At 46.6% G+C, this 242,758-nt stretch overlaps 8 protein-coding genes across 14 annotated transcripts; 4 read left to right on the plus strand and 4 right to left on the minus strand.

Moving 5' to 3' along the window:
* Window positions 1-5,380: 5,380 nt before the first annotated feature.
* Window positions 5,381-51,017, minus strand: SSH1 (slingshot protein phosphatase 1). The gene is made up of 15 exons (XM_063143948.1): window positions 50,941-51,017; window positions 46,325-46,365; window positions 29,355-29,458; window positions 27,765-27,829; window positions 27,185-27,306; window positions 26,489-26,557; window positions 25,344-25,409; window positions 23,535-23,729; window positions 22,378-22,471; window positions 21,453-21,581; window positions 21,307-21,353; window positions 20,033-20,179; window positions 17,985-18,185; window positions 15,433-16,009; window positions 5,381-12,142 (listed from the first exon to the last, which is right to left on the minus strand). Exons 1-15 carry the CDS (start codon window positions 51,007-51,009, stop codon window positions 10,871-10,873), a joined length of 3,198 nt encoding a protein of 1,065 aa, XP_063000018.1. The 5' UTR covers window positions 51,010-51,017; the 3' UTR covers window positions 5,381-10,870.
* A 4,904-nt stretch (window positions 51,018-55,921) lies between these two features.
* On the plus strand, window positions 55,922-71,320 carry DAO (D-amino acid oxidase). The gene is made up of 11 exons (XM_063143748.1): window positions 55,922-56,107; window positions 61,053-61,267; window positions 62,306-62,420; window positions 62,913-62,989; window positions 63,769-63,834; window positions 64,742-64,796; window positions 65,847-65,951; window positions 66,943-67,025; window positions 68,066-68,183; window positions 69,618-69,716; window positions 70,866-71,320. Exons 2-11 carry the CDS (start codon window positions 61,074-61,076, stop codon window positions 70,995-70,997), a joined length of 1,044 nt encoding a protein of 347 aa, XP_062999818.1. The 5' UTR covers window positions 55,922-56,107; window positions 61,053-61,073; the 3' UTR covers window positions 70,998-71,320.
* Window positions 71,321-76,483: 5,163 nt separating this feature from the next.
* Window positions 76,484-97,335, minus strand: SVOP (SV2 related protein). 2 transcript variants are annotated; one of them, XM_063143952.1, is made up of 16 exons: window positions 97,161-97,335; window positions 91,870-92,030; window positions 91,101-91,186; window positions 90,775-90,873; window positions 89,041-89,112; window positions 87,980-88,104; window positions 85,311-85,374; window positions 83,902-84,027; window positions 83,450-83,578; window positions 82,817-82,890; window positions 81,779-81,855; window positions 80,868-80,972; window positions 79,852-79,963; window positions 79,228-79,309; window positions 78,395-78,484; window positions 76,484-76,906 (listed from the first exon to the last, which is right to left on the minus strand). In XM_063143952.1, the coding sequence occupies exons 1-16, from the start codon at window positions 97,193-97,195 to the stop codon at window positions 76,715-76,717; spliced, it is 1,629 nt and encodes a 542-aa protein (XP_063000022.1). In that variant the 5' UTR covers window positions 97,196-97,335; the 3' UTR covers window positions 76,484-76,714. The 2 variants fall into 2 exon arrangements, with proteins under 2 accessions (XP_063000022.1, XP_063000021.1); XM_063143951.1 differs by having other exon boundaries at window positions 80,868-80,975.
* A 4,643-nt stretch (window positions 97,336-101,978) lies between these two features.
* Window positions 101,979-112,940, plus strand: USP30 (ubiquitin specific peptidase 30). 2 transcript variants are annotated; one of them, XM_063143673.1, is made up of 13 exons: window positions 101,979-102,078; window positions 102,623-102,732; window positions 103,757-103,939; window positions 104,353-104,456; window positions 105,222-105,320; window positions 107,144-107,186; window positions 107,958-108,052; window positions 108,918-108,977; window positions 109,108-109,194; window positions 109,597-109,671; window positions 110,472-110,655; window positions 111,809-111,917; window positions 112,275-112,940. In XM_063143673.1, exons 1-13 carry the CDS (start codon window positions 101,999-102,001, stop codon window positions 112,537-112,539), a joined length of 1,494 nt encoding a protein of 497 aa, XP_062999743.1. In that variant the 5' UTR covers window positions 101,979-101,998; the 3' UTR covers window positions 112,540-112,940. The 2 variants fall into 2 exon arrangements, with proteins under 2 accessions (XP_062999743.1, XP_062999744.1); XM_063143674.1 differs by having other exon boundaries at window positions 107,147-107,186.
* A 1,548-nt stretch (window positions 112,941-114,488) lies between these two features.
* ALKBH2 (alkB homolog 2, alpha-ketoglutarate dependent dioxygenase) lies at window positions 114,489-118,026 on the minus strand. Of its 2 annotated transcripts, XM_063143677.1 has the most exons (4): window positions 117,916-118,026; window positions 116,489-116,794; window positions 115,896-116,094; window positions 114,489-114,941 (listed from the first exon to the last, which is right to left on the minus strand). In XM_063143677.1, exons 2-4 carry the CDS (start codon window positions 116,775-116,777, stop codon window positions 114,638-114,640), a joined length of 792 nt encoding a protein of 263 aa, XP_062999747.1. In that variant the 5' UTR covers window positions 116,778-116,794; window positions 117,916-118,026; the 3' UTR covers window positions 114,489-114,637. The 2 variants fall into 2 exon arrangements, with proteins under 2 accessions (XP_062999747.1, XP_062999746.1); XM_063143676.1 differs by lacking the exon at window positions 117,916-118,026 and having other exon boundaries at window positions 116,489-116,829.
* Window positions 118,027-118,330: 304 nt separating this feature from the next.
* Window positions 118,331-123,800, plus strand: UNG (uracil DNA glycosylase). Its single transcript, XM_063143675.1, has 7 exons — window positions 118,331-118,448; window positions 119,122-119,328; window positions 119,630-119,725; window positions 120,496-120,593; window positions 120,779-120,867; window positions 121,717-121,895; window positions 122,593-123,800. Exons 1-7 carry the CDS (start codon window positions 118,359-118,361, stop codon window positions 122,731-122,733), a joined length of 900 nt encoding a protein of 299 aa, XP_062999745.1. The 5' UTR covers window positions 118,331-118,358; the 3' UTR covers window positions 122,734-123,800.
* Window positions 123,801-124,736: 936 nt separating this feature from the next.
* On the plus strand, window positions 124,737-194,333 carry ACACB (acetyl-CoA carboxylase beta). Of its 4 annotated transcripts, none has more exons than XM_063144170.1 (56): window positions 124,737-124,918; window positions 125,782-126,025; window positions 128,908-129,096; window positions 131,376-132,006; window positions 141,570-141,702; window positions 142,685-142,823; window positions 142,908-143,017; window positions 143,969-144,050; window positions 145,502-145,600; window positions 146,689-146,798; window positions 147,943-148,053; window positions 149,507-149,716; window positions 150,969-151,139; window positions 151,968-152,129; window positions 152,523-152,686; window positions 154,821-154,971; window positions 157,112-157,215; window positions 157,504-157,585; window positions 157,766-157,911; window positions 159,001-159,151; window positions 159,491-159,625; window positions 159,813-159,959; window positions 161,452-161,640; window positions 162,169-162,269; window positions 162,702-162,790; window positions 164,134-164,258; window positions 165,108-165,221; window positions 165,768-165,881; window positions 166,374-166,463; window positions 166,558-166,676; window positions 166,974-166,997; window positions 169,538-169,675; window positions 170,137-170,236; window positions 170,327-170,434; window positions 171,400-171,456; window positions 171,932-171,973; window positions 172,094-172,309; window positions 174,316-174,471; window positions 175,664-175,867; window positions 176,191-176,346; window positions 177,229-177,351; window positions 178,546-178,815; window positions 179,851-179,948; window positions 180,065-180,185; window positions 180,339-180,449; window positions 181,707-181,850; window positions 182,955-183,075; window positions 184,274-184,370; window positions 185,846-185,942; window positions 187,561-187,696; window positions 187,777-187,954; window positions 189,018-189,130; window positions 189,664-189,818; window positions 190,097-190,267; window positions 192,038-192,174; window positions 193,163-194,333. In XM_063144170.1, the coding sequence occupies exons 4-56, from the start codon at window positions 131,414-131,416 to the stop codon at window positions 193,287-193,289; spliced, it is 7,341 nt and encodes a 2,446-aa protein (XP_063000240.1). In that variant the 5' UTR covers window positions 124,737-124,918; window positions 125,782-126,025; window positions 128,908-129,096; window positions 131,376-131,413; the 3' UTR covers window positions 193,290-194,333. The 4 variants fall into 4 exon arrangements, with proteins under 4 accessions (XP_063000240.1, XP_063000241.1, XP_063000242.1 ...); XM_063144171.1 differs by having other exon boundaries at window positions 125,889-126,025; XM_063144172.1 differs by lacking the exon at window positions 166,974-166,997 and having other exon boundaries at window positions 124,738-124,918.
* Window positions 194,334-197,572: 3,239 nt separating this feature from the next.
* FOXN4 (forkhead box N4) lies at window positions 197,573-212,521 on the minus strand. The gene is made up of 9 exons (XM_063143928.1): window positions 212,457-212,521; window positions 204,385-204,548; window positions 203,969-204,084; window positions 203,754-203,876; window positions 202,232-202,359; window positions 200,521-200,617; window positions 199,635-199,842; window positions 198,427-198,798; window positions 197,573-197,823 (listed from the first exon to the last, which is right to left on the minus strand). Exons 1-9 carry the CDS (start codon window positions 212,519-212,521, stop codon window positions 197,573-197,575), a joined length of 1,524 nt encoding a protein of 507 aa, XP_062999998.1.
* Window positions 212,522-242,758: the final 30,237 nt, after the last annotated feature.

The following is a 242,758-nucleotide window of genomic DNA, read 5'->3' on the forward strand; positions in this document are numbered from 1 at the left end:
ACAAGAAAACCATATCACAGCAAACCAAACCAGAGCCATAAGAACAGCAGAGCAAACTAAATGTGAGCTGGCAGAATGCTGTAAAGTGCCTGAGCCAGTAAGTGCATTTTGGAAGTCTGGTGAGCTTTTACTGTTAGCATTTTATGGTCTTTTATGGCTCGTCTGTGTCTTGTTTGCTTGTGATTTCCTTGTTTTTAAATTGCGGTTTTATTATTTTATTGTAAGCTTCCCTAGAAGCGTGACTGAAGAGTAGCCTATGACTATTAGGAAGTAAATAATGGAATTTTCCTAGGAACTAAGTCCAATTCAGAGGGCACTAGGTGGGCATCACATCACCATGGTGGGATATTATTAAAGGGATGGTGGCCTTGCTCCACTTATTATTATTATTATTTATTTATATAGCACCATCAGTGTACATGGTGCTGTACTTGATTGTTTTTGTTCTAGGGGAGCAAAATGACTAGTGCAACACCTCCAAAACCATTTTCCTCCCTCCACGTCAACTGGAACACAAGCAATGCAAAAGTCCTATGCTAGTTTGTGTGTCTCAGGGCTGTTTCCCCCTCATCCAGTTCAAGAACGGGTGGAAAAATCCCTCCCTTGCCAGTCAACCAATACAGAGAGAATATCTTTCGTTGCAGATTGTTGTCCGGATTTGCCATGGCAACCTTCATAACAGGATATAAACACAAAATCTTTGCACGAAAAATACACGCACACATAAAAATGAAACTCACCAGCAGCTGGAACACAGAACATCCCCAAGTTTTATGATGCTATCTCATGATTGAGGAGGATAAAGTACTGTTATTCTCTTGCATCCCAGTCTTGAGAAGGGTGAACTTGCAAGGGCTTCAGCACTTACTCAGACTTCAGTTTCCTAGGAGGGCATTGGAGACATGTGGTGTTTCTTTTATTAAAAAGGTTTATTTACACTGTACGCAGGGTGAAGGCCTCTAACATCACAACTCCTAGCAAATCCTGTATTTGACTGGCTATAGTTCGCTATGTAGCAGATATGCTAGGATTGGACCAGGAGTGGAAGACACACACCCAAATTCCTCCTCAGACATTGGATCTTTGATCAAGTCATTATTTCATGGCTCAAGCTTTCTCAAAAAGAGGAGGGGAAAGGCTGATTTGCTGCTGAAGTCATGATGTTTGCATGATCAAAGTCTTAAGGTGGAATGGAAGAAGAACTGTAGACTTGCTTTATCAGGTTGGAACAAAGAAACAGACAAGGAATGTCGGACTCCCTCCATTTCTGAAAATATAAAACCGAGCATGGATTTTGAAATCTAAGCACACAGTCTTCAACTCCCTCCTACCTGACTTTAATGTTTTGCTGATGAAGAGATCTGCAGTTCTCAAAAGCTTGCCAACCATTTTTGTCTTTTAATTTGCCAGGCATTATTAAGACCCAGCAGCTGAGTTGAGCCATGTTGGTACCTGGGAAGGACAGCACAGACTCCTTTCTCTCTATTCTGCAGCCTTGAACACTGTCATCAGCAAGCAGAGCAGAAGGCTCCTTGTTGAAACCCCAGCTAATCCAGATGTGGCAAAATGCCAGCCTTGTACCTTCCAGATGTCAGATTACAACTCCCAGATTCAACACATCTGGAGAGCAACAGATTGGGGAAGGCTGGCAGAGACATGCACTTAGGTGTAGATTTTAATTTGGTAATGGCGATATTGTATATCACACATTCCATCATAGTCCACTTGCACACATTTATTCCCTAAAAGCAACTCACTAGAGGTGTTAAATGAGCTCTCTGAGGTTGCTAAACTGAACACACATACCGCCTCAGCATGCTGAAGAAAAGGGTTTCCAAAGCAGCACATGCTATAATCAGCCAAAAAAGGAATAAGAATCCCAGAGACGTGGGTGTGGATTTAAACAGTTTCCAACTATGTGCAGGATGGCACAAGAGATTACATTATTAAGCTGCTGCCAGCTGCACTCTGAAATGACTGGCGTTGTCCTAAAACATGTCTGAGATGGAACCGAATCCGCTTCCATGTTCATAAGAATGCTTCTTGATCAGATTTCGGCATCATTCTATTCCTAACATGCATTTTTAATGAACACTTTGTTTTTTAACTTGATGCATTTACAACTTGGTGCACATTTCACTGTTTGCCCAGTGTACACTGTTTAATGTGGGCAGGATGGAGGAGTCCTCTAGTTACACTGCTAGCACATTAGCACACAGGGTATACTGGAGACCAAGCAGAAGGATGATCCAGATTTGGAGCTCAGAAGGAGAGTCCAATCTCTTGAGAGAGGCATAGATATAAGGACTCATCCAGGAAAGCAAGACAGAGTAGCAGCCAGGTAGTTTAAGCTGGGCTTCAGAAAGCATGGCAGACTAGAAAGCTGGGATAGGAGAAATCCATGTGTGTGTGTGTGGAGGGGATCAATTCCTCCCCTAGCAGATTCTCCGTGGGTGAGCCATAATTTCCCACCCAAAACATTGCAGAACATCCATCCATTTGTTCTGGGTTTTTTTTTTATCCTGCCCTTGCTCGAAGGACTTGGGCTAATGTGTGTGGTTCTCCCTCCCCCTGCCCATTTTGTCATAGAATCATAGAATAGTAGAGTTGGAAGGGGCCCATAAGGCCATCGAGTCCAACCCCCTGCTCAATGCAGGAATCCACCCTAAAGCATCCCTGACAGATGGTTGTCCAGCTGCCTCTTGAAGGCCTCTAGGGTGGGAGAGCCCACCACCTCCCTAGGTAACTGGTTCCATTGTCATACTGCTCTAACAGTCAGGAAGTTTTTCCTGATGCCCAGCCAGAATCTGGCTTCCTGTAACTTGAGCCCATGATTCCATGTCCTGCACTCTGGGATGATCAAGAAGAGATCCTGGCCCTTCTCTGTGTGACAACCTTTTAAGTATTTGAAGAGTGCTATCATGTCTCCCCTCAGGCTTCTCTTCTCCAGGCTAAACATGCCCAGTTCTTTCAGTCTCTCTTCATAGGGCTTTGTTTCCAGACCCCTGATCATCCTGGTTGCCCTCCTCTGAACACGCTCCAGCTTGTCTGCGTCCTTCTTGAATTGTGGAGCCCAGAACTGGACGCAATACTCTAGATGAGGCCTAACCAGGGCCGAATAGAGAGGAACCAGTACCTCACGCGATTTTGAAGCTATACTTCTATTAATGCAGCCCAAAATAGCATTTGCCTTTCTTGCAGCCCTATCGCACTACCTCACAAGCCTGTGAGGTAGGTTAGGGTTGAGAGGTAGGGGAATGGTTTACCTGGTAGGCGTCATAGCTGAGCATGGAATAGAGGTCTCACCCCATCCTACTGTGACACTCTACTACACTGGCTCCTCTTTGTGATGGCAAAACTTACCCATGTGTTACCCATGATGGCAAACATTTCAGTCCCTAGAGCGAATGCCACAACGGGAATTGCAAAAAAAAAAAGAAGAGCCAAGGGAAAAGGAAGCTTTGGAAAGGAGGACCCACGGTCAAATCCTGACGTTCGCCTACCTACCGTAGTGTAGAATGTAAATGTTGCAAGCTTGCCTCCAAAAGCTGAAGTGATTTTCAAAAATGGCAAGTTGAAGCAGCCCTATCAGCAATGGATCTGTGTGCATGGGAATAAACCAGCAATGCAGGTTGTATAGTCTTGGTCCTGAAAATGATCTAACAATGTGGGATGGATCAGAAGGGCTACAGGAAGGTTGGGGGCCCCAGCAGGCCTGATAAGGCTCCAGAACCTTAAACTTGACAAAATGTGGTTAATACGCCGCCACCATCAATTTGCATTGTGCTTTACAAGGTAGAAGTGGACAGGTCTCTGCCCCAGGTAGCTTACAAACCAAAACACAAAACATGGGGAAAAGCAAAGGGGGGGGGAGATACAGCCAGAGCTGGACAGCCGATGTCTTTATTTCAATTGCCTGTATAACTTTGCTAGATCTTACTTATTATCTTTTTAATCCACCCTATAAACAATGTTGTATAAAGTCACAAAGGATGATACCCGAGAACTCAGACCCACAAGAGTCCTCCAACAGGCCAGGACTCATCACGTGTTTCCAGAAGAGCTTCTGGCTCAGATGGTATTGTGTTGATCTGAGCAAAAAGACCTCACCTGACCTTTGCCAGCACCTTGCCCTCCACTAACCTGTCAGGAGCCGGGTTCATAAATGTCAGATGTTGCCTTATATCAGGTTAGAACATTGGTCTGTCTAGGCCAGTACCGTCTACTGGGACTGAAAGCAGTGCTTGTCCAGAGTCTGAAGCAGAGAAAGGGATTTCTCGTTACCTGCTCCTGGGATTCTTTCAACTGGAGGTGCTGCCAAGGATTGGATCTGGGACTTCCAGCGTGCAATGCAGGTACTCTGCCACTCAGGTACAGTAACTCCCCTGGTCTAACATGGAGTAACAGCACAGAGAGAGAGAGAGAGAGCACCCTGCACAGGTTTCAAAACCCAGAGCCTCCTGAACTCCAAAAGGTGATTAAAAGCATTCCTTATTCCAGTTAATGGCTTTTTAATAGTCAATGAGAGATGGCGTTGAAGCACAAAGCAACCCTTGGCTTGAGCTTCGTTGCTCTGCTAAAATAAACAGTGACAGTTTCTTTCCCTCCAGCACGAGAACAATTCCAGGCAGTGCGAAAAAAGAAAGGGAAAAAAAACCTTTCCAGACGCTGGAGACAAATGCTGACCAGTCGCCTTTAAAGGCAAAATATGGCAGGACTCTGGAAAAGCCGGCTCCCCCTGAAATGGAACAAAGCTGACTCACCCTGAAATTTGTATGCATTCGGGGGTTTATTAATTGAAGGATTTACAGCTAAGGAGCTAAAATTGCTGTTGTTTATTCTTCCTGGACATGCTTTCAGCGGGGTTCTACGCATGTAGGGTACACACGTTAGGTAAAACATACAGCTGAAGAGTTTCCGGCTGCTAAGTGGTGCACAGTAATGGTACCATATTACACCTGTCCTGAAAGTCATGCAATGGTTGCCAATTGTATTCCAAGCACAATCCAAGTGCTGGTTTAAATCTTTGAAGCCTTAAAGGTGCAACTTTATGTATGATTAGACAGAAAAGAAGTCCTAGAACTCCCAGTATGACCCATCAAGTTACAGATGTTGTAAAGATGAGGCAGAAGGGGCAGAAGACATTTCAATACTCCTGATTCCCTTGCTAGGCTTCGAAAGAGCAGAGCACCTAGTTCCCTTTCAGGCTGTCAGCGCACCACTCGTGAGTCATGTTGGTTCATGTGGGCGATTGACTTTTGTGGACTCCTTGGCAAGCCAGGCTGCATATTTGCGACACCTCCAGTTTTACAAAACACCTTTTTAAAACACTCGAGTGCACAAAGGGGGAACATTCATTCCAAAGACTGCAAGAGTCCAATTTGTAAAGAAAGGTTTTTTTTAATTGTTTCCTCACAAGCACATAATAATACGGTACACTTTAACCAACAGAAAGTAAAAAAAAAAGTGCATTATGCATGCCCTACTGTGAATTTACAGTACAATATATACTGCGTATTTAAATATTTAAAAAAAAACAGAACTGAGAAAACGAACACGTACCAGGAACATGGTTGTCAGTGATGCAACGGATCACTACCATTTTGTGTCCGTGGCTTCCGTCAATACCTTCCACTTACTGGACTGTGGCACTGTCGCTTGGGAAGGAACCCACCTGCCCATCCCCTCTCCAGCCTTATGAAGCGACATGAAACCAACCCTAAATACATGTAGGGATGTATCTGTATATGCTTTCATCTTAGTCATGGATGATCCTACCGTCGCCTCCTTCCGAAAACAGATTCCTTGCCTTGAATGGCCTTGCGCTCTCGCTTCCTACGCAACAGTGGTGGGCGCTTATCGACCTTGAGGCCCTGCACCACACTGCGCAAAGTGGAGAGTGTGAACCAGGTCTATCGACCGCTCCAATTTACACTTCGGTGTGGCCACCAACCTACATTGGCCACACAAACCTTGAGGCTACTTGGGTAGCAAAAATAAGGAACAAAATGGGGAGACGTTTAAAATATTTTTTTAAAAAAAGGTTAAGGGAAGAGCATAGGCTGGAATTGAAGGTGCCCAGTTGTGCATTTCAGATTTTAGGCTGGGACACACCTTGGCACGGAGCTGAGGCTCCAAATCCACCAGGTGGGGAAGACAAATTCCTTCCGTCTTCGGAAAGCCTTCTGGAGTCCTTGGATGCCTTTATTGATGCATAGATTAATCCAACAATCGGGTAACATGTGGAAACAGGGTCTGCATGAAAGCTTTTTTCTTTTCTTTTTAAAGCTCCAAGCTGATGGCAGCTTCTCAGATAGCAAAGGGGACATCGGATAAACCAAGCAGGTAAGCACATTGTTTACAAAAATTATATACCGAGTTGTTCTGACATCACAAACACCAAAGGTACTAAAACGAATGGGAGTAAGAGCGTCACATAAATACACAGTATTTGTAAACTATTTGCAAGGCACTCAATTATTATTTTTTAAAAGGAAAAGGAAAAAAAATAACACCAATACATGGAAGAAGATAAACCAGCTACCATTTCATGCATCGGTCCAGACAAACTGGCCAAGTTCTGCTACTTTGGAGATTAAAAAATAACAACCCACAGTCTTTGAAATGGCATGTGAAAGGCTAGGTACTTCCCGTTGGCTTAAAAAAAAGCATTTGTTTGCGTGTTCTTTGAAAAAAGACAATGTAGACCTGAGATACACTAAGCAGGCTGGATCAGGGAGTTGATCAGGGAGGATCAAATACAGCAGTCTTCCACAGGCCAAAAAACGGAATGGGATATTTGGCCCATGCAATCAACCCTTAGATGTTAACTCCCTGGGAAGCGCCGTCACGAGAACCACGGTGAGAAATCCTCACAGCAACCAAGTCTGCCAGAACTTAAGGACAACAAGATTGCTTGCTAAGTCATTAAAATTATATGTGCCTGATGTTCAAGGACAAGCATTTCTGGACGTTTTCTTTTTAACAGCGGTACAACAGCAGAAGTAGGAGAAAACATGCCTCTTGAGTAAAGCTCCTACACACTTGGTTTAAAGGCGTATGAGTACCACACTGTTTGTCAAGATTCTCCAGGATATGTGCTTGTTAGATTTTAATGCCCTAGAGAACATAGTACAGTCCCATTCTATTACAATGAAATTATGGCTCCTGACACATTGGGTGGGGGTGGGAGGTGGGGGGCAGATAATTGTCTCCAGAATGTAGCACGCACAAAAGAAGGTAGACAGACAACCCCCAAACATTTGATCAGCAGCTGGCCAGTGCAGTATATTTTGCCCCAGCAATGGCCGGCAAATTTGGCTGAAGCCTAACAACTTTTGTTCAAGAATGGTTGCAGTGCCCTGCTCTGTAGCTAGATTATTGTGTAAAAAAACACCCTGGGAACACAGCTCAAAGGTAGAAAAGGAATTCATAGAAATAAATAAATTACCAGCTGAGGAGCGAATATAGGGTGCTGAGAGGTGTATTTGGCAGCCCAACTGTGGCTACAGATACTGGGTGGCAGGATGCCTTGCAGGGTGAGGAGGCCACTTTTTATACCAGCTGGGAGGGCCAAAAGTCAAAATAGATCATCCCACAGGTGACAGCTTCTGCAGACACTGAATACAGCAATCAAATATACAAGCAGCTACATTGACTTTCAGCAGGGGATAAATAAAAAAGTAGCACTAGTTGCATTTAATGCTACACGCAATAGGAACATTGAATCTACAGTACATGGACGTGGTAGGCATGAAGTAGCATTGTGCAATCAACCTCCAGCTTCCCAAATTGAGGAAGCCAGAGGTGATGGTAGGGCACCCATTGATGGATTCACTCTGTAGGGAGCCTGCTGGTCAGCAGATACATCAGAGGAGAGTTTGCGATAACCGTCCGTCAGAAACAAGGGTCCTTGTACTATAAAGAGACAGGCCCACATGTTTTTGAGGATTGTGGATTACAGATTATATATGCTGAGCACAGCTCAGGGAAATTTCTGACACTGATACAGAATTTCTTGACAAAGAGTGCAAAAGGGTTTTACATTTTCCACCTACATAGTGCTAGAGAGAGACTTGCTCTTTGTCCCTTTAAAAAAAAGCATCTTTCGCAAGAGCAAAGTAGCCCTTTTCCCACAATATATAAACCTTTTTGGACGCCATCCCAGGTACACAATGAAATTTCCAAGGACTAGCCCAGCCTACACTTGAAGCACTTCAGAGCTTGATACTGATTTAAACTTCGATCATGACACCAAAATTTGTGCAGTACAGACAATTCACATTTGGCCTCAAGTATTATGTCTTTCTTGAAAATGTACTATTCCTGCCTCCCCTACATAGACCAAAGGGATCCAGAGCAGAACATATTACACTGTAGAAGTGAATGTTCACATTTAAGATCTGACATTCGACAGAACCACAGATGTACACTATCCACGTCTGTTTTGTACTTGGATAGGAAGAGAGAAACATTCAACAATTTGTGAACAGTAAGTTACTACCAGAGTACATGTAACATCTCTTCGTCTGATTCACCATTTTTGCCCTCTCAATTTTTATCTTAATATGTCACTCACACAGAAGAGAAAAGGGGTCCAGAAACCAGTGCCCAATGTTTCACGCTTGAGGGCTTTCTTGACAAGGGGACAGTCTTTAAACCCTGACCAGAATCTCTTTCTGAAGTGCCTCTAAGCCAGCAACAGAAACCTCTACCATGTTAACAGGCGAAGGAAGCAGGGACCTTGTGTTCCAACAACCTGTCCGACGCAAACGGAAGCATCGCCATTGATTTCAAAAGGTAGAAAGGGATAACGGGTTTGCCAAAGACTTTGGAATTGCTACAAGGGCCTCCCAAGCCGCAGCCCTGTAACCTGCAACCAGACCTCCTGGCCTTTCCCAATCTTGGGTCCCCATGTATTGTTTGGGTGACAACTCCCATCATTTCTGGCCACAGGCCAGGCTGACTAGGGATGATGGGGACTGCAGTCAAACAACAGAGGGGGACCCAAGTTTGGGACAGGCTCCCCTAAGTCAATATGGTGGCAAGCTCTGTATGGTCAACCACTCCTTGGCTTGCCAGTCAAGCACCCCTTGGGTGGGCTGCTGGGCTGGGCTAGCCAACCCAGGCTCTTGGCTTATCATTAAGAAGACAACGCTTGAGGGCAAGTAGCCTCCGCTCCATTTGGCTCAAGTGCCTCTTGGCAACGCTTTGGAACTGGAATTGCAAGTTCTCTGACCCCTCCTCAACACTCACGTCTGGCTTGTGTCTTGAACACTTGGCATGATGTGTTGCTCGCAAGGAAAAGGGTCTCCAGATCTCTGTGGGAAAGGCGAACCTTCTCTCAGATTGGTGCCCTATTCTAGGTGGGTCTGAGGGAGTCCAGGGGACCACAGTATGGAGCAGGCATGATCCAACGTAAATCCTTCCTGGGCCTCCAGATCACACTGGTGAGGGAACCCCACACAACTGCATTTCTAAACACCCTTAGGAATGTTTAGAAACCAGCTCAGACCTTGCTCTTCAGCCCCAAAGCTTCTATCAGCAGGACCTGCAGCGACAGCAGACTTTGACAAGAACAAGCAGCTACTCCAAGTAACTTTTGAACCATGATACAGCAGGCAAGATGCACACCCAGGAAACGGAGTCCTTCTCCCTAACCCTCCTCCCATCCCGTTCCCATGGCACCTAGGCAATCAAAGAGGGAGGAAAAAGAAGCACCCAACCCAAGTGGACGGTGCTGTACAAAGCGTCAATTCATGAACAACAGTTTTGGAAGTTGGCATAGACCACAATATTTTCCTGAGGTGACCCAGATCCTGCTCCTTTCTGCTGCAAGTTGAAGAAAGCACCCAATTTATTTATTTCAAAACTTCAAACCGAAGGGAAATGAGCAAATCCGCGCCAGCTCCCCTAATTTCAACTGTAGGTCAACAACAAAGAACAGAAAGGGGTGTGTGAGCCAGCTCTTCACCAACACCCCTATTTAGGATTCAATGGGAGATCAGCAACTCGTGCCACCACCGGAGTTATGATAAGCTTCGAACTCAGAAGGACGAACATGACTGAATCCAGTTCCACGTATTTGAAACAAGGGCTCCTGGTCGCCATCCCACCAGTATCACTACAAACCCCATCAGCAAAACCGCCTGACCAAAAAGACAGCTCCCAGTTACAACCCCAGGCAAGGAGACGTGGAGCTTTGGATGGTCGACCCACACTTGCGAGAGCAACTCAGCTCTCGTTCAACTATACGAGAAAAGCCAACACAGAAAAGCCCATTGCTTGGAGCGCTGAAACGGGACGTGGGTCACGGGGATCTTTATGCACAGTATTGCCAAGCAGGACGGTTTTGTTTTCGTTTTTTTAAAAAAAATCAATTTCAGAGGAAGATGTTTAAAAACCCCAACTATACACATAGATAGATACAGATATAAATACATGAAGAATGGAGGTAGCATTTTGACATTGCTCTCTTAGGCTCTTTTGACAAGGGCCTGTTTGAATTAAGAATTGTGCTTGGCTTGAGCTGTGAAGAAAAACTCGGCGATTCTTTTGAACAAGGAGGTTTTTCGGCATGGAGGGTATAAGAGAGAGGCTGCCACTATCCCGCTCTAGAGGAAACAGGAGGCCACCTGACACATGCAATTGCCTTCCAAGCCGGAAGGCTACAGGCGCCTTTTTTCGTGGGCTGTTCGCCCTTGTCAAGAGTCTCCCGGCCTCCTTTCCGCCTCTCTGCTTGCTGCACCGCATGGAAAGGGGCGGCGTGACCTTTCTATTCTTCTTTTTTAAGATGATAAAATTGCATTGAGTACAGACACAAATAAAAAAATAACTAGTTTTTTTTAAAAAAAAAAAGATTACAAATATGTCAGCTTTTCCCCAGCCAGGGCGGGCTCTTCAACCTCCCCAGCGTGGATTTGGCCAACGGTTTGGGCCCCGCTTCCGTGTTCTTCAAAGAGGGGCGGAAGTCGCAGCGCACCGAAGACTCGCTCGATTTGCGGGTGTCCCTCACGTCCACCAGCACGGACAGGTCCGCATCTCCTGTGAGGTCTTCCGAGGACAGGTTGAGGCTCGCCAGCTTGGCAAGAGAATTGGAACGTTTCAAAGGCGACGAGACAGTCAAGCCGGCGAGCCGCAACCGGGTTTCAATTTCCTGGGTCCGCTGCTTCACCAGGCCGGGCCTGCCGTGTACGCTGTGGATGCTGTCGCTGCTGGAACTCCGCGTCAGGTTGGAACTCCTCGAAGAGGGCGGCGTGTAGCAGATGGTCTTGAGGAAGTCTTTTGTGAAACTGCTCATGTGGTCCAACTTGCCCAGGATGGGCGTGGAGGTTTTCTGAGGCGTCCCGCCCGCAAGAGGGGTTTTCTGGAGCTTCCTGGTGTCGTTTCCCGCCTTTTCAGAGGCCAAAAAGGAGCGGCCAAGAAGAGGCAGCGGGGCCTGAGGGGCCACCGGCTCTTGCGGCTCCTCCAGAATGGTCATGTCAGTGGGGCCGCCGGGACCCTCCTTGGCCTGCAGCGCCGTCTCAGACGGCAGGCTCTTGAGGCGCTCCAGTTCCTTCGTATGCTTCCGAACCAAACCCGCTTTCTGGAGCTGCAGGAGGGACTCCTGGTGCTGCATCAAGTAGCTGTTGGCGGTCGGCTTTTCTAAATCTTTATTGAACAGCAAGTACTTCAGGTCCTTCGTTTGCCGGGCATCCCTCCTCGGCAACGAGTCCTCTTTCAGCCCCTCGCTCAAGACGGGGCTCCTCTCACAGAGAGGATTTCGTGGGCCCAGCAAGGCCCCCACCGGTGTCTTTGGCCCGTCTTTGGGCTTCTCAGAAGCCGCGCAGGGCCAACCGGCGGCAGGTTTATGAGGGTCGACTTCACTCCCCGCCAGCACCGAAGGCAGGCTGTTGTTTCTCGCTCCACGGGTTTCCTTCGGAGGAGACTCGCAGAAGGCCTGCTCCAGGCACATCGGCGTCCCCTGCGAGAGGAACGAGGGCTGCGTGCAGACCGTAGAGCTGCGGCACGGAGGGACCCGGTGTACGTTCTCACACGGCTCCCCAAAGGCTTCCGCAGAGCCGCCTCCGGAGGAATACATGCAGTCGGCACAAGACTGGTAGGAAGGCTTCACTTTGTTGAGGATCCCAAAGATGGCGTCATGCTGAAAAGGACAGAAGGAAGGGTGGAATTAAGAAGCCAGGCTTCAAACAGGATGCAAATGCACAACACAGGCCTACCGACGGCTGCCAGACAACGTAAGAAACGTTAATCAATTAACCGTACGAGCTTTGGCCGGCCAGTCTATCATTCAGACCTGCACGTGTGGGAAAAAACAACAGTAAGTCTGGAAGGGGGCGGGGCAGCATGCTTTTTTGCTTTGGGATCATCTTAGAAGAGGAATTCACTCCAGCACCACCCTCACACCAGAGGGAGGGCCTTTTGAAAGATGGCACTTGTCACCAGCAGTTTTTACACATGTACTTATATTAAAAAATAGTTTGTAAAAGGTCTAATCAATCAAAGTATTCAGTAGACGCAATAGCTAATTAAGCCAGAGGCAGTCTACTTCAAAATCAACAGATGCTGGGGACGAACCAGAGGGGAGTGGGGGTGGCCACTGACTTCATGCCCTGCTGCTTGTGTTCTTCTCAGAAACAGGATGTGGGGTTAGACCAGGACATATACACCACTGTGACCCATCAGCCACGTAAAGAGCCTCCTCCTCCCTCCTGCCAGGCCCTGCCGGGTCTCCTGCTTTTGTTGCCTGCCTAGTTCATGCCTATTGGGTTGCCTTTGGTCTCCTGAGCCTCAGCTGAAGCAGGCTTGGACTGGGTGGGCCATTGGCTGGGTTCAACGGAGATCTTGTGCTCTTAAGAACAGAATCAGGTGAGATTTGGGACCAGAGAGCAAACTACACATTGAAGGAAGAGGAGAAGGAGGAGGAGGAGAGGAGGAGGAGGAGAAGAGGAGGAGGAGGAGAAGGAGGAGGAGGAGAAGAGGAGGAGGAGAAGGAGAGGAGGAGGAGGAGAAGGAGGAGGAGAAGAGGAGGAGGAGGAGGAGAGGAGAAGAGGAGGAGGAGAAGAGGAGGAGGAGAGGAGAAGGTTTCCCCCATGTATTAACACAAAAGCCCAATGTGTAGCAACATCCTGAGTTTCTACACATCCGAGTGAAACGGAGATCTTGCACTCTTAAGAACAGAATCAGGTGAGATTTGGGACCAGAGAGCAAACTACACATTGAAGGAAGAGGAGAAGGAGGAGGAGAGGAGAAGGTCTCCCCCATGTATTAACACAAAAGCCCAATGTGTAGCAACATCCTGAGTTTCTACACATCCGAGTGAAACTTCCAGGAGTAGGAAAGCCACATTCACAACTAAGCACAACCATTTAGGCACTTTACGCTATGCTGAAGGGCCGTATAGCCCAGAGGAAAGAATCCTGGAGCCTTATTCTCAGCAACTTGGGAGTTCGAGGCTGACAATGCAGCCTCGATAAATCCTTAGTCTCGGTTCATCTTAAGACTCCAAAATAAAACCCCAAATACAGGTCAAACACAGTCCAAGACTATAAACAACCTTGCAAAATTTAGAACGGCTCTATAAGTCAGTAGGGAATTATAAGCTTTTTTCGTTTGTGTGCATGACAGGTTGATTTCATGAAGCCAATTCTGTTTGGCCAAGGCAAAGCTTTGAGAGAGCGCCCCCTGAAGGAGATCTGCAGAGAGGCTGATTCAGGAGAACCAGGCCCACACATCCATCTCAGGATGATGCCATTTCTGAGCGTTTCCTTCACTGTAAAACAAAACAAGCTATTCCCAACATCTCTCTCTGGGTATCAGGAGAGGCGCAAAGCACGTTAAATGTTAGAAGTGCTAAAGAATGTAGGAGAGACTTGTCCCTTTAAAAAGAACAGCTGTTCTGAGAGGCCTCTCAGCAACACAGCTACTAAAAGCAGCACACACTCACAGTAGCTGGACGCTTGGGACTTTGGTCAAAGCGTCCAACTTCCTCCCTGTGAGTCAGGGTTTCCTCCATCCTGCTAGACAAAGCCACAGAAAGATGCCTTTTCGAAGCAGCCGTCACAGAAATAGCAGCCTTTGTCAGCTTAATGGGAGAGTTCCTGGGCCGTTGGACCCCCGCCGCACCTGGCCTTTGGGGCTTGAACAAGCAGAACAGAGGTCCGGCAGGGGACTTTGGATCCAGAAGACCCAATGGTGGTGGCTTTAACCACTCCATGGCCACAGAACCACACAAACAGCTGTGTCAGCTTTACCTGTCGTTCAGGTGGTCTCGCACCTCTGGTGCTTTCAGTAAGACTGGATGAAAAGGTTCCCCCACCCCCGCCCCCCACTCTAACAGCACTTTTCCCATTCCTTTGGCAGGGGCTCACAGAGAAGGACCCCTGAGGATGATCTTAGGGTCCGGGCAGGTACTTACAACTGCAATCAACTTACACCTTATAGCTGAGGTTGTAACTTACAACTGCAATCAACTTACAACAGGTTTCAACTTACAACAGCAATCAACTTCCACCTTACAACAGAGGTTTCAACGTACAACTTACTACCAAAAGATGTAGTGATGGCCACCAATCTGGATGGCTTTAAAAGGGGGTTGGATAAATTCCTGTTGGAGAAGGCTATCCGTGGCTACTGATCCTGATGGTTAAGTGCTACCTCCAGTAATCGAGGCAGTAAGTCTACGTACACCAGTTGCTGGGGAACATGGGCGGAAGGGTGCCGTGGGAGGGAATGGAACCCATTCATCTGAAAAGGACCAGGAAACGAGTCAACATGTCCTAAGTGAGCAGCAAAACTCTAAAGCCTGCCAATGACGGCTGGCCGAGGAGCCATTCGGCTAGTTTTGCTCAATCCCCAAGTTGCGGGGGTCGAGGTGGGAGCCCTGTTTGTTTTAACTCCTCAAGTAAGACAAGGCACTGAAATAAATAGGAAAAAGAATATGCTGGGGTTGTTTTGGGGTGTGTGTTATTTTTAAAAGAACAAGAACACACACACACACACACTTACTCCTGAACTGTTTTCCCCATGTAAACGTCAACAGAAATTGTAAACCCCTTGGGGCAGGGACTGTTGTCCTATCCTCTGTAAAGCACCACGCGCATTGACAGAGCTACACAAATAAACGGCTAGGCCCGTCCAGCTCTCGGAGAGAAAAGGACTACTTCGCTCACCAGAAAGGAAAGCAGGACTCAGGGGAGGTCACACCACACAGCATGACGGAACGGGACCCCCATTGTAGGGAGAACACGGAAGAACAGCCCGGCGTATTCAAGCAGCCCGGATCTACGACGTGCCCTCCTGACTAGCCTCCAAAAGGAGCCCCGAACCCAGCCTGCCTTCAAGCCACGTGACCTGCAACCTGAATGCTCTTGGCCAAGGATGCGCCCGGCTCGGCGTGCTCAACTGAGCTCTTCCGTCCAGCGCCATACACACCTCGAAGTCCTCGGGGCAGCTCCTCTTGCTGCTGTTGTTGTTGTTCAGGTTCTCACACTCCCGCGTGCTCCCCTCCTCCTCCTGCACCGACGAGCGCCGCTTCCACCTCTCCAAGGACTTCTCTTCTCTGGGGGCTCCTCCTTCCTCTGGCACGGCGAGCCCGGGCGCCGCGCCGTCCTTCAGGAGGCCGGCCTCGGGCTTCCGCCGGGCGCTTTTCTCCACCTTCTCCTCGCCTTTCGGCTTCTCCGCTTCCGACTTGTCGGAGAACTCCAGGAAAGGCAGGTCTGCTGCCAGCGTGGCAGCGGCCTCTTCCAGAAGCACATCTCTCTCCAGGTCCTCCACCTGGAAGGACGACTCCCTGTTCCCGGGCAAGGAGTCGGAGAGGCGCCGGAAGCAGTAGTGGAAGCCCACGGCCTCCTGGTTTGCGAGGGGGTCCGCACAGACGGGCGGGCAAGGAGGGTCCAGGTCAACCTCCAGACTGTCAAGCAGGTAAGCACTTGGCCCACCGGAGCCATCGGAGTTTTGGGGAGTGCTGTCTTCCGACTGCCGTTTCCAGAGCTTGTTATGACGCTGTTTGCTACGGGAGAGAGAGAGAGAGAGAGAGAGAAGGAGGATCTGTTATTGCAGCTCTGAGCCTCCTCAGTGGCTGATGGCGACTTCTTCTGCTCAACAACCTGGAGCTCCTTGTCCTGCAGCCAGCCTGGACCTGAGCAGAGCCTGGACAGAAAGCCCCATCTCATGTTTTAACCTGCGAAGCTACTGAATCAGACTCCTGGAGCACCCGCCCTGCTCTAACTCTTCTGGCTGGCAACAGCTCCTCGAGGCTTAGCCAGAGAGAAGCCCTGCCGCTGGAGACACCGGGACGACCAAACTCGGGACCTTCACCGCGAGAGAGACGCACGTGGTCTACCCCTGAGCTAGGCCCTGCTCTGAGATTTCTAAGCACCAGAACAGAAGTAAAATTGTTGAACAGAGCAAGCAAGGGTCAGCCGGCAGCGTAACCTGGGGACGGGCAGCGCTCTGCTCTGGGGCATGATGTCTCCAGGGCCAAAAGGCTACAAGAAGAGAAAATATGCAGGGAAGAAGTGGTCTCCTTAACAGGGAAATGTGCTGAGCTGGCAGTTTTGCCCAGTGCTGATTCAGAGGGAAGCTTCTCCAATGACTGGACACATGGGCAGCCATCACATACCACAACTCTCAGCAGGCTTGAATTAGCAGCTCAGTGTCCTCCTCCTCCTCCTCCTGACCCGGCTCTCCTCAAGACGGGAGAGGCCCAGAACTGCCTTCCGCTAGCCCAGCCCAGCTTCACAGGGCTTTAAAGGCCAATATCCTAACTTTCCATGGTGCCCAAATCTTTGGAGGGTTTTCCCTGGGTGCCGCTGCCCACAAGGGTGCAATGGGTGGCTATCAAGAGAAGAGTCTTCTCTGTAGTGGCCCCATACGTTTAGATGCCAGGTTCAGACCTTCCTTTTCAAGGAGGCATTTCATTTCCCATCTGGTGCTCTGATTATTAAGATGGCCCTTTAATATTTTTGATGCTGTAGTATTTTGTTATTTGCATTGTTTTACATTTGCATTGCATTGCATTATTTGCAATGTTTCATTGTTTTGGTTGTTATTTCATTGTTTGGGGAAAAATTAGGATCATAAACTGCCCTGAGGGCTTCTACCAGCCAGGCAGGATATTAATTCATTCATTACATTCATGTGATCCAGTCCCAGGAGACTGTGCCGTCATTGCCTTTAAAGCCCTACATGGTTTAGGTCCAGGTTACCTGCGGATCGCCTTCTCCCATACAGTCCGCCCCACACACTCAGGTCCTCTGGGGTGAACTTACTTCAGTCAGCTAAAACTAGGCTGACATCTGTTACCCAGGGGACCTTTCCTTCTGTCGCCCCCAGATTGTGGAACGGCCTGCCGGAGGAGATTCGTAAAATTAACTCTCTCGGTGATTTTAAGACAGCTTTGAAAACTAGCCTTTTCTGGCAGGCCTACCCAGACCCAGATGAATTTATTTATTTATTTATTTATTTATTACATTTCTATACCGCCCAATAGCCGGAGCTCTCTGGGCGGTTCACAAAAATTAAAACCATTCAAAGTATAAAACAACAGTATAAAACCATAATATAAAATACAATATAAAAGCTCAACCAGATAAAAACAGCAGCAATGCAAAATTACAAATTTAAAACCATGTTATTTAAAATTTATAGATTTTAAGACAGCTTTGAAAACTAGCCTTTTCTGGCAGGCCTACCCAGACCCAGATGAATGTGAAATCAAGTATTTTTAAGATGTGTTGATTCTTGTACTAATGTTGTTCCCTGCCTCGATCCAAAGGGAGAGGCGGGTAAGAAATAAATTTATTATTATTATTATTATTATTATTATTATTATTATTATATTTGCTTTTCCTGAATGTGTAGGTCCACACGGAGCTCCATTGTTTCAAACAGAAAGGGGCAAATGGGGCACGTTGGGGCAGTGTGAGGGCAACACACGCTCAACACACGCAACACTTCAGCTTCCTCCACAAGCCCCGCTTCACCTGGCATCCAAAATGCCCTGGTATTCCAACAGCTGCCTCATGAACCCGGCATTGGGCCTGGCGATGCTGCGCTTCTGCTTCACGTAGTTGTACGCTTTCTCCAAGGACCAGCCGAATTCCTTCATGGCGTAAGCGATGACTGTGGAAGCGGAGCGGCTCACGCCCATTTTGCAGTGGACTAAACACTTGGAGCGGTTTTTCCTGGCGGGGGAGAGAAGACCGGAGGGAGATGAGTGACGAGGGGGAGGACGGAACGGAGGGTTCTGTTTCTATGGCACCAAAAACATGGACAAACTGGGACAACTTTTTTTTTTTTTAAAGGGGGGGTTGCGAACGAAGACTCCAAACACCTCTTTGCTGCCTTGTTAACGAATGAGCAATTAAGCAGAGCGAAAGCTGCTTCCTCTGCTTGACAGCACCACAGAAGGAAGGCAGTGGTGAAGAACACAGAGCCTCCTTGAGCCAGGCAGTAGGAGAAGGAACCAGCTCTGGATTAAATCTTGCTGAGGGAAGGCAGGCTTCCCCTCCCCGCCCCCTCTCTCTGGGCCGGTTCAGAAGACACCTTAAACCATGTCTTTAACCATGGTGAATAAAGCAAGGAGCCTTATTCACCATGGTGAAAGCCGTGGTTTAAGGTGTCTTCTGAACACAGCCTGGCTTTCTGGCTTAACAAGCATAGTTAAAGCCATGGTTTAAGGTGTCTTCTGACTCGGCCCCCCACCCACCTCTCTCTCTCTCTCTCTCCCCCCAACTTAGTTCATCTGCAAATGGGACAACAAGGGCATACCTCACAGGGCAGGTGTGAGGAGGAGGTCATAAAAGCACTTCCAACAACAACAGCACTAATTTTGCTATGCATAATTAACGTAGACATTTCTTGCCACAGGATACTGCAACAGCCACGGCCATCAATGATTCAGGGCAGTCCAACTGGGGACGACCTCTGGCAAAAGGAGCTGGTAAAGCATAGTTGGCTGAGGGACTGGCTGATGAACCCGGAAAATGCCCATTCAGATCCTGCCTCTGTCATCAACAACACGGGGATAATACTATTGGCCTTAACAGCACGATGTGGCTGCAAGAAAGGCAAATGCTATTTTGGACTGCATTAATAGAAGTATGGCTTCCAAATCACGTGAGGTACTGGTTCCTCTCTATTCGGCCCTGGTTAGGCCTTATCTAGAGTATTGCATCCAGTTCTGGGCTCCACAATTCAAGAAGGACGCAGACAAGCTAGAGTGTATTCAGAGGAGGGCAACCAGGATGATCAGGGGTCTGGAAACAAAGCCCTATGAGGAGAGACTGAAAGAACTGGGCATGTTTAGCCTGGAGAAGAGGAGATTGAGGAGAGTCATGACAGCACTCTTCAAATACTTGAAAGGTTGTCACACAAAGGAGGGCCAGGATCTCTTCTCGATCCTCCCAGAGAGCAGGATACAGAATAATGGGCTCAAGTTAAAGGAAGCCAGATTCCAGCTGGACATCAGGAAAAATGTCCTGATTGTTAGAGCAGTACAACAATGGAATCAGTTACCTAGGGAGGTTGTGGGCTCTCCCACACTAGAGGCCTTCAAGAGGCAGCTGGACAACCATCTGTCAGGGATGCTTTAGGGTGGATTCCTGCATTGAGCAGGGGGTTGGACTCGATGGCCTTGTAGGCCCCTTCCAACTCTGCTGTTCTATGATTCTATGATACCCTACATGGTTGTTCGGGGAGGGTTGCTGAGATAATGCACAGGAAGCAATCTGAACATTCTGAAATGTCACACAAGTGCTAAAGCCACGAGGACTGGAACCTCCAGATCCAGAAGCAAGGTAGCCCCTATTTCCAGACATTGAGAACAAGCAAAAGCCAGGGAATGACTATGTGCCATGCTGCCCTTCTAGCAGGCTGCCCTGTAGCATCTGGCTGTCCCCTGCTGGAGCCAGAGCACTGGGCTGGGTGGACCACAGGGAGGCTCTCTCAGCTTCCAGAACAGGGAGTGCTTCCTCGTCCCTGCCGCAGGCAGGCACACGGTAACAAGCATTGCTCCGGCGCACCAACTTACTTGGCTTTGTTTATAAAATGGTAGGCCTCGTTCCAGTGGGCCAGAAGGTCTGTCGTCTCTTCGTCATACACTCTGATGTTGTGGTACGCAAACAAGCCAGGGAAAAAATTGTCAATCTCCCTGGTGACGTTTAAGATGTAGTCAACGCTGCAAGGATCGAAACAGATTAAAACGATGTGTGTGTGTTTTTGAGGGAAGAGAAGAGCCTTTTCGGCCAAAGAACAGGTTTAAAAATTCAGTAAATGAATAAACACCACCAAACCCAGCCTTCTAAACCCACCTCAGAGTTTAGAAGTCTCCCCTGCTGAGCAATTGGTTTCTGTGGAGCCTTCGCCATTCGGAGCAGGAGCAAGAACACTTTACGTAGAAGGGGAAATAGGGGCTCAGTCCTATTTTAATAGCTGGAGCACCGAGGGGCTCTGATGGGCCATGCCATTTGGACCCAAGGGTCATGTAGCTTCTACGGGCACCCCTGTCCCCCAACGGCTGTTCAGGTTTCATGCACGGCTCAGAATCTAGATTTTGGGGAGCGCTCAACTTCCTTGCGAGTTCTGCACTGAGCTGTCCTTGTTGCAGAAGGCAGAGAAAACGAAGTGGCACAACAGTGCAGAGTTGCAGCCAACACAATTCCCTCCCCATGCCTCTGGACTGTAAGCCTCCCTTCCTCTCTCCACCCCCTGCCTCCCCCCGCCCCCAGATGGCCAGATTCAATACAGGACAAGGCTCCTGAGAGTACAGTGAGAAGTGTAGGATGAGGTATTTCAGCTGTTTCTCCCACCACTGCCACACCATAAGAGGTGAAGCTGCACCTATTAAAATTCTCTCTCCTACACCACTTATTAAAAATCAACCTGGCCACTTTATCGCCCCTCCTCCCTGACATAGGTCTTGCCCAGATCTCTTCCTTGCCCTTCTTCATCCCTGGTTAAAAACCTTAAACATTTTGATCAGAGTTAATTGTGCAAGTTCAAGGAAGATACAAAGCCACAAAGTCAGCACAATGCACGCCGCTCCAGCCCTGCAGTGAAAATTCTCTTCCGACTTTCCTACCCAGGCTGGCTAACTTGCAGCCCAAAATTAGGGACGGAAAAATAAATACCAGCTTCCCAGGAGCGAATGTTGCCAAACCAGCACAAAGTTGGTGGCTTGGCTTTGTGCTGATGCATTTTGTTTCCTCAAAGTTCCAAGACACCCACGACAGGGGATGTGGGATTTCCCCAACCTTTACTTCAGGAAACTTTACCAGTCTAAACGGTGTAAGATATGGTCCTCACCCAGAGACCCGGAGCTCCTCTAGGTTGGAGGCATTCCACTCAGAACCCTGGAAGAATCACACCAGAGTCAAGATAAGGCAGCAAAAGCAGCCCTTTGAAAATGCTCAATGCTCTCGCTATCCGGACTCACGTCCGCCACCACTCACCAGGTACAGGTGATCAAAAATGAGGGAAGGTTTGTCCATCTGCCCCAGGATCAGCAACATCTCGTTGTCGATGAATTCTTTGAACTCTTTCAAGTTGCAGCTCATGTGCTTCTCCAGCTCATTCCGGATCTGCAAAGGCAGGGAGTGGCCTGAGTGAGTGAGGGAGGCTGCACGTGAACCGAGTTTGGCTGTGACGTTCATGGCTGGACCACTGGGCCAAGGACCCTAGCTCAATGGCTTGCCACAGAAGAAGCCCTGGATCTAATCCGTGGCATCTCCAGCTTAAAAGGATCAGGTAGCAGGCATGGAGAAAGACCCCTCTCCACCCAAGACCCTGGAAAACCACTGCCGGACAGGCTACACGATACTGAGCTAGATGGACCCATCTTTGACTTGGTATAAGGGAGTTTTCGATGAACCGAGAGGTCACAGAGGCAAAGAGAGAACTGATTTCAGGCTCCTGAAAAGAAACTGGGAGCCTGTGAATTCCCATTCTCAGAGTTACTGGGGTGAGGCAGTCTTGATGACTGAGGTAGCACCACCTCAGGGTCACCTTGCAGATGACACCAAGAGGAAGGGCTTCCCAGAACTCCAAGACAAAGACCGAGATCCAGAGAAGATAATAATGACAATGATAACAACAGTAGGCTCAAATTTTCTATCCACAGAACAGCTACGTGCCCCTGCACACGTCCAGATGGACTGGGCAGAAAGAGGCCAAACATATAATTCTCTATTGAAAATTAACTTGCACAAGGAGTGAAGAGTCTTGTTCTACTACTACGGAAGATATCCAGCGTTTTGCTGACTAACAGCCAGACCCGCTGCACTGGGCTAGATGACACGACATGGTACAAGGCGACCGTAGCGGGCAGCGAAAGGAAAGAGGCGGCCGCAAAACAGAGGCACGGCAGGTTCTGCTTACTTCTTTAGAGGTGACGTTCTCCAGGTCTTTGCTCATCATAATGCTCCGGAGTTTGGCCTTGATGAGCCGTTCCGCCCGCTCCCGCTCGGTTGGCCTGGAAAAGGAAAGAGCAGATGGGAGTTTCCTGGCAGTGAGATCTGTTTGCCTGCGAAGGAGCCCCCTTCCGAGAGAGAGAGAGAGCACACAGGGCTCTCGGAGACCCCAAGAACAGCCTTGGATAAATCCACTTGCCATGGCGAGTGTGACGGGCAGTCAGCCGCACAGGGCTAAACCAGGAAGACTCTTCCCCTGCTGGAAAGGTGTGGGGAGAGTTGGACATCGCTGCCTGAAGGCATGCAGTGGTGCCCACCTGGCAGCTTCCCCATCAGAAAAGGCAAGCAGGGGTGTGGCACAACTTCGGCCAGAGGTGCCCGGCCTGCCTCCGACCAGCACTGTGCAACCAGCCGCTCTTGTAAGAACCTAAGAAGAGCCCTGATGCTGTATCAGACCAAAGGTCCATCTAGCCCAGCGTTCTGTTCACACACTCGCCAACCTCGATGCCCACCAGCAAGACAGAAGTGCAACAGGACCCTCCCGATGGGAAGACCAGAAGGGGCCGGGGTGGGGTAGGGTGGGGGTGTGCCGCACAACCTGAATCACTCTCCCACTGGGCTTTCCACCGGTGAGAGGGAAGGGGAGAAACTCACCTGGGAAGGGTGAGCTGGTGAGTACAATTTTTGGCTTGGCCAACAAAGCCAGCCAAAAACAGTAGACTTCTCAACTTTTATTTAAAAAACAACAAGCAAATTGTCACCGCTCGTGATTCTAAAAGGCTACAAATGCAGTGTCCTTTAAAGGTTTAGGCAGACTGGCCGGGTAGAACTTCCAGAGACTAAGCGGAGGGAATTTTCTTGGCCAACCAGCTTGTCCCTCCCCAGGTCTGCATCCCAGTCTTTGCCCATCAAAATCCTACACGTTATTCCCTCCTTGCTCTCCACTGCGCTGCCTGGGGCAGGGGGTACGACGACGGCACAATTTCCCCCCCAATTAAAGAACCGTCAGTAGACATATCCCAGGGGCTGGCCTCTATGCATACTTGCAGAGCTCTAGCTCCTCTTTATCTATGTTTTTTCTACTGCGAGAAAATCTCAGGCCAAAACCAAACATGGCGAACCCACTTGTCCACGTATAAAGCCGGTGAGTCGGGGCGCGTGGACTCCAGGTCCTGCATGGCGTTCCACTCGTTGACGCAGCTCTGGTCAGAGGCGATGCAGCTCTCGTAGTACGTGGCCCAGACGAGCGCCACCCCGCCGGGGAAGTAGTTGTACCTCCGAGCCATCTCACAAGCCTTGTGGAGGATCTGCAGGGCAGACCTGCAGGCGTGGGAACCCAAAGAGTGCAAACCTTAGCCCAGGGGCCTAGGACCGAGGAGCAGGGATGAAGGCCCAGGAAGAAAAATGTGCACAAGAGCAAACGCTTGTAAGGAGAACGGTGTGTTTTTAGGAGACACGAAAGTGGCTTTTTAGTAATGCCCACCACACCAGTGTTGACGCCCACCCCAAGCGGTTTGCACTGGTGTGGTTTAAATGGCGGTTACCACCTATGGAGCCTCTCCTCAGCAGCGGCTCCCACACTGCTGCAGTTCACGCAGCAATCACACCACTGCCTGAACCTACGGACCAGGCCTCTGCCACACGTCCAAGCAATGAGTGCAGAGCATCAGCACAGTCTAGTGGTGTCTTGGATGGTGCCCACCCTCGGCTTCCTTGCACCGCTCGCCGTATGCGAGAAAACCAGGTACAGGAAAGTGTAACGCGAAGAACACAGCTGCAAAAGAGGCCCCCGAGCACCACGGAAGCAGCTGGCTCACAGGAGTCCCTGGCAGGGTTACAAGCAAGAAGGGGCAGAGTCCAAAAAAGGCCCCGTTATACTCAGCCTCGGGCAAAACCTATTAACACACGGACCTGCACACTGTGCGATTCACGGATAGCCACGGTTATCACTCGATAAGGTGAAAATTGGTCTCAGTCAGCATGGATCAGTGGCGCTTATCACCTCCGGCAATTGGATGATTAGTAGAAACCAAGTTGGGAAGCAAAGGGTGATACACAAGCCCGGCAGAGGAGAAAAAAATAGAGAATGGGGAGGGTCTATAACCACGGAGCACAATCGCTGCACGCAGACTGTCCCAGGTTCGAATCCCCAGCAGCTCAAGGTAGAGCTGTGGAAGACCTTTCTTTGCCCAAGCTCCTGGAGAGACGCTGCCAGTCAGAACAGGCAATACTGGCCCAGTCAGACCTGGTATAAGTACCTTTCCTATGTTCTCAGTAAGGCTTCATAGAACCTGGGATAGGTCTGACCTTACAAGAAGCTTCTTACGTTTCTAATAAGGCCTGGGAAAAGGTGGAGTACAGGAGGGGCTGAGGTTCCGTTATTTTAGGAAAGGCTTTGTGGATGGATTTAATTTCACGTTGCTCTGTACCTGCGTGGCTTCTCCTGTCAGCTCCCCATTTCTGAAGTTATTCGTCTTCCTATATCATTTCCCATTTTGACTTCAGGCTCTGGTTCAGCCTGACACCAGAGTGCTAAGACTCTCCCAGGAGACAGAAATTCAATTTCTCAGCCAGTCTCTGGAAACCTAAGGTGTCAGGGTGGGTTGGCAGCTCACAGCTCCTACAGACGAGGACAGGAGACTCCTATTTATCCATCTCAATTGTCTAGTTTCCCCCTGGTGCTTTATCTAAAGAGCGTCAGAGCCGTTCTGAGCCAAACCGTGTAACAATTTATTGCCGGGAGCCAGCCTGGCCTTCTAGAAACCCCCTTTCCAGTGATTGCAGCTGTTCGACGGCTGTTATTCCATGTCGGGAGGGAGGGGAATTGTTTGCCAATTGGGGGCACTTAATGTGCAGACGAAATGCTACTTTCACCATTTAGAAGGGAATGAGAAGAGGGGCAGCTGCCGGAGGGGGGAAAATAAAGCAACTCACCACATTGCTTGCACCGAAACTGGCTTGAAGATATGCATCTTTCCTGCTGTGCTGACACTAAATCCACTAGCAAAGACAGGCAGAAAGAAGAAGAATGCTTACGTGCTCGAGCGAAGCTTCACAAGTTATTACTCATTCTTAAATCATAGCAGTCGGTAATACAATGCTACATAAAACACACAGAACTGTACCTGTGTTTTGGCAGGTACCAACAATGCACATCCTAACAGCAGCACACACCTATTACACATGCACACACTTATATAAGAGTGTGCACATATGTAGGTATGTAGATTACTTAGCAGGCATCATTATTGTCTCCCAAGAAGGCAGGAGGTTAAAGAGAAAACACAACAGTATGTATACACCTACATAGTGGAAGTTGATCACATTTCATAGAATCATAGAATTCTATCTCAGCAACCCTCCCCGAACAACCATGTAGGGTATCATAGAATCATAGAACAGCAGAGCTGGAAGGGGCCTACAAGTCCATCTAGTCCAACCCCCTGCTCAATGCAGGAATCCACCCTAAAGCATCCCTGACAGGTGGTTGTCCAGCTGCCTCTTGAAGGCCTCTAGTGTGGGAGAGCCCACAACCTCCCTAGGTAACTCATTCCACCGTCGCACTGCTCTAACAGTCAGGAAGTTTTTCCTGATGTCCAGCCGGAATCTGGACATCAGGAAAAACTTCCTGACTGTTAGAGCATATTTCCCGATATAGACTTGTGAGAGTCTTACGATTATCAGAGGAGGCCTGGCTGGCTGTACTGGGACCCCTCAGATTGTCATTTTGGGGCAAATAGGAAGCAGATCTCCTCCGTGGTGGCTCCCACGATGTGCTGCCCTCCCCGCCTGGTATCTGGCAGGCGCCAACTGTGGCAAGCTTTAAGTGCCAATTAAAGACCCCCCTCTTTAACGAGCCCTTCCTTGATTGACAGTGCTGCCCAAACAGTCTGTTAATTATCACAGTGTGAGTACTTTGTTTCATTTTAATTCTCTTCGTAAACCACTTGGAAATTATGTTTAAAGTGTGGCAAATCGTATATCTGTCTAAATAAATGTGTTGCCTCTTCCCGACAGAGATGCCCCTAACTCACATTGTTTTTCCTCTGGCTGGCTGGCAAAATAATTGTGTCTCTTACCCGTCGCCATCTAGATGTATCTTCGTGTCGCTCCACAGACGCAGAACCATCCCTATGGTGCAGCTTTTGCTGTCAAGAAAGGAAAACGGATATTATTTCCAGTGACTACGGGCGTCAAACACGTGCGGAACTCAAGAGATCAACTGACAGAGGTTTCATTCGGTCCTTCGTTTTCTTTTCATCCCGCCTTCCTTCTTCCAAGGAGCTCAAGGCGGCATATCGGGTCATCCCCGCTCCCAATGTGCCTCCATTTTATCCCCGTCGCTACACTGTGGAGCAGGTTAGCAGAGGAAGAGCGAAAGGCCAAAGGCCACCCAGAGGACTTGCTGGTTGGAGAGGAACTCAAGCCCAACATTCCAACCACTCAAAACCATTCAACGTTTTTAAAATGTCTTTCAATTTTACGCCCTGAGCTGGCATTCCACAATGGGGCATTATAGCTCAGAGGCCCAGAGTTCCACTGCATGTCATTGCTGAAACAAATCCACAATTTGCCACTTAGCAATACATATCAACACCTTTTATATCCTTTGGCGACTCAAAACGGAATTGACGCTCAACGTCTGCACACAGAAGAACACCATACACAGCTGTGTGGCAGCGGCTGCAACCCTTTGGGATGGGGGCTTTGATCCCTCCAGAAAATGACAGGCTGATGACCTGATTTCAAAATATCCCCACATCTTCAGCACTTGCCTCTCCTTGCTGGAGAAGTCCACTCCCAGAAGAATGTTCTCCTCTGTATCTTGGCGCCCGCTGCTATAGACAACCACCATGTACCGCACTCGGTCTGTCCACGCACTTTCCAAACGCACAGCCTGAAAATCAGCAAGACAGTTCTCAGTCACGACCCACATTCTGTTCTGTTGGTATTATAGGGCAGGAGTGCCGAACGTCAGGCACCCAAAGGCTGATTCCGGCCTGCCTGGGGGCTAAATCCTGCCCTCTGGGGTTCCTTAGGTGGTCACTCCCTTTTCCTTGTCCACCTACCCCAGTGGGTTGAACCTTTTGCCCTGAGTGAGAGGCCATATGGTGTCTGTAAAAGAAATTTAAAGCCCAAGCTGCTGGTGTGTGTGTGAGAGAGAGAGAGGGGGGGGCATCACTATCTTGAATGGTGCCCCAGAGAAGGTAGGTAGCTAGGGTAGAGCCTCCAGCCATGATTCAACTGTGTCAACACCCATTGACTTTAATGGGAGGAATGGCATTCAACTCTATAAGAAGAGTTCTGTGGAGAGGTCGTAGCCCAAATACTGCAGCAGGGAACAGGTCCACTTACCAATTTGATTCTGTCCTCACAGCGAAGGAGGTTGATCATCACCTGAAGGTGCTGCGGCAAATCACCTGCAGATCCACATGGGGGAAACCATCACTATATATAAATGTTTATTTATTTATTTATTTATTACATTTCTATACCGCCCAATAGCCGGAGCTCTCTGGGCGGTTCACAAAAATTAAAAACATTCAAAGTATAAAACAACAGTATAAAACCATAATATAAAATACGATATAAAAGCTCAACCAGATAAAAACAGCAGCAATGCAAAATTACAGATTTAAAACACCAAGTTAAAATTTATTTATAGACTGTTAAAATGCTGGGAGAATAAAAAGGTCTTCACCTGGCGTCTAAGAGCATATAATGTCGGTGCCAAGCGAACCTCCTTAGGGAGCTCATTCCACAGCCGGGGTGCCACAGCAGAGAAGGCCCTCCTCCTGGTAGCCACCTGCCTCACTTCCTTTGGCAGGGGCTCACAGAGAAGAACCCCTGAGGATGACCTTAGGGTCCGGGCAGGTACATACGGGAGGAGGCGTTCCTTCAGATAGCCTGGCCCCAAGCCATTGAGGGCTTTAAATGTTAATACCAGCACTCTGAATCGGGCCCGGACCTGGACTGGCAGCCAACGAAGCTGGAAAAGGACTGGCGTATCACCAGTACATAGCGTCTTGCCCAATTCTTTAAGCGGTGCGATATTCCAGAGCAAACCAGGTCGCTCAGGAAAAGCCTGCACAGAACTATATGGGGTTTGGTCCCTACCCAGCAAACCCTCCTAGCCTCAAAGGGGCTGGATGATGGTGGAACACATGAAGCAGCCTAGTACCAGGTAAAATCGCTGGTCCATCTCACTTACGGTTGACTACTCTGACAGGTAAGCGGCTCTCCAAGGTCTCTGGCAGAGCTGAAAACCTTTCAATGGCAGGGACTGACCACCTGAATACAAAGCAGGTGTTCTACCACTGAGTTATGGCTCCAACGGGCTAGTTTGGCCCTCAAACCAAAATCTGACTGGCCTGGTCTCATTGGTTAGGTTTTAAAAGCTATCCCTGATCTGTCCCAAATTTAACAAGCAAGCTGGGCTGCCCAGAGTGGTCTCTCAACCCATACCAGACCCTAAGGAGAATCACAGGCACCATACTCCTGCACCCAGGAGTAACGTTTGTGTCATGTCGGCTCCTTCTGCGCTGACAGTCAGGCGAGAGCTTATAGTGGACGTGAGGAGGGCAAATGCTAGCCATAAAAAAGAGTCCCAGTTTAACGATTTGAGGAAGCAAGCTCAGCAAAATAAAAATGCTCTCTGTGGGATGGTGGCTGGGTCTGAGAAACTGCTGACAGCCGGAGAAATCCGAAGCTCAGCTGCCAACCACACAGAACCAGGCGGTGCCCCATCCTACAGGCTGTTTTCCACCCAAAGTGACCCAATACTCCTTCCATGGCTCCCAGGGAAGAAGAATGTGATAATCAGCTTCACTGAAGTCCACAAACAGTCATTGCCTTAAATATTTCCCCAACATTTACTTTACCCGGGCTCGTACCTCAGCCATGTCGGCGTGACCAAGAAATGCATTTCACCGTGACTCTCTTTACCTGCATGCTTGTGAGGGTGAGGAAGGCTCCGTGGACCTTGAGGGCTGTTTCCTTGCTGGAGGAATAATGCAGCACCTTTCACCATAAAAAAGCTTTCGCTCAAGCTGAAACACAAACGGACAAAGGCAATCAGGCCAATGGGGGTGGCAGCTTCTCTCTCTCTGTGTGTGTGTCTCTGTATGTACATATCTATATATATGTGGGTGGAAATGACAGTGTCGGGTGATCTCTCCGCCCAACCTCCCCTGGGAAACAATCGCCCCTTCGCACCCGTTTAGCCAAGGCTGTCAGAACTCCACAGAGGTCCATTTACATAATTCTTAATAAAGACCCATTCAAACTGCATTAGATTTGTAGCACGACATGTTCATTTGTGCCTGGTTGGGGGAGTGTGTGTGTGTGTGTGTGTGTGTGTGTGTGTGAGAGAGAGAGAGAGAGAGAGAGAGAGAGAGAGAGATTGTTTCACAAATATACCTAGGTCACCCTTCCCCAACCTGGTGCACCCCAGATGTGTTGGGACTGTAACCCCCATAATTCCCAATGCCCCTGCTGACTGGTGATTGTGGGAGCTGCAGTCTCAACACATCTGGAAGGCACCAGGTTGGAGAAGGCTGACCTAGACGGATTCATTTCCCCCAGCTTGTTTCTGTAATATTCAAAATAAACAGCGGGCAGATTTTTGCATGCACTGTTCTTTCATCCCAAAGGCTACAAAGCAAAGTTCATGGTAAACTGATAGTCAAGTAAACATTGCAAGTAATTTTATTTGTTTTCCCCCAGAGACATTCTGGATCCCCCCTTCCAAGGAAAAGTGTGTGTGTGTGTGTGTGTGTGTGTGTGTCCTACTTGCAATGTTTCTGGAAATCTTAGGACATGATTACCGTGACCAAAGGATTGTGGCTCGTGTTCCTCAAAACACTGGGGGCCTTGTTACACACAAGAGCCAGCAGTGAAGTTCCAAGCTTTAAGCAAATGAGTAAATGCTGTCATAATGCGCCAATGATGCTTCGTTGCTAACAGATGGCTTTAAAGGCATCGGGGCTCCACTTTGAGGCATTCTATCTAATTTTCCAACTGGGTTACATATTTGGCTGCATTATGAGTTTTTAACAGAAGATGTGACCCTTTAAATGAAATTACTCAACAACACTTAGTTACAGTACTCCACGATTTACCGACGGTGGTCTGTGGGAACTTTAAATGCATCTGCGTTTCTCAGAGTTCAAGCTGCCCTTTAAACAACTTTACCTCTAGACAATACTTTGGGATTTAGAAAGGGAGCCAGCTCTGCCTCCCTGCCACCTTCCAATTACACTTTTTAAAGAACGTTGGAATGGTGTTGGGAGGAGGAAGAGAACACAAATAAAGCTTGGATAATCAACAAGAACATCTTCCGCACAAGGTCTGTGAATGAGACTGGGACTTGGGGGAGAATAGGCATGTTCCATGGTGCACTGCCTATTAAGTTTCCTAAGACTCACTGAGCCCAAATTGCACATGCGTGCGAGATTCTGTGTTTTTTCTGAATCACAGTCTTATCCTGAGGCAGCACACTGGTTTGCTGAGCACAGAACAGTCTGATCTGATTGGTAGCAATATGTTATTTAGTCAAGGGGGTTATCCAGCTCTGAGATCTTTCACGTCGCAGACACCAAGAACAGAACCTGGGACCTCTGACATCCAAGGCACTATTCAAAGCTTTATCATTTAAAAACTGCATTTCCTATTGACTGGGAACTTCTCCTGTGAAACCTCCCTTGAAACAACTGAGACTTAGGTTACAGCATGGCTTGCCCATCCCATTCTTGACAACACATTTTATGCTGTGGAAGTTTTCTGCAGACCCAACACTTGCAGTACAATGAAAAGCACTGTTGTCAAACAAACAGCGAGTGGGTGGGTTGGTGTGTATGTTAGAAATGGGGGCATGAATCTATTTCATTCCAGGAGAGGGGGGTTATCCCAATTTCCACTATAATTCAAATACTGTTCAACGACCATCCTTTGAGATCAACCTCAGAAGACTAACAACAATCTTATGAGACAAACCGCTATGATTTTACAGAAAGGAAATTGAGGCAAAGTGCATGATTTGCATATGGCTATCCGAAAGCCAACACTGCTAGGAAAATATGTCCCACTGTGAAGGTTTACTGGAAGTGAAGGAAAGGATCCACCCACATTAAAACATACAAAATGGAGACTGGATATGGGGTGTCACAGTCCGTCCGTCCCCACCTTAGAGAATTAAGAGTGCTGTTCCCACTTGACACATGCCCTTCTTTGGCCCATTCAATAAACACATATTTGTAAGTTTAACTGGATGATTAAATCAGTCAAAAGGCAGTTTGCTAAACCTTTTGAACTAGTTAATAGCCCTGCAAATAATGTGCCAAACAGAAGCTCATTAACAGCCCCATGCTTAAAAAAAAAAAGGCATAATGGAGAATCACTGGACAATACACAATGAGATATGATGATGCACGATCATAACACTGGCTTTAATTTTTTAAAAGTCTGAAGTCAGAGAAGCAAAGTCATAAAGAGTTCTCTCGTTCCCATTAGCCACAAAACCCGACCGGCAAGCTTTTCCAACGTTTCCTGCCATTCGAAGAACGGCAATACACAATTCCTGTTTACGATAAAGAAGAGAAAAAAATTGCCAACAGCCCACAAACTAGAACACGGCATGACCAACCATCAGTGAGATCATCCCACAGCCAGGCCTAATGAAAGCGAAGTCCACAAATGACTGTTTAATTCTGTAGCCACAGATTCACTGGACAAAGGCGGTCAAGAGGTTTCAAAGAACTAGACGACACAAACCGTAAAAAGCAACAACACACAATTGAAATGTGTTTCCTAAACTTCAGCATCAGCGGCAACCTCACAAGCAATCAATGTGAATCCCTCCGTGGTTTATTCACTGCCAGAGTCCTCCACATCGTTTTTCTTAAAGCTGGTTCCAAAAATGGTGATGTTCAGGCCCTATTGCCGGTCTGCTCTTTGTCCAGTGATTTCGGATGAGCTGAACATGCCAAAGATCAGGTAATACGTCTGTGCCAAACATTTGCCCTAACATCACACTCCACTCCAGTCCACAATAATTGCCTGCAAGATGTTTTTCCTTGGCTATCGCCCCAAGGTAACAAGAGAAATCCCAACCATTTACAACAGATTTGTTTCCCAAGCCATTTCGCTAAAATCCAAGTTTCTGTAAACAGCTCACAAAAAGAATCCCTTCAATATTTTTCATTTTAGTTGCCATAAATGCAGGTAAAGATTCATACACGCAGAGACACACAGATTTCACTTAAGCAAACGTCTCACCACTACCGAAGGCAGGCAAAGGCTAAGTAGCACCATAAAAGCTCTAAGCAAACAAAGTTTTTTAAGGGGTGGTTCGTGTTGCATACATACTACTTTGCACGGGATTTCTTTGAACAGCAGAAGCATCGTGCAGGCCCGAAAGGAAGGCAGAAGCCAGCGAAATCAGAAAGGTTCATAACCAACTGTTCCAAGTCACATCCTTTTGCTTCTCAATGTTTTTGGCAAGACCAGAGGAGAGGAGAAAAAGCCGACCGATTATTCTGTGAAGGGGAGAGAAATCTCCACGCCTGATGATGCTACGGAACACTGCCCTCCCCTTGCAATATCCTGGCTTGAAAAGCACTTGCCCTAACATATCCCGATGAAAGAGGGCCTTTCAAAAGAAGGGGGGGAAACCAGCTGAAGCTCATCAAATCATTCCCCTCCTACGGGCCTTTCTTCTTCGCAGGCTCTGTAAAACAGCAGCACTGCCTTTGCATTATCAGAAGAGAAGTACAGTCTAACAGCTGGGCGCCAAGGAGAACTCCAAATTCATTTGGGCCTCGCTAGATTAAAAAGTGTCACACTGACAGATAAGTGACAGAAACCCCCCCCTTCCCCTCCCCATCTAACACTGCACTACATACCGAGAGAGTGAAACACTCCCAAGGAAGTCTGTATTATGTTAGATTTCGCTTCTCAAACTTCCTCGCTGGGCAGGATTTCAGGTGCAGACAGATGTGTACAGGGCTGTTCTCAAGCTAATTGTTGCTATTCCTTCGCAGGGTCAGCTTGTGTTGGTATAAGAGGAGGTGAGGTTTGGAGTAATAAGGAAGTCATCATCGTTAAGCAAGAAGCACAGCTACGGGCGTTCTTCATTTCAACTGCACACGCATAAGGAGAAACGTCATGGCAGCCAGAGATTTTTGGTCATTTCAACTCATTGGCATTATCCAATTAAGAATCATAGAATAGCAGAGTTGGAAGGGGCCTACAAGGCCATCGAGTCCAACCCCCTGCTCAATGCAGGAATCCACCCTAAAGCATCCCTGACAGATGGTTGCCCAGCTGCCTCTTGAAGGCCTCTAGTGTGGGACAGCCCACCACCTCCCTAGGTCACTGATTCCATTGTCGTACTGCTCTAACAGTCAGGAAGTTTTTCCTGATGTCCAGCTGGATTCTGCCTTCCTGTAACTTGAGCCCGTTATTCTGTGTCCTGCACTCTGGGAGGATCGAGAAGAGATCCTGGCCCTCCTCTGAGTGACAACCTTTTAAGTATTTGAAGAGTGCTATCCTGTCTCCCCTCAATCCTCTCTTCTCCAGGCTAAACATGCCCAGTTCTTTCAGTCTCTCTTCATAGGGCTTTGTTTCCAGACCCCTGATCATCCTGGTTGCCCTCCTCTGAACACGCTCCAGAGAAAGCAAGAGTAGCTCTGCTGAACCACCACCTGGGGCATACAATGAAAAGTTAAACACCTGTGCGGTAGCAGCACACACTGGAAGCCTAAAAGATAGGTGCATAAAAGATAGGTGTTTTCAGTGGGGACCTGGAAAAAGCACAGAAAAGGGCAACTAAAATGAGAAAGGGGGTTGGGCATCTTTCCTATAGGGAAAACCTCTGGGGCTTCTTTGAGTCTGAGGGGGGAAACAACTAAGGCTGGATCTACACTACTGCTTTAAAGCGCTTTATAGCAGTTATAAAGCGCTTTAACTGCTTTAAAGCGCTATAAAACTGTTATAAAGCGCTTTAAAGCAATAGTGTAGATCTGGCCTAAGAGGAAAGACATGATAGAAGTTTATTAAATAAATGGCTTTGACTGTTGTGCGTTTAGTCGTGCTTTTAATTTATTTGTTTTTATTATCGGTTTAACTAAGCTTTTGTTTTCATCTATGGTTAGTGATTTTTGGTGGAAAGGCGGGCTATAAATCAAATAAATAACAAATAAAAGTGGGTAAATATTAAAACATTTTCCCGTCTCATATAAAATGTGAGAGCCCGGGATCATCCTGTGAAATTTAATGGCAGGCAATTCAGGACAGACGGAAGGAAGCTCTCCTCTGCAAACCTATCCACTGTTACAAGTCATAGTGGTGGCCACTGGCTGAGACGGCTTTCAAAACGGCATTCGAGGAAGTCAAAATGGAGGAGAGAGGCGTCTACCAACGGCCATTAGCCAAAATGGGCATGGAACCTCAAGAAGCAAAGGCAGTAGGTCCCTTGAGTATCTGTTGCTGGAAAGGGGGCACTGCCTTCATGCGTTGCTTGTGGTCTTCCCATGAGCCCCTGTCTGGCCTCTGGGAGAAGTAAGGATGCTGGACTGGGACCACTTGGGTGCTTATCCAGCAAGGCTCTTCTAATTATTATTTATTACATTTATATACTGCTCCATATCCAAAGCTCTCTGGGTGGTTTACAAAGACAATATGGCTAGGCCACATTCCCTTGGGAGAAACTTGTGGGGAGCTGCACAGTGGCCAAAGCAAAAGTGGGTCTCTCTCTCTTCCACACACATATACACACCATTCCTTCCCTCTTCCTCTCCACTCCGCTACTAGGGGAGAAACAAATTGCTCTTGGTCTGAAATGATCACCTGCAGGCTTCTGACGGAGGCCAGAGCAGGTTGCCCGCCTCTGCTATGGACTTTGGCCTGATCCTCAGCTTCTGTTACAGTAGTTCCACTGAAAAGGGGGTGTTCTAGAAGTACGCCAGCCTCAGAAACAAAGCCACGTGAGATGCCGTGGCATGAACACTGGTCCAAACCTAACACAACCATTGTGATAGGCTACAGTACAGATCCCACTGTGAGACTGTGCACAGGTGCATTGTCAATTCAACCCATGACTCGCAGAGACTGTGCAGGTTGGGGAAAGGCGCTAAAGAACCCGGCACCTCAAGTGCCTTGGAATCATCAGAAATCTTTACTAGCTCTTTCTCACACCCTATCCATTTCGGGCACACAGGGGGACATGCAAAATCCACTCCCACCCTTCAGTTTATTTGGAGAGAAGTCACCAACCCAGGACAGAACGCAGTAGTTCCCTTCACAGCTGAAGGCAGGAAGCCACATATCTAAATGGAACCGCGGGAGGAAATTAACACATCAGAATGGAATCGCCAAAGCTCAGATTTGGCTGCAGCACCTTTAAGCTGTCCGAAGGAACTGCTGTGGGATCTCTTGACTTATGAACTGTTGGCTGTTGATTCTGTGTTGTGTTCAGAGAGACTGAGTCCATCCAGCAAGATATGGGGCAGTCATCATCAGTGTGTCCGTCCCACAGATTTCCAACACTTCTCTTGCTAAGAAAGGAATGTGTTTGAGCTCCTGTGACCTGATTTCTTTGGTGCCAGTTCCAAAGCCAGAACTGGTCCTCATCTTCCAGGCATCCAAAAGGTCTGCTGCGGCTCACGGACAGGCTGCTATGATCAGTTCCCTGAGAGAGACTGTCAAGCTTCACACTCCTGCTACAGCTGAAGTCTGTATCTCAACCTTGGCTCCCCCGGGAAGAGTTTCAAAGGAGAAAGCACAATTAACTGTGATCTTGGCAGCTATAAGATCGAGCCTGCCCAAGATGCTTGATCCACAATGTCTGTGAGTTTCCACTTCAACTATGGAGAAGATGACTGCCGGACTAAGGCTCATAACTCTGGTGCCCTGCACTTGCCTGTTTCAATCAATAGACCACCATCTACCATTTTGTTTGGACTACAGGTAATTTCAATGACCTCCAAAAGCAATGCACAATCTACTCTGGGTGAAAGAAGAAATTAAATACCCATTACTTGGACATCATTCACTCCAAAAAACATCTGGCATAGATGGCTTTAAGACTGGATTAGATTAATCAGTGAAGAGGCTACACATGACTGTTAGTCATGTGAACTGAATGAAACCTCCATGCTCAGGGGGGATCTTCTCACTTGACAGGAAAGGACTGTTGCTCTTATGCTCTGCACATGAAACCTCGCAGAGGCATCTGGCTGAACACTGATAGAAATAAAACGAAGAACCAGGGTAGACCTTTGAGCCGATCTCACACAGAGCTGCATTATTTCATAAGCCCTGAGTTTTGTTGATTTTTGTACTCTGAAGACTCTCCCAGATGAAGAACTCAACTCAAAAGCCTAAAACTATAACTTAATGTTATTTACACCCCAAAAGGGTATGCTCTAAGCATTGTAATCTATGTATCTAGAATGCTTTCTAGGCTGCTTTTAAGGGTGGAACGTGCCATGTCAAAAGCAGACTGGTCCAAAGAGAATTCCCAACGTATCCTCTTTGAAAGGAACAAAAAATCCAGAAGTACAATTCCTAGGAGGAAGAGTTTTCATTCTAATTTGACCAGTGGCAGCTTGTGGTTGAATTTCTATGGGAAGGTCCGATGGTGCAGGTGTCTCTTCAGGGATGCTTGAAACAAAGAGCTCTTACAAGTAGGCAATGGAGCAGGTCTATATTCTAGCCAGGACACTGCCCTTTTTGGAGGCAGCATCCAATTGGGGGGGGGGGGCAAGTAATCCCAAAGCCCTCCGATGCCTTTCAGTTGAAAGGGCAGGCAGAGAGCCAGAGTGGCTGGCAAACTCTGCTCCAAATGTCTGCAGCACTCCGCCAACAAAAGTGTCTTCTGAGTGGGCATTGTTTGGCTGAGAAGACGTAGGCCGCATTTGCTGCCCAAGAATTCCAAACAGCATTTTCGGAGACTGCGGGCCATTCACGGTGCCAGATGCAAAAGCTCTTTCAGGACAAGGAGCGAGGAGAGAGAGGGAGAGAGAGAGAGAGAGAGAGAGGAAATCAATCAGAGAGCCCACAAAGGCAGATTTCCCAGCAGGAACAAACTGCAAATGATGTGTGCCAACACTGCCTTGGTGACCTTGGGATTTGCTTCATCACGATTACATTCTGCACGTTTTTTGTCGGGAAACTCGGCCACAAGATGTACAAGAGAGGATTCCGTACCGGGAAGAAGGGTGAGGCTATGCTATGTTACAGACCTACCTTTGGGGGAACTGGGTTTAATCTCTTGTCTCCCATCATGCAGTATGCTAGGTGCAGACACAAAGGAGTTATTTTCCAGGATGGCCATTTGAATGCAAGCAAGCACACAAGACTTAAGCGGCGTGGGCACAATCCACAGGAATGTCTTCTGGGTGAAAACAATGGAGCCAGCACAGGAGAATGAGCACTCCGAGCGGACTGCACACCGTAACATTAATGTGCATGTTAAAGATTGTATTGAGCATTGATGTGGTTCTTTAGGTCATTGAAAGCACTTTGCATACACCAGCAGACCATTCGAAATCTGAGCTTTGATCAGGAAGATCCTAAACGGTCTGGAACCAGGACATCTAAAGACCTGCCTCCTCTCACATTAACCCGTCCATTAGCCAAGATCTTCATCAGGTCCTCTTCCTTCAAAGGCAATTAATATCAGACACAGACAAGAACTATTAAAGATTTTAATCACTTCTAACGGCACCAGAGCTAGTCTCTCAATCCGCGCCTTTAATGTTTGTAAGCCACACTAAGAATCTGAATGGTGGACAGATGAGACGCAAATCTTAAAAATAAATGAAATGTACTGATAGGAAGGGGCACCACAGCTGAGAAAATAGCCGCTTCCCTAATGCCAAGGAAGTTCGCAACGAATTCAGCGTAGCTTCGTTCCTAAGACACTCTTAACTCAAAGACCAGGGATATTAGGTAAACATGTGGATTACAGGACAGGTTCTTATACAGCCAAGAACTAGATGTTTAGCAACATAAGAAGCTAACTTGGTACAAGGCGACTTCGGACGTTCACGCATCTAACACACAAAAAAGAATTCCTTGGGGAGTATTTCAGCCACTCCCCCCTTGATGTCCGCCTTGGGTTATTCAGAGGCTACTGTGTCCCTCTCCGGCCTTGCAAATGACACTCATCTGAGTTAACTATCCTTTTGTTTACATGATCCTTTTACAATGAGACGAAAAGACAGGGTAGTCAAGAATCCTCCGCCTGTTCTCCTGCTCATTTCAACCGCAGTCACCCCTAAAGACGTAAACAGCCAAAGTGACTTCAGTGGGGGTCCAGATCAGCAGACCGTGTCTGCAAGCCTGGCAGTTTTACACCTCTGTTCTTACCACCAAAGTTTTTTTTAAAATGCCACTAGCAAGTTAAGGCGGGCTGCGTATACTTTCGACGGCTAGGAAAATCAACCAGCTCAGCACAAGAAAAAGCAAATAGCTTGCTGGAGACGTCCTGCCTGTTATTGGCAGGGCGAAGGCAGGCAGGGCCCCCCAATCACAGCATCATTAAACTATGCAACCCCTCCTTGGAACTAATGTCCTAGTGGCAGTTAACATTTCTGACATTCCTGCCGGAAAAAATGGCACCAGCTGCCTCCAAGCTCTGCATCTCGAATGCCCCTGTTGTCCACAAAATCAGATGGAAGAAATTCACGTAAAAATAATAATTAAGACTCTTTTCCCAGACATTTGCTGTTGTTTTCTCCTAATGTGTTTCTGCACTAGTCATCGGCACACACACACCACACCAGAATCCGGTATATATCTGAAACAGAAGGCGTGGCTTGTTCAGCACCCCTGCTGCAAACCAGCGCCTACTCTTCAGAAAACCCCTGGCTTAAAGCAGAGCAAGTTCCGTAGAGAATAGCTGGCCCTTGGCAGCCAGCTAGCCTCTCTCTCTCGAGTTCCAGTTATGAAAATGCAATGGGAAAATATTCTGATGCTGTGGGGAGGGAGGGCGGTCTAAGAAATTAACATAGCTGGCCTATAGATCGGGATGGGCAGCACTCGTGCTGCATGCGGCCCCCACCCCCTGGGCATTTCTGCAGCTTTCCTGCCCCTGAATTTGCCACAGAGGCGAAAAGAGGGCAATTTTGCAAGGAGCACGGGGAGCGCATGTCCTTGTTCCGTCGCAAAATCACCTGGTTTTTCCCAACAACGGCAAATTAAGCGGCAATTTGGGCTGCGGCAATTTCAGTGGAGTGTAGCTTCTGTTGGGACAACGTGCCCCAGCCCCGCTATAACTGTTTTCTGCAGATGCAGGTGAAAGAACATAAAAAGAGTCCTGCTAGATCAGACCAAAGGTGTTCAGCATCCTGCAGTAAGCCTATATGCACCAGTTGCTGAGGAACAGGGGTGGGAGGGTGCTGTTGCACCGTGTCCTGCTTGTGGGGTCCCTGGCTGACGGCTGGTTGGCCACTGTGTGAACAGAGCAGAGTCCTGGACGAGATGCACCCTGGGTCTGATCCAGCCTCAGGCCTCTTCTTATGCTTTCAAGCAGCCAGCCAGGTGCCTTTCATGAAGGCCATAAACAAGGCACAAGGCAACAGTCGTCGTCGTCCCCCCGCTCCCTTGCAACAATGGGCATTCAGAGGTACACTGCCTCTGAACGTGGATGTTCAATTTAGCCATGACAGCTGATCACTGCCAATAAACCCACTCACCCACCCCGGTCCTCCTCCATGTATTCCCCTTTGAAAGCCATTTGAGACAGTGGCCATGACCACTCTTGTGGCAGCAAAATCCATACATTCATTATGCATGGTGTGAAGATGGACTTTCTTCCATCTCTGCAGAGGAGACCACTACACCATTATTATTATTATTATTATTATTATTATTATTATTATTTATTTATTTATTTATTTATTTATATAGCACTATCAATGTACATGGTGCTGTACAGAGTAAAACAGTAAATAGCAAGACCCTGCCGCATAGGCTTACATTCTAATAAAATCATAATAAAACAATAAGGAGAGGAAGAGAATGCAAACAGGCACAGGGTAGGGTAAACAGGCACAGGGTAGGGTAAAACTAACAGTATAAAGTCAGAACAAAATCAAGTTTTAAAAGCTTTAGGAAAAAGAAAAGTTTTTAGCTGAGCTTTAAAAGCTGCGGTTGAACTTGTAGTTCTCAAATGTTCTGGAAGAGCGTTCCAGGCGGAAGAGGTGGCGGAAGAAAATGGACGAAGCCGAGCAAGGGAAGTAGAGGCCCTTGGGCAGGCGAGAAGCATGGCATCAGAGGAGCGAAAAGCATGAGCGGGGCAATAGTGTGAGATGAGAGAGGAGAGATAGGAAGGAGCTAGACCGTGAAAAGCTTTGAAGGTCAACAGGAGAAGTTTATATTGGATTCTGAAGTGAACTGGAAGCCAATGAAGAGATTTCAGAAGTGGAGTAACATGGTCAGAGCGGCGAGCCAGGAAGATGATCTTAGCAGCAGAGTGGTGAGCAGAAACCAACGGACTGATGTGAGAAGAAGTTTTCTGGAAGACAGATCAAGTTTTCTGGAAGACAGATGTGTCTCCCTTGAGGTACATCTCCGTAACGCCAGATAAGCAGAGTTCTTGGTACAACAGTCACTCCTAAAAAGACCCGGTCAGGGAGGAGCTTGCAAAATAATAATAAATCGGAAGCAAAAAACAGTTCTCATGACTTTCACTAACTGGGTTTCACTTCTCATGACTTGCTAAACCTTTACACTATTTGATGTCACTCATGCTTCTTCGCGGGACCCGGGCCTGCTACGGCGGTACAGATGATTGCTACAGCTGAGAAAAAGAAGAGGACCGGAGAAAAGCAAGATCCAGTACATCAGCAACACCGTTGGCCTAGCGGGTTATCAAGAATACCACTGGCATTAAACAAACATCTGCTAGTAGTCCAAGCAAACATCTCCCTCCGTTTCAAACCCTGAATCTAGGAAACGCAATACATTATGGAAAATCTGGGTTGTGCGGTGTGGAGTTTATAATTTAGGTCATGATTATAGGTCAGTCAGAATCACAGGGCTTCTGAGTCAAGGGCAAATGAGCAGACACTTAAACAGCTTACTGCAGGGAGCTGCTGGACTTCTCACAGGCTTACGCCGAAAAACAATGGCCACGCTGCAGAGTTCGCCACCCCACGGGCTACAAGTGCTTATTGTCTTGCAGCTGAAGTCAGCAAGAGAACTGGAGGCAGAAGCTGCTGACTTTATCAGAAGGCTTAAAAACAGGATGCTGAATCACATCCTGGCAAGGCTGCGACATCCTGGCTTCAGCGTACTCTGAGCAACAAGCAGGCAAGTATTCGGTGGGCTTGAGAGCATTTGCATCCGTCTGCCATATAGGTGCGGCCTGGAAAATTGACACCACACATTAGGCCTTGATGTTCTGTGGACTGCCTTAGCATGGAAACGCGTGGAAAGCAGTGAACAGAATGGTAAGGGAGAAATCTCCTGCTCCTTGGGGACGGACTGGCAAGGAGGTCTGGGTCACGCCACCCCACCCAGTCTTCTGGAGGGCTTGAGTTCAGGCTACAGCATAATCTAATCTTCCATCTTGTTTGCAATGTAATATGCAATTATTTGCACAGTTGCTTGTCTAGCGTTTTTAACTGTGTATTATTTCTCCTAGCAAGACTGTGGCACAAGTATGTGAGTTCACAGTGGGGTTGTTTTGAACTGTGGGTCTGGGAATCCCTGGAGAGGTAAACTCAAGAGAATAATTCCCATGACAAGGAGGAGAAATCCGGACACACACACACAGGAGCTGTTCACACAACATGCTAAACCCACACTCAGTGCTTGAATGTGGGTTGTTTTGAACCAAGGGTTGTTTGTTGCTGTGGGTTAGCGTGTTGTCTGAATGCAGTACATTTAGGTTATTGTGTTGTCTGAATGCAGCCAGGGTGGCTTGTTAACCATGCAGTGTGGCTTAAGCCGCCTGAACAGCCCAACAACAAACCATGGGTTCTTAAGGTGGCTTGTTCAAGAAAACAAGCCACACTGCATAGTTAAACCACCCTGGCTGCATGCAGACAATACGCTAATGCACAGTTCAACAAATAAGCCACAGTTCAAAACAACCCACATTCAACCACTGAGGGTAGTTAGCCTGTTGTGCGAACAGCCCCCGTGATTCAATCTAGGGTAAAAGTCTAAACATTTCAACCGGGGCGGCTGCAAAAGGAGCTTTCTGATGAGCTCAGATTTAAAAGGGACACATATAGGCAATGGAAGAACAGGCAAATTTGCTGAAAACAACGAACTAGATGGTTGGAACAGCTAATGCCTTAGAAACAGGATGAAGAGCTGGGCTAAAATGAACAAAATGAATTTCAACAGAGATGAACGTAAAGCTCTGCATTTAGGTAGGAAAAAGACAGGATGGGAAACATAGAATCATAGAATAGCAGAGTTGGAAGGGGCCTACAAGGCCATCGAGTCCAACCCCCTGCTCAATGCAGGAATCCACCCTAAAGCATCCCTGACAGATGGTTGTCCAGCTGCCTCTTGAATGCCTCTAGTGTGGGAGAGCCCACAACCTCCCTAGGTAACTGATTCCACCGTCACACTGCTCTAACAGTCAGGAAGTTTTTCCTGATGTCCAGCCGGAATCTGGCTTCCTTTAACTTGAGCCCGTTATTCCGTGTCCTGCACTCTGGGAGGATCGAAACACCTGACTTGAGAGCAGTACATGGGGAAAGGACCTTGGCGTTTTGGTAAAGCACATGAGAGACGTAAGTCAGCAGTGCAATGCTGTGGCTGAAAAGGAGAATGCAATTCTAGGCTACATCAACAGCAGTATAACATCCAGAACACAATAGATATTGGCACCACTCTATTCTACTTCGATCAGACCTCAGCTAGTTCTGTATCCAGTTCTGGGCATCACAGTTTGAAAAGGATACCAACCATCTGGAAGGTGATGGCTCTTACGTATAAAGTCCTGAATAGACACCTAAGGGATCAATGTATGAACCTTCCCAGAGCTTACGGTCTTTGTCTGAGGCCCTGTTGTATGCCCCCCACTGCCAATAGGAACACACAACCGGGAGCACAAAACCAAGTTATGGAACTCACTTCCCAGGGAGGTTAGATTAGCCTTTTTATTGCTTAGCTTCTGGCACACAGGAAAGACGTTTTCATTTCTGCTCTGCCTGTTGGTTTTTACAGACTGATACCTGGATTTATTCTTTTGGAGGTTTTCAGGCTTCTGCTTTGCTTAAATTGTTTCTGTGTCTAATTTGTGCATCACCTTGAGGGCCTTATGGCTAAAAGCCTATCCATAAATATTTCAATAAATAATTATTGTGATCTTTCCTGGGCAGGGGTTTCCTGTCCCGAAGATTACATCCGAGCTGTTTAGTTTCGCTATTCTGATTATCCCCTTCACACCTCCAGGGGGAAGGACCCTCCTCTCTCAAGCCAGCTGTTGCACCTAGAAACAGCTCCAGTTTTTCCTGCAGCAGCAGCAGCTTTGCCGGTGATTTCATCTCAAGGTCAATCCAGGCCCTGTATAAAAACCTAGACGAAACTGTCTCAAAGGGAAACCAAACAAACAAGGGCTTGGTTGGGAATCATCTTTGACGAGAAGTGGAGTGAGGCTGCCCCCCTATGGACCAAAGCCTCCATACATGACTGTAAACAAGATAATCCTTTAAGCACTTCCTGATGGAAGGACAGAGACTAAGGGGCTGTCAGTTATACGCCGCAGACACAGCTTCACAGCCACCGCGGGGCTTTCCTGTGAAGCTGTGCATAGAAAAAGTTGGGGACTCACCTCGACTTTTTCAATGGGGGCGACGTCAGTATGGCTTTTCTGCCCCCTGACGTTGTTCTGGGGCCAATCCAGGGGCGGTCCCTGGTGGTGAAAACCCATCACTGAAAACCCCTAGCGCTGGGCAGATACCACCCCAGATAATGCACCTACAAATCGCACCAGTTCAGTCCCATCCTGGCCTGCAGCCATGCTGCCAAACTTCGGCAGTGCACAACATCAGCTGTCTGTTACAGTCACGGCTGAGGTACAGCCGGCCCATTGCACAACTTGTCTTCATGCAGGTACAACCAGAGAGGAAGTGGAAGCGATGCAAAGCAACAGATACTCATAGGACACCTAAGAACTTCCCAAGGGGAGAGAGAGAGAAGAGAACTAGGATGTTAGAGAGGTAGATAGAACCTTACATGTCAGGTCCAGTGAGTTCTGTTGTATCTGTGTTAGTGGGGGAAATCCCTCTGTCCTTTATACCAGGTGGGGATGTTTTTAAAAAGGAAAGAATACCCAGGCATGTATTTTTTTTTATCATAAGCATTCTCCATTTGCCGCACAGCAAAACATTCATGTTCCAGCAGCACAGCACATACCAGCTGGGACACAAATAGGTTGCACAGCCCTACCTCCATGACATCACTAACTCAGCCTTTTTCTTAACCGCTCCTTTGGTCATCGCACAGACAACAAGGAATTCCATCCAGGTGAGTGAGCGAGTTGCTGCAGGAGGGACAGAGTGTGCCGCCTCTCCTCCAGCTACACTTTTAGGCTGAGGAGGGAGCAAGGCATTTTGCCTCCTCTCTGCCTAGGATGCTCGAGGTGTGGGACAGAGTGGTCCATCCTTCCCCCAGCAGTATTGGCTAAAGCTGGCCGCAAGTCTCCTCTTGTGTCATCCAGTACAGAAACCGTGAACAGTGGCGGAATAGAGAGCTCTGCCTGTCTGCCATCATCCCGCTGTTCTTCTATGCTAGACAAAAGCAGGAAGCAAACTGTCTGCGAATCCAGAATAGAAACACAGCAAGCTGGCCACCAAGGAGGATGCGGCCCTCTCACACATCCAGCACAGAAACCAGGCAGGAGCTTTGCAAAAGGAGGGATGGTGTGATCTGCCCCCTCACCAGTCCCTTGTATGAGGCTAGTAACTTTTCTGAGCAAGCTTAAAAGGCTGCATTAATGCATCCCCTTCTCTCATTGGGCTAACACCCAATTTAAACACGACGCAACACAGGTGTAAGAAAACGTGATGTACAGTGTCCCATGCAACCATCTTCACATTGAAACCAGGCCCACAGACGCTGTATGCATGGCATTTACACATTTATTATTGCATTTATATCCCACCATTTTCCCTCCAAAGAACTCAAGGTGTCGTACATAATCCTCCTCTCCACTTTATCCTCACAACAACAACCCTGGGAGGTGGATTGGGCTAAGAGTCTGTGACTGGCCCAAAATCACCCAGTGGGTTTCCATGGCCAAGTGGGGACTAGAACCCAGATCTCCCGGCTCCCAGTCCAACACTCTAGCTACTACGCCACACTGGCATGGCTATTAGCATGTGTGCAATCTTAAAACATTGGTCCCTGATATGTACATAAGAACATAAGAAGTCCCATGCTGGATCAGACCAAGGGTCCAGCTAGTCTAGTACTCTGTTCACACAGTGGCCAACCAGCCGTCGGCCAGGGACCAACAAAGCAGGACATGGTGCAACAGCACCCTCCCACCCATGTTCCCCAGCAACTGGTGCACACAGGTTTACTGCCTCGGATATTGGAGGTAGCACAGAACCATCACCCTTCCTTCTCCAGGGAAGGCAAGGTGACCCAGTTTAAATAAGAAATGTGCAACACCGCATACGTATATTTTTCTTACATGCCCAACATCACATTTAAAACTGCACCTCAGACATATTAAAGTTTGGATGGAAAAATTGGCATGATGAGGAGGGATCCAGCCACATTCCATGCAGCAGCAATTCCCACCTCCTTGTGAGTGCGGGTCCCACCCCCCACTCCATCCCAGCACAGAATCAAAGCCTTATATAGCAAAAGATAAAACAAAGGAGGTAAAAAAAATGCCAGAAACAACATCTTGAGCGTAAGTTGAAATAGCTCACACTTACCTCAAGTTGAGTTTCCTTTCTTCATCACTGCCAACCTCCAACTGAAAAGGAACAGAAACAACCTTTAACTATTAAAAGCCCAAAATGATCTCAATAAATGTCCAAGATTTTGTTTTAAAAATATCTGCAATATAATAATAATATGCAGCTATATATGCTATTATTAGCTTTTTATCCCACCCTTGCACAACCCCAATTTTACTCTAATAACCCTCTAAAGAGGCCAGGCAGAGAGAGAGGACAATAAATACACAGTGAGCTTTGTGGCTGATAGGAGAGTTAAACACAAGTCTCTCTGCTACTATTCCAAAATTCCAACCGCTATTTTATTTATTTGTTTATTCGACTGGTATCACACCTTTCTACAAAGAAAAACAGCACTCAAGGCAGCTACACCACAATGGCCGTTAAATTTTATCGTTTTTGTTTAACAATATGAAAAGTAAAGTATTACATCCATGTCTCTGGAGATCAGGGGACTGGTATCTATCTATCAGTTAGGGCTGCAAGCTTTAATCATCAGATTAAGCTAATAATGCTTTAGTTAATTAATTGGTAAATGCAAAATTTAGACAGTGGGGCTGAGAGTTAATGGCAAACTTTTCTTTTGAGGCTGTTTTGGTTCTGGTATGTTACTGTAATAGGGACTGAAAAAAGGAAAACGTTATAGACGTTATTTCTTATTTATTTATTTATTTATTACATTTTTATACCGCCCAATAGCCGAAGCTCTCTGGGCGGTTCACAAAAATTAAAACCACAAAAAAATCCAACAGGTTAAAAACACAATTACGAAATACAGTATAAAAACCATTTCTTGAATGGTTGTTTATGCTCCATTATATTGTAGGGTTCAATGGCATGTCTATGGAGGTTTTGGTGATGTGCACTTCAACATTTTACATATAAATCAATTAAAGTGTTTAAAAAGCAGGTGACTAATCAGTTATTATATTATTTAATTCCAGTCACTGTTTCAGAACTCTCAAAGCGAGCAGTCTGTGAAAATAAAATTTGTGTTTAGAATCCAATCACTAGATTACTCTGAATTAAATCCAATCACTAGACTACTTTGAATGACAGGTGGAGCTGCAGAGATCTCCCGAAAGGTGCTGCATGCATACACGCACGCACACACACTGCACCTTACACAATAGGAATGAGCAAACACAACACTCGCACATATCAGTTCACACTGCAATTTAATCCCAATGACTTCCATCAGGATTAATCCCAATTTACTACTGTGTAAATGGGATCACAATGGGGTTATGTAGTACTCTCTATCAGCATCACAGCCAAATGCACAACATAAAAACTGACGCACTTTGCACTGCTAGTAACACTATTTTAAAAGCTTTCACTAAAGCTGCAATCTTGTGCACACTCAGCCTGAGACTAAGCCTGACTGAACATAATGCAAGTTACTTCTGAGTAAACGTGAACAGGATTATGCTGAAACTGGGCTCACTAACAGCAAACATAACTAGATAGAATGACACCAAAAAGAGAGGAAGCAGATTAACAAGGGAATTAAACTGAATAATCTAGTTTGGGCATAAAGAATACGACTCAGGTAGGAAGTTATTTCAACTATTCAATAATGCACAAAGCGAACCAGGCCAAACCCTGGGTAGGGTAACAAACCATGTTTTAAATAAATCATGGGTTAGTGTTATGTGCAAATCAGGTCATTGTCAGATGTCAGACCAGGGGGGCATACAGAATGAAGGTCACAGGGTTATGGAGCTGATATAGAACACTAAGTGAAGGTAAGGTTAAACTGGTTATTCCATTGCTTACCCCACCTCCACTTTCCTATGGCCTCCCTTGTGCCAAATCTTAGATGTGAAGCTCCTCAAGGCAGATGACGTGTTATATCATTACTCTCTAAAGAGCCATGTACAATGATAAAATCATTATTATTAGTCAATATGCAAAATGAAGAATGGAATCTCCACAAACATTTCACTTTGCGTCTAGAAGGGTGAGTCATGCATCGGCAAGAAGCCTAAGATGGTCAAGGCCTTGAGTTCTAGAGACGCAGGTGGCAAGCAAAGGAGGTCAACATGTTGGAAGAGGTAGGCATTTTTGATGAGGAACGTAAAGCCGATTCACACAAACTTGTACATCGTGAGGTCTTGTTGCTGTGCCTTGGGCCAGGCCTACCCATGGAGCAGACACAGTAGAGTTGACTGACAAGCTAAAGAAGGCGGATGTTACCTCTGAAGCTACCCTTGTAAATAAAAAGCCTTGCAAGTAGAAAACTAGCTCATTGGGCTAGATGGCTTTGCTAGTTTTCTACTTGCAGGCAGTTCTGTGGAGTTTTCCCTTTTTGCAAGAATGCAGCACAGCCTGAGGTGATACAGTGCATTTGACCTCCTTCACATGTGTACTGCTTTGTTCTACTGCATGTATAGACCAGGTCTTCAGCTGAATGTGTGATTCACTGCCACCAAAAAGCACTGTTCTTGACGCAAAGGCAGGTGGCATGGAATCTTTGCCTGTGTTGTTTGACGGTTCGTTCACACAACCAAGTCACTGAGCGTGCATGTGTGAACTCAGGCAACCTTTAAAAGGTATATTTGAGAAGTCAGACAGAAACCTTGTGACTGGAGAGAAACACCACCGACTGCAAAATAAAATTACACAGGGTTTAAAAGGCCAGAAGTCATGAAGCTATAGCGGAGGGGGAACAGCCTGTGCATGCTGTAGCATCTGGGAAGAGAAGGAGTAAGACAGAAGAAGAGTTGTAAGGCCTGACACTAATAAAAACAGTGCGCTTAATATAGGTTGTATGGGACTTAGCTATAGGAAACTTTGTGGGTTCAGAATATGTGGCATGCAGCATGTCAGGCCAAGGCATGTGGCAGCCTTCAAAAATACAACAATTCTGGCAAGGAGGAAGAAGACTTAGTGGCCTGGTTCGGACAACATGCTAAACCATGCTGCTTAACCACAAAATGGTTAAGGGAATGCACTGACCTTAATGCATTCCATTAACCATTTTGTGGTTAAGCAGCATGGTTTAGCGTGTTGTCTGAACCAGGCCAGAGATGGAGAGAAAAGAGCCAAAATACTGAGATTGAAAAACAAGCAGCAGAGCACCGGGTGGCGGTTGTGGGGCCCGAGTATATGATAAGTGAATGGGTGTGTTGGGGGGTGGGGAGAGAGATAAGTATACTTTGAAGGGTCCAACTATAGGGTGGCTGGTGGGTGTGGGGAACAGGTAAAGTGAAGCAAATAGGAGGAGTGTGACTTGTAGAGCTGCAAGAGATAGGTTGTAGCTTGCTGTGAGGGGTGCCGGGGCGAAGAGGGAAAATTATACAAATTATCATGGACCCAAAAAGCAGTGGGTCAGGCAAAGGGGTATGAGTTGTAGGGCTGGTCCATTAAGTCACTGGAGCCTGATTATTAGATAGCAGGGGTTGGTTTGCGAAGAATATCAGTTATTGTAGGGCTAGAACAAACAGGGGGTGTAAGTTTATGCTATTGGCCTGATGCAAAAGGTTAGGGGGCTGGCTGCATGGCAGTGATGGAGATTATGAGATGGGGGGGGGGGGGGAGAGAGAGAGAGATGTGCCGGAGAAGACCTGTTATGGGATCCAGCATGAGAGGAGCTGTGGGGCCAAGCAACAGACGCAGGAGGAGGGGGGTGAGGCTATGGGGCTAAATAACAGGTGAAACATCAGAAGAAAAGTTGCAGGGCCCATCATGAAAGGATGAACTATGGGGCTCAGTAATAAAGGCAATGGGGGGGTGGAATTAACAGCATAGGTTATGGGGCCAAACAATGAAGGGAAACATCAGCAGACAGGTTATAGGGCACATCATGGTAAGGTAACTTATGGGGCTCAGCAATTAAAGCAGTGGGGGGGGGAGCCAACAGGATAGGTTATGGGGCCAAATAATAAGGGGAAACATCAGCAGACAGGTTATAGGGCACATCATGGTAAGGTAACTTATGGGGCTCAGCAATAAAAGTGGAGGGGAGCCAACAGGATAGATTATGGGGCCAAATAATATGGGGAAACATCAGCAGACAAGTTATAGGGCACATCATGGTAAGGTAACATGGGACTCAGCAATAAAAGTGGGGGGGAGCCAACAGGATAGGTTATGGGGCCAAATGATAAGGGGAAACATCAGCAGACAGGTTATAGGGCACATCATGGTAAGGTAACTTATGGGGCTCAGCAATAAAAGCAGTGGGGGGGGAGCCAACAGGATAGGTTATGGGGCCAAACAATAAGGGGAAACATCAGCAGACAAGATATGGGGTCTAGCAATAGAGGGTATGGGGGGGGCAACAAGTTATGGGGCCCAGCATGAGAGGGTGAGCTATAGGGAGCATAGAACGATACGCTCTGGGGCCGAGGACCTGGGGAGAGGAACATAAAGAGGGCCTGGCAATAGTGGAGACGGGGGGAGCGTAAGGAAAGAAGCTATGGGGCCCTAGAATGGAGGGGGGGAATGGGCACGAGATGGAAGAGGGGGGCATGAGAGGCCGAGCTGTGGGGCCCGGGGACGGGATGAGCACCCGGCGGAGGGAGGCCCCGGGCGCGAGTGGGGGGCGAGGCAGAGGCCCCGCGTCCTTCGGGGCTGCCCGCGCTCACCTCGCTGGTGCTGGCCGAGGAGGAGGCGGCGCTGGGGGTGGGCGAGCGCTGGAGGGTGACGAGCGCCATGGCGGCGGCGGCGGCGGCGGGGCCAGGCGAGGGCGGCGGCGGCGGCCGAGCCTCCTCCTCCTCCTCCTCCCGCTGCTGCTCCTCTCGCCCGGCGAGCGGCCTCCCAGCCGGAGCCGCCTCTCGTCTGCGGCCTCGCCTCGCCTTCCCTGCCTCCGCCTCCGCCCTCGCCTGCGCAGCCGCCGCCGCCGCCGCCGCCTCGGGCTGGGCCCGGCTGAGGCAACCCCAGAGGGCGCCGCAGAGCCACCCGGCCTCTGCCCCTGTCACGGCGGGGCCCACGCAGGCCTCAGTCACTCCGACCCGCAGTAGTGGGCGCGCTTCGGCCTGAGGGGAGGAAACGGTTTTCCTTTCCGCCGCCCTGACAGGATTGATTGATTAATTAATTAATTAATTAATTAATTATTCCCCTCATGGGGGGGGGGGAAACACACCCACGCTGAAATCTAGGACAGGCTCTTTTTCGACCTCATCCTTTCCACACACACACACACACACACATTGTGAAAAAATGAGGGGGGGGATGTAAAAAGGAGTTATTATTTTATTGTTTTAAAAGTGAAAATTCCAGGGTGAAGTTCCTCATGGCAGGAGATGTGTGGGCCTCACAGGAAAAGTGCACCCCATTGTTTTTAAAATAAATAGTGTGGGAAATGAGGGGAAAGCTCTGCCTCAGGGAGCCTCATAGGGAGCCCTCAAGGAAGGCATGCGGATAGAAAGGCCCTGCTTGCCGTTCCCCACACAGAGGCTGGGTTCACACAACTCGACAAGCCGTTGTGTGGGTTGAGTGTGGGTTGTTGCATTAGGGGAACCCAGCCACGCTAACAAGCTGTGGGTTGTTAACCATGAACGACCCACAAAGGGAACACATGCTGCAGGTTAACAAAGTATGGTATTCTTCGATGAAGCCCCATAGAAAAGACAGGCTCACTAAAGAATTGCCCCAACAGGATTCAGACAACACGCTAATCGACAGTTGATTTCCATGTTGTTCCTATTGCCACCCATCCACCCCGTTGATTAGTGTGTCGTCTGAACCCGGCCATAGAGTCTAGGACACTTGGCTCAGCAATACTACAAACGAGAAAGATCTTGGAATTGTTGTAGATCACAAGCTGAATATGAGCCAACAGTGCGATATGGCTGCAAGAAAGGCAAATGCTATTTTGGGCTGCATTAATAGAAGTATAGCTTCCAAATCACGTGAGGTACTGGTTCCTCTCTATTCGGCCCTGGTTAGGCCTCATCTAGAGTATTGCGTCCAGTTCTGGGCTCCACAATTCAAGAAGGATGTAGACAAGCTTGAGCGTGTTCAGAAGAGGGCAACCAGGATGATCAGAGGTCTAGAAACAAAGCCCTATGAAGAGAGACTGAAAGAACTGGGCATGTTTAGCCTGGAGAAGAGAAGATTGAGGGGAGACATGATAGCACTCTTCAAATACTTAAAAGGTTGTCACACAGAGGAGGGCCAGGATCTCTTCTCGATCCTCCCAGAGTGCAGGACACGGAATAACGGGCTCAAGTTAAAGGAAGCCAGATTCCGGCTGGACATCAGGAAAAACTTCCTGACTGTTAGAGCAGTGCGACAATGGAATCAGCTACCTAGGGAGGTTGTGGGCTCTCCCACACTAGAGGCATTCAAGAGGCAGCTGGACAACCATCTGTCAGGGATGCTTTAGGGTGGATTCCTGCATTGAGCAGGGGGTTGGACTCGATGGCCTTGTAGGCCCCTTCCAACTCTGCTATTCTATGATTCTATGATTCTATGACAACATAGATGCTTTAACTTCAGTCCTGCAAAACCTAGATCTTAAGGAACAGGCTTAAGGGAGATAATATGACAACATAGTTTCCCAGCACTTTATGTATAATACCTATATCCTACAGCTGATGTTTGTGCTTCTCTATCCCATAGAACAGACCTTATAGAGCCCCACAACACCACTGATACCATCATCCTACAGTGGGGGATGACGACCCTGATACTACTTGGCCACATTGAAAAGACCCCAACAGCTCCATAAAATCCCTGCTGAACCCACCAATTCCCCTTAAAATGTCCGTCTCCAGGGGGAATTGTAACCCCATGGCCTCGGTCCCACACCAAAGCTCTCCCCATGATGTCTGGCCCATGCAAGGAAATGCAGAAGCTTCAAACGATAATTGCTAATTTCACAGGCCTCGGTCGCATGGCTCATTTCATAAAGATGATGTATGCCAGCAATGACATAGATGGCTCATAATAGTAACAAAATGTAAACAACAAAACGATAGCAACGGGGCTTATTGAAACACATCTGGTTCTCAATTGGTGATTACAATTTAAATCTTCATATGGAGCTATTATAGGCACGATCCACTGGGAAATGAAAGGGTTGTGCAAGAGCAAACATCTAATTTATTTCAGTGAGGCGCGAGCAGGGACGTTTCTAGCGGATTGTTCCCTGTATCTGGAGGCATTGGCTTAAATCAGGCCAATCCACAAGCAGGATTAACTGTCCCTCTGAGATCGCTACACCTGATCTCTCTCTGAAGTGTACACCTCTCTGATAACATCTCTTTGAATAGCATCCAAGAGTTGGCACCACGGCTGTTCAGCTTCAGCAAGACAAAAAGGCCAAGCAAACGATACGAGCAGAGCGTGTGCATGTCATCTGTGTGCATTCAAAGATGCATTGGTAAAGAAAGGTTCTCCTTACAGACTACAAATTTGCTTTCAAAACCCGTCTCATCTGAACCAAATTGCTGTCCAGATGGAAGGGAGATTAGCAGACTTGGAGGATTGCTGGATTCTAAAGGTCTTTGTACACCTGAGGCTGACGAATCCATGGATTGTCACAAGATAAGATTGACAGACTGGTCACCTGCTTTGAAAAAAAAAAAACCTCTGCTAGGCTTGGGCAATAGATGAGATTTGACCCAAATTATTTATTTATTTTATTTAAAATATTTATATCCCTCCCTATATCATTAAGATCTCAGGGCGGCATACAGATGAAAACATACAGTATAAAACAATAAATATGCACAGTTAAAAACAGATTAAACCACGATCCAAGTTAAAACAATATATAATTTAAAAGCAGTTAAAACAGTTAAAACAATTATGGCAGCAATACACAGTAGGGAAATAACTATTTTTATTTATTTTATTTTATTTTTATCCTCCTTTTCCACCTAAAAATGCAGTGAGGACATCAGTGCAAACACACATTCAAAATTGCAGCTTTTCCTTCCCCCATGTCTTCTGCTTCCAGGTACCTTTCCTCTACTCCTGCATAATTATTTCTTCATCAAACCTTCTCCCTTATTTCCATCTCTGTCCTATCCATCTGTCCCATCTGCTTCTTATCCTCTCAGGCATCTAACATGCTGTTGGCAATGAAATCAGCGTTCAATGGGAGTAATCACTTTTTTATTGTTGTAGAGACAGAAAAGGTCTAGGGTTAATGTTTCAAACAAATTCTGAGGACAGACGTATTGGTAGGCTCTTCATCCACTCGATGTGGAAATATAATTTCTGCTCATTTTGTATGAAAAAATGTTTTGAAAGCATAGTAAAATCCCATTGCAAGCTTGCTTTAACTAGCTTGATTACCAGGAGAAGGTTAAAGCAACTGAGTGGCCTCAAGAATCTGCCCAGAAGGTATTTGTAGTACCGTCAACAGAGTATCGTGCTTTGGCACAGAACGCAGCAGTGATGTAGTCACAATTCCATGCAAGGATCCACACCAAACACAGGTTAAAAAAGATTGCTGGGCTGTGAAAGTGTGAGGGGCCGGCAACACTAAAAGCAAGAGACAGGCGAGTAATAGAGTAATTAATATAATAGGCTTTGCTGAGTGTCAGTAAAGCCTTTCGCTGTGGAGGTCCTCAGGTGACCCCCTTCGCAAAGGGGACGACTGATGGTACTGACTCACCTGTGGGATCCAGGTCTGAGGACCACCAGGATAATTTCTCTGCTTGGGGAATTTCTCACAAACTAGAAAACTGCCAGTCACTATGATGGGTGGTGTATTTGTGTGTGTGTGTTACTGATGGATCTACTTCTGCTTCACCTGGGTTGACAGCCGACTTCTCACCCTACTCCTGCAGGTCCTGGAGCCTAAGTGCCTGAAGGCTGGCCTTTACCACGGCTTGATATGGAGTTATATAAGTCCCAAAAGACAGATCTCTGCCCCAAGGGAGTTTACAATCCAAATGTTGGCAGCGACAAAGTCAACAGAGAGAGAGAGAGAGAGAGAGAGAGAGAGAGAGAGAGAGAGAGTTACAAAGGTAACAAGGGGCGAATGTGAGCAAATGCATTCATTTGTATCTACATTTAACTACAGCTGGCAATGAAAATTGCAGAGTTAAGCAACAAAGTTTCCATGTAGTAGTGGGTTTTGAGGAAGGACTTGACCAGAGAGGGAGGGGAGGGGAAATTGTGGGTTGGGGATATCATAAAGAGCCAGAGTGAGGAAGGATTGCTAAAAATGTTCTGTGCTTGCCAGAAGGTCCTTCTAGGAACTAATCCTCTTGTCTAGTCAGTGAAGACAACAGTCAAGCTGCCTTGGCATCAGTTGTGTGCAGGATTGGCTAATATTTCAAACTTCAGTGCAACAGTTCTCTGCAAAAAAAAAAAAAAAAAAGAGAAGATTTCCTACACATTTGAGTCAAGAGCAACAGCTTTTTTTAGCATTACGTTTCCTGCTATGAATATTATTTTTATGGGGCTTGCAGATTGACAGAACAGGGCCTCTAGTGGCCCCCAAAACACACACCCCACAAGCCTTTCCCACTGTGTCCAGAAGTATTATGCATTGTCTGCTAGCAGCAGCAGCTGCTCCTTGTAATGCTCTCTTAAAAATGCTCTAGGAAAAATGCCAGTTCTCCTCCCTTGGCAGAAGAGAGTGTTAAACTCCACCTCCTTGTCCACAGTGGCCCGTCCACAGGGTACTTTGAGCCCTCTTTCTCAGCTGCTGGAATACATAAAGACGTGTGCGTGGCCGATCTTCCTACAGTTGAGCCTCTGGAGTTGTTCCACATGCCTGCTTGTCAGCAACTTGGGCTAACTGTAGAGTTTAAAAGCATTTCTGGAAGTGTGCCTTTTGCCAGCGAAAGGGTAAGTTTTGCTTTCTTCCATCTTGCTAGATTTAAATGTGACTGCCTGGTGGTTGTCATACACTTGCAGAAAACATGGCTTTCTTTGGTTGTTCCTGAATTCTGTCTGCTCTTTAAGTGGGTTGGCTTGATAACCAAAGGAAATGGGCAGAAAACAGGGCCAGATCTACACCTAGCTGGATATAACACTTTGAAAACAGTTTGAAAACTGTATATAGAGTGTGTCCTGGGCCCGAACAGTTGTCAAAACTGTTATAAACCATTGTAAAGCAGTAGTGTAGATCCTGCCCTAGATAGAAGAATCCAAAACAGGCTTTGCTTTTCATATTCGGTTGTTTCCTGGGCTGCTGTTACAGAACAAGTTGGTGAAATGCACGTAAGACACGTAAAGTTTTCAGAACCTCACCTTTCAGTGATTTTTTTTTTTAAGAGCCTGGTTTTAAGACCTCAGATTTTTACAGAAAAACTTGATAATCTGTGGGCTCATAGGATATTCCACTATGAAAGTGGTATGAAAGCAGTATATAAAAGGCAGGAGCCACACTACTGCTTTATAATGGTATTGAAGTGCACTGCAGGATCTACACTACTGCTTTATAATGGTACTGAAGTACACTGTCAGCTGTTGGGGCCCATGACACAGCTATACCAAGCAGGATATAACCCAGCGGTATATGGGATGTATCAATGGGCCCCAACAGTTGTCAGTGCACTTCAATTCCGCTATAAAGCAGTAGTGTGGCTTCTGCCTTTTATATACCTCTTTCATACCGTTTTCATAGTGGAATATCTGCTTGGTGTAAATGAGCCCTGTGTGTCCAGTTTCTCCTACCAACACCATATCCTCAGCATTTCACAGGCTAAAATCAGGACAAATTTGCAACACCTCTAGTTTCACGCCATGGAGCACCGCCTGGACGCACCCACACTTTGCTTAAGGTTCTACTCTGTGCTTTATTCACTTATTCTGGAATAACCTGCTTTTTATTGGGTTTTTAAAAACACACACACACAAGGCTTTTATTTTTGGGTTAAAGATAAACTAGGAAAACTGCAGTGGCTGCAAATTATGTTATCAATAGTTCAAAATACACCTTGTCAGTTGCAGTGCAGCTAAATCCAAGCTCTGTATGCATATGGGGGCACTGGCTGGTCTGCCTAGAGGTATGACGTGGGAGCAGCGAATTTCAGGACATCGGTTGGGGTGATTGGCTGTGACCCTCTGCTCACACTTAACTTGTAAATATGTGTAAATGAACCATAGGAACCTAGGAAGTTGCCTTTTATTGAGGCCTAATCTACACCAAGCAGGATATTGCGCTATGAGAGTGGTATGAAAGTGGTATATAAAAGGCAGGAGCCACACGACTGCTTTATAGCGGTATTGAAGTGCACTGACAACTGTTGGGGCCCATTGACATTTGCCATATACCGCTTTCATACCTCTATATCTTGCTTGGTGCGGCTCCTGCCTTTTATATACCACTTTCGTAGTGCAATATCCTGCTTGGTGTAGATTAGGCCTGAGTCAGACCCTTGGTCTATCTAGAGCTTTATCACACCAGTGTTATACTGTGCAATCACTGCGAATTGCGTGCAAAGGACTCCGAAGTTTCCCAGTTTATAATCTGTTTTGACTGTGAAGTACTCCCATGCGTCCTGCTTTAATTGTGCTTCAAAGGCAAAAGACCCATCCTATTTTGCTACTACTTTTGGAGCGAATCATTTGTTGTTTTCCGAACAGCCACTGGGGGTGCAGGAGCAGGATTTGATACTTATTAAGCTTCAAATTAAACAAATGTTTACATCTGTGTAAGTTTTAAAGATAAAGACATCGAAATTGGCACAGTAATAGATATTAAGGAGAACTTTAAGCATACCAAATTTGAATCAGATTGGGTCATCCGTTGATTTTTTATGATTTTTTTTACATTTCCCCCCTTAAAACCTTTTCCTGGTATGCAAAGGATCTTAGGAGCGCTGCTGCCCGGGGTGTGATTTAGCTAGCAACATCGACAACGCCAGCTTAGCGCTGTAGCACGAGGGAAACAGATATGTGGGATGAAGTTAGCCAGTCCAGTATTGTCCACACTGACTGGCAGCAATGAGCCTCCACGGTTTCAGGCAGGGTCCCCCCCGCCCCCGCCCAGTCCTACCTGGAGAGGCTGGGAATTGAAGCCGGGGCCTTCTGCATGCAAAGCGGGTGCTCTACCATTGAGTTGTAACAATACATCACAGAAATGTCATAATCCTCCAGTGAACCCAGGTAAAATGCTAAACACCCCCCTGGAGTCCTCACTGTTCGGAGGATTGGGATAGATGGGGGGGCGTTATGCAAGAGTGTTTTCAGACTGAGATTCGAGTTCAATTCCACAGAAGTTCTCGGTGGCCGCATTCTGGTGGTGCCTGAGGGCTGAAAGCAGAAGGGGGCAGAACCAAAGGCAAAAGGTTTTGGGATGAAAATATCAACATATTCTAGTTTAAAGCTCTTTTGGCCAGTAATTAACCCTTAGGAGAGGCATTTCAAAACATTTTAGAATGGGGAGAAAACTGCAAAAGTTGGGGAAATGCCAAGCAACTGGTTGGTCCTCAGCAGTGGAAGCTAGTGGCTCTGATGTCAGCAGAGCCCTGAATCCACTCCAGGTTTCAGTCAGGACCAGTGCTCATCTTGCATCGCTCCTTTGATGTTCTGTCTGAAACCCAGAGTGGATTCCCATTGTAGCCACTACTTGCACTCTGGACGTAAGACAAATTAGATTCTTCAGCAGGTTGTAATTGGAATGGGAGTGAACCTTCTTTGGCAGAAGGACAGGGATGCTATTCCTAATACAACCCTCTTCATCTGTGTAATGTTAGAAAGTTGTGCCGCCTATTACTAAGCTGACGGACCGGCCTTTTCTGTCCTGCTGCGGCTAGAGGTTGGACAGATGAACTTTCCTTGAAACGAGTGAGCAGCCCAATAGTCAAACTAAGCTGCATTAGCGAGTCAGCTTTCCCCCCCCCCTCCTCTTTTTTTTTTAAGAGGCCCACACTGCCCGACATTTCTCACATTTTGTTATTTCTGGCAATAAACCCTTCTGCCATTCCCAGGGTTTCTTTCCAGCACTGCCTTTCTCTGAAAGAATCCACTGCAATAAAGGGATAGCTGTTCAAGAGCCTGCAGGGAGAGAAGCCAAGTTCTCCGGCCAGTGGGTGCAGAGTTTTGAGAATCGTAAAGCAACCTTTTCATCTGGGCGTCCCGGCGCATAGAAGGGTCTGTTGTTAGTCGTTCGCTGGAGTGGCCGCAGCGAGAGGGTGAGCCAGGCTCCTCAGGCAGATGGAACCACTGGAGTGTGACACACTGACCGAGAAACAGGCCAGCTGATTTGCTTTTGTGCAATCGTGATCCCCTCTGTGTTCCGGATACAGAATGATTCCACCCTGCAGAATAAGACACAGAACTCTCCTGCCCCCTCGTGGGAAGTCCATTTCATCCGGGCATTGTCTCCAAATGCGCCCCAGGAGAATGCCCCAGGGATGCTCACAAGCGGAGCAAGGTGGAGGTAGCCATCCCCTCTCTCTTGCCTTGCTACTCCGCTGCCTCTAATCTTGTCATGACCTCGGAGTCCTGAGGAAGCAGTGGTGCCAGAAGAGGAGGCACCAAAACAGGAGATCCCTGAGCCCCAAATGCTGGAGACTTTTTGAGCCAGGACCAGCCTCTAGTCTAACTCTACCATGAAGCCAGCGCACCCGTCCACCAAGCGTTCCACCATCCGTGGAACTGGTTCTCCAATGCTGGCCGCACACACCTCATGATCTCTTGTAGCTTCATCACACCGGAGTTATACTGTGCGATCACTGCAAATTGTGTGCAAAGGACTCCGAAGTTTTCCAGTTTATAATCTGCTTTAACTGTGAAGTACTCCCATGCATCCTGCTTTAATTGTGCTTCATATATAAAAGAACCAACCTATTTTAATACCTCTTTAGGAGCGAATCTTTTGTTGTTCTCCAAGAGGCCACTGGGGGCACAGGAGGATGATTTGATATGTTTAAAGTACAAATTAAACAAATGCTTACATCTGCGTAAGTTTTAAAGATAAAAACATCAAAATTGGCACAGTAATAGATATTAAGGAGGGCTTTAAGCATACCAAGTTTGAATCGGATTGGGTCATCTGTTGGTTTTTAATGATTTCTTTTTTACATTTCTCCCCCTTAAACCCTTTCCTGGTATGCAAAGGATCTTAGGAGTGCTGCCGCCCGGGGTGTGATTTAGCTAACAACAACAACAACGACAGTGTTACGCTATGGGGATAATTCGAAGGAAATGGGTACATGGGATGAAGCCCTTGGAGAGACAGAGGAGTGTGAGGGTCCAGGTTGGAGGCCGATCCCTTTAAGGCTTTCTAATTTGGGGGAAGAAAGTGGAGTCTGAGCAAGTTGCTCGCTGGGAGCTCTCCTAGGTACTACAACAGGGGTTCAGAGCCTCAAAGCTGGCCCCACTTGGGGTCCCAATCCGGCCTTCTGGAGTTTCCCAGATGGCCGCACTTCCTTCCCTGGCCGTACACCTTTCTCTCCCAACCACTGATCGTGTGGTGATTCCCCAGCTCTATATTCAATTTCCCTCCCATTTATTTATTTATTACACTTATATACCGCTCCCATAGCCAGGGCTCTCTGGGCGGTTTACAGAAATTCTAAATTCTGAAAGGTTGAAAAGCCTCTCCTAAGGCTTCCTCAGTGGCACTAAGAGCTTTAAGCGCAAAGCTGTAGTCCGACACATCAGGAGGGCACCAGGTTGGGGAAGGCTGGAGTAGACAATGCCGGGCAAGATCAACCGATGGCCTAAGTATTTCCCTCTATGCAGCCCAGTCCGACGTATGCCCACCAAGGAGTACGTTCTACTGTTGTTCATTGGGCTTGACTCCCGAGTGCCCAAGGCTGCCGCCATTTTGTCCTCTTAGGAGACCATTTAAGCATCCACCATGCGGGTAGCTGTGATTGGAGCCGGAGTGATCGGGCTGTCCACAGCCCTCTGCATCCATGACCGATACCACTCAACAGATCAGCCGCTGGAGATAGAGGTCTACGCTGACAAATTTACCCCTCACACCACCAGCGATGGGGCGGCCGGACTGTGGCAGCCCTACCTGTATGACAAGGGGAACACTCAAGAGACGTAAGCACAAAAGTGTTGGCTCCGTTGCTAAATGAGAGCTGGTGTTTCTGGACACCAGAAGCAAGGACCTGTTTAGGGGTGGGGGTGGGATTCAGTTGATAGCCCCCCCTTGAACTTTCTACGGGATGAAAGTCATCAGGGGGTGGCACCACATCTGGCAAGGGTAAGCCAACATGCAGGAAAGGCACCCTGACAAAGACACTGGCTAGAGGGCCATTCCTCCAGCCAGCATCTCCGTTGGGGTGGCTAAACATTCACACGCCCTAATGGTAGGAGCTGGTCAACCGTGGAACATCCTTCTTTGGGAGGTGGTAGGCTCTCCTTCGCTGGAGGTATTCAGGTAGAAACTGGATGGCCGTCTACTGCCCTGCATTGCAGATCCTGTATTGAGCAGTGGGGTGGGCTACATGACCTCCACTCTATGATTCTAAAACTTGCTCAACCAGAAGCAAAAGAGGAACAAGAGAGGAGTGTGTTACATGCACCAAAACGAAGATGGGTGGCCCAACCTATGAGTCACTTTCAACAAACTTTGGGGCGGGGGGCAGAGGAGAACTATAATCAATCTCCAGACTTACTTATGGTATGTCTGGGTTTGTCAGGTTGTTATGGGGTCTCCCATTTCAGGAGCAATGAGTTTCCCACACTGTTTCTCTGTATAAGGAAATGCTTCCAGAGAAGAGGCTTCTTATAGAATCATAGAACAGCATAGTTGGAAGGGGCCTACAAGGCCATCGAGTCTTCTAACTAGCTAGTCTAGCATGTGTAGTTAACTCCAGTGAAAGCAATTATTACACTCATTACATAGCCCATTCAAGACGCACCCCACTTCATTATCTGGAAGCATTAGATCTGAAACTGAGCTTTTAAAGCCCAGTGATATCTTAGGCTGTTTTGGATTTCCCTAATCGGACATAAATTCTAACTATCCCTCAAGGTAAACCTTCAACTTGCAATAAATTTCCCTATGCAGTCCTTGAGCTCAGGGGCACGGGGGTGGGGGAATTGTCTGACCCTATATTTCTCTTAATGTTACAGGCTCTGGAACAAAGAGACTTTTGATTATCTATTCCAACACATTAATTCCCCAGAAGCCAAGGAGATGGGGTTGTTTCTGCTCTCCGGATACAATATCTTTACACAGCCAGTCCCAGTACGTAACTGATCTTAAAGGCTTTAGTGACACTAACTGAAGGGGTGTGTGTGATTCTCTCCTGGGTGTTGGAGGTTTGGAATAAAGTATTGACAAGGGAAAGGGGAGGATTTGAGCCTCAGGAGATTGTGGTTTCTCTTTTGCTGGAGGTATTTAAGAGAGGCTGAACACCCACCTGTTAGGATGTTGTAGATGTACCCTGCATTGCAGATCCTGCATTGAGCAGAAGGGTGGACTAAATGACCTCTGGGATACCCTCCAACTCTGTGAATCTACAATTCTATTAAATAATCTATTTTCACAGAGAGCAAGGTGGCTGGATTGCACTGCCAGGGTATTTGTGAACCGCCCAGAGAGCTCTGGCTATTGGGCGGTATAGAAATGTAATAAATAAATAAATAAATAAATAAATAAATAAATTTGGTCCTTGTGCATGTGAGCTTTTCTCTCAGTTACCCAATGAATTAGCCTTAAATGTTTTCTTCTCTGCAGGATCCATCATGGAAGGATATTGTTTTAGGATTTAGGATCTTGTCACAGAAAGAGCTTGAGTTATTCCCGGGTTACAGGTATTGTGCATTTCACCCTTCCCTTTACATTTTGGATAGCAAAGTTTATTTTGTGCAAAAAGGCTCGGGTTACCTATTTGGTGGATCAGGAGCCAGTCGCGGACAGGAGAAAATTGAGGAGTGGGAGTGATCATGCTGTCTGGGGGGTGGGAGCTGTATTCCAGCACATATGGAGGGTGCCAGGTTGAGAAAGGCTAGCAGTAGACCGTTGGTGCTCCCTATAGGGCTTTTTTACATGAGGCATATATCATGAACTTGTCATTCCCTACTCACAGTTGTTTATGGAGTCTTTAGATTATGTCAGGGTCTTCCAGTTTTGCTTCTGTCTCTAAAGAGAGTGTTTGTTGATTATTATTTTTTTTAAAAGAAAGCTGGGAAAATGCGGCATTTAATTGTGAAAGCAAATGAATCCACTTTTTTCACTTGTGTATTTGCACTACACTGCTGTACCACAGTGCCACCTAGAGCTTATGTAGCAAAAAAGCAGTAAAGGAAACACTCTTTGTGTGGAGCTCAGATCTCAATTCTGCGGTGACGCCAAAAGTAGACATAGCAGATTAACAGCCGATTAACAGCCTCATGTAGTGGTCTCAGGATGGCTTATTAGCGATGTTGAGTTTGTCTCCATATAAGAGCTAGTGCAGTTCAGGAAATAGAATAGTAAATTTCAGATTGTAATGGTTTGAGATCAAATCCTACCCAATATTTGTGCAAGATGAGGAAGTTGTACAATTTGTAGTGCATTTACATTTCCCTGTTCTCCCCTACCCCCATTTCAGCTATGGCTGGTTTAATACAGCGCTGATGCTAGAGGGCAAAAGCTATTTACCCTGGCTTACAAACAGGTGCGTATGAGCCTCTATATTCTGCCTATTGCTCTGCCGGTGCTTCTGGCAACACTTTGAAAGAGTGTAATAATTCAGCATCTGATCAAACTTTAAATCTAGCTGAAATGACTTTTTAAAAAGACCTGACGAAGTCATGGGGGTGTCATGTTTCTCAAGACCTCCCGCCTTCTTGGGAGACAATAACTAAGTCTGCTAAGTAATCTACAAAGCTTTATTCTTCCCACCTGAAGGGAGTCCAATCTCTAGGAACTTTCCTCTAGGCAAAACTATGCAAACTAAGTGAGACAATTCTCCTTTCAAGAAGAATGGAAAGCCCTTTCCCCAAACAGGTTAATTTCAGAGAGACTGGTTGTGATGCAGCTTCTGATGAGATGCCAGCCGGGCTGACTTTCTCTCACCTTCCTTTAGCTCCACCTGTTTTAGTCTGCAGCGTACTCTAGGATTAGCTAGCCTCTACATGCCCTCCCCTTTGGAAGAATACTGGCTTCCCACTGACTGTGTGTTGATTACCCTTGAGGAGATAAGCTCTGGAGAAGGTTCATTCCCAGCTGGCGAAGAGCTCGTGAGAGCTGCCTCCTCCACTGGTATAATCTGGCCTGTTTCTGGTGCCATCTCCTCCACTTAAAAGTCTGATTATGATTGATCACCTGAAACATCTTCCCCCAACCCAAGGGGGGCACAGCTAAACATGACAGGGGGAGTCACTCAATAGCTAGCTCTTAATATAAGGGCTATATAGAACCACAAGGCACAGGGGAAGTTAAATGCCCTGTGGCCGGGGGGTGGGCAGCAAAAGGGGAGGGCTATTTGTGCCCTGTTTATGGGCTTCCCAGGGGTGTCCGTCTGGCGCTGTCAGATCTGGTGACCTCTCCTGTTATTTACAAACCCACCTTTGCTCTTCAAGGTTGCAGCTGCAGAGGGTCAAGTTCTTTCATCGGAAGATTGAGTCCTTCCAGGAGGTTAGTTGGGAATTTTAGCATACGATTTACATTGTGGAGGGGCATTAGTCAAAGCAAAGCAGAGGCATCCCCGGGGGCCCTCTCCTGGGCGTTCACACGACGCCGTTTAAAAGACCTGCAAACTTCCTGAGTGGCCAACCACAGTCGTGCAATAACTCGTTCGTTTAGAGGCGCCCTCAGTCTGCAGGCCTGAGGTTTGACACACCTGAATTAGGGGGTCGTAAAATCAGAAGAAGCAGGGAAGGGAATTAGAGATCTTTGCTAGGATCTTCAGAGTTCAAAGAAAGACGGACTTTTGAGGGCTGTTGCAGCAGAAAAGCTCTGCTACGTTTTCTTAAATAAGTGATAGCACTCTTCAAATACTTGGAAGGTTGTCCCACAGAGGAGGGCCAGGACCTCTTCTCGATCCTCCCAGAGTGCAGGACATGGAATAACGGGCTTAAGTTACAGGAAGCCAGATTCCAGCTGGACATCAGGAAAAACTTCCTGACTGTTAGAGCGGTATGACAATGGAACCCATTACCTAGGGAGGTGGTGGGCTCTCCCACACTAGAGGCCTTCAAGAGGCAGCTGGACAACCATCTGTCAGGGATGCTTTAGGGTGGATAAGCTGCATTGAGCGGGGGTTGGACTCGATGGCCTTATAGGTCCCTTTCAACTCTATGATTCTAAGTGAGAACGGAAGCGAGTTGCAGTTAAGGAGTCATGTTGGAGCTCTGGCAACTATGGGGGAGGCTTACAAAAGATTCCTGGAGTTCTCCAGTGTAGGGGGAAACCAGAAGGAAAAAAATCAAAAGTGGTGCGACGTTCTAGACTTTCGGAGAGCTTTCCCAACCTGATGTCTTCCAGTTGTGTTGGACTACAACTCCCAGAGTGGGAATTGGGAAGCTACCAGGTTGGGGAAAGCTGCTCTAGACAGATGTGATGCATCTTTGGTGGCTGTAAACCGCCCAGAGAGCTTCGGCTATAAGGCGGTATATAAATTTAGCAAATAAATAAATTTACGTGGTATTTTCTACTAAGAGACTCCACAAATCTGTCTTTTGTTAGTTGACGGCTCAAGGTGTGGACGTTATAATCAACTGTACTGGTGTTCGTGCCGGGGAGCTGCAGCCCGACCCTGAGTTGCGCCCAGGCCGGGGGCAAATCATCAAGGTGAGACCAAATTCTAGGGAGATAATTTTGGTTTGCTGATGAGTTGGGAAGCAGTTCCCTATGTTTGAGGAGGCAAGCATTTGCCTGCATTACTGTGTGTATATGTCTCTCTGTGTGTGTGGCCTGAAGGGTTAACCAGTCAGTGATATTGCTCAGACCGAGGAACCAGACCAGCGCCTCTGTTGGTTCTTCTGGTCACCTGATGCCGGCTGAGCGGAATGCTGCAATACCCCTTCTGACCATCTGCAGTGGTGGTGCTGCAGTGCAGGCAAGATCCAGACAGCAGTTCCCTCGGCTTGCGAGGTGCTGTGATGGTGTCTCAGGGAGTAAGATGACACAGCCCTTAGTCTGAGCCCTTAATCGGGGAGTAAGATGCTGTCCAAGTCACTGGTTCAAGACACACACAGCCGCCCACCTCTGACAGGCTGATGGGGCATTTACAGAAAGTGGGACAGCTATTAATTTGTAGAGTAGCCTGGTCAGTGCTAAGCATCAGAGATGGCCCTCAGACTGGGGATAAATCGTAAAGGTGGGTTGGGTTTGAACCACAGGCCTGAGCCTTCTGCACCCCTACTGTAGAGCATCATCAATGTACACACCGTTTTGCTGAGCTTCATAAACAAAAACACAGGTCCCTGCCCAAAGGAGTGGGATGAAAGGCAAAGGTAGCCAGAGCTGGCCTTCCCATGAAGCAGGGTGAGGCGGCCCATCGGGTGGCAGAGTGGGAGGAGTGGCAAACTGTGTTGCTCCCCCTCGCCCCTGCCAGAGGGGCCTGCTGCTTCTGACCCACCGCCTCCAGTGGGTGCTCTGGAGAGCCCTGCCAGCCACTCTCCTACTGTGGCATTTGCTGCAGGGAGAGAGCAGCCGCCCCACTCCATTTTCCTCGTCACCCACGGGGTGACAGTCTCCACGGGGGACTGTCATTGTCGGCTGAACGTGGGCCGTACATCACCTACCGCTGCCGTTATACCTGCTTGTTTTGGTTTTCTAGGTCGAGGCCCCGTGGGTGAAGCATTTCATCATCACCCATCATATTGCATCTGGGATCTATAAGACACCTTACATCATACCTGGGTAAGGAAAATGCAACCGACGTGACGGAAATCTGCTTTCCTGATGGGTATTTGTGTGTATGTGTGTTGTGTGTGTGAACATGTATTTGTGTGTCTTGTGTATGAATGATGTGTTCGTGATGGCATGGGGTGTCCCCATTTAATGCTGGTGTGAGACCCCTGAATGGCTTTCCAGGTGGCCATTTGGCCCTTGAGTTGAAAAAGTCCCCCCTCCTCTCCTGACCTAAGGCATGAGCCTCTGTACAGAAGCCAACCGCACACTGTGGTAGACTGAGGGCTTCTCTACATCTTAAAAAACCTGTACTGCCTTACCGTGGCTACTTGCTTTCTTTCTTGGATGTGATCAGTGCCATTACACAGGCGGCCACGTGGTTTGGAATTGAATACTTCCTGCTCCGTGTGCTCAATTGACTTTACTGAGACATCGCCATCTGGTAGCATAACTATAGCACCACGCCGAGATTACACACTGGGAGACGATGCAATTTCCTGGATAGTCCCACATTATCTCTGGATTTGTTAATCCCACCAAAAAAAACCCCAGATATTCCAGGGGATAGCACGAGACGAGCCCTAGGTGCTGGCGATGTCATGAAATGAACCCGCAAACTTCTGTGAGTGACCAATCACAAGCGTGCTATATAAATCACTCATTTAGAGAAACTTATAGAGTCTCGAGTGGCGCAGAGTGGTAAGCAGCAGTTACTGCAGCCAAAACTCTCCCCACGGCCTGAGTTCGATCCCAGTGGCAGCCGGCTCAGGTCAACTCAGCCTTCTATCCTTCTGAGGTCGGTAAAATGAGTACCCAGCTAGCTGCGGGGAAGGTAACTGCGACTGGGGAAGGGCATGGCGAACCACCCCGCTACAAAGTCTGCCAAGAAAACGTCAGCGAAAGGAGTCAGTAATGACTCAAGTGCTTGCACGAGAGGGTCCTCTCCTTTTTTTTACATACACACACACACCCGTCCCACTTGCTTGGCATGACTGTTTCCATCCTACTTTAGGGCTAATTTTCCTTCCGTTTCGTTGTTGCTGTTGCAGGAGCAATGCCGTGACCTTGGGGGGGATATTTCAATTGGGAAACTGGAGTGAACAGAACAGCCCCCAGGACCACCAGAAAGTTTGGCGTGGATGCTGCCACTTGATGCCCAGCCTCCAGGTGGGTCAGCCAACCAGAGCCCACCGAGAACAGAAGATCCTCTGTGGTGCTTCTCCCCACTTCCCTGCACGGGGAGCACAAGCTGGACTTAGGGTCCTTTGGACTGAGAGTTCAGGGAAGGCTTACAGAGACTTCTGCAGTGTTTGCTTTGTTTTCAAACATATAAGCCCACCTTCTCTAACCTAGTGCCCTCCAGATGTGTTGGATTACAACTCCCAGGATCCCCCTGCCAGCTTCGGGGAAGGCTGATACCAGAGCATAAGTAGGGGCCAGTGGCCAAGGAGCAGCAAACCCAATGCCCCACGTCAAAAAGGTGCTGCTTCTACAAGGTGCTTTCAGCCTTCGGCCTCCTGCTGCCGGGGTAAGAGCCACCCAGGTCGGAGAGCTCGGCGGAAGCTCTCCAACCCCGGTGGCAAGGATGCGGCCGGTTCCCCAGCCGCCTCCTTCTCCGCCTCTTCCTCCGTCTCTTCTTTCACCGCCGCCACCTCCCCGCCGGCCTCCTGCTGCCAGGGTAAGAGCCACCCGGGTCGGAGAGCTCGCTCTCCGACCCGGGTGGCTCTTACCCCGGCAGCAGGAGGCCGGCGGGGAGGAGGCGGCGGCGAGGACGCAGCCGGTTCCCCAGCCGCCTCCTCCACCGCCTCTTCCTCCGTCTACACCCTCGTTTTGAGGACGCACTGGAGGCGCATGCAAGTGCCTTCAGTACGACGTGTAGATTCCCTCTAGAACTCTGCTGAGCTTCTCTCTCTCTCTGCTTCCCCCAGAACTCTGCTGCTTCTTAACACATCCCAGCTCTCATGGCTACGAATACTCAGAGAGAGATCTCCAGATATCAAGAGCCTTATCTCCTAACAATTAGCTCTCATTGATGTAGAAATGTAGTCAATATATAAATAAGATGTCGGGTGCTTCCAGGCAAGACTTTTTTGGCAGGATCTACACTACTGCTTTAAAGCGCTTTAAAGTGCTTTATAACAGTTTTGACAACTGTTGGAACCCAGGACACACTGCATATACAGTTTTCAAAACATTTTCAAAGTGCTTTAAAGCACTTTAAAGCAGTAGTGTAGATCCCCCCAAAAATGGTGCCATCACCCTGCCTCACTCATAGAACTTTACCGGGGGGGGGGGGGGTTGGGTTCAGACAACATCAGCTTCTATCAGTAATTCTCCTGTGTTTTTCCACCACTTCTTCCATCTTTTTTAATCTTTTTTGCTACTTTTTGGATTGTTACTGCTAGGACCCTCCAATTAGAAACACCCATAGATGTTCGTTCATTCGTTCTCGTTCTCGTTCTCTCTCTCTCTCACACACACACACACACACTCATGAATACCAAATCAGAACTGCTATTGCAGTTGCCATGTTTTCTTATAGGCACCAGTCTGCCTGCTGAGAACAACTGTGAGATATTGAGTGAATGTTATTGTTTCCAGAAAGCCAAGATTGTTGACGAATGGTGTGGTTCCCGTCCAGTACGGCCAAAAGTCCGGTTAGAACATGAGGTTGTTCAGCATGGAACGTTACAGTCGGAGGTAGGCAGTAATTCTTGGATGCCTATTTTAGTGGTGGGGGTGGTGGGGGTGGCGGAGTGGGGCTGTTCACATGACACAGTAAGCCACACTCAGTGGCTGAGCGTGGGTTGTTTTGAACTGTGGTGTGTTCATTGAACCGTGGGTTATCATGTTCTCTGAACGCAGCCAAGGTGGCTTGTTTACCATGCAGTGTGGCTTATTTTCTCAAGCCAGCTTGAGAACCCATGGTTTGTTGTTGGGTTGTTCAGCATTTTATTTATTTATTACATTTCTATACCGCCCAATAGCCGGAGCTCTCTGGGCGGTTTGCAAAAATTAAAACCATTCAAAGTATAAAACAACAGTATTGCGTGGTTAACAAGCCACCCTGGCTGCGTTCAGACGACACGATAACCCACCCTGTGGAAAATGTGCTGCCTTCAGACAACATTCTAACCCGTGGTTCTCAACAAACAACCTGTGGTTCACAACAACCCACTCTCAACCACTGGGTGCAGGTTAGTGTGTTGTGTGAACAGCCCCTATATATATGGGTCCAGATTTCTCCTCCTCCTCCTTGTTATGTTCTTACTGGGAATTATTCTCTGAGTTTACCTCTCCAGGTGTTCCCAGACTCAGGCTTGTCTTGCTTTTCGCCCTGGGCTGGCCCAATCTACTTTGCCTCTTGCCTGGATTTGATTCCACCTGAAACTTGACCTGTTAATCTTCTGGCACCAATGCTGTTAAGGCCAACCCGGTAATCCTGCCCACAACTGATTCTGTCCTTCCTCACGCGGCAAACATCTCGCTACTCCTGCCTGAATCACTCCCCAGCTTCTTTGCTTATGAACACCGAGCACTGAATGCGCTGAAATCTATTTTACTTACTATTTTATTTATTACATTTTTATACCCTCCAATAGCAGAAGCTCTCTGGGCGGTTCACAAAAATTAAAACCGTGAGGAAAATCTCTGAGATGATTAGAAGCTCTGACAGCAGAGAGAGGGCCGGCAAAAATGTAATTACCTGGGATAAGAGAGCATTCGCTTCGCAGATGGAGATAATTCAGCTTCTGGATTCTTGGAAGGAAAGAAACCAGCCTGTGACGTGAGAGCTGTGCGATGATATCTGAAATGCTTTCCCGGTCTTGTCTTTCCTTTCTCTTCCAGGTGATTCACAACTATGGCCACGGTGGCTTTGGACTCACCATCCACTGGGGTTGTGCGATGGAGGCAGCCAGGTTATTTGGGAAGATTCTAGAGGGCCGGAAGTCGGCCAGGCCACCCCGTGCCAACCTCTGAGTATGTGGCAGCAGCTCAGCAAGTCTCCTCCTTTGCGTTCCCCCCCCCACACACCTTTCCAACTGCATTTCATCCATTACAGCATTTCATTTGCCCGTTATAAGATCTCTGTAACGTTTAGAATTGGTGCCGGAGTGTCCTTGTTTTCCTTCTCCCCCCTCCCTCACCATCTCTTTTTCCTTTGGTGTCGTGTTCTTTTTAGATTGTAAGCCCAAGGGCAAGGCCTGCCTTGTGTTTATTGACCTGTAAGCCGCTCTGGGAGCCATTCCAACCGAAGAGCAGAGTGTAAATGCTTTAAATAAAGCCCTTCAGGGTGGATCTAATCTCGCCGATTTCAGGAGCTTTCCTCAAAGAGTGTTCAGGGATCCAAAGTTCCTTCGTTTTGACCAGAGAACAACAGAGTACACCACCCTCTCTCCAAACATCAACCATTGAACAGTATTCCTTGGTACTAGTAAAGGTTCATACAGCTATGCCCTCAGAGCTCCATCACACCAGTGTTTTATCGCGCTGTCGTCCTGCCTTGTTTACCATTTTGACCCACGTGACCCTCACACGTCGTCGTCCCTGTCCTGCAGTCATCTCACCTCTTCCCTTCCATTTTCTGTGTTTTTCTAGGGCGGGGAAAGTGCTGTATTTTTTCTCCATGCAGGATAAAACCGCTCTTCCGTCCTGTGTATTGCTGTCTTCGCGCTATGTCACAGAACGTCCCTTCTTGGGGACGTGTGCGTTGAAGGGCGGTCTTGCTGACAAAAGAGGAGGGCAGGGGCGGTTCTCCAGTGTGCCGAGTCAGTCGAACGGTCTTTCGCTGCTCCAAGCCCACTCTCATTGCTTCATCATCCATCCATTTCAACTTCCCTCTTTTTTTTTGTCCGCTGTACGCGGCACCCAGCTGATGAAACGCTAAATCGCTAAACTTTAGACAACAACAGCAGAGCACGGTGGGTGGGGAAGGCACCCAGGTCCATCAGAATGTCCATCAAGCACAAGAACCAATGAACTGGAGGGGGAAAGAGAAGCGGTGGGGCGGCGATACCAGGAAGCGCGAGCCGGGGCAGGTGAAAAGGTAAACAAGGCGAAATTGCGCAACAACGCGCACACGTGAAAGTGACCAGCGCTTGACGCGCTAATGAAACAGAGGTGGAAATCGTGGATGCATACCAGGAAGAAAAAAAGTAGGCGTGATGGAGCTCTTTGGCAGGGGGTCACTGCGTCTTTTATTGCTACTGTGTGAACTCGGCTTTCCAGCACTTCTCTCCTCAAATGGCTTCCAAACCTAACTCTTAATTTACTCTTCATCCTTCCTGTCCATGTTTCAGGTGGTCTGTCATCTTCTTACAACATTTCCACCCCCCACAAACCGAATATTCTTTCAGTTGGAGGTACTGGGTACTGAACCTGGACTGTTCTGCCTGGAAAAACCTCTGAGTATACAGAGCTGACATCAAGGGTCGGCATAGTTGGGCACTGGCCAGAGCATTGCAACCAGCTTGTTCATCTGCCTCTTGCTTTGGCCCAGACAACGGTGGTGGTGAGGAGGAGGAGGAGCAGTAGAAACCCCCACTGACTACCTGTTCACAGAGTCTCTGCCTGTCAAGGCAGCCATGATGAGAAACAGGATGAGCAGCTGGTGACCATGGCCACGAGAAGGTAGACTCACTGTCGGGGGAGGAGGAGGCCCATGGAGGGTCTCTTGCCCAAGGATTTACATGGAAGTGACCGATCACATTGGAGAAGGAAGGGGAAAGGCAAAGGGCTGGTGAAAGAGGAGCAAAGCTGCACCCAGCTCTTGGCTGATTTGGGGATCGAGTCCATCCACAGCAAACAACATGTGTTCAGAGCATGTTCAGAGGAGGGCAACCAGGATGATCAGGGGTCTGGAAACAAAGCCCTATGAAGAGAGACTGAAAGAACTGGGCATGTTTAGCCTGGGGAAGAGAGGATTGAGGGGAAACATGACAGGACTCTTCAAGGACTAAAAGGTTGTCACACAGAGGAGGGCCAGGATCTCTTCTCGATCCTCCCAGAGTGCAGGACACGGAATAACGGGCTCAAGTTACAGGAAGCCAGATTCCGGCTGGACATCAGGAAAAACTTCCTGACTGTTAGAGCAGTACAACAATGGAATCAGTCACCTAGGGAGGTTGTGGGCTCTCCCACACTAGAGGCCCTCAAGAGGCAGCTGGACAACCATCTGTCGGGGATGCTTTAAGGTGGATTCCTGCATTGAGCAGGGGGTTGGACTCAATGACCTTATAGGCCCCTTCCAACTCTACTATTCTATGATTCGATGATTCTATGAACCTTGAGAGAAACTGAGTGGTGTATTCATGCAATGTACTCACACAAATAGAAAGATGATCCGCTTTTTAGGCCCAGAGCAGCCAGAATACTACCCCACAAGGCTCATTATTGTAAAACTATTCATTTATTCAACATAAAATACCCATTGTGGAATCAAACTAAGGTTGCATCAATAACGGAAACAGAAGAATAGAGTACAATAAGCTCAGTTTACAGAAGTCTCATCTTCAAAATGATCACGTGTCTAGTTTCGAAACTGTACATTCAAACACCGCAGAGACATTCAAGTGTACTTTTTGTTTTTCCTGCAAACATTGAGCAATACAAGGATCATTCATCACAGCATACGCGGAGAATCAATTTCCCCTCACGACAGCTTTGCACATTAACAAATTGGACGACCCACGGAATTCTGAACACCACAAGTAAGTTCAATCAAAATGATATTTTTGCTTCATTGTTTTTCTTAACGAATGTACTAATGTACTTTATCCCAAATGAAAAATTCGTAATGCGTTTAGAACAAAATCTTTGGAAGCATTTGTTATATACATGGGTGCTTTTGGTATTTATTATTTTTAATGGTTTCTGAGCATTTGTAGGCCATTATGTATAAAAGCCAGATTTCGTATATATATATATTTTCAGATAAGACAACACTGTAGATTTCTAGCTTAACAGTCCAGAGTTCTTACTAAATTAAACTTGATATATACCATCCAAGAGAAATCCTATTGATTTAAACTACGTGTGATTCAATTTGGCAATCCCCTTTTTATGGTCATTCCTGTTCAACAAAAAGCTGGTGTAATTGTGAAGGAGGCTGAATAAGCAGGGGTTATGTACACTTTTACGTGACATTAATAAAACTTACAAAGGAAATGTAGTTCAAAGAAGCTTTATGCCAACAGTATTTCAAAAGGCCTACGCAGGAGCAGACACTTTAAGATTTGGCTACTGGATTTAACTTACAATACTTTTAACCAGGTAGAGGAGGAAAAACTCTCCAAAATCTCTCCAGCCCCCAGATGAGAAAGACTTGAGCCAAAATATGACTCAGAGACTTCATGTTGCTGACTTTTGTCTTAAGCCCTCAATGGGGCTTCTGAGTTTGAAATACTTCACTCAGATGAAATGTCAACTGCAGCTGAAAGGTAAAAACTTGCAGGAATGTCTATTTGATGACTGTGATGTTGTAAAATTTTGAATCTGAGACATAAGAATGCAGAAAGGATTTGAAAGCTGGAAGATGGAGCCTAGGCTAAGAAAATACAAACAGCTCCATTCCCTGGTGTGTATCAAGCCGTCTTCTAAAGGTGGCTGAATCGGAGTTCCTTGACCACGTTACCTTTGACATCCTGGAGGCAAAGAACTCTAATACAGGCTTCTTTGGCCTTTTTATATTTTTTGGCATTGTAGAAAATTGTTTGAAGGACTATGCTGATGTTCACCTCTGTGATTTAAATAAAATAGCCCAAATCTCCTGGGAATTTTTATTGAGTCAATGGCTAAAACTATGAGTGGAGATAATCATCGTGTAGTCATTAATCCCACTTCTGCCTCTGGTCAAACAGGCTGTGTAGGTTTTTGTTTTGTTTTCAAATCCTGCAAGACCTATTTGACCAGAGGTAATAGTGAGACAAATAAAAGTAGGTATGCCTGCACCACCGGAAAACATACCTCTCTCAAATCACTTTTTCAGCTCTCTTGACCAAACTATTTACTAGAAGTAGGTACAGCTTGTTTTTATAGATTTCATTTAGGAGCTCCCTCAACCTGGCTTTTCAGAAAAACCAAAAAGCTTGGGTGATAAAGGCTTGATTTTCGGTCTTAATTTCTTTGTTGTACACCCATTAGAGACTGCAGCCGAAATACCTGGCCTGTAACAGTAACCTGTGTCACATAGCAGGTCTCCTGGGAATGGAACCAGGTACTTTCTACATGCAAAGTATGTGCTCTACCACTGCACTCTGGTCCTTCCTCACTTTGGAAAATTAGTTTGAAAGGCAGGGCATAAACAACTTAAATAAATAAAAATAAATATCCAGAACTGGCCCCAAAAGCTTGGCTGTTTTCACAAATGAATTATACATTGTGTGAAGAAATAATTTTCCCAGAGGAACAGCCACGTTGGTTTGTTGCAGCAAAAGTCAACAAAGGCCCTTTCTACACCTAAGGATTATCCCAGGAAAATGGAGGGATCCCCTGTGTGTCATTTGCATGCACAGGGACGAACCCGGGGGCAGGTGTAGAGGTGGCCAAAGAGTCTTGTGGCTCCTTAAAGGGTAACAAATGTCTGTGTGTATATACATGCATCTGATGGCAGGCTGCAGACATGAAAGCTTATGCCCCAATGTGTTTGTCTGTCTTTAAGATGCCACAAGATTCTTTGTTCTAATTTAACTTGCCTGTCCTGAATCTGCTGCCTGTCAATTTCACCGGATGATCCTGAGTTATAGAAAGACAGAAAAACTTCTCTATCTCCTTGGTCCACACCATGCATCATTTTATAAACTCCTATCTTATCCGCTCCTTTAGTTGTCTTTCTTCTCTACACTAAAAAGCCCCACCAGATGCTTCCCTTCCCTTGGTAGGGAAGGCGTTCCCATCCTTTGATTCGTCTGGCGGCCATTTTCAGGGCCCCCTTCCAGCCCTATGATATCTCTTTTGAGATGGGCGCGACGAGGAGGAGGTCCGTAAACAGCATTTAAAGTTGCCCTGACTTCTTTGCAGGCTTTCCCTCTACATCCAGCGGCGCGCTTTGCCAGTGGAAGAGACACTCATTTATCGAAACGCCCAGCAACTCCTCAAGAAGGAACACATACCAGCAAGGAGGCTTCGATTAGACAAACGATGGTTTGCGGGTGCCATCGGTCGTTTACGGCGGAAAAGTGCACGGCCGGCGATTCGATTCACAAGTGCGCGAGACCAGACTGCATGCTACAGTAGGAATGTGTGCGCTTAGATACAAGCCCACCTACTTGTGAATGTCAAGAGCATTGCCCACTTGTGGACAGAAGAGTCTAAATCATGTTCATTGAGCTGCTTGCTTGGCACCAAGAAACTAAGTTTGTTTGGGATTATTATTATTATTATTATTGTCAACCAAGACAGATAGTTTGGGAAATGCTCCCTCTCTTCTTCCCTAGTCCCATCACCTTCCTCCCTGGCACCCCCTCCCACACGTATACACATCCGCTTTCCAGACCTAACACCAACCCTTGCACAAGGGGACGGTGATGGGTGCAAGCAAACCAAGGAGCCCAAGAAGACACAGACAGATCGTTCTTGCTTTTGGGAAACGCACGGCAGCATCTCGAGGTTCCGCTTCTCAGACGTCGGACTTGGGAGTGTTTTTTTGTGGGGGGGACCCCTTCTCCAGGCTTCCCTGCGGTCGCCATGATGTGCCCCCGTCACCCTTGAGATCCAGAGTTTGACCGGGGCACTCCGCGGCCAAACATCTCTTGGCCCCATTCCCTGTGGGTGGACTCCTGCAAGCCACGGCCCTTGGTTTCGATGGGCAGCAAGCAGGAAGCCAGGGCTGCCAGGACGCAGCACCCGCTATAGACGATCAGCGTCAAATAGACCGAGGACTCCAGCATCACCTGGAAGTGGAAGGAAGGAGGAACTCAGCGAAGACGTGCCGGTGTGCAGATACAGAAAGGTTGCTGATTTAACTCTGAAGCTGTGCGGTGCAGTGGTGAAACTGTTGGACTGGGACTCATAGCTTCATCACACCAGGGTTATACTGTGCAATCACTGCGAATTGCGTGCAAAGGACTCTGAAGTTTCCCAGTTTATAATCTGCTTTGACCGTGAAGTACTCCCATGCGTCCTGCTTTAATTGTGCTATAAAGCCAAAAGACCTGACCTATTTTGCTACTAGTTTTGGAGCGAATCATTTGTTGTTTTCCAAGCAGCCACTGGGGGTGCAGGAGGAGGATTTGATATGGTTAAAATACAAATTAAACAAATGCTTACATCTGCGTAAGTTTTAAAGATAAAGACATCAAAATTGTAATAGATATTAAGGAGAGCTTTAAGCATACCAAATTTGAATCGGATTGAGTCATCCATTGATTTTTTATAATTTTTTACATTTCCCCCCCTTAAACCCTTTTCTATGCAAAGGATCTTAGGAGCGCTGCTGCCCGGGGTGTGATTTAGCTAACAACAACAACAAGTTTTGTGCTATAGGGGATAATTCGAGGGAAACAGGTATGTGGGATGAAGCCTTCAGGAGCTCTGCTTTTAGTCCTAGCAGCTGCAAAACTCACTTGGCGAACTTTTGGGCCAGTCACTGACTCTCAGCCTAACCTATCTCAAAGGGTTGTTGTGAAAGTATAAAATGAAGAGGAGGAGGAAAATCACGTACACCGTCTTGGGCTCCTTGCAAAAAGAAAAAAAACGGTGGGGATATAGTTGTAATAATAAATAAATATAAAGTCAGAGTTGTTCGGTGGATTAGTTCAATGAAGGTGACTTGGGTCTATGACCCACCTGTGCCCACATGCTCCTAAAGTGTCTGCATTCCAGTAACTGCCCCTGAGGAGGCTTCCAGAAGAAGCTTTTATTGTGCAATTGCACTGCCTCGTTCATGGAAGTTTTGGGAGGAGGGTAGTCTGGACGGTGCCATCTTCAATTGGTAGCCCTCCCATGTTTTCCCTCCACTGCTTCCATCTTTTTTTCTTTTTCTACAAAGAAATCCATCAAGGAAGAAAATACAAAATATCTGCACCATGCCTTTGGGATTGCGAGTGCTCGGAGCCCTCCATCTGGAAACTCCTTCCACTGGCTGACCTTTGGCTTTTGAACCTTAGAACCATCTCTTTACAAAGGCCATGTTGGTTCACTTATTCCAGGGGTGCAGAACCTATTTCATCCCAAGGGCCAGATTGCATTTCGCAGAAGCACTTGGGGGCCACATTCCAGTGGCGGGCGAGTAACTAAGGGGAGGTGTTTCAACCTTTCAGAATGGGGGAAAAAACCTCAGCGCAAACGCCAGGAATCCACCAGATGATGGGCTGTCAGGGGGAAAAGGGGGCATCGGCCACAAATATTTCAGAGGGAGAAAGAGGGAGAGGTTGTTTTACCTGCGCAATGAATGGCGTGATGAGCGCACCCACTCTGGCTACTCCACTACAAGTCCCAAGGCCCAGGGCCCGGGTGGCTGTTGGGTAAACCTGCAGAGAAAGCCAGAAACATCTCACGTTCTTACCAGATCAGTAAAGGCTGGAGAAAAAGACCTATCAGGGTGCCTTTCATAGGGTTCATTGGGCCTGGGGCCCAGAACTGTTCGAAACGTCCAGCTTTAAGTTAACCTAAGAAGAAAGGATTTACCACCATTACGTGCGAACCAGGTCTTTGCTCCGTGAAAACGGAGAGATCACACTCTCCCAAAGGCTCCTGGGATTGGGCTGATCTTGCCCAAGATCACTCAAAATCCGGAAGCTAGACTTGAGCAGTGTCAGAGCAGGACTTTAGGGCAGAGGTCAAGGGTCCGACTCAGGAGAGAGCCCTCAAACACAGCAGGGCTGGCTGACCTCATTTTGAAGTGAAGTAAGACACGTTACCATCTAAAGGAAGAACCTGTGTGGTGTAGTGGTTAAAGTGTCGGACTGGAACTCAGAAGATCTGGGTTTTAGTCCCCACTCGACTATGAAGCTCACTGGGCGACTCTGGGCCAGTTGCTGATTCTCACTCTAACCTACTTCACAGGGTTGTTGTGAGGATAAAATGGAGAGGAGGACTGTGGGTTCCGTGCAAGAGGGGAAAAGGCAGGATATAAATGTAATAATAAATAAAGAGGTGGGCAGGCATAACAGCATTAACTCCAGAGTCTAGAAAAACATCAGTGCACCATTCTTGGTCAGGCCCAAGTCTCACAGAATCTCTTGTTTTACAAATAAGTGATGTCCTTCCTTACCTCAGGGGTGTAAACATAAGCAGCTTGAAACCCTCCAGAAATAAAAGCCCTTGCGATGAACAGCAGCACGGTAAGAACTTCCCTGTAAGAACGAAAGACACAATATTGGTTTTGAAGGACGCTACGCATTGACCCAAGGCATTCGCTGTATCTCTGGATCCGTGAGGACACATTTCGGGCAGGTATCTCCCCCTCCCCGCCCCATTTCTCTGGGTTCAACGGGAGGACTAAAACCAATGGGAAGTGCAGGCTGTAAATATGGGTAAAGCCATGAATTAAATTCTGGGCAATCTTCTTTATATTACCCCAAAGTGGACTCTTAAGGGGCCGTCTGTACTTCAGTTGTGCCAGCTGAGGGGGGCTATAGGGTGAAAGCTCTAGCACACCAACACAACCGGGGCTGGAGCTCATGGACGGGGTGGAGGGGGGACGTTGTGGCACTGTTACGTGGGTTGTGGTACAGAGAGGTGTCTTGGGGGTAGATCCCCATCAATCTGAGTTCTTTGCTTCCCTTTGTGCATTATGCATGTGGATGTCATCGCCAGCTCTGCCTCAGACCAGGGGGTTGTTTCCAGAGACACACCCAGTGGTTCCCTCCACCCTTGTTTGCCTCCCTTTGCTCACCTTCCCACACAAAGGAAGAGCAGGAGACTACAAAACGAGAAGACAAAAAAGCAGAGGGCCATTGTCTTTTTGCGCCCAATCCGGTCGATAACCCATAAGGTCACTAGAACACCTGGAGGAGAAGAGAGAAACCGGTTAGCCCATTTTGCTTCCAGCAAGGCTCGATTCAAGAAGGTGCGTGTGGTATGAACAACCTCCGGGTGAGCAGGCGGAGAAGCGTTGACGAAAGTTTGTGAAATGAAAGGTCGTTTTTATTTCTAGGCCACAAACATAGACATGTGCAGGCTAACGGGCTAGTGGTTTTAGTTTTTAAAATGTTCTTTTCTGTTGGTAACTTTTCAGGACTCGTTTGCAAAGCTACGACAGAGGCTCTTTGCTTCTCCGAGCGCCCTTCCTTGTTCCCTCTCACGTTAATACAGACATACATAGAGGCCACTTCGAAAGCCAGGATTTGTATGTGCTCTGTATAGCCACAGGTTTGTTTTAAGTAAAAGAAACGTTTACTTGCTTCTTTTTAAAACGTAGGTGCCGCTTTTCCTACATGAGCTCCAAGCAGTTTATGAGGACAAAGAGAGGGAGAGAAAATTCACGGTATCACAAAATCAACAAAAACAAGATGGAAAACAATCTATCTATCCATCTATCTATCTATATTGATCTAAGGGGAAATCCCAAAGGTCAGTGTTTAGGCATTTTAAAACCATGTTTTGCATCTGGAGCAGCCACCCCCAAATTGGTGTCCTCCAGATATTTTTGGACTACAAGTCCCAGCATTCCTGACCATTGGCCATGCCAGCTAGGATTGGTGGGAGTTGGAAGTCCAAACATCTGAAGGGCCACTAGGTGGGGAAGGTTGATCTGGAGAATTGTAGCTATCATTCAAGCAAGAGGCTGGTCCTCATGACTGCAGAGAAAAGGGATTTGAGTTTTCCTACAGCCACATAGGAATTGCTCTGGCTTTCAGACTCTTAGGTTTCCATTCTGCTCACGTACCCCTTTCTTTCCCAATTGCCTACCTGGGAACTCAGACAGAGTGGTCCACAATAGATCAATGTAGTCCTTTTCTGTTAAGTATTCGCATGCCAGCCTGCATTTGGCCTTCACTGTTTTCCTCCTGCTAGCTACTTAAATTAGCCAAGAAAGACAGAAAGAAAGAAAGAAAGACAGACAGAAAGAAAGTTGTGATGTTTTATATCATCTCTTCCCTGTGCATCCCTCCTTCCACCCTTTTGGTCTGGCATCCTGCTGTGCCTTGCCAGATGAGAAACCCAACAGTAAGAGGGTCAGGAGCTATTGGACAGAACAACTGAGGTAATCCCCTGAAGGATAAGGTAGTACTTAGCTCCCCAACCCTCTCCGAGGGAAGTTCGGAGGATGGCAACAAGGGAGAGGGCCTTTTCAGTGGTGGCCCCTCAATTATGGAATGATCTCCCCGACGAGGCTTGCCTGGCACCAACATTGTTATATTTTCGGCGCCACGTTAAGACCTTTTTCTTCTCCCAGGCATTTAACAGCATTTAACAACATATACTGAGTTTGTTTGTTTTTAATGGACCCCAGAATAGCTGTTTTTATAAGAACGCTGCGTTTTTATGCTTTTTATGTTTTTAAATTTTGTATACTCGTTTTAATGTTTACTGTTTTTAACTTTTGTAAAACGCCCAGAGAGCTTCGGCTGTGGGGCAGTATATAAATGTAATAAAATAAATAAATAAATAAATAATAAATAAAACAAAAGCCACCCAAATAATCCGGCATAATAAGATCCCCTCCCTCGCCTTGTGCAGCCAGGGCAGAGACGTCTCTGCCCCAGTTGGCTCAAACTTTCAGAGTCTCAAGTAGAAATGAGCCACGCTAGGAAGGGTTTTTTCCCCCCTTTAACCTGCTTCGCCCACAGTTTTTGTGTCAGAGGGGAGTCCGTACTCACAGCTGCAGAGGTCTCCTGCTTGAAAGAGCTCCGTTGTTAATAAAACTAATCCATAATAAGAAAAGGCATTGGAGAACCTGTAGGGAAGGAAATGAGAGAGAGAGAGAATGTGCAACTGAGAAGGTCAGGTGTGTCAAAAAGTGACATGGAATTGTGATGAATCAGTGGCAAGGCATTGCAACCTGCATCCTGCAGAGGAAAGTTGAAGGCTTCAATCTACTTCAAACTGTCTAGATGGGACATTAGCTTACAACTAAACTAAGATTGCTCTGAATGTCTTTCCCAGAGCATTTGGTGGATATTTCAGTGCACCTGTAGATAAGAAAGCAGCATGACTGGATTAAATGAAGAATTAAACAAACACATAGGAAAGACATCAGAAGCAGCAGGCTCCTGTACCTTTACTGGCTGTGCTGAAGAGAGAAATCCAACAGGTACAGTTTCTTTTGTTACAACACTGGCTGCAGTGCAACCTAGCAAGCTGCATCTACTAAATTCTTCACACGGTTAAAGAAATCTTAGTTGATTAATTGCAGAAGATTTAGTTGATACATTATGCTGGGAGAATCGGGACAGATAAAAGGAAGGCCGTTTGGATATCCGGACCTGTTATTTTTTTTCATCCAGGCTGCCAGAAGCATCTCATTTCACCAGCTGTGCAGTTTTGCTTTGGGATTTGATGGCCTTTTGATTTTCTCTTTGCCTTTGCAAAAGCGCCCAGGTTTCTTACACCCTGCTCCACTGGGACAGCTAGCAAAGAGAGAAAAGACCTGTTGACCGGCCTCCAGTCATGTGACCCAGTGTGTGTGTGGCTCATGTGTGGCGCAAGGGACCAAAAGGCTCCCACCTGGCCTTATAAAGCTGCCGATTCTCACCTGATTCTCACCTGGCTTTTCAGTCGCAGCAAATTATCTGTGAAGCGTACATTGAACTGCTTACAAAGTACCCAGTCCTGCCTGGCCATCTGCTGAATCAATCACCAGACCTGGCACATAATGGATGTTGATGTACCCAGAATCATTTCCGTCATCCTCTTACCATATAAACCAAAGCAGAAGCGTCGTCCATCTAAACTGGGGGGTGAATAGGTCCCTCATTTTCCCTCTGTCTTCCTATTTGGAAGGGAAAAAAAACAGAACACACAAAAAATGCCTTTTTCATAGCTTAATGAATCCATAGACACCTGCTCGACATCTTTATCCATCTTTTAGGGCACTCCTTCGTGTTCCCTCTCTGTCAGAAATATAGCAGGTGGGGACCTGAGACGGGGCCTTTTGTACCATGGCCCCTGTATGGAATAGCCTTTTAAGGGAGCTCTACCCAGTCCTCCTCACTGCTTGCTTTTAGACAGGCAGTAAAGACTGTTTGATTTTGGCAAATTTCTGTTTTGATACAAAAGCTGCTTTTTACTCCTGTTGCTTTTGATAATCTCTTAAAGACTTGTTGATTTTATTGATGTCTTGTTTTTATTATCGTCTGTTGTTTAATAATGGATTGTAAGACTCCTAGCATATTTTATAGAAAAGCAGGGTGTAAACATTGGGGAAGCGAATGAATAAATAGTCCAGAGTTGAGCCAAGCGGCCCACATCTGTTCGTTGAAGCCCACTGGGCTTGGGTGTATGTGGATATTCTCAGCTGTTGTGCTTGGCCTTCCTCTTCCTGAACTCACCTGCCTGGAGATGATCAATTTCCCTAGAGGCATCGGAGCGCCGTTCTCAGTCGCTATCCGTTTCAAAGTGGCAATGGCTTTTTCTTGGTTCCCAGATAACACATCGTATCGTGCGCTTTCTGGCAGCCACTGAAGGAGCAAAGGAAGCCCATGAAATATTCCACAGAGGTACAATAAATGGCAAAAAGTAAGGAAGAAGGAAAGGGAGGCCCATGAGCAGGACATGAACTCAGTACTGCCACTCTGGTTCCCCTACAACTAGTATACCGAAGCACACCACCTTCGATACTGGAGGTAATATGTCACAGTTGTAGCTCATAGCCGTCGATAGTCTTATCCTCCTCCATGAATTTGTCTAATTCCCTTTTAAATTGACTTTGACTAAATTCAAAGTCATTTCCTTCCCAGCAAAGGTTGCCTTAAGACTTGGTGAAGCCAGAAGGAATACTCACAAAACACAAGACGGCGAACAGCAGAAGGGGGACGGCCGAAAGGATGAGCAGCCAACGCCAGCCGAGAGTGGGCATGACAAAAAGCGCTAGGAGGACTTCGAAGACAGTCCCAATGGCCCAAAAGACCTGCCCATGCGGAAGAGGAAAAAGTGGGTATGGTTGACTGAGCCCCATCACAGCACGTGGAATAAAATAATCTCGGTTATTGAGAACTGCAACAGCGTCACCAGTAGTAGTGACAGGGCTGGCCTAAGACATTTTTCTGCCTGATGCAAAGGTGCATAGGATAGGGTGACCAACATACCCGGAAATGCCCAGAGTCCTCTAGCAAAACGAGGCTTGAACAAGGCAACCGGGGCCGGGGGCCAATTTACTGGGGAAAACGGGCACCCGGCAGTGATGGTCACACCTTGTTTTGGGCCGCTTGCTTTTCCAGGAAGAATTATCAAATCTCACCAGACTTCCGGCAAGACTTCTGGCATCCTGGAAGTATCGTGAGATCTGAGACTGGGAAAAGCACACCAAAAAGACCCCGGCCGGCTGGCTATCTGCGCAGCACCAGCGGCACCAAGCCAGGATGCAAAGCCAGTCACGTTATTTGGGCAAATGAGGCAGAAAATCCCACAAGCACCTTCCCTCATCTCTAGCACTAAAAATACAATACACTAACAAACTGAGTAGCTAACAATTTGCGGACCTTGTAAATCTGCTGCCTGAGGCGGCTGCCTCACTATACCTCATGGTAGGGCCGGCCCCGCTAGCAGGAATGCAGCGCCAGCACTTTTTGATTAGCAGGGATTCTGTAATTATCTGCCACTCCTTCCTCCTAACTCAGAACTCCCTGTTCCCTCTGAGTTTAGCTGCCATCCTCACAGTAGCGGGGGGGACGGGGGACAAGGGAAGAATGGTCCCAACCACAAAATATTGTTCCATGTTGTAATACATAGTATTTTGGGGCACCCTGGTCTTGAAAGGGGCAATTAAGGCCAACCAGCTGTTGACCAGGGACCCACAAGCAGGATACGGTGCAACAGCACCCTCCCACCCATGTTCCCCAGCAACTGGTGTATATAGGGTTACGCTGGGGGTCTTTTCCTGTTACCCCAAAAGGGAAAGTCTTGCAACCAAGGATCAGAAACAGCAAAGAGTCTTGCGGTACCTTAAAGTCTTAACAAATTTATGATGGCATAAGTGTCCATGAAAGCTTACACCATAATAAATGTGTTAATCTTTAACGCAGGACTCTCTGTTTTTGCTGCAAAGAGACTATCGTGGCTACCCTTCTGAAAATTGAACCAAGAAGTAGTAATTCATTGCCTGATCACATTCTCTGATCAGTAAACTTGTATTTTGGAAAAGAATTGAGCCCCTTTCTGTGCCAGCCAAGGACCTGTTGTTTTCCCACCTACCTCAATTAGCAAAATGCATTTTGCCCTGGATTTCATCGGGAGGAATTCTGCATATAACGTTACTCTGGAGAGAATAAAAACACGGAAGAAAACAATCACATGGGCATACTGAGGTTCGTGTATCCAGAAATATGACTGGCTTCTTACTCAAAAAGCTAGGAGATCTTAAGGCAACATTTTTCTCACTAGCTGCTGATAGACCAACATGCTTCAGCCACAAACACAAAATTTAAGATCCAGTGCAAAGACCATGATCTAAATCAAGATCACAACTTGAGCTTTGTGTTCAAGCTACTTCTTGAAAGATTTTTTTGTGACCTGTCATATTACAGTCTGGATAATTTATTATAAGACGAGTGTGTGCGTGAGTGTGAGACAGAGAGAGAAAGAGAGAGAAAGAGAGAAGAAGAAGAAGAAGAAGAAGAAGAAGAAGAAGAAGAAGAAGAAGAAGAAGAAGCCACCTTCAGAGAAACTTATTTTTAAAGATGTAATGAAAATGTCTGAGATAAACATATATGAAAATCCACTGAAAAACCATTGCATAGAGACCTTGAGCTCTGAAAAAATGCCACCTCCAGCTTTAATTCTCAGAAGGGCTGGGTATTTCATGAGGTGAATATATGATCCTAGTTAATATTTCAAAAAGAAGCAAAGTAGAGGCTTCTGGTAATATAAATTGTCCTTTTGAACAGTGCAGGTTTTACATTTGCATACCGAACAGGTTTGAGCCAGAAAAAACTCTTAAAGCCTGATTTGCGTAAACACCCATTGCAACCCAATCCTATTTATGTTTACTCGCAAGTAAGTTCCACTGTGTTCAAGAAAGTGGTGCTGGATATTATGTACAAATATGGGTCAGGGCAGAAACAACTGTTCTACAAGCAAGTTTTTAAAATTATACAGGAAAATATCCTAGGAAGACAGCTAACATGTTTGAATCAATCCATGGGAGTTAACAAGATTTTGTTGCTAGGGTCCTAGAGATCAATATGTCCACCGATATTGATAGACTCTCAGGGATTCTTGGTGCTTGAAAGCTGATACCTTGGAATCCTGTCTGGTAGTTTCCCCCATGGATGGTGGTGGGGGAATCCATCACTTTGTAATGGTCCTAAAAGCTTTGTTTCCATTTTTTTCTGGACCCCTGGGAAGAACTCCAGGGGAAAAAAAAGATTTAGCCATGAGTGGACACTGATGCCTTTTAAGAAAGGCCATTAGCGGTTGATTTAAGGCAGGCTCAAATTGCATCAGAATAGCTCCACTGTGGGGCCAGAACATCAATATTGAATAAATCTAATAAACAAGGAGAGGGATGGAAAACAAAAATGCAAAAGCAAACCCAAAGTTGCTACATTGGCACAACACTTGAATATGCCTGATCCTTCCCATTTCAGTAGTTAACACCTTATTTTAGGAACAGATCTGCCTTCCTTCAGTTTTGCAGTCTTGATCTCCTGACCCTGCCTTCCTCCTGGTAAGTTTAGCCTTCCCAGAGGTCTCTGAAACTGTGCTGTTAAAAGGCAGGACTTGCTAAACCAAAGTACTTTCCAGGAAAACGGGAGCGCCTTTGCAAGACCTGAGCTCTCAGACAGAACTCAGGTCTGGGCTCCAGTTTTTTTTAGTAAAGATGAGGAGATCCATTTTATACTGCAAGTCAAATGTTTTTATTGCATACAGCCTTCTACAAACCTCTGGAGGTGTTAGATGATGGAAGTTGTAGTCCAATCCATTTGGAGGGCACCAGGTTAGGGAATGCATGCTACATTTAGTTGAACAGTGGTGTGTAGAAGCTGAACAGGGGGTTTAGTGTCAAAAGGCCTGAAACCTAATCCTCCCAAGAGGAGGACAGAGATGGCTGCACAACCCAGAAGGATAAAGTCAGCCTTTGGAAGCTGTAAGGGAGCTACCAAATGCAAATCAGGTGAGGGACATGTTTGTCTGCAGGCATTTTTCCAGGGAGAGGCAAAAAATTTACATACATAGCTACCATCAGGGAACAAGTTTGCCGGATCTGCTAGGTTTGGTGACTTCATAGCAGAAACGTCTGGGAATTAGGTGCACCAAGCTGAAAAGATCCGGCCTCTGGGGATTTTTTTTATACCAGGTCTGCCCCTCCATTGTGTCTCAATAGATGGATCTGGTGTTCCACCCAAGTTCAAACCCTCCATTCTTTCCCTGGCTCTCTTCACCCCCTCCAGCTGTTAATTAACTGCACTGCTGCTAAAATCAACTTCACAGGCCCCCACCAATAGCCCCCACCACTGCATGCCCCCCACCACAAAAAAAAATCATGCCAGGAGACTGGATAACAACACTGAAGGTCAGGATTACAGGAGGTCTACTATGGATCTGGTTCACACCATTGACTTGGAGCAAATCAGGTTTCCCAGAGAGTCAAGGACAGGAATAGAGCAGTTCCACAAAGAGCTCTGAAGGATGTTGGGGCTAGAAGGCAGACAAACTTGTCTGTATGTTGCTCCAACAAGCAGCAGATTATGACTGGGCCTTAAGTATGATTTTGGCTTCCTTTGGGCTGCTTAGCCCTGCCTCCCTATTGACTGAAGCTTTCTTCCATGAAGTCCTGGTCTGTTTTAATGATCTCACCTTTTCAGGTGGGAAAAACAGCATTAAGAGAGGGACATAACTGAGGGATGTGAATATATACTTACGACTGAGGAACTCCTCCAATGCCAAAGCCCACCAGTCCCCTCAGCACCAGAATCCAGCTGTAAACTGGTGCAAAGCCACTAAGAATCCCATAGTATAAGGTCCATAGTACACTGATCTTTAGGCCCTGCATAGAATGAAGAAATACAAATATTGGGGGGATATGTAATTCTCACAAACTGAAGGTCAAAGAACTTCCCCTTAGCTTTGAAAACCAAATCTGTGCTCCTGTGGAACACCTATCAGATGGTCCCTCCACCTGCAGTATTCCCCAGGTAATCCTCTCTCTCTTTTCCTTACAATGCCAACACCATACCTGTAAATGCCTCTATATACCACAAACCAAAAGTTAGGCTGAATGCCAGCTGGGGCATTCTGGGAGATGCAGTCCAACACATCTGGAGCGCCCCAGGTTGAGGAAGGCTGATGTAAAATAACATTAATATGGCACGGAGGGGAGAGGAGATATGTTTGGCAAACCATTTTGCCTTAAAATTGAATCTGCTGGCTTGCAAAAGACAGAAAGATGCTGAATTCGGGGCAGAAGTAGAGATCTATAAGCCAAACCATAGCTACCATTTGGACAAATGCTAAATCATAGTTTAACGTTACAAAAATGAACATAGGCACCGTGTGTGAGCCTCTAATCTCTCCTCTTCTGGCACGACCACCAGGAAGAGGCGAAAAGCTCCTACTTCCATTTTAGATGAAATGCCGTTTAATGTGGCTGCTGAACCATAAAATGTGGTTAATTTTATTTGTGGTTAGTGAAAACAAGACCGCTTCATAAACAGTGGTTTGAAGTTGGCTTGTTTCCATTAACCATAGTTAAGATTAATCACAGTTTGTTGAGGCACGCTGCAGTTAATCTAAAGCAGAAGCAAAAGCTTCCAAATTTCCCTTTGCAGATTGCGCCAGAGGAAGTGAGAGGGAGCACATGAGGCTGAGGGCTCGTGGCAGCTCATTCTTGAAACACTAAACTGTAGTTTACTATTATGTCCAAGCCAGCCCAATCTGTCTGCGTCCAGCTATCAAATATTCCAGAGAGATGCTGGAGACTTACTGTTTTTCTGCCATACTGGTCTGAAATATTTCCCCAGAGTGTGGAACTGAACATCATTCCCATAAAAACCACCTGCAGTGAATGAAAGGAAGAATATTTGTTAGTCCCAGGCTGCGATGGGAGTTTTTGGAGAGAACCATCCAGAAGACAAAGCTAAGAGGGATAACCAATTTAGCCAAAACTGGGGATAACCAATTTAGCCATAACCAATTTAGCCAAATCCTCAAAACTGGGATTTGATGTGAGCACCTGAAGTTTGAGTGAAGTTTCAACAAAATGTCCCATTATTGTATTGCTGATACACCAGGATTCAGGAGATAAGAGATGCATTGTGACAACTGGTAGGACTTTTAAGGGCTGATAGTACAATAGCAATTATAACTTTCTTAACACCAATCTTGGATTCCTTTTTCAGGAGGAAAACAGTACAAGACCTCAGATAATCACTAACTTTGGGCCCAGATGTGGAGGATTATTAATTGAGTCTTTTTTATAGTCTACTAAGTGGAGCTAGTTGGAAGGAAGGAACCACTGCATTTTCAGAAAGCATCGATACAACCCACACCAGAGCATGGTGAGTAGGGACCCCCAGAAATATACCAGTTGAGCACAATATGATTTGGTTTTATCTGTAAAGATGTGAAGCTGAGGGAGTTTACCCCTGGGGAAAAAAATAGAATGGGGTCCCATAAAGAAGTAGATGGACACACAAACACACACACACACACACACACACACGGACACTCACCCCAGATTGAGGGGAGACATGATAGCACTCTTCAAGTACTTAAAAGGTTGTCACACAGAGGAGGGCCAGGATCTCTTCTCGATCCTCCCAGAGTGCAGGACACGGAATAACGGGCTCAAGTTAAAGGAAGCCAGATTCCGGCTGGACAGCAGGAAAAACTTCCTGACTGTTAGAGCAGTACGACAATGGAATCAGAAACCTAGGGAAGTTGTCTGCTCTCCCACACTAGAGGCCTTCAAGAAGCAGCTGGACAGTCATCTGTCAGGGATGCTTTAGGGTGGATAAGCTGCATTGAGCGGGGGTTGGACTCGATGGCCTTGTAGGCCCCTTCCAACTTCTTCTTCTTATTATTTATTTATATAGCACCATCAATGTACATGGTGCTGTACAGATTACACAGTAAATAGCAAGACCCTGCCGCATAGGCTTACAATCTATGATTCTATATCCCAGTAATTAAGTTGGGGTTGGGGTGGAGTTGCCCAATGGAAAAGTAATCCACATCAATAAGCAGTGTGAGAACTTTAGCCTCATCTACACCAAGCAGGATATTCCACTATGAAAGCGGTATATAAGAGGCAGGAGCCACACAACTGCTTTATAGCAGTATTGAAGTGCACTGACAACGGTTGGGGCCCATTGACACATACCATACCGCTTTCATACCGCTATATCCTGCTTGGTGCGGCTCCTGCCTTTTATATACCACTTTCGTAGCGCAATACCCTGCTTGGTGTAGATGAGGCCTGAGTCTAAAGCTGCAATTGTATGCGCCTGAAGGAAAACACGGTGAGATTTAGCCTGGAGAAACATGCACAGGACAGTGCCACAGTTCTCTTTGTGTGAGAGAAAGGGATGCCTACACACCCTCGTGTCCCCAAACCAGTGAGCTTGGTGGAAAGGGATGGGTTTCGACTCTTTTAGCAACCCACGGCAATGAGTGGAAAAACCTTACAGAATACAGGAGCTGTCTGATATTTTCCTACCGATGTGAGCAATGCAACCTGCCAGGTGGGTAATCGCCACTCACAGTGAAGCTGAGGTGCTAGGATGCTCAGAATCATCATTTCCATGGCGTCAGCCATCTAGAAGGGCAAGAAGGAACAAGGTGTTATCACAAGAGCCAACCGGAATATCAGGCAGCTACGGCGGTTCACGAGGTTTCTCTTTGGAATTCATGCCTCTTAAGTTGGGGATGGTGGGAAAAACCAGCATAGGAGGAAATGGATGGAGCTTGTGGCTGGCTGCTGGCTAGCTTTAATTGTGATCATTTGATCAACCTCGTCAAAGTCGGTAGATTCATTCTACTTGCCCATGCTAAGCCCGTCAGGATGGAGAGCTTCCACTGGAATTTGCCGAATCCAATTGCTTCCACCGCGTCTTCCACCATAAAAGTATCTGGAAGAGAATCGGACATATAAGAACGTAAGAAGAGCCATGCTGGATCAGACCAAAGGCTCATGTAGACTGGTATTTTGCACCCACACTGGCCAAGCAGATGCCTGTGGGAAGATATTAAAAAAAATCTCTGTGTGTGTGTGTGTGTGTGATATTTATCTATCGATCTTTCGATCTATCATCTATTTATACAAAGGAGAGGGCCTTTTCAGTGGTGGCCCCCCAACTGTGGAATGATCTCCCCGACGAGGCTCGCCTGGCACCAACATTATTATCTTTTCAGCACCAGGTCCAGACTTTTCTCTTCTCCCAGGCATTTTAATAGCATTTAACAACGTTAAGTTTGTTTTTAATGGACCCCAGAATTGTTGCTTTTAAATGGATACCGTTGTTTTTATACTGTTTTTATGTTTTTGATGGTTTTTAAATGTTGTATACTTTTTAATGTTTACCATTTTTAACTGTTGTAAACTGCCCAGAGAGCTTCAGCTATGAGGCGGTATATAAATGTAATATATATATATATATATATATATATATATATATATATATATATGTAATATAACCAAATATGTTGGTGTTATTAATATCTTACATTCAAAACCACTGCATCCCAATTTTCTTTTAAAGGCGCAGGGACATTTTGCTCCTTTCTCGGGGATGGGAGCTGGTTCTCAACTCACCATCAGTTGGGTTTGCAAACTCCTTGGGCACCATCGCTCCATCTTCCAACTCCACAGCCTCTAATTCTGTCTGGACACCTTCAATTTGCACTTCATGCTCTCCCGATGTGGCATCCTCATCTGACCGGGAACTTTCCCCCGTGCGACGGAACTTGACGACCCTAGCAATGGGGAAATGGCCATGAATGCGTTGCATGGACACTAGGAAGAAATAGGCATGCAAATACCGATGCTATAGCATTTCTGTTGGTGGCCTCTTGTTTTCCACAACAGGCCCAACAGAATGTCTATTTTGTTGGCTTTCAGGTCCGTAAGGAATGCTGTTATCTGTGGCTAATGTTTTATTAGTCTCCCATCTGAAAGGGAAGTCATGTCAAAAGTTGTAAGTCTCCTTTGCAAGTTGCAGCTGGTTTGGTCAAACAAGCATTTAATACATTTGATAACCAGAACCACCAGTTAGGGGCTGAGATGCAAGAATCACAGCTCAACAGCCCCTACTGCAGTTTTCCAAGATACTCATGAAAGCAGATGTGCTTTTGACAGGATTGCAGCATAAGTCACTAACGTCATGGCAATTTGGAAGTATCAAAGGTATCTGGGCGAGAGTTCTGCTGAAATCTAAATCTCTTTTCCTCACCACCTTATTCAGTTCTGTTTGCAAACTTTATTCTAACAAAAAGACACCAGGGCCGGATCTACACTATTGCTTTAAAGCGCTTATAACAGTTTTATAGCGCTTTAAAGCAGTTAAAGCACTTTATAACTGTTATAAAGCGCTTTAAAGCAGTAGTGTAGATCCAGCCCAGGATGCATCTTGACTTTTCACTGGCAGTCCTGGGGACAGATAGCAGCAGTTATCACTTGGGAGACCCAAGGTCTAGCCCCCACTCAACCATGAATTTCAGTGGGTGACTTTGGACCATCTCACAGGGTTGTTATGAGGATAAAATGGAGAGGATGATGGTCATGTATATCGCCTTGGGCTCCTTGGAAGAAAGGTGGGATATACATGTAATAAATAAAATAAAAGTCTGCAACAATGTTATTCAGAGAACTCTCATATTACCTAAAACTGGGAAACATCCCCAGTCAACAAATCCAGAAATCTCTGAATCTGCAGAGGACTGTAGTGTGGGTAGGTTGTCTGCTTTCCACATGCAGTCACTATTCATATTTTGCCCATTCATATTTTATGTACAAAATACTTCATCAACATTGTGTTCAATTATGCAAGAAGCTGCTGGACTTCTCTTTGCCAGATGACCCACTCCTTTTAGCAACATCAGGCCTTTGAACATGGGAACTCCAGCGCACAGACTGGACAAAAGAGGCACTTTTAAAGGATCCAAGACCCAGAAATATTTCTGACTTCATCGATTAGATTAGGGCGATAGCTCAGCAGACCTCAAACTTCAAGTAATGGTACATTATCTTTTTTAAAAGAACATATTTCCCCCCCCCCCCACACACACCTTGACTGGTTTATTTGTAGTACATTTATTTTAAAATTGTGAAGTTGTTCAAGTCACAAGGGCAAACATATTTTTATCCAATCATTCTCAGACTACTAACCCCCATGGTGACATGGGATTTGCACTAGTATACCAAGAATCTCTTTCACTATAAAGCCTCTTCATACATTTAGGCAATGGCCTGGCCTTGCTCAACACATGTGGTGCTGTCAAGATGTGTTGGAGTGCAATGGCCAAGCTGGCTGGGGTTGATGGGGCTTGTAGTCCAACACATGTAGAAGGCACCCAATTGGGAAAGACCGGCCCACTGAGTACTTCAACTCATTGGAAAGAGAAAAAGGTTTTAGAAAGCTGAATGTGTAATACAACAACAATTTAAAGACACAGTAGAAATATTATATTGTTAAGGTATATTATGCATTTGTAAAGCATGCTAAATATACCAGGATTGCATGTTAAAAATGTTATGTTCAGGTAAAGAACACCGTCACTAGCCCCACATCTTCACAGATGCTGATCTTAGGTCACTTTCTGGGTTCATATCACACACCTCTCCCTTCACTCTGTGGCAAGCATTCAGCCATTTTGAAATTACACCTTAATTATAAGTAATGTGTGAACCCTCCTGCAGACGATTTGTGGGCTAGTACAGAAAAGAAGCGACGTTTGTTTATTCCATAATCAATATCCAAATAGCTTCCCAGGTGTGAATATTTCTTCCATGGATTTGAAGGGCATCTTGTTTGTGAGAGCCAGCTTAAAGAGAGATAGGGTGGTGCAGTGGTTGGAGCTGCCTTCCCCAAACTGGTAACCACCAGGTCTTGGGGACTGCAATTCCCATCAGCCTCAGCCAGCATGGCCAATGGTCAGGGGCTATGGGATTTGTAGTCCCAAAGACCTGGAGGTCACCAGGGAGTGGGCGGGGAAAGGCTAAGTTAGAATATCAGGCTAGCACTTTGGAGACCTGGGTTCAAATCTAGCCACAATGCTCACTAGATGTTCTTGGGCCTGACGCTGTCTCTCACCCTAATCTACCTTGCAGGGTTGTGTTATGAGGATAAAAAGGAACCATTTATGCCAGTTTATGAGCTCCTTGGAGGAAGGGCAGGATAAAAATAACGCTGCTTTAATAATATAGGGTCTCTCTGGTTTTCTTTTCCCTCTCTGATGCTCAGAAGGATGACCTGGCCACCTCACTGCAGGGAGAAAGGTTTTCAAAACAGGAGTGGAGCAGCCGTGTTTCTCATTCGTGCGTCTGACCTGTTTCATGGATAAGGCCAGAGGTGAGGTCTGATTTCAGGAGAATTCATGTGATCAACCACGAAACAATAGGGTGGGGGAAAGTTCAGATACCCTCACCTGTGCGCCTGGATTTGGGCCAGCCTCAGGGATCAAAGCCCCCCCCCCGACTCTGTTGCCATTGCTCTCTGCTTCCCTGCTCTGTCCTGTCCATATGGGCCAGAGGGAGAATGCCAGAAAGTAATTGGAGGGAGCAAAGTGGAGTCTGATGGCTCTGAAGTCAGTGGGGCAGTGAATCCGCCCCGGGTTTCATTCAGAATCAGCCAGAACTCTAAGGAGAGCCAGTGTGGCGTAGTGGCTAGAGCACTGGACTAAGAGTCAGGAGATCCGGGTTCTAGTCCCCGCTCGGCCATGGAAGCTCACTGGGTGATTCTGAGCTAGTCACGAACTCTCAGCCCAACCTACCTCAAAGAGTTGTTGTTGTGAGAAAAAATGGAAAGGAGGAGGATTATGTATGCTGCTTTGGGATCCTTAGAGGGAAAAAGATGGGATGTAATAATAATAATAATAACAATAACAATAATAATGCTATCCAAGGTGCACCTTGGATAGTTCCTTTACAGTTCTCACGCAAAACTGGAGGTAATGCATTGCCCCACTGACATCAGAGCCACCAGACTCCACTGAATGGCATCCCTCCTGCCATTTCTCTCTGGTCAGCAGTGTGGATTGCGCCCAGAAACCAATGGGGAAATCAAGTGGCAGACTGCAGGAAATAGCTGGGAGGGTCACTGTGAGCAGCTTGCCCAGGAGTCCCCAAAAACTTGTACCTGCGGTTCCCGTTTTGTTGTTAAAATGAGACATCCCCAATCTGTGAATGGATATTGGGGGTCCCCAAATGTTTTGGATGGGCACATCTGGAATGTTGAGACTGTGTCGTGGCTGCTCTCACAAAATGGCTGCCACGGTAGGCTTGGCTGGTCACAAAACACTCATTTCCCAGAAGGCAATGTAGTGAAACTTTTTTTTTTAAAGTACCTTGCCCAAGAATTTAAATCCAAGGCAGAGGTGGAGTCGAAGCATTAAAACCCCAAACCACTCTTTCAAACCCAAATAAAGATGGCACTGGAGGACAACGCTTTGCTTTGCAGCGTGCCAGACTCCCAGTTACAAAAGAATTAATTAAAAATTGTAAGAAATAAAATTAAAAACCTGGAAGGGTCAGGAGCCTGGCAGGCACCAAGAGAGGTGTCCGTGGGCACACTGAAGCCCTCTGGCACCGGGTTGGAAATGGAAACACCAGGAATACATAAACATATTTCACCCCCCACAAAAACACAGCTGTTTTGTCTTCCAAATCCCCCTCCCCAGTCCCTCAGCTGCTGGTTTGAATGTCTAATCACTTTGGGAAAGGGAAGAGAAGACCATGTCTAGGTAAGCCTCACACTGCCCTCAAATCTCCTGGGATGCTTTGCTTTAGGAAAGGGGTCAGTCCAAACCTTCTTGAGGAATAGAAGCTGTCTTTTAAAAAACGAAACTGCTGCTGGAACCAACTGGAGTGGAGGTAGGAAAGCATAACCAAGCACCAACAGCTTGACCCTGAGTAGGTTTACTCAGAAGTAAGTCCCATTGATGTCAGGCACATAAGTTAGTGTGTCTGTCTTAACGGTTTCATCTTTGCAAATAATAATAATAATAATAATAATAATCATCTTGATGCCTGACAGGTTTCGAAGGGGGTGCATTTATATGCATTAGGGAACGTCAAACCCTAGAAATGGAGTTAATTACACTCGAAAAGATTCTTTGCAATTGCCAAGGGAGAAATAGCCTCATTTGCTCTCACAATCTGTGCCTGAATCACCACCAGCACACAACCGGCAAGCCGGCTGCAAAAGAGAGGTTATTTTTCTACAAAAACAGACTGTCAGGCAGGAGGGGAAGGCTATACAAATTCTAACCCCTGCAGTTGTGTGGGTGTCGCTGTTCATTGCACATATCCAAGGAGTAAGCAATTCCAACCCACACCCCGTGCGGCAATGCAATGCATATTCTCCAAACCCCAGAGTTCCCAACGTTTTCCTCCCTACCTGGGGCTGCATCTCTCTGCAAACCTGTGTTTGCAGGGGAAAGCGGAGCGATTCTCTCTGTACCCATGCCATCCCTGCAGGAGCCAGATTGTTAGAGAAAAGGAAAAGGGAAAAAGTCTAGGTGCAATATACTGAGCACCCCTCGTTGAAAATGTATTGATGGGGCTGCAGGGCTCCATCTGAAATCTCCTTTTTTAAAAAAACACTCCCCCATTTTATGAAATCTAGAATAAAACAGGGGTGTGAAAGCCAGCCACAAAGCCAGGATCAAGGGGGGCGATCCTGAGCAGGCAAGCGAGGGAAATTGCTTCTCTCCCTTCGGCCTAGGAGGTCTGCCAGATTACTCAATGCTCTTTTGAAGAGAGGAAACTCACCGCAGGCAGAGAGGCAAGGAAGGGGTCGTGGCAATTCTCCTGCAGACTCCAGGCTTTTAATCTGGCCCCCTCCCAAAAGCGATCGACAACCCCCCCCCCTTCCCTGGGTTACTCACGGCAGCTGCCTGAGCTGGAATAAATCTTCCTCCATTGCAAAGGTGGAGCTGGAGGGACCTCGCTCATTGCTCTTACATGGTGGTAGGGAGGCGCGGACGTTTCAGGAGGTTGGCGTGTAGGACAGCTCCCTTTGCAGCAAGCCAGCCAGGGCGATGGGAACCCGGGAGAAGGAGGCCGGAGAGGGAGGCGGAGGAGGAGGAGGAGGAGAAGCAGGAGGCGGAGGAAAGAGGAGGAGGAGGAGGAGGAGGAGGAGGAGGAGGAGGAGATGCAAAGAAGAGGCAGCATCACTAGCTTGCTGCCTCCTCCTCCGCTGCCTGATCATAGAAACCTGCTGTCAGTTGCCTTCCCACTTCCTTGCTGGTTCTCTCTCTCCTCTTTAGCCGCCTTGTGCTCCCTGCTCCCATGCATCCATTTTTATTTTTTGTAGGAAAATCCCTGCAGTGGTCATGGAAAGAGGACACAGTGGTGGTGGAAATAACAACAAAGAGACTTGTGGCACCCTAAGGCAGCCTCTCTCTCTCTCTCTCTCTCTCTCTCACACACACACACACACACACCCCATGCCTTCTAGATATGTTGAAAGACAGCTTGTTTCTGGGAGTTTTAGTCCAATTCATATGGCGAGCCCAAGCTGAAGAAGGTTTCCCCAAAGGCTGACATATTACAGCAGAAGCTTCTGTCTGGAAGCACTCGAAGAGCCTTATGGCAACCTGAAGGCATATCATGAGTTTTTATTCCCATCTGGATTGCTTCTGGTTGATTGTTTAAAAAAATGTTTTCAGATCTAGGTTGCCTGTGTGTGCCCTCTCTGTTTATATGTTTTTAGGGAAATGGTTTTGTATTTTCAACGGTTTTTATTTTTTGTGAACTGCCCAGAGAGCTTTGGCTATGGGGTGTTATAGAAATACAATAAATGAATGAAATTAAATGTATTACAGCAGGATCTTCTGTGGACTAGGAGAGTCCAGCCCGGCAAGTGAAATTGCATCTTGATGAAGAAGACTTTAGTCTTCGAAAGCTTCTGTCATAATAATTTTGGTTCGTTTGGCAGATGCCTCTACAAAGATGCCTTGTTGCTTTTGCAGCAACAGATTGACATGGCTACCACCTCTGTGCATCTATGCATCTCACATCAAGAGGGTTCTAGTTCAGGCACACTTCTGCCACATTCAATTCAGGTTCCAAAACACCTTGCAGGGTTGTTTTACAGATGATAGGGTTGTCGTGAGGCGCTGCCTAGGACCCTGTGGAGATAAGCTGGGATGTAAATGTTTTAAAATAAATAGATAAATAATGTAGGTGAAACATTCCAGAGTGCCTTTGAAATTGTGCAGAACAACAACACAATTGTTAACGAAGGAGTGGATTCTGCCATCTCCAGTGCTCTGTAAGGCTAAAATGCCTGGCTTCTCAGAGGAAAATAGGTGTAAAAAACTGTAGTATATAATATAAACAGCGCATGAAGCTTGCAGAGGCCTTTGAGAATGCAGCTGCCACCCATGGTTAGAGGTGATGTGCATTCTCTCTCTCTGCAAATGAATTACTGCATTGATTTGGATGGCTTCCTCCTTCTATCCAGCTCTCGGGAATGTTTGGCGTTGTTCTGGCTGAACATCAATCCATTTGTGGCAGAGTGTGAGAACTGATGAGTAGGGGGGAACATATGGTGGAAACAGGGGACTGAGCAGCACTAGCAAAATTCTTCTGAGGATGTTTCTCACAGACCTAGCAGTCCTTTTTCATAAATTATTTCCAAGGCCTTACATGTTTTGCTGGACAAAGTTGCCTGTTTATATAGTATATATAATGCATTATTAACTATGCCCAATGAAGCAGAAGTTTCTACATGAAATGTTTCATTAATGCATGGGTGTTGTTCCTGTTTTGTTATTTTTTAAAAAGAATTGTATATTTTATTATAGCTCCTGATGAAGGATGATACATCTGAAACATTGAGCAGAGCATTTTTGGATTTTAAGAATAAAATAGTTTTTAATACGTTTATCAAGCACCAGAGTTGATTTCTCTTTTTAGCATCTAAGCTGCTGAAGGCAGCCAGAACAAGGCAAGAAGGAAACAGGACCTTGGATAGCTCCAAGTGGATCTTGCTGGCTCGAACTCCTATCCTAAAGGAAGTAGCCTGTGCCTCATCCGAACCCTAAAAACATAGCCCTAAAAAAAACTGTTCCGGAGCCCAGCTTGTTAAAAACATCTGTATACAATTTTTGCACAGTTGAGGCTGATGGGAGCTTCTAGAGTCCCATTTATTATTTGCACAGCCTGGGGGAGGCCACCTCGTGAAGCCATATCCGTTGTGGAGAATTTGCAATATATTTCATAGAATCATAGAATTATAGAATAGCAGAGTTGAAAGGGGCCTACAAGGCCATCGAGTCCAACCCCCTGCTCAATGCAGGAATCCACCCTGAAGCATCCCTGACAGAGGGTTGTCCAGCTGCCTCTTGAAGGCCTCTAGTGTGGGAGAGCCCACAACCTCACCAGGCAACGGATTCCATTGTCGTACTGCTCTAACAGTCAGGAAGTTTTCCCTGCTGTCCAGCTGGAATCTGGCTTCCTTTAACTTGAACCCGTTATTCCATGTCCTGCAATCTGGGAGGATTTGGAGACTGTGGCCTGGCCTAATCTAAACCAAGCGAGATATTGCACTATGAAAGCGGTATATAAAAGGCAGGAGCTACACTACTGCTTTATAGCGGTATGGGCCCATTGACACATACCATATACCGCTTTCATACCTCTATATCCTGCTTGGTGTGGCTCCTGCCTTTTATATACTGCTTTCATAGTGCAATATCCTGCTTGGTGTAGATTAGGCCTGTGTGTGTGTGTTTATAGATCTCATTTTGGTATACAATATTGATTTTTGCATTATATTGTGAGGGTCCTCCTAATTTTTACCCTATTATAACTAAGCCTAAATAAATGGAACTGAAATAATTGCATATTCCCTCCTCTGTTCCTCTTCAGTCTCTCTGTGTCAATTTTTAGACTGAAAGCTCCTTGAAAGTACCTATCCTTTTAAAGTGCCATGTATGTAGATGGTGCTATATAAATACCACTACAACTTTCAATAATAATACATTTTCAGGATGCCTATGACTTATTGACACAATGAAAACTGGCCTTTGTTAAAGGAAATATTATCTTGGCCACCTTATAGGTCAGAAGCCCTCCCAAAGCAATAAAATACGTAAAAACAGTTCAAACATTAAAAGCAACAAAAACATAAACACAATAAAATAGCAATAAAGCCTACCCAGTTGAATTTTAAGATGCCTTTTAATAATGTGCTGCTTTCAATAATGTATTAGTTTTAAATGTTTTAATCAATTACATGTATTTTATGGTGTTTGCATATGTGTTGTATCCCGCAGGGTGACCCTATGAAAAGGAGGACAGGGCTCCTGTATCTTTAACAGTTAAATTGAAAAGGAAATTTCAGGAGGTGTCATTTGTATATATGGGGAACCTGGGGAAATTCCCTCTTCATCACAACAGTTAAAGCTGCAGGTGCCCTGCCCTCTTTTAAATCTGGTCACTCTAGTATAGCTCCTGCCCTTTTAACTGTTGTGATGAAGAGGGAATTCCACCAGGTTCTCCATATATACAAATGACACCTGCTGAAATTCCCTTTTCTATGCAACTGTTAAAGATACAGGAGCCCGGTCCTCCTTTTCATATGGTCACCCTACTTTCTGGCTTGCCCTGTGATTCTGATGGCCCATCTCTCTTGGCCCATCTCACAGAACACAGAATATCCCTGTGCGCGCTCTGCAGCAACATGCCAGCAGTGAGTCTTGAAATCACAGCCGGCAGGGTCTGAATTGAGCCTGTGTACTTGATCCAGCGCTGGCCAGATGAAGGAGCGATATAGGAAGACCAGTTGGTCACCCGTGAACGCAGTTGGTGAAGAAAAAAATCAAACCATAGAAAGGTTTAACTTGGGGTGACCGTATGAAAAGGAGGACAGGGCTCCTGTATCTTTAACAGTTGCATAGAAAAGGGAATCTCAGCAGGTGTCATTTCTATGCATGCAGCACCTGGTGAAATTCCCTCTTCATCTCAACAGTTAAAGTGCAGGAGCTATACTCGAGTGACCAGATTTAAAATAGGGCAGGGCTCCTGCAGCTTTAACTGTTGTGATGAAGAGGGAATTATTATTATTATTATTATTATTATTATTATTATTATTATTATTATTATTATTATTTTATATAGCACCATCGATGTACATGGTGCTGTACAGAGTAAAACAGTAAATCGCAATTTCACCAGGTTCTCCATATATACAAATGACACCTGCTGAAATTCCCTTTTCTATGCAACTGTTAAAGATACAGGAGCCCTGTCCTCCTTTTCATATGGTCACCATTATTATTATTATTATTATTATTATTATTATTATTCCAACAATAAAACCAGAAAAAGAAAAAAATTCTACAATTCCCAACAATATTTAATGTTTATCTCTCTCTTTTCCTTCCCCATGGGATAAAGGACTTCTCCCCCTTTATCTTTTGGGAAGGAGCAAAATGTATCACGTCGAAAACACGGGGAAACCATCTCCCATTTTCCCCCCATGCCGTGGCCGGAACCATATGTTCGGGACAGCGGGGGCAAGCCGGGCGCTATTGAGCGTCGGGCCCCTTAGCAACCAGCCAGGGAGGGGGAGCTTGTTGCTAGCGCGTCCGTGCGCCAAAGGAGTCCGTGTCGGCCGTTTCCGTTCCTTTCCGTTTCTCTTCCCCCTGCGCCCAACGCCTTCGGTTCCGCCGGGCTGCAACGCCAAAGGTGGACGAGGGCGACCCAGCTTCGTGGGATGCTGCTGAGCCGCCGCGGGGTGGAAGAGACGGACAAGGCGGCGGTCAGGCGGCTCCTGCGGGCCGGGCGAGGGGCCAGGTCAGTCTGCTGGTGGTGGGGGGCGTGGCTTTGGAGTAGCTACTACTAGTCCTCATGGAGGGACGGGGGCTTCATGCTGACCACCGTTGGAAGCAAGATACTGGGCAGAATGGCCTTTGGTAGGGTGACCGTATGAAAAGGAGGACAGGGCTCCTGTATCTTTAACAGTTGCATAGAAAAGGGAATTTCAGCAGCTGTCATTTGTATATATGGGGAACCTGGTGGAATTCCCTCTTCATCACAACAATTAAAGTGCAGGAGCTATACTAGAGTGACCAGATTTAAAAGAGGGCAGGGCTCCTGCAGCTTTAACTGTTGTGATGAAGAGGGGATTTCACCAGGTTCTCCATTACTCAGCAGTTAAAGATTACAGATGTATATTATCCATACCTATTTAGGACCAACCATTCAAGGTATTCCCTAATTGTGGACTTTGGATTCTCCCCCTTGTATTTTATATTCTTTTTGCTCCTGGCCAAGCTCAGCTGTCTTTGTTTTTTAGAGGTTTGTTGTGTTGCTTTCTCCTCTCCTTTCCTGTCCTTAGGTCTAGAGTGATGAAGAATTGGGGTGTGATTGGAGGGGTTGCAGCCGCTCTTGCCGCAAGCATCTACGTCCTGTGGGGACCCATCACAGAGAGGAAAAAACGCAGGAAAGGTAGGGGCGTGTGTGAAAGAAAGGCTTTCTCTCTCTCGGAGGCATGAATTGTTCATTGCGGCTGTTGTTAATGCCAAAAAACTTAGGCTTAACAGAAGACAGATACCTGCAGAGCGAAGGGTCCGTGAAGGAGTGCATGTCGAGAGGAAGAAGAGAAGATTGATCTAGGATAGTGGTTCTCAACCTTCCTAATGCCGCGACCCTTTAATACAGTTCCTCATGTTGTGGTGACCCCCAACCATAAAATTATTTTAGTTGCTACTTCATAACTGTAATTTTGCTACTGTTATGAATCGTCTCGGTTCCTAAGACCATTGGAAATATGTGTTTTCCGATGGTCTTAGGCGACCCCGCGAAAGGGTCGTTCGACCCCCAAAGGGGTCGCGGCCCACAGGTTGAGAACCGCTGATCTAGGAGGAAAAGTGGATAAGGAGAAGTTTTTCTCTCTCTGTCGTAATACTAGAACCCAGGGTCATCGCATGAAACTGATGGGTGGAAAATCAGGGCAGATAAAAGGAAGTATTTTTTCCACACAACGTATAGTTAAGCTTTGGACACCACAAGATGTCGTGATGGCCATGGATTTGGATGGCTTTAAAAGGGAATAACACAAATTCTTGGAGGAGAAGGCTGTCCATGGCTACGAGCCCTGATGGTTGTGTGCTACCTCCAGTATTCGAGGCAGTAAACCTGTATGCACCAGTTGCTGGGGAACATGGGCGGGAGGGTGCTGTTGCACTTGTGTCCTGCTTGAGGGTTTCCACAGGCCACTTTGGGAACAGAATGCCAGATGATATGGACCTTTGGTTTGATCTAGCATGGCTCTTTGTATGTTCTTACCATGGAGATCTTTGAAAGTAAGCTTAAAGTTAAGGTGAGAAGAGGGACAGTACAATGGACCATGAGCAATGTAACTGGAATGACAAGCAGAAGTTCTCGGATGTGGAGCGGTGTTTGAGATGGAGCAGAGAGAATTGGGAGTAGAACCAACCAGCATGTTCCGATGAGAGTGTCTTTTTCCCAGGGCTCGTGCCGGGCCTGCTGAACTTGGGCAACACCTGTTTCATGAACTCCCTCCTCCAAGGGTTATCCGCTTGTCCATCCTTGATCAAGTGGCTGGAAAGATTCACAGTCCAGTACCAGCCCAGCCAGAGTGAGACATCCGGCCGCCAGTACTTGTCCCTGACGTTGCTCCGCCTCCTCAAAGGTAACCATCCTTCTGTGGCATCTTCAGTTACACCCAGCATCGAATGAACCACATTCCCCAGGGCTGGTTCCCTTATTTTGCCTGTTGATTCCCGTTGCAACTTCCTTGTCACCTTACCTAGAAAGCATCCCCAGATAACCAGTTCCTCAGTAACTTTTCAATAATAAAGGCCCCATGGGATCATTCCAGAAAGACATCAAAGAACGGGAAAACGATACGCCAGAATCCATCCACAATAACTTAAAAAATATGGGTGCTTTAGGAGCACAGGAAGTGCCTTATAATGAATCAGGCCATGGGTCCACGTAGTCCTGCATTTCTAACACTGACTGGCAGCAATGGCTCCTCCCCCACACCACACCATCCTCTAACTTATGGTTTGCATTGACTCTCTTTCCCTCTGAATTTTTCAGCTTTATCCAGCCAAGAGGCAACCGAGGACGACCTCCTAGACGCGAGCTGCCTGTTGGAGGTCTTACGGGTGTACAGATGGCAGATCTCCTCTTTCGAAGAGCAGGTAAGCGCCTGGAATGGAGTAAGACAACGCTGCAGATGCTGCCCGGTTTTTCAACAACTGGCCAAGAAAACAGGAGTGGGGATCCTATTTGGCATAAAAAGAAATGTTCCCACTTCCTTGCACCAGTTCTGCCCTTTGTCTGCTAATACGGCCACGAAAGTCCACCGGGTGTAGCCGTCTGCCATTTATTTATATCTAAAGCTGCCTTGTGTTGAGTCGGATCCTCTTAATTTAAAATGTGTCCAATTGCCTGTTACATCACTGAAACTGGAAGGCCTCTCCTGGAAAGATAGAAGGAGCGCTTGGCTGATATTCAGCATGATGATGCTCCTGCCTAGACCCTGGTCCCTTCATATGAGGGACAGTCACACTGGCAGAGCAGCCTCAGTGACAATCTCTGGGCTGGCAATCGATCGGAGCCTCCAGAGAGGCCGGAGGCCGTGTGTCTTGATCAGCTGCAACCTGATAACAATGTGAAGGATGAGATTCTGGCTCGGTTTACAGGGTGTTGCAGCATACTTTCATTTGCGATCGAAGCCGGCGTTTTATGCCAAGACCTTTCACATTTTAAAATCTGTTTGTTGAAAGATATATTTAAAAAATATAAACCAAGGGCACAAGCCTATGCATGTTTAGACAGAAAAAAAGTCCTACGATTCCCAGCATAGCTCCAAGGGCATCCTTTCCCTCCTGTGACCTAGTTTATTTTTCTGTTGAGCTTGACCTGTTGCTATAAACTTTCCAGTCCTGTGTTTTATTTGGTAGGATGCTCACGAGCTGTTCCACGTCCTCACCTCCTCGTTGGAAGACGAAAGAGACCGTCAGCTGCGGGTCACGCATCTGTTTGACGTGCATTCGCTGGAGGTGAGTGTTGGAGCGATGCGGTGGGGACTTTGGGCACGGTAGGAGGGCCGACGTAGGCAGCACTTCAGGCCCATGGCGCTCTCTCTCCACCCCAGGACCATCCCACATCAACCCAATCAGATCATGCCCCGAGAACGCAGGGCTATTGCAGAAAGTGCTCACGGCTTACTCAGGGACTTGGACTGTTCAGCCATCACTGCTGAGCTGTGCTTTTTCCTACCCTTGTTGCAGGGGCGTGTCGTACCCCCCTATGCACGCGCTGGTAACCTCAAGGCTTGACTTCTGCAATGCGCTCTACATAGGGCTACCATTGTACCTAGTTCGGAAACTCCAACTCGTTCAAAATATGGCAGCCAGGTTGGTCACCGGTACATCTAGGGGTGAGCACATTACACCAACATTAAAATCACTCCACTGGCTGCCAATTAGTTTCCAGGCAATGTACAAAGTGTTGGTCATTACCTTTAAAGCCCTAAATGGTTTGGGTCCAGGCTACCTGCGGGATTGCCTTCTCCCATAAGTCCGCCTCGCATACTCAGGTCCTCTGGGGTGAACTTACTTCCGTCAGCTAAAACTAGGCTGACATCAGTTTCCCAGAGGACCTCAACTTCTGTCGCCCCCAGATTGTGGAATGGCCTGCCGGAGGAGATTCGTAAAATTAACTCTCTGTGTGATTTTAAGGCAGCTTTAAAGACTAGCCTTTTCCGGCAGGCCTACCCAGATCAATGTTAAATCATGAATTTTTAAGATGTATTGATTCCTGTTCTAATGTTGTTCCCCGCCTCGATCCAAAGGGAGAGGCAAGTGAGAAATAAATATATTATTATTATTATTATTATTATTATTATTATTATTATTACAGAACATTTGAATCTCCAGGCATGTCAGTGCAAACAAGCCCCAGGGCCTTGTTATGTGCAAAGTGATCTTTTTCGTGGTTTTTTTTTCCCAATTAATACTTTTATTTATTTTCCACAAAAAAACAGACACATAAGGAAAGGTACCAAAAAAAAAAAACCCACTCACTACAAACTATACAAACTACTACACCACGCATACATCTACTAAAATAACCACAATACATAAGGCTATATTTCATTTAAAGCGATCTTCATGTCAGACGGTAAACATCCGTTGTTTCTAGATTGCCAGGTACGAATTTCATAACAACAAGCTAATGCATATATATCAAAGGCAAAGGTACAAGTTATATATAAAACCCACAAGCAAATAAATCATCCTTTTGCTGTTCTTGTATATACTCGATAAAAGGTTTCCGGTCCAATACATATTTGATACAATATTGTATTTATACAAGATTGTCCTTTCATGTTCTTTCATGTACTACCGCTGTTAATTTCGCCTTCTCCGCCAATTCCATCACCTTGAGGAACCATTCTTCCATTGTTGGGTACTTGTGTTTTCTTCCAATATTGCGCATATAGTAGTCTTGCTTTTATATTGTATTTTATATTATGGTTTTATACTGGGGTTTTTTTATACTTTGAATGTTTTTAATTTTTGTGAACCGCCCAGAGAGCTCCGGCTATTGGGCGGTGTAGAAATGCAATAAATAAATAAATAAATAAATTGCTGCTGTCACCATACGTTGAAATAACAATCTTTTATATTTAAATTGATCATCCCCGAGTCCAAGCAAAAACAATTCTGATTTCATTTCTGTGTTTATCTTTAAAAAAAATTGCATTAATACATGTATTTTAACCCAGTACGCTTTTGCTCTTTTACAAGACCACCACATGTGATAAAAGGTTCGATCTTTTTCGTTTTTAACCAACCCTGTTTTGTATTTGTCTGTGTAGCAGCCAGAAGTCCGTCAAAAGCAAATACGCTGCAGAACGAAAGGTAGAGAAGCATTTGTTTATTTTTGACGCGGTGAAATGCGAAGGGTCTTTGTAGCATGCACGCTTCGCCCCGCTGGCTCACAGAACAGCACTGTTCCCTGCGGAAACGCCCTGCCTTGGGGGCTGACCGTGGATGGGGAGCTGGGGGGGGGGGCATCCCAGCAAACCTGCCAAGTGGGGCGTGCGCCATTTCGAAGAGGAAAGGGGCCTGGCAGTTGCACCCTAGAAGCCCTTCAGCCCCTTCCCCAACCTGGTGCCCTCCAGATCCGGTAGACCACACTGATCATATTTTGGCATCTGTAGGTGCGTGTGTGGTTGTGCATTGTAAATGTCGCCTATAATGTAGTAACAGCTTCTGTGCTGTGCAGAATGATAAATTTATTTTATTTATTTATTTATTTATTTAAAACATTTTTATTTATTTATTTAGAATATTTATATACCGCTCCCCATTGAAAAATTTCGGAGCGGTGTACAAGGTAAAAATGAAAATAAAAACAGAATAAAACAGTTAAAACTAAATTTAAAAGAAGCAAAAAACAGAAATCCAAGGCTGCAGGTTAAAGAAAGGCTTCTTGGAATTAAGATGTTTTCAGGAGGCGCCGAAAGGAGTCCTATATCAATAAGATCTCAGGGCGGCGTACAGATAAAAGCCTACAGTATAAAAACAGTAAATATACGCAGCTAAAAACAAATTAAACCATAAACCAAATTAAAACAATATATGATTTAGAAGCAGTCAAACTAAGACAGAAGGTGTTGTGGTTTGTAGGGTCGCTTCATCCCGTGTCAAGCCACTGGAAGCTGCAGCATCCTTTTCACGGGCGGCTGACGAGCAACATGGTTTGCAAACATTGCAAGCATCAGGTACGTCAGCGGGCGTGAGAAAGAGGGCGACCGGCAGGCGAAGGAAAGAGCAAGAGAAGAGAGAGAGGGGGGAATTCGGACTTCCCCATGACCATCCTGGAGGAGAGTGTGTGTGTGTGTGGTGGAGGGAAGCTAGGACCCAGGGGAAGCAGAGTCGTCCCATAAGCTCAGGGTTGGGCAGGGCTTTGGCATGACCCATGAAGGCTGGTTGCCAAGCTGGCAGAGGAGGGGAGAACTTGCAAGCCTAGGCAAAGCCCTGCTCTCTCCCACGGAGCCCTCCTAGTCCCTCTCCGTGCCTTTGGGGGCAGTTGCCCCCCACCCCTTCTTTTCAGGCCTTATCGATGTTTGAAAGCTGGGGAGGGGGTTGAACCTCTTTCACCCCGAGGACTGAATTCAATCTTGGAGAAACGCTTGTGCTGCTTCCCCGTGGCGGGCGGGGCAGCTCCAAAAATACCAACGTACCGTGATTTAATTCTCTCCCTGCCAGTCACGGAGCCTTCGGGAGGCATTTCAGCGTTTTAGAATTGGGGGTGGGGTGGGGGGAACCCATGCAAAAGCCAGGAAACCACCAAGTAATCCGTGGTTGCAGGAAAGGTGGGGCTGTGAGAAGAACCTTGGAGGGCCAGGCAGGACGGATGTGGCCCGCGGGCCTGAGGTTGAACACCCCTGTTGTAAAGCGTCTGTACCAGCGTATCAAGCTGCTAGATGGGTCCACCCAGCCCAGGGCTGCGTACTCAGGCTGTCAGCAACTCTTTTGGGGGTTGTGGGGAGAGAAGGGTCTTTCCCACCCCTGCATGAACACTGTGGGGGGGACGAGGCCAGGAGGACTCGAAGCCAGAGATGCCTTTTTTCCTTTCTCCCTCAGAGTCCCCTCAGGTACGACACTTTTGACAGTCTTTCCCTGAGCATCCCTGCTGCCCTGTGGGTAAGTCCTCCCTCCCTGGGGCCGGGGGAAACCCGGAAGGTTCACACAGCAGAGCGAGACTCGCTGGATTTCCAGAAGGAACACCAACACTTTGCGTCTCTCTCTCTCTCCACCCCTGCCTTGTCCATAGGGGCATCCCCTGACGCTGGACCACTGCCTCCATCATTTCATCTCCTCCGAGTCCGTCAAGGACGTCGTATGTGAGAACTGCACGAAAGTACGTCTTCTGGTTTCGGGGACCCTCAAGGTCACTTGGTGGAGATTTGGTATCCCTTCATGCAATGCAAAGACCGTTTATTCCGTGGCCGCTTGGGAGTTACCTTGCTAATCTTTTTGCATGCTTAGAAATAGGGCTGGCTTAAGATGGGTGGGGGCAGGAATTCCTGCATAAAAGTTGTCTTAGGGACACCTGAGGAGTTTAACATGACACATCCGAGAACTGCTTAGAATCTTGAACAATTTACCTTTGTAAACAGCTGCAATTGTGAAATTTGTGGCGGTTTTGAGTCCTGCCACCTGCCTGTTTTGGGATGCTGCAGCTGGGTCAGGGAAATGTTATTGAGGAAGTGGTTCAAAGCAATGAAACAAGTCTATTTCATATGGGGTTTTTACCCTCCAGATCCAAGCAGAAGGGACTGGGCAGATCACAGAGAACCAGAGAACCACCTTTGTGAAGCAGCTAAAACTGGGAAAGGTAAGAAACACCTCCCCCCCCACACACACACACACCTGAGGTCTCCTTTACTGCAGCTTCCAAGGATAGGCCCCCGAGGGCTTCCTGTCAGGTAAGTCACCCCCTGCCTCCATCTTACAGATGCAACCGGCCTGTGTGTCTGTGGTCTTTGCGTCAAGAGCAGCCTTTGCTTGCGCGGGGGTGGGTGGGGTGCCTCTCACCTGTGGCCATGTGCAAGACACGCACTTCCCCACCTGCAGGAACAAACCGTGAGGGCTTCCGCCTGTACTCTGAATAGTTTCAGCCAATCAAGACAGCTGCTTTTTATGAGAACCAAGCCAGAGAGCAAATGCAGACAGCTTGTAGCCCTGCCATGTGGTGGGACTGCAACTCCCATGATCCCTCACTGATGCTGGCGGGAGTTGCAGTCAGCAACATCTGGAGGACCAGAACTCCCCTCCCCTCCGCTGTATTTATTTATTGCATTTTTATACCACCCAGTAGCCAAAGCTCTCTGGGCCGTAGAGGCCCCTCGGCCTCTGGTGCATTCCGAAGACCCAGCCGGCTGCCATTGCGGAAGCCCCCTGCTTGCTCTCTTTGCAACGTTGCCCCTTCCAACTCTGCTATTCTAGGATTCTATGAGCACACCTTCCACTGCAGCCTTCCCCAACCTGGGGCCCTCCAGATGCCTCGGCTGGAGATGGTGGGAATTGTAGCCCAGCGCATCTGGAGGGCCTGAAGTTGGGGGAGGCTGCTGTGCCGCTTTCCACGCCCTTTCCCCTTCCTCGCTCTGGCTCTTGACCAAGCGCCTTCCTCCGCAGCTGCCGCAGTGCCTCTGCATCCACCTGCAACGGCTGAGCTGGTCCAACCACGGCAGGCCTCTCAAGCGGAACGAGCACGTGCAGTTCAGCGAGTTCCTCGTCATGGACGTCTACAAGCACCGCTTCTCCGCCCGTAAATCGAACCCCCCAGACGGCCCGCGGGCATCGCCTGGCGCAAAGGACGGTACGCACCAAAGCCTTTGCAAGGGAGGGAGAGAGAGAGAAATGGCAGGCCCACGCCCAGCTCCTTCCGTCCCGTCTCTCTAGAGGGCAAAGCCTGGGAGCCGGAGTTTCCAGGGCCCGGGAGACGCTCTCATATTTATTTATTTATTTATTACACTTATATACCGCTCCCATAGCCAGGGCTCTCTGGGCGGTTTACAGAAATTCTAAAATTGAGATAAAAACAAGTATACAAAATTTAAAACCCTAAAACACAGAACATACACACATAAAGCATTAACCCACCCAGGTATCCCCTAATCTACGCCGTCCGCTCTATCTTGATGAATTGGTAATCAGCCGTTTCGTGAGCCAACTTGGGATGAAAAATTGGGTGTAAATAGAAATGCAAATCACGCCACCGCAAGAAATCCAGCCCCCGAGGTCTCAGGCATGCAAATGGAACATGGGATGGGGTGCACATGAGTCTTCAGTACGTGTGTGAATATTCTGGAAGGCAGGGCTTGGGCAAAAATGGGAAAACGGGAAGAACTTGTGTGTGTGTGTGAGAGAAAACAAACTATCCATTTTGGGCTTTGCCCCCCCCCCCAGCCCCTCGACAAGTTTCCACAGACGCAAAGTGGCCTCCAGTTCAAATAAGTCACACAAACACCACCACCCCTTGTGCTGCATCCTTTGCTAATCCTCCAGATATGCGTGGTGTGCTCTCTTAATAATAAATGAAGAATTAAAAGGTACAAGTCCTTGTGGGTTTGGGGAGAACACGCGGGCAGGAGCATCTTAGCGCTTAGAAACTAAAGAGGGCTTCTGTGATTGCATTTTAGGGCAACTTGATTGCATTTTAGGGCAACCTGGCAAATAGGTTTATGAATATTACTAGTCCACAATGTATTTTTTTCAGCATTCTCACCACTTAAACACATCGATATTCATCATTTGGGGTCCCAAAGAAGAAATGGACCAATCCCCTTTGTGTCCTGGTTGCCCAGAGGTGGCTGTGACTCACCACAGGGCAAGCGGCTATTTATAAACCAGGCTTCGGGGCTTTTAAATGAAGACTGCCATACAGGGCAGGACCAAGAGCATGGCCCTCTGGCATATGGGGGGCCCGTGTTAATGTCGTGCAATGCATTGCTGTTCCTTGTTTCTTGCAGGGGTGGAACAGCCGGGTAGCAATAAATCCTCTTTTATGAATGGAACATGCTCCCCGTCGCTGCTGACCTCCCCGGTCGCTTTCCCATTCATGGGAGGTCCAGACTGCAGGTGCGTCACCACGTTTGGGACTGTTGCTCAACTTCCCTAGAGGGCAAAACCCCTGGTAAAGCGACATCCAATTGCGGATTCCATCGGCTGTTGACTTTTCCTGTTCGTTGCCTGGGTCCCCTGTGCCTAGCTCCCAGGGTACAAAACCCGGGTGAAATGCTGCATGGCTGCGCACCGCCGTTTGCAAAAAGAACCATTCTTGCGTCACGGGGCTGGGTCGTCTCTAGAAGCAAGTCTGGCCTGTTCAATTAGACCACCGCCCCTTTGAACCACCTTGCACATGGCATTTAAGGGGAACACGGCCCGCACTAAACATGCCAAATCAACCTCTCTCTCCCTTCTTTCTTCCTTTGGCAGTTCCCCGACATACCTGTACCGCTTAATGGCCGTTGTGGTCCACCACGGGGACATGCATTCGGGACACTTTGTGACATACCGACGCTCCCCGCCGTCTCCCAAAAACCCGCCGGCTGCCAGCAACCAGTGGCTGTGGATTTCGGATGACGTGGTGCGCAAAACCACCCTGCAAGAGGTCCTTTCGTCCAGCGCCTACCTGCTCTTCTACGAGCGTGTGCGCTCCAGACTGCAGCCCCAGAGCCAGGAGCGCCGAGCTGAGGAGTGACGGGAACTTCCCGGCCCGATCCAGTGGACGTGCTTCTCGGAGGACAAAGGCACACCATCTGTATGGTCGTGCGGATAATTGCTGCTCTGCGCCACTGGCAGGAGCTGTACCGAAATTGCACTACCCCAAACTCAAGTCAGCTCACACCCTTATGCTCCTATGCACCCGTCAGTGTTACAGAAGCGTTTCTTTATGTGTCTGCAATATTCCCAAGCTGGAGGATTTCAAGCTCTTAACATCCCACTTGTGATTTTTTTTTTAAATCCATTTCATGTGTTGTGATGGAACTTACTTAGCATCAACTTTTAAGTTTCACCTTTGTGACAGGTTCAGCCAGGTGAACAGTCCCAAAGAACTTCTGTCGTATCGAGAGTGAAGAATTAAAGACGACCTACATGTGCCTTGAATTGATCTTATTTTGAATCTATAGGATAGCAGCTGTCTCGGGGGCGGGCGGAACAGGGGCGGGGGAGCGGATGACTGCTGGCCACGCGATTGGTTACCTAAAATCCCAAGGGCTGAGGGTAATGTTGTGAAAGGCCGTCTGTCACACTACGGAGTCAAGAGTCTGCAACCAAGTCTCCAGCTGGGATGAAGCGTCTACTGGGCAGAAAGAAGCCGGTTTCTTTCCACGACCAGTGATGTGGTCATGACCGTGTAAGTCAGATGCAATGAACTTCTAATGATGTCATGTTTCCTATAAGAATCCAGCTTAGCAAAGAAAGGAATAGTTTTTCCAGGCTCAGTTCAGACAACGCGTTTCTCTACACAGTGGGGAAACTCCGTTCAACGGTTGAGTTTCCAGGGGGTCCTCCCCATGGGCTACCGTGGTGTTGAGTAAAATCCATTGTGACGTTTGACTGACAGTTCCTCCTCAATCTGTCCTCCCGATGGTATCCCATCAGCCATTGCTGCAAAAACCCAATCCTGCCGGCTCTCCTAGAGCGGCACTCGCTCCTTTCGCCACTCTTGCCAGGGAACTCTGTAGCCAGCAGGAAAAGTCAATGCAACAGGAAAGTCCACAGAGCCCTACACCAGCCTTCCTCAACCTGGGGCGCTCCAGGTGTGTTGGACTACACCTCCCAGAATGCCCCAGCGGGGCATTCTGGGAGGTGTAGTCCAACACATCTGGAGCGCTCCAGGTTGAGGAAGGCTGCCCTACACACAACACACCAGTTGTGCAAGAACTCTCCTCTGCACGGTGTGGATATTCAGCGTGGAGTGTTTTCTAAAAAAAAAAGCACCACCGTTGCATGGAGTTTTCCTGCCAGACAACACGTTTCCCAGTGGTGGTGTAAAAACTCCACCGCGGAGTTCTAAAACCACTGTTGAGAACCGTGTTGTCTGAACGGACTCCCTGTTTCTGGATAGTTCTACTACCGACCCCCACAACACTCTGTGTCTTGCTGGTTTTAAACCTTCAAACGTTTTGTACATTGGCAAATCTGCTTCTGCTAAATACAAACGCTGTTCTGGTTTTCAGGGTGTTTGTGTACCCTTGTGTGTTCACGTGTGAGCGAAAGAGACCCAGTTCTTGTCTATGTGAGCTGACCTTTCACTGCAGAACCTAAGTAAAAGAAGTGACCCGAGTGTTGCTGCTACATGCGTGTTACACATTCCTCCAAAGGCAACAACATCCCAGCAACGAAAACGGCAGTGGTCCTGCATCTCCTCCTTCCGACCTTACATCATTATTCATTCCTGGGCAGCAACTGAAGCATCTTACATGGCATAAAAGAACGTCCGCTATAAGTTTGGTGTAATATTTGTTTCCCAGGAGTTGCATATTAAGACTCCCTGTAGTCACACAACCTGTCGCTTTACTAAACAGGCGTACCCCTTGGGAGCATGGAGGGAACCCCCCACCTCCAATTTTCCCGACATGCCAATATGGCCACATCGGCAGAGAAGAACCAACGTCCAGCCATATCCACCATTCCAGGTGCTGTATTTTCCCTCAAAGAGAATTTTTGGATACAACATTCTCTGTGTTTCGTGCTTCACCTACGTGTCAAATAGACGGACGGACTCTGGCGAAAGAGAGAGAACGTTTCCCAGAGGCCCGAAAGGACCGTGTCGAAGCCAGATCTTGGTCCTGCTAGAGCGCCATCACTTTCCGGAATGTCAGGTTGATTCTGGGCGCCAGCACCTTCTTCCGGCTGGGCAAGCTGTGGTACCAGTAACGGTTGGTGGGGAAATTCATCAGCAGCAGGCTGCCGTGCTCCAGCGGCACCTTGACGGGTTCGACGCGGCGGCGCGAGGGCCCTTTGCCTCGGGAAGCGCCGTGCCGGAAGACGAAGTCTCTGCAGGCGCCGAAGGACGCCGACGCGATGGGGCTGCGCGGGACAAGCTCCCTTTCGTCGTCTCGGTGCTCCCCCATGTGGTCTTGCCCGTCTTTATACCTGGGAAGGAAAAAGGGACGTTCTGAGCTAAATTCTCCCCAAGCTGACGCCCTACAGATCTGTTGGAACTGGGAATGATGGAATTCCCGGCTGGAATTCATTGGAGGCGCTCTGATCTTAAGGCTACCCGTTCGTTTAAACCAGGGGTGTTGGAAGCTCAGACCCACAGGCCCAAAATGATCCCGACCGCCCATCGTTTGCTGGCTTCCTGACCTTTGTGCGTGTTTTTCCCCATTCTAGGATGTTGAAATGCCTCTTCGAAGGCTTCGTTGGAAGCGCTTTCAGCTACGATACGCCGGTCATTTCGGCCCTGCCCTTTTGCTTTCGGCCCGCCCACTACTAGAATGCAGTCCCCAAGCGCTTCTCCAAAACGGAATTTTGGGAGCTGAAAAAGGATCTACACCTTGGAAGAGATGCTTCCAGTTAGTTGCCAAGGGCAGCCTCTGTGCTACAATGCAGGGCTGTTGTGGCGCACAGAGTCCCTGCAGCTTGGCATTCACTGGATGTCACAACACTGCAAACATAATTAATGCAAGAGAGCATGTAGAATTGACTGAAAGAACTGGGCATATTTGACCTGGAGAAGAGACGGCTGAGGGGAGACATGACAGCACACTCTAAGGACTTGAAAGGCTGTCACACAGAGGAGGACCAGGATCTCTTCTCCATTGTCCCAGAGTGCAGGACACGGAATCATGGGCTCAAGTGATAGGAAGCCAGATTCTGGCTGGAGATCAGGAAAAACTTCCTGACTGTTAGAGCGGTATGACAATGGAGCCAATGACCTAGGGAGGTCACACTAGAGGCCTTCAAGAGGCAGCTGGAAAACCATCTGTCAGGAATGAATTAAGGTGGATTCCTGCATTGAGCAGGGGGTTGGACTCGATGGCCTTGTGGGCCCCTTCCAGCTCTACTGTTCTATGATTCAGCTCCACCCCAAGCCCTGCAGGTTACCTGTTAATCAGAACAAAATTGAAGGTGTGCCCAGTGGCCAGCTGGATACGGTCTTTGATGTGATTCACAACCGGGATCCACGGCTTGGGGGAGAAGGTGACGCCTGAGTAAGTGTACGTGAGCCCAGCATCCCCGTAGGTCACCTGTTTCCGGGGAATGTTGTGCCACTTACCAAAGACATGCAGTTTGGTAAGCGCCCCTGTTTTGAAAAGAATGAAACGTGTATTATTCTTTCATTTGCCCAATAACGAGCATTCTCGGGGCAGATTCCAAAGAGAGAAAAGAATAAAATGCAATGCATCAGAGCAACCGTGCTGGATCAGACCAAAGGTCCGTCTAGTCCAGCGCTCTGTTCACAAAGTGGCCCAACCAGCTGTTGACCAAGAACCCACAACCAGGACACGAGTGCAACAGCACCCTCCCACCCATGTTCCCCAGCAACTGGTGCACAAATTTCACCCAACAGCACAGGAACGGATAAAGGTATAAAAGAACAGCAATCAAGAGCTGGAAGTGTCTAAAATGTTTTTTTGGGAAATGGTATTTGGTGCCAAAAAGAGCTGGATTTCCACAACCAGATGTGCGCCATTCACCTTCAAAGTATTCAACTTCCTTTTCGAGCTCCTGGAAGATTCCGTCGGCCTCGGTTTTGCCGAAGAGGATCTTGTAGTCGCAGTTTAGCCCCTCGGCCTGGATTCGCTTCCAAGGAGCACCTGCCAAGGGCGGCTCATCTTGGCGGGCCGTGTCCCCCCTGGGCCTCTTCGCTCCTGTTCTGCTGCCTTCCTCGACGGAGTCTGCATCCTCCTCGTCTGGGCCAGGGGATTTCCTCTTGTTCTTTCCTGCTGCGGTCGTAAGAGACCCTCTGACCAGGAATTTATCCATCACTAGGTGTTACACACCTGAATTTTAGGGGTGGGAGAACAGGCAGGGGGGCAAGCCCGCCATTAACAAAACCGGATTAAAATATTGATGCTACCACGGCTGTTTTCTGCCACGTAGGAGTCAGACAAGGCCTCCGATAGGACGACAGCTAATTCTGTCACCCTTGTCATTTTCTTGGCTGCACATTTGCCAGTGAAGTTACCCTATTTCTTCGATTCTAAGACACACTTTTCCCCCCATATAAACATCTCTAAAAATGGGGTGTGTCTTAGAATCGCAGGTGCGTCTTAGGGGTGTGTGTGGTTTTTTTTTTCTGTTGGCGGTACTGAAATTAGTGTGCGTCTTACAATTGAAGAAATACGGTAATCTGCAGTAGGGTCTGAAACAAGACAGAAAGAGGCTTTAAAAAACAACGGCACACAAATTCACACATGAGAGTTACTACCCCAAGAAGCGCTAACGGCCACTGACTTAAGGTACTTTGAAAAAGAAGGCCCGGAGACGTCAGACGCTACAGGATGAGACGGACTGACAACTCAACTTTGGGACTTGAGTTGGGCTTTACCTATAAGCCGGAGGGGGGGAAAAACATTCTGTGGGCAGATTACAAAGAGATAAGAGAATAAAATGCAATACATAAGAGCCAGATCCCATCAACGGTCTATCAAATCCAGCACTGTTCACACAGTGGCCAACCAGCTGTCGACCAGGGCCTGACAAAGCAGGACATGGTGCAACAGCACCCTCCCACCCATGTTCCCCAGCAAATGGTGCACACAAGCTTACTGCCTCTGACAGCGGGGGTAGCATATAGCCGTCAGGACTACTAGCCATGGATAGCTTTCTCCTCCATACCCCCTGGCCTCTAGCCCATCCAGCCTCTAGCAGCTCCTCCCTCTACAAGCAATGCAGCCAGCTGATCCCCATTTTCATGGACCATGGAAAATCATGGATTTTCAAGTCCACCAACTCCATCTAATGGGGCTCCCAAGCCTGGGCAAAGAGAAAAGAGCCAGGAAAGGAAACGGGACGTTACAAAAACGCACTGGTCCCTCTTCACACGTTACTTTTTTCCCTAACAGGTTGAACACGCAAGAAGCGGGTACACGGCATGTCTGAACGCCCTTGCTGCGAGTACCTTCTTGTGGTGGGTCCGCCTGCTGGGAATCGGGAAAGGGACCCCTTTGGGGGCGCCTCCTCAACGTTTATATTCAATTCCCATATGTAATAAGGGCGAAGAAGAGCGAGGGGGTGCCCATCAAGGCTGTCATGCGCATGCGTCAAGCCAGCCGTCATTTCTCTTCCTGCTGAGGGCGGCTGAGCCCGTTTGAGCATCAGACTCAACACCGCGCATGCGTCGGATTTCCCCGCCCATTTCTCCTCCCCTCAACGTTGCTAGGCCCGCTTGAGACTCAACACCGCGCATGCGCAAACATGACTAAATAGACCCGGCCCCTCTCCTTTTCACTACGCATGCGCATTCGATTTGGCGCTAAATTTCGGCTCTTTAAGGGTCGCGTCTTCAGCTCTTTCGCCTCTTCCGACCTGCAGCGCCGGATCCCACCTGTGAACGCAGCCGCCATGATCGGGCAGAAGTCGCTGTATTCGTATTTTACGCCGGAGCCTGACAAGAAGCGAAGTCGCTCGCCGGAACCGAGCGAGACCGATAAGGTATTTCTTTATTTTACTATTATTATTACTAATTTTTATTATTATTATCAATGGAAATGAACATGTGAGAGGGAGGAAACCGCTGTTGAATCCGTGAGGAGAAAACAAGCGATTTCCAGCTTCCAAATTTACGCGGTTTAGAAAAAGGCGCCCGTCTGAGGCACCGACCAATGACAAGCGAAGTTGCCTGCCTCCGGACCAATGAAAAGCGTCGGGAGGCGTGACTAAGCGCGAGTCGGGGCACGTGATCTCAATTAACCAATAGCGGCCTGCACTTTCGCAGCGGGGGTTGAGGTGGAACTTTCGATAAGAATTACGATACGCCGTGTTTTCAGTCGTGAACCAATGAGGAAGCTGGGGGCGGACCAATAGAAATAATCGAGGCAGCCGCTGGCCAATAGGAAAGCGAAAGGGCGCTGTGACGCCCTGTGAAAAGGCGCTCTTGACGCTGCTGACCAATAGGGAGACGGGGGCGGGTGGTGTGTGTTTGTTTTCCCGCGAAACGCGCACGTGTGTCCCTGAGGCCGGAAGTATCCTCGGAGGACGCAGCTGCTAGTGGCGTTTTGCCAGGGGCGCGATGGCGTCCGCGGGGCTCCTCTGCGCTGGCCGCCGCCTGGCTTCTTCCCCCCTCTCCCTTCCCGTGTTCCTTACCCGCCTCTTCCCCCGTTTCCAGGCCTGCAAAGCCCTGAAGACCGATGACTTGTCCATTCCTCCTCGCTTCCCGCCTCTCAGCCCGGAGCAGCTGGACCGGATCCGCAGGAACAAGGAAGCGGCGCTGCAGAGGCTCGGTGCCCGCGCTAGCGTGGTCGTTCCCCCCGAGATTGCGGAGCCCTGGAGGGTCGCGCTGGCCGCGGAGTTCTCCAAGCCCTACTTCGCCCAGGTGGGGCAGAGGCAGACACCCGCCTCTCCTCGGTCCTTTAGTTAAACGCTTCCTTTTTTATTATTATAAGCTGCTTTAGTTAAGGAATGGTCTTAAATTATGCCAAGTGCCCAATGTATGTTTAACAGGCAGTTCAACAATATTTGCTGCCTGATGATGGGAGTTGTAGTCCAGTACAGCTGGAGAGCACCAGGGTGGGGAAGGCAGACCTAGATTTTTCTGTGCTGTTATAACCTGATCTGCCCGGCTATCTTAACTATGTCCTTTTACAAATGCACTCTCTCTCTCTCCCCCAATTCAGCTTATGTCCTTTCTTACTCAAGAACGTAAACACTACACGATATATCCACCCGCGCATCAAGTCTTCACCTGGACTCAGTTGTGTGATATCCGTGATGTGAGTCAACCTGATAAAATCAATCCTGACTGGATCTGTATTTATTGTTTCTTTCCCTCTAGGAGTAGCTAAGTCGCCAGCAGCATGTTCTTTGCTTTGTTCAGTCTTTGCTAGATATAGAACCTTAGAATTGGAAGGGATCTCAGAAGCCATTTATTTCAACCTTACTGCCATCCTGTAGCTGTGGGCGATGATCATAGAATAGTAGAGTTGGGAGGGGCCTATAAGGCCATCGAGTCCTCTGCACAGTGCAGGAATGCACATCAAACCATCCCTGGCAGATGACTGTCCAGCTCCATCTTGAATGCCCACAACCTCCCTAGGTAATTGGTTCCACTGTTGTACTGCTCTAACAGGAATAACGATTGTTATTCCCAAATAATAAATGATGAGTAAAGGCTGTGTGAGAGAATGGGCAGGGCCTTTCTTCAGCCACCTTGTTGTGAAGTCTTCTACAGCCATCTTGACAGTAAGCTAAAATCTGACTTTGCTGCTCATGGTGCTCTCAACTGAATCACCACTGCTACATGGACTCTAGTAGCTAGCTAATTATTCTGTTATCAGTTTCCCCTGGGACATAAACTCCAGCCCTGTTCTGCATCCTACCAAAGAACAGCATTAAACTAGAGTCAACTGACAGTGGAAATCACTCATGCTGAGCGTTGAACCATTTCTGCTTTTTTATTTAATACTTAGCCCTTTGTTAAATCAAATTATAGTCCACTTGCCATATTTTGGGAGGAAAAGTAATAATCTCAACTTCTATTCAGGTAAAAGCAGTCATCTTGGGCCAAGACCCGTATCACGGACCTAGTCAAGCACACGGGCTCTGCTTCAGTGTCCAGAGACCAGTTCGGCCTCCGCCCAGGTAAGCGTCGGCTTTGAAACTCCATCGTTACGTTAGGAACAGGTGTGCGATGTGGCTTTTCCATTGGGCTCCCTTTATTCTCAGCAACGTTGTGAACACTATTCGGATGGGCGTGTAATGTGTGAAATTGCAGTGTTTCAAAGGCGTGGACATAAGTCTCTCAAAACCTCTTATTTTGTTTGCAGCCTGGATAATATTTACAAAGAACTTTCGACAGACATAGAAGGCTTTTCGCATCCTGGCCACGGAGACTTGACTGGGTGGGCTAAACAAGGTGAAACAGACCTGTTTTTGTTTTGTTTTCCTGAGATGAGTTTTCTTCAGCTGCTCTCAAGTGCTCTCTTTTCCATCCTCCTTGATAATGTTTCCTTCCTTCCAGCAGCCGCTGCGAGTCTTTGCATAGTGGCTGGAGAAATTTATTTATCTATTAAATTTACATCCTGTCTTGCCACCAAAAATGGTACTTAAGGCTGCTAGCAACAATAAAATCGTGGTTAAAGTAAGAACTTAAAGCACAACATAAAAATAAATTAAAAACGTAACAGAAATAATAAATAGAAAGGAAGCAGCAGCAGCCAGCTAATTAAAAACCCAACCCCCTTCAACAACAGACTGGCTCCGGCTATTGGGCGGTATAGAAATGTAATTAATAAAATAAATAAATTTTAAAAAAGGTCTTTGCCTGCTGGCAGAATTGGCACCAAACTGGGAACTGAGTCAGCTTCCCTTGTGGACCAACTGAAATGTCTGCACACTTTTAAAAGAAGAGGTCATTTCAGATCTTTCATGCTCTCAGCAAGGAAAGGACTCCCCAAGTGCTGCTGCATCTCCAATTCAGCCTTAGTCTTCCGCTGCTACAAGAGGCAAGCTACATCTGCTGAAGTGGTACTTTACTGCTATAAAGTACAACAGTGAATTTAGAGAGCTACCTGCAACAAAGTTCACGTATTTGATACGGTGAATAGGTTTGTTGCCTATTTACATGCACGTCTTCTGAGTACGTTTTATGTATTCATAGCCTGCCTTTTGCAACACTGCATTCTTGGCATGAGCAGAAGTGACTTGCTTGCGTTTCAGTCTTCCCTGCATTCCTGCTCATGCTTCTCCTCCCCTTGCAATCTAGGAGTGCTGTTGCTCAACGCCGTTCTCACAGTCCGAGGCTACAATCCCAATTCCCACAGGGATAAGGGCTGGGAGGAATTCACCGACGCGGTAGTCTCTTGGCTGAACAGTCACCTGGATGGCCTGGTCTTCATGCTTTGGGGAGCCTATGCTCAGAAGAAAGGCAGCTCTATCGACAGGGTAAGTACGCCTTCGCTGCCTCCTGGAAATTGCATCCTCCCAGGGAAGGAGGGAAGCTTGGAAGCTGGGCTGTGTGGCGTACGACGTGGACTCTGAGCCTTGGATCCGGCGTCCTGCAATAGCCGTTTGGAGACACTGTTCTAAAAGCACGTGGGACACAAGATCCATCCGGCTGCTGGATGCTCGGCCCATTCATCGAAGGATGGTCCTTCATCATGCTTGCGATTTTGCCTTGTGGGCCACTGGCAAAAGGCTGAGCCAAATGCACCTGATCTGGTGCAGGAGGATGGTGTTTAGGTCCTCCAATAATGGGAGGCTATGCCTCAAAATGGCTCCTTTTCAACTAGTTCCATGTGTGTTTGAGAACTTGACCCTGTTCCTTTTGGGGAAGAATGGGGGGTGGGACAGGGGAGGCAACTTGATGCCCTCTTGAAGTTTTGGACTACAACTCCCAGAAGGCCATTCTGGCTGGGGCTTGTAGTCCACCACATCTGGAGGGTAGCAGGTTGCACCAGGAAGGCCTAGAGAGTCTTATTCCTGGAGTTACTCCGTTTCCACTTTTTCGACTCTTTGATTGTTGAGGGAGCGGAGTTGCGTATTAATCACGTTGGTCACTCGATAAAGATCGCAAGCTTTGGTTATCCAAACATGGCAACCGTTCATCTGGTGGGTCTTAATTTCTCCCAATTACTTGCAGAAGCGCCACCACATCCTGCAGACGGTCCATCCTTCGCCCCTCTCTGCCCACAGGGGTTTCTTTGGCTGTAAACATTTCTCCAAAGCAAATGAATTGTTGATGAAGTCGGGGAAGACACCTATTGACTGGAAAGCCCTCTGAGTGGGTTGCAACAGCCTCAGGACCTCAGAATCTGGAACCCACTGTGCCATTTTTGTTGTTGAGACATTACAAACACTTCTTGGAAAATATTATTTGAGTTCCCTTTTAGCAATTTTATTTAACTCTCAGTCGAGTCCCAAGGAAGCGTTCTGCCATGTGTTTTGCTACTGTAATATAGGCATTTGTTTGTACATATATATTTTTTACTAGCACCTTTTTATTCTTGACAGCAAAGAAGCTACTTTTCATTTTGGCTCCACTCAGGAAATATTGACTTAGCAAACTTGTTCATGATATCCGAAGCGATGACTTTCAAATGTGTCCAAGTGTTCAACTGGGTTTTTCACTTGAAAGCGTTGCCAGAATTCTGTGGGCGATGTTATGTAGAAGGGAGAATACCTACAGGCAAGATATAAGTGACTTCCAACAATGGGATAAACCTCACCTGCCCAAACTTTTCATTTCCTATACATCTGTGAAATACATGCATAAAAATGGGCACTGAAAAATGATATTGCTCTGAGACTTGGAAGCCTGTACAGGATTTGTGATTTCATGTGAAACGACGGCCGTCTGTCAAAGAGGAGATTCCTTACGAATGTACCACATGGGAAACCAGTTGTTGATCACTTCTACCTGCAGGGTGGGAGGGCTTCTGTGACATTCACCCTCCCTACTCCAACCGCTTTCGAATGTGGTCGCACTCGGCTTTCTGAGTGGTTGCAGGCTTCAAACGGCCATATTACCTCTCAGGGTTTCCATGCATCAAGTCCCTTTGAGTGGCCATCAAGAGATCAGTAGTTGTATCATTCCATTCTGATCCACCACAGTCAGTGGCAAAATGTCTTTGTTACGGGTATTAGGCTAGAGGCCATCAACGAGTTTTATCAACTTCTGTTAGGAGAAAGTTTGGTTTACCCTTTTTCTATGCAAATGGCAGAATAAGATCTGGTATATTTAAATACCAAATTGTGAAGTATGCCTTTTTTCTCATTACCTGTAACACTAGTGCAATTTTTTTATATACTCACTGTACAATGTCTTTTAAATAAACAACTTTGATATATTCTTGTAGTTGACTTTTCTTTTTTTGCATTCTCTGTTGGTCTTTTATCTGTTGTTTCATTGGGCTGGTTCACACGATCCAACAGCCACTGTCGCTGTTGGATCATGTGAACCAGCCTGATGAAGGCACGTCGTGAGTTGGAGTGTGAGTGGCCATTTTGAGTATTCAAGCCCCTGCTGCAGTGTGTTGTCCGAATCTGGGGACAGTGAATCTGGGTTGTTTAGCCCTTGTCTAGCTCACTCAGTCAGGGTTTGAATATTCCACACCCGCATGGCAGGTTGAATGGGCTGTTTTAATTGTACAAACCAGCACATTGTCCAATTCATTGTAGAGGAAATTCTGTCTTCCAGACTTATTCTACTTTGGTTTCCCTCCACTAACACAGATTTCAACCTTTGGTTAGGTTGATGGTAAAAAACCTTCCTGGGAGTCTGTCTCTCCCAGCCTGGCCTATAAGTCCCATCATCCCCTATGATTGGCTAAGCTGGTTAGAGCGGTAGGCCAAAACATCTGGAGGGGACCTCAAGTTGCTCACCCCTGCTTTAAATGAAGCTTCTCCCGGCCTCTGCTTTGCTTTAAAGAGAGGAGAAAAACCTATCATGTTGGGGTGGAGAGATGCACTTTGGCCAAAAGGAGGTGGGGAGAGACTACCTTTATTCACCCCCACCCACCCTGCAATAGCGCTTGTGCCTTATAGACAAGCCTGTGCCTCAAGGCAAAGAAGCCCTTGTTGCCAGAAGAAGTGGAGAGGAAAGCTAAATCCAGGCACGTGGCTACTAAAAAGAAAGCAGCCTGAAGGAGAGAGAAAAATAAACATCCCAGCTGTCAAAGGGCAATCATCCAGGCACGGGGAGGCAGGCACTTTGCCCCATGTGGCTAAACCCTCTTCCCTTTTCATCACTTTCAGCTGAAGCACCCACCCACCCCTCACCCTTCCCAGCCGGAGCTCATTTGCATTCCCAACTCTTAAAGGAAGGATGGGTCCCGTCCCCCCTCCAAACACCCGCTGACCCACCCACTTCATTTTCACACCTCTTGATGAAATTCCTGCTTGTAGCTGTTTTGTCTTTCCGAGGAAGAAACCTTGCATGCAACTCCTTAATGGGGATCTCTGCAAAGGTATTTATAGCCTGCTGCTGCTCTTGTTTTTTTTGTAGATCCCCCCTTCTCTCCCCCCTCCTCCTTCCCCATTGCTTTCTATTTTGTCTCTCACTTCTGGGAACCTGCATTCCCTCCTGGTTAAACTTTCTGCTTGCTTGTTTTTGTAACGGGCCCCTTGATTTGTGCCACTGTTCCCCCAACCTGGTGCCTTCCAGATGTGTTTGGGCTCTGACTCCCGGTATCCCCAGCCAGCATGCTGGGAGTTGTAGTCCCAACACATCTGGAAGGCACCAAGTTGAGGAATCTGGATCTTAATCAGCATTTTCCCCTCTCAGGCCTGCTAATGAGTTTAAGATGCATTGTTGACGTCAGTTGGAACCTAAGTTCACAAAGTACAGTAAAATTTCCATCAGAATTTGCGAAACTAAAGCCACACACACACACACACTCTTTTTTAACTTCTTTTTTCTGTTGCAAATTTGGTAACTGAATGTTGGGTTTGAATTGGGGCCCAAATTACATGAACAGATTTAAAGTAATACAAAGGGCATAATGGAGCTCATGTTTATGTTAGATCGATAAATTAACCAAATCGGGACTGTTTCCGTTCTAAAGTACTGTGTTTACAGGAGCATTGTTTACTCATAAGTAAGCCTCATTGTCTTCAATGGGGCTTCCAGAGAAGTGCACAAAGGATGGCAGCCACAATTTGTCCACTGGAACATCAAATTTGTTTTATTTACATTCCTTGTGAACTTAAAAAAAAAATTCCCACCAAATGCAAAATAAGGCTTCAAAAGCTATGTAATAATAAATCATTAACTGCATGAAACATTTTTGTTTGTTGCTTTGCTTTAGTTACTGGGTTTATTCCTTTCTAGAGGCTGTTTATTTTGCAAGAGCAACTTAGCTAGAACAGCAGCTTGACCGTTCCCATGATTTTTTCTTCTGTACATTCCGCCTCTGCCTGTATTCTTCAACAACCCAGCTGAGAAGAATTCAGGGAACATACGAGCCCACGCAGAATCGGAACCTGGATCTTCAAAACTAAACAGACCTCAATCTCGGGCACACTTTCCTCTTGGAAGGAAGCTCCATCTAACGCAACCTGGATTTGATTTCTGTGTAAGTATGTCTAGAATCAGACTGCTGGAATCCAAGGTTTTACTTCTATTCTGTTGCTCTGATTAGCACAAGGTAGATCTATTATAGGGCACAGAATTCCACATTTTTCAGGATTGGTTAAATTGTACAGATTTGTAAAATGATGTTACACACAGACCTTGGTGATATAGCCCTGTGAAAGATTTCAGTAAGGTTAGATGCGTTTTGGCTTAGAAAAGTGTCGGGTGCAATAAATAGAATATTCTTTTGTTTATCATGGAAGGATCCTCATTTTAAGAGCGGTATAATTAGATCTCTTTGCCAACAACAGACGCATCTTTGACGCTATTTTTTTTATAGCTGTCTTGCATTCAGTGACATTTGGGAGGAGTACATGTTGTCCAAAACAGTTGGCCGTTTTGAGATTGGAAGGCGACCTTTGCCCCACTTAAAATTGAGTTGTCCCACTTGGAGCGCAACAACACTTTGGATCGGTGCCACAAAGTTCTTGGCTTGCTCAGTCTTTGCTCCCTGAAAGCCATCTCTGTGCAGAATAAAACAAGTATTCTAAACCAAGATTGGTGGTGAGGTTTGGGGGGATTTTTTATGAGCCAGGAAGCAGCAGGGATACGTCAAGTTGCTTTAAATATTTAAATTCCCTAAAAGGTTTGCAATGGGTTGGGGAATCCCTAAAAGAAGTTTTATAGGTAGATAGATACACACACACACACACTTGTATCTTGTCCTATGTCACTAGGATCTCGGCAGAGTACAGATAAAATCAGAACAATGTAAAACAATAAATATACACAGCTAAAAATGTTTTAAATCATTAACAAACAAAACGAGCAGTAAAGTTTAAAAGCAATAAGAACAAAGCCATGTGTAACCTTGAAAAATGTTAGCTTTCACAGGCTTTAATAACAAGCCTAGGGTGACCCTATGAAAAGGAGGACAGGGCTCCTGTATCGTTAACAGTTGCATAGGAAAGGGAATTTCAGCAGGTGTCAGTTGTATATATGGGGAACCTGGGGAAATTCCCTCTTCATCACAACAGTTAAAGCTGCGGGTGCCCTGCCCTCTGTTAAATCTGGTCACTCTAGTATAGCTCCTGCAGAGGGAATTTCACCAGGTGCTGCATGCATACAAATGACACCTGCTGAAATTCCCTTGTCTATGCAACTGTTAAAGATACAGGAGCCCTGTCCTCCTTTTCATATGGTCACCCTAAACAAGCCATGTTTTAACTTGGCGCTGAAATGAAGTCAGTATTGGCACCAATCAGGCCTCCAAATGAAGAGTATTCCACAACCAGAATGCCACCACAGAGAAAGCCCTCTCCCATGTCCCACCATAATGTATGGCTTGTGTTGGTGGGACACAAATGAGGGCTTCTCCAACGGATCTCAAATCTCAGGCAGGTATATATAGGGAGAGTTGCTCCCTTAAGCACTGAGGTCCCAAGCCGTCCTATATATATGTAATACATAACTCACTTTTCTCCCTGCAAATAGAGATCTTTAAAGCAGCTAAGCATAAAATCGGTCCTAAGTATCAGAACAATATAAGACAAGACAAGAATGTTTAAAACATCAACAATTTCAAATACGTGTGTGGGTGTGTATAGGCAGCAAAACATAAAAACTAATGGCCCAGGAGAGAGCTGAAGGCTGAAACCCCATATCCATTTAAGAGTAAACCCCATTGAACTCAGTCAAAATTAATTACTTCTGAGTAAAAGCGGATTGGATTGCAATATAAGTAGTAGAAAAATCAAAAGCTTGCTGAAAGAGAGGAATAAGGAAAAACAAGAAATATATGAGCTAGGAATCTGTGTGCAAACTCTCTACCCTCCATTCGAGAATCCCAGGAAACTGATCTTTGCAGATATTTATTTAATTTATATACTGCCCCATAGCCGAAGCTCTCTGGGCGGCTTACAAAAGTTAAAAAGAGTGGACATTAAAAAAGTATATAAAATTTAAAACCATCAAAAAATATAAAAACAACAGTATAAAACAGTATCCATTTTAAACACCACAGTTCTGGGATCCATTAAAAAAAACCCAACAGCATATGTTGTTAAATGCTGTTAAATGCCTGGGAGAAAAGATAACAATGTTGGTGCCAGGCGAGCCTCATTGGAGAGATCATTCCATAATCGGGGGGCCACCACTGAAAAGGCCCTCTCCCTTGTTGCCATCCTCTGAGCTTCCCTCGGATTAGGCACTTAGAGGAGGACCTTAGATATTGAGTGCAGTGTACGGGTAGGTTCATGTTGGGAGAGGCGTTCCGTCAGGTATTGTGGTCCCAAGCCGTGGAAAGCTTTATAGGTTAAAACCAGCACCTTGAATTGGGCTCGGAAACGTATAGGCAGCCAATGCAAGCGGGCCAGAATCAGTGTTATATGCTCAAACCTTCTGGTCCCAGTTATCAATCTGGCTGCTGCATTTTGCACAAGCTGCAGCTTCTGAACCGTCTTCAAAGGCTGCCCCGAGTAGAGGGCGTTGCAGTAATCTAATCTAATATGCAAGCCTCCCATGGCGCCCTCCAGATGTTTTGGATTTCAGTTCCCATCATGCACAGCCAGCATGGCCAAGGTCCAGGAATTCTGGGAGTTGTCTAAACATCTGAAGGTCACCGGTTCAGGGAAAGCTGGCTTAGATAGCTTTAAAAAAACTCTGTGTTTTTAGAGATTCCTTTGCTGAGCTAATATGTTGTCGACGCTCCCAAAAACCAGTTGCTGCTTCTCATTTTATTGCACGGTGCATTGGTTGCTCTAAGGAAGATATATTAGTGTCTGAGTGGGGTTCTTTCCTCTCTCGTTAACTTTGCTCCAGCACTGGTGATGTTAACATGAAATAAAGAGGACTTTTTTTCCCTTTTCTTTTTTGTTCTGGCAGGACTGAGTTAATCTAAAGTTTATGTTCTTCTTGGTAACCGCTGCCAAGTTCACACTCCTACGTCGATCAGCTGGTTTTGAGCCTAGTGAAGTGTGGTAGCAAGCTAGCTTTCAGGGACGGTGGAAAGCGAGTTCGTTGCCGGCACAACGTGAAGGCGGAGAGATGATTGTCCTTGAGGCGAACGGCCTGGTAAGTGGCAAAAGGGAGAAGCAGCAGCCCTGGGTAAAACAAAAATGTCTGTTTGATGATTCCTTTGGACATGGCACTTGTCTCAAGCAACTTACAAGGGAATGGGAGGCAAAGCGATTTCGGCAGGATTGTGGTGAAGGCTCCTGTTCCTGGATATATTTAGAATCCAGGCTGCAGTCCTTAGAATAGCCTTCCTCAACCTGGGGCGCTCCAGATGTGTTGGACTCCAACTCCCAGAATGCCCCAGCCGGGGCATTCTGGGAGTTGGGGTCCAACACATCTGGAGCGCCCCAGGTTGAGGAAGGCTGCCTTAGAACATCTACTTGCTGAATCAAACCAAAGGCCTCTTTCTAGCTCAGGACTCTGTCTGCACAGTGGCCTTCCAGATGCTCCCAACAAGAAGCCCACAAGCAGGGCGTGGACGCAACAGCACCCTCCTGCCCGTGTTTCCACCAACTGGAATTGGTGATTAATAGCCATCGTGATTAATAGCCGCTCATAGCCTTAAGTTCCTCCTCAGCAGTTAAAAGCGGGCTGCAATCACTAGTCACTGGAATTTGGTTCCCCCACCCTCCACCCCAAACCGTATACAAAATAAGAGAAGCAAATCTGCTGAAACTTACACAGGTCGCAGAATGTTTTGCTTCTTGTTGCAGAATGTGTGTGTGTGTGGGTTGCACTGTGTCCTGCTTGTGGGTCCATGATTGACAGCTGCTCGGCCACTGTTTGAACAGAGCGTTGGACTAGATGGACCCTTGGTCTGATCCAACGTCAGGGCATTTCTTATGTCCTTGAATTGGAAAAGTAAGAGTAACTTGGCAGCAGCACCTGTACCAACTCCGTGGAATGGAACATACATATTACACCAGATTGGCTTGCAGGCCGAGGTGAGTCAGAGAACCACGAGTCCTTGTTCAAAACCACATTAAATAAACCAATGACAAAAACACAGGTCTTGGTCCCTGGAAGGAGATAACCATCCAAACTCCACAGTTGAGCAAGATCTTGACTTGGATCAACTAACATTCCACAAAGTTGTGCAAGCTTTCGTGTTCTCCAGAACTCTTCATCAAAGTCGCATGTCTCTGCTGCCGCCTCTCAGCCTGAAATCTGAGCAATTTGCCCAAGGCAGAGGAGCAAGACCCAATGGCAGGCCTTCCACGTCCGGCTCCCATATTGGCTTTTGAAGCATCCCCAGGCCCTTAAAGAAAGACTCGCAAAGTGGTTGTTGTTCATTTTCCTGTAGCCGTGAGAGGAAGGTCGCTTGACGTTCTCGCAGCTGTGTTGCTTGAGAACTCCTGGCATCGTATCAGGTGTTGAGATACAGATGGCCGAGGCTTTGGCGAGGCCATGGGAGGTGAGAGCGTCACGGCGGGGAGGCAGGGGGATTACCTCACAGCCAGGCCGTGTCGCGGGATGGCAGCCGTCTCCGCAGCCTCCCTGTTGCCAAGGTGCTGTTTTTAGAGAATAAAAATAGCTTGTGTTTCAAGAACCCCTTCGACTCGTCCACATTACGCGCCGGACGGCCGTGGGAGGACCGAAAATGATAAGTCAGGCCTCCGCTGAGGGGATAGTATTGGGCACGGTATAAAAGGAGAGGTGGGTTGTTTAGAGTTATGGCTGCGTTTGGGGATTTTTAAACTTAAGATTTTGGACAACAGTTTTATGATTTTGGAGGTGTGTTGGGTCTCTGTGTTTGTGGATGAATCGGAACCATTCTGGCTGTTTCTCTCCAACTCAACAGTTGGGTCAGATCTGGAAAGAACTATTTCCGGTTCCGAGGTGTCAATAGCATGAGTTTTCAAGGCGCCCAACGAGGCGCCTTAGGCTTTTGAAAAATGCACAGTTACATTGCTTGGTTTCGCTGTTTTTGCCACGTTTTTCATGTATTGTTTTCTCATTGGTTTTTACATTGTATGTCATGTATTTCTTATGTAAAGCGTCGAGAGATCTTCTGATATCATATCAGGAGGTATATAAGTAGTTTGCAGAAATAAAGTCACAAATAAATACATGAAATCGCTATTCTGAATGTGATGTGATTGCCTGCTTCGGTGCTAGTTCTCCGGGATCCCAAGCTGTGTGTTGCTGTTTTGTTTTTAATTTGAAGCGGAATTAATGCAGGGCAACCTCTAGTCCGCCCACGAATCTCAGACTAACGTGCCGGACTCCCAGGTCTAAGACCGTGGCATCGCCCCAGGGTCGGCTGGAAGTGTGTGTACCTGTGTGCATTTCCTTCCTGTGCACACACAATGAGTTTATCCTCTTCTTCTTTCTAGGACTTCTGAATGGTTCTGCTAGCTTGGTTTGGACCAAGATGGCAAAGTGTCCCTCAGTTGACCAGAGAGAGACGCTGCTTGAGCAGCCGTTTACCTCAGAAACCCAGGAGCTGCCTTCTCCCGCATCACCACCCCTCCAGCTCCCGGAGGGATCGGGAACAGAAGTCCCTTCGGCAGGGCCTGGCCAGGCCTCCACGGACCCCTCCCAGCAGTCCCTTCCCAGCAACCAGGCCTCCACGAGTGGCCCCAAGCAGCCGGAATACCCCACTTGCCAATCCAAGCCCCCGATTCCTCATCCAGCCTCAGATGGTTCGCAGCCCCCGGGGTGGCAGGCCGCCGATTCGGCGAGGCCTTTGGGCCGTGTCGCCGGCCCTTCCTCAAGCCATTTGCTGAGGCAAACGAAGTCCCTCTCGTGGGAAGAGCCGGAGATCAACCAGGCGCAAATGAAGCGGCAAGCGATGGCCAAGTTTGTGTTGGGCTCTTTTGAAGACAACTCTTCCGACGACGAGCTGGTGGCCGGATCCTTTAGAGTGGCCAGCAGGCAGAGGAGCAGCTTGGCTAGCATCGGCTCTTCGTCCTCCATGGATTCCGCTTCGTTGTCCTCCCTGACAGAGGGCAGTGTGGTCATGAGGTAAGCAACGTGGCAGCAGGAGTTTGCTCAGTCTTGTCCTCTCAACCATACCAGAGTAGGGTATGTCGTGGGTGGGGAAAGTTTGTTGGAAAGTCTGGTGTGACCTATAGCAGAGTTGCTTTATATACAGAAAGCGTGGCAACACAGCATTTAGTACTGAAGGCCCAGTATTGGGCAAAAGGCGGGATACAAATAAATATAATAATACTGAAGGCAATAAATGCAGGCTAGAGCAAATCATTGTCAGAGAACGCTATCTAATACTCTTTAAAAACACACCCTAAAAATGTAATAAATAAATAAATCTGGGTGCATGAGTGTAAGTAAGCAAAGGCATGAAATATGTTTACTTGTTTCCTCTCTGGAGAGAGACCACATGGTGCAGAGGCAAGAGGAAGGAGGAGGATCAAGCTGCAGGACATTTTCTATCACCCCCTAGTGTCTGGAAGCATGCGAAATTACTTCTTTTATCCAACCAAATGACAACCAAATTTTGCTAGTGGTGCTGTTATGAGTGGTCACTGAAGTGTGGCAGTCTCTGGAGCGGCCTTCCCCCAACCTGGTGCCTTTCAGATGTGTGGGACTGCAAGTCCCATCATTCCCAGACCATGCTTAGTTTTTCTGCCTTTCCATTTAACGTAAAGCAAATAGACCAGACAGACACGAGAAAACGAATCTCCAGAAGAAAGCTTCAAAAGAGAAAAGCTATCCTTCCTTCCTTCTCCTTCTCGAGTTAATCAGTGTGCTGCTTCTGTCAACGCTGCGTATTTAATTAAGCACCGAGGCACTCCCCTCTTCTGTTTCGTGGAAGCATTGCACACTTCCTCTTGTTAGCCCCAGGCGTTAAATCCCCAGCCTCGGCCCTCTATCCAAAGGGCAGCGCACGACTTCCTGTTAGACTGGAACAATAGCAAAGCTCCCTCCCTAACATTTTGCAGAGGAAAGACTCCACATTATGCACACTAATGCACATCAAGGTAGCAAATGCAATAGGGTTTTTTTTCCAGCCGTGGCACCCCATTAATGGGTCACCCTCCTTAGAAAAGCCCACCTGGAGCCTTTTCCATTACATTCTAAGCAACAGGTGACTTACCTCTTACAACTGCACGAGTTTCTTGTTTGCAAACAGCGACTTTGGTGTTGAATGACTGAACCTCTTGCTGTTTTAATCTCAGGTGTTATTTTATCGCTTTTTAAAAATTCATTTTGAGTTGTTGGGGCTTTTCAGGATCATCCGGTGTTTTAATGTGTCCTGCTCTGGAAATGTTCTAACGCTGAAAAACAGGCTCTGCCTCTTTGAAAGACGGATCTATATTGGATCAAGAAGAGGTGGTCATTCTGTTAATTACACTGTTGATTTTTGGCACTTTATGGCTCTTTTGAGGTCACCCGCAGCCCGCCCCTCTCTGTAGAAGACGGCAGTGTGCTGAGATGGATTAATATTGGGTCCTGAACGGATTTTTTAAAGACTGCTCTTTGCAGCCGCAATACCTCTGCAAGTTTTGAGTGCCTGAAATGTTTACATCCTTAAAACTGGAGCCACCTCCACGCAAAGTTTGAGTCCCGTCCCGCCCTATAAAATGGAAGTCCAATTCTCTGCTTATGTATTTTTTTAAAAGTTAACATTCATAAAGTATTGACATTTCCTAAGAGTGATGAGGAAGGAGAGATGCAACGGGTTCCAATTCAGAAACTTCCTTTCCTTTCTTTCTTTCTTTCTTTCTTTCTTACAGCCTCAATTTATTATTTATTTCAAAGATTTATATCCACTTAAAAAGGCTGATTGTAGCTAGGAACTGGAAGATTCAAGGGGATTATTGTATTGAAGAATGGTATAAAGAAGTATGGGATATAGCTATTAATGATAAATTGACATGTAATATTAAAGTGAGAAGAGGTATAGCAAAAACGAATGATTTTGAAGGAATCTGGAAACAGTTCCTAATATTTGTGTTTTCTAAGGGAAGTGGGAAACCGCCAGCAGAAGAAAGTATGAGATTTTAGAATCAGGAATAAGATCCCGAGGTGGGGGGTGCACTTTTATGTTAAGTATGATTATGTTATATAGATAAGTGAGAATATATGATATTAATGTTACTCAAAAAAAAAATAGATAACTTTTCCAAACTAGTGTGTAATAAATGTTAATAAAAATCAGGGACAGCTTTAAAATATAAACATTTTTTTAAAAAAATTCCTACCAAACGAGTCACTAATTTCATTAAATTAGTGACACGCTGTGGCCAAAGTCAATGATTGTTTATCAGCAAACCTGAAAGGCTGAGTACAATAGGTCTACTTGGGACCAAGGACAGATTCTTGGTTGATAACCAAACCTTGCTTGGGAGAAGCACTTAGTCAGCCTCTTGCTAGGTTACGAACAAACCTTTGCACTTGGTGTCCTATACATGACGAAAGAGCTTCACGGCCTCGGAAAACGTTTGCGTGTGGAGGTGAGCCTGTTTAGCACTTGGAGTTTTCGTTTTTTGCAAACAAGAAATTAGTTGGACTGCACTTTCTCCCTGGCCTCTGTACTGGGAGAGCCCTATCCCTTCTCTGGATCTGTAAAATCTACGTTGGGGGTCAGGCTAATGTTTTGCATCTGCCTAAAACTACAGAGCGAAGGGGGCTGCTACATTCACGCCCTGTTTTTGGGAGGCATCAGGCTGAGGCTCAGGGTGTTTCCAGAGGACGTCTCCTTGCGTAACCAAACAGAAGGCCTTGTGCAGCTCTTTCGTCTTTTCCTCCTTAACGGATTTTCCGTGGCACGAAGAAAGACGGACGGAGGGCTGGGAAGGAGAAGGGAGGGTTATAAATGGAAAGTCTTACCGTCTAAACCCCACCCCACCCCCAAATTGCATGAATGAAGCAAGGAAAGTCCTGTCTGGAAGCATCCAGCACCAGGGAGTGGACGGTCCTGCAGCCTGACCCACAGAAGCAGTTCTTGCGTTTCCACCTGCTTGTGCGATTGCTTCTGGATCTGCTGCTTCAAATAAGTGACTGCATTTCTATTGCAGAAAAGGGCATCTCTTGATATGGCTTTCTGCTCTAGAAGCACACGACACCTGCGTGTTACACTGGATGCAGAGGGTTCACATGCACCTGTGTATCGATTGCCGTTTCCACCTCTAAAAAACAGACGAATATCCAAATAGGAACAAGGGGGGGAAACCAGCCTTGTAGTGCTATAAAGACTAACACATTAATTCTTGTGTAAGCTTTCTTGGACACTGTTTACTTCACCAGATGCAGGGCAGGCTCAGTCCTGTGACTTTTTTTTTTTTTTAGGAGAAGAGCGTTGGCAGGGAAGAGGTTCTCCGAGCAGTGCCCCGTCTTCCTCTGATGTTGTTGAAGGGCTGAATGTGTTCCCTCCCCTTCGGTCTGTCTGCAGCCAGCTCAAGGTTGAGCTGTGGCCGTGTCTTCTTGCTTGAGCCACACGGGGCTGCTAGAGAGTGTGCCGCTGTCTGGCCACTTGCCCAAGGGGAAAGGGAAGCAACAGGACAGGAGGTGTAGCCAGACGCGCACAAATGGAGGAGGAAGAGGAGGAGGAGGAGGAAGAGGCGCCCGAGGCGGCCTCAGAGCGCCTGCTGGACTCTTCTGGGGGTCCCGGGGCAGAACCCTGTTGCAGAATGGGGGAGGAAGACGGAGCGGTTCTGAGCTGGTTGCAATGTCTTTGGAGGTCAGTGTTGGTCAGCCAAAGGGGAGTGGATGGAAAACATTTGTTTGCCTCTGGAGGAGCACCGTGGCTTGGATGGGGACCTTGAGCAGCTGAAGGCTTCACTCTGCACGGAGCAAAGCAAAAACAGAAGAACCGGCGTGTGGCTGGGCAGAGGGGAGATTCCTCTGCCTTGTTTCGGGGTCCCCCTCCTGACTCCGTGCGTTGGACTTCAGTTCCCCTGCAGAAAGTAGGCGGGGAGGGAAAGGCGGCAGTTAAATGACCCTGGATGATAGTCCTTCCCTATTTCTCTTCTGATTTAAAAGCAGTAAACATTTTGTCCGGTCCCTGGAAGCTGAGCAGGCAGCTATTTTAATTTATGCAGAAAATATTTTCTGTGCGTGGTTTTTAGGAGTGCTGGAGCTGGGATATGTGGCTAGGAAATGCCCTTCATCCTCCATGGCACGGGCCCGTAATTTGCAGCTACACACAACTGCACCCACACACAGAACCTTGGGAGAGATTTTCTATCACAGCCTCTTGTTTTGCTGTTTTACTTCCTTTCGTTGTTGCTTTTTGTGTGTGTGTGTGCAATTAACAGAAATCTCTGTGGCTCCTTCCTCTTTATTGTTATTTTCATTTCTTGTTTTGTCACAGTTGTGCTTAGGAAAATACCCCAGATGGAGTGCTTTATTTTCAAAACAAAATCCACGTTGTTTGTGTGACGTATTTCTCTCCACACACACACACACACACAATTTTTAACCCTTGCCTATTTTGGACTTCCCTGCCATCTCTCTTTAATGCTCCCCACGCTTTTTCCAAACGTCTGGAGAGCGAGGAGAAACGTTGCAACCAAATCTATTTTGTGTTCACCTTGACAGCAACCCCAGTGAAGTCAGTTGCTATTATTTTGCAAGGCTCTGTATTATTTTGCAAGGCTCTGCTGTCCAGCCACTCCCAAGGTCAAAAATGGAATTTAATTTTTATAAAAAAAGAACCCAAACAAAACACAGTGAATTTATTTACAGAGTAACGGATTCCAGTGCGATTTATTCTGATGTTTAGGTGTTGATTGGTTCGGTTTTTTCAGTGAGCGTGTGTGTGGTGCATAATGCGTTGCATATCACTTTTGGCAGTTGGAACCGTTGTCTTAAAATAAAATGACTGTGCAGCCCTTTGCATGTTTAGACAGAGAAAAGGCCTGCAATTCCCAGCCAGCATGCTGGGAGTTGTAGGAAGTTTTCCTGTCTAAACATGCATAGGATTGCGCCCTAAACGCTACTTTCAAATATATTTTCTTAAGACAGTAGCTGACCCTACTCCACCTATCATTCCTCCCCACCTGATGGAGCTAGTAGTGGTAAGAAGATACCCTATTTCTTCAATTCTAAGACACACTCCCCCCCCCCCCATATAAACATCTATAAAAATGGGGTGCGTCTTAGAATCACGGGTGTGCTTTAGGGTTTTTTTTCTGTTGGTGGTACTGAAATCAGTGTGCGTCTTACAATCGAAGAAATACGGTAGATCTAAGTTCTGTTTGCAAGAACTCTGCCTGATTTGCAAGTTGCAAAGGATCAGGAAGGATTTCTTCGACTCTCAGCAATTAGTCATAGCACCAACAATGTGACTCCCTTCGAACCTTAAACTGTACGGCTGAAATGAAGAAAGCCAGGGTAACCAGGAGTGGATTTTTGTTTGCAAGGACTGTGAGCTCAGTTCAGTTCCGGTACTCAGATTCCTGGGCTCAGGATTCTTTAATTGTGTTTGTGGTTGTTGCAATTGCTTTGTTTGCTACGATAGAGCAAAGGTGGGCTGGCCTGAGGCTTGCGGGTTCTAGCTTCTTTGTTGCTAGAACCCAGGGATGCATCCCCGGGTTCTAGCAACAAATAAGCTAGAACCCGCAAGCCTCGGGCCAGTTCACCTTTGCTCTATCGTAGCAAACAAAGCAATTGCAACAACCACACCCAGAAGACCAGAAGGTCACAGGTTTGATTCCCAGTTTCTCCAGGGAAGAATCCTGCTTGAAACCTCGGAGAGCCGTTGCTGCCAGTCAGTGTCAACAGTACTGGGGAAGACGGACCAGTGGCTTGATCCAGTAAAAGGCCGCTTCCTATGTCCCTAAAAAGGAGTTTAGTCTACATAGAGGAATTCAAGGGATTCTTCTTTCTCTTCCATTTATTTAATGTGTACAGCCCTGCGTGATCAAATGCTGTGTGTGTTGTGCAGGGAAGATTATTGTGATAGATTAGACTCTCCCTTTGAAATGCAAATTACCATAGTTGTCCCCACTCCCAGGTTCCGGGTCACTTAAGAGTACTGGCAAAGGAAGAGGAGGAGGGTCTTGCTAAAATAACTGAAGTTTCTTCCACTGTAGGGGTTAAAAGTGGGACCCCTCCCCTCATTTTCCATTTCTTTTTGGTCGGTTATATCCAAGTGCGCGTTGTGTTGTACTTAGAATCATAGAATCATAGAATAGCAGAGTTGGAAGGGGCCTACAAGGCCATCGAGTCCAACCCCCTGCTCAATGCAGGAATCCACCCTAAAGCAGCCCTGACAGATGGTTGTCCAGCTGCCTCTTGAAGGCCTCGAGTGTGGGAGAGCCCACAACCTCCTAGGTAACTGGTTCCATTGCTGTACTGCTCTAAGAGTCAGGAAGGTTTTCCTGATGTCCAGCCGGAATCTGACTTCCAGTAACCTGAGCCCGTTATTCCATGTCCTGCGCTCTGGGAGGATCGAGAAGAGATCCTGTCCCTCCTCTGTGTGACAACCTTTCAAGTATTTGAAGAGTGCTATCGTGTCTCCCTTCAACCTTCCCTTCTCCAGGCTAAACGTGCCCTGTTCTTTCAGTCTCTCTTCATAGGGCTTTGTTTCCAGACCCCTGATCATCCTGGTTGCCCTCCTCTGAACACGCTCCAGCTTGTCTGCATCCTTCTTGAATTGTGCAGCCCAGAACTGGACGCAATACTCTAGATGAGGCCTAACCAGGGCCAAATAGAGAGGAACCAGTACCTCCCGTGGTTTGGAAGCTATACTTCTATTAATGCAGCCCAAAATAGCATTTGCCTTCTGCACCCCTGGGTGCTCTCCCAAGCAGGCTCACCCCTCCCCTCTTCCTTCTCTCTTTTTTTTAAAAAAATATTTTTTTTAAAGACGAACCATACATTTTTTAAAAATCAACTCAACAGGCCTCAATAAAAGAAGCCTTCATTTCTCTGGGGAGGGTGTTTCACAGTTGGGGTGCAGTCACCGAGGAGGCCCTTTCTCCTGTCCCCACTAAACATGCCTCAGATCGCGGTGGGACTAAGAGCAGGGCCTCTCTGGAAGATGGCAACACCTGGGCAGGATCACGTTGGCGAGGGCCGCCTGGTCCCAAACCTTGTAGGGTTGCTTGGGTCACTTGGAATTGGGCCGAGAAAACGAACAGAGAGACATAGTGGTGGCTATAAGGTGGGAGTCACGGGCTCCCTACAACTGGCCCCAGCCAGCAGCCTCCAGACTTCGATCATCTTCTCTGTTTCATCACCTTCAAGAGCTCTTCCAGCTTCAGGGCCACGTTCAGATCCCCTCGTACCCGCAGCCGCCCACTGACGTAGGCACTCAGAGGGCGGAGTTCACCCAAGACAAAGGCCTCCAGGTCGCTCTCGGCCATTTCCAACACCCCTCTTCCTTCTCGTTGGCCCTGTATTGGTTTTGAGCCTGTTGGCCCTCCGCACTTGCGTTGGCTATTAGAGGGAGCGAGGATTACTATTGGCGAGGCGAAGGCGTCCGGCGAAATGGCCTTGCGTTGTCTGGTTTGCTCTGTGCTCCGGGGGCGTTTGCTGGCTCCCCTATCTTGTTCAGCAGCTGTGTGCCTGGAAAGGGGAAAGCGAACCCAGCCAGAGCCCCAGGCGGTGAGAGATAGCAGGCTGCAAAATGCGAAACGGCGGGAGCTGGGCACTGGGGTGGGCCGTGGTGTGATGGAGACAGGAGATGCAAGGCACGGGGAGCCCCGAGGCCAGGTAGGGGCCCCCTCTGGGGAGGAACATCAAGGTTGCAATGCTCCTTGGGGTGCTAATGTTGGAAGTTGGTTGGAGCACAGTAGCGAAGGTGGTAGGATAGACGACTCCCCATTCAGATCAAGCCACTGTCTCTCTCCACCTCGTCCTCCTGAATCTCTAGCATGGCGGATAATATATACTGAGAACCTTACAGGGTTGTTGTAAGGTTTATAGCAGCCTCCCCCCACCAAGTGTCCTCCAAATGCCTTGGACTACAACTCCCATCATTCTCAGCCAGCCTGGTGAAGGGGAGGCTGACCGTGAATAGGTTGGGTGTGGGGCAAGCCTTAGGATCTGGACTTCTCTGGCCCTGTACTTTTATTTTTTTTGTACTACAACTCTCAGAATTCCTAACCGTAAGCCATGCTGGCTGGGGCTGATGGGAATTGTAGTCCAAGACATTTGGAGGACACTTGGTGGGGGGAGGCTGTTATAAACCTTACAACAGCCTTCCTCAACCTGGGGCGCTCCAGATGTGTTGGACTACAACTCCCAGAATGCCCCAGCCAGCTGGGGCATTCTGGGAGATGCAGTCCAACACATCTGGAGCACCCCAGGTTGAGGAAGGCTGCCTTACAACAACCCTGTAAGGTTCTCAGTATATATTATCAGGAGGGCACATGTTTAGGGAAGGCTGCCAAGTCATAGTTTTAACAATGTGTGTATTGAATATTGTTTGTGTTCATGGTTTGATTATTTATTTTGAATTTTGAAGGGCGCCGTAATCCACTTTGAGGGTTTTTACCCTGGAAAATAGGCTAGGAATCTATTAGTATTTATTTTTGATTTTTTTTTTTTTGAAGTACGTTGTCATTTTACGCTGGTAAGCAGGCTAAACATCTGCTTTGTTGTTGGGGTGAATTTTGTGCTTGGAACAGAAAAGAGCCCCCGATATCTGAGCCCACGTCTGATCTCATAACACCAATTAGACATTGGGAACGCGACGTCCGCGTGGGAGCTTTTGCGTCGAAGCTGGCTGCCTGCTCTCTGTGGGTTGTTCTCCAGCCCTGTTTAAATCTAAAGCAACTTCCAGTTATGAATACAGGAAATCTTGTTTATCAGCATGGAGGAAGCCTGTCCTGAATATAGAGGACAGTTTAACGGGGTAAAATGAAATATATTGAAAAAGATGTATATTATGTATACGTGAGAAGGATGTTTGTTAGGAGTTGGTAACAATTTCCTTTTGCCTTGACACCACATTTATTTATTATGTTCTTTATTCAAACTTATTTTTAGGTTGCCTGTAAAGGTAGAACTTAGTACTTAGACCTGTTGAATGTTTTTGTAGGGGCTTTCTACTGCAGCCTTGCAAATGAATACAGAGGTATTTCTAGACCACAAACATGTTTCCTAGCCAGCCAGCTCACAGTTAACTGTGTTAGGCCCCGTTCAGAAGACACCTTAAACCACAGTTTTAACCATGGGAGTTAAGCCAGAAAGCCAGGCCGTGTTCAGAAGACACCTTAAACCAGGCTTTTCGCTTTATTCACTATGGTTAAAGCCGTGGTTTAAGGTGTCTTCTGAACACGGCCTGGCTTTCTGGCTTAACCACCATGGTTAAAGCCATGGTTTAAGGTGTCTTCTGAACGGGCCCTTATTCATGTTCTGAAAGGTGGCAGGAGCTCTGGGAGAGAACAAAAAAACTTAAAACAGATCCAGGACTTGCTCGCCTAGAAGGCAGTTCTACTCGCCAGTGGTAACCAGGGGAAGTAACTATTCAGAAACATGTCCAGCTTTCATCCACCCATCTCACTCATGGGTTGCCGTTGACCCCAGTTTCCCTTGAATCATTCCCCGTCAGTCTCCAGCTCTTGTCTGAGCATGAAATTAAGCTCTGCGTTCGTGTTTTCATCTCCTTGCAGACCCAGCATGTCGGGAATGCACCTGGTCAAGAAGGGCCGTGAACAGAGGAAGCTGGATTTGCACAGGGACTTCACAGTGGCCTCGCCAGCTGAATTCGTGACTCGTTTTGGAGGGAACCGTGTTATCGAAAAGGTACCGTTCCCAGAGGAGAATGGGCGCATCGCCGTGCTTGTGACTCTGGCCAGTTTTCTCGAGGGGCAGCTGGAGAATCCAACAGTTTCATTTGCACAGAGGAGAATCCAACAGAGTTTCATTTACACAAGTGGTTGTGCCTTGCACTTACACAACCTCTTGTGCAACTGGTTGCACATAACTCTTATGCTACCCATTGTACAACTGGTTGTGCAAGGGAGAGATTTGGAGGAACTCCACTACAAATATTTGAGTTTGTGGAATAAAACGGATACTGCTTAAAGTTTGAATGCAAATAGGTGAACCACATAATTGAAACCACCTCCTCAAGCAGAGGAGGACAAGCTGGTCAGTCTGCGGAGGTTCCCCATCCAGCCTGCACCCTTTCCTGGATTCCTCCAGGGGGCAGTCATTGGCTATAAGCTTGTTCCCTTCAGGAATCCCCACTGTTATCTCTGAACTTTGGTTGGAGATAACAATGAGGTTGATGGTGTAGGCAAGAGAGCTCCAGGCAGAAATTCAAAAAGAGCTGTCCTCTTAAGGCTACAGCAACAGACCTTGCAAGGAGAAAGTCGCAGGGTCAGTCCCAGATAGGGCTGGCAAAGATTCCTGTCTGAAACTGGAGAGTTGCTGGCAGTCAGTGTGGATGATCCCGAGATAGATGCAACAATGGTTTCATTTTGTATAAGGCAGCTTCCCCTATTCCTAAATTCTTTCCAGCTTTAATATCTGCGATCTCTTTTTTACCAGAGAAGCTAGGGACTGAATGTGTGACCTTTTACAAACGGAGAGTGTGCTCTATCCCTGAGCTATGATCCCCTTTCGAGAAGCCCCATTTATTCGACTATCACTGAAGCTCTTTACAGTTTTTGGAGGGGTGATTGGTGCTCTCTATTAACCGTCTCAAATCTATCTTAGATTAGTTTTTGTATTTATTTTACATTTTAAATTCTTCTGCTGTGTTCACTCCCCATCCCACCAGGTCCTGATTGCCAATAATGGCATTGCTGCCGTGAAATGTATGCGCTCCATCCGAAGGTGGGCCTATGAAATGTTCCGCAATGAACGAGCAATTAGATTTGTGGTCATGGTGACCCCTGAAGACCTTAAAGCCAACGCAGGTGTGTACTAAAGACTCTGTGTGTGTGTGTGTGTGTGTGTGTCTGTTTAGCAACACAAATGATTCTTAACTTTCCAACTTTCAGAATACATCAAAATGGCTGACCAGTATGTGCCTGTCCCTGGAGGAACCAATAATAACAATTACGCCAATGTAGAATTAATCGTGGATATTTCAAAAAGAATTCCAGTGCAGGTAAGGGCTGAACTTCTTCGCCCATCAGATGCTGCCTCTGAGTCCTCTGGAGGCTTGCTGCCAGAGAACATGGCAAAACCAGCCTTGGTTTGTTAATTTAAGGATGGCTTGTTTAAAATAGATCTGTCGCTTTTGCGCTTTCGCCTTCAGGATTTGTCTGCTGTGCAGCTCCTGTGTTTTCTAAGATAGTGGTCTTCAACTGGACCATACCCAAGACCCACTTTGGACTCCTAACCTGTAGCATGGTCCCCATCTTCCCAATTGCCCAACATGGCGGTCACAGCTTTGCCGTGACCCATCTGGGGTGACCTCACAACCCGCTTTGGGGTCGCGACCCCCTGGTTGAAGACCACAGTTCTAGGAGACTCACGCCTCGCTTACGAGCAATGTTAGCCGGGTCTCTTGGACTTCACTGCCGCCCCACCAGATAACCGTGAACACATCCTACTCTCTTGTGAGAGGCTCTACGCTGAAGGGCAAAGTCGTTTATGGTCAGGTGTTTTAGGAAAGCCAGTCCGTTATTGTCGTCCTTCTCATGGAAAGGAACATGACTGGTTTTTGAGGAGTCTCCTGGGGTTCCCAGAACACAATTTGTAAAACCCTGAAATGGGTTCTTGTGGAGAGAAGCGCTGATAAATGTCTTGGGTTATGTAAGTCAGGGGGGATGTTGTACCCCAGGCCTGGGAGTCCTTTCTGGCAGACCTATGGTCCCAATTTGGTCTCCAGAAATTTACTGGATGGCCACGCCCCCTTCCCATTTCCCTCCCATCCACCCACCCCCATAATTTGGCTGTTCCCTAGCTTTTGCATGGGGGCTGAAAGACATTCTTCGCTCCCGTTGAAAGCTAACCACAAAATGTCTCTTTTGGATCTGGTGCTGGCGGAAGACGCCACAAGCTGATGTCGTGCTTAACGTCTGGTGACCTTCTGGATTTTTTTTTTCCATCCTAGGCTGTGTGGGCTGGCTGGGGACATGCCTCTGAAAACCCTAAACTTCCAGAGCTGCTGCACAAACATGGGATCGCTTTCTTAGGTAAGTGCCCTGAACGGTCTCCGAAATGCGTGCTGCTGCGGCCCAGAGAAAATAGCAGAGCTCAAGTCTATTTGCATGTAGAGATTTTCTCTCTCTATGCAAATACACAATCCTCTGCTTTGCCAAACTGCAAGACTAGAATCTGAGAGCGGGGGGGTTGATTTCAATTGGCTATCTGTGACTTGAGATCTGTTGCAGGAACCCTTCTCTGCATCCCACCAGCGCAACACACATACTATTTATTTATTTATTTATTAAATTTATATACTGCCCCATAGCCAAAGCTCTCTGGGTGGTTTACAAAAGTTAAAACAGTGAACGTTAAAAAGTATACAAAATTTAAAACCATCAAAAATATAAAAAAAACAACAGTATAAAATAATACGCTATGTTGGGACGTGGGAGGGGGCTTTCTCTGTGGTGGCACCCCGACTGTGGAACGCCCTCCCCTTGGAGGCCCGACTGGCACCAATGCTGATTGCATTTCGACGCCAAGTAAAAACATGGCTTTTTAACAAAGCCTTTAATGGTTGAATTCACTAAGATGGCACATTGTTTTTACTGCTTTTAAATTATATATTGTTTTAACTTGGTTCATGGTTTAATTTGTTTTTAGCTGTGCATATTTATTGTTTTATACTGTATGCTTTTATCTGTACGCAGCCATGAGATCCTAATGATATAAGGCGGGATACAAATATTTTAAATAAATAAATAATATTTAGGGCGTGAAGGCCCTGCTGCAGCTGAGTGTCAATAACAGAAACAGATGCATTTTCTTCCCTTGTTTGTTTATTATTATTATTATTGCATTTATATCCCGCCTTTTTTTCCTCCAAGGAACCCAAGGCGGCGTACATAATCCTCCTCCTCTCCATTTCTATCCTCCCAACAACAACCCTGTGAGGTAGGCTGGGCTGGGAGTCTGTGACTGGCCCAAAGTCACCCAGTGGGTTTCCATGGCTGAATGGGGACTAGAACCCGGATCTCCCGACTCCCAGTCTGACACTCTAGCCACTACACCACTTCTTTCATCTCTCTCCCCTCCCTCTGCCTCCTCTGTGTTGAATGTTAGATTGTCAGCTCCTTAGGTCATCGATCTTTGCTTTTGTAGATTGAAAAGCCCCCATCCATTTGGATGGCGATATATCAGTAATCATTCAATTGGCAAATCTCTGATCCATGTGCAGCCTGCTGTGTTGGAACCGGAGCGCTGCTTGAATTTCTGGAGTGCAGAAGAGAAACCCGTCATGTGCAACACAAGTGCGTGTGAACTCACGGCTCCTGGATTGCTGCTTGTGTGCATCCAATCCTGTCCGTGTGTGGACGGACTGCCACGCTTTTGTCTGATCGCTGTCCATTCCGTGGGTCTTGCGCACGTGGCCTTCCTGGCGGCTTCTGTTCCATGTGGCCCGATTAATCCTACAGTCATGACCCGTCCTGTTTTCCAGGCCCACCCAGTCAGGCCATGTGGGCCTTGGGGGACAAAGTGGCTTCCACCATTGTGGCCCAGACTGTCCACATCCCAACGCTGCCATGGAGCGGAAGCGGTGAGCAAAATTCCTCTTGTCTAACTTTGTATTTTGTGTAGCAGGTGATGTCATGGAGGGATACAGGGACGCTGTGCCAGCACTTTATTATTATTATTATTATTATTATTATTAGCATCCACCCCACCCCTCAGACCTCTCTGTTCCCTCTGAGCTTAGCTACAATTCTCAGAGAAGCAGGGAGGAACAATATATTTTCCCTTGTTGGAATGCAAAGTACTTTGCCCTGTCTGGGTCTTCAGTGGGCAACGGAGGCTCTTTAGCTTTCCAAATGACCTGCTCCTTCTGGAGGGTAAAACTGGTAGAGCTAGTTCATTGAGATGGCTCAATGAAGCATTTTGGGACTCTCCCCTTCAAAATTTAACACCTACACCACATGGGAAGGATCAAATGGAGCCCTACCGCTATTGACACGGCACTAGCGGACCCACAGCGCAGCGTTAAACAGTGGAATTCGCTAACCCCAAGAGGTAGCGATGGCCACCAATTTGGATGGCTTTAAAAGGGGGGTGGACAAATTCCTGGAGGAGAATGGCTGCTAGTCCTGATGGCTCTATGCTACCTCCTGTATCAGAGGCGGTAGACCTGTGTACATCAGTTGTTGGGGAACATGGGTGGGAGGGTGCTGTTGCACTCCTGTCTTGCTGGTGGGCTTCTGGTTGGCCCCTGTGTGAACAGAATGCTGGACTAGATGGACCCTTGGTCTGATCCAACACGGCCCTTCTTACGTTTTTAAACTACTGCTTGTGCAACGTCAATATTGATGTTGCGCAAACGGCTACTGAAGTTGTGCAAACGGTGGTTTTCTTGAGCGCAGTGGTGGTAGTGGATCATTGGATCCTTCCCCTTAATCCCAACTTCTTCAGTGTCGGCAGGCACAAAGGGGATGGGATCGAATGGCGTTTCCTCGGCCCGTGTGCACAGCTGCGAAGCCTGCTTGCGTCCGGCGCAACCTGTTTTTGAGTTTTCTCGTGCGTTCTCTGTTTACCTCTTGAATTATTTGACAAGGCCAGGGGATCAGCGAGTCTCCATGTCTCTCCTACAGCTCTGACCGTTTCTGACGTGATTTTTGTTTTGTTTTCCGGTAGGTTTGGTTGCTGAGTGGACTGAGGAGGAGAACGAGAAGCTGAGAACGATCACTGTTCCCTTGGAGACATATGGGCAGGGTTGCGTGAGGGATGTGGAGGAAGGCTTAGAGGTGACGAAAGGCGTGCCTTCTTTAGACCAAGATATCTGCGCTAAAGAAGAGGGTGGTGTCTTTTTTGGGAGGCGAGAGTTACTTTAGAAAAAGGTTGAGGACAGAGAGATATGATAGAGCAGGGACTCCCATGGAGGGTGGGAAATAAGGGAAAAAGGAGTGCCCTGATGTGTGCAATCTTAAAACATTGGTCCCTGCAATGAAATAAGAAGTGCCATGCTGGATCAGACCGAGGGTCCATCTAGTCCATCACTCTGTTCACACAGTGGCCAGCCAGCTGTGGACCAGGGACCAGCAAAGCAGGACACGGTGCAACAGCACCCTCCCACCCATGTTCCCCAGCAACTGGTGCACACAGGCTTACTGCCTCAGATAATGGAGGTAGCACATAAGTTAACATTGCCAAATCCAATATAGTAATTGGCTCAAGTGTAGTTTTTCGTTTTGTTTTTAAATTATGTTTGTTTAAACAAACCTGTAAAAGAAGACTCTACAAAATATTTGTAAATTTAATCTATCGTTAATGCGTCAGTTTGCCTGCACCTACCTCAAATGCTCTTCTTAAATCTCTGATAAATCTGGTGTGTTTTAAGAGCTGCATCACAGGACAGATTTTCAACTTGTGCTTTGCCTTACCTGAGAGAAGTAGAGAACACAAAAATTCCCCCTTCCTACTACCTACTTTAAAGCCTTTGTATCTAAGGGCTGGATTTTCCTTTAAAAATATATTACTAATTTTCCAAAACTGAATCAACCAAAAGAAAAAGAAAAGAAGGAAATAAATTAAAAGAAATACATTGAATTTAAATCAAATTATTGACAGAGGCTGAACTTTGATCCAGAGGTGATACCTAAAGGACGAGTGCCTCTGAGCATGTGCAGGGAGCTGGTTTCCAGGAAGGACTCACAGCTGCTATGCTTCACAGTGAGCCCACAAATAAACTTCTATTTTGTACTGAGGGAATTCTAGGATGGCCACAGTTAGCTTGAGAAAACGCAGGCCCGATTCCATGGCCTTCAGAAGAATTAAAAAATGATTACTTTCTTGATCCAGGTCTGGGATTAGCAGAGAAATGTCACTAAATAAATTCTTAGTCTTTTGATTCTGATATTTCCCTTTTTCTTTTTGTTCTCCTCCTCTCAGGCCTCCGAGAAAATTGGCTACCCTGTGATGATCAAGGCCTCAGAGGGTGGCGGTGGCAAAGGAATCCGGATAGCAGAAGGAGCAGAGGAGTTCCCCGCTCGCTTCAGACAGGTAAAAAAAGGCGCTGTGGTGGATTTCGGCCGTCTTGCCGATTTTCCCGCCTTTCCCCCTGTGTTCCAGACACATAGATGGTGTAGCTAAGGGCAGTTTAGACCGACGAAAGTACTACAACTCCCAGCATTCTGGGAGTTATAGGACATTTTTCTGTCAGAAGATGCTTAGGATTGCACCCCAAATGTTGCTGAAGTGGACATTAATGTTCTCTTTCCCCTCACTCGCACCCCCCTTCAAGAAGAATTGGGTTTTTTTTCCACACACTTGTTTATTTATTTATTTATTTTATTACATTTATATATCGACCCATACCTGAAGCTCTCTGGGTAGTTTACAGAAGTTAAAACTGTAGCTTTTGTAGCTTTTCTGCCCTTATAGGTCATGAGGTCCGTTGTCTTCAGCATTCCTTGGGGCAATGGTCTGCAGGAGGGTGCAGCTTACTTTTATTTATATATTTAAAATATTTCTATCCCGCCCTATATCACTAAGATCTCAGGGCGGCGTACAGATAAAAATATACAGTTTAAAACAATAAATATACAGAGTTAAAAACAAATTAAACCATGATCCAAGTTAAAACAATATATAATTTAAAAGATACAGTTAAAACAATGTGCCAGTTTACTTGATTTAACTCATTTTGATTGACTAAATAAGCACGTTAGCAACTTTTAAAAAAGAAGTACTTATTTTTAGTATGAAAGCTGCAGGCGGCAAGCCCCGTCTTAGAAGAAAGAACCCTCACCTTCCCTCTAGCATAGGACGGAAGACCTCTTCTAAGATGCTGCCTGTATTGCAGCAATCTCTCTTTTAAATGTGGGAGTTTTTCAACAATTTCCCATGGTTTGTTGTTGGGTTAACTCTGGATTGTTTAACCCGTAAACAACCCAGAGTTTCTGGGTTTTCATATCAGAAAACAACCCGGTAGTGGGGCATTCCTGGGTTGTTAACTAAAAGCAGAAACAATTCCTAGGTTAAACAATGCAGGAATTGCTGCCTTAGAATGGTTTAATTAGAGAGACAAGGCCTCAGACATTCTGCTTTCCCCATTGTCTTGTTGCTATGAAATCAGTGTGGTGTAGTGGCTAAAGTGTTGGACTAGGAATCGGGAGATCCGGGTTCTAGTCCCCACTCGGCCATGGAAACCCACTGGGTGACTTTGGGCCAGTCACAAACTCTCAGCCCAACCTACCTCACAGGGTTGTTGTTGTTGTGAGGATAAAATGGAGAGGAGGAGGATTATGTACAATACCGCCTTGGGTTCCTAGGAGGAAAAATGCCTGGATATAAATGCAATAATAAATAAATAAATCTCTCTGCTGCGAGGGATTCTAAGAAGCATTCTAGGGGCAATTTGCCCAATGCATTGTTGCGTGCTTCAATATTTCTTCGATCGTATGGGAGGAGACGACCCTTCAGATAACCTGGTTATGATCCCGCTATCCAACAGGTGCAGAGTGAGGCTCCCGGATCTCCGATCTTCGTGATGAAGTTCTTGCAACACGCCCGTCACCTTGAAGTCCAAGTCTTGGCCGATCAGTACGGGAACGCCGTTTCGCTGTTCAGCCGGGACTGCTCCATCCAACGGAGACACCAAAAGATCATTGAAGAAGCACCTGCGACTGTAGCATCTCCTTCTGTGTTTGACTACATGGAGCAGGTACACATAGTCATGCTTGTCCAAAAGCCGTGTGTGAGTGGACGACGGTAGCGGACAGCAAAGAAGTAAGAGGGGTGACATTTTTACACTGACCGCAACGCATCATGTGCTACTTGTGGGATTTCCACAGGTAGCTGGCTGGCCACTGCGTGAACAGAACAGGGAATGAAATGGCTCCTTGGTCTGATCCAGCAGGGCTCTTCTTAAATTCACATTCTCCACCTGCAGCAGCCTCCCACAAAATAGCGCCCACCAGATGGGTTTGACTACAACCCCCATCGTCCCCCATCCAGAAAGCTGGAAGTTATAATCCAACACGTCTGAAGGAACCCAGCTTGAGGAAAGCCGGCCTACAGTTTGATTCTGCTTTTGCAGTTTGCTTTACACATTATTTAGCATCGTGGCTAAGGCACCGAGCTTAATTTAATTTATTTATAAGACATACCGTATTTCTTTGATTCTAAGACGCCATCGATTGTAAGACGCAGACTAGTTTCAGTACCACCAACAGAAAAAAAGTTTTGATTCTAAGGAATAATAAACGCACCCGCGATTCTAAGACGCACCCCGTTTTTAGAGATGTTTATATGGGGGGGAAGTGCGTCTTAGAATCGAAGAAATAGGGTATATCCCACCTCTTCAAGGCGCTCAAGTGGGGTGAATGGTTCTCTTCTTTCACCCTCCCTGTTTTATCTTCACAACAGCCCTGTGAGGTAGGTTAGGCCGAGAGAGAGAGTGAGTGGTCCAAAGTCACCCAGGGGCTTCATAGTTGATGAGAAGTGGGGTCTCTTCAATCCTAGTCAAACACTACATTATTATTATTATTATTATTATTATTATTATTATTATTATTATTATTTGCATTTTTATACTGCCCAACAGCCGAAGCTCCCTGGGCAGTTCACAAAAACTAAAACCATTCAAAGTATAAAACAAACAGTATAAAAACATGATATAAAATACACCTTAAAAATTGATTAAAAACATACCATACATGATTAAAACATCTTTAAAACATTAAAACATCTTTAAAACATTGGCCTGGTTATTGAATTTATACCCCATTTTTTGAAACTATGCATCCCCGAAGCAGCTGGCATGTACCAAAATACAAGAGAAATTGAGTTTAGAGTTTAAAACAACGAAAACATTAACTTCTCTGGATGAACCGTTCTTGAATTCTTATCCGTTACTCTCTCAAGATATTGTGGGTGTTTTTATGGCGTTTCTGTTTGACGTCTTCTCTCCCCAGTGTGCCGTACGCCTTGCAAAAATGGTGGGCTATGTGAGCGCGGGGACAGTTGAATACCTCTACAGCGAAGATGGCAGCTTCCACTTCTTGGAGCTGAACCCCCGGCTGCAGGTGGAACACCCTTGCACTGAAATGATCGCCGACGTTAATTTGCCTGCTGCCCAGCTCCAGGTATTTTACATTTTACTGCTTATGTCTTTTTAGGGCAGCGGGGCAGAACCTTATTTCATAGAATCATAGAATAGCAGAGTTGGAAGGGGCCTACAAGGCCATCGAGTCCAACCCCCTGCTCCATGCAGGAATCCACCCTAAAGCATCCCTGACAGATGGTTGTCCAGCTGCCTCCTGAAGGCCTCTAGTGTGGGAGAGCCCACAACCTCCCTAGGTAACTGATTCCACCGTCGCACTGCTCTAACAGTCAGGAAGTTTTTCCTGATGTCCAGCCGGAATCTGGCTTCCTTTAACTTCAGCCCGTTATTTTGTGTCCTGCACTCTGGGAGGATCGAGAAGAGATCCTGGCCCTCCTCTGTGTGACAACCTTTTAAGTATTTGAAGAGTGCTATCATGTCTCCCCTCAATCTGGGGTGAGTGTCCATGTGTGTGTGTGTGTCCATCTACTTCTTTATGGGACCCCATTCTATTTTTTCCCCCAGGGGTAAACTCCCTCAGCTTCATCTCTTTACAGATAAACCCAAATCATATTGTGCTCAACTGGTATATTTCTGGGGGTCCCTACTCACCATGCTCTGGTGTGGGTTGTATCGATGCTTTCTGAAAATGTAAGAGCTGGCTGGGGCATTCTGGGAGTTGTAGTCCAACACATCTGGAGCGCCGCAGGTTGAGGAAGGCTGGTTTAAGGCGTCTTCTAAACATGCCCAGTAAAATAATCTCGTCAAATAAATCTGAACCTTTTGTTTTAAAAGCATCGAGAGAACGCACAGAGAGGGCGAAGAAATTATTTTCATGTTGCGCCCTTCCTCTTCTTGTCTCCCTTCTCAGATTGCCATGGGTGTACCTTTGTATAGGGTGAAGGACATCCGCGCCCTCTATGCAGAGTCCCCGTGGGGTGATGCCCCCATTTCCTTCGAGAGCCCCAGCAACGTTCCGGTACCCAGGGGCCACGTCATTGCCGCGCGAATCACCAGTGAAAACCCCGACGAGGTCAGTCGGTGGAATTCAAAACATATCCATAGGAGGGAATACTGAAAGAGTTCGGGCGTCGCTTTGCTCGGGCGGGCTGCGGGGGCATATGGCAACGTCATCTCGTTCTTTTATAAACCAGTAACAAACTTTTTATGGACCTTGAGAAAGCGTGCCCGTTCATTTATTTTTTAAAAGACACATTTGGCTCCTGCCTTTCCATCTGAGATTCTGCAAACAGATGCTAACTATTTGATGAAGGGCGGCCTAAAAATATTGTAATAAATGCAAATTATGCACGTAGTCAACGAAGCTTACATCAAAATGTAAACACAGAAGTGAAATACGAAATGTCCGTTAGAGTCTGTTCCTCCCTTTTGCCGCTCCCTTATTCTCTGTCTTTTTGCACTGCAGGGTTTCAAGCCCAGCTCCGGCACGGTGCAGGAGCTAAATTTCCGCAGCAACAAGAACGTGTGGGGGTACTTCAGCGTGGCGGCCACCGGCGGCTTGCACGAGTTCGCCGATTCCCAGTTTGGACACTGCTTCTCCTGGGGAGAGAACCGAGAAGAGGCCATCTCGTCAGTATTGCCCTTGTGACATCCTTCATTCATTTATAATTTATTTATTTATTAAATTTATAGACCGCCCCATAGCTGAAGCTCTCTGGGCGGTTTACAAAAGTTAAAAACAGTGAATGTTAAAAAGTATACAAAATGTAAAACCATCAAAAATATAAAAACAACAGTATAAAACAACATTTAAACAACTACAGTTCTGGGGTCCATTAAAAAAACACCCAACAGCATATGTTGTTAAATGCTGTTAAATGCCTGGGAGAAAATATAACAATGTTGGCACCAGGCGAGCCTCGTCGGGGAGATCATTCCATTATTCGGGGGCCACCACTGAAAAGGCCCTCTCCCTTGTTGCCATCCTCCGAGCTTCCCTCGGAGTAGGCACTCGGAGGAGGACCTTAGATGTTGAGTGCAGTGTATGGGTAGGTTCATGTCGGGAGAGGCGTTCCATCAGGTATGGTGGTCCCAAGCCAAACCAGCACCTTGAATTGGGCTCGGAAACGTATAGGCAGCCAATGCAAGCGGGCGAGAGTCAGTGTTATATGTTCGAACCTTCTGGTTCCAGTTACCAATCTGGCCGTTGCATTTTGCACAACCTGCAGCTTCCAAACCGTCTTCAAAGGCTGCCCCATGTAGAGGGCATTGCAGTAATCTAATTTGGACGTTACCAGAGCATGGATGACTGAAGCCAGGTCATCCCTGTCCAGATAGGGGCGTAGCTGGGCCACCAACCGGAATTGGTAGAAGGCACTCCGTGCCACCGAGGCCACCTGGTTACGAACCCCCAGCTACGAACCTGCTCCTTCAGGGGGAGTGCAACCCCATCCAGAACAGGTTGAACACCCACCATCCGGCCAGAAGAACCACCCACCAGCAGCATCTCAGTCTTGTCTGCATTGAGTTTCAGTTTATTAGCCCTCATCCAGTCCATTGTCGAGGCTGGTTCCACGTTAGGCGTGGAATTGGGGCTGCCTCCCCGTGGCGGAGGATCTAACCAAGCCCTGAGAAAAGCACTCTGATGACCCAGCATCCCTGAAGTGCAGGACGGCAACCGAGTTAAGGGAAACATCAATGGCCTCAGCAGTTCCAACCTGACTGCTGTGTCGGCAGATCTGTGTACAAAAATATTTATTAAGTTCACATATTTGCCGACAGAGCAATCAAGTTGGAACTGCTGGGGCCCTTGGGGTAGTTTCCCTTAACTCTGTTGCCGTCATTCTGTGCTTTTTTCGTTAAGGACAAGTGTGGTTTTTCGCTTGTGGTTTCCCGGAAGTGTGGGACAAATCGTGGCTGACCTGCCACAGTTTTGAGGAGAGCAGAGCACTTCAGACAGACAGTGGGGAGGGAGGGGGGGTAAAGGGAAGAGGACCGGGGTGAGGTGTGGAGCTTACTGGGGCATTTTCTAAGTCCCAATTGTTGAACAAGAGCGACACCAGAAAAGCTGGTGAATTAGGTTGATGAATTCCCAGAGTGACAGGCAGTGGCCCAGTTCATACAATCACAGAGGGGGAAATAAGCAACCGTGGTTTGTGGCTGTGGTTAACAAGCCATCCCAGAACCCTGCAACAGCCCGCAGGTGTTGGCTGGGAATGATAGAATTTGTAGTCATAAGAACATAAGAGCCCTGATGCTGGATCAGACCAAGGGTGTCCAACGGGTCCAGTTGCTGGACCAGTTTCCCACCCTAAACCCACAAGCTGGACACTAGTGCAACAGCACCCTCCCTCCCACGTTCCCCAGCAGCTGGTGTCTATAGCCTTACTGCCTCTGATGCTAGAGGCTGTATAGAGCCATCAGGACTAGTAGCCTTCTCCTCCAGGAATGTAGTCCAACGCATCGGAAGTGCTTCGGGTTGGAGGGGTTTAAAGAGGAGAAGTTTGCAGAATTGATATTTTTTCTTTTTCCTGTGACAGCCAAGTGTTGTCAGTCGTGACGCCTAATCTGAGGTTGTATGTTATTTCACATAGCATTAATTCTTGCTTGCTCGTCCCTCCTCACGAAATTTTTGATAAATGAAGCGGGGTCTTTCTTTTCCTTTAAGTTAAAAGGGAAATTAATCGTTTGTGTGTTTCGCTTTCAAATCTTTCTAACACCTGAAGCAGGTCGGTACCTTATTAGCTTGTTTGGTGTATTTCAGAAACTTAGTAGTAGCTCTGAAAGAGTTGTCCATCCGTGGTGACTTCAGGACGACAGTTGAGTACCTTGTCAAGCTGCTGGAGACGGAGAGCTTCCAGACCAACGAGATTGACACCAGCTGGTTGGATCACTTGATCGCAGAAAAAGTGCAGGTTGGCAAATTTTTATAAGGATACTGCTGCTTGTATGCTTCTTATGTTTTTAAACTTGGTATATTTGTTTTTAATGTTTACTGTTCTTAACTTTTGTAAAACGGCCAGAGAGCTTCAGCTATGGGGCAGTATATATTTGGTTCGGGTCCAGGTTGTTTGAAAGACCGTTTTCTCCCTTATGAGCCTGCCCGTGCTTTGAGATCTTCTGGAGAAGCCCTTCTTTCAGTCCCACCTTCTTCACAGGCGCGCTTGGTGGGAACGCGGGACAGGGCCTTCTCGGTGGCTGCTCCAGTGCTCTGGAACTCTCTTCCTGGGGAAGCTGGGCTGGCTCCCTCCTTGATGGGCTTTCGGAAGCAGGCTAAAACTTTTTTGTTCCAGCAGGCCTTTGGAGAATAATCCGGCCCTCCATTTATGTTAATGTCTTATAATTTTGTTGTGTATTTTTTTAATTGTTTATGCTTTTGTTTCCCTCCCCCCCATGTATATTTAAAACTTTGTAAGGCCGCCTTGAGGCCCAGCATTGGGCAATAGGCGGGATACAAATAAATATAATAATAATAATAATAATAATATAAATGCAATAAATAAATAAATAAATAATTTCTGGAATGGAACATTTTGCATAGGTAGCAGTCATTTCCCCCTATGCCCTTTTAATCCCTTGTATCCTAAAGGCTGGGTAAGGGTAGACAGCAGAGTATCTTTAAACAGGCAACAGCTATTAACAATAATAATAATAATAATAATAATAATAATAATTTTCATTTCTCTACCATCCAATCGCCAAAGCTCTCTGGGCTGTTTACAGCAATTCATAAGATAATAAAATACGGCCTAAAAATATAGCATGAAATACATCATGAAAATTTAAATACGTAAAATTTAAAACAATTTAGACAGCTAAAAACACGTTCAAGTGAAATACTAGACCTGTTTAGACATCTGACATAAATGTGCCATTTGAATGCCTTGGAGTAGAAGGCGGTCTTAACGTGGCTCCAAACAGATGACAGTGTTGGTGCCAGGCGGGCCTGAGCGGAGAGCTCATTCTACAGCCTGGGAGCCACCACTGAGAAGGCCCCGCTTCCCCACAACTGTATAGCTCTTGCAAGAGGTGCTTGGGACATAGCAAGTCTCTTACCCCTTGAAAATCTCCCTTCATATAACCTTGCCACCAAATGTAACAAATAGATGGTAAACATGAGATTCATCGGGGGCAGATGAAATATTGGAGTAGAGACAGGGCTGGCATGTAATTGGGCCTTTTCTATTTATTTATTTATTACATTTTTATACTGCCCAATAGCCGAAGCTCTCTGGGCGGTTCACAAAAATTAAAACCATCATAAAACAACCAACAGGTTAAAAACACAAATACAAAATACAGTATAAAAAGCACAACCAGGATAAAACCACGCAGCAAAATTGATATAAGGTTAAAATGCAGAGTTAAAACAGTATAATTTGAATTTAAGTTAAAATTAAGTGTTAAAATACTGAGTGAATAAAAAGGTCTTCAGCTGGCGACGAAAGGAGTACAGTGTAGGCGCCAGGCGGACCTCTCTGGGGAGCTCATTCCACAACCGGGGTGCCACAGCGGAGAAAGCCCTCCTCCTAGGGCTTTTCTAGGACAGAACTAGGACCTTGAGGAGTGGTCAGTGAGGACGGAGAGCTGGACATAATAATCCCCACCTCCCCATCAAATCACCATTTCCGCCCAAGAACTGGAGTTAGTGACCAGACTTCAAGGGGTAGATCCATTGAGATTGCAGTGTAGTTGTCTTTCCCTCTGGAGGACATTTGGCCTCTTCATTGTCCTCCTCATTCTGACCAATGGGTTTAAGACCATCCTTTTTTGTCAGGTTTTTATAAAGATGGGGTTTTTAATACCATCCCCTGATGTATATTTTCTAGATTTGATTACCGTTCATTGCTGTCTTGATTTACTTTATTGTAACTCTGCATTTCATGGCTCTGTTTTATATTTTAACCAGTTGTGCACTTCTTTGAGAGGTGGCTTTGGACTAAAAGTGGCACAAAAATGAACTTACCATACCTTTCCTCATGGTATGTGGCTGCTGCGGAGTCTGAATTCTTCCTCATTGTGAAGAGGTTGTCTGGTTTTCACCCCACTGTGCAGGCAGAGAAGCCGGACACCATGTTGGGCGTGGTCTGTGGCGCACTCAATGTGGCAGACGCCTTGTTCAGGACGTGCATGGATGACTTCCTGCATTCTCTGGAAAGGTAAAGCACTATCTAGAGCAAGGGTCATCTCCACTCGATGGATAATGCTGGCCTGCATTACAGGGTTGTAAGGATTACCGAGATAATGTATGTGAAGACATGCATGATCTTCACTTACATTATCTCGGTAATCCTTTAGATTAGAATCCTTTGGAGTATTCTAAAATGCTGCACAAATGCTTATTCTGCCCTGCCTTCAAAAGATTTTGAAGAATAAACGGGGCTGTGGGGAGGAGGACAGTAGGACCCTTTTTATAAGAAAAACTAAAAAATTGGCTCGTCTTCCAGGGGCCAGGTCTTGCCAGCAGACTCGCTTCTGAACATTGTCGACGTGGAGCTCATTTACGAAGGCATGAAATACGCTCTTAAGGTAATATTTGCAAGGGGTCGATGGAGATTGGTGTAGGCCAAAGGCAGAAAATAGCCTGTCTGCTACCAGTGTACGAGATGGGGGCTGTTTGGGTTTCTTCCCCTTCTACAAAGACCTTTTAGCCCATTTTGGAGCGGGAGCCATGAGTCCTTCCTTTTTCTTTCTGTGATGCGCGAACAGGTCGCTCGTCAGTCCCTGACCACCTACGTGATCATAATGAATCACACTCACATTGAGATTGATGTGCACAGATTGAACGACGGGGGACTTCTGCTGTCCTACGACGGCAACAGTTACACCACGTACATGAAAGAAGAAAGTGACCGGTAGGTGAAGTACCTGACTTCGGGGCTGCTGTGTGTTGGTCTCTTCATAATGAACTCCAAGGCTTCTCCCAACCTGGTGCTTCCCAGTTGTGTAGGGATGCAGCTTCTGTGAATCCCAGCCACCATGGCCAATAGCCGGGCTGGCCAGGAATGATGGGAATTGCAGTCCAACACATCTGGAGGGCATCAGGTTGGAGAAGGCTGGTTAAGCCAGCGACACAAACTGTTTATGGCTATATAACATGGGCAGGATGCTTTGCTGTCTTGGGGCCGAAACACGTCGGGGTTTGGTACAATAAATTTTCCTACAGCGTCCTGAGACTTTCCCCCCTTTTTGTGTTAAACAACAACCCACCTAGGAGCTAGAATAATCTGGTCCTCCATCTACGTTAAGGTCTTGTAAAATTGTTGTGTATTTTAAACATGTTTTAATGTTTTAATTATTTTTTTAAAAAATTGTACATTTCTTTTCCTAGGTTTTAAAATGTATATGTTTTAAATTTTGTAAAGCCGCCTTGAGGCCCAGTATTGGGCAAAAGGTGAGACACAGATAAACTTCATCATCATCATAGGAGCTTATGCATGTCAATCCAGTGGTACAGTTTTCACTTTTGGTTTGCAGGAGGGCTTGCTTTCAGTTCCCAAGCAAAGCTTATGCAACTTACCAGAAAAACTGGCATTGTAAACAGTGAGGTCAGAAGAAAATTAAATCCAGAAAGTAACAGTCACATTATGACCGTGATTAACAGTGGTCATTCACCGTGCAGTTGCTGCTAATAACACAAATATCCTGTCGCTCAGTAAGCCAATGAATGCACGGGCTGTGATAAAAATCCCCTATCCTGATTCGAGCCTCAGGTGATAGAATCAAACCCACTGACGAAGTCTAAGAAAGTTTGTCGCTCTGATCTCCTTTTGACATTTCTTTGTCCTGTAATGGCCATGTTACAGGACAGGGAGGCTGACGTGTGACATCTTTCGTAGCAATAGGTGGATAGGTTTGGAAGGAGCAGCAGTCAACGGGCAGCCTTCTTTACGGCAGGGTACAGCTATGAACAGTCCTAAGACCCCCCTCTCTCTTCCTTCTAGATACCGCATCACCATTGGCAATAAAACCTGTGACTTCGAGAAGGAGAGCGACCCCACCTTGCTCCGGTCGCTGTCTGCTGGAAAGCTCCTGCAGTACACAGTAGATGACGGAGGCCATGTCTGTGTGGGTCACAGCTATGCGGAAATAGAGGTAAGCTGTAGAATCGGGCCGGCTGAAAAGTATTTGCTGGAAATCCACTGGGCTGCCTTTGGAAACGGCAAATTCCTTGCTTGCGTAATGCAATGCTGGATTCGTGTTGCACAAACAAGTCTGTAAGCCAGCCTTCCTCAACCTGGGGCGCTCCAGATGTGTTGGACTGCATCTCCCAGAATGCCCCAGGCTGGGGCATTCTGGGAGTTGTAGTCCAACACATCTGGAGCGCCCCATGTTGAGGAAGGCTGCTGAGCAGATAGTAGCAGACGAATCCTGCTGCCTGTATAATACATCTCTCTCTCTCTCACACACACACACACACACACACGCACACAGGTGATGAAGATGGTTGTGAATTTGACTGTGGAGGACTCGGGCATTATCCGCCACGTGAAACGGCCAGGCACACTGCTGGAGACAGGCTGCGTCATAGCGAGGCTCGAGTTAGATGACCCCACCAAAGTTCACCTGGTGAGAGAGTAAATCAGCTTTCTCCAATCGGTCGCCCTCCAAATCTGTCGGACTGGATCTTCCATCACGGTCCAGCCGGCATGGCCTGAGCGGCTAATTTCTGACCACTGTACTAAATGTGTTTTTCTCTCCTTCCTTTATCCTGTCCTCTTTCTACCTCCCCGCCCCCACAAACCCCTGTCCACAGGTCCAGTTACACACAGGGGGGCTGCCCTCTCAACAGCCCCTGCCCATCCTCGGTGAGAAATTGCACCAGGTCTTCCACAACGTGCTGGAGAGCCTTTTGAATGTCATGAACGGGTACTGCTTGCCGGAACCGTATTTCAGCCTCAAGGTAAGGGGACATTTGTTATTCTTCCTGAGTGTTCTTCACACCTGCTTACTAATAAGGCTGGCTAGGCTAGTGAGTACAGGGGGCAGGGCCTTCTCAGGGGTGGCCCCGCACCTCCGGAATCAACTTCCATCAGGGGGTTCGTCAGGCCCTTTCTTTGCGGATCTTCAAGAAAGCACTGAAGACCCACCTGTTTTCACTGGCCTTCCCTTACGTTTGGGCTTTTAGGTTTTATTGGTAAGCTTTGTGTTTATTGATCTTTTAAAAGGAAGATGCTCTTGTTTCTTACACTGCTACCTACATAATTTCCATTTTTATGGAGACTGGTGGCTCCAGTGCAAATCTGCTCCGGGTTTCAGTCAGAACCAGTCAGAACCCAAAAGAGAAACCATGAAGTGAACCCATGGTTTGTTGCTGGGTTGTGAACTGTGGGTTGTTCATGGTTAAAAAAACCCATAGTTTCTTATCACGGCTGGATTCAGACCACACGACAACCCACGTTTCAACAACAACCCATACTCGACCTTGAGTATGGGTTATCATGTTGTGTGAAGTGTGCACTTATAGGTAGGACGATCCACTTGTCCAGACCCAATGATCGTGCTGATATCATTTCATTTCATTTATTAACAATTTTTATACCGCCCAATAGCCGAAGCTCTCCGGGCAGTTTACAAAAATTAAAACTACAACAACATTTAACAATATACTAATCAACAATATCACAACAATATTCAAAAGTAGACAAAATACAAGTTTACAGCAAAACAGAGCAGGTAGGGGGGAAAAAATAACTTGGTTGGAATGTTTCTCCCCCTGAAGCACCACCTCCCAAACTTCAGCTCCAGCCTTGCTTTGAAAGTCTCCAGGTGGGGGTTGGGGGAGGGGAGCAGGTGGAAGAGCTCACCCTTGGTGGAACAGTGCTTCTCTCCCCTGAAGTTATCATAGAATCATAGAATAGTAGAGTTGGAAGGGGCCTACGAGGCCATCGAGTCCAACCCCCTGCTCAATGCAGGTACCCACCTGAAAGCATCCCTGACAGGTGGTTGTCCAGCTGCCTCTTGAAGGCGTCTAGGGTGGGAGAGCCCACAGCCTCCCTAGGTCATGGGTTCCATTGTCGTACTGCTCTAACAGTCAGGAAGTTTTTCCTGATGTCCAGCCGGAATCTGGCTTCCTTTAACTTGAGCCTGTTATTCCGTGTCCTGCACTCTGGGGTGATCGAGAAGAGATCCTGGCCCTCCTTTGTGTGGCAACCTTTTAAGTATTTGAAGAGTGCTATCATGTAACAAGAAATGGAAGGCACCCAGGTCTTTTCCTCCCCGTTTGTATTGTGGCTATTAGAATGTGGGGGGGAACTTCCATCCGCAATCCTACATTTTCTACTACAGTTGCCATCAGCCCCACCCAGCGTGGCCATGAGCCAGGAATGCTAGGAGCTGTCTATAGCGTATTCGTGGAACCTCCCAAGCCCCTGATCATTTTATTCTTAACTCAGATCAAAGAGTGGGTCTGCAAACTGATGGCGAATCTTCGGGATCCGTCCCTTCCTCTCCTGGAACTTCAAGACATCATGACGAGCATTTCAGGTCGGATCCCGCCATCGGTGGAGAAATCGATCCGGAAAATTATGGCCCAGTACGCCAGCAACATTACCTCAGTTCTCTGTCAGTTTCCCAGCCAGCAGGTGAGAGCTACAGGAAGAGAGCTCATGGTGGAAGACGCACCGGGAGAAACGGGTGACGGTGGGCTGCCTTCGGAAAGTACTGGGGAGGCAGGATGGGTCTGTTTCAGGCCACCTTCCTTGAGCTGGGCACAGATTCAAAGGCTGCCAATGGCCACTAGTCACACTGGCTATAGGGAAAAGAGACGGCCAGCTCTGGTGCTATGAAATGTCAAAAAGGTGTCTTTATTTTTCTATATGAAATATAAAAAATGTTCTTTTTTTAAAAAAATTAATTGTTTTTTAATACATCCAATTGAGCTGTTTTCAGGAGGCGCTGGAAGCAATGGAGTGTTGACGCCTGCCTGACCTCCAGGGGCAGGGAGTTCCCCAGGAAGGGAGCCACCACACTGAAGGCTCTGCTCTGGGTGAACTCCAGTCAGGCCATGTAGGTCCATGCGTAACCAGCAGGAGCATGTCGCATATTACAATTGCAAATACATCAAGATGTTCCTCGCTCTCTCCCTTTTCCCTTCTCCTTTTATTTCCAAGATTGCCAGCATCTTGGACAGCCACGCAGCCACCCTGCAACGGAAAGCTGACCGCGAAGTTTTCTTCATGAACACCCAGAGCATTGTGCAGCTGGTTCAGAGGCAAGTTTAGGCGATGGGCACCCCGTCTCCTATAGAGCCTCGTGTGGCGCAGAGCAGTAAAGCAGCAGTTTCTGCAGCTGAAACTCTCCCCACGGCCTGAGTTCGATCCCAGCGGAAGCCGGTTTCAGGCAGCTGGCTCAGGTCGACTCAGCCTTCCATCCTCCTGAGGTCGGTAAAATGAGTACCCAGTTAGCTGGGGGAAAGGTAATCATGGCCGGGGAAGGCAGCGGCAAACCACCCCACTATAAGGCCTGCCAAGAAAACGTCAGCGAAAGCTGGCATCCCTCCAAGAGTCAGTAATGACTCAGTGCTCGCACGAGAGGTTCCTTTCCTTTCCTACCCCGTCTCCTGCAGGCAGCCTCTTCCAAGTCCCTGAAAACCTTCAGAAGGGAACCTTGTAGATAGCGTCTTCTGTCTGTCCTCCCAATTTAGATACCGCAGTGGCATCCGTGGGCATATGAAATCCGTGGTGCTAGATCTCCTGAGGCGGTATTTGCAGGTGGAGACCCAGTTCCAACAAGGTACGGTAGATCAGCAGTGGGCCTTGCACTCCTCAGTTGGTACTGTTAAGGAGAAGGGGGCATTTTCGAAGAGGACAGAAGAACGTAAGAGGAGCCCTGATCATAGAATCATAGAATAGCAGAGTTGGAAGGGGCCTACAAGGCCATCTAGTCCAACCCCCTGCTCAATGGATCCAGCATAATGGATGCTGGATCAGACCAAGGGTCCATCTAGTCCAACATTCTGTTCACACAGTTGTTATACAAGTCCTTCGCCCCAGGGACGGGATCCAATCATCCCCTAAGCAAGACTCCACACTTCAGCGACAGAGGGTTCAAAAGCGCTTTATTGATTAGTAATCAAGGTCTGAGTCTCTTCAAAGCGAGCAGCCAGGCAAAAGAAACAGGGAATCCGGTATAGCATTTGTAGCCTGCAAAGGGCAGTGCCTAGTAACAGCATGAACCAGTCAGAACGTAACACTGGGGCATAACGGTCTTTCTAATCTTAGCTAAACAACCCCGTTGCTCCACATAAACTAACCTTCGTGCTGGAGCCAGGGGCTCTTGTTTTTGGTAGATAAGACAGATACAAGGAGACACCCTTGGGTACGTGGCGCTTCGCTTGCTGCATAGTGGCTGCTTCATAGTTTCCTTTTTAAAATGGAGTCACTTATGCTAACACAGTGGCCAGCCCAGCTGCCCATGGGAAACCCACAAGCAGGACCCGAGTGCAGCAGCACCCTCCGGCCCATGTTCCCCAGCAACTGCTGTATGTAGGCTTACCGCCCCTGATATTGGAGGTAGCACATAGCCATCAGGACTAGTATCCATCAATAGCCTTCTCCTCCAGAATTTGTCCAGCTGCCTTTATTTTATCCCTCCTTTTATTTTATCCCTATATGGCTCGGGTCCAGGTTATCTGAAAGACCCTATTCTTCCTTATGAGCCTGCCTGTGCTTTGAGATCTTCTGGAGAGGCCCTTCTTTCAGTCCCACCATCTTCACAGGCGCGCTTGGTGGGAACATGGGAGAGGGCCTTCTCGGTGGCCGCTCCAGTGCTCTGGAACTCTCTTCCTGGGGAAGCTAGGCTGGCTCCCTCCTTGATGGGCTTTCGGAAGCAGACTAAAACTTGTTTGTTCTAGCAGGCCTTTGGAGAGTAATTTGGTCCTCCATCTATGTTAATGACTTATAATTTTGTTGTGTATTTTAAATGTTTTTTCCCCAATGTATGTTTTAAACTTTCTAAGGCCGCCTTGAGGCCCAGTATTGGGCAAAAGGCGGGATACAAATAAATATAATAATAATAATAATGATAATGATAATAAGGATAATTTCCCCTTCTTTTATTTCCCTTTTTCATCTCAGCTCACTACGACAAATGTGTGATCAACCTGCGGGAGCGATACATGCCTGACATGACCCCCGTCCTTGAATACATTTTCTCCCATGCCCAAGTGGCCAAGAAGAACCTCCTGGTGACCATGTTGATCGTGAGTAGAAAGGCGGAGCCTCCTTCTAAGGGTGAGCGGAAGAGGATGGAGGATGGGACATGTGGGTTCTCTCAAAGCAACAAGGGCATCCTCCGAAGCAGCCCTGGTGCCCAAACAGGTGCCCTCCAGATGTTTTGGACTCCAACTCCCATCATCACTGACTAGTGGCCATGCTGGCTGGGGCTGATGGGCGTTGCAGTCTAAACCATCCGGCGGGCATGAGGTTGGGGGCCAGGCTGTCCTGAAGCCGAAGAAATCTGTGCCTCTCCTTATGGATAGTTTCTTTGAGCTGTCCAGCTCCTTCCTATCTCTCCTCTCTCATCTCACACTCTTGCCCCGCTCGTGCTCTTCGCTCCTCTGATGCCATGTTTCTCGCCTGCCCAAGGGTCTCTACTTCCCTTGCTCAGCTTCGTCCATTCTCTTCTGCTGCCCCTTACGCCTGGAACGCTCTTCCAGAACATTTGAGAACTACAAGTTCAACCGCAGCTTTTAAAGCTCAGCTAAAAACTTTTCTTTTTCCTAAAGCTTTTAAATCTTGATTTTGTTCTGACTTTATACTGTTAGTTTTACCCTACCCAGTGCCTGTTTGGTGCATTCTCTTCCCCTCCTTATTGTTTTATTATGATTTTATTAGAATGTAAGCCTATGCGGCAGGGTCTTGCTATTTTATTGTTTTACTCTGTACAGCACCATCTACATTGATGGCGCTATATAAATAAATAAATAAATAAATAAATAAATAAATAATAATAATAATAATAATAAGACAGGCGGCTCCATCCATTGCTGCTTCTTTTCCAGAAAAGTGCAGTAGGAGCTCAGTTGTTTGCTGTTTTATGTTGTGCGCAGGATCAGCTTTGCGGCAGGGACCCCACCCTGACGGACGAGCTGATGGCCATTTTGAACGAGCTGACGCAGCTGAGCAAAACAGAGCACTCCAAAGTGGCCTTAAGGGCCAGGCAGGTCAGTTGGGGGGTGGGTTTGTGTGTGGCTTCCTATCTCACCCTCCCCACCAAAGCTACAGGCAGTTCGTGTGAGACTGGGATTGTCACCAAGGACAGGATCCTAAAGAAGCCCCTGCATGGCCTGGGGAACATTTGGTTTGTGTTTCTCAAGTAACAGCCAGGCACGGATGTGCCCGTGCTGTATTTTAAGCCGTGTTTGCATCCGAAGAGAACTCCAAAGCACTTTGTCATCAGCACAGGCTCCCTGGTTCCAGGAAGGTAGGCTGAAAATCCTGCTGGGTGTGTGCTGTGCTTTGAGCACCCCTGAAGTAGCCCTTGAAAAACGTCTGGTTAGCAACGCCCAGTCTCCTCTTTGGATGGTTTGAAAGCCTCCGTCTTGTAGGCGGAATAAATCATACCAAAGTTGGCAATTGTGTTCAAATTACTTGAAGAGATTTCTTATTTAAAGTATTTTGTTAGCGCCTTGTACAAAAAGTCCCCTTTGGTTCTCGCTTCCTTGCTTACTGCGTGCAGGTTGACGCAACCCCCTTTTTTGTGTTCCCAGGTGCTGATTGCGTCCCACCTCCCTTCATACGAACTGAGGCACAACCAGGTGGAGTCCATTTTCCTCTCCGCCATTGACATGTACGGACACCAGTTCTGCCCTGAAAACCTCAAGGTGAGCCCAGCTTCTTTTGACCATCTGGATCTTGGCAGCAGGTGCAATTTGTAACAGCTTGTGTTTTACAGCTGCTGCTTAAAATGGGGACTTTAGAGAAGGGCATAATTCAGGGCAGAGTACATGCTTTGTGTACGGAAGGGCTCCGATTCTATCTCTGCCCTCACGTGTTTGGGGAAAAAAAAGACCTGAGGCTGGAAAAGACCCCTGACTGCCCAACGAGAGCTTCGACTATTGGGCGGTATAAAAATGTAATAAATAAATAATAATAAATAATAACGTTCACCCTACATAGCGTTGCTACAATAACTAAAAACCTGTCATGGAGGAAGAGAACCTTGGTCTTGATTGAGTCCTAAATTAGTATTATCAAACTTACTGGCAAATTCTACATCAGCGTGATTTAAGAAACAACACCAAACAGAGTGCAATCTCCATACTGCAACCTTACAGTTTCTTTCCTTCATTTGATGTCCGTTCCCTCTTCTGTAGAAGCTGATCCTTTCCGAAACCACCATCTTTGATGTTCTGCCCACCTTCTTCTACCACTCCAACCAGGTGGTGCGCATGGCGGCCCTGGAGGTAAAAGGAGGGAGTTGCGAAGGCTCTGATGGACTAGCGTTCGAACTGGGCCTGACGAGCCTTTTTGCAAAACAGAAGGGGGTTTTTATCGCAGGTGTACGTGAGGAGGGCCTACATTGCCTACGAACTCAACAGCCTGCAGCATCGGCAGCTCGTGGACGGGACCTGCGTGGTGGAGTTCCAGTTCATGCTGCCTTCATCTCATCCGAACAGGTAGGCACAGCATCCTCTGGCGTCTTTCCGGGGGCTCTGCTGTGTGTGGGGAGGGGGGAAACCGGAAAGGGACGGGCTGAAAGAAGGGGAGAGGGGGGAGCTTAGCTGGTTGGTAGATCACATCCTCTGCATGCAAAAGGCCCCAGGTTCAAGTCCTGGGAAGGGCCTCCATTGGAGATGGGGAGGGGATCTACACAGCGTTCCTGTTGTCAGTCGGAGCAAGACAGCACAGGGCTAAATGGGTCCAGCCTCCTGACTCGGGGTAAGGCAGCTTTCTGTGTCCCTGTGTCTTTTCAGAGGCAGCAGCCCCGCCTTGAGCAGGTAGAGTGTCCAATTCTTTTTGCTCTTCAGCATGAGTAGCAAAGACGGCGACGACAGTGACGTTGCCCTAAACGCCTGGTTGACCCTAACCCCCCTCCTCCTCCTCCCCATCCTTCCTTCTGAACCGGCTCTCTAATTTGCTTTGCGGCAGGCATGTGGAGGACAAAACAAGGGCCTCTTCTTCTTCTGAATGGTATGGAATCGAAAAAAGCAGGTGCAGCCCTCCGGAGGACTCTGGAGGGCAAGATCTAGTCCCTGGGTCTGAGGTTGGGGACCCCTCGCCCTAGGCTGTCTTTGAAGAAATGTGTCTTGCATTTATGCCTAACGGTTGCCTTGCTTTGCTAGGCTAATTAAGCTTAGAGGATAGGTCCCGGCGGCCTTCGCACTCCCTCCAGGTGTGAAGAGGCGTCTGTTTACTGAATAAAGCTTTGCGGATTGCATGGCAGGCCTCTTTATTGTCTCACATCTGGGCAGGAGGGCTTGGAATTGCGAAGGCCTGCCTTTCAAATGAACAGACAGTTTCCTGCAATGCCTGACAGGCTTTTACTGAACCCCTCCTTCAAGGAGGGTCTTCAATTGGTAGCCTCTGGCGATGGCTAACCTAGCAGACCCTCCCCCCATCTCTCAACTCCGCCCACTTGACCCTGCAGCAGACTGTAGGATCTGTCAACTCCTATGTTTCCTCCCCCTCCGACAAAGATGGAGTTCCCAAGGGCAGGGAGGATGAGTTCTGAGCCTGGGCCTCCTGTCCGACGAGATCCTGGGAAGATTCCTCCTTGACTCCTGGCAAGTCTTGGAGAATTTCCTCCCCCACTTCCCATCTCTGCTGGTCTACTTCTTCAGGCTCCAAGTCCAAGTATAAACCAGGGAGACCGGGCCTGATCCTGACACTGAAGTGCTCGTTCTCCCTAGCGTACTTTCCAGAGGGCTGTGGCACCTCAGCTAAAGACCTGGTCTGAGAAAACCCCGGCTGACAATGGTTAAGCATGTGCAGATGCTTCTAGATGAGGCTTTTAATACACCACCATCCTGCTTCATTCACAGAATTTTAGGGTGTGTGTGTGTGTGTCCAGATGCCGTCATCATCCACATGTAACCCTCTCGTGTTTTTCTACTGCTTCTTCCATCTTCTTTTCCATCCGTGGGAAATCTGTTTAGGAAAAAGCCACGGAATAGCTGCATGATGCCTTCTGATGGTTATTGCTCAGAGCTCTCCATCTGGGGGAACCATGTGTGTTAGATCAGTTAGTATAGTGGTGAGTATCCCGCCTGTCACGCGGGAGACCGGGGTTCAATTCCCCGACGGGGAGCCATGATAGCATGTGTACGTGGACCATCCGATGGAAGAATCCTGGCTGGGCTGATCAGGCTCTTTAAGAAGGAACTAATATTGGGCCAGCCCAATTGAAGTAATCTCGCCTGTCCAAGAGAGCCATTGTGGGGGTAGTGGCTAGAGTCTTGGACTGGGAATCGGGAGGTCCGGGTTCTAGTCCCCACTTGGCCATAGAAGCTCACTAGGTAACTTTGGACCAGTCACAGACTTTTTCAGCCTAACCTGCATCACAGGGTTGTTGTGAGGATAAAATGGAGAGGAGGAAGATTATGTGCACCGCCTTAAGTTCCTTGGAGGAAAAAATGGGATATAAATCTAATAAATTGTTGTTGACAATAATGATGTTAATAATAATAATAATACCTTGAGCCCTTAATTGTTGGGTTCAATTATATCTCGTCTGCAAGCATAATTCTAACATTACCGGCTGGTACAGACTATTATTTATTTTATTTATTTTATTTATTTATTATTTATTACATTTCTATACCGCCCCATAGCTGAAGCTCTCTGGGCGGTTCATAGGACTGCCAGGTTTGTCAAACAGGCTCTGGACAAATGAAAGTCACTTATTAATATAATATAATATGTCAGCAAATATTGTCCAGGATTACAAGATGTTTTAACCTGCTCTTGTTAGCCATTTTATTAACACTTTGTATTTTTGGTATTACCTCTGGCGTGAGGAGTATTTTATTATGTTTCTGTATGCGCATGGCCTGACTTTCTAACAGGCAGTAAACTGCTGTTGTTGTAATGATAATAATGATGATGATGATGATAATAATAATAATAATAATAATAATAATAATAATAATCTTTTAAAGCAAGAATAGGCAGCTTGTGGTACGCCAGATGTTTTAGCCTACAACTCCCATAATCCCTTAGAACAGCCTTCCTCAACCTGGGGCGCTCCAGATGTGTTGGACTGCATGTCCCAGAATGCCCCAGCCAGCTGGCTGGGGCATTCTGGGAGTTGCAGTCCAACACATCTGGAGCGTCCCAGGTTGAGGAAGGCTGCCTTAGAATCAGATTAGCTGACTAGGGCTGATGTGAGTTGTAGGCCAGAACATCTGGAGAGCCACAAGTCTCACCCACTTCTGTTTTAGAGAAGAGCCATAATCCCGCGGAGTCACGGAACAACCAGGCGTCCCTAGCACTGCGGCACACCTGATTTCCCTTCCTTTGCCCTCCTTTTTGCACGCAGAATGTCAGTGCCCGTCAGCATCTCCAACCCCGATTTGGCCCGGCACAGCACTGAACTCTTCATGGACAGCGGCTTTTCTCCTCTCTGCCAGCGCATGGGTGCCATGGTGGCCTTCGACAGATTCGAAGACTTCGCCAGGTAGTTGGGCGGCGTTTTAGGAGCAAGGTGGGGGAACGCCCGGGTTTCTGAACGGGAGGGGACGCATCGCTGCCTTCCCAGCCCATCTAGCCTTGATCCAGAGTGATGGAGTCGTCGTCCCCGTATTGGCAGCCCCCCTTCAGAAGGGATTTTAAAACTGCTGTAATGTGGTCACCCCTAGGTGTACCTGGCTGCAATATTTTGAACTAGTTGAAATTTTCAGACTAGGCACACAGGTAGCCCTATGTAGAGCGCATGGCAGAAGTCGGGCCTCGAAGTTACCAGCGTATGCGCTACTCTCTTTAAGTCTTCCGACTCTAGGAAGGGTTTGCAGCTGCCTCTGATCCTGGAGGGGGCATAAAGCCAGCAAGACTAGTATGGTGCCTAGGTCTTATACCAGCCCCGAAACCTCAATATGAACTCATCTCATTTGTACTCTCTTCTTTTTGGTTTTGCGCCAGAAATTTTGACGAAGTCATTTCCTGCTTTGCTGAGCCCCCCTCGGAGAGCCCCTTGTTCAGCGAGGTGAGGGCCACGCTCTACGACGAAGAGGACAACAAGGTGAGGGTTGGGGGGTTGTGGGCAACCCTCCAGCGAACGAGCTTCCCGTGTTACTGGTGGGACTGACCCCTGTGGCATTGTGGTTTCCAGAGCGTCCGGGAGGAGCCCATTCACATCCTGAACATCGCCGTACGGTGCGCCGGACACGATGAAGACGAGGAGCTGGTCCCGGTCTTCAGAGCCTTCGCTCAGTCTAAGGTCTTGGGCCCTTCTGCTCCCTTCCTGGCATCCGTAGAAAGAACACAACTGGTCTTGCTCAGGCCTGGCCTTCTGTTCCGATAAAAGCAACACTGGTGCGACATTGGCCTCGTACCACTGTGAAGTTGGCCCCCAGTTCAGTCAACGCAGTGGTTTCCCCAGGTCAACTTGAGGGTAGTATGAAAGTGATGATTCACTCTGCATCCCGGTTGGAACTCATGGATACATTTTGAATTATTAACCATACTACTTCAACAGATGCAGATCCCAACTCCTCAAATGTTAATACCCAAAGTGCTGGTATTAATATTCAAAGCCCTAAACGGCTTGGGGCCAGGTTATTTGAAGGAACGCCTCCTCCCATATGTGCCTGCCCGGACCTTAAGATCATCCACAGGGGTCCTTCTCCGTGAGCCCCTGCCAAAGGAAGTGAGGCAGGTGGCTACTAGGAGCAGGGCCTTCTCCGCTGTGGCACCCCGGCTGTGGAATGAGCTCCCCAGAGAGGTCCGCCTGGCGCCTACACTGCACTCCTTTCGTCGCCAGCTGAAGACCTTTTTATTCTCTCAGTATTTTAACACTTCATTTTAACTTAAATTTAAATTTTACTGTTTTAACGCTGTATTTTAATTTTATATCAATTTTGCTGCGTGGTTTTTATCCTGGTTGTGCTTTTCATACTGTATTTTGTATTTGTGTTTTTAAATTGTTGGTTGTTTTGTTATGCTCTTCATGGTTTTAATTTTTGTGAACCGCCCAGAGAGCTTCGGCTATTGGGCGGTATAGAAATGAAATAAATAAATAAACTCCTACTGAAAGCAGAACCATCTTGATCCAATCTTAAGTCTGTTTTCATGTAGCTTCTTTCCTAAGAGATCGAGTAGGTTGTCCTGCTGATCATGTAGGCATTTCCCTAGGTGTATTCAGACTTTTGCCTCTCTTTTCTCGGTCTCTTCTTTTCCATACAGAACAACATCCTTGTGGACTACGGGCTCCGAAGAATCACATTTTTGATAACCCAGCAGGTTAGTGAAGGTCGTTAGGCATTCAATATCATTTTTATATATCTTTTAGTATTTTTAACTGTAACATAATGCTCCCTTGAAGGCATCTCAACTGCGTCAGAGGGTGAAGGTGGTGGTCTCTTCTCGATCCTCCCAGAGTGCAGGACATGGAATAACGGGCTCAAGTTAAAGGAAGCTCAAGTTAAAAACTTCCTGACTGTTAGAGCAGTACGACAATGGAATCAGTTACCTAGGGAGGCTGTGGGCTTTCCCACACTAGAGGCCTTCAAGAGGCAGCTGGACAATCATCTGTCAGGGATGCTTTAGGGTGGATTCCTGCATTGAGCAGGGGGTTGGACTCCATGGCCTTGTAGGCCCCTTCCAACTCTGCTATTCTATGATTCTATGATAAACATTGTGGTGATGAACTCTCTTGGTTGGAAATTTGCGTGTGTGTCTTTTTCTCCTTATTTATAACTTCCGCTTTCCTTTGCAGAGGGAATTTCCCAAGTTCTTCACATTCCGAGCACGCGATGAGGTGAGATGTTGACCCTTTCCCGCTGTGCTCTTTGTGGCGCCTGTGTCTGACTCCCTGCAGAAGTGGGTCCAGCCTGGGAACCAAGTCCAACGGGTCTTTGCTCTCCCTTCCCTGCTGCAGTTCGCTGAGGACAGGATCTATCGGCACTTGGAGCCAGCCTTGGCCTTCCAGTTGGAGCTGAGTCGGATGCGCAACTTCGACCTGACGGCAGTGCCTTGCGCCAACCACAAGATGCACCTTTACCTGGGCGCGGCCAAGGTAGAGGAAGGCACCGAGGTCACCGACTACAGATTTTTCGTCCGGGCCATCGTCAGACACTCTGATCTCATCACCAAGGTAAACCTCAGGGCGGAGCTGTCAGAGGGGACCCAGGAGACGAGGCTTGTGACAGGAGGCTGGAGCCGAACCAGCAAGCCAAAGAGGACACACTGGAGCCAGGAAGATGGTGGTTTTTAAGGCCACATTCCAGCCCAAACAGGAAGCCTTTTCTAGCCCTTCCTGTCAAGGAGCACCTGGTAGTTACAGTCCTAGGGTGGATCTACACAGCGCACTGAAGGTGCTTGCATGCGCCTGCAGTGCGCCCTGAAAGCGATTGTGTAGATCCTGCCCTGGAAGAGGCGGAGGAAGAGGCAGAGGAGGGCCGTGTCCTTGCCGCCACCGCTGCCCACCTCCCCACCCAGGTCGGAGAGCTTCTTCCGCTCTCCGCCCCGCCTTCTTCCGCCGAGTGGCTCTTTCACCGGCAGCAGGAGGCCGGCGGGGAGGTGGGCAGCGGCGGTGGCAAAGACGCGGCCGGATTCCCCAGCCGCCTCCTCCTCCTCCTCCTCTTCCAGGGCAGGATCTACACAATCGCTTTCGGGGCGCACTGCAGGCGCATGCAAGCACCTTCAGTGCGCTGTGTAGATCCGCCCCTAGTCAATGTATTTGTGTCCCACATTGTCCACAATAGGTGGTGCTTAAAGCAGTTCACAGGACCAACGAATGCCATCACCATAATTGTACTTGGTTAACTATAACGGTAACTCAATTACAGTTCATATATTACTTATTTAGAATTCTTACACCCTGCTCCTCCTCCAAAGAGAACACACAGCGGTGTACAATATTAACCAAGCAACCATAAAATCATACCGTCACACTAAAAGGATGGAAATACGACAGTAGTAATCTAACCTAAAACACTCAAACCAACAGGTCAGGAACCCAATATTTGTGTAAATAAAATGTTATTTAAGGGCACAATCCTATGCTTGTTTAGATGGAGGGGGAAAGTCCTGCATTTCCCAGCATGTCTTACTGGGGAACGCTGGGAGTCGTAGGACCTTTTTCTGCCTAAACATGCATAAGATTGCGTCCTAACTTACGTTTAAAATAGTCACAGTGGGGCTACTCCTTTCTTGGCAGGGAGATTCACAAACGGGGGGCCACCACTGAGAAAGCCCTGTCTCGGTTTCCTCATCCTTCTCACCTTCTTTATGGAGGGGACCATGAGCAGGACATTTCCTGCCAATCTGAGAGCCCAAGGGGGAATCCGCACGTCGTTCTGAGATCGCTTCTAAGCGACCCCAGTGCGGCATGAAAGCGAGCGTGTAACTTGCCTTTTGAAGAGCCGACGAAGATACGTCATTCCCGCCGCCCCCCGCCGCCCCCCAACTCCCTCCTCACCGGCTGGGACGGAGAGCTCGGGGGAAGAAGGCGGGGTGGAGAGCTTCTTCCGCTCTCAACCCTGCCTTCTTCAGCTGAGCTCTCCTCGCCGGTCAGCGAGGAGGGAGTTGGGTGGCGGCGGGGGGCGGGAAGAACGTCTCTTCGTCGGCTCTTCCAAAGGCAAGTTACACGCTTGCTTTCACACCGCACTGGGGTCGCTTAGAAGCGATCTCGGAACGACGTGCGGATTCCCCCCTAGTGTGGTTCTCAGTGGCCAGCTGTGGTGGGCAGTGCCAGTTCGGAGCCTTGGAGTACTTCTGTGGCCTAGACAACCCTCTAAGCTTCAGCTCTACTGCCTTGTCACAGCTGGGGGTTCCTCGTTCCTAGCTCTTAATAGCAACAGTCATTGGGAGCTGAGCATTTTTTGTTCGTATTGGCCGGAGGGTCAGCGATACCGCCGAAATATCTGTGTTCTTCTCCCTGGGAAATGAATTTGAGCGAGGCCAATTACTAGGGTTAGCAGTTACATCCAGTTCTGCTAACGCTGGTTTATGGTTGAGTCCGCCTTCTGCTGGGGTGGGGACGCAGCCTGACCCCGAAACCTGAGATTCCTTTAAGAGGGTAGCTGCTCTTTTGAGGGCCTCACCTTTGTCTGCGTGTTGTTGCTTGACCTGCTTCTTCCTGCTGTCTTTCTGGATCAGGAAGCCTCTTTTGAATACCTGCAGAACGAGGGCGAACGGCTGCTCCTGGAGGCCATGGACGAGCTGGAGGTGGCCTTCAACAACACCACGGTTCGCACTGACTGCAACCACATCTTCCTCAACTTCGTCCCCACGGTTGTCATGGATCCTTCCAAGGTCTGCCCCTCTCTCTCTCTCTCTTTCGCTCCCCCTTCTGCACCCAGGAAGGTGATTGGGCTTGCCGAGACAGAGGATCGTATTTCTTTATTCACTTATTATTTAATTTGCTATTTTTATTTTAATTGTTATTATTTTAGGGTGCGATCCTCTGGGGTTACTGCCCATTAGATGGCAGACTCCAAGCTTGGGCTGTTGCCAGCAGGGTGGGGAAGAAGGCAGAGGTGATTTCATCTCCTGTTCCTCTTTTAAAAACAAACAAACCATGGCAAAATTGACAGCAATCATGAGAGATAAATCAACAGTCTCATTTATACCCGAATGGAAACCTCTGATAGAATTTTTGCAAGAAACAGAGAAAAATGATGTATTTGTCTCTGGATTCAACGTATGAGAAATAGTTAACTTGGAAGAAAGAAATGAATTTGATTATTGTGTTACATGTATTAACAAGGAGAGAATATAATTTATATCTCTGATGTGTAGAGAGCCGAAAACATACCTTAACCTTGGTTTATGTATTTCCTTTTTTCTTTGAATTTCTTTCTTCTTATTATTTGTTATTGTCTTTTTTTTTCTTTTTCCCTTTCCCCCCTTTTTCCTTGTGTGTTCATTTCTCTTAGATGTAATGTCTTTATGCAATGCTTTTATGTCGTATATGGTTATGAAACAATAAAAAAAGTTTAAAAATAAATAAATAAATAAATAAAAATAAACCCAGCGAGGTGGGCCTCTGAGCCGATCTAGCTCATAGAGAGCTTCGGCTATTGGGCGGTATAAAAATGTAATAAATAAATAAAAAAAAATAAAAATTTAACCAGTGGTGGGTGGGGACCAGCGACAGGGAGACCATAGGATCCCGTGTATCCTGGCTTCTCCTCTCCCCTCCCTTCTCTGCCCACTGGAACGCCCCTTTTCGACGTCTACATGGTCGTTGTGAAGCAGCTTATGTGGTTCGTTCTGCAACGGTGCGAGCATTACAGAAAGAACCACTGATGGTCAGATACCTTCTCATGAGGTCGCGTAAGTGTGCATGGCCTCAGAAGGGAATCTAACATATCCTGTGGGTCCTGGGATGCCCTGCCCATTATTCTTCTATTTGTATTTTTTAAATTCTTTATTCTTCTTATTGTTATTAGTAATAAATAGGTCCTTTTAATTATTATCTTCATTTTACTGCTGGCACTTCCAGATCGAGGAATCCGTGCGCGCCATGGTGATGCGGTATGGGAGCCGCCTGTGGAAACTCCGGGTCCTTCAAGCTGAAGTGAAGATCAACATCCGTTTGACGCCAACTGCACAAGCCGTCCCCATCCGCCTCTTCCTCACCGATGAGTCAGGATATTATCTGGACATCAGCCTCTATAAGGAAGTCAACGACCCCAGCACAGGGAGCGTAGGTGTCTTTGGGCTTCTCAACACAAGGTTTTTATCTCGCCGTTGGGATTGGTTCTTCACAGAGGTTTGCGGGTCCTTTACATGACGTCGTCACCTTCCTGGCCTCTCCTGTACTTTGTGACCATTTGTGCGGCTTTATTTTTAACAGGGATAATGAGTCATTTTTTTTAAAAAAATGGCGGTTCACAATTTAGCAGACAAGTTCCTCCTGGTCTTTGCAAACCGCCTGGATTGCAAACCGCAAGTGCCACGTTTTGGGGTAGCTTTGACTTCGTCAGAGGGAGGAAACGACCTGACGCTTTGCTTTGCATCCTTGATTAGATTATGTTTCACTCCTACGGAGACAAGCAAGGGCCCTTGCACGGGATGCTGATCAATACGCCCTACGTCACGAAGGACCTGCTCCAAGCCAAACGCTTCCAGGCCCAATCGCTGGGCACCACCTACGTCTACGACTTCCTGGAGATGTTCCGTCAGGTGAGCTGAGCCGGCCAGTAGCATCATGGCAAGCCGCCTTAGAGCGTTGGTCCAATGAAATTGTAATAAAGAGACAAAAGAATTGATAACGAATTTGCTGACGGCAGCAAGGTTAATGATATCTAGGAACTGGAAGGTTCAAGGGGATTACCATATAGAAGATTGGTATAAAGAGATATGGGACATTGCTATTAATGATAAATTAACATGTAATATAGAAGTGAGAAGAGGAGTAACAAAAACGAATGATTCTGAGGGAATATGGAAACAGTTCCTAGAATATGTTTTATCTAAGGGGAGTGGGAAACCGCCTCCAGAAGAAACAATGAGATTTTGGAAACAGGAATAGATCCCGGGGTGGGGTGGGGGGTGCACTTTTATGTTAAGTATGATTATGTCAACATTTTAATTAGAAAATATGTTATTAAGGTTACTCAACATTTATGTATTATGTTGGTTTTTTTTGTTATTGTATTGATGTATGTTTAAGTATTGAAAGAATAAAAACTATTTTTTTTAAAAAGAGCTTTGGTCCATCTAACCCAGTATTGTCGACACTGACTGGCAGCCGTAGCTCTCCAGGGTTTTGGGCAGGTTTTTCCCCCTTGTCCTATCTGGAGGTGTTGAACCTGGGAAGCAAGTGGGGGCTCTGCCACTGAGCCACGGCCCCTCCCTCTAAGCGCAGAGGGTATTTCTCTGTCCCCTGCTTCTCCTTCGATGTAGTTGAAGAAATACTTTCTATGCTAGCATGGAGACTGATGGCAGCATAGAGAGGGATCATGGCTCCTGCTGCTGCCGGGCCTTCCATACAGGAGTTGCCAGCTGTTGATCTGTTAAAACAACAAGAACTATAGGTCAGCTCTCTTGTTCCTTCCTCCTCAGGCTCTGTTCAAGCTGTGGGGTTCCACAGAAGGAGACGCCGCAGACGTCCTGACTTACACTGAATTGGTGCTGGATTCCCAGGGGCAGCTGCTGCAAATGAACAGACTACCTGGAGGAAATGAGGTAGGGTGGCTGCCAGGCTAGGTCCCGGCCCGATTCAAAGTGCTGGTACTAACATTCAAAGCCCTAAACAGCTTGGGGCCAGGTTCTTTGAAGGAACGCCTCCTCCCGTATGTACCTGCCCGGACCTTAAGATCATCTTCAGGGGTCCTTCTCCGTGAGCCCCTGCCAAAGGAAGTGAGGCAGGTGGCTACCAGGAGCAGGGCCTTCTCCGCTGTGGCACCCCGGCTGTGGAACGAGCTCCCCAGAGAGGTTCGCTTGGCACCTGCATTGTTTTCCTTTCCTCGCCAGCTGAAGACCTTTTTATTTTCTCAGTATTTTAACACTTAATTTAACCATACCACTTCAACAGATGCAGATCCCAACTCCTCAAATGTTAATACTCAAAGTGCTGATACTAACATTCAAAGCCAGCTTGGGGCCAGGTTCTTTGAAGGAACGCCTCCTCCCGTATGTACCTGCCCGGACCTTAAGATCATCTTCAGGGGTCCTTCTCCGTGAGCTCCTGCCAAAGGAAGTGAGGCAGGTGTCTACCAGGAGCAGGGCCTTCTCTGCTGTGGCACCCCAGCTGTGGAATGAGCTCCCTAAACCTACATTATAGCTGTGGAATGAGCTCCCTAAACCTCCCTAAACCTACCCTGGCACCTACATTATATTCTTTTAGACGCCAGCTGAAGACCTTTTTATTTTCTCAGTATTTTAACACCTAATTTAACTTAAATTTAAACTTTGCTGTTTTAATTCCCGTATTTTAATCTATATCAATTTCTGCTGCGTGGTTTTAATCCTGGTTGTGCTTTTTATATTGTATTTTGTATTTGTGCTTTTAGATTGTTGGTTGTTTTTATTATGCTTTTCATGGTTTTAATTTCTGTGAACCACCCAGAGAGCTTCGGCTGTTGGGCAGTATAAAAATGTAATAAATAAATAAAATAAATAAACAAACTACGGAGAACAGGTAGGGAGGAAAGCTGGCAGGCTAGAGGATGTTGAGGTGAGGCCGTTGCTGAAGCCTTGAGGGCCGCAGGGCCCCCGCTCAGGAGATCTGAGGAAGCGGCATAAGCTCAGAGCCACCATTCTGCCCCCTTAACAAGTATTCTTATCCTCAGTTGAAAGAAATTGGTGCCAAATTTGTTCCGTAACCTCTCCTTTTTACGCATTCCTCCCCTTTTTTTTAAAAAAAAAATGCACTGCCAGATTGGAATGGTGGCCTTCAAAATGAAGCTGAAAACCCCTGAGTACCCCAAAGGCCGTGACATCGTGGTTATTAGCAATGACATCACGTACAAGATCGGGTCGTTTGGGCCGGAAGAAGACCTGCTGTTCTTGCGTGCCTCGGAGCTGGCCCGCGCGGAAGGCATTCCCAGGGTCTACATTGCCGCCAACAGCGGCGCCCGCATTGGGTTTGCCGACGAGATCAAGCACAAGTTCCAAGTGGCTTGGGTGGACCCTGCAGATCCCTACAAGGTATGGGGGCTGTTGACAGGCTCAACTTGGGAAGAAGTGGACACAGGCACAGTTGTCGAAGCTGAGGCATTGCTGGAAGGTCCCAGATATATTCCCAATTCTCCACGGCCCAGAGATCCCTCTGAGCTACGGGTGCACAGCTTTTGTTAAATCCATTCTGTCTGTCTTTCACAGACATCTTTCTTCTATCATCTTACTCACTGACAGAATCGTGGGTTGTTTTTATCAGAATTTCATTCTACTTGCACTAATGCTTAATGTGAAGTAGCATTAACTTGCATTAATTAATGTGCATTAGCGCAAATGTGAGCACAAATTTGCCACCCACCCACCTCGAAGTTGCCCTGAATAGGCTTTTTTTGATCCCTCACTCTGATTAGGTATGGGCTATATACCGTCACTCTAAACTAGCTTTGTGCCCTCAGTAACATCGCACATAGCCAAATCTGATTGGCTACATGGTGTTATGACATCAGCACACTGACCATTATTCAGCTTGTTTTGTCTCCCTTGTCTCGGCACTTTGCCTCCTCTGAGCCCAGTTCCTTAATGATGATGTTAGCATAGGTGCCTCCATTTTCTAAAGGAAGCTATGAAGTAGCCATTATACAGCAGGCGAAATGTCACGTACCCGAGGGTGTTTTCAAGAGTGTCTTCTTGTATCTGTCTTATCCAACGAAAACAGTGGCTTCGGCTCCAGGCAAAAGTTAGCTTACTGTAACTTACTGTGAGCAAAGGGATTGTTTAGCAAAAGATGAGAAGGTTCCAGTGTTACGTTCTGATTGGCTCACGCTGCTACTGGGAACTACCCCTTTCAAGCTTCAAATGCTGTGCTGAATTCCCTATTCTCTGCCTGACTGCTCGCCTTCAAGAGACCAGACCTTGATAACTAATCAATAAAGCGCTGGAAGTGTGGAGTTGTGCTTAGTTGCTGTTTGGATCCCGTCCCTGGGTGAAGAACATTTGTATAACAATGACATTTCAAAATGGTGGGCCCAGTTTCTCCCATCTGACTTCGTCCATCTTTTCCTGTAGGGATTCAAGTACCTGTACCTAACCCCACAGGACTACACCAGGATCAGCTCCATGAACTCTGTTCACTGCGAACACGTGGAGGAAGCGGGCGAGTCGAGGTAAGAGTGTCTTACTTCAGCCTTCCTATCCGTAAGAAACCCAACTGAGGAACTCTGTGTGTGTGTGTGTTTTGCATTGCCCAGCTCTGTCTTTTGGCCCTCGTGGCCCCCCGTAGGTACATCATAACCGACATTATCGGTAAAGAGGAAGGCTTCGGCGTGGAGAACCTAAGAGCATCGGGCGCCATCGCTGGGGAATCTTCTCTCGCTTATGACGAAATTGTCACCATTAGCATGGTACGACTTGACACCTTCCGTTGTAGCGCTTGGACATAATGCTGTAGTTATCCAATAGCTGTTGGACAAGCGGGACTGCTTCGGCTTTCTAAGCAGACGTGTAGCCTTTGATTTCTCAGAAATAACTCGGTTCCTGCGCTTGTTTCTCGGTAGGTGACCTGCCGCGCCATTGGGATTGGGGCCTACCTCGTGAGGCTTGGCCAGCGAGTCATCCAGGTGGACAATTCCCACATTATTCTGACGGGATTCGGTGCTTTGAATAAGGTAGCAAGCGGGGCTGGTTTTGTTCTTTTAGCTTGCCCTTCTACAATTGGCGCCCTGCAGAGGTGCAGGACTACAACCTCCATCACTCCCGGTCAGGATTATGGGAGTTGTAGTCCAACACATCTGCAAGGTGCCAGGATGGAGAAGGCCGTTTTAGTTCCTGTTGTGTTCTGTTGTTTAGATTCTCCTCAGAACGGAGAGGAGAATCTAAGGAAAAGAGTCGAAATTGATGTAGGACTTTTCTAGACAAGGTTTTTCACTTGCTGCTTTAGCCCTGCTTCTGTTTCCGGATTCCTTGTGGTATTAAGAACAGATCCGTTTGGGTTGGTTTTAGATTTCCCTTCTCTGCCTTTCTGTATGTTCCCGCTACATAACCTCTAGGTGGCGCTATGGCATAGTGGAATTGTGCAATTGCAACTACACCAGTGTTTCATTCCGACATTCCCCTAAATGCCAGATTTTCCTCAGTCAAAGAAATCCTCTGTAAATGCTTGGAAAACATGAGAGAGGCCTTGGAGGATTCCGACGTTGTCTGAAGCGCCCACAATTTATTTATTTTATTTATTTATTTATTACATTTCTATACCGCCCAATAGCCGAAGCTCTCTGGGCGGTTCACAGAAATTAAAACTGTAATAAAACAACCAACAGTCTAAAAACACAAATACGAAATACAGTATAAAAAGCACAACCAGGATAAAACCACGCAGCAGAAATTGATATAAGATTAAAATACAGAATTAGAACAGTAAAATTTAAATTTAAGTTAAAATTAAGTGTTAAAATACTGAGAGAATAAAAAGGTCTTCAGCTGGCGACGAAAGGAGTACAGTGTAGGCGCCAGGCGGACCTTTCTGGAGAGCTCGTTCCACAGCCGGGGTGCCACAGCGGAGAAGGCCCTCCTCCTAGTAGCCACCTGCCTCACTTCCTTTGGCAGGGGCTCACGGAGAAGGGCCCCTGTGGATGATCTTAAGGTCCAGGCAGGCACATATGGGAGGAGGCGTTCCTTCAAATAACCTGGCCCCACAAACTACTGAGAGTGAGGAATGGCGAGCTCACAATAAAACCCTTGTCTAGAAAAGCTCATAGTCGTATTGGAGGAATGAAAAGGGTGTGTGAATGGGCTTATTTGCCTGCAGGCTCGCAGAGTGAAATGTGTTCTGTTACGTTTCAGTGTTCTATGTCTAAAGCTTGCTGGGCTCTGAGTCTTTGAGAAGGACATGATATTTACTGGCTTGGGTTTGTCGTTTGGGCCAGGTCTTGGGCCGCGAAGTGTACACTTCCAACAACCAGCTGGGAGGAGTGCAAATCATGCACAACAATGGCGTCTCCCACGTGACTGTCCCGGATGACTTTGAAGGCGTTTTCGCCATCTTGCAGTGGCTCTCGTACATACCGAAGGTACATTTAGGGTGATGGAGAAACAGCCTGCTGAAATGTCTGGTCGTTGTATAATTCCTCTCTAATAATTCCTCCTCTTTATTATCATTCTTTTTAACAGGATGATGATGATGATAAGAACTTCAATATTTTAGTCAATCAATGAATTATTTTCCTGTTTGTTTCCTTGCCTGTAAACAAACACATCTATATATTGAAAAAAAATAAGGTCTTACGATAAAGCGTTTCTGACTAGACCAGCCTTCCTCAACCTGGGGCGCTCCAGATGTGTTGGACTACAACTCCCAGAATGCCGCAGCACATCTGGAGCGCCCCAGGTTGAGGAAGGCTGGTCTAGAATGAATGAAATCTTTATTGCTAAAAGCGATAAGCCGTCACAATTTGACAAAGTTAGAAAAATAAAATACAAGTAAAAAGGTGAGCTGAAGTAAATGGAATAAACATAATTTAAAGTAAAATAAAAATGCTAAACAAAAATACAAGAATATAAAAATACAAGATCACATTTAGATGAGTGAAGAGCTCCCCAGTGGGGGTCCTAGAACAAAACATAAAAAGGGCAAAATCTCCAGCTCTTACTTGCAGCCAAGGCAAATTTTGCTACCAGAGCAGTAATAAATACGTTATTGCCAGCCAGCAAGATACAGATTTGCTCAAAGGAATGTTGGTTAGAAAGGTAGCAAAGAATGTAATCGAGAAATTTGGTCTCTGCAACTTAATTGATCAATGATTCATGGATTATTTTAACACAACCACATACAAAACCCCACAGGTGGTGGGGCTCCATCTTAGAAGAGGCATCTCCCTTCTCTCCTTCCTGCATAAGAAGGAATGCTTCTTTCACGGTAGCTGTTGCTGTGGCACGTGCTGATACCTTGTGGAACGTTTGTTCCCCCCCTTCAGAGCTCTTCTTTATTCACATGCACGTTTATGCAAACAGATCGACTGAATCAACTAAAACTCGTGACTAATTGAATAAGGTTCCCTTGATCAGGATGGCTTTACATTATCAAAATTAAGGAGCTCCAGTTCTTCCCTTCCTGGTCGCCTTCCAATGGCTGCTTCTTTGTGTAAAACGGGCTTAAGAGATGTTTCTTCTTGTAGGACAATCACAGCCCGTTGCCTATTACCCCCGTGAGTGACCCCATTGAAAGAGAAATTGACTTCGTCCCTTCCAAAGCCCCTTACGACCCCCGGTGGATGCTGGCAGGGAGACCTCACCCCAGTAAGTACATGCCGCCCGTCCAGCTTAACGGTGGTACTGAAGGGTTGCAAAAACGCAAGCATGCAAACTAGCTTCCGAGTCAGAAGTTCCTTGATTACTGTTTCCTTACGATCAATTTAACCAAACTGAATGCTAAATACAACAAAGGAAAGAACTATATATTGCATCGTTGTGAGATGTGTGAGAAAATATGTGGTAGTTATGAAAGAGAAAGCAAAGGGCCATAAGCTAAGTTGCAAAACCATGATTGAAAGAAAAAGTCTAGAAGTAAGGTGAGCAATATACAATTTTTTGACCTCCGCTTCCGTGTGGCATGTATGTTTGTTCGTTTTTTCGGAGCCCAGTTTAACATCATTTTTTAAAAGTTTCTGGTTATCATGGTTAAAAATCTGAAGGAGAAAACCTTGATGGATCAGAAATGAAGAAACACTAATGAAGCTTCAATTAATCATCTGGTTCCTCCCCCCCCCAATCCTTATGATTTATATAAGAAGATTTATATTTGAAGTCCATACCTGATTTTATTTCCTCAAGGGCTGAATTGGGTATTCTCACATTTTTCCCTCCAGTTGTAGAGTTAAAGATATTGTAGAATAAGTACAGTGTTAAGGCAGAGGTAGTACTCTGTGCCCCGTGGGCACCCGTGCCTCCGCCTTTCCTCTCTGTCATGGCCACGAGGAGGAGATCCAGAAGCTTTCGTACAGCATAGTCTAGTACTGCATCCCAAATCTAAACTGTAGTTAAAGTTAACTACGGTTAGGTGAAACTAGCCACCTTCATAAACTATGGTTTGAAGTTGGCTTGTTTCAACTAACCATAGTTAGGACTAAGTTTGTCTGGCGTTGGACATAAGCTTTCCTGCAGTAATTCTAAAGCAGAAGTAGTAGCTTTTGAACTCCTCCTTCCAGCCACGTCAGAAGGGGAAGCGTGTGAGTCCGTCTCACTATGGCTCATTCCGAAACGCCAAACCCGTTTTCAGTGCTAGGCCTGAACCAAGGCCTCTCTGAGCCTGGAATTAGATTCTCAAGACGTCTTCTGGTTGCAATTTGTTCCTTCCATCCCTGCGTCCCTTCTTCTTGCTATGCAATTTCCCCAGTTTCGCATACAATGAACGCAGCATGTATTATAGAAGTTCCTCGCTTCCAAAGGCCACGCTTGAACCCTTCTGACTGCGTTTTCGTTTTGTTTTGCTGTCCAGCTGTGAAAGGAGCGTGGCAGAGCGGCTTCTTTGACCACGACTCTTTTACAGAGATCATGCAGCCGTGGGCGCAGACGGTGGTGGCCGGCAGAGCCAGGTACCAGCAAGGAGCTCACGGTTTCTTGAGACAGTTGAGGGAAAGGGTGGGGTAGCTGGAGACCTTCCTTGCAACATCGTTTGAGCCTGGTTGGGAGGTGGTCCTTTTCTAAAACTGGCCATTTAGTTGTCGGTTTGTTGCACTTGTGTGCCACTTCTCACCTAAAAAGACCCTGAGGGCAGCTTACATATAAGCCCTGTTCAAAAGACACCTTAAACCACTGCAGTTGTTCACAAACTGCGTCAGCGCTGGGTATCACAGAACGCTGCGCTTGTTGCATGAGAGGCTCCAGGCTGCTATCAGCTAAACCCTTGGTTTAAGGTGTCTTCTGAACAGGGCCATTATCAATTAAACGAGAGCGTCTCTGCCCGCAGGCTTACAGTCTAAAAAAGACACGACACACAAGGAAAAAAGGAAGAGGGAGAAAACGGTTTCTTTCAGCAGGGCTGGTGAAATGGCCTTGCTCTCCTTTGTATCTTCGTCCGTACGGCCTGCTGGAATGACAGAACTAAGGCAGGTGTCATTTCTGCCCTCGCTGTTACACGGTGGCCTTTTAATATTGGGTGCAGAATCCAACATAACGCAAGTCTACCCTTATAGGTTTTCTATACATTAAATAGTTTCTAGTCTTATGGATGCTAAGATTAAGCTTGAAACCGTATGGGCTAGTTCAAGTTTGCTTCCCCCCACTGTTGCTTCTAGAAACAGAATAAATAATGCATTCATTTCATTTATTATATTTCTATACCTCCCCGTAGCGATGTTCTCTGGGCGGTTCATAAAAATTAAAAACCATTAAAATGCATTATATCAATCATTAAACCATTCGTGTAAGGAGACAGTACACACAATAACATATATATATAATGTTCTAATGCAAAACGTGCACTTGAAGTCATAAAATCATAAAATAGCAGAGCTGGAAGGGGCCTATAAGGCCATCGAGTCCAACCCCCTGCTCAATGCAGGAATCCACCCTAAAGCATCCCTGACAGAGGGTTGTCCAGCTGCCTCTTGAAGGCCTCTAGTGTGGGAGAGCCCACCACCTCCCTAGGTCATTGGTTCCATTGTCGTACTGCTCTAACAGTCAGGAAGTTTTTCCTGATGTCCAGCCGGAATCTGGCTTCCTGTCACTTGAGCCCGTTATTCCGTGTCCTGCAGTCTGGGAGGATCGAGAAGAGATCCTGGCCCTCCTCTGTGTGACAACCTTTTAGTATTTGAAGAGTGCTGTCATGTCTCCCCTCAGTCTTCTCTTCTCCAGGCTAAACATGCCCAGTTCTTTCAGTCTCTCTTCATAAGGCTTTGTTTCCAGTCATATATAATACATGGTGTGTGTTTTAAATGAAATTGGGCTGGCAAAAGTTTGTGGGAGTAGAATCTGAGGTATTTCTTATTTACGTATTTATTTATCTCTGCGCTGAGTACACCCAGTCCTGGAATAACCCTCTGCTTTTCCCCCTCCGGAATCTCTGCAGGCTGGGGGGCATCCCAGTGGGCGTGATCGCTGTAGAGACCCGGACGGTGGAGTTGGCGGTACCAGCCGACCCAGCAAACCCAGACTCCGAAGCAAAGGTCAAGAGAATGACTTTGTCCTGTCAAATCCATCACCATTTGCATTGTAGCACACGTGTTTATCATTTCCATGTTCTTCTCGAAGTCTTTAAAAGGGGGTTGGATCAATTCCTGGAGGCGAAGGCTATCCATGGCTACTAGCCCTGATGGCTGTGTGCTGCCTCCAGTATTTGAGGCAGGAAGCCTGGGTGCACCAGTTGCTGGGGAACATGGGTGGGAGTGTGCTGTTGCACCATGTCCTGCTTTGTTGGTACTATCCAGATTCAAAGGGTTAAGGAAAAAGACAATTTTAACAGGTTTTATCACATAAATACAATTCAACAACTGTATTAAACAATTAAAGTGCACTGGCATCTACTGTATACATCTGATTGCATCAACGGTATACAAGAATACCAAAAGAGAAATTAAAAAGCAGGTCAAACGCGTTTCGACACTGGGCTGTCTTCTTCAGTGACCCCTGCAAAGATTGAAACATACAAAGACACTCATTTAAAATACTATACTAAAGGGGAAGCAAATAGCAGAAAGATATGTAACCCAAATTGAGCCAAATATTTTAATGTATTGCGTAGTGCCTTGACCTACCAAGCTGCCTCCAGTGTTCGAGGTAGTAAGCCTGGGTGCACCAGTTGCTGGGGAACATGGGTGGGAGGGTGCTGTTGCACCATGTCCTGCTTGTTCATCCCTGGCCGATGGCTGGTCGGCCACTGTGTGAACAGAGTGCTGGACTAGATGGACCCTTGGTCTGATCCAGCATCAGGGCTCTTCTGATGTTCTTTGTTTAAGCTCCTTACTTACAGCAGGGATGGGCAAATTCCATCCCTCCAGATACTTTGGCCTACAGCTCCCATGCTCCCCACCACTGCCTATGCTGTATAGGGCTGATGCGAGTTGTAAGCCAAAACATCCGTGTCCTCTTCAGCAGCGATGCCTCCCTTGAAACCTGTGCCGTACTCATTCCGTGTGTCGGAAAGGGATTTGTGCATAAAGCCCAACCTAAACCTGTGCATTCCTTTCCAAAGGGCAAACAATTCCTGGTAAATTCCCAGGAGCTATTGATTAACCCTACGTGAACTAAATTCCACCTGCTTACTTTTTCTTTCCTTTCCTGGATCTTTTTGGGGGTGGCTTTGTAGATATTTGCTAAATATCCCAGGAGCTATTGATTAACCCTACGTGAACTAAATTCCACCTGCTTACTTTTTCTTTCCTTTCCTGGATCTTTTTAGGGGTGGCTTTGTAGATATTTGCTAAATATCCCAGGAGCTATTGATTAACCCTACGTGAACTAAATTCTACCTGCTTACTTTTTCTTTCCTTTCCTGGATCTTTTTTGGGGGTGGCTTTGTAGATATTTGCTAAATATCCCAGGAGCTATTGATTAACCCTACGTGAACGAAATTCCACCCGCTTACTTTTTCTTTCCTTTCCTGGATCATTTTTTGGGGGGCTTTGTAGATATTTGCTAAATATCCCAGGAGCTATTGATTAACCCTACGTGAACGAAATTCCACCTGCTTACTTTTTCTTTCCTTTCCTGGATCTTTTTTGGGGGTGGCTTTGTAGATATTTGCTAAATATCCCAGCCTGACTCCTTCTGTTTGCTCTTCTCTAGATAATCCAGCAAGCTGGCCAGGTCTGGTTCCCAGATTCGGCTTTCAAAACAGCCCAGGCTATTAGGGACTTTGACCGAGAGCGCCTTCCCCTCTTGATTTTCGCCAACTGGAGGGGATTCTCCGGTGGAATGAAAGGTAACTTGAGTTTGGCACCGTCCAGGAGCTTCCGTTTGCTCCCGCACCCTGCTGCTGACACTCCTGACTTCTCTTTGCAGACATGTATGACCAGGTGCTCAAGTTCGGGGCGTACATCGTCGACAGCCTGCGGCAGTTCAAACAACCGGCACTGGTTTACATCCCCCCACATGCTGAGCTCCGGGGAGGCTCCTGGGTGGTGATTGACCCAACCATCAATCCTCTCTACGTGGAACTTTATGCAGATAAAGAGAGCAGGTAGGTAACCCCGGTAAGATTAAATAAAATAAATCAGATGAATTCAGCAAGCTGCTGGAGAGGTTGTCAAAAGAAAGGAACGTATTTACATATGTGGTGGGAATTTGTACACAAATTATGGGAAATGGTGTTTAATGAGATCAAAGAAATTTTAGGAATGGAGATTGAAGAGACACCTACAGTGGCAGAATTGAATTGGAGAATTGAATTGTAATAAAGAGACAAAAGAATTGATCACGAATTTGTTAACAGCAGCAAGATTAATGATATCCAGGAACTGGAAGGTTCAAGGGGATTATCATATAGAAGATTGGTATAAAGAAATATGGGATATTGCTATTAACGATAAATTAACATGTAATATAAAAGTTAGAAGAGGAATGATAAAAATGAATGATTTTTAGGGAATATGGAAACAGTTTCTAGAATTTGTATTATTAAAGGGGAGAGGGAAAACACCTCCAGAGGAAGCAATGACATTTTGGAAACATGAATAAGATCCCTGGAACACAAGGAGATGGCTTCTGAGCATGCCTGGTGTGCCTTCTGAATTGCAGAGAGGCGTAGCAAAGTCCCCAAGTTACGACTTCTAGCAGTGGGCTGATCTGAACTTCTGAGGGCCAGGAGGCATCGGTGCCTCTGTGTTCCCAGTCCCTGACACGGAGCTTTGGACATGTCTAGGGTGATAGAAGCCACGGCAAACTTCTCTGGAGCCTCACCAGACATTGGTGGTTTTAAGCGCACGCTAGTGGCAGACTGTCCACGGCTGCTTCCAGGCAAGGCTCTTGTTGTCTCGTTGTCCTGCCTCATGCACAAGTTTTTGCCTGGAGAATTTGTAACCTTCCCATGTTTTCCCATCACTACATTATTATTATTGTTATTTCCGCAAGAAACCCATTAGGGACGGAAAGGCGGAATCACTGCAAGTGCCTTTGGACGGGTGACCCTCGGAGCCCCTGCCCTGCAGCGCTCCTGGGCCTCCACTCGGCAAAGAGTGCTGCAGAACCCCAGGGAGCGCCTCTGGGCTCTGACGCTGCTTTTGCAAAACGGCTCTGCTTCCTAGGGGAGGCATCTTAGAAGCTGAAGGCACCGTGGAGATCAAGTTCAGGAAGAAAGAGCTGCTCAAGACCATGAGGAGAATCGATGCCACCTATGCCAGGATTGCTCAGCAGCTGGGTAAGAGGAGAGGAAAAGGGCGATCTGTGGGTCGGGAGAGGGCGTGCCTCAAGGATGGAGCCCTGGTGGCATGCCGAAGGTTCCAGGTTCAATTCCCGGCAGCATCTCCAGGGAGAGCTAGGAGAGAATCCGGCCTGGAACCCTGGAGAGCCGCTGCTGCCAGTCAGTGTCGACAATACTGGGCTAAATGGTTCTGACTCAGTCTAAGGCAGATTCTGATGTCTCTCTGTTGCGTTCTCGCCACCCTGCTCCCTCACTGGGAAACATGGGCGAGAGGGTGCTGTTGCACTCGTGTCCTGCTTGTGGGTCCCTGGTCCACAGCCGGTCGGCCACTGTGTGAACATAACACTGGACCAGGTGATCCAGCACGGCTCTTCATAGGTTCTTATCCTGCCTGGTCCTGGACCTGCTTTGCACCTGCTTTCAAAGGCCGGGGAGCTGCCTTTCTTGGATGGAGCGAAGAGCAGGAATCCTTCTTTATTTGTCCTTGAGACTTGTCCTTCAAGTGCTCTCTGTTCCCTGGGATTTAACAGGTTCCCCTGAGCTCCCAGAAGCCGAGCACAAGGATCTGGAAAAGCAGCTGAAAGCACGAGAGGATTACCTCCTCCCCATCTTCCACCAGGTGGCACTGCAGTTTGCCGACCTTCACGACACCCCAGGAAGGATGCAAGAAAAAGGAGTCATTACAGTTAAGCAAATAGGTTGCTTTTCTCTCGTGCCCCCCCCCACCACCACATTTTCCCCAGCCCCCTGACTGTTTCTCTCCAGGCCCCGAAAGTACTAGGCGCCATTTTAACTTCATCACTGCATTCCCGGATTTGGACCCGAGATCGAATCCCGGCTAGATTTGCCTACCCCACTGTCTTGTGAATATCAACCCATAAAATTCCTTCGCCGATATTGATAACGACTTGTACCGATCTTTAAAACCAGTGTAAGCATCCCGTCTCATTCACCCTCTTCCAGGACATCCTGCAGTGGAAAAACGCCCGCACCTTCTTATACTGGCGTTTGCGGCGCCTTCTGCTGGAGGAGGTTGCGAAGGCAGAGATCCTGAACGCCAACAGCGAGCTCAGCAACAGCCACATCCAATCCATGCTGCGGCGCTGGTTCCTGGAGACGGAGGGGGCGGTGAAGGTGTGCGCCTTTGCTCTTTTGGGATCTTTGCGCCACCAACCTGAGGAGAGGTGGCCTTGCTTCTCCCGGCCCTGCTGTTGGACAGCCTGCTTCCTTCCCCGGTGCCCCCCTTTATAAAATCCTTACCCCCTCTGGTGTGAGAAGGCATTAGAGTGGGTTATGTCTCACCACCAGCCAGGAAAGCAGAGATCCCGTGACCAATTTATTATTACATTTATATCCTGCCTTTTTTCCCCTTCCTGCAAGGAATCCAAGGCAGCTTACATGGTCCTCCTCCTCTTCATTTTATCCTCACAACAACCCTGTGAGGTAGGTTAGGCTGAGAATCAGTGACTGGCCCAAGGCCTACCCAGTGAGCTTGGTGTCCGAGTGAGAAGAACTCGGATCTCCTGAGTCCTGTTCTCACAATCTAACTACACCACCACGCCGGCTCTCCAAAGACCTTTTGCCTTGGTCCTGCTGCATAGAATCATAGAATAGCAGAGTTGGAAGGGGCCTATGAGGCCATTGAGTCTGACCCCCTGCTCAGTGCAGGAATCCACCCTAAAGCATCCCTGACAGATGGTTGTCCAGCTGCCTCTTGAAGGCCTCCAGCGTGGGAGAGGCCACACCCTCCCTAGGTAACTGATTCCATTGTCATACTGCTCTAACAATCAGGAAGTTTTTCCTGATGTCCAGCTAGAATCTGGCTTCCTTTAACTTGAGCCCGTTATTCCGTGTCCTGCACTCTGGCCCTCCTCTGTGTGACAACCTTTTAAGTCTTTGAAGAGTGCTATCATGTCTCCCCTCGATCTTCTCTTCTCCAGGCTTTGTTTCCAGACCCCTGATCATCCTGGTTGTCCTCCTCTGAACATGCTCCAGCTTGTCTGCGTCCTTCTTGAATTGTGGAGCCCAGAACTGGACGCAATACTCTAGATGAGGCCTAACCAGGGCCGAATAGAGAGGAACCAGTACCTCATGTGATTTGGAAGCTATACTTCTATTAATGCAGCCCAAAACTGGAAGGGAAGCAACCAGCTTCCCTTCCAGTTCAATCCCAGCGTTTGACCTGGATAGAACTTGTGGATCTCTCTGCTCCTGCTTTGTCTATTAGGCCTTTTAACAAAAACCTGCTAAGTATGCTGCATAGAGAAGCTTCAGCCGTACCCTCTGTCTCCATTTCCCGTGAAATACCGCTGGGTCATTCATGGATCCTAATCAAGGATCCCATTTTGAAATGCAAACATCCCAATCTATTTTAAGGGGAGGGGGGGACTTTTCCAGGTGAAACAAAGTTTTGTGGATTAGAAGGACAGAGACTTTATGCAACTGATCCTACAGTTAGACTAATGTATCAGAAGGAGAAAAAACCAGCAAAATAGTGCAGTTCTAGTCAACCTGTAGGTACAATCTTATACAGACTTTTCTTATTAATGCTGGAGGTTGAGGAGGCTATTTTTAGTTTCCAGAGGCATAGCGGTGTTCACCTGTTGAAGCAAAAACGAGCCTTCAAGAAGCTACTAAACCCTTCGCAGCATTTTCAGACTTGGAGGCAGTTTGAAAAAAGTTTGTTCACTGCTCATGGTGTGCTTACTCCACCCACTTTTATCTTTGGTAAACAGGTTTGGCAGGGTTTTGTAACATTTCCAAAAACCTGCAAGACCTGTTGAACTGGAGGCGACAGTGAGACAGAAGAAATGTGTGTACCTTTTTAATCAAGCACCCCTCAAGCAATTCTCACCAATGATGATCTGTTTCCTAGCCTGAGTTCCACTCTGGTTTTTCTTTTAGGGCTACCTCTGGGATAATAACCAAGTCGTGGTGGAATGGCTTGAGAAACACTTGCAAGAAGAGGATGGGGCAAAATCAGCTATCCGGGAGAATATCAAGTACTTGAAGCGGGATTATGCCCTCAAGCATATCCGGAAGTGAGTACAGAGTTCTTTCAGTAAGCCATAGTGGGCTTCTGTTAAGTGGGACCGTACTTGGGCTGCTCTAAGCTGCCAGAACTGGAATATATTTATATGTTCTGGAAAGAGGCACAGGAATCTTGACGGATTATCTTGGGAATTGGGTATTTTATTTATTTATTTATTACATTTTTATACTGCCCAATAGCCAGAGCTCTCTGGGCGGTTCACAAAAAACTAATTTACATTGCAATTTCTATTTAAATGAAAATCCAAAATGAACTGGGTGTCTCTTTCACCATTTGGAAAAATGTGGTGGTTTCTTCTTTGAGAGCATATCCACATGAGCACTATTTATTTCTGCCATATCTGAAGAAGAAACTATGAACAGGAATGCATTCAAAGGCACCCCCCAACTCTCCCAATGGTGAAAAGAACCACTAGGTGATGTATTTTTTAAAAAACAAACACCCACCACAGTGCTGAATTGGAGGGATATACCAAGAGGTTTATACAATCACAGGCACTGTGGAGATGGTGAATCGAAAGACATTATTCTACTTTTCAAAATACCAGAGCTGGTATGAACCACTGAAGCCTGATTTGCAGCGAAGGAAGAAAGAACTGCTTCTTGTAATACTGTCACTACAGGGCGTTGTGATGGCCATCGACGTAAATGGCTTTAACCAAAAAGGAATGGATGATTGAACTAGCTAAAAAAATGGAAACTCCCTGGGTAGGAGCACTGTATCTCTGGTTTCTAGATACTGGGGAAAATGGGATAGCTTTGGAGATATTCCTGTCTGTTGTGACATGGATGTTGCATTTCTTAACATTCTTCTATACTGCTTCGTTTTCATCTTGTTTTACTTCTTGAGCAACAGATCTGCCCTTCTCTGTTTACGTTGTTCAACATCCAGAACTAGAGGCGGCTTTTTAACTCCAGGAATTAAGACTTTTCTCCCATGACCTCCTGCCTTACTTCTCTGTCCTGTACCTCCTGCAGCTTAGTTCAAGCAAACCCAGACATTGCCATGGACTGCATCATTCACATGACCCAACACATCACTCGTGCTCAGAGGACCCAGATCGCATGTCTCTTAGCAACCCTTGACAATCCTACCTCTTCTTGACCAACGCACTGCCACAGCAGGGAAGATCACATACCCATTGACAGGGAAACGCACAAAGATGGAATCAGCGAGCTCCTGTCCTGCCTGTCAAACTTGTGAATGGGACGGATCTATGGAAGAGTTCTTACTGTGGAGCCCAGACTGCCAGGACTTTGCTCAAGTGAAGACGTACTTCTAAGCTATCTGTGCCTACAATGAAGCAGCATTACATCCAGATAAGTGTTGTTTTTTATAATATAAAGTAGTATCTTTTTTTAAAAAAAACAACCCAAGTTTTCAGTTGTTGCTATCAACCATCTTCGTCAATAAGGTGTTTCTTTTTTAAAAATGACTCCAATAAAAACATGTTGAGGGGGAATTTTCCAGTAGCCGCTATCAAATCCACTATCCGTTGCCTTGGCAATACTTTCTAATAGTTTTTTTCTCCAAATTAAATTAGCATCCACACCTTCTTAGAACCACTTGCTTGTTTCTTAGCTGGGATCTGTGCCTTATCTGTGTGAGTAGATGCCATGGTGCTATTTAATGGATCCACAAGGTTAATAGAATTTGCCACAAGCGGAGAATTCAAAATACATCTTTTAAAAGGGGTCAATAATGTACAGGTTCAGTGTATCACGGACTCCATAACTTCAAGAGCGTGGTACATTTTATCCCAAAATTCTTGCATGAAAACATGAAGCCATATGCAGGACAAACCGGGTGATGCTTCAAGGAAATGTACGTTGTCAAAGCATATGCATTGGAGAGTGTTGCATTTCCCGACAGTTAAACTAACCCTTAATGTCCAAACCGGGCTGCTCATGGCTTATATATGTGTCATGCAGTTGGGGAGCATTTTGTGAGCATTAGTGACAGAGTTTTTCTAAAAGAAAAGATGGTTATAATTTTCTCCTTCGAGGAGGGAAGAATTGAGTGCAAGGAATGTACCTCTTTCTCATAGGAAAGGTGAACTATTGTGGGTGTTGTCACAGAGGGGAGGGCCCCCAAACCACTGTTCAACGAGCTGAGTTGCTCCAAATAAAAAAGCATGTTTACTAAAAATGACACTCTTGACTTTCCTTACGGACTTCACATACCTTTTGTCGTTGGAGAGTTGTGAAATAGATTCTTTAATGCTCTGAACAGTTCTAACTAGAGTTCATTCATTGTCATAAATCCGTTTCCTTTTCATTTCATCCTCCGTGAAACAGTTCAACCATCGACACACAGGCACACCTGCTCCCAAGACGCGCATTGCTATTTCGATGTATCTATTCATGCACTCATCTTTTAACAGTGTCTCTAGCATTAATCCATCTTTATTGAGATTTATTTCCATAAAAAACCAACAGCAATATGTTCTCGGGTGATAAGTCGGATCAGATAATCAGAATAGACATTACATTTTCCAAAGGGGACTTCCTAAAGCATTACGTTTCTCTTATTGGCCACCATTCTGGGTTTAGGCTGACATATTCCCATAAACCATTATAACTATATGGGACGGTGGGTGGGAGTTTTTTGGTTGATTCGTGTGTGTTTTGCTAATTTTCAACAAGTCAAGAAATGTCAGGGCGATTCCTGTGAAACAGGTATCTGATAGACAACCTGTGACTGCAACCCTAAAATGTAGACTTCACCAAAAAACCACACTGTTCTTATTTTATTGAGACATGAAAGGTATGTATCCATAGGTTAACAACACAAAACTGACAGTAACTTCTGTATCGACACTCTTGGGCTAATGCTGTGTGAATAAGTTCTTCCTTTTATTTATCCTGAATCTGCCACCCACCAGCTTCATGGGATAATGACCCCATTGGGTTCTAGTATTTTGAGAAAGGGCGAAAAATGTCTCCCTATCCACATTCTAAACACAATGCATAATTTTGTACACCTCTATCATGTCTCCTTTTAGGCTCCTTTTTCCAAGCTAAACAATAGTACATTTGTTATTTCTGGCAAAAAATAATAATCCAGCAAGTGTGTGTGGCTGAATCACCCTGGGAATTGCTTTAGACTTGGATTATTATCCTGAGATACTTGCCCTGACATATCATCTCTGAATCACGATTGGGTAAATAACTCCCAATTAAAAGGAACTTTCCCCATTCTTATATTCCTAGTCATAATGTAAAGCAAATGTTTTCTTCCAAATTTAAGTAGGTACCATGCTGTGAAAACTGAAGAGAATATAAAAATTCCATCCAATCACAGTACTTAAGTAACACATAATTAAAAAAAAAAAATACATCAAGGTTATACTGGCACCAAATAGCCTAAATACTACATTGTAAGTTTTAAAACCGTAAATTCAGTTTACCGTTCTTCTTGTTTGGTGGTCTTTTTTATTGTATTTTATTGTAAACAAGGGCTGCAATCCTGTACGTGCTTACTTGGAAGTAAACCCCTTTGAACACTTTGTGACATATTTCCCAGTAAGCATGCATAGGACTGAGTTGCAAAAAAGACACTTTTGTGTCAGCTGTTTAACCAATAGGCCTTTTCTACATGTAAAACAATATTTGGTCTCCCATAGAACATGTTATTTTTAAGTATCCAAAGTGCTTCTTTTAAAGATCAGTCTCAAAATAAAAGTCCCGAGTGTAATAATTGCTTTACAATATTTTGCCATGGTTTTGAATAATTAAATAAAGTTTTTTTTAAAAAAAATTACTGTAATGTTTTAACAAAAGTCAGTGCTGAATATACAATTCCTTTTTTTCTTCATAAAAATAAATTATAAATAAAATTTACAAACAGTAATACTGCCTAGCACAAGAATTAAGGAACACCCTACACACGGCTAGAATATCAATCTTAAATTCTTTCGCTTTTGTTTAAAAAGCCTAAAACAAGCCTGTTAATCCTAATATCCTATTCAGTATAACGTTCTTCATTTAGTACATTATTCATCCTGCAGCACAGGGCTCCTTCCTCCCTTGATATGAAAAACTTCCCTTTTAATTGCGTGTTTTGTTCTGATGCCTCTGCAGCTGCTCTACAAGCCTGGAGTGTTCCGTTAAGCAGGGAGCCACAATTTGCTGTCCAGTTTCTGTGAGGGAAATGAATGTCAGTTTGGCTGGGATTAAAACCTCCCATAAAGGATGACTGAGGCTTAGGAAGAATGACCCGGGAGGTAGAGAACTTCAAGGAGAAGGAAGTCTAAGGCAAAGAGGCTGAAGGATGCAGAGTAGGAAGTGGGCTGAGAGAGAGGAACTTGAAGGATATGGCTTGAAGAAAGGGCAGAGTTGATGAGCAACCTCTGAGACATGGTGGGTTCCTGGAGAAATTGCACAGTGCTAAAGAGCATAGGGGAAGCGAGAGACTGATGAAGGGACAGGTACATCTGAAGGACGTGAGAGAGAGCAGGCAGCAGCCTGAGAATCAGAAAGCAGTGAGCGGAGACATGGAACTGGGCAAAGGAGAACTACCAACAGGGCCTAGAGTCAGGGAGGGAGCCAAGGGGACATAGAATCCCTAGGCCTGACGTCTGGGACCTTTGATAAAAGAGGATGCCGCCAGTTGTGGCTTCGACTGTTGCTGATGACACAGCAGGGCTAAAAGAGCCAGGTAGCAGTGGATGGAGCAGGGCTGAATTCCTCATCTTGGTTTGAGCTGGCCAGTTCTTTGATTGCAGCCTTCCTAGTCCCTTCTGCGTTTGCTATCTTGAAGGCTGCCCTGCCTAAAAAAAATTCCACTTTAAAGAAAAGGATGAGAAATGGGTTAGCAATTCTCTGATCCAGGAATCCCAGTGCTCCAGCAAAGCACAGCGTGCGCAGTTTTGTCTTTGAGTTGGACACAATCCAGGCATCGCACAAGACAACCCAGCACTTAATTTGCCAGTCTGAAGTCAGTGGTTGCCGGGGTGGGGTGGGGGGGCGGCGTTGGGGTTGGATAACAGCGATTTGTTCTTGGAAGTCCGGCCGAGGTTCCGATGAAGCAGCAAGCCGGGACCCTTCTTCCGCAAAGTTGGTAGCAAAATCGGGTTATGTGCCAATATGGTTCTTCCACGTCAGGTTTTTAAGTTGTCGTTTACATGCCTCGGGAGCTTTTTTCACAAAGCGTTTTACTAGTGTTAGATGGCTACGGAGATCCCTTAATTTAGCGTCCTCAAGACTACGCGATGGCATCTCGCCAAAACCTCTTGCTCGATAGGGCTGAAGAAAGAATAGGAAGACGACCTGTTTACACCTTCGCGGCTGCCCCAATTTTGAAGACGCTTAAAGTGAGACCTCGGGAAAGCTGGCACTTGCTGTTGCTGGGAGGTCGAAGACCAAGGAAGCGGTATTAAGTGCCTTTCAGAGCAGGGCAATTGGCTTGTTCCCTTGGGCACTGATGTACTGTGCGGATGACACTGTGTCCAGCGTGGTATAGGTCGTATAGAGGCCTGTCACTTGTAAGTCTGAAAAGGAATGGTTGTTGCCGCTAGAGACTGGCGTAAGGCCGGATGGAGCGAGGTCGCAATCGGACAGCGTCAGAGGGGAGTTGCTGAAGGCACCCAGGGTCTCCAGGCTGAAGCTCTCGTCCTTCATCTCTTCCCATATGTTACCTTCAAAATAAGAACAATGTGAATCAGCCTCTATATCCCTAGAGCTCCACCACACCATGCTGAAATCCCACTTCCTTACCAGGGCTTTCTGCTGCCCATTTCTTTGCGAGACTATGATGGGCTTCTTTACACGTGATCTGTATTGAAAACTTCTCCGCAAAGTTTTATCTCTTTCGTGACATAGCGTCATCGAGTGGCTGAATTATAGCGCAACGCTGTCATTTCACACCGCTGATACCTTGCATTAACGTTTCTTATCACCTTTATCTCTGATCTTTTAAAAAGCAGGATAAAGCTCAAAAAGCGCGGGAGATGCTCTGGATGTTGGTGACGTCATGTAAAGGACCCACAAACTTTGGTGAGTGACCCGTTATGAGTGTGCAGTAAAAGCCTAGCGTAGAAATGCTCCCAATCCTGTGTTAGGTAGGGCTTAATATAAATCAGGGGTACACAACCTGCAGCTCCAGAAGGCCTTTATCCCTGTGGGTGCCCTGACCCCACCACTGCCACCAAATCCCACCCCCCAACACCATGCCTTGCCCTGTGCAGCTGAGCTCTGTTCTCCTATAATCTGGCTGCTACCGTCCTTCCTCCAACCCTTACCTTGCAGTGCAAAGTCCATGATGCTGGGGTCAAGGGCGTCGACCTCTGTGCTCATATCTGTCATCATCACGCTGAGGAAGTCTGGGCCCCGGCTCATTGGATGCTGAGGGAGGGGGCTGTGGTTAACATTGTGCAGGCCATGCAGTGGAGGCGTCTGCGCAGGAGCTGGAGAGTCCGGGGTCATGCACGCCTGCGTCTGGATCTGGTGATGCAGCGGGATGGACTGCAGGGAGAGCGTCATGACGGGCTGCAGCTGCGAGATGCGGCCTTGGGCGGCCGCCACATGGCTCAGCGTGGGCGCGTCAGCTTCGCCCTGCTTGCTCGGCCTCCTGCAGTTATCAGGTCGGTCTGTGATAAGTTGGTCCAGCTCCTCTGCAAGAGGAAACAGCCATCTATGAATGCCTGACTTTCCAAGGCCCCTTAGGAGTAGCTTTTCTACACAAGGCTGTCAATCTACTGCATTTACTTTCAGATTTGTAGCAGAAGTGAGATCCAAACACTGTATGAGGAGGGTTGCCTTTCCTGCTTTTCTGCTATGTAACCTCTAGATGGCACTGTGCTATAGCAGAATAGAAATAATACTGCATTCATACAGCATGTGTAAGGATAGCGTGTACATGCCTCATCCCTGTCCTGCTTCTGCTTCTATGGAATAGGGTGTCACAGGGTCCAAACTTCATAGGATCTGGCTCGGGTCCAGGTTACCTGAAAGACCGTATTCTCCCTTACGAGCCTGCCCGTGCTTTGAGATCTTCTGGAGAAGCCCTTCTTTCAGTCCCACCTTCTTCACAGGCGTGCTTGGTGGGAACATGGGAGAGGGCCTTCTCGGTGGCCGCTCCAGTGCTCTGGAACTCTCTTCCCAGGGAAGCTAGGCTGGCTCCCTCCTTGATGAGTTTTCAGAAGCAGGCTAAAACTTGTTTGTTCTAGCAGGACTTTCAAGAATAATCTGGTCCTCCATGTTAATGACTTATAATTTTGTCGTGTATTTAAAACGTTTTTGTTTTAATATTGTGGTTGTTTTTTGTGTACATTTCTTTTCCTAGGTTTTACAGTGTATGTTTTAAACGTTGTAAGGCCGCCTTGCGGCCCAGTATTGGGCAAAAGGCAGGATACAAAATAAATAAATATAATAATAATACTACTATCTCCTTGCTGGAGAAGTGTAACGGGGGCTCCTTTGGAAACTGCACAAGTGTCTCCTGGCTTACCTGGGTTTGCCATGCTCCTGTGAATAGCAGCCAAATCTTTCCGCTTCCACTTCTGCATTTCCTCCTCCATCTTGTCTATTTTGGCGGGGTTGAGCGCCCACAGGCACCCTTTACGGGAGGTGCCGCTCATCTTGTTCTCCACCTTCTCAAAGCATTTGTTCAGGGACAGGTTGTGGCGGACAGAATTCTTCCAGCCGTCGGGTGCGGTCTATAAAAGGCCCATTTTAAAATAAATGTTCTCTTTAAAGACCTTGCTTTGAACCACCAGCCCTGTTTAGTGTGCGCGCAAAACACCAACATACATTTCAATGATGTAACTATATTTCTGCAAAACAAAAATTGGCCCTGTATGAGCCCCCAAAATAATCCACTTTAGATGTAAATGAGATATAAGGGTTCAGCATAAATTTCATGGGGTTTTCCCCAAACTCCGGGAACTTTTTTCATATCTTTGTGTCCAGTTGTAATTGGCAGGGGGTTGTGCAGATTAGACAAAATTCAGGCGTAATTTGCATGAATTAAAAACACGGAAAATCCACCAACAGCCTGATTTGCTGCAGATTGGACCCGTGATCTCCTGCATGCAAAGCATGTATTCTACCCACTGGGCCATGGTCCCTCCCCATAAAAACACGATTCGCCCCGCAAATTCACGTCACCCATACACAGACTTTAATCTTATCTTTAATTTTTTGATCTTATCGTTAACCTTATCTTGATCTTATCTTTAATTTTCATTTTAGTACACATATTGCCAAAACAAGTACAATTTGGTTTATTTATTTTAAAAATGGGACATTTACTATGATTAGAGCAGCGAAGGACTTCGTGTGGCCATTATGCGTTCCTCTTTTGATGAAAGTGAGACGTGCCAAGCCCACCTCACCTTGAAATAGGGGAAGTGCTCCTTCATGAAGCTGTAGATCTCGCTAACAGGGAGGCTTCCTGTCTTGCTGTTCTTCAGAGCCATAGCAATCAGGCAGCTGTAAGAAGCAAGAAACGGAGGTCACATTTTTCACCCCTTTCCAGTTATTGGTGCAAAATGCCCACTCCTGGCAGGCTTTTTCTTTTTTTAAATAATTTTACTGATTTTCCGAGCCAAAATCAACCAAAAGAATGGAAAAGAAAAGAAGAACAGAAATACATTGACTGCAGCCAGGAAATCAGAAGACGTTTACTTCTTGGGAGGAGAGCAATGACAAATCTTGATAAAATAGTGAAGAGCAGAGACACCACACTGGCAACAAAGGTCCTCCTAGTTAAAGCAATGGTATTCCCCGTAGTAACCTATGGCTGCGAGAGCTGGAGCATAAGGAAGGCTGAGCGAAGGAAGAGAGATGCTTTTGAACTGTGGTGTTGGAGAAAAATTCTGAGAGTGCCAAGAAGATCAAACCAGTCCATACTCCAGGAAATAAAGCCAGACTGCTCACTTGAGGGAATGATACTAAAGGCAAAACGGAAGTACTTTGGCCACATAATGAGAAGACAGGATAACCTGGAGAAGATGCTGATGCTAGGGAAAGTGGAAGGCAAAAGGAAGAGGGGCCGACCAAGGGCAAGGTGGAGGGATGATATTCTGGAGGAGACAGACTTGACCTTGGGGGAGCTGGGGGTGGTGACGGCCGACAAAAGGCTCTGGCGTGGGCTGGTCCATGAAGTCACGAAGAGTCGGAAGCGACTGAACGAATAAACAACAACTGACAGAAGGTGGTACATTTAACCTCTATTCATGTGCTTTGCTTTGCTTTACAGAGCAAAATATATGTGGAGTCTGTGGGCTGCTTAGAAGTTTTCCTTGCAGGATTCTTGAGAGGCGCCTCTACGCCTATAAGTCTCTTGTGTCACAAAAAAACCCCTCGCCTGCACCAGCAGACGCCCCTCGCCCATTTACAATCATCAGCTCCCATTACGGGAGAAGTCTTTAGGAGATTATTCTGCATTTCCACAGTGCTTTTGCAATCCTCATTTCAACCATGATACAAATGAAGAAATGAGTCTGACCAAAAAACCGAAGCGAGTCGCTTCGGTTGTAAATTGCGGGGCGTAATGTTTTGAATGGTGTTAGGGACACACATCTCTGTACTCCTCAAAAGATGTCTTCCTTTTTAACACGTAAACAGCCATACGAACAGGACCACAAATCTCTATTGGCTTGGCCAGAAAGTTACGGTTTGTGTGCAAGCGAGAGAGAGAGAGAGAGAGAGAGAGCGCTTGAGGCTGCATATTGATTTGCATAATTTGGATGGTGAAAGCATGTATTGGGCAGACTTTACAGCCTTCTCCCTCAGATCAAACCATGGGTAAATCTGTTTTCAGAAGAAGCCAGGTTGCATAGAACAAATAGATTGGAGGGTTGCCTCACAACCAAGCCCCCCACCCCCACCCCTCAGTCCAGGGCCATAAGCAGCACGGACTGGCTAGCATTTGAGCCTCGTCCATTTCTGCCAACTCTTCTATTTTCAGATCAGCTTTTTAATCAAGAACGTTAAAAAAAATTAATAAAGTGCCAAATATCTGATCAGATTACCATTAACCATGTGAGGCCCTGTTTTTTTGTTGGTTTGTTTTAAAAAGAAGAAGCCGCACAACCCACTCACCTGTAGGAGTAGATTGGCTTAGGGTAATGTTTGGTGTGCAGCTCCTGGGCAGCGTGCGGTGCAAGGCGCGGCTGAGAATACTGAGGCTGTGTCCCATAAGATGCGCTGTATATTGTTGCTGGTGAGCACTGCATATCGCATGCGAGAGAGGGGAAAAGAAAGGACATCAACTCTCTCCCCCCCTCAAAGAAAGAGAGAGAGAGAGAGAGAGAAGGAGCTTTTTTCTTCAAAATAAGTGGAGGATGGGGGAAGGAAATACGACAACGATACGCAAATGCTTCTTGTAACATTGCATACACAAAAGAAAACAGATGTCATACCTGAACAATTTTTTCAGTTAACACCAAAGTGTTGCTATTACTAGAGAATGCAGTGCTTCAATGAATGTGTGTATGGGGGAGTATGTTCTGCCGGGACACAGTTCAGCATGAACTGGGGGGAATAAAGAGCTGTGATAAGCACCAACTGGCTTGTGTCTGTGACGTCACCGATATACCTCCCTCGGACATATTCCCAGAGCACTTTTGCAACTAGCAAGTACCTCTATAGGGAAGTCTGCCTACTTTCAAGCTTCTCAAGAAAAGGGAAGGATCAAGGCAGGGAGTCAACCTGTGGAGCTCCTGATATTGATGGACTACAGCTGAGAGGTTTTATTATATACAGCAGCATATAAACGCCACAAATAAAATAAATAAGAACTCGCATGAGCCCCAGTCAGCATGGCCAACGGTTAGGAATAACGGGAGCTGTAAACTAACTACATCTGAAGGGCCACAAGTTTCTCACCCTGGATTAAAGGTTGAGCACCTTCTTGGTCCAGGGCAGCAACTCGGTGACCTAGCACTTGCCTTGCTTGTGTGTGCATTTGTAATGCCAGCTGCCAGGCAGGTAGGACATCTGCTGTAAGACTGCCCCTTAAAGTGCTTCCTCTCCTCCCCTGCCCCTTAAAGTGCTTCCTCTCCTCCCCTGCCCCTTAAAGTGCTTCCTCTCCTCCCTTGCCCCTTAAAATGCTTCCTCTCCTGCCTTGCCCCTTAAAGTGCTTCCTCTCCTCCCTGGCCCCTTAAAATGCTTCCTCTCCTCCCTGGCCCCTTAAAATGCTTCCTCTCCTCCCTGGCCCCTTAAAATGCTTCCTCTCCTCCCTGGCCCCTTAAAATGCTTCCTCTCCTCCTTTGCCCCTTAAAGTGCTTCCTCTCCTCCTTTGCCCCTTAAAGTGCTTCCTCTCCTCCCCTGCCCCTTAAAGTGCTTCCTCTCCTACCCTGCCCCTGACGTTTCAGGCCCAGGGATAAGTTCTGGATTTGAAGCCGGGTTTTGCATATCCAAACTAAACGCACTCTCCACCACCCTGGACTGGTTCTGCTAAAACATTCCAACACACGTTCAAATCCGTGCCTAAACTCAGAACAGATCAACTTTGGGCCTCCTGGTCTGAACTTTGACAAAGAATGGCAGTAAAGTTGTTTGGCTGGCCCTCTAAAGCACTACTGTTACTTCGATGGACAACCACGCGAGTAGGAAGAGGTACCTGTGGTGCGTTGTGTGTGATGGCAAACACCTGCTGTGCATGGCGGGGTGGCGGAGGGAAGAGAGGGGCTTGCTGTGGCTGCAGGCTGGGAGACAGCGGTCCCCCGACCACGTACTGGCTCATCTAGTGGTGAAGGAAGAGAAACGGAAGCATCAGTGGCACAAAATCAGAAGCTTTCCTTTTGGTGCTGAACGGGAAGGGAAACACGTTCTTACATTTGTCCCATGTGGCGAAACTGTGTTCAGGCCCAGAATGCTTTGAGGCAGGCTGGCCTGTATGTGGATCATGGGACCAGGAGCCCCGGAGGCATGCATACTTCCTGGCACGGAGCCTGTTTGACAGAAAGACACACACATATGAACAAGTTACAAAGTCAAATTGTTATTTGGCCCGTATGTAGAATGGACACGCATAGAACATAGTATTAGTATTTACCAAGTTAAAGCAGATGCTGGAGGTTTTTTTGGGAGGGGGGTGTTACTGTCATGGTCACGGAGATAAGACACTGACGGATGGATACGCGTCGTCTTTTATTATTTTATTAAGAAGAAAGGAAGAGGAGGAGGATGGAAGAGGAGAGGTGGTATCGGAAAAGGAAAAGAGACACTTATGATCCCGGCGAGTGACCTACCAGACTGTTGCAGAACAGCATTCTGGGGGTTGATGCCAAAATCCATTCTTTCACTGGCCATCTGTTGCAACCGAGGGACATCGACGGATGTCAGCCATGACAGGGACTGCAAGTCACCAGGGAAGTCATCTTCACTCAACTGTGAGGGGTCAGAAGCCAAGAGTCTGCAGAGGAAATAATGACTTTTTAGCAGGGAGTTTAAGGATGTGGTTGTCTGAGCTAGCCTTGCAGGGCACAGGCTGCTGCCATGTGTCAGCAATTGCAGCATCAATGGTTGCTTGAAGGTATATCCTAATTCAGGACATGCTCATGGCTACTTAACTCACAAGTAAATTAATTAAAGTACACGTCACACTTCAGGAGCGAAGAGATAACCTTCTCCATGATGCAGAACAATTATAATCCCAGAGCAGAGTTTGAGAGTAAACTTTTTGTGGACTGCGCTTCTAAAGTTTCCCAATGACATGAAATAAACCCCAAAACCTGCTATGTGCTTTCTGATACGTACATACAGCATCAGACCAAGGTCCTAAAACAAGACTGAAATAAATTTGGTATTTGGTGATGCTCTCTGCATTTCACAAAGGTTTAATAACATAGATTTATGTAGGATGGACTGGCAACACCAGCCTGTTCCATCCACGCTTTGTTGTTACCACACTTCCTTAAACTATTTTCCTCTGCCTGATTTAAAGCAAAGTTCCATCTGTTCTTCGTTGTTGTTTTAAAGGCTTTAAAAAACTGCAAGAGCAATTGCCATTCTGCAAGAAACCAAGCTGGCATCCTGGCTAGAAATTTGTCCCGTTGCAACCTTTCTCCCAAGTCCCACTGTTTTCTCTCTCTCTCTCCCCCCTTTAATTTAATGTATTTACGGTGCAATAATTGACATTGCCATGGTTACAACTCTTCGGTTATTTTGTGGGGCCAGTGGAGTGCCACGCCTGGAAAAGAACATCAGGTGACCCCCCTCTTCAAGCTCAGCCATTGGCCAGACTGTAAGTAAACACCAGCATCGAATGGTTTAAAAACTGGGGCCAGCCCATGCCGTTTGCAACAGTTGGCCCTGTGCATTGTAAGCCGACAAGCCATTGTGTCACCAGCGACTGTTGGCTGGTGGCACGTGGCTCCCTTTGTTTTTGGGATTCTTGCTTAATTGTTTTCTCTCTCTCCCCCCCCCTCCTCTCTTCTCCTTTTTACAAACTTCCCATTAATCTGACTGAATGACGGTAGACACACAACCCGTGCCATCTGGCGCTCCTGATGCATTGCAGCCCTGGCAGGAAACTCAGCCCTGCGCCACAAATAAATGGGGTCATGTGGGCGGGAAGGGTCAAAAACCCCACTGCACACGCCTCCTGTCAGGGACTGAATCGATCACATGCCTCCCAGCCTTACTGGGCACTTCTAGCAACTTCAAGATGGGAGCACAGTTGAAACCTGATTTGCCCACTATGTCCTTTCTCCATTTATTTTCCCTGCTTTATGCCAGCCCTAAGTAGATAGACCCTGCCTGCTCTACTTCCCCGCCCCTGAAACAGCACTTTTCCACCAATCCACCCAGGAGGAACTTTTTCGTGCTGGAAGGGTGAAATCTGAACAGCCCACAAATGCTAAGAAAGGGTTTAGCTCCCCTCTTATCAGCACAAAATACCCAGGCATCCTTACGTCAAAAGGCAGTAATATTTTGCACAGGAGGACAATGGATGCATATGCATTGCAAACTTAGAGAGGTAGCGGGACGTCGGAACTCACAGCTTGGAAAACACATACTTGAGGCTGGTTTTTGGGGTGGTTTTGATATTTGTCGTTCCAGCCTGAAAGAAGAGACTCCTAAGTTTGAATTAGAGCCACGCCGTTAAAGAAAAAGACAGCTCACTTTGATTACTAACAGCTCCCCAATTTGTGTTTTTTTTAACTAGTATTCCTTGTAACAGTTTCCCGCCAACCTGTGGTTCCCTCCAGATGTGCTAGACTGCAACTGGGGATGTTAGGCATTGTAGTCCACATCCGGAAGATGCCAGTTGGTGGAAGACTGCCTTATAAGACTTCCCTGTGGAATTTTGGGGATTGTGTGTATATGTTTTCCAAAACGTAAATAATAAACATGCGGTTGCATTTTTGAGTATCAGACCAACTCCTCTAGGAATCATAGAATAGCAGAGTTGGAAGGGGCCTACAAGGCCATCGAGTCCAACCCCCTGCTCAATGCAGGAATCCACCCTAAAGCATCCCTGACAGATAGTTGTCCAGCTGCCTCTTGAAGGCCTCTAGTGTGGGAGAGCCCACAGCCTCCCTAGGTAACTGATTCCATTGTCATACTGCTCTAACAGTCAGGACATTTTTCCTGATGTCCATCCAGAATCTGGTTTCCTGTAACTTGAGCCCATTATTCCATGTCCTGCACTCTGGGAGGATCGAGAAGAGATCCTGGCCCTCCTCTGTGTCTTTGAAGGGTGCTCTCATGTCTCCCCTCAATCTCCTCTTCTCCGGGCTAAACATGCCCAGTTCTTTCAGTCTCTCTTCATAGGGCTTTGTTTCCAGACCCCTGATGATCAGGAGAAGGATACAACAGCTGGGATTGTTTAGCTTAGGGGGGGAAAGGGTGAACAAAGGGAGACATGATAGAAGTGCACGAAATCATGCATGGTGTGGGAGACATTTTTCTCCCTTTCTCATAATACTAGAACCCCACGCATCCTATGAAACTGATTGGTGGGAGGCTCAGGGCAGATAAAAGGAAGGACTTCTTCACACAGCGCATACATTTTGGAATTCGCCACCCCCAGATTTCTTTTGCTTGACATCCTGCACTCTAACCAGAACAGGATTTGTTTGTTTTTCAGGTAAGAAATTGCTGTAGTTGCATCCATGGATGCTTCTAATAGTTTTCTCGTGCTCTCAGAAAATCAGCGGATGTTTTCCAAAGCTGTCAAAATAGGCAGCCTGTACAGAAACGTGCTTGCTAAAAGCAATATAGGTCCCATATTCTCTTAAGGCAAGGGTGGGCCCCTCCCAAGCCTTTCCCCCTGGTGTGGAGGCTGCCGGAGGCTTGGGGAAGAGGAATCCCCTGTTATCTTCCATCACGGTTCCCCGCATGAGGAATGAGAAGCGGAAGAGAAGCCAGCAAAGGAGGCGGTCAACTTGGTAGACTCTTGCAGAATCAAGTCCTGCAAACAGCAGTCAAGTCGCTTCCCTTAAGACTCAAGAGAGTGATGTTTCACTTGTCCAATCAATACAAATGTAAAGTTTGTTCCATCTAAATTTCTTTTTTTTTAAAAAAATTAACAGGGAGGATAAATTTGCAGTTACTTAGAAAAACGGTTACCTAAACTTGAGTTTTTTCCTGAATTAAGACTGGACTCCGTCCGCCTAATCCTAGCTCTATTTCACCAGGAAAACAGTACTTTAAGAATGGACTGGACCTCTGCTTTATATACTTATGTAGTTGCTCATGCAACCAGAGATGTCAAAGAGCAGGTAATTTTGCTGAATTGAGAGTAATGAACGGTTTAATCTCACCTGAGACAGAGGTGCAGCGCAATCACCTGTCCCACGGAAGCAGGCCAGAGCAGTGACTCACGCTGCGTTGCAGCTGAATTCACCTTGGCGGATCATAGAATCGTAGAGTTGGAAGGGACCTATAAAGCCATCGAGTCCAACCCCCTGCTCAATGCTACGGCAGATACCTTGGTGGATGAATACTATGAGCTGACACAGGAGCCTTCTTTATAAATTTATCGAGACACACAATTATCACACTTGTACACTGCTTGTGGATCTTGTTTTGATTGCTCGTTGTTTGAAAATCATTCCATTTTCTCACCTTACAGCTCACCCCCTTAAGGAGATTAACTGAAGTGGAGTCTATTTGCTAGAGCGTCATGGGATGTGCACTCAGCCTCTTAATCCCGAGTCCTCCCGTATTTCTAACCTGCCAAGCAAGACCTCAAACATGGAGGGAGGCTCCAAACCTTTGAGGTATGTCTGTAAGGAAACTCCCAGGAGCTGCATTTGGCATCTTAGCATCCAAACAGAAGTGTGGAATGCAAGACCACCACACACAACTCAACCCCCTTGAAACCACATACTGGTTAACATGCAGGGGGTGGGTGAATGCATGCAAACATGCCCTGAGAGTTGGAAAAACGTGCCATTGAAATCAGTAGGACTTCTAGGTGAATGGACTAGTATCACTAGATTGGGTCCTGCACCCTCCACTCCACCCCACCCACAAAATCATGGCAGATCACTCCTGCTGGAGAATAAAAGTACGGGGATAAAATAGGGTGACCCTATGGAAAGAAGGACAGGGCTCCTGTAACTTTAACTGTAACTTTCTCTACAGTTGTAGAGAAAAGGGAAATTTCAGCAAGTGTCATTTTTACGCATGCAGCACCTGGTGAAATTCCCTCTTCATCACAACAGTTAAAGCTGCAAGAGCCCTGCTATGTATCTGGTCATGCTAGGCAGGGCTCCTGCAGCTTTAACTAGTGTGATGAAGAGGGAATTTCACCAGGTACTGCACACATACCAATGACAGCTGCTGAAATTTCCCTTTTCTCTACAACTGTTAAAGATACAGGAGCCCTGTCCTCCTTTCCATAGAGTGACCCTAGATAAAAGCCGTTTCTTTAAAAGTTAAAAGGCACAGAATCTGACAAACCAAGCGACAGTATGCTTTTTCTGTGTAAAGGTTTGATGGTCGGAGATTTTGATTCCCTTCTAGATTTGTCTTTCAGATCTGTTCCCTTCTCTCTCTTTCTTCCCTTTCAGTTTTTTATTTTTTAATTTTTTTAAAAAAATACCAACTTGGAAATCAGGACTCTTCCCAATACCGCTGCCCCATAGAAACCTACCGAGCGAGACAGAGGAGTGTTCTCAGTGCAATTCCAGCCTCCCACTCGCTAATTGGGGGCTGCTTCCCATTTTGTGGAGCCTTCATGCCCCCCCATGGAGAACTCAGGACCACAGTTTCCAGCCTTGGACTGTGGTGACAGCAAGAGAGTAAACAGACCTGATAGAATTTGACAGGTCTATTCTCTTCTTAAAATCAGTCAGTCTGAAAGATTTTCTTTTACATAATCCAAAGTGTTTTCTCATGAAGTAGAACAAATGCTACCATGAACTTTGGGGGTACAGCCTAGATTTTTATACCATTTTACCGCTTTTAAATGAGGTCATGCAATGCAGTGTAGAAAACATATTTGCAATGATAAATTACAGCATTACTTTAAAAAAAAACCCAATAAAACAGAAGCAGATTCTCTTTGTAGAAAAGTATTTTTATGTAATAAGAGATGGGATTTTCAAGTCTGCCTGAAATTCTACGTTGATTAGAATATAATCTTCAACATTTCTACTGGAATTAAGTTCCGTTTAAATCAGTCGAAGGGTTGTATCTATGACCTAAAATGGTATTAATTTCCCTTGTGCTATGAATAAAAAGTAATTCCACCCATTCCAAAATAATGCATATTTTCAAGTGCTCTATATTCTTCCAAAATCTACAATATTTAACTAGACGTGTTCAAGTTACCCCAATCTTCATTTAGCAACGGAATCCCTTCTTTACAAATATTAGGATATGTCAGTGCAACCCACCAGGATTAAAAGAACAAAATCAGGTTTCACAAACCTTTTCTCATCGCAGCCTCAGAGAGTATAACAAGTCACTTGTTGAACAGCAAGAGACTGGAGGGCTATGTTTGCAGTGTGAATAGACAGAGGCTCTAAAAAGAATACCTGCCCAGAGAAGTGTAGAAATACCCTCCACTTGAGGGGGAAGGGAACTTGATGGATGCCCACTCCTCACAAACAAACGTTTTCTTTGTGTGTTTTTAAGTGTTGGTGAGTTGATCACCCTATGAAAATCAATGGCCCGGAACATCATATCATAGGATAAGATGTATAACTCAATTTAACCCAAAGCTTAAGCAAGGCAATTATTATTTTGTAATTATCAAGAGATTTATTTTTGGGGGGGGGGACACGCACACACACACACGCTGTTATAAAAAAGTATAATTTAGCTTCTACGTAAGTTACTTAAAAACATGTGTGGTGGTTACTGTATCTCCTATTGCAAATAAGATGGTGCAGCATTATTATTATTTTTAAAAAGGCAACTCAGAGAGCAATCCTATGGTGGGGGTCAGACCTTAGGATACTGCTGACCTCTCTGCCTGCCTGCAAAGAGGGACGTCTGGCCCTGCAGGCCTCCTCTTTGCAGCAGCGGGAGCGTCCTCCGCCATCACTGCTCCAGCAGTGGAGGGAAAGGAACAAAGCTTGCCCGTTTCCCTGACGCACCCCCCTGCACCCCGTCCCCAAGCAGTACAGAAACTACTCCGACCCTAGAACTGGCAGAATTAGGCTACACCACGGATTCCCCTCTCCGCTATCGTTGGATTGCTTTGCCCATGTAGGGAGGCACGATAGAGATTATGGAATCTAGGAACAATATGGAGAAAGGAAACGCTTTCTACCTTTTCCATAATACCTGAAGTTGGGCTTGCCCAATGAAGGTGTTTGGCTGCAGCCCCAGGACAGACCAAAGGGCAGCACCTGCCGCTTCCTATAAATGGGAGTGCTTAGCCAGGTAAGGCTGGAACCACTGCAAAATGGTGCAGCCGTGCCCCAAAGCACCCCAGAAAGATACCAGTAGTCGGTGAGAAGTCTTAACGGAACCAACAGGGATGTAGCCTCCCAGTCTAGCTCCTGGTGTAGGTCTGAATTCAGATTGGAAAAAATCCACCCAATCCGTTTCATCCAAGGAAACCAAGATAGTTACGCTTCAGTTGTCCATGCTCTGGTAACCTCCAAGTTAGATTACTGCAATGCGCTCTACGTAGGGCTGCCTTTGAAGACGGTTCGGAAGCTGCAGCTCGTGCAAAATGCAGCGGCCAGATTGATTTCGGGAACCAGAAGGTTTGACCATATAACACCTGCTCTGGTCCGCTTGCACTGGCTGCCTGTATGTTTCCGAGCCCAATTCAAGGTGCTGGTTTTGACCTATAAAGCCTTACACGGCTTGGGACCACAATACCTGTCGGAATGCCTCTCCCGACGTGAATATACCCGGTCACTACGTTCAACATCTAAGGTCCTCCTCCGGGTGCCTACTCCGAGAGAGGCTTGGAGTGTGGCAACGAGGGACAGGGCCTTTTCGGTGGTGGCCCCCAGACTGTGGAATGATCTCCCTGACGAGGCTCGCCTGGCACCAACACTGCTATCTTTCCGGCGCCAGGTTAAGACTTTCCTCTTTACTCAGGCATATGGCGGCACATCCTAATTACCCACATGTTTAGTTTTTAATCGGTTTTTAATGCTTTATGTGTGTATGTTCTGTGTTTTAGAGTTTTAAATTTTGTACACTTGTTTTTACCTCAATTTTAGAATTTCTGTAAACCGCCCAGAGAGCCCTGGCTATGGGAGCGGTATATAAGTGTAATAAATAAATAAATAAATAAACCTCCATGGCCAGAGGTAGTATACCTCCAGATAGCAGCTGAGGACAAATGACAGGAGCAGGCATCACCATGCCCTGCATGTGAATATCTTAGGGCGCAATCCTATGCATGCTTAAGACAGAAAATCCTGCAACTCTCACCATTCTCCGGCCAGCCCTGCTTGTGTTGTTGTGTGCAAGGTCGCAGCCTAACTGTGTTAGCTAGACTTGAAGCCGGGAGACCTGAGTTCGAATCCCTGGTCAGCCATGAAACTCACTGGGTCACATCTCTCAGTCTAACCTGCTTCGCAGGGATGCTGTTAGGCTTAAATTGCCATGCTGAGTTCCTTGAGAGGAGGGCCAAGAGGCAAATGTAACAGATAATTATTAGCAACAACTAGGAGTTTATACTCAAATTACCCTGTGCCAGAACGTTAGTGAACAAAGCCCAACATGCAAGAAATCTTCACCAAACAGGAATTAAAAAGCAAATAAGTGCAATGTAAGCAAATGTCATATTTATCAAGAGCCTTGATTTCTGTATACAAGGGCAGATTGCTTTCAGAGTTGTGTTTCATAGGATATCTGGGTGCGTGATACAGATTTGCTAGAAGAGAAAAACGCTCACCTGTACTCCTGTGGAGAATTTCTCATGAGGCCAGACATTATGGAGGTAATATCACTCTCTATCATTTCCTACACAGAAAAGAGGGGAAATAGATACAGATATGAAGTAGCTATCCAGCATTTCAGCAAATAACTAGTCCCCTCGCTAGTGTTTAAGAGGTTTAAATGTCACTAACCTTATACATTTTCTGAGAGAGGCATGATTAAGCTATACAATACCTTAAAATATTTTGTTTCATATGCAAAAAGCAAATATATAATTGAAAAGAATACCACCATTGCTAAGTGTATGTATTTGGGGTAATCAAGCGTGCCCTTTTATGCACACAGGCATAAAACCAAATTCAGTCAGAATTACTTCCACAGGGCCACGCTGTGTTAAAACTTTCCAAGTTATTTCCACTCTGAATGTATACATCTGTGCCAGGTTTTTAAAACATTGTACAACCTGCGCATGTTTACTCAGAAGTAAACCTCCCTGGGCAGTGTACATAGGAGTGCAGTCCCAGCCTACTTGAAAATATATGCCCCAAACTGAAAGAGTATTTGGTTGGAAGCAAACCCCTTGAGATGGCCCATGTAAACTTATTTGGAATGGGGATGTAAAGAACTAAAGTTACACTTCTTATAAAGAAATAGCCGCTGTGGTTATTGCCAGCATACAAATGCTCTTGTTATTATTAGCTAAAGAGCTGCTTTAAAACCAACAAAGCTGCTGATGGAAGTATAATAAGCTGTCATAGGAACTAGCACAGTTTTAGCAACCAGAAAAGGAGGGATGGTAAGGTCACTCAAACAAATTATATCGAAGCACCACCTTGTTTGAAACGCACCTCCTATTATGAACAATAAGAGGGGGTCCAACCTTTTATAACTCCCCCCTCCCCAAATCACCACCACCACTGAAACTGCTGCAACCTTAAGTACTCTTGCTCAAGAGTAGGCCTCCTTCCTTCCGAGCAAACACGCTTAGGAGGGCGCTCTTTAGCCCTGTCCTTTTGCAGAGGGCTGCAGGTTTGATCTCCTAGCTACGTGTTTGTTTTGCAGCCGAAGACCAACATCCACCAGTCTTGCAAACAAAACAGAACAAAAATGGCAAAGCAAAACTTCGCTGGATGGAAGTTGGTACCTGGGAGGTGGAGGAAAATCGCGGCGGCGGCGGCTACTGCAGCTTTGCTACTGGAAAAGTGGGGGAGAATCGCTGGGCTGGTCCCTTTGGCAAGTTGGCTGCAATCTTCCCTTCGCTCAGCAAACCGTTTTTAAATTTCCCTCTCTGGAGCTGTCCAGCCTGGAGCATGCGCACAGAGGGAGGAGAGGGGAGGGGAGGGGGATTGCTGGGAGGGGAGGGGAGGGTCAGTTGCAGGGCAGGGTCAGGGGGAGGCGGCGCAGCTGCAAATGCATCTACACTCCCCCCCCCCCCTTTTCAAAATTGGAATTTGGGGGGGGAGAAGGTGCGGGGTCTCTCTCTCTCTCAATCAGGAGCTGATTTTGGCTTGCCAAAGAGGTGCCGTGGCCATCTCTGCTCTAGGGTAGCATCCCCGAAGCTTTTTACTTTTTTTGTCCCTGAAAAAAAAGGAAAGTTTTTAAAAAAGAAGGGCAAATCCCGGAACAGTGTGCCAAGCTAATGAGCCGCCTCGTCATGGCAGCGCAAAAATGAAACCAGCATCAGCAGCGCCTTGGCAACATCGAATCGCGATAATCAATCTTATTAGGCAATGCTCAAAATGCGCATAAAGTCAGAGAGAGAGAGAGAGTCCCTGCCCGCAAGGAGCTTACAGTTTTCCAATTGCACTGGGCGCAAACCTCATGCTGTCGAAGCGCTGGCTCGCTCGCCAAGGCACCGAGAGTGTCAGGAAACGGGCACGATTCTGTGCTTGGCAGCAGGGTCTTGCCTGGAGTGCAAGGGGCTGGGATTGCACGCGTGCAAGGAAGGGGAAGGGTCGGCTTGACACACTACTGGAAGTGTTTGCAACTCGAGGTTTTGCTCTCTCTTTTCTTTGGCCAGGCTGGAGTGGCTATGCTTGCACTAACTCTTGCGCACTAGCTCTGCGGAGGAAGGCATCCCGAGACTCGGAGCTCTGGATCAGGAGCCTCGAGGGAGCGGTTCTCTCTCCTGGATTTTAGGGCACTTAAGCCGAGGGGGGGAACCTTTGCACGCCGGCGGGGACGAAGGAACGATTCGTGCAAGCAAAACTGGGGGTAAAAAGCAAACAACCCCCCCCCCCGTGCAAAAGCCAGGCAATGCCCCAGGGAGGAAGAAGGGGAGAAATAATGCACCAGGGCGAGGAGGGTTGGGATCCCCCAAAGGGACGTTGCACCCCTGCGGAGGTTGGGATTCCCCCAAAGGGACGTTGCACCCCTGCCGGAGTTGGGATCCCCCAAAGGGACGTTGCACCCCTGCCGGAGTTGGGATCCCCCAAAGGGACGTTGCACCACTGCTGGAACAGGGATCCTCAAAGGGACGTTGCAACCCTGCGGGAGTTGGGATCCCCCAAAGGGACGTTGCACCCCTGCCGGAGTTGGGATCCCCCAAAGGGACGTTGCACCACTGCTGGAACAGGGATCCTCAAAGGGACGTTGCAACCCTGCGGGAGTTGGGATCCCCCAAAGGGACGTTGCACCCCTGCTGAAACAGGGATCCCCAAAGGGACGTTGCACCCCTGCGGGAGTTGGGATCCCCAAAGGGACGTTGCACCCCTGCAAGAGTTTGCACCAGCAACCAGGAGAAAGCAAGCTGGGAGTTGTAGGACTCCAAAGAGCAAAGGCTTGAGGGAGGCAGGGAAGGAGGGCGGCCGGCCCGATCCCGTGCGCGCCTCCTCGGGAGTCAGCACAGGAGGGCAGCCCCAAAGTGCAACAAAATGAAAACAAACGTCTTCTTGTTCTGCCTTGGGGCTTCGGGAATCCGCCGAAGTGGTCTCGTTGGCGCGGGGTGGAGCGGGGGGGGGGGGCGAGGGAGGGGGCAGGAGCGGCTCCTCTTCGCGACTCCCCTTCCTCAAAATGGGGGGTCCCCTCCTCCTCCTCCTCCTCCTCAGGCGCTGGGCGGACAGGAGCCTCCGCGCCCGCCTTCGCGCTGGCGTCTCCCATGGCCGCCCGGCCCGGCCCGGCCCTCTCTCCCTCCGTCCCTCCCTCCGTCCCTTTGCCCGCCGCAGGGCCCGCGCCTCTGCCCGGCCTGAGGCGGCGGGAAAGGGCCGCGCGAAGCAGCCGCGCTCGGGGCGGGGGGGACGGGAAGGGCAGGGGGCGTTAAGCGAGCCTCCCCTCCCCTCCCCTCCCGCCCCATAGCCGACTCTGCGCCCCCCCCTTCGCCCCCTCAGGCATCACCACGGAATGCCTGTGGGGGGAGGGGCGGCCACACCCGCAAATACCCCCCTCACTCCCCCCCCCCAAAAAAAACACACTGAGGCGGAGAGAAGCCAAATGCCCCTTCTCCCCACACTGAGGCGGCCAGACCCCACTTCTCCCCCTACACTTGGGGCAGCCAAAACCCAAATACCCCTTCTCCTCCCAGACTTAGGGGGCGAGTCCCAAATGCCTCCTCTTCACCCCACACTTGGGGCCAAACCCCAAATACCAACTCTAGCCCTCATACCCCTTCTCCCCCCCCCCACATACTTAGGGGGGCAAAAATACCCCCTCTCCACACACACTTGAGTGGCAGATCCCAAATACCCCTCCTCTCCCCACACTTGGGGGGGGCAAATCTCAGATACTCCTTCCCCCACACTTCGGCCAAACCCCAAATATCAGCTCTAGACCCCACACTTAGGGGCTCAAATCCCAAGTACCCACCCCCCCAGAGATGGAGGGGTAAACCTCAAATACCCCCTCTCCCACACATACACTTGTGGGGGGGGCAAGCCCAAAGTACCCCTCTCTCCACACTTGCAGTGGGGAGAAGATTCAGGGTTTGGCCTCCCCTTTCCCCATAGACATTGCATGGAGATGCTTTCTCTACTTTTTTTAAAAAATCCTCTCATCTATATTCCCCTCATGAGGTGATTAATAATGGGGGTTGGTAATTTTTATCCCAATTTGCTTTCCCCCCTGAAGTGGGTCTGTGGGGTCACATTAACCACTTTTTCTTTTTAAACCCTTAATCCATTCCCCTCATGAGAGAGTGGAATAATAATAATTTAACAGCCAGAAGGAGCATCTCACCTCAAACCTGATAGAGAACTTGCACTGTGCATGGCAAATTTGGGGCTAATCATTGTCAAAACTCACAATTTCCAGGTTTTTATTTTATCAGGCCTACACTTGAGAGGTGCTTGTAAGTGTGGAGACTTACAAGCACCGTTTCCAGGTCTTTTAAAGTCCTTACTATTTATTTAATGCATTTTATACCACCCAATAGCCGAAGCTCTCTGGGCGGTTAACAGTGATTCCTCTCATGGGTGCCTCTCCTTGGGAAAGGGTGCCTCTCCTCAGGCACCCACACATTGGGGGCTAAACGCACAGGGCCTTGTGTCGCCCTATTAGTTTTGCCTCTAAGGTGCTACCTTTTGCCGCTCTTTTTGGCTCTCTCATTTATTTCCATCTTGAGGGGGGTGAAAAAGAGTGGGAGAGATGTCTGTACCCTTACAAGCAAACAAGGCTTGAGAGAGATAAAGTAACATGCAGATTTGGGGCTATCATGATTACTGCATGCCAAGCACTACCCATGAGAAGGCCTTGTGCAGGAATTCCATCTTTTTCTCCTGAACATATTTTACGTGTTAAGAAAATAGATGAAAGAAGCAGTGGGAAAACAGAGGAGGGCTATTAGCGGAAGACAAAGACGTCTGGACTTCTGTAATACTCCATGACTTCAGACTTCGCAGCTCTGAACAGTTAATGCATAACCTGTGTGCAGCAATTCTGAGTCTGTACTCTTGCTTAAGTATTTAAGTGCCTGGCTGGATCAGGCCAAATTTATTCCTAGTCCAGCATAGTTTGCAAGAATCCGAGCAAGCAACAGGTACCAGGAATTGGCCAATAGTCCTCCAGAAGAGTATGCCTTACCTTCTGGCTTACCCCCACATGGTCCCAGTCCAAAACAGTAGTACAAGCTATGTTGTGTGTATGTAATTAAAGCACAATTAAGTGTGCTTGCAAATCAGGAACTGATGTAAACTCCTCCTTTCACTTTCTTCTTTCATATAAATGAAATTTGAGGAGGTATGTCAACGCACCCAAATGATGAATGTTTCTTTTACCTCTAGTAGGGAATAATAATAGCTACCAGCTACAATCCACCTGGCTAGCAGACTCCAAGACAGGAACTACTCAGAAGAGCAGAGAATAGTTCACTCTAAATAAAGCACAAAAAGACTTGGACCCTACATTACTTTGTACACCAGAATGAGATACAGAAGGTAAAAATGGCAAGGTATTTATTTATTTATTTATTTATTACATTTCTATACCGCCCAATAGCCGGAGCTCTCTGGGCGGTTCACAAAATGTAAGACTCAGCACAAATATTCTTAAAATAATATTGAATAACAACTTTTAAACAAGCAACTTACTCCAAATTCTCAGTGCCCATGTCATTAACCATATTATTTTTATTTTCCCTGTTTGTGTTCCCAAGTCTTGTTTATATTTTGTAGATTGATACCTAAACTGAAACAGACACAAACTAGAATGAAATGCACTCAACTGTAAAAGACCAGCCCCCCAGTGCATGAAAAATGCTTGTAATTTGTCTTATAATACTTTTTATCAGTGTAACAAATTGTAGTTGAAATCATTAAGTGTGAAATTGCCAATTAATCCCACAGGGATAAGGCTTTTAGCAGAAGTCTAGTCACTTGAGAGCATACAGATGGTGAATCTGAGTTTTACAATAGGGACGACCAGTGATTATATGCAGGGATGTAACGGACAAAAAGACCTCCCTCAAAACCAAGATAAGGAGAAATAAAGTATAGGTCCTAGTGCCTGACCAGTTCAATATAATGCAGACTTTGACATTTTAAAAATCTTTACATATCCTTTAAATGCATTCCACCAACAAATTAAAACTTATCCCACAAGTGTGGTATGCAAACTTTCTTTGTTTTCCCATCCACCTGTTCATTTAAACGATTCCTGTTTTTCAACAAAAAGTTCTCAAGAAGCAGAGTACAATAAAATAATAAAAACACTGTAAGCAATTTTAAAAAAGAAAATAATTTACCAAATAAAATATAAGCAAGAGCCTTTCAAAATAAACAATTATGTTTGCTAAACATAGCTTTTTAACTGCTTGCTCATACAGTAGCTTTCCAGTGAAAGGGAATTCTGTAAGCACAAGGCCTTTTTCAAGATTTGTTAATGGCTGGAGGCAAATTTATGGGAGGAGGCAGCTTAAACCACTGTCATTTTTTATTTGTAAAACAAATGCCCACTTTTAAACTCCCCCACCCACACTTCATTTCAGAAACGGCTTGTCTGTGAGCCATAGCTGCTCCAGAGAAACACTATTCCAAAAGCCACAACAGATGCACAGAAGTTGGTATGCACTTCTGTAGGTCGCAGTGAACCAAGGGTTTTGTATGGAATATACTGATGATGTATACCAGTGGTTCCCAAACTTTTTCAGGTAACCGCCCCCTTGGTTCCACAAACTCATGCCCAGCATCCCCTACCCTACACTATAAAAATCATTATTCAGGATAGTGGTTTTCAACGACCCACTAAGGAAGATAATAACAATAAAATTCAAAACAGTAACACTTAATGGAATATTTATTCCAAAGCACCCGCCGCAGGCTTGCCGAGGGAGGGAGGGAAAAGAGAGCGAACGCCTCTGTTTTGCAGCCGGCGTAGCGGGGCACACCAACCAGGGTATGTCTCTTCATTAGTGTTTTGGTGCTTTTGAAATTTTTCAATTCACCGTTAAAAGGACGCTTCTTAAATAGTATTAATACATGTGTGGATTCTTCCTCTATATGGCTTAGGACCAAACTACCTTCTCCCATAAAAGTATCCCTGGGTTTTAAGACCTTCTGGAGAGGTGCTTCTCGGAAAAGACCACCTCAAGCGCCCCCCTGCTGCTTCCTTGCCTCTTAACGCCCCCCTATGCAATCCCACCCACCCCAAGGGGGCAATACCGCCCACTTTGGGAACCACTGATGTATACTGATGATGTATAAAACGACTGACATCAGTCATTTTAAGGGGACTGCTGTTGAAATTAAATGTTCTCTCTATTCAGATAGACTACCTCTCCTCAAAAGCTGCTGTAAGAACAACAAAGACTTAACTTCTTTCTCGTCCCTTGCTTATAATATTTAATGAACAAATTTGCTTTACTGTGTTAGGCTTCAAGCAGAGGGCTAACAAGGAGCTGAAATGGTGTCACACTGTGCCTGGTCCACTACCCTCTAAGCCGCTGGGACAGCTAGTTTGTCTCTTCTTCTACCATCTTTAAAATAAGCCTAGATACTTATTTTAAAAATAACATTTAACATCAGTTTACGTTAGGTACGGCATAGTCTTGGGTGCCTACGTTGCACCTCTGCCCAGTTGGTACTGACAACAGGCCGCCCCGGCTGCTCTATCCTCATTACACAACGGTGATATTGTTTTTCCTTGGTTTTAGGTCTATAGCATGGCAGTTCACATTACAGATGGGCATGCAGACACACGTCTGTGTTGTTGGTTTTCCCCCCATTTATATATTACGGAAAGACAATTTTGTTTAAATAACAAGCTTACACCGGTTGCCGGTTGCCGCTGTGTCTACTTTCTGTTTGGAGTATCGCTAGGACATAGGTTAGTTTAAAAAGTTAAGTCCTTTGCTCAGGTTTTGCACTGAGCTATTTATTCAGTGTTTCATCCATGTATGCTGGTTTCAGATTCTGTATGGTCTGGGAGTGCCCTTATGCACACTTCTCCTTGACAGGCTTAATCAAATTGGCACAATTGAGAGACGGTTATTATTTTTACTTAAGGGTACTTTAATCTGACAGATTCACCCATTGACTCAACGTATGTGTCCTAAAACATTGCCACCGCTCTTAGGGTGTTTCTGCTCAGTTTTGACACAACTCGGAAATCCAATTAAACCATTTTTTTTTCACCTCCCTTGTCCAAAATCCATCATTTCAGTAATTACTAGAAACAAGTGTTCTTGCCCATGCGTCTTGTTCTAGTCAGAGGCTATGCTCCATGATTTAAAACTAACATTTTCAAAAGCACTTCGTGGTTTTGGGGAACGGTCAATTAACCTTCTGCTTCCTGTGGGGAACCCTGTGAAGAACTGTCAACAGTTCAGTTTGGAGAGATTTGTCCAGTGACCTACGAGGCCATGAAGTTCACAAATGCATGTAACTGTGTCATCATAGATTTGTTTTCGGGGTTAGTATATCACAAGAGAATAAACCAACTGTTTGTCAGCTTCGGCTTCTTCTACAGTAACACGGGTGACCAGCTGAATCGATTAAGGGGTGCCCCCAATGATGTTACAGTGTGCGAAATGAGAACCACAAGGTCAAAGGAAATTTCCTGTACCTTCCAGATGTGTTCTTTCCCCACAGAAACTTTTAAATGATTATTAAATAAGGTGTGGCCTGGGGAAAGTTCACTAGCAGCCTGCTGAAGGTTGTTTGCTATCTATCTATCTATCTATCTATCTATCTATCTATCTATCTATATCACAGAAGACTCATTAGCTACAGAAAAAAAACAATAATAACAATAAATTTATTTCTTACCCACCTCTCCCTCTGGATCGAGGCAGGGAACAGCACTGAATACAAAAATATTATAAAATACATAAAACTGGTAAAAAACATATAAAACTATTATTAAAATAACAGCCAGACATCTCAAAATTCGACTGGGTAGGCCTGCTGGAAGACATCAGTCATTATAGTTTTTTAAAAAATTTGAAAAGACTGTTAAGTTGATGAATCTCTCCCAGCAGGCCATTCCACAGTCTGGGAGCAGCAGAAGAGAAGGTCCTCTGGGTAATGGTTGTCAGCCTAGTTGTGGCTGACTGGAGTAAATTCTTCCCAGAGGACCTGAGTGTGTGGGGCGGATTGTGCGGGGGAAGACGATCCCACAGGTAACCTGGACCCAAACCATGTAAAGCTTTAAAGGTAATGACCAACACTTTGTACTTCGCCTGGAAACTAATTGGCAGCCAGTGGAGTGATTTTAAAGTTGGTGTAATATAGTCACCACTAGATGTACCGATAACCAGCCTGCCTGCCATATTTTGAACTAGTTGAAGCTTCCAGGCTAGGCACAAAAGTAGCCCTATGTAGAGCGCATTGCAGAAGTTGAGCCTCGAAGTTACCAGCATGTGCACTACCATCTTTAGGTTTTCCAACTCTAGGAAGGGGCGCAGCTGGCATGTCAGCCGAAGCTAATAGATGTGATGGCCAGGAGTGCCTATTATCTGAGCTGTCATTAGGAGCGACGGATCCAGGAGCACCCCCAAGCTGTGAACGCAGTCTTTCAGGGGGAGTGTAGCTCCATCCAGAACTGGTTGACATACCTCCAAACACAGGTCAGAGCCCTTGACAGCACGCACCTCCATCTTGTCTCAATTCAGCTTCAGAGCAGTCCTATACCTTAATTACACTGGGAAGGAGATACACTGGACTGCAACAGCAGAACAGCTGCTATACCCTGTACTCACTCAGAGGGGAGGAGAAAACACAATAGAAAAATAAAGTTATGCAGCACCTTAAAAATAAACGTGTTTATAATGGAATATGCTTTGAGGACTAGAACTCACTTCATCAAATGCATGAAAAGCTATCCTCATGTACCTGATTGTGTGTGTGTGTGTGTGTGTGGAAATTATAAACAGAGAAGTTAAATGGCAATGAAATATAAAGGTTACAGCCTGTGACAATTCACTAAAGCTTAAATATATACAAAATAAACATAGTGACCATTCACAACAGCAGTAATTGATTATAACAAACTATGTTAATTAATTCCTGTAGTGGGGACAGGAGACCATTATCTCTGTTGAAAGCCAAAACAAATAGAATCAAACTTCTCCAAAATGTCAGACTTTGTAGCTTTGAATTTTTGTGAACCGCCCAGACAACTTCATCTATTGGGCGGTATAGAAATGAAAACACCAACAAACCCTTTGTTATTAGTTCTGCAACAGATTAAGATGGCTACCTGTCTGGAATTGTTTATTTATGTGGCTGTTGTCTTAAGGTATGGTTTAGACTATTGGACAATCCATTTTGGTCCCTTTTAAGACATGTCTTGGCTGATATTTGTAATTGTAGGGACTGTGCTGGGATAGAATACTATTCCCAGTATCTCTCAGGAACATCCTTAGACATAGAGAAGGATATTTGTGGATTAAAAAAGGAGTTCTCATGCCAGAGAGGCAAAAGGGAAAGGAGTGTGGTTGCACCATGGTTACCTAACCCAAGTCCCGGGAGTCAGTCACTTCTGACAATGGAGGTGTCTGGGTGGACTTGCTGCCAATAAGTTAAGAATTCCTTCTAGGGTTTTGTTTTTAAGTGTTGCTAACAGATAAGTCATTGCCATTCTTGCTTAATAAAGGGGAAACCGTGTGTCGCCTCTCCCACTCATCTCAGGGTTGATTACTCATTTAAAATGACAGCTCTTGTCCGGCGTCTCAAAGTTTGGATCAGCCTCACCACACAGATGCTGCCACACATTAAATCAAGAACCAGGAATCTCAGATGGCCAAGTTCAAGTTTGCCTTCTCGCCCTCTTTTTTTTTTAGGAGTATATTTTGAAAGTTCTCAGCTAATAATGAGCACAGCTCAGTGGATTTTCTTAGTCCCATGTGACGCTTGCTTCGGAGACGTCTCCAGTGTACTGTATCCAATGACTAGTAAGTATATTCTTTGGATCTATTGGATCTATTTTAATATCTCAAGAGAAGGCTGAATGATAAGAAGCACCTTGCTGTATTAACTACAAACTCCGTTATTTTATCATTAATAAAGGCATGTGAAGACCCATGCTTCTAATCAGTCCAACCCAAATGCTATCAAGGGAGGAAAAAATACTGACTTTTCGACAATGCCTCAAAACTATTAATCTGGACAAAGATAGACCTGCTCAATTTATTTTCCCCTGGGTGTTATGTCAAATAGATTTTTCTCCTCATCTTTCTACAAGTGGGATTTTTTTCCCTTTGGCCTTAAGCAGAGGGGATCATTTGGTGAATGGCCATACAGCAAAATGCTGCACGGAGGTTTATTCACGTTTTTGTATTTGATTTACTTCCTACTTCCTTATTTAATAACTAGATTCCTAAAGACTCCCTTAAGCTTGAATGACCCATGTTTTGTTACCAGGTCTATGCCACTGACCCCAACCAAGACCCCTGCCCCAGTTCACCTATCAGACAAAAATGAATGTGTTTCAGGAGCTATCAGCATCCATTATCACTAACGGGGCCTGGCAGGTGGAGACAGGCCTCATTATTTTTAATTGGGTTCTATAGTTCTGCAGTTAAATAAAACACAATGGGCACAGTCATCTAGGAAGTTTTTTCTGTGCAAGGCCCATTGAATTAATGGAGCTGTGCAGGAGCAGGCTAGAATCCCCATTCATTTCAATGGGCCTTCTGCAGGAGAACTGCCCAATGGATTGTGCCCAATACAATGCTAATCGTTCATATATTTTAGTGTCAAAGAGTAAAACCAGTTCTGTTCATTTTATTGTTTTTAGCTGTTAGCCATAACACACGTGATTATTTTTCAATGGTCAATCATTCAAACAAAATAACTTAATGTACTATCAAACATCATATTCTAAAAGCATGTTGATTCCCTTTTGCTTCTTCTCTTTTCTTCTGTTTTTCTCCAAAAGCACGCTACACTAGCTTGCCTGAAACACTGCCATTTGTAACTTAAGGTGGATAATGAAATTTGAAGAAGCCCAGGAATTTAACTCACTTTCTGCTAAGGTATTCTCCAGATTTCTATCCTCATTTGCAACTAGTGCCAAAAACACCCGCTTCCTGTGGTCAGTTGTGGGATAGTGGGATATTTTGGCAAGTTATACAAGAGAAATCTCTCTTTAAGAGACTCCCTGGATGGCTTTTGCTTGCATTTCACACCCCAGTTCTGTTTGATAAAGTCTAGAAACCTAAAAAGATAGAGCTATTCACAAAAGTAAGGGTGAAGGTATAGCAGCTCCATAGAGGCCTTAATCTCTGTTCTCACCTTTGTTCCCCAAAAAACAATGCCGGTAAAGACAGCTGGAGATTATGACCAGTATAATAGGCAACAAAGCTCTCATTCAGACATGAGCTGATGCTGGGGTGTTGCATTCTTTAGGAGGAACATATTAAGAAGGGACCGAAGGGCTGAGCTCTGATCTGGACTAGATGCCTGTAAATAGACACACAGTCCAAAGTAACTGGGCTGTGTTATGTTACATCTCTTTCTGTTCTTCCTCTCCAAAGTCTCTCCAAGGTAATTTCACAGACCAGTTTGTAGTCTCATCAGTTTCAGATATGCTAAAAAAAAGTTTATGTGTAGGAAACTTGTATGTCGATCTTCTTGTAAATATCTCCAGAAGTCTCTTCACACAAGGGCAATTTACATTGCAATCCCACGGGCGTATCTTTTCAGAAGTGAGTCCCCTATTTTCAGGCAAGTGTTTAGGAATGTAACATTACAATCCTGAGTAAAAGCCATCTCTTATTTAAACACACACACACACACACACACACACACTCACACACACACTTCAAAAGCTGCTTAAAAGTGCTGTACTCCCAAGGTGCTGTAGAGTGGGAGGATGATTATAATTTGAGCATAAAGCAGTATATGAATACCATGTGAACTTTTAATATGCTCTTGTAAATTAGCATCTCGGAAAGTCAGCATCGGCAACCTGGAGGAAGAAGCGACAGGGAAGCTGTTGTCTGAGGATGCCCTCAGGGTGGAACCATAATGTTCAGTGCTAGCTCCAGGTCTTTGAGAGCCCGTGGGCAAATGGGACAAAACAGGAGCAGTGAAGGAAAGGGTCTGCCTCTGGTAAATAGGTGCTGCAGAGTGTGTGCAGAACCAGATGTTATGCGTAAAACATGGGATTTCCTAACTTGGGCCATAGCTAGACCTAAGGTTTATCCCTGGATCATCCAGGGGTCAAACCTATTCATCTAGGTGACACACAGGGGATCCGGTGCTCAGGCAGGGGCAAACCCTGGATGATCCCAGGATAAACCTTAGGTCTAGCTGTGGCCCCAGTATTTCCTTCATAACATTCATGTACTTGCAGGCCATTTTTAATTCATTTCCCCCCAGCTGGGCTCCACAACAGGAAGTATGCCCAGCTGAGGAAAACAAGATGGTGGGCATTTCAGAGGGGAAATCTCAGCCCTTTGGACTTTAGTTCCCAGTGTGCACTAGGGAGGGGCGGTAGCTCAGTGCTAGAGCCCTTGCTTTGCGTGCAGAAAGTCGCAGGTTTTCTCCCCAGTATGTTTCGCTAAGGCTGGAAAAAACCTTGCCTAAAACCCTGGAGATCCAATGCTGCCAGCCAGTGTCAACAGTATTGGGCTGGATGGACCAAAGGGGTAAACTAAATATAAAGCAGCTCTCTGTGTCCCACTTGCCTCTTAAAACGCTTAACATTTCCTTATGTTTGCATTTGCTTTTAAAGCACAGTTGTGAGGTACTTCACTTGGAACCAGCTCCCTTTAAATATATATACCTATCTCCCATATCTCATTTAACATCTGTGAATCATACATGCCTAAATCATGCCCTGATGACTGATCAAGAAAGTAGGATTAAAATACAAGAACCAGGAATATTTACCCGCCTGAATCCTTAACAGCGCCATAAACCCCTACTTATTGCTTGTAATCTTTAGAATTAATGAATTCGGCATTGAATAATTGATGGCCGTTTTAGCGCAAGCAAGAATTCAATTAAATTTGAACAAGAGACACCCAGGCATGTGGTAAAGAATTCCTCTTTCCATTTTGTCCAACGGCAAACAATACCATTCGGATCGGATCTGGTCACTGAAGACAGCTGGCAATGAAATGGGTGTGTGAGACGAGAGGAGCCGGGTGGGTATTAGGTTGCTTAAAAGTCATTCATCATGTCAGAGCAAGGCAGGAATCCGAACGCCTGGACGGGATAATAGGTGCCGGAGAGAGCTCTCCGCTTGGAAGTGGGGTAGCAGTTGTGAAGCTGATCCCAGTCTGTAAAACGTTATTGGAAGGTTTAGCCCTGGAAGTTTCCAGTGTGGTGACTTTGGGCCCCAATATACCAACGGGCACCTCTCTTTGCATCCACCAGGCTCTGGCTGATTTCATTGTGTTGCTTAAGATTTTTTTAAAATTATTTCTTTTTAACTGGGAGGCTGCTAACACGCTGCTCTCCAGCACCATCTTTATTTGGGTTTCAAAACAGTAGGTTTGTGTTTCAGAGCTCATCTCTCACCCTCTGCCTTGTAGCTAGGTTCTTCAACAAGTCACTTTTCTTTTAATCTTATCAGTTTGGCTTCTAGAAAATGAGTATTCTATGACCAGGCATGCCCCACCCCATAGTAGATGGTTTGTGAATGGACAAGCGCCACCCCCGCGCCAGCCATTTTGTACAAGCACCCACGACGCACTCAAAATTCCAAATGTGCCCACCAACCCACAATGGGGGGGGGGAGAATCTACACTACTGCTTTAAAGCGCTTTATAACAGTTTTGACAACTGTTGGGGCCCAGGATACACTGCATATACAGTTTTCAAAACGTTTTCAAAGTGCTTTAAAGCACTTTAAAAGCAGTAGTGTAGATCCCCTTCCCCTGTAAATTAGGCCCTCTGCTACAAATATTTTGTGGATACCTAAGTGCCGGTTGGCACATCCCTCTGCATTAGTGTTGCTTGGTGTTCCTGCTTTACAGAGGACAGTCCTCTATTTGATGGGCTGTCCAATCTTTATTTATTTATTAATTATATTTTTATACCACCCAATAGCCAAAGCTCTCTGGGCGGTTCACAAAAATTAAAACCATAATAAAACAACCAATAGGTTAAAAACACAAATACAAAATACAGTATAAAAAGCACAACCAGGATAAAACCACGCAGCAAAATTGATATAAGATTAAAATACAGAGTTAGAACAGTAAAATTTGAATTTAAGTTAAAATGAAGTGTTAAAATACTGAGAGAATAAAAAGGTCTTCAGCTGGCGACGAAAAGAGTACAGTGTAGATGCCAGGCAGACCTCTCTGGGGAGCTCATTCCACAGCCAGGGGGCCACAGCGGAGAAAGCCCTCCTCCTAGTAGCCACCTGCCTCACTTCCTTTGGCAGGGGCTCACAGAGAAGGGCCCCTGTGGATGATCTTAATGTCTGGGCAGGTACATATGGGAGTAGGTGTTCCTTCAGATAACCAGGCCCCAAACCGTTTAGGGCTTTGAATGTCAATACCAGCACTTTGAATCGGCCCGGACCTGGACTGGCAGCCAATGAAGTTGTAAAAGGACTGGCGTAATGTGATCTTGCTGGCCAGTCCCTGTTAGTAAACGGCTGCCCTGTTTTGTACCAGCTGAAGTTTCCGGACCGTTTTTAAAGGCAGCCCCACTTATAACACAATCCAAGTCCAGTTTATAAATAAAGATCCTTAATAAAGGGAGAGCAGAGGCCTTGCCCATCAATGGACAGCTGACTGAGCAGGCAAGCATATCACCTGGTCACTGGGTTGACATTTCCATCCAGGTGTCCACCACAACCCCAAGATCTCTTTCTTGACCAGTCATTTACTTCTTAGTCCCATCATGATGAGTGGGACTTAATCTAAACAGACGTATTTAAGATCAGGTTGCAACCAAACAAGATTTGGGAAACATTCCTTATTCTATTTGCATCTCCCTACATCTCTGATTAGAAAGGGCAGTTGGAATTATGACATCTTTGAATTATTAAGCACATTAAACATTAACAGGATGTCTTAACACCGGACCCGTTCCCTGCACTTTTAATTTTTAAGCATCGCCCGTCTTGGATCAAACTTGGGAAAAGAGATCCCTGTAACTCTGCTCACCAGCTATACATTATTAACTGTGAAGGCAGCACCTTAATTTGGCTTCCTTGGACTTTTGAGTTCTGAAAAAACAGTTGGAGGTCCAAGCCAGTGGGGCATCAGAGTGGGGCTGGAGAAACGATGCAGCCGGCATGGCTGTAAGGTTGAACGCCCCCCACCCCTCCATTTTCTGATCTCTGGTTTATTTCTACGGTCCGTAATTAATCTGTAATGTAACTGGCTAATCAAAGATCAGTAGTGGCTGCAACATAATCTCAAAGAAGGTACGGTTTCTCATTCTTATCAGGAGAACCAGCCAATACGTGCATCCCCGGTACCTAGAGGGCAAAGCCACTGACACGCAACATGAATTATTGAGAGTTCTCCACTGGGACGGAAAAGTCGTTTCGCAGAACTAAGGGCATCATGTTATGCTACGCTGGATCCTAAACAACTTGCAAAGCGAGTTCTGAATGGCTTAGCTGGAACCATTGTTTGAAACGGCATTCGGGATGGCTACACAGGTAATTTTAACAATGGATCGAGATTGTAACAGCGGTGAGGTTTGCAGGCCTCAGTGTCGTTCGATGGTTGTGTTACCAAGCCCTTTTGCCTGTGCTTGGGGGCTTTTTCTTGCTGACTTCATTCCTTGGCAGCCAGTGGAGTTCAGTGGCTGTGGAAAGGGAGCTGGATTTACAAGACCCGGGTTCAAGTTCCACCCAGTGGAGGCTCCGATGTCAGTGGGGTGGTGAATCCACTCTGGATTCAAGTTAGAACTCTAAAGGAGATAACCAAGGTGCTTGGGCAGCTCCTTTAGAGTTCCAATTGGTTTAGATTCAAACCCGGAATGGATTCACTGCCCCATTGACGTCAGAGCCACCAGCCTCCACTGGTCCTTCCTCCACCTTGGGTTCATTGTACGGTCTTGGGCAGGTCATTGTCTCAGCTCCCCCACTCTACCTGCATGTGCTCCCATTTACCTGGGATATTCCATATGTCCTGGTGCCCCCATCTCCGCAAGAGGTCCCTTTCTTTACCTTTTGGGTGTGCCTTATTAAAGAGGTGTAAGCGTGCATCACTGCAGTTGTCATTTTTCAGAGTTCTGCTTCTATTCCCAGGCTCTAGCAGTTACATTACTAAGGGGGCTTGCATGTAGTGTGTATCCACAATAACGCATGCACCTTGAGGGCATGCAGGCTGCCGTATCCCACCTTGCAGCTGCAGAGGTATACTTTAAATAACTGATAACATGTTTGTAGGACAAGTATGTTTGGTTACTCTACGTTTAGCCCAAAGGCACCTTTGTTGTCGAAATCAACGGAGAGCAAGCTGTCCCAGAGCAAATGAATACAGCACAGACTAGACGGACTATTGCCTTCAGCAATGCCTCACAGTGTTTGGAGGCAGCCTCGGGCAATGATCCATGGTATACTGCTTTCATCACCAGCACATCCTGTTTTCATCTGTGAACTCTTAGTGGGTAATAGCGCATCTGTGAAATGGACAATAATAGTGAGTTACCTCACAGGGTTGGAGGGGGAAGGGCACAATCCCTAACAGTGATCATTCACCTCTAGAGGCAGCTGAGCCCCAGAGAGCAAGAGGATACAGCACTATTACCAGTTCCCCTCGCCTCTGCCTCCTCTCCCCAGTGTGACATTTCAGATTGTGATCTCCTCAGGGCAGGGTCCTTGTATAGAGCCATGCCTGCTGACCTCACTGTATTATTATTAGGAAGGGAAGGAAAGGAACCTCTCGTGCAAGCACTGAGTCATTACTGACTCTTGGAGGGACGCCACCTTTCGCTGGCGTTTTCTTGGCAGGCCTTATAGCGGGGTGGTTTGCCGTTGCCTTCCCCGGCCGTTATCCCGCCACTTTCCACATCCATCAAGCGGGTCCGGTGTCACCTCCTGGGCCTCCAGATGTGGCTTTACCGTAGGGTAAAGCCTTCCCTAACTCCAACATGCCTAACCATTTGCTTTGCTAGCAGGACCTAGTGGGGGGTTGAAGGACCACACATTCTGCCCACCCTGGGTTTACCTGATGGCGGAAGTGGTGGGTGGCCATTTTTAAATTTCCCTACCATGTCGCTGATAGAGCCAGGCTCGAGGGCATTGTGGGAAATTGAAATGAAAGAGGGAGCCTACCAGAGGGTGCTTTGCTGAGAGTCTCCCTCAAACCTGGAACTGGACCTGCAACCAGGAAGTAGGGCCCTGCGGTTCCTGAACAGGCAGTGTCGAAATTGCTCTTCTCACCCACCGCAGTAGAAGGACCAAATCCGGGCAATGTCTAGAGTCCAGGTTTGGATGAGACCGCATGTTTTTGTGTGTCAGCACAGCGCACTCTGGTGCTGCCAGCAGTGGGACAGAGTTGTGGATCAGGTTCTCAGATTGTAAAGGAAATTTGAAGCTCTAGATAATAGATGATATAGATCGTACAGGGTATTTAAGCTTTTCTAAAGCAGTGCATCCGTTCAAGAGAGGATGTACCATCCTCAGCAAACCAGTGTCCTTATAACATGCAGCAGTCTGCGTTATGTGACAGTAATGCAGAAGGAGCCTACTTGTGGCTCTTCAGATGTTTGGCTTACAATTCCCTAGGCTCCCATACCACTACAGGTCTGGGCACTGCTGATGCTTCAGGAAACCCGCTCTAGCACAGGAATGTGAAAAATAATCCAATTGAAGTCATGTAGACCAGCCTTCTCCAACTGGAGACCTCCAGGTATTTTGGTCTTCAACAACCATCAGCCCGAGCCAGCATAGCTCAGGGATGTTGGGAGCTGTAAGCCGAAGCAACTGGTGGGCCACAAGGTGCCCAACCCTGCTTTAATGGGTGCCTTGAGGGTTTGGAGTATTCTAGGATCCTATAAAGAAAAGTCAACTAAGACGTCCAGGTGAAATTATCTCCATGTGTAACCTGTATTACAACAACTGTGTTTTCCAAAAGATAAATCTTAAGTTTTAAAAAGTGATTAGAGTAGCACAAGTGAAACTAGAAAGGTGGAAATAAGGAAAAGCCATTGAAAGTACCTGAGCCAAATTTGGCCCTCTGTGAGTTGCTCTCTAGCCACTCCAGACCTACCCCTTACTGCGCTGGATGGGTTTGAATCGTGGCCTTTGTGGCACTGGGACCTGACAGTAAGCCTAAACTCATTGCTGAGCTGAGTTCTGATTATCAATTTGAGGAGCAACGCAATTTCAAGCCGTGTAAGAGACCCTTCAGATAAGTCAAGGGATCCGCAGTTCAACCCTCTACATGCCTACTCAAAGGTAAGTCCCATTTAATTCAGTGGGGCATTACTCCCAGGGAAGTGGGTATAGGATTGCAGCCTAAACAATCGGCATTGAACCTTGTTCAGCCCAAGGCCTAAGCTCCATTTCAGAAAAACTCTCGGGGGCACCTTCCCGTGGTAGGCGGAGTTAAAGGCCAAAAGGGCGAGGCCAAATACCAGCATATGTTAGTTTAAAGCTCTTAATTTCTGTGACTAAGCCTTCAGAGAGATCTTTCAGCCTATTAGAATAGGAGAAAAATTGCACCAAAGCCAGGAAATCTAGGGAAGAGCATCTCTGCACCCTTGCCCAAAACTTTCCATTATATTGACATTTGCCAACCCATTGATTATTTGGTGTGTGGGTGGGTGTTTTTAAAGCCAGATCTCTTTCTGGTTGCCACGTTTCCACAGCCAAATGAAGCTTGTCACAACACCAGCCAGAGAAGACACAGCCATCAATTCAACCAGGGTCAGGTCGTTTATTTTGATTTTTGATTTTTCATCTTCCAGCAGGCTGTTATAAAAATCTCATTTCCTGACGCAGCTGGCCGTGAAGCGGCACAGGACAAAATCTATTCATTTATTTATCTATTAAGTGAGGCATCACTGTTGTGGTAGCTTACTGGTCAAAGCAACGTTTAAATTGAGGCTGTGGTTCTCGAAAACTCCGTAGTTGAAAAGGAGCCTGTCTGGGAATGTCACTTTTTCAAGGAGGTTTATTCTAACTGGCCGTGTTCATTTGCAGTGGAACTCATAGCCATGAAGCAAGATGGGCTTTTCCACAGAGATAAATGGTAAATGAAAGCACCACCTGTTTAATTTCTGTGTGTTTGGTTGTTGAAAAAGGCACAGGAGCAAGTTCAAGGGGGGAAAGTGTGCTAATTAATACCAGTATTGGTGGTGTTTCTGTGACACTACAGAATGTCTATAATCCTATGCATGTTTAGACAGGAAAAAAGTCCTACAGCTCCCAGGATTATCCTGGCTGGGAAGTGCTGTGAGTTGTAGGACTTCTTTTCTGTCTAAACATGGGTAGGGTTGCATCCTTTGTTGCCTCTGACAAGAAAAAAAAAGGAAGTCTCTAACGAACCACGAGACTTTAACTTTAACATATTAGCTCATGCTAGCCTTCCCCAACCTGGTTCCCTCCAAATGTTTTGGACTTCAGCTCCCATCAGCCCTGGCCAGGAGGGCTTGGAGTTGTAATTCAAAACACCTGGAGGCAAAAACTAGCATAGGCTAATTTCTTAATCTCTGAAATGTCAGAGGACTTTGTTTTCACCCATCTGGAATTTATATATTAAAAAGAATGCCTTAATTGCCAGTGCATTCCCTTCCATCCATCAACTAGAAAACTATTTAATATTTGAATTATGAGTCTTTGTGCCATCAGACACAGTACGGAAAAGCGTTTATAGTTTCCCTCTTTTTTGGGCCACCTCTTCCTTTATTTTATGATGTAGTTCAGCCTTTCATAACTTGGTCCCTGCTGGCTGGGAATGATGGGAATTGTAGTACAGTGCGCTGAGTTGGATAAGGCTGATTTTATTGGATAAGGCTGATTAATTCCTGCATTGAGCAGGGGGTTGGACTCGGTGGCCTTTTAGGCCCCTTCCAACTCTATGATTCTATGATTGCAGCTGAAGCTGTGGGCGCCCATGTTGCTTATTGTACTTAGCAGGAATGCATGCTCCCAAGAAGCCATTTTGGCAACCACACCTTTCCTAAACGTGAAGTGAAACACCTGTAAAGTGCAGCCAACGACCGTATATAATGCACCTCAGAAAGGCAGCTGACTACCTAGGGAGGGGGAGTTTTTTCAGTATCATGATGGAGGAGGTGAGTGTTGTTTTTGGTGTCCTTTGTCAAGCTTAAAGAAAAAAAGCCTTTGCATGAAAGTGAGGACTCTTTCTCTCCCTAATGCTTTCAGCCCTTCCAGTATTGCAGTGATTCTTGTTTAGGTCATTATGTTATCTCTGAGAGGGCGTTAAAATGAGATAAGGGGAAAGGAGTGTAAGCAGTGCGCTTCTAAACTTACTGAATGTAATGGGATATGTCCTATGGTAAATTTGTTTAGGGTTGCAGCCTAAAAAATCTGAAGAACTCTAGGAGAAAAGGAGATAAATGAACCTGTCTTGTTAGCTAATGGAATTTTTGGACTTCTGTGTTTCTTGTGATGATATATCATGATAGCGGCACCCACCATTTGGAAAACCTCCCTCTTGTAGTTCAGGAGACAGAAAATGTGGCATCTTTTAAAAACCTCTGAAAGACACCCTTGTTCACCCAGGTTTTCCCTGGGCCTTAAGTAAATTCATAGAATCATAGAATAGCAGAGTTGGAAGGGGCCTACAAGGCCATCTAGTCCAACCCCCTGCTCAATGCAGGAATCCACCCTAAAGCATCCCTGACAGATGGTTGTCCAGCTGCCTCTTGAAGGCCTCGAGTGTGGGAGAGCCCACAACCTCCCTAGGTAACTGATTCCACCGTCGCACTGCTCTAACAGTCAGGATGCTACTCCATTTTACTACTTTTTTATTGTTGGAAGTGTTTTAATGCTGTGTTTTAATATTGTATTTTAATGCTGTGAACCACTGAGGTTTTTTGTTATATTCAGCAGTATATAAATGTTACAAATACTACTACTGCTACTACTACTACTAATGCTGATGATAATGATAAACTGCCACAGCAAAATAATCCTATCATATGCGAATTGCTTCATTCTAGCCAATTTGTAGGATCTTTCAGCTCAAAGAGCACCCAAATAAGCTTATAAAACATATAGAACTGCAACAATGTTGCAACAAATCACAACAGGGCCCAGGGTTTTTAAACAAGCAAACAAACAAACCACAATGTTAAGCCATTTGTAGCAACAGGGTGCAAAGTTAAAACAACCCAAAAGCCTGGTGAAATAAGCATGTCTTGACCATTCACTTAAAGGGTGAAAGAGAAGGACCCAACCAAATTCCAGAGGAAGGGCATTTTACAACTTTGGTGCTACTACTGAAAAGGCCTTGTCCTCTGTCCCGACCAACTAAGCGCTGAAAGTAAAAGGACATATAGCAAGGGCCTTCTATAACTATTATTATTATTATTATTATTATTTATTATTATTATTAATTTATTTATTTATTTATTTATATAGCACCATCAATGTACATGGTGCTGTACAGAGTAAAACAGTAAATAGCAAGACTCTGCCGCATAGGCTTACAATCTAATAAAATCATAGTAAAACAATAAGGAGGGGAAGAGAATGCAAACAGGCACAGGGTAGGGTAAGCAGGCACAGGGTAGGGTAAAACTAACAGTATAAAGTCTGCACAACATCAAGTTTTAAAAGCTTTAGGAAAAAGAAAAGTTTTTAGTTGATAATAAAAGGTGGGCAGACTCATGTGGGAGAAGACAGCCCTTCAAATATTCTGCCCCTAAACCATTTAGGCTACTTGAAAGGCAAGTTTTTTTAAAAAAAAAAGCAGGGAAAATGCAGCATTTAATTGTGAAAGCAAAAGATGGTGGAGTTTCTGCTTGTGTATTTGCTCTATTCCGTTATACCACGGTGTCACCTAGAGGTTACATTGTAGAAAAACAAAGGAAACCCTCCTGCATGTAGTGCTCAGATCTCAGTTCTGCGCTGAAGGGATAACTATTAACTATGGGTGCAATCCTATGGAAATTTAGACAGAAAAAAAGTCCTACAACTCCCAACATTCCCCAGCCAGTGGGGAATGCTGGTTGTAGGACTTTCTTCTGCGTAAACATGCCTAAGTTTGCGCTCTAAACCAATCTAAATCTCTAGTTGCACACTATTAGTGTGTGATTCACTATTTAGCAGAAGCAGAAAGGCCTGCTTGTTAGCAAACTAAACCATCTACTGTATTCCTTCGATTCTAAGACACACTTTTCCCCCCATATAAACATCTCTAAAAATGGGGTGCGTCTTAGAATCGCAGGTATGTTTATTATTTCTTAGAATCAAAGCTTTTTTTCTGTTGGTGGTACTGAAATTAGTGTGCGTCTTACAATCGATGGTGTCTTAGAATCGAAGCAATACGGTAGATGGCTCGGTCCTGGCTCTCTCAGCTTTGGGTCTTTCCCATATCCCTCCGTTCAGTCCATTTTGAAAAGTTCTCTCCCTTTGCAGGATTTGACTTTGCAACTTCCCTGCACTCCAAACCTTCCTGAGGTACATCACATTGATTTCCTCATGAAGTCATTTTCCTTTTGAGGATCGCTGCTCTGCATTTTTGGAGCGGAGAGCGAAGCCTCGGGCAGCTGAAAATGCGGACGTCAAGATTGATGGGGAAAGCGGGCGATGCTACCCTCATAAAATTTCTGCTGAGAGGTGCTTTTCCCTTTTCCAAAGATACGGTTGTCAGCCTTTCGAGGGCACTGTCTGTCGGAGCAGCAGCATTGACAACATTGTTCTGGGGTTAAAATGAGTGTCCCACTTTGAAAGCAGAGGGCATATAAAACACCTCCGGTCGCATCCTCGTACTTGGCTGCCTGTTAAGTTCAAAGACAGTTACAGCCTGCCAACTCTTCATGCATTTAACCCATGGGGCAATGCTGGCATCTTGCAGTTCAGTATCCTTCCTTTCCCCATTCTAAGCTGCACCTAGGTGCTCTCTGAGTCTTGACTGCAAACAGAACACCTGGCCCCACAGCTTTGGATCTATGAGGGGGTAAGTTCAGTTTGCGGAAATTTTGTGCAGTTCCTCTGAGGAAAGGAGACAGAAGAGATTCCTAGAGGGCTGCTGAACTTGAATTCGGTCGCAGCTAAAAGGTGTTCATTTATTTTTCTATTTCCTAGCACCCCGCACCCCTTGCCTTTCTCTTAGCTGTAGAAGGGAGTGGGGGGGGGGAGAGAAAAGCAGGCAGATATAGTTTTTCTTATCTTGCTTCTATGCTTCTGTGTCTGTGCTAGGATTAAAGTTGGCACCTGTAATTAAGATGGAATTCATGTGCTGGTTTCTGCCAGAAGACCATCTGCTCTCTTCTATAGTTAACGGTAGATGCATGCCCCTGTTACAGGAATGGGAGACCCTGGGCACTGTAACTCTTGATGACAGAGGATTTGTTTAGGGAAGGATTCCTTTCATGAGCGGACCCTTTATCTAAGGTTGGCATTTGACTGATTGGAAACAACTTGGTGCAATATTGACCGACAATGAGGTATTCATGGCATTCATTTGTTTGAACATGAACAAAGAACTGGGAATTGTGCAGATTCCAAAAATGTCTCAAAGCCTTCAGCAACCCTGAAAACGTTACAGAGTTTAATTCCTTTTATTTATTACATGTATATCCTGCTTTTACTCTGAGGAGCTTAGAGCAGCGTCTTGATTTTAAGCAAGACTGTGTGGGTTTATGTATGTATGTCTGCATGTGTTTGTAACCTTTCTAGTGGATGATGACTGGAAAAGCTTTATTTATTTATTGCATTTTTATACCACCCAATAGCCAAAGCTTTTGTGTAACTAGTCCGCAATTGTAGAGTTCTTATCAAGACACGATGTTCTGCAAGACAAGATGTTATAAGAAGAGCCCTGCTGGATTAGGCCAAGGGTCCATCTAGTCCAGCACTCTGTTGACACAGTGGCCAACCAGCTGTTGACCAGGAACCCACAAGCAGGACATGGTGCAATAGCACCCTCCCACCCATGTTCCCCAGCAACTGGTGCACACAGGCTTACTGCCTCTGATACTGGAGGTAGCACACAACCATCAGGGCTAGTAGCCATTGATAGCCTTCTCCTCCAGGAATTTATCCAACCCCCTTTTAAAGCCATCCAAATTGGTGGCCGTCACGGCATCTTGTGGTAGTGAGTTCCATAGTTGTCCTGTTCCGGACAAAGCAGAAGCCGACGGTGCTCAGAACCCAGCAGCTAATAGTCAGCAAGGCAGGAGAGCAACTTGCTCCGATGAACTCTGAGGGCAAACAGGAGCCTTTTATGCTATGGTCCCAGACTCCACCCTCGCAGGCCAAGCAGGTGCCTTTCCAATGAGCTACAGACCTCCGTGTGCCCACAGCCACCTTTCAACCTAAAGAGCTCTTTTGCCCTGGCTTCCCTTCCTGATAAATCTGCAGAGGGCCATCTGGTAGGATGCAGCCTTCTGCTGAGTCAGATCCTTGGTGCATCTAGCCCAGCCTCTTCGACACGGACTGGCAGCAACGGCCCTCCCGGATTTCAGGCAGGATTCCTTCCCCCCCCCCCCCAGCTTTACCTGGAGAAGCCGGGGATCAAAACTCTGTCATTCTGCATGCAAAGCAGGCTCTACCACTGCGCTACAGCCCCTCCTCAAAACATGACATCTTCTCAGCTATTTATTTATTTATTTATTACATTTTTATACTGCCCAATAGCCGAAGCTCTCTGGGCGGTTCACAAAAATTAAAATCATCATAAAACAACCAATAGTCTAAAAACACAAATTCAAAATACATGATAAAAAGCACAACCAGGATAAAAACCACGCAGCAAAATTGATATAAGATTAAAATACAGAATTAGAACAGTAAAATTTAAATTTAAGTTAAAATTAAGTGTTAAAATACTGAGAAAATAAAAAGATCTTCAGCTGGCGATGGAAGGAGTACAGTGTAGGCGCCAGGTGGACCTCTCTGGGGAGCTCATTCCACAGCCGGGGTGCCACAGCGGAGAAGGCCCTGCTCCTAGTAGCCACCTGCCTCACTTCCTTTGGCAGGGGCTCACGGAGAAGGGCCCCTGTGGATGATCTTAAGGTCCGGGCAGGCACATATGGGAGGAGGCGTTCCTTCAAAGAACCTGGCCCCAAACCGTTTAGGGCTTTAAATGTCAATACCAGCACTTTGAATCGGGCCCGGACCTGGACTGGCAGCCAATGAAGTTGTAAAAGGACTGGCGTATTGTGATCTCGCCGGCCAGTCCCTGTTAGCTATACCTTTGGGCACCCTAAGTCAAGTGATCCAAGCTTTCCAGCGGTATGATCGCTTGCCATTCTAATGTCGTCTGGCCCACATATTTGGGCTGACGTTTTCAGCAACGCAAACGCATTGGTATTTTGCAGCATTCTTGCGATGAAAGTGACTATAGAAATTTTGGGGGGGTTTGGTGTGTGGAAAAGAGAAACCCTGCTTTTTTTTTTTATCCAACCTGGTTCAAAGTATCAGGATTACTGGCCCAAAGATATATTTTTTTTGAGCAGCTTATCTTGACCTGACCTGGCAAGCGATTGTTTCGTTAAAGCTGACATCCGCTGAATAGGTCTCTCCTTCTCTTCCCCCCTTTCTCTTTTAACCTACATTCTTTACCTGTCTTATTGTGTTAAAGTGGGGAAAGAACGAGAGGAAGGAATCGTGGAGACTAGGAATCGGAGGCGTGATATGGCAGGTGGAACAGAATCTATCAAGGCCTGGTCTGAAGGATGGAGCCAGCCCCAGCTTAGCTGCTGTAGACCGGCCTAACAAGAAAGAGTTGCTAGGAACAAATCTCTATTGTTCGCTGTCATCTTTAAATGAGTGTCAAAGTAGGCAGGGGGGCTTTGACCGTTAACTGCACAATTTTAGCGGGACCCGTTGTGTCCAGCACGGCTGCGCCCCCTCCCTCTCGCTGTTTCTCAGATTAGCCAAGCTGGCCCTCGGCCCCTCTCTAAATGGGCCATCGCCAGCCTTTGTGCGCAGACTGCCCGGTGTGAAATTTGCAGTGACGTTAAATGTTTTCTAATGAATAATTATTGAAAGGAAATTTAGGGATATGTATGTAATGGATTGTAGAGCATTAAAACGTTTTATTCGGGGCGACACAAAAATGTTGTCCTTCACAAGCACTTTTGGAGAATTGCTTTTTCTCCTGCTTCTTCTTGTGGAGGGTTTTTGATTCTCAGCGGATTATCTGCCAGTTCTTAAAGCACGGTGTTCAACACCCCCACCCCACCCCTCCAGAAAGAAATGAAAAGAGGCCCTTTGGCAAACGAATGTGTGTGTTTTTCAAGATGGCAGCCATGAAGCCCGTTGAAGTATTAAAAGTTTCAGGGTTTAAAAGAAGTGTTTGAACTCTTAAGAGATTTTCTCAGTTCTGCTTTTGATTTTGAGGGTGAGGTGGGTTTCCCCTGTGACCCTTCTCCTATTCACAGGGAAAGACGACCCGCTCTTTTGATGAAAGCCGGGCCAAAGTTGTAGACAAGAAACCTTCAGAATTATTCAGAATCCTTGCAATATTAACCCCCTTAGCTGGTGATTTACCTCAAAGCCTTTGGCTTCTCTGTTGTTTGATAAAGAAATTAAGTTACAATGATTTGTGGGGTGTCGTCGGATGTAGACCGTCCTTACATCAAAAATTCTGGCTGGAATTTAGGGGACACCTCCTTCTCCCAAACAGAAAATCATGTGCCAACCTTATATTTAACACAGTTGTCTAAGACTCTCCAGGGTTTTGGGTTTCCAAATCACCTGCATACCTAACCCGTTTAACAGAGGATTCCAGGAATTGAACCTGGGATCTTCGGTATCTAAAGCAGGTGCTCTAATCCCAGAGCCGTGGCCCTTCCCATCAAACAATAACTATTGCCCGGACTTCCCAAACCTGGCTGGCTCATTACCATGGTGGCTGCTGGGAGTTGTAATCCAAGACACCTGGGGAATACTTCTTTGGGAGAAAGAAGATCACGGATAACTGCATTAGAGTTTTGACTGGTTCTGAATAAAACTCGGAGCGGATTCACCACCCTGTTGACATTGGATCCACCAGCCTCCAGTGGTTCTCTCAAGCTGGCCGATACCTCGTCCTTCTCTGTGTGTTTGGAGCCATTTGGACTACGTAAGAATTGGCACACAGAGAAATTGAGTTTGCTGTTAGTGTACACAGCGATGAGTTTCAAAACACCACTTGAACTCTCACCCCTCTTCTGGTCTGTTTTGTTCAATGCCTGACACTTTAGATGCTTGATCAACGTGATTGTCATCCCTCTGTTTCCATGCGTTCTTGAAGGCTCGCTGGTGCTTGCTTGGTGGTGAAGAAGGGACACCATACGTTAAAGACACTTTCTTACTGCTTGGCCTTGGGGCTTCGCTCTGGGGACCCCCTGGGCTGAATTTAGCTCTGCACAGCAGCAGAGGAATCATGGGACATCTTTGCATCAAACCCATCAACTGAAAAGCAACGCTAGGGTGACCCTATGAAAAGGAGGACAAGGCTCCTGTATCTTTAACAGTTGCATAGAAAAGGGAATTTCAGCAGGTGTCATTTGTATATATGGAGAACCTGGTGAAATTCCCTCTTCATCACAACAGTTAAAGTGCTACACTAGAGTGACCAGATTAAAAAGAGGGCAGGGCACCTGCAGCTTTAACTGCTGTGATGAAGAAGGAATTTCACCAGGTTCTCCATATATACAAATGACACCCGCTGAAATTCCCTTCAAGCCCTGTCCTTTTCATATGGTCAGCTTAAGCAACGCGAACTGGCACCTGCTGTGGGGTAGGATAGAAATTGAACTAACTAGGTAGAGGCCAGGCCATGGTTACACAGGGCCTAGTGACATCCAGGCTTGACTACCACAATGGGTTGTATGTGGGGCTGCCCTTGAGATCCTTTTGGAAACTTGGTTCGTCAAAATGCAGCAACTAGTCTGCAAACTGGCTGAGGTTATACTGATTACATTTTGCCAGAGCTCTAGAAACAGCTTCACTGGTTCCCTGGGTAATTTCTGAGCACTTTTTTTTTTTTAATGTGCTGGTGTATTTTGTGTTTCATAGGCTGGCACAACAATTGATGAATGAATCACATTTGTTTTATCTGCCCATTGGGTTTTGTACCTCATAGGGGTAAAAGAAGCGGAAAAGTTTAAGGTCCTAATTTGAAGAGGGTGACCTCTTGTGGGTTAAAGGAGATATGACTTCTGCATATTTGGAGAAGGTGCTTGTGCGAGGCGTTTGGTATTCACAGCACCTCCTTTTGCAACAGGATGGCCCTTGATTCCCCAGGTAAGGATTCTTTAAGCAGCTTCATGACAGGCTGTCATTCAACAGGAGCAGCCAGCCATTCCTGGCATACAAAGGCTCAGTCTGCTGGCTTTTTGCCTGTTGTGCAGAGGGGGAAAAGCAGAGGAATCCTTGTTATTAGCGGTGATTTCGGAGGATGTGGGAAATAGAATATAGCAATCTGTAATTAGAAATGTTTAAGCAGAAAACTAGAGTTCTTTTGTGGGCTACACAAGCACTGGAGGGATCTTTCGATCTCCAAGTAGGCCGTTTACCAGAGCGGTAATTCAGTAAAAAGAAATAGGTTGAGGAAATTTGATCTAGTAGGCGGCTACTGGGATTTCAAGGCCTCTCATTCTTTCGCTCTCTGGTCTCAGAGAAGGTAAGGCACTATCTTTGTCTCCAGTCTGGAGATGCATACCGTAAGCGCTCCTTGAACGGGGTGATACACCACGCTTCATTTTATACAGAGTTTGTTGCTGGTTGTCAGCTTTGTCTTGGCCATGTGAAAGAAACAAGCAGCATTTAATTCCTAGGAAGAAAAGTACCCAGGCTAAAACCTGCCACAATATCAGAACTGTAAGTCTTGGCTGTCTAATCCTAGATGTGCGTAGGATAGGTGGCATTGCTCAGTGGTGAAGGAAACTCGTTCTGCACATGGTCAGAGGCACTCAGGTGTCTTTATTTTATTTTTCTAGGTTGTGCCTTGCCTTACATGAAGCCCTGAGAGGCTGGGATGAAAATACCTGTCTGTAGAGTCCTGTTTTTAAGAGCTGACAGATAGGTGGAAATTCCAACCCACTGCCAGTCTCAGTTTGTGGCTGCCTTTTCCATCTCCCACCGTGGGAAAAGACAGGGTGGTAAGGGGGAAAGTGGGATGGTGACAGAGGACTGTGGGCAGATTTGTTCACTCTAAGCCCCACCCACATGTAGGTGGGGCTTGGGATACGTGGGAAAGGTTTGCAAAGGTAGGAATGAGAAAGGTAGTAAGCTAGCTCTCTTCACATCTGTATTTTGTGACTTGTGTGTGTGTGTTTCTTATTTTGCTTGAAAACGAAATACTACGAAAGTAGCCCAAGGTCAGTTCCACCAACTAAGAGT

The sequence above is a fragment of the Elgaria multicarinata genome, chromosome 18, assembly GCF_023053635.1.
Source record: "Elgaria multicarinata webbii isolate HBS135686 ecotype San Diego chromosome 18, rElgMul1.1.pri, whole genome shotgun sequence".
In the NCBI taxonomy this organism is placed as follows: Eukaryota; Metazoa; Chordata; class Lepidosauria; order Squamata; family Anguidae; genus Elgaria; species Elgaria multicarinata.

What these genes read in the sequence shown, in the direction of transcription:
- SSH1 (XM_063143948.1), bottom strand. Translation starts at nt 51,009, where the DNA reads ATGGCGCTCGTCACCCTCCAGCGCTCGCCCACCCCCAGCGCCGCCTCC. An exon ending in ATACATCTAGATGGCGACGG is followed by an intron (nt 25,410 to 26,488) that starts GTAAGAGACACA and finishes TGTCTTTGCTAG; the next exon opens with TGGATTTAGTGTCAGCACAG. An exon ending in TTTTTGATCACCTGTACCTG is followed by an intron (nt 21,354 to 21,452) that starts GTGAGTGGTGGC and finishes TGATTCTTCCAG; the next exon opens with GGTTCTGAGTGGAATGCCTC.
- DAO (XM_063143748.1), top strand. Translation starts at nt 61,074, where the DNA reads ATGCGGGTAGCTGTGATTGGAGCCGGAGTGATCGGGCTGTCCACAGCC. An exon ending in ACTTGATGCCCAGCCTCCAG is followed by an intron (nt 68,184 to 69,617) that starts GTGGGTCAGCCA and finishes TATTGTTTCCAG; the next exon opens with AAAGCCAAGATTGTTGACGA. An exon ending in ATGGAACGTTACAGTCGGAG is followed by an intron (nt 69,717 to 70,865) that starts GTAGGCAGTAAT and finishes TTTCTCTTCCAG; the next exon opens with GTGATTCACAACTATGGCCA.
- SVOP (XM_063143951.1), bottom strand. Translation starts at nt 97,195, where the DNA reads ATGGAGGAAGATTTATTCCAGCTCAGGCAGCTGCC. An exon ending in ACCAGTATGGCAGAAAAACA is followed by an intron (nt 88,105 to 89,040) that starts GTAAGTCTCCAG and finishes CATTCTATGCAG; the next exon opens with GGCCTAAAGATCAGTGTACT. An exon ending in AGCAGGAGACCTCTGCAGCT is followed by an intron (nt 80,976 to 81,778) that starts GTGAGTACGGAC and finishes GGCTAATTTAAG; the next exon opens with TAGCTAGCAGGAGGAAAACA.
- USP30 (XM_063143673.1), top strand. Translation starts at nt 101,999, where the DNA reads ATGCTGCTGAGCCGCCGCGGGGTGGAAGAGACGGACAAGGCGGCGGTC. An exon ending in TCTCCTCTTTCGAAGAGCAG is followed by an intron (nt 104,457 to 105,221) that starts GTAAGCGCCTGG and finishes TTTATTTGGTAG; the next exon opens with GATGCTCACGAGCTGTTCCA. An exon ending in AATACGCTGCAGAACGAAAG is followed by an intron (nt 107,187 to 107,957) that starts GTAGAGAAGCAT and finishes TGTGGTTTGTAG; the next exon opens with GGTCGCTTCATCCCGTGTCA.
- ALKBH2 (XM_063143677.1), bottom strand. Translation starts at nt 116,777, where the DNA reads ATGGATAAATTCCTGGTCAGAGGGTCTCTTACGACCGCAGCAGGAAAG. An exon ending in GGAAGTTGAATACTTTGAAG is followed by an intron (nt 116,095 to 116,488) that starts GTGAATGGCGCA and finishes TTTTCAAAACAG; the next exon opens with GGGCGCTTACCAAACTGCAT. An exon ending in AATTTTGTTCTGATTAACAG is followed by an intron (nt 114,942 to 115,895) that starts GTAACCTGCAGG and finishes TTTCCTTCCCAG; the next exon opens with GTATAAAGACGGGCAAGACC.
- UNG (XM_063143675.1), top strand. Translation starts at nt 118,359, where the DNA reads ATGATCGGGCAGAAGTCGCTGTATTCGTATTTTACGCCGGAGCCTGAC. An exon ending in AACCGAGCGAGACCGATAAG is followed by an intron (nt 118,449 to 119,121) that starts GTATTTCTTTAT and finishes CCCCGTTTCCAG; the next exon opens with GCCTGCAAAGCCCTGAAGAC. An exon ending in AAGGCAGCTCTATCGACAGG is followed by an intron (nt 121,896 to 122,592) that starts GTAAGTACGCCT and finishes AATTACTTGCAG; the next exon opens with AAGCGCCACCACATCCTGCA.
- ACACB (XM_063144170.1), top strand. Translation starts at nt 131,414, where the DNA reads ATGGCAAAGTGTCCCTCAGTTGACCAGAGAGAGACGCTGCTTGAGCAG. An exon ending in TGCGCATGGCGGCCCTGGAG is followed by an intron (nt 166,464 to 166,557) that starts GTAAAAGGAGGG and finishes TTTTTATCGCAG; the next exon opens with GTGTACGTGAGGAGGGCCTA. An exon ending in TCCTGGAGATGTTCCGTCAG is followed by an intron (nt 176,347 to 177,228) that starts GTGAGCTGAGCC and finishes CTTCCTCCTCAG; the next exon opens with GCTCTGTTCAAGCTGTGGGG.
- FOXN4 (XM_063143928.1), bottom strand. Translation starts at nt 212,521, where the DNA reads ATGATAGAGAGTGATATTACCTCCATAATGTCTGGCCTCATGAGAAAT. An exon ending in TGCTGTTCTGCAACAGTCTG is followed by an intron (nt 204,085 to 204,384) that starts GTAGGTCACTCG and finishes TCTGTCAAACAG; the next exon opens with GCTCCGTGCCAGGAAGTATG. An exon ending in CATGGACTTTGCACTGCAAG is followed by an intron (nt 197,824 to 198,426) that starts GTAAGGGTTGGA and finishes CTTATTTTGAAG; the next exon opens with GTAACATATGGGAAGAGATG.